Below are 288,358 nucleotides of genomic sequence, written 5' to 3'. Positions count from 1 at the left end.
CAAAGTATTTAATGCTGTACTGAACATTTGAGTTTGATAGAGGTTGACACAGTCAGGATTATGCTTTCATTTGAATTTGAATTTTTAAGGGTGGGGGAGGGAGCAGATGCTATTGTTTCGTATGGAGTACAGCCCAGCATGCTACTCTAAAATATTACAAGCCAGCCTGATGTTGGGCTTTGAATGCTGAACAAATGGGTGCCTGCCTATTCCTTTGTTCACATACTCCTCTGATTGCATATATTGATTCCTTTCTGTAAGGGTAAAAAAAACACAGGAAAATAATCAGCTGTGTCCCACATCAGTCACTGGAAACTTGAGAGGGAGGCACTTGCTTCAAAATTACTGGACAGCTTCTGTATATGACATTGTGTGTGAGGGTGACCGATGTTAGTGCCAGAGACTGTAGAATGGACATTAGTTTAAAGGAGAGTGCTAATTCACAGCGCTCGGCAATTCATCTGTCTAGTATGCAGGAATTGAATTATTTCCTAATTATTACATGCTATAGGCAGCTGGTCTGTCTGCCCAGCTGAGGAATGATTAACACCACACCCACGGACTGTTCAGGCCCTTTCTTTGGGGCACGCTTTAATGGCTGCACTGCCAATCTTCAGCCCCCCACACTCCCAAAATTAAAACAGTCTGATGTAAACCCAACAGCTAACTTCAGCTTCCCCTGGGGCTTCCATGCCACAGCCTCTCTGCACCTTGCAACTCTTGTCTCGATTTTCCTCCTTCAGGTCATCTGCCTGGGAGTCCCTCTGCTCCAAGGCTGGCCCTACAAGCCAATCCACTTCCTGTAGCTCCTGCCAGCAGAGCTCTTTCCATCCTCAGAGGAATGAGGTGCTCAGGCATCCATCTGACCCTTCTCCAGATGGGTCTGACTGTCCCCCCGCCACCTGTTGCCAGGCCCAAATGGCTATCCTTAAAGGGGCAGTTTGCCCAGCCGCTCCCCTCCTCTCTGGGCACGTCTACACTCCAAAGAAAAACCCACCATGCAGAGTCTTAGAGCCTAAGACAATTGACTGACTTGGGTTCGAGGGGCTTGGGCTGCAGGGCTAAACATAGCAGTGTAGACATTACGCACACAGGCTGGAGCCTGGGCTCAGAGACCCTCCCTGTCACTAAGTATATGAGCCCCAGCTCCAGCCCGAGTGGGGATGGCTACACTGCTATTTTTAACCCCACAGCCCGAGTCCCAATGAGTCTGAGGTGGACACTTGGCAGGGGGGATGGGAAGAAAACCCAATTCACGCACATGCCTCATTTTCTTGACCCTTGCATGTTTAGTAGATACTTGGATGTCTCATAAAGAAAGGTGGCATTTGTGCAAAACCTCACTAGCATTGTTAGGCACTGCTTGTATAACGCCGACAGACCCAGTCATCAGTGAGCAGGATCGAATCTGGGATCTTGAGAGTTAAATGCAGGAGCCTCTACCACATGAGCTAAAAGCCATATGGCTGTTGGTTAAGGCTGTAGAGCAGACTCATTAAACTCTCTACGTGGTCTCTGTGCCACTAGATGGGACAGAATACCAAAGCCAGGAGGTGTGTTGGTTACGATTGCAAATGTCTTCCACTAGCTTTTCATAACCACGTACCTCATGTAAGCCATCCACTGCTCTGGAGTCCAGAGCTCATTTTCGTTCAGAAATTGGATCACATTGAGCTATAGTAAGATATATGGTGAGATTTGCAGCTGGGGCACTTGTAATATGAAGATATACACAGCACACTGGTTTACAAGATATGTAATGCAGCATTATAAAACAGCTTGAACTAAAGCTGTGATGATTGCTTGGTGAAGATTAGACCTTGGCAGTGAAAATAAGCAGATAAGAAGCAGACCTGTAGACATAATTTAGTGAAAGAGCAACATCAAAAGTTCCTGGCAATCTGTGCTGCAGGCTGGACACTTGTCTTCATGTAGCTGTTCATGTGGAGAGGGGAAGTGTTGGGTGTCTTGCAATAACTGTAAGAAGGGTTTGAATGTCAAGTTGCTGGATGAGATTGCACCATTACAAAGCTCCCAGTTCTCCCTTGGGAAGAGCTGCTATCTACCATGTCAGACGTCACATGCAAATTATTAAAATGGCTAGTCTATATTGGACAATTTACCGCTGCAGCTTATTGCGATGTTTTGGGGTTCACCCCGGCCAGTGAGGGATTCTGCCACCGTCTGTCTTGTAACCCTGGGTGCCTTGTGGCTGTATGACTTTAGTTCACAGCTCTGATCCCCGCAGTCTGCAAGAAGCTCACAAGCCTCTGTCTGTTTTGCCCAATCTTGTTACACCTTGCATGCTGACCTTAAAACTCTTCCAGCCCTGTATTTGCCCCAAACTCGTCCTATTGCAGGGACCAGTCCCTCTCTCTGGACCCTCACAGAGATGGTGTTAAGTGTGCTGTTTCCACAGTAAAACTCTCCATGCTGTCAGCCTCCTGGAAGCCCACATTCTAATCAACTTGCACAGCACCGATCATAGGTGCCAATTTTCTCCAGTGCCGGTGGGTGCCTGTCCCCCCCCCCCGCCTTTCCCCACTCCTGGCCCTGCCCCGACTCCAGCCCATCCCCTCTCCTGGCCACGCCCCCATTCCAACCCCATCCCCAAAGTCCTAGCCCCGCTAATCAGCTGTTTCATGGGGCAAGCGCTGGGAGGGAAGAGGGAGAAGCAGGATGTGGTGGTGCGCTCGCAGAGGAGGCGGAGGTGAGCTGGAGCAGGGGGTGGGGCCATGGGAAGCTGCTGATTTTTTTCCATGAGTGCTCCAGCTCTGAATTGCCTTTGTCTTACAAGTCAGGATTCAATCTCCTGTGTGTCTCTGTGGTACAATAATGTTGGCATCCTTTCATCTGTGAGAGATGGTAGGAATTGCAGCCTATGATGTAGATGGTTTGCAATGTCTCGTGGGACTGAATAGTCCAATTTGAGGTTTGCGTGATCTTTGGCTATTATTACAAATGTCTGTATCTTAGTTGGGAGCTGCTCACTTCCTACAGGCTCTTTTCTCTTCAAGCTGTAGGAGCCAGGTCCTGTCATTGACTTTGATGCCCTGATGGAGATGATAGTGCCGCTTGTTATGATTATTTGCCAAGATTTCCCATTGGTCAGGATAAATTTCTTCATATCTCACTTGCATGTGTTTTTATAGCAAAGCTTGGGATGTACTGTTCTCTTGGATAGCTCTCCGTATAGCATGTCCTTGAGTATACGTCCATCTTCCAGCCTACTCAGGTGGCCCAGCTAGCGCAGTAGTCTTTGCTTGAGCAGGGCTGTCATGCTTGGTGAATTTGCCCTTTGAAGAACCTCTGTGTTGGTGACTTTATCCTGTCATTTGGTGTTGAGTATGTGGCGTAAACAACGTAGGTGGAAACTGTTTAACCTTTTCTCCTGATGAGCTTAAGTTGTCCATGTTTCCCCACCATACATGAGAATGCTGAGGTTTGATACACTAGCATTTTGGTCTTGATGGTCAGCTCTGAGTAGTTCCGTGCTCTTTTAGTTAGTCTGCTAAAGGTGGTAGCAGCCTTTCCAATACAAACATTTAGTTCTTCATCCAGTAAGAGGTTGGTGGTCACTGTAGAACTTAAACAGCTGAACTTTTGGACTGCTCACCCCGTCTTCCATAGAGCAGGGGGGACAGACCAGGACTTAAAACAGCTGCGTCTCACTAATTAACAAGGCAGTGTAGGGAAATGCACATATCTCCCTCCATTCCTGCGGCTTTGTGTGGAGAGAGAGTTAACCCTTGAGGGTTCAGCCAATTGCTAGTTCATCATTTAGCAGTAAGGGAAATATCCCACCCTCTGACTCCTCCACCTCAACCAAGCTTCACAATCATCATCACTGTGTACCAGTATTAAATTGTTTATTTAAAACTTATACTCTGTGTGTGTATGTATGTGTATGTGTGTGTATACTTTTGTCTGGTGGGAAAAAAATTTCCCTGGAACCTAACCCCCTCATTTACATGAATTCTTATGGGGAAATTGGATTCGCTTCACATCGTTTCGCTTAAAGTCACTTTATTCAGGAACATAACTACAACGTTAAGTGAGGAGTTACTGTACCTAGCATCACGGGACCCCAATCTCGACTGGGGTTTGTGTGCTCTGTAATACAAATATAGAGTAATATAAGCCCTTGAGAATAAAGGAGGCTCAGGTTTGTATCACGTAGCTAAGAGCCTAGTGCAATTCACCCAGTAGGAACAAGATGTTTAATCACCAATGAGGATTTAGCTGGAAGAAATCTAGAAGTTGCATTTGTTTGATTAAATATATGAAAGGGATTGTATGATGGGGTTGCCTGTGACAGCTGGGGACTGGACTCTGTGGACCAGAAGTCTCTTCCTCGCCTATGTCCTATATATGAACTAACTTGGACCAGTTTAGTCCTTCTAACAAGAATATTGTCATGGGTCTTGAGATTCAGTAGAGTGGTGTGAAATTGAACATTTAACATGGCAGAGCTTGAACGCCTGCCTCAGTTTTACCATAAAGAGTTCCAAGTAACTCCATCCAAGCTTATCCTGTGGCTTATTACAAAAACTAGTTCAAATAGTCCTCAGCAAGAATTCCAAACGTAGTTCATTTCCCACACCCAGTGTATATAGTCCATAAAACCCCATTCTTCCCAGCCAGCACAACCATCAGCCTCTCTGCCTTGCCAGGCTCCGGTGTCTTCTGTGACAGTCAATCCTCTTCTGTCCTTCTGCCAGGCCAGTTGCTCTAGCCCCACTAACTGGAGTGCAACCCTGCTCTTCCTCTTCACGCAGCGCACAGTCAACTTGTGGAATTCCTTACCTGAGGAGGCTGTGAAGGCTAGGACTATAACAATGTTTAAAAGAGAACTGGACAAATTCATGGTGGTTAAGTCTGTAAATGGCTATTAGCTAGGATGGGTAAAGAATGTTGTCCCTAGCATCTGTTCATCAGAGGATGGAGATGGATGGCAGAAAAGAGATCACTTGATCATTGCCTGTTAGGTTCACTCCCTCTGGGACACCTGGCATTGGCCACTGTCGTTAGACAGATACTGGGCTAGATAGACCTTTGGTCTGACCCGGTACGGCCGTTCTTATGTTCCTCGCTGGAACCCTAATGGCTTCTCTGCTGGGAGATCTTTACCTTGGGAGTATTGTTCACACCCTGCAGCCCTCTCACTGGGTCTAGCTGTCTGGCATGGAGACATCAGTGGGGAAGCTTCTCTGCTGCTCCCTGCTTCAGCCCTCTGGCCCTGCTCTCTGGCTTAGGGAAGTCAGCAAACCCCACTTGCTGCTCTTCTTTACATCAGCCTTCCCCCAAGAAACATCTGCTTCTTTCTGGGGCCTGCCACTGACTCCCACTCAGACAGCTCTAACACACCAGGAGTCTCTCACTTGGGCTCTCCCCCTAGCTCTGATTCTCCCTTATCCTTGATAGCCCCAGGTGCCATCCCTCCCTCTGGATCGGCTAAGCTGGTACTGGAGCCAATCACCCTAGGGCAGTGGCGTTGTACTTTCAGAGACCTGTTGCCTGGGTTTTCTGCTAGAGCTGGGCTGGAAATTTTCCATGGAAAAGATTTTTTTTTGACAGAAAATATGATTTCAGATTGAAATATGACTTCAAATTGAAATTTTCCGGTGAACTTTGTTTTGCAGAAATTTTTAAATACCGTTGAGGGGAAAATCTCCACAATATTTTTTGTTTTTGGCTTATGGAACCCAAATCAAAATATTTCAGATTTTTGAACTGAACCAAAATGTTTAGCTTTGAGTCAATTCAACATAAAATTGCAGCTCTGTATGGTGCCTCATTGAACTAACACCCATGAGGCAGGCCCATTCGTTCCTATGGATTGGCTCTTTGTGCAGACTACATCTGCCATGAAGTAGCTGGGTCTCCTCCTCTCTGACTGAGCTGCCTGTATACATCCGGTAGCGTGTATGTTCTTTCCTAGCCTGGCTGTGCAGTGAGGGCAGGGTTCTGCTTCTAGTTGAAAGATCCATTGACTTCAGTGGAATTGCTTGAGGAATAAGGTGCTACTCAACATATGGGGGCAGAATTGGAGCCTTCACATTTAATTACCATTGAACGAGTGCAGGTATGGCCCCCTCTGCTGAGCGATAGCCTATTTCAGGACTTTGTAGGTTGGCTTCCTGTTGGAGGAGATAAGCGATGCAGAGTCTGCGTATATTCTTAGTGCAACTTGTTCTGTTTACGTGTGCCCACCAGTCCTGGAACAGAGGCATTCACAAACAGCACACACCAATTCCCTCTTACAGGGCTTTCAGCCCAAACACTAGCTTCTCAGTGTTACTCTGCCCCAAGAATTGACTCTAGTTACAAAGATTAAAGCAGAGAACAAACTCTTCTGCTGTTTTCAACAGCTCCTTCAGAAAGAAACTTAATAGCAAAACTAACATAGAGTTTCTTCAAAACTGACCAGTGGTTGCATGCCAATGTAACCCTTCTGCCTCTCTGAGCTGGCAGCAACAAGGGCCGGGTTCAGTATCCAGGGGTTCTGTTTCAATAACACAATGCATAACAGACTCGAGCCCCGACCCTGTGACCTGGGACACTTACATACTACACCCCCCTGGGCACCTCTAAGAGGCAATACTTCCCCTCTCGCAAGCATGGAGTCTGAGTGTAGCAAAATCCTTTTAATAAAGGAAGGAAACAATGCTGCATCCTATTGGAGAAACACCACAAACAGGATTATAACACAAACCATAAGCAAAAACCCACCTCCAAGTACGTTTGGCAATATCCTTTCCCCCTTAGGGTCTTAAGTCCAATCACCCCGAAGTCCAACAACCCGAAAGTCTGGTCAGTGCCACCCCAGAATTCAAAAGTTTATCTGCAGAGTTTTACCTCCCCAGTTTGGGTGGAAATGGTGAGGGGAAGTCCACACAAGTTGTTAAGGGGCACCTTACGTGGGCCAGGGGCCAACTGCTCCACCTCTCCGTGGAGTTCTGCTGCAGCCTTCACGATGACCTGCTCCACTACACCAGCTGTGCTGCTCCTCCAGCCGACCCGTGACCCACTCCAGCTGTCCCCACAAACCACTCCACTCCACTCACTGTTCCATGGGTTGCTCCAACATGCTGCAAACTGCTCCGCTCTGCCAACCACTTAACAATAGGTCTTCAGGCTCCCCCACTAGTTAACACAGCACTCAGTGATTTCAGCTCTTAGTAGGGGAGACCTGGTACTGGTGCACCATTGGCCCAACATGAACTCAGCTTAATAGTCTCTAGATGGACTCCTAATGGAATCAAAATTAGCTCTACTCTTTTATAGTGGAGAGAGGAGGCTGTGCAATTGGTGTTCCGGGCCCTCAAAAGGGACCCATACCATCAGGTACACACACCAATCCCCAACCTCCCAACCCATGTCCCTTGTTTAGCAAGTGTCACTTAGGTTATATTGAGACATCTCTGTCATAAAGCAGTCTCCTAGTTCCTCATTCACATAATCAGGTGGCAACACTTTATTTATCCTGCCCCAATAACAAAGAAATTGGGGATCCCAGAGCTGTCAAAATAACCATCCCAGGCTGCATTGGGCTATGCTGGGCGTGCCCATACAAATATCTGAGAATTCACAATTCCTGAAATTCTTTCCACACTTCCCATAATTCACCACCAGATGTCAGGGTAGAACTCATCCTGACTCTGCTTACACCAAGAAAATGAAACTCTGAAACTATGCATACCAGCACCACGTGGTGATGTCTGCTATAACACAGCTATACTTGAAGGGCGTTTTTCTCCTTCAATACCAATATCCTCTGTTGCAACACTTAGCTATGCCATGTCTTAGCGCACACACTGTGTCCACATTGGTGACATTGCACTCCGTAATGCTTTATGGAAATATGCTTGTGAGTGTAAATATGACATAGCTGTGATATGTTTTATGCTAGATATGCCATGTAACATATCTTTGCAAAGACTATGATCTACTGCAGTGTTCCCAAACTTGTTCTGCCGCTTCTGCAGGGAAAGCCCCTGGTGGGCTGGGCCGGTTTGTTTACCTGCTGCGTCTGCAGGTTCAGTCGATCGTGGCTGCGGTTTGCCGCTCCAAGCCAATGGGAGGTGCTGGAAGTGGCGGCCAGTATGTCTCTTGGCCCGCGCTGCTTCTGGCAGCTCCCATTGGCTTGGACACTGTACACATTCAAGACTAGATTGACTTTGGGGCCTTAGTCCAAGCTCCACCCGTGTGCACACCCTCCCCCCCTGTATACACTCCTTGGTGCACTCCTCTACAAGATTCCAACACCTGCATATGCCCATGACAAAATGTTCATATACAATCCTCACTGGCAGGATGGCACTGAGGGCCCGATCAAAGGCTTGCTCAAATAGTGGAGGATATTCACTGACTTCAGTGGGTATTGAACTGGGTCTTGCAAGGTTGCCCCCTCCAGCTCTGCTCTGAAGTTTTGTCCTGCAGAACTTTGTCTCCAAGACAGTCAGTTCAGGGAATGAAGCTTTGCTGTGGGTATGTCTACACTATGGGATTATTCCGATTTTACATAAACTGGTTTTGTAAAACAGATTGTATAAAGTCGAGTGCATGCGGCCACACTAAGCACATTAATTCGGCGGTGTGCGTCCATGGTCTGAGGCTTGCGTCGATTTCTGGAGCGTTGCACTGTGGATAGCTATCCCGTAGCTATCCCATAGTTCCCACAGTCTCCCCCACCCATTGGAATTCTGGGTTGAGACCCCAGTGCATGATGGTGCAAAAACTGTGTCGCAGGTGATTCTGGGTAAATGTCGTCACTCTTTCCTTCCTCCGTGAAAGCAACAGCAGACAATCGTTTCTCGCCCTTTTTCCCTGGATTGCCCTGGCAGATGCCATAGCACGGCAACCATGGAGCCCGTTCAGCTTTTTTTTACTGTCAATGTATGTCTACTGGATGTTGCTAACAGACACGGTACTTCAGCGCTACGCAGCAGCATTCATTTGCCTTTGCAAGATAGCAGAGATGGTTATCAGTTGTTCTGTACCGTCTGCTGTGCCATTGTAAATTGGAGATGAGATGATGGTTATCAGTCATTCTGTACCATCTGCTGCTATCATGGGTGCCCCTGGCTGAGGTCGGCCGGGGGCGCAAAGACAAAACTGGGAATGACTCCTCGAGTCAATCCTTCCTTTATGGTATCTAAAAATAGAGTCAGTCCTGCCTAGAATATGGGGCAAGTGTACTAGAGAACCAGTGTATCAGAGAGCGCAGCCGCTCCGTGTCAGATCCCGCAGAAATGATGAGCTACATGCCGTTCTAGGGGGTGCCCCTGCAACAACCCCACCCGTTGCTTCCCTGCTCCCCCAACCCTCCTGGGCTACCATTGCAGTGTCCCCCCATTTGTGTCATGAAGTAATAAAGAATGCAGGAATAAGAAACAGTGACTTGTTAGTGAGATAAAATGAGGGGGAGGCAGCCTCCAGCTGCTATGATAGTCCAGGCAGTACAGAATCTTTTCTTTACACATGAAAGGGAGGGGGCTGATGGAGCTCAGCACCCAGTTGCTATGATGAGGACAGTTACCAGCCGTTCTATACCATCTACTGGGAATGACCAGGAGTCATTCCTATTTTTTACCCAGGCGCCCCCAGCCGACCTCACCTGAGGCCAGCCCGGAGCACTCACAGGCTGATGACAAGGATGGTTACCAGTTCTACTGCACTTTACCGTCTGCCACTGGAGAAGGGAGGAGAGAGGATGCTGCTGTTCATTGCCCCAGCACCGTGTCTACCAGCAGCATGCAGTAGACATACAGTGACATTGAAAAAAGTCAACAAACGATTTTTTCCCTTTTCTTTCACGGGGTGGGGGAGGGGAAGCTATACCCTGAACCACCCCGGACAATGTGTTTGACTCTACAGGCATTGGGAGTGCCAAGAATGCAAATACTTTTCAGAGACTGCTGGGGACTGTGGGATAGCTGGAGTCCTCAGTACCCCCTCCCTCCCTCCATGAGCGTCCATGTGATTCTTTGGCTTTCCGTTACGCTTGTCACGCAGCACTGTGCTGTGGACTCTGTATCATAGCCTGGAGATTTTTTTCAAATGCTTTCTCATTTCGTCTTCTGTAATGGAGCTCTGATAGAACAGATTTGTCTCCCCGTACAGCGATCAGATCCAGTATCTCCCGTACGGTCCATGCTGGAGCTCTTTTTGGATTTGGGACTGCATCGCCACCCGTGCTGATCAGAGCTCCACGCTGGGCAAACAGGAAATGAAATTCAATAGTTCACGGGGCTTTTCCTGTCTACCTGGCCACTGCATCCGAGTTCAGATTGCTGTCCAGAGCGGTCACAGTGGAGCACTGTGGGATACCGCCCGGAGGCCAATACCGTCGATTTGTGGCCACACTAACCTTAATCCGATATGGCAATACCGATTTCAGTGCTACTCCTCTCGTTGGGGAGGAGTACAGAAACCGGTTTAAAGAGCCCTTTATATCGATATAAAGGACCTCATAGTGTGGACGGGTGCAGCGTTAAATCAGTTTAACGCTGTTAAAATTGGTTTAAACACGTAGTGTAGACCAGGCCTGTGAATGAACACTGCCACTGACAAACCTTGCAATCAGTCGGGCTTGGAATATAATGAAGTTGGTGGGACTTGTGCCCAGGAAGCTGTGGGCAGAATTGGCAAAACTTTCAAGTGTGCACATCCTAATTTACGTCCCTAAATAAAAGTGGCTCTTTTTTAAATCCCAGGAGTGTGATGCCCATGTGACTTCAGTGGAGGTCGATAAGAGCTGTGGGTACTTAAAGAAAATAATTTCAGTTAGCTGGGAGCCCAAACCTGGATTTAGGTTTTAGCATCCATGTTTGAAACGATGGGCTTAAGTGTCTAGAAGAGCTTGGGTTTAGGTAGAAAAGAAGTTTTAAAGTAACTGCAGAGATTATTTAGCCCACTTGTCACCCCATGGTATGAGCCCATTCTCATTGAAAGAATCCTAAACATAAAAAGATGCATCACTGTTTTTCCATTTCCTGCCTGAGCTCTGTGGTCTGCCTCCTTGTTTCTAAGCGAGGGGATAGGGATGTTGACAGGAATGTAAATGAAGCAGGACATGCACTTCACAAAAGGTGACAGCAAAGGAAAACCAATGACTTTGTTCTATCAAGAGACCCACATTTCCCATCCTTGAGCATAACATTCAAAGTATTCAAACTTGCAGGGCCATTTTCTCAAAGTATGTTTTCTCTATTGCTCAGTTTGCATTGATTTAATTTTTTTTTTGTGTGTGCAAATGCTGGGTGTTTATTGCTGCAGTGTTGTAGCAACTAACTCTAACTGAAATCCATGCTCCTGGAGTTAATTTTCTGAAACAACAATGATTCAGACTGGCTCTGGATGGCAGCAGTGGCACAGAACAGAGCATGTTTTCCTTAAGTCAGAGTATGATGCAAACTGAGGTGGAAAGTGACTGCAGAAATATCTGATAAAAGTGCAGAAGTATCTGAACTCCCTTCCATGGCAAGGCTGCTGTAAGCTTTGGTCTGACAGAGGCTCCGTAATCCTAGGTGCAAACAGAGGATTTTATAACCTAATTTTGGAGAACTATCCCTAGCATCTCCACCTGCTCAATTTCTATTGCAGTTACAGGCTTCTGCATGTTTGATAATAGTGCTAATATGGTAAAATATTTGTTAAATCTCCTTAAAGGAGTAGAACATGGCTAGGGAGGGCATTCATTCTTCATATGGCTTTAACACCACAATACATATGCTAACAAACTTAAATTTAGGGTCAGGCTTTGTTTAAGTTTGTTAGCATACGTATTTTGCTGTTAAATTGGTCAGGAGCCCTCCAGAGGGGAGGGGTGGGGGGATGGATGGTGTTTAAACAGTGTTTTTTTTATTCTTTCTCCCCATTGGTCTGAATTATCCATGACATCCATACTGCATCACCTCAAGTCCAAATCATTACGGGAATGCCTCTGCTTGCACTGACCAGATGATGTTTGGATTCTGATGTCAGCCCAGTTCTTCAGCCTGATGGGAATCAAGTGTTGTCCCCAGTGTACACAGAATTCTTCTTTGCAACTAGTCTAATATGCATTTTTTGTTATCTGGAACTGGAGCAGCAAAACAAAGAAAACAAATGCCTTATTTTCTGACTTTGTGGGAGAGAACTATAAGTGAAGATTATAATGCCAGACACTGACGGCCTTAAACCGGCTGCCTCAGGAACCTGCCAAGAACTTTGCTGAAAATATGTTCTTCATCTTAGCAACGGATCTAAGACTTATCACACATCTGCCCACCTTATATTCGAATGAAGCTCCTTCTGATCTGACAGCTCAGGCATTGTCAGTTCATCCAGAACAATTTACAAACTTGGAACCTAATTTTGTAAACTCTTAATCATTTGATCAGTCCTACTGAAGACAATGGGATTGATTTGCATGACTATGGACCACTTTAGTCAGTGAGGGCATACTGGCTGGCACACATTCAGGTTAATGGTTATTCAGTGTTCCTTTGCTGTTACTGGGTTTACGAACATTAAAAAGTTATGTGCTTGGGTGGTGTAAAGCATAACACAGGTTTTTAGGTTTGCAAATCTGTGAACCTCTGCCTCTTTCAGATTTTTTTTTTTTAAATTTCAGAATCTCTTTTGGGAATAGTCATGTATGGGAAATAGCTGGTACTTATGATTATGCTATTTTTATGCTTGTATATTCATCTTGGTATCTAAAGTTATGAGTTTAACATGTAGTAAACATAGCTAACGCCCACAAAGTATTTAGCCAGCACCTGAAGGGATAAGTCAAGTTGAATGGCCCATTAAGGAGCACTTAGCTGACAATGAACCCTGGAAAACGCCTGTCTACCCTTAATGGACTTTTTGTGAACGTGCTAACTAGAATACAGGTGGGGGTGATGGACATGTAACTTGCCCATGTGACTCCAAACACCATCTTTCACAGTGAGAACAGATTTCCCTTTACTTGGCTGAAACTAAAAAGTCCTGACCTGGAAACATCTCCATTTTGCCTCTTTGCTGCTCTCCTGCTCTAGCATTTGGACTATGAAAATATACTAATGGCGCATTCTAACCAAGGGACTGAGGACTTTAAGGTAATCTGGAGCCTTCATATTTCCTTGATCCTTTGCAGATGGATTTATGAGTTGGATCTGGTACAGAGACTGTTCTAGCTTCATTGATTGCTGATTTCTCCCTTGCAATGGACAAAGATCAGATGTCTGCTGACTTTCTCACATGAGCCAGCAGCCTTTGATACATGTGGTATAAGCAACACAGTCCTTGCTTGAGTGGTTTTCTTCTTTCCTCTCCAAATGTCAAAGCCTGTTCCCATTGAATTCAATAGCAAAACTCCTTCTGATCTCTTGGGGTCAAATCCTGTTCCCATTGAGATAAAAGAATGTGATTTTGATCAGCTGCTCATCTGTCCAGAGACAGTTCTCATGCACGTTCTGCCAGGCTGATTTTGATTGCCCATCCTTTATGTCATGCTGAGGAAAATAACAAAACAATTTAGGCTGTAGTTCTATCAAGAGGTACATGGCACACACAGTTCTATGCCTCTCTTCCATCAAACCCAGATGGGACAGCATCTTTGCTTTCTTCTTGCCTGGCAGAGAGCAATACTTAGATAAAGGCAAGCTGGCAGAAGCTTAGTTTGGATGTAAGGGAGGCACTGATAGTGTGTTAAGGGAAAGTGGAGTGATTGTCCATCCTATCCTTCTTTCATTTAAGAAGTTTTCAATTTGAGGTGCTGCTGGGTCCTCAATGACACCTGTAAGCATCATTTTACAAGTGCATCTGTTTAACAGATGCACTTGTAAAATTTTAAACAGGTAAGAAGGGTATCAGAGGGGAAGGGGAAGAGTCACATGGAGAGTCACATGCCCCCCCTTGTGTCCCTCCCATGAGTGCAATACTGGCAAGAAACGATTTCTACTTGCACCACTGCTGTTGACCACCCTCTTAGGCCATGGCTACACTAGAGAGTTGCAGCGCTGGTGAGGGGGTTACAGCGCTGCAACTTAGGATGTGGCCACACTTGCAAAGCACGGCCAGCGCTGCAACTCCCTGATTGCAGCGCTGGCTGTACCCCCGGTCGAGCCTCGGGTGTAGCGATTCCAGCGCTGGTGATCCAGCGCTGGTCAGCAAGTGTGGACCCCACCAGCGCTTTTATTGACCTCTGGGGTATAAGGAGGTATCCCAGAATTCCTGTCCACAACAAACCGGAAGAAAGGGGGAGCTCGGAGTTCAGCCAAACTGCTTATTTAAAAAACAAACACAGCTCCTGTTTGCTGAGCGAGCGGAGGCAGGCAGGGGAATTACTTTGGAATGTTCACAGCTGTTTGCTTGAAGAGAGAAACAGCACGCTTACACGGCAGAGGGGGAGGGGGAAGTCCGTGTTGAGCTGATGCTTATCTGGTCTGATGGCTATTTAGGAGTGCATAATTTGCATTTAGTGAATGAGAGAGGGGTGGGGGAAGGGGTCAGAACTTTTAAAATGATTGAAGGTAGGCACTGTGTGTCTTCCAGTCCTTAGAACTTGCAAGGCAGGGAGCTGAGAAAAAAGCTCCAAAAATCCAATCTCTCTGTCTCTCCCACGCTCCCTGTCACATTCCACCCCACCCCCCCTCTTTTGAAAAGCACGTTGCAGCCATTTGAATGCTGGGATAGCTGCCCACAATGCACCACTCCTAACACAGCTGCAAATGCTGCAAATGTGGCCACACTGCAGCGCTGGTAGCTGTAAGGGTGGCCACACTGCAGCGCTGGCCCTACACAGCTGTATGAACACAGCTGTAACTACCAGCGCTGCAGAACTGTAAGTGTAGCCATGGCCTTAGCAGCTGTTGGAGCCTCACGTGGGGACAGCTGCAGCTTGTTAACTCCATCTGCAGTATAAGGGGCTCTCTAGGGAGCAGGGACTAGGGATGGATGGAAACTGAGAAACAGCTAAACTCCGGCTGAGACTTGTTAAGTTACCAATAAAAGCAACACCAGGAAGAAGGGTGAGTTTGGACCGTGGTTCAGGGGTCTGAAAACTTTGTGCAGGATGGAGACAGAGGGAGTGCTTGTTCACAGCACAGAAAACTCCCTGGACACTACAAGGGAAAACCTGCATCCTTTTTTCATTGCTCAGCAATGCCCGTTTGTAATAGCTGGAGCAAACTGCCCCGGTTTGAAGAAAGAGCTATTGAAATTTGATGTAACAAGCTCCCTCAGTAATACTGACATGAAACCAAGTGCACAGGGCTCCTTGGGAGCTGTAAAACCTTCAAAATAACCTTCAAAATGATGCCCAATAGTTTTTCCGCACATACGTCTGAGATCTCAGAATTTACGGGGTTAGAGGCAGGTGCTGTGTATTTCAATAGGAAGCTAAGAATCTCCCCTTCTCAGCATTCTTCAACTCCCACTTCTAGCTTTGCAGTTGTGAGAGTGACTTTCAACTTACCACAGGGCTATCTTTGTGTGTTGCCCGTCTCGTCCTGAATCAGGTCAGTTTCCCTTTGAGAGGAAATCTCTAGGTTTGATGAAAAGAAGGAAATGCTCCTTTGGCAGCTTGACTGACGCAAGATCTCTTTTGTTTCATTATTTTTTTCCCCCAAATCTGCGTGTGAGTTTTGATGCCAGTGGAGATGGTTAATGGGCAGACAGCCAGTGTTCCTGGGGGGACTGTTATTGACGGTACACCAGGGAATGTGGGGAGCTGGGCTGGAAGCAGCTCAGCCACATGGACAGAGCAGCGTAGGATTTAATAAAATTTCACTTGTTCAACTTAAAGTTCACTCAGCTTCACGCTAGTGAATGAAACACGGTGCCAGTGTTAGAGCTGAGTTTTCTGTAGGGCAGCCTCTGGCACCAGGACCCGTGGATCTCCCTGTAAAGCAGCCCAAGAGCCCTGGATTTCAGACATAACCCAGCCCCAAAGTCCACCACCTTCAGCCTCACAGCAGTCCTAGGAATCCTGGTGAGCTATTGCTTCCCAAAGCAGAACAAATGTGTGGAGCAACACATGTTTTGCATCAGAGATCAGCGTAACCTAAGAGCATCCCGATGCCAGAGGGCAAGGGGCTCCCTGATATCAGTTCCACCTGGCCTGACCAGTTCAGTGCACCCCTATTCAGTAATGCCATGAACTGTATCAGATTTGTGTCATGTAAAGTATCTTTGGAAAATGAACACCATGCTGATCATTCATATTCCTGTGTGGTGTATGTATGCTAAATGCCCAAGGGACCATACAAATATGAAGGAAATGTGAGAGTAAAACATGTTCTACAGACTTGCATGGGGAGGAGGAAAATGGGTTTCTCCCAGACAAATGACAAGCCAGCATTTCCAGCCAAGATTCACCAGAGTCCATTGGCAAACATGGCAAGTGGCCATTCATTTGCAAAGGAGTGGGCAGGAGCAGATCAATTAGGGGTATGGAACAGCTTCCATATGAGGAGAGATTAATAAGATTGGGACTTTTCAGCTTGGAAAAGAGAGAGAGGTCTATAAAATCATGACTGATGTGGAGAAAGGAAATAAGGAAGTGTTATTTACTCATAGCACAAGAATTAGGGGTCACCAAATGAAATTAATAGGCAGCAGATATAAAATGAGCCAAAGGAAGTATTTCTTCACACAACACACAGTCAGCCTGTGGAACTCTTGCCAGAGGATGTTGTGAAGGCCAAGACTATAACAAGGTTTTAAAAACAACAACAACAACAACTAGATAGCCATTGATGGACCTTATCTCCCATGAACCTATTAGCCAAGATAAGAAGGGATGCAAAACCATGCTCTGAAGAGTCCTCTTGTTTGCTAGAAGCTGGGAATGGGCGATGGGATGGATCACTTGTTGATTCCCTGTTCTGTCATTCCCTCTGTGGCATTGGCCATTGTCAGAAGACCAGATACTGGACTACATGGACCATTGGTCAGATCCAGTACAGCTGTTCTTATGTTCTTATCAATTTGCATTATAGCAAACACCAGCAGGAGAAGAAACCGGCTTGGAAATTCCTTCTCCATCAGACTCCGTGTCTCTTTCCTCAAAGCTTGTATGAACTGTATTTCGGGGGCTAATCTTCAGAAGAATCCACTTCAGATGTTTACTGGACTGTAAAGGAGGAGCAAAGGGAAAGTAAAACAAGTTTGTTTAATTACAAAGAGGTTTTAAGTGAGATCATGTATAAGGATTAAGACTGAAATTATTACAAATAAAAGTGAAACAGCAAAGAATCCTGTGGCACCTTATAGACTAACAGACGTTTTGGAGCATGAGCTTTCGTGGGTGAATACCCACTTCTTCAGATGCATGTGGTGGAAATTTCCAGGGGCAGGTATATATATGCTAGCAAGCAAGCTAGAGATAACAAGGTCAGTTCAATCAGGGAGGATGAGGCCCTGTTCTAGCAGTTGAGGTGTGAAAACCAAGAGAGGAGAAACTGGTTCTGTAGTTGGCAAGCCATTCACAGTCTTTGTTCAATCCTGAGCTGATGATGTCAAATTTGCAGATGAACTGAAGCTCAGCAGTTTCTCTTTGAAGTCTGGTCCTGAAGTTTTTTTGCTGCAGGATGGCCACCTTAAGGTCTGCAATAGTGTGGCCAGGGAGGTTGAAGTGCTCTCCTACAGGTTTTTGTATATTGCCATTCCTAATGTCTGATTTGTATCCATTTATCCTTTTCCGTAGAGATTGTCCAGTTTGGCCGATGTACATAGCAGCGGGGCATTGCTGGCATATGATGGCGTATATTACATTGGTGGATATGCAGGTGAATGACCAGTGATGGTGTGGCTGATCTGGTTAGGTCCTGTGATGGTGTCACTGGTGGTAGATATGTGGGCAGAGTTGGCAATCGAGGTTTGTTTGCATGGATTGGTTCCTGAGCTAGAGTTATTATGGTAACCTACCGACCGCTATGCCTACTTCATGACTCCAGCTTCCAATCCCGGACACATCACACGATCCATTGTCTACAGCCAAGCACTGAGGTACAACCGCATCTGCTCTAATCCCTCAGACAGAGACCAACACCTACAAAATCTCCACCAAGCATTCTCAAAACTACAATACCCGCATGAGGAAATAAGGAAACAGATCAACAGAGCCAGACATGTACCCAGAAGCCTCCTACTGCAAGACAAACCCAAGAAAGAAACCAACAGGACTCCACTGGCCATCACATACAGCCCCCAGCTAAAACCCCTCCAACGCATCATCAAGGATCTACAACCCATCCTGGACAATGATCCCACACTTTCACAGGCCTTGGGTGGCAGGCCAGTCCTTGCCCACAGACAACCTGCCAACCTGAAACATATTCTCACCAGTAACTGCACACCGCACCATAATAACTGGAACCAATCCATGCAACAAACCTCGATGCCAACTCTGCCCACATATCTACACCAGCGACACCATCACAGGACCTAACCAGATCAGCCACACCATCACTGGTTCATTCACCTGCACATCCACCAATGTAATATACGCCATCATATGCCAGCAATGCCCCTCTGCTATGTACATCGGCCAAACTGGACAATCTCTACAGAAAAGGATAAATGGATACAAATCAGACATTAGGAATGGTAATATACAAAAACCTGTAGGAGGAGCACTTCACCTCCCTGGCCACACTATTGCAGACCTTAAGGTGGCCATCCTGCAGCAAAAAACTTCAGGACCAGACTTCAAAGAGAAACTGCTGAGCTTCAGTTCATCTGCAAATTTGACACCATCAGCTCAGGATTGAACAAAGGACTGTGAATGGCTTGCCAACTACAGAACCAGTTTCTCCTCTCTGGTTTTCACACCTCAACTGCTAGAACAGGGCCTCATCCTTCCTGATTTGAACTGACCTTGTTATCTCTAGCTTGCTTGCTAGCATATATATATATCTGCCCCTGGAATTCCCACACATGCATCTGAAGAAGTGGGTATTCACCCACGAAAGCTCATGCTCCAAAACGTCTGTTTAGTCTATAAGGTGCCACAGGATTCTTTGCTGCTTTTACAGATCCAGACTAACACGGCTACCCCTCTGATACCTGAAAAGTGAAACAGGCTTTCTAATGCTAAAGACTTTACAAATGATTGCCTAGGCACCCGTTAAGATTCAGACTCCTGGGGGACACCACTATTGACCTCTCTCCATTCTGACAACTGACCCTTTATTCCTACCCTGTGTGCCTATCCTTAACCAGTTACCAGTTCCTGAGAGAACCTTCCCTCTTATCCATGACCAGTCTTCATTATTTACTGCTCCCTCTATTTTTTGTGTCATGCAAACTTGTCAGTGATTTTTGTTTTCTCCCAGGGACACTGATTTAAAAAATGTTAAATAGTGTAGGGTCAAGAACAGATTCCTGCAGGTCCCCACTAGAAACACAGTGGTTTGATTATTCTGTTTCCAGCTACATTTTGAGACCTATGGTGGGTAGCTTTTAATCCCTTTAAACGTGTGCCATATTAGTTTCTTTCTAGTGTTTTTTTAAATCAAAATGTTATGCAGTATTAAGTCAAATACTGTACAGAGTCTGTATATATTACATCAGCGCTATTCACTTTACAACTAAACCTGTAACATCAATGGGGAAAAAAAGATATCAAGTTAGTTTGACAGAATCTGTTTTCCATAACCCATGCTGACTGGCATTAATTATATTACTCTCCTTTAATTAACATTGCTTGCTTTTCTCTTAGCTGTAATGAGAGTAACTTCTGTTAGCCATAGGGGTCTATTGGCAAGTCATTCTTTCAATCTTATTTTGTCACACAACATATTTAGCTAGACTGGTGGGGCAGGAAAGGGAATCTTCCAATAGACAGGGTTAAAGGGGCCATTAATCGAACAGTCAGGACAGAAATTAAAAACACAGCTTGCCTGCAGATTGGCATCTTGATACCCAAACTCCAGCTCCCAGCTACAGAGACTACACAAAATAATCCCATTGCATTTAAAACGGCAAATGAGAAGATGTTCGGGAGGCAAAACTTTACTGAAATTAACATAAAGCCTCTTAATCAGCAAGTGTAATCCTCAATAGGAAAAGAATCCAAAATGTATTTAAAATCTCTGAATGTCTAGTCTCTCTAATGTGAGGCAAGAATCCAAGTAAACGAATTGATTTGCTTAAAAATTCTGACTAATCTTTGGAACATTAAAATTAATATAAACTTGTGATCTCAAGTTCTATCCACTTTAGATCTGGTTTCAGTAAGTACATATAATTTGGAATGGGATCTGCAGCTGTCTTATATGCAAATACTCAGGGAACACAGCCCCGTGTTTTAATCAGGGAATCTTTAGGGACGTCTGCTGCACCATTTTGTGGTAATCCATAGATACATTTTAAGTGAATTAAAATAGAAAGAAATCCTATTTCAGAAGGGCAACTGCAACTGCGGAAACATTTTAAACAGGCCACCTTTCCTAAGCAAACAGTATTATAATAGATTCTTGTTACATCTGCTAGTATTTTGAAAAGTTGCAAACCTTGTTCTGACATGCTTGTGACTTTCCAAAATATCCCCCTATTGTGTTGAAATTTCCATTGGGTTCTATGGGCTTTTGTTTACTTTGCAAAATCACTTCAGTCCTGTAAGTTATGAGAGAGAAGAAAACAAGTGAACTTTTCTCACTTAAACAATGCTCTGGCCATCTTTTTAACACCCCCCCCCATCACCACAACGAAAGCTACAGCAAAAATGCCTGTTGAAACTTGGCAAAGATCCAGGCCCCCAGTGGGTAAAGGGTCAGAGCAGCATCATGGGATCCTAAAAGCCCCATAACCAGTCAGAGAAGGGTCCTCCAGTCCCCCCATAAGACTGTCTTCCAAGGGCCCCCTTTCAAGTCTTGGCGTAGCAGATATGCAGGGGGATGGAGGGGCATGGTGGAGCAGAACCCCAGGTGCTGTCAAGTCCCCAGCCTGGTTGTAACTAGGCTCCAGGGTGATCTAAGATACACTGAGGGCCTCTCTAGCCCCCCAAACAGCCCAGGGTCAGGTTGCCTACAACATCCAGTGACCAATTATATCGCTGCAATTGCTGTGATAAAAATATGGAGATCAGCTATATCAAAAACCTTGGGTAAATCAATAAATAAAGCGCCATAAAGCTCTCTGGCTTGTACCTAGAGAAACCCCAATATTCCCAATGCACAGAGCTATACTACTATAATTACAATGAATCCAGTGGGTTCTAAATCCAGAATTAAAAGCAGTAATTTCAGTGGTATATACATCTACTCTGGGGGCATGATGTGAGTGGTATCTGCATTGGTCATTCTTCCGAATGTTTGCACAGGTGTTTGAGATTGGCTGGTAATTGTTCAGATTGCACAGTTTACCTAATTTAACTCAAGGAGTGGCGTGTGCAGCTTTGCTGAACGATGAGAAGCATTGTGTTTAATAATGTCAGAGATGAAAAGCACATAGAGGAATGAGCTACAGTATTGAAACACCTGCTACACGATCCGTTTAAGAGCTGGGGGGTTTTCAGTATCGTCTCCTTTCTGAAACTTCATTATTTCCTTCCCTGTAAATTACCTAGAAATAATATTCCAGAAGATTTTAGCTGACTCTAATGTAGAGATTGGAGTTGAGTAATAATTTATGAACTCATAATCGTAGGCAGTCAGCCAGAACTGTTTATCGTACACAATTCATAATCCTGTTCTCAGGGCACTTTTGCATTACCAACTTTCACTTCTCAGAGAGAGTGAGGCCTGTGACTAATCACAGTTCACTTTTCTGTGGTTTCCTAAAATCAGCTGAGAGTGATAAAGACTCTGGGGTGAAATCCTTCCTCCACTGAAGTCAACAGCAAGTCTCCTATTCACTTTAGTGGGGAGCAGAAATTCACTAAGGAGTCCAAATCCTCCATCCTTTGTGTGGTGTATTTTTCCCCTCTGTGTCTGATCCACAGAGGCTGTGACTCTGTTAGTCCTAGCGATGGAGCCTGGTTCTTTAGCACAAGCTGTAGAGTCTTTAACTTTCAACGTGGAGGTTCCTGGACGAGTCATCATTCACGTGCTGCTACACTGGAGCCTGAGCTGGGAGCTGTAACCGACTCCATCCTCCGGATCAGGCACATACTGACCAGCGGTTAACACTTGCACACCGAAATCTGCCTCGCAGGTGCAGAGACCTTTGGGGATGAATGAGAAACCTCAAACTGAGCCTCAATAGAAAAACTAGATGGTTCAGTGGTTTAATCATTAATACTGACTTTCCACCTAGGACCTTTAAGCCAAGATTTTAACCTGAAGGCCAAGTGTAGGCAGAAAAAGCAGCCTGCCGATCGGTGGCAGCCCTAGAAACATGGAGGATCACAGTGCTCACTGCATTGCAGGGAGATAGGAGGAAGGGCCCAAGTTGCATGCGTGACTGCTAAGCTCTTGAGTGGCAAGGATTGCAGTGGATGGTGGACAGAAATGGGTGATTGGTAAATTCAATAGATGGTCTGGGTGATATGTGAAATGTGATTGTATGGGTCACTTAATGGTGCAGTTCCCTAGATTCCCCTGGCCAGAGGCTTGGCAGGGAGGCAATTAATTGAATGAGCTGGACAAGGATCTATGTTACCGCACCTTCCCCAGCTAGGCATCAGCAAGTACATGCAACAACTAAATTGCTTGTGATTGGCAGGGATTGTAGTGAAAAGTGACATGCTCCCTGGCCAGAGGCCTGCTGCGGAGACAATTAAACACGATGTGCAAGGATACATGATGGCACCTGTTGCAAATAGCACTGCATGTGCACATAGTGAATGGGAGAGGAGACAGTTGAATGTAAAGTCTTCTAAAAAGCCAGTAAATCTGGGTTGTGACTTTCTCTGCCCCTCAGAAAGGAACCCCAGTATTTTTAAAGCAGGGATGCCTATGCATTCCCAGATATAATGCTGTTTTTGTGCAAAAGAGGCCAGGAAAAGATTTTCATTGTCTTAAAATGTCCTGGGCCTGTGGATCTTTTGCATGCCTGAGTGCATGCTCTCAAGTGGTTGAAAGCGATAGCCCAAATTTAATCTAAAGCCCTCTGACTAATCCCAAATACTAAATATGTATCACACTCACAAATGTGTGATACCAGCCTTCAGATCACATAATATATGAGCTTGAAAATGGATAATCCACCACCGACAGCTGATGTAATTTGACAGTGTGCTAAGACATGACACATTGGTCCAGTCCAAATGAGTGCTGAGCTGAAAACAGTCTCCACCAAGCTTGTGACAGACTGCCCCTTGTGTGGGAAGTGATCTTATGACCATAGGGCCTCAAGAACGGCAGCGATGAATTCCCCCTTCAGACATACCTGGCTCACTGGCTCTTTTGCTGGGATATCGTTTCTCACACACCGCAGAGTATTTTCCCCTCGTGATGTGCTGGGCTTAAAGGTGAACTGTGAAGAGATGAAAAGTAATTTTTTAAAGGAGAAAAGCTATTAAAATTCAATTTGAGACGCCTTGCAGTTCAGATGCTTCCCCCCAGGCTCCTCAGCTCAGACACTAAGGACTGCGCAAGGCTCAATGCACATGATGCAATGGTAGCTCAGCCTGCTTGTACGCTGTCCTAGCCAGGCACCAACCCTTGCCAGCTTGGGGGACAGTCCCCAGGCCCTTACGCAGAGGAGGGCTGCAGTGCTCTGCTCCTGTCCAGAAGCAGTTCCTCTATGCTGCCATGGCAGGACTGACCCATGACCCAGATGCCTGCAGTCCACTCTGTACTGCCCCTGCTGCTGTGCCAGGGCCTACCTCCATGTGCCATGCTGATCCTGCACTTATTCCCCAGCCCAACTCTCCCTTGCCATTAAAAGCAGCCTCTGATCTACCTAAAGTGCCTCTGCTACCGGGCTCACATATTTTTTAACATTGCTGTTCAGGTCCGACCGGCAGAGAAGTAGATGCCCAGTTCTGTTGCCTCCAATAGAACCCGGGGCAAAACTCCTGTTGATGTCAGTGAGTCAGGGTTGGGCCCATTGCTGTGGAGTCGTGTTTGAAAGAGGAGAACTGTGAGCATCTGAGAATTCCGGTGCTGGAGGGATCACTATGTGAGGAATGAGAAAAGGTGAAAAAGCTCATCGCTCACTTGTGCAAATGATGACTAAGGGAGATGCTCACTATTGAGGTGTAATTCAAGGGAGTAAACCACAGGGCTGAGGGATGCCCATGATGAAACAGTGTAAATGGGAGTTATGGGTTGAAACTGAGAAGATTGATCCAGGAAGAATATCAGCAATATTTCTCAGTGGGGAGGTCTGATATACTGGTGGCGGTGGGGAGTTCCCCAGAGGTGTGGTAGAAGGCTCCGTTTGTCGTCTAGGCTGGACAAAGCAGGTGAAATATATTCTAAGGAACAATCCAGCACTGGCAGGGAATATTGATGGCTTATCTCTAATGCCCATGGGCCCAATCCCTTTTCCCATAAAGTGAATGGGAATTTTGCCATTGGCTTCCATTGAAGTCCATTGGGAGCTGTATTTCTGAAAGTCTGTGCGCTTTTCGGTTTATACTATCAAACTGGGAAAAGGCATTGTTTGGAATCTTTCATACGTGCCTGTAAAGTGTAATGGGCTTACTTCATAGAAACCCCCATTGATCAGTGCGTGGGCAGTCAGCAAGGCAGTGGAATATTTCAACCGAGGAAAAAGCCAGTATTTTTATTCTTAACACTAATGTTAACTCTGAAGGGTTTTTTTAACTTTTAAGATCTTTCCCAGAGACTGGGGAATGCTTTCCTTCGAGTGACGGTTCTGAACAGTGTTTACAAACTTCTGGGTATTTCACATTCCCTTACGTGGTAGGCAAAGCTGACGGTGCCATTACTGTCACTTACAAACACTTATTATGGTCTGTGTTACAATAGTGTGAGTGGTTCCATCCAAGATCAGGGTCCCATTGTGCTCAATGCTGCACAGACTGTCCCAGTCCCAGGGAGCTCATGGTCTAGGACTATGACAGGACAATATCATCTCACTTCTCTCTTTCCTACTCGTAGAATGTGTGTGTCACAAAGACCGGCCCCTTTCTGTGCTCTCCTGCTCTGTCTGGGACACGTTTTACTTTTTTTACTCCCTGCCAAGGCAGGCTATTTTTAGGAATGGTGTCACTAAATTTGCCTGCTACAGCAGTAGCACTCCTGGTGCCATTGTTTCTCCACTGTGTCTCTTTGCTGGGATCTCTGGCACTACTCCCAACAGGGGTTTCTAGGTCACAGTGGGTGTGAGGTGGAGGGCATTGGGAACAAGGTGGAAGAAGGAGATGGTATTGCTCCATGCACAGATTCACCTTCCTGTTGCTCATTCTGTTAGCCAGGAGGTGTTGGTTTCTCTGGCACTGCTCACTTTCCCCCTGGCTCATTCCTTGTTTGCCCTTTTCTCATGTCATAAGACTTCTTCCCTGTCCGTACAGGGTGCTGTAGCTTTGTGACGTATTCTCCCCTTGGATCCCTGGGAACTGCATGGGGGCCTACTCCTTCCATCAACAGCCTTCCAACCCCCTTCCCCTCGAGGGCACAAAAACACACCCGCTGAGCATCCCTGCCTCTCCTCCGCTCTGTCAGGAGACGCCATAGATCAATGTCGGTGTCCCTTAAGATAACATCTTTCCTTTGTCCCCATCCAAATGGGGATGGATTTGTTCAAGATATGCAGGGGAACGTACATTATATCTTGGCATTTACAGCTCTGCCAACCTGTCTAATCAGTCATCTAGCGGGACCTGTTGGCAGGTTCGCCTGAGCTGAATGCGTTGTTTAGATTCACTAAGCCAGTGATTGTACTGTTGCCTTTCATAAGGGGGATTTGAAATCTAGATTGCTGATTGTTTATCAGGGACTACCATGTACTTGCTTTCTGACAAACTGAGAAGCTGAAATTAACTCATTCGATCAGGGTTTTGTCACAATGGGGAAGGTAACTTCAGCCTATTTCTGACCATTTCAAAAAGACTTCTCTTGTTTTTTTCCTCCTGGTGCCCATGTTGGACCTTTCCCCTTGCAAGTGGTATGAAAGTGGGGGCTGGTTCCAATCTGGAGAAGACTCAGTTCATGACCAGTTTGGTCCTTCTTGATCGTTGTGCCACAGCACCTTCCATTTAGCTGGTAAACAAATTGCTGCTTGATGACTGAAATGTAGTGGGGTCCTTTATTCAGGTATTCAATACAGCTGCCACAAGAATACTGTTTGCTGCAGGTATTTGATATTATTTGCACCAGGGAGAAGGCAAAATTTCTCCCTATTTCCATAGAATCACTAAAAAATAAAAAAGATGTAATGTCCCTGGTCTTACAGTGTGTGTGTACACTTCCCCAGTAGCAGCAGGTTTTCATCTGTGTGGTCTGCAGTGCTCTTATTCCCAGCCTCAGCACCTGGCTGATCTGAGATGCAGACAATGACCTTTCCCTTCATGGACCCAGGTTTCATGTGGGATCAGCTACCTTCTCCCAGCTATTGATGAAAGTGCAGGAGACTTTCCTTTCTTTTGCAATCTTACAAGTGTGTGAAAGTCACTACAAGAAAAAGCAAAGCGATATTGTGAACTAAAATGATTGGCAAACTAGCTGACAAACGCTATGGGAAAATGATCTTTAGTATATACATTAACAGCATGCAGTTTCAAAGAATTCCTTTTTGAGTTGAAATGAGTAGCACTTTTGTTCTCTTTGCAGAGATTCATTCCCACAGCAGGGAGAGCATAAGAAAAGGCGGAATGGTACCCTCCAAATGACAGTCTGATCAGTTAATTTCAACCTCAACTTAAAACGCATCATTTCACATGTGATTCCTCACAATCCTCAGTCCATCATTTGCAGAGCCCCAAAGAGAGCAAGAGACCATGTGCCCTCAGCCCCAACCACTCCCACAAGACCAAATGCATTATCCTCTCTAGTGCCCCATCTGAACCACGGCTAGGAAAAAAAGAACCAGAATCAGTTAACTTCCCTCCCCCCCCTTAATAAAACATAAAAGTAGCAACAAAGAAGGCTGCAGAGAGCAGCAGGAAGATCACTGAGAACAGAAAGCAGCTGAACTTAACACACACAAATGGAGGTTTGTTCTCATTCCTGCCATGCAGTTTTCTGTAATGTTGAGATGGAAGACAAATGGTTTGGCTGCATCAGCCGTTTGGAATTGGACAACTATGCGATCACTTGGATTTTTTTGTTTTTAAAAATAGCCACTTTTGAATTATAATTATTAAAAGCAAACAGTATTAACCTGCCTGTCATGCAAACAGATAAAACGCAGTGCATGCACTGTATGGAGAAGGATTAATAAGAGTGACAGCGAAATGGAATCACACTGATCTAAAGGATGCACCTACAAATACACACTCCAAATGAATGGGGAAATGAAACCTGAGCCCAGCTGGCACTGGGAGAAGAGGCAGAGCTTGACAAATCTCTCACTGACAGGGGAGTGGGCTAGATGACTGAATCGAGCTTTTCTGGCTCTGACTGTGTTCTGTTAGTCTAGGCACAGATTCTGTCCCACTAGGTCCCTCCGCAGTGATGGGTGCAATAGAGGAACTGGAGCAGAACCGAATTGACTGCCATTTACTGAGATCTGTGGTGGACCTGTGTGGAGGGAGAAAGGGACAAAAAGAGATGCTCCTTTATCCACCCTCCCAAACATCTGTTTCCCCCAGCCCCACTCCTGCAGAGGGCAGGGCCCGTGCACCATGCCATGGGAAACAGCCCACTCCCCATCACATTAGGCTGCTCTCCAGGGAAGGTTTGCTCGGTGTTACCAGGCCTCTGCCTGTTCTGACTCCTCTCATGAATGACAGAGCACAACTAGGGTTACCAGCTTTCTGATTGCAGAAAATTGAACACGCTTGCCCCGCCCCCGGACCTGCCCCTTCCCCGAGGCCCCACCCCCGCTCACTCCATTTCCCCCCCTCCCTCCGTTGCTCACTCTCCCCCACCCTTGCTCACTTTCACCAGACTGGGGAAGGGGGTTGGGGTGCAGGAGGGGGTGAGGGCTCTGGCTGGTGGTGCAGGCTCTGGGGTGGGGCCAGGGATGAGGAATTTGGGGTGTGGGAGGGGACTCCCGCCTTGGGCAGAGGGTTGGGGTGTGGAAGGGATGCGGACTCCAGGAGGGAGTTTGGGTGCAGGAGGGGTCTCAGGTCTGGGGCAGGGGATTAGGGTGAGAGAGGATGTGCGGGCAGCTCCCAGAAGTGGACGGCATGTCCCTGCGGCCCCTGAGTGGAAGCACAGCCAGGCAACCCTAAGCACAATGGGTGCACTGTGCCAAAGGCATGCACAGCTGCCGAACCGGATGCGTTGCCCTGACTAAACAGGGATTTGCATGGTCAAATGTCGAGGGTTGCCAGGTGTCCGGTTTTTCATCCTATCCAGGATGTTAGAAGTCTGGTCGGTGGCACAGCAGGGCTAAGACTGGCTCCCTATCTGCCCTGGCTCTGCATGGCTCCTGGAAGTGGCCGGCACATCTCTGTGGCCCCGAGGTGCTGGGCAGCCAGGGAGGTTCCATGCACTGCCCCCGCCCTGAGTACCAGCTCTGCAGCTCCCATTGGCCGGAAACCGTGGCCAATGGGAGGTGCAGGGGCAGCACCTGCAGCTGGGGATAGCATGGAGAACCACCTGGCTGTGCTTCTGCCCAGCGGCCGTAGGGACATGCTGGCCACTTCCAGGGACTGCCTGAGGTAAGCGCTATCCAGAGCCCACACCCCACCCCCTGCTCCAGCCCTAAGCCCCCTCCCTCACCCAAACTCCCTCCTGGAGCCCGCACCTCCTCCGACACTCCAAACCCCTTAGCCCCAGCCTGGAGCCCCCTCCTGCATCCCTAGCCCCTCATCCCCAGCTCCATGCCAAAGCCCACACCCCCAACTGGAGCCCTCACCCCCCACTCTCCAACCCCTTGCCCTAGCCTGGAGTCCCCTCCCACACCCCCAATTCCTCCCTCACCATGGACCACTCATTTCTGACCCCATCTCAGAGCCCACAGCCCCAGCCAGAGCCCTCAGCCCAAACCCCTGCCCCAGTCTGGTGAAAATGAATGAAGGTGGGGGAAAGACCCCTCCCACACTGTGAACTCCTTGGCCCCAGCCCAGAGCCCCCTCTCTCACCCAAGCCCCTCATCCCTGGCCCTACCCCAGAGCCCAGACCCTCAGATGGAGACCTCACGCAATCCTGCATCCCAAACTCCTGCCCCAGTCTAGTGAAAATGAGCGAGGGTGGGGGAAAGCAAGCGACTGAGGGAGGGGGAATGGAGTGAGTGGGGACAGGGGAAGGGGTGGGGCAGGGTGTGGGGCGAGGATTTTTTTTAACGATAAAAAAGTTGGCAACCTTACAAGGATCATTCCTCTATGCAGCTGCCTGAGCTCCTTAGGGTTGGGATCCCCATCCCCCGCTACCTGTCCCCCACCCTGCTAGTCCCGTGGCATGGGAGGAAGGGACGCTGGGACTTGGGGGTTCAGTGGTGCTGCACTTTTTGCATCAGCTTGTTCCTTGTTTTGGGCAGGAGGGAGCATGTGGCCTAAGTCAGTGGGAGCATGGTATGTGCAGGGATGTAGAGCGAGGAGCTGTGACTACTCAGGAGAGTACTGTTTCGAGCCTGGGTGTTACTCCTGAACATGTGCAAGGGGAGCCATCGATTTCCGACCATGCAGTCATATTTAGCAAAGAAAAGTTCTTCCAGGGTTGATTTTGCGTGGAATTGTCACGAGAGCAGCTGCTAACTTTCTCAGGCTGTGTCCATATCACCCGGAAGAGCCTGACTTCATTTTCAAAATGTCAAATATTTTTATTTGCACTCAGTGCTGGCAAAAGGGCGAGATCTGTTTATTCACTGGACAGCTGTAATACCAAGCTTCAGGAGGGATTGCTGTGCTGGGCATTCTCCATGCCTACTCGCCCTATGACCTCTTTGCTAATACCAGTAATGAGGCATCCGGTTGCCGTAGTGGATTTTGTGATATAAAGAAGAGATGGATTCAGCCTGGGGCCACCTCTCTGGCACAACTCTTACAACATGCGAGGGATCAGTTAAAATGGAACCTTCATCACATCCAGTCAAGTAGGGTTTTACAACACCCAACCAACTCTAGTTCTGCCATGTCTGCATGAGAACAGACGTAGGTCAAAACTGGAACCATTAATCTGTAGATGTCCAGGGTACCTAAGTGACTTAGAACCCAAAGTCCCATTTTCAAAAGAGACTTTGGCTCTTAGAAGCCAGAGTCCCATCAACTTTCAATGAGATTTAGGCTCTGAAATAGATAATCACATTAGAAAACATGACTTAGGCTTCTAAATCACTTAGCTGCTTTTGGAAATTTTACACCAAAGCTACAATGGGGTGCTGGATGGCTCAGTGCCTTGTTGATCATGTCCTGCCTAAGTCACCAGTTCATATGGAAAGTCCTCATCAACATGAGCTTTTCACAGGCTTATGGAAATAACTTAGCTGATGGTGTTGGTTTTAGTTGTTAGTGGACGAGTCTGTAGGAGAGACGAGGAAAACCAGAGGTGGTTTTGGGATTTAGTTTTTCTAACTCAAGCAGATGACTTATAGTTTTGCAAACCCAGGCTTTATATATAAGGGAAGACCCAATGAAAGAGAAAAATCCAGCTCAGAGTAGTTCATCATAGACTATGAGAAATATTTTTTTTGTCAAAATAGGTGCATAAAACGGTGCCTGAATCCATAAGATTCTTATGTTTTTTTTCCTTCTCCTCTGAACTGAAAATGGCTTAATTTTAATTTTGCAACAAAGGACAAAAATCAAAGATGGGATCTGAGCTAACAACTTGTAAGCTGTATTTGAGTTTGCTAAAAATTAAAATGACCACTGATTGACAGAAAAGGATTTGTACTAGCTTCAAAATATGGTTTGCTAAAAACCATATAAACACAACTCCACAAGCCTCAAAACAGCTGCTTTAGATTCATATCTTCCTGCTCTGGAAAAGACCTAATTTCACAATAGAATTATTTTCCTAACAAGCAATAATTGATCTTCTTGGAGTTTTTGGTGCACTGAGCTATTGGTTTAAAGTTAATCATTAGTAACACACCTTTGGGGGGACAACCCCATGACACGGTATGCACACAGAAACACGTCCACGTGCAGCTCCTGGAAAGGTACTGCAACAGATTATGAAACAGTTTGTAAGCATTTAAGGGGTAATAGGAATAACCAACATGGATTTGTCAAGAACAAAATACGCTAAACCAACCTATTTTTTTTTCCTTTGGCTATGTCTCCTCTTGTGTGTGTCCCCATAGGTAGTTGTCCACGTACTGCTAGTGCATGTACCCCATACCTGCACATTTACAGTGCTGTTATATGTATACTCTGTGTCCACACATATACTCATGTCCACAGCACCCTTTGCTGGTACACGACATTGGCACTACCATTTCAGGGGTGGTATCCCAGAGTTCAATGCATCATAGGAGACGCTCTAGAAACCACCTTGCTGCTTGTTGCTGGAACCATCCTCTGCTTTCACACATTTGGTGATGGCAGCTGCCTCTCACCTCTTCCATCTGCCAGAAGGCATGGAGCAAGTGCAGGATCATGTGGTTCTGCCCCTGCCATTCCTTGTGGTGCAGTATCTATCCGCAAGATACTGGACCGACGCGGCCCAAAACTTTCGGAGACACTGAAGACAGCTGACCGAGAGGGCAAATGACAATCCAGTGTGGTCCCATGGTACAGATGTTGTCACTTGCTGGTAGTACCATGGTCCGCCCATAGCTGGACTGCCAAGACTCGTCCAGGAGAGCCAGCACAGTGTAGTGGGATCACATCATTTTGGAAACCCAGGACAATGACCAGTGGCTCCAGAATGTCTGAATGAGGAAGCAGAACTTCATGGAGCTGTGCAAGGAGCTTGCACCAACCAGACCGCTCGCTTTCAGAAACCCATACCTGTGTAGGAGCAGGTGGCTATTGCCCATTGGAAACTGGCAACACCTGACAGCTGCCAATCACTTTCAAACCAGTTCAGGGTTGGAATATCCACTGTCCGGTTGGTGACTGTGCAAGTTTGCCAGGTATCAACGCTGTCATCTTCCCACAGGTGGTTGCTGTAACTCAAGTACAGCAACTAGAAATTTCAGGGGATGAGGTTTCCTAATTGTGCAGGGGCCATTGATGGCACCCACAACCCCATCCTTTGCCCATAAAAAGGGGTGAGTGACTATGTGAACCGAAAAGGTTACTATTAGCTTGTTCTGCAAGGCTTAGTGGGCCACAGATGCTGGCTCATGAACACTGCTGGGCACACAGGAATCGTTCATGACGCCAGGGTGCACTGGAGATCGGGATTGTACTTCAGGAGGGAAGAAGGAACGTTATTCCCCAAAAACATCGTGGTTCTCTTTGGTGTTTCTGTGCCCAGTTTTGGGGGACCCCACATACCCGTTTCTAACTTGGCCCAGGAAGCTGTACCCTCAGCAAAAAGGAAATCCAACTGAGACTGGGCAGCTGCAGAATGGTTGCTGAATGGGCTTCTGGGTGGCTGAATGCCATTGGTGATGCCTGTACACCCAGCTAGATGCCAATGTGGCCAGCGCGGTTAGCATAATAGTGGCACGTTGTGTCCTTCAGTGTGTGTGAGGATAAAGGGGAATACTTCTGTATGGAGTAGGCCCAGGGCAGAATCAGTTTGCAGAGCTTGTACAGATAAAATCCCACCCATGTGCACACTGGCCCAGGTTCCCAGAAGGCAAGGGACATCCAGGACAACATATGCTCGCACATCCTGGAACAGCCAGCAACCAGAGGGTAACTGTTGTGACTGCCAAGGGACATGCCACCCCATGCTGCTGCTTGGAAAGCCCAAGACAACATAGTCACTTAGTTGTGTGCTGACATATCTTCGTGGGTTTTGAGCCCCTGTAGCAGATGCTCCTGTACCCATTGACCGCAGATGATTGTGAGTGCTTTCTCCAGGTGAACACTGTGGCTGTGGGTTTGTGCTGTGAAGGGAGTGTTGCCATCACTGTGCAATGTTGTTGTTCTATGCGAACACCTGTGCTGAGGAGTGGCTTGTGGAGAGCACTCAGTCATTGGCAACAACTGTCAAAACGGTTCTGGGAAGAGCACCAGAACGTCCTTCTTTATACTGTTCCCTGGTAGCACTGACTGGCTGTCTTGCATGACTACTCCCCGGCTGAAAGTGGTGAAGGTTTGGTGGAGGTGGGGCAGGAGGGCTGTTTCAGCACTGCTCGTTGTGGGGTGTCTTTGCTGTTAATTAAATTTTGTTCCCTTTCTGTGTGCGGTCAGTTACTGTATTATTGAAGCCATAGAGATGTGAACTTTTCTTGTCTTTAGTTCTGCCGCTGGTGACAGGAACAGTTAGTTCTGAGCACAGTTCACTCTCCTTAGCCCTCTGCTGTTTGCTTTGACAGGAGGCTATGTCGGGTCTGGAGTGGGAGAGAGAAAAGTGGGCATGTGACAGTCGGGGAACTCTTTGCAGTGGGACGGCACCGGGGAGTTGCAGAAATCCAGTTCCTACGCTGTGAATCGTCTGGAGCTCTCCCAACCCTGGGGAAAGGATCCTATCTGTTGTAGTCAGCGAGGGGCTACATGTGAGTAAATTGAACAGTTACATTTACTGACAGTGAAACCTTTTCTTAAAGGAAATGTAAATGAAAACCCAATGGATCAAAGTCCCTGTGCAACAAGTAACCCTGTCTTCTTGCTTCCCCCCGCCCATCCGGCAAGTGAGGAATGGCTGTGGAAAATTGTCTGGGTGGGGACAAACAGGGACGTAAGTGTCCCACTCTGCATGGCACTGGTGAGGCCTCAGTTGGAGTACTGTGCCCGGTTCTGCATGTGTCACTTCAGGAAAGTTATGAACAAATTGGAGAGGATCCAGAGGAGAGCAACAGCAATGATAAAAGCTTCAGAAAACTTGACCTATGAGGAAAACTTTAAAAAATCCTGGGCATGTTTAGTCTTGAGAAAGAAGACTGAGAGAGGACCCGATAACTCTTCAGATCTATTAAGGGATTTATAGAGAGGTTGGGGATCATTTGTTTTCCATGTCCACTGAAGGTAGAACAAGAAGCAATGAGGTTAATCTGCAGCGAGGGAGATCTAGGTTAGGTTTTAGGAAGATCTGTATAAGGGTAGCTCTGCACTGGAACAGGCTTCCAAGGGAGGCTGTGGAGTCCCCGTCATTGGAGGGTTTTAAGAGCAGGTTGGACGAGCATCTGTCAGGGCAGGTCGAGGTTTACATGGTCCTGCCTCAGCTCAGGGGGCTGGATTTGATGACTTCTCGAGGTCTCTTCCAGCCCTGCATTTCTGTGATTCTCTGCATACAGCAATATTGTATGTCACGCATGGGGCTTACCACAATGACGTGTTGTTGTTGCATTCAGGAGCCCTTGGTTTCAATGACATGAAAATAGCTGATTGTAAAGCCATCGTGTTATAAACATTAGTTAATGCTTCTGTCAGTCAGCCCTCTGTGGTGTGCACTAGTCTCACATCAGACGGCATTAATCTCCCACCGACTGTTGTACAGAAATGCAGCACAGCTCTTCCATGACATCAGAATGGTGCTCAGCCCTCCACAGAATGGCAGTACAGCCCTGGCAATAAGCACCTCTGCTCTTCTGGCAACATGCTGTACTGCTGACTTGTTGGGAACGTGACTCTGACTTTTCATTAAAGGGTGCAAATCTTTGACTTTCGGCATCGGAAAATCAAGCAACTCCCTTTAGCACCCATCAAAACCAATGAACTCCTGCTCCAGGGCACAAAAATGAATCTGTCTGTATTAAATGATTTAAAAAAATCACAGTTGCACTCTGAAAGCCCAATTCTGTTCTCACTTCCCCAGCTCTTTGGGACAATGAAGATGAATTAATTAGTGGATTGAGATGCTTGTGTGTTCATGCCCTGTGTTCACAAGATCAGGCCAAATCCTGACCCAGGGCTTCCCTTCGAGGCAGTGTCTGTGATTCCACCCTGTAGTGACATTGGGCTGTAAGGACGAGTGGGGGCACTGGGGAGTTATATCGGGGGATGGAGGGAAGAGATTTCCCTGAAGTTTCAGCCTGGAGATACAATCTCCCGGATCAGTGACAGTTGGAGAGATACTGGATGGACCAAGTAGCCCTTGGAGCAACGGGAGCTGGCTGACAGCTCTGAAAGGAAACAGGGCAGAGCCCCAGAGAGCACAGGTATAATGGGGCTAAGAGCCTGATGCACAGAACCTGTCCATGGGAGTCATCCTGTCCTCTTTCCACCCTTCGGGAGCTCTATAGTTAGGGCAAGTGCAGAGTCCTGCACTTGGGACTGAAGAATCCCATGCTCTGCTACAGGCTAGGGACAGAGTGCCTAGGCAGCAGTTCTGCAGAAAAGGACCTTGGGGTTACAGTGAATGAGAAGCTGGATATGAGTCAACAGTGTGCCCTTGTTGCCAAGAAGGCTAATGGCATTTTGGGGTGTATAAGTAGGGGCATTGCCAGCAGATCGAGAGACGTGATCATTCCCCTCTATTCGACATTGGTGAGGCTTCATCTGGAGTACTGTGTCCAGTTTTGGGCCCCACGCTACAAGAAGGATGTGGAAAAATTGGAAAGAGTCCAGCGGAGGGCAACAAAAATACTTGGGTGGCTGGAGCACATAACTTATGAGGAGAGGCTGAGGGAACTGGGATTGTTTAGTCTGCAGAAGAGAAGAATGAGGGGGAATTTGATAGCTGCTTTCAACTACCTGAAAGGGGGTTCCAAAGAGGATGAATCTGGACTGTTCTCAGTGGAAGCAGATGAAAGAACAAGGAGTAATGGTCTCAAGTTGCAATGGGGGAGGTTTAGGTTGGATATTAGGAAAAGCCTTTTCACTAGGAGGGTGGTGAAGCACAGGAATGGGATACCTAGGAAGGTGGTGGAATTTTCCTTAGAGGTTTTTAAGGTCAGGCTTGACAAAGCCCTGGCTGGACTGACTTAGTTGGGAATTGGTCCTACTTTGAGCAGGGGGTTGGAGTAGACACCTCCTGAGGTCCCTTCGAACCCTGATATTCTATGATTCCAGATTGATGTGAGGTCTCCATAGGTGAAAGTCTAGGACTAACATAGTCTGACTCTTACACTGGGGGAGGGGAGTGGTCCCCATGTGTCTCCTGAATACCTCTGGCCCCATGAGCGCTATGTCGGTGGAGGAGCAGGGCAGGTAGGGGACAGGTATATCTGTTGTTGGAGGAGAGACTGTGCTGGGGGAGTATCAGAGGTGGTAGCATGGTAAGCGAAGTGCTGTACAAACAGAATTAAACCAATGCTTTCAGGTATGTTTAGTATCCCGTTTATTACCATAGTGCCCACGGGTCTGTCAAGAATGGGCACCCATTGGGCTGTTCCCTGCTCAAACCCAGAGGAGTAGACTGTCCCTGCCCCAAAGAGTTTGCAGGCTAAATAGACAAGACAGATCGCGGGGGGGAAGGGAGTAGAACACCCCAGCAGTGATCAGTGCAAAGTGGTGCCAGGATTTTTTTGTTGCTTTTGTTTTGTTTAAATCCGTTCTGTGGGGTTCTGTTAAGAGGGGATTAGCTAGCTAGGAAGGGAAACCCGGGGAGGGGTTGGAGCAAACAACCGGTCAGTACAGGGGATGGAATCTGCAGAAAAAAGTCTGACAATATCAGACTTTCTGGCTTGAACGGTTTTCAACAGTGCTCTGCCAGCCTTAGTCAGTGCCTGGCTTCTCCTGATAGTTTCTTTCCCACGTGTCTGGAGGGAGAGAGGATGATGCCTGGATCCTAGTAGCCCCGTAGAAGTCGTGTCTCTCTTGCACCACCCTGTGGCCAGGATGTGTTGGGCACCTTTCACCCACCTACCTGGGCTGATTTCTGGCGGGTTCTGAGCAATCCTGAATGCATCGATTTCTTAGTATCTACAAAGTATGTTGACGAGAGATTGTTCTAGATAGGGACAAGTTGGTTTTACCTGGCTCTAATATATGTGTTCTCTTGCTATAATTTTTTGGAAAAAATTGGCATGGAAGTTAAAATGCCCTCCAGGCAATACTTGTGCTTGTTCAGCTGAAAATTCAGGCAGGCTGTGTCTGTCTTGCCTTAGTTTTTTCACAGTTGTATTGCCATCAGCTTACCATGTTTTGTATTGTAAGTATTCACCTCTCCAAACTTCTATTTTCTAAGTAGTCACAGATTTATCCTGTTTTATCCCTTATCCCTGAGTCTAGACTCTCTGCCTGCACTAAAAGTCCGTAGGGACCCACTTTCTCCCTTAACTCCCTTTTTGACATGGGTGATGGTACAAACCACTGCAGCTCACCAGAGTGCTTGAATTGTTCAATGCCGCGGGGATTTGTTTTTCATAAGGGAGGTATTTGTTGTATTTTCAGAAAGAACTTTACCTCAAGCAGAGCTTTCTGGGTCTTCTCCAATACTGGGTTGTAGAGATTCCCTAAAGTCCAATAGGAACCTTGCTATTATCAATCTACTTTACATGGACGGTGCTCAGATCAGCTATAGTACAAACCCTACATCAGGTATACTTGGAAATTGCTGGTGTCACTACTTTCATTGCATCTCCTTGTTCTACAGTTCTAAAGTGCAGACTGTCCAGCCTTGGTGTCCTCATGGCTCTACTTGCCGTAACCTTTGTATCACTGTTGAGTCTCTCCTCAGTTTCAGCAGTTCGACGTGCTGTCCCGACGATAAATATATGTCTTGTTCTCATGCAACTTCCCCTTTCTCCCCGGTGCTCGCGGACGCAAAGCGATCAGTTCTGACCCCAGCCATATTTACTCCTTATATCACTAAGTTCTCCATTCATCCTGTCTAAGAATTACAACTCTCCCTATGACAGCACTTTCTATTCAGGGGCAGGCAATCTATGGCACACATGCCAAAGGCAGCACATGGGCTGATTTTCAGTGGCACTCACACTGCCCAGGTCCTGGCCACCGGTCCGGGGGGCTCTGCATTTTAATTTAATTTTAAGTGAAGCTTCTTAAACATTTTAAAAACTTATTTACTTTACATACAACAATAGTTTAGTTCTATATTATAGACTTATAGAAAGAGACCTTCTAAAAACGTTAAAATGTATTACTGGCACATGAAACCTTAAATTAGAGTGAATAAATGAAGACTCGGTACAGCACTTCTGAAAGGTTGCCAACCCCTGCTCTATTGATTTAATCTCTTGTGTAATCTTGTTTCCAGGTTTTGGCCTGAGCTGCCTTGATAACTCTTCCCACATAATTTTATTTGAGCCTTACATAGAACAATGTTGGTATGGACCCGGTTGCTTTAAGTCTTCTGCAGATCCTTTCCTTGATGCTGTAACCAGATTAGTCCTCACATGCAGCATATCTAGTTTTTACTTTTCAATGTCCCGGCTTTTATTGCAGTGTTTCTGGTTCTTGGTGTGGGCTTGTGAAGCATAACAGCGCTGGGGCCAATGTGTTTTTCTTAAATACCGACCAAGTGTTAACCAATCTCTCAGACTGGTGGTAGTGTTCTCTTCCTCCTGCTGTGTTCTCCTCTCGCTGCTCTTCCTCTGAGAGGTGAATTTATCACCTTATCCACAGATGGGGCGCATTTGGCAAGGGCAGAATCCAGATGCAAAGCTCTGGAATGTTCCCAATAGCAGCATCTGGGCTTAGGTTGGCTCCTTGCCTGACTTCTTTGCTGACTCCTAACAGCTGGCTGTGGAACTGTCTCTGGGGTTATCAGGGAAGCTTGCTGCAGATCTGGCTGATGCCATATTTCCCTAGCCTGTCTGATTGTGAGGAAGTGCTCCAATAAGTTTACATGCAAGACTTTTATACCTCGAGCTATACCATATACCACATGAGCTGAAATATTTGTAACTAGGAACACACCGGGAATTATCCATGTTTAGTCATCTGAACGCTATGTGTGCAGTGAGTTCATATGCTGCTAGTTGTTAGCAATGGGCCTTGTTTTTTGTTGCTATGACTCCTTTGACTCCAAGTCAGTGGAGTTATGCCAACAAATGATTTGGCTAAATATTTTTACCCTCCCTGTAACAGCGGAACATGGTAGTTTTTGGGCACGTTGCCTTGTATCTCTTTTACTTGAAAACGTGGCTTTCTGCAGTTAAAGTGTTACCATTGCTAGATGGAATTCATCCCTGTAAACAGCAACAGCACAAGGTCTATTCTGAGGTCTTAAATGGTTCATGAACCTATGCTGGCTCCTGTGCTTGGGGTGAATTTCACCCACAGTGAATAGATTGTGATTTATTTGGCATGAATTCCAATGTGGTAAAAAGGAAAATGCACAAAGAATAAATGTGATTTGGTACTTCATAGCACTCATGAAAGCTGTCTAATATGAAGAAATATATTTGAGTGAAGAAGATCCTGTTCTCTCGTTAGATAGATCCTTAAATATAACATCTACAAAATATTATATCTCTATAATTAAATGGTCAGACTTCTTTGTGTTTTGGCATTTAGGTATAAAAACACTTTTGCCAGCATAAATGCTTTGTTCTGTATTTATAGACCCGTAAGTCACGGTTTGATCTGACTCCCAGCCGAACATTTTATTTGTCTGTATGTAATGTTACACATATGTACATTCAGATGCTATTGGCTTCAAGATAACGTGGCATCCCAGTTTTCTAGGCTGAGTTCTTAACATTCATGAGCTAACAGTGGAATTTCACTGATTTGCACCAGCTACGGGTCCGGCCCTGGAAGTCTGGTGCATAACCAATGTGAAGCAGAGATTGTGTCTACAGTACCCAGCATGGTCAAGGCGCTACCAGAAACAAACCAGACATAATGGAAAGTAAGAGATTGGACCAGTTTCTCAGTTGGTGCAAATCAGCATGGCTCTGAAGTCAACAGATGTATCCTGATTTTCCCAACAGGGGACCAGATTTTCAGCAGCTGTAAATCAGTGTGAATCCATGGACTTCAATGGAGCCGTGCTCATTTACCCCAGCTGTGAATCTGACCCTTTGTTGAGAGAGTCTTTGTGTTTCTAGTAATCCAGTATATTTAATGTACTGTAGAATACAGATTTGTTACTTATCAGTAGTAACGACATGAGATAGCTGTGGTTTTTGTGTTGAGCTGATTGAAAATATTTCATGCAAACTAAGCAATGACTCATAGAATATGAGGGTTGGAAGGGCTCTCAGGAAGTCATCTAGTCTAACCCACTGCTCAAAGCAGGACTAGACAGATTTTTATCCCAGTTCCCTAAATGGCCCCTTCAAGGATTGAACTCACAACCCTGAGTTAGGAGGTCCATGCTCAAACCACTGAGCTATCCCTCCCCTGATCAAGCTCTATAACACAGAATTCATCAAGTCCTATGAAAAAGCTGAATTTCTATTCAAAGAAGGCAGCATGTATAATCCGAACATGTATTTTCAGTGAGCATCTTTGTCCAAACCCTGTTGATGCAATATAAGTTCTAGCATGTAAATATTATGTCTACTTTGTGATCACCTCATTCATGTAAAGCAGTTGAAATCAGGTGATTTGAGGAGTTAAAGGTATTGCAGTCTACCTCCTGGATCTTCTGATGTGTTTCAATTTATTTGCTTTCCTTAGAGGACTAAAATCAAGAATGTCCTGCTTTTTGATCCTAGAAAACGTGCTGGTTAAGGTTTTATCTGGCTTCACTCTTTGTGCTCATCCCTGTCTGGTAGGTTTTTTACTGCCTGTGATAAACTGAAATATACAAATGTTAAAGACCAGCTGAAATATATGTCCTTTGCGGGTACCTCTTTCCCTTTTTCCTTGTTTCGAATTGCCTTATAACTAAGAGAAGAAGAAGTTCTTCTTTAATCTGAAGTCATCTCTGCTGCAGAATGAGGTTCTATCTCTTAGTGTTTTAGGACTGAGTATGCTGGATCAATTCTGTCCCCTGAGATGTTCCATCTTTGACCTCACAAAGGGAAGTAATCTGTACACTTGCTTGTAATGCAGGTTCCCTGCAATCATCTCCTTCTGACAGCTAGGCTGTTGTCAGTTTTTACCAGTCAGTGGGAATTCATCTGCTCTTTTGGCTCTCTTCGTAACATTGAAGATATCAGACTGTTCTAAAGTGTCTGTCTGTTGTCTGGGAGAGTCTGATGCCTGAAGTCAGAGGCATCAGATCGCACTAGGAGTCATACCTTCCAAGTGACCTCTGGCAGTCAGGCCAGGTTAATGATGGCTATATTACGCACAGCAAGCGCTGATTCTCCTGTTGTGGCTGTCCGCTCTTCTTTCCCTATCTCTCCCAGCCCCTCGTACAGAATAGACATTGGCCAAAGAAAATGAGAGGCATTTCTGTGGCATAAGGCAGCGGTAATGAGAAATGTGAGGGAGAACAGGATTCTCTCTCCATTTCAAAACAATGCTCTGTATAAAACTCACTTCAGTGCAAAATGAGGCAACGAGATTCGTTTTTAAAGTTGAGATCTTTGGCAGGTCGTAGGGGACGGGAGGGCAGTGTAAACAACCCCTTCACCAGCTATTTGCAGTTAGCTTCCCAGAGCTGGAAGCTGTATTGCTTTTTGGCTGGTAGGGATCACCTATTCTTTCTGTTTACAGAGTGGTGAGTATACCAGATTCAGTGCTCTGTTCCAGTCTTAAGTGGGGCTCGATGCAGACGGAGCCCCCGTTCCTAAAACACTTTCTTCTTCATCTGTTCCATCCTGCTGTGAGAGACCTGAGATTCATGAAGTCAGGGAAAGCTATGGCCACTGAAGCCGTCCCAGGTTTTGCAGTAGCTGCCACTGTCCCAGTAACGCTATCCAGACTTTCACATTCCAAACCGCTCCTGGTTCCATTCAGGCCTGGTCCACACTACACAGTTAAATCGATTTAAACAGCGTTAAATCGATTTAACGCTGTACCCGTCCACACTACAACACACTTTAAATCGATTTTAAGGGCTCTTAAAATCGATTTCTGTACTCCTCCCCAACGAGAGGAGTAACGCTAAAATCGATATTACTATATCGATTTAGGGTTAGTGTGAACGGAAATCGAAGTTATTGGCCTCATCATTTTACAGTAGCTACCCACAGTGCACCGCTCCAGAAATTGACGCTAGCCTCAGACCATGGACGCACACCACTGAATTAATGTGCCCTAGTGTGGACGCATAAAATCGATTTTATAATATCGGTTTTATAAAATCGGTTTTAGTTATTTCAATTTTATGCTGTAGTCTAGACGTAGCCTCAGGCAAGGCAGTTGTAAGTCCAAATGGAAATGGGAATTTTCCCACTCTTACACCAAGATATGGGCACCACACCCTGTGCTGGTTCTCGGGGTACGCAGGACTGAGAGTCACCTTGTTATCCCCGAGGAAGCGTGGCTTATGCTTCCCTGCCAGGGAGCTGACACTGCGCTGCCAGCCTGTTAGCTGCCCACACGCTCTCCTCTGGGCTTTGCCAGCCCTCCCTTTGCCTTGCAGGTTAACAATAGTTACAGCCCAGTCCTGGAGTCCCTTTGCAGCATTCCCCTGTCATGTCCAGCCCCTTCTCCACGGGACACTCACAGAAATACCAGGTCTGCTGTCCCAAAAGGAACAGTGTACAAAAGAGCTTGTATGATTCAACTCCTTGCTTGGTATCACAGCACTTAAATTTCTCTTCGTTTTCAGTATAAATATATCTGTTCCCGAAGATTTAATAGTGATAGTGAGTAAGAATACTGGGAAAAAATGGTTCCATATAAAAATCATAACATGCTTTCTAGAGACTAAACTTCCCAGGTTAACCTCCTGTCTAAAGAAATTTATGTGACCTCAAAGTGCTTTTGGAATGTTTTCAACCAAGGTTTGCTGAAATCCCATTGCCATGAATGTGAAAGCACTGCCCATTTATTTGCGAGGTGCTTGCTAAGGGGATATCTTCTTTGCCTTCTACTTTATACTCCCCAAGATCTGTCTGCACTCAGACAGCATAACCCCCATGGCCTGTCTTTTCTGTGTGCTGCTTCCCATCTTGTCAATAGCTTTGTATGTAAGTGGGCATCCAGCGTGTTAAAATACAATGCTTCATTTACATCCGATAGAGAGAGGTGAATAAGCATCTCTTGTCTGTTTCTTCACCTCTGCTGGTGACTCATATCTTGATACAGATCCTAAGAACATATTTTCAGTATAGGTACATAACTCCTTACATAGCATCTGTTTGTACATTTCACAATGATGTGAATGACCAGCGTGAAGCAGAATGTAGATCTCAGAATCCGGACACTCCGGTAGCCCAGTAGGTATGCTTTCTTCTTCAGTTAAAAGAACAGAAACCACTTACGTTTCTGTCAGAAGCCCAGGAGTTCTTGGCACCCAGCCTGATCTCACTTTAACTCCCACATTCTGAAAGGCCCCTCCCTCCTTGTGTCTGGGCCAAATTACCAGAATGCACAGGGGTCTTTGTTACAGGACCCAGGTGTCAAGGCTTCCCTCAGCCTCAGGCTAGTTTTTCCCAGTCAGCCAGCCAGCCAGGAGAATGCCCCCATAAGCAATGGTTGCTCCACTCTTTGGCAGTTAGACCCATTCAGTTTTAATGGCTTGAAATCACTGGTCTTGTGACTGAACGTACCCTGAGAAAGGAGTCTGCTTCCCTCTGCTAGTCACACCATCTCAGCCACACAATACACAAGTCACGTTTGGAGTACAGATCAATATTCTTTGCCAAACACCCCCATGCTTGTCCACAGGCTCTGAACCTGGGATCTCCTCTACCGCAGCACAGACCTCTACGACTTGTGCTAAAGGTGAACACACACTACCACAATTGAAACTGGAAGTATTACTCTAAATGTTATAATAATTTCTGAATCTAAAAAGCCCCTTGACTTCTATCTGGCAAATGTGTAACTTCTTGGTCTTTTTCTGTTAGTTTATAACGAAGGCAAAAGGGTAGTGTAACCCAAACACACTTGGCTGCTGCATCTAGGTTTTAAATTCTAGAGAGCAAGCAGCCATTAATAGACTGCACTGCTTATTGCTGTCTGAATATTTTGTAACTCACTGTGCAGGAAGTATTATAGCTGATATTTTATTCTCAAATTCTGTCCTTAACTCTGTTGGATCCACACTGAACAGTTCAATTTAATTTGACACATTCAATCCTCTTTACACCTTGTGATCTCTACATGTAAAACACCGCTAGTGTATTTGTATCACTATTTAATGTGGTATCAGCAGTCTCCCTTTTCACAGCAGTTCTGGTCACTGGACCTACCTTTAACCTAAGACTTCAAATGAACTCTTGAATCCTGCAAAGAATTAGTGAAATACTCTTGAATAACAGAGAATAATAGATCAATTCAGTTTCCTGGGTGCAGTAGGCACATTTGGTTTTTTCCCATAATTTTCCTAATACCTTTTTAATAATGTCTGCTTTACCTTTAGAGAGTGCAACAGCACATTTAGAAAGAACTCCTTCCTTCACAACCGTTGTGCTTTTAAACTCCACTTCAAAGAATAGAAATTCACTTTCCTAGCATCTTAAATGGCCGGACAGACTGCTCCAACAGTGGTACCATTTTAAAAATTAGATTTAACAAATAAATGTAGTGAACTCTTAAATATAAGTCAGACCCATCCGTAGAATTTTCTTTTAAGTGCACACCTTCAAAGAAATTATATTTTTACTCCCAGCAAATTACCTAGGAGGAAAAATGACAAGAGTAATCTATTTTTTTCACAGCTGGTCGGTTGGCCAGAGTTTCTCATCAAGGAGTACATGCTGTTTGCTCCCCAGATGGACAGCCTGGATGAGCAACAAATCCACAGAGCCTGGGACACAAGGTAGAAATTACACTGCCTGTGCTTTTAATCTTGCACAGCTCTGCACACTGGTAATTGCAAGTGGCCCATTTCCAAATGAGACTCTGTGGGGACAATATCCTATATCTTGTCAGAATGAGTCCCATTAAAGCCTCAGCTGGAATTAGACCAAAAACTTGTAATAATTATGGGAAACTTATTTAAAAAAAAGTTGAAACTGTAGAACTATGACAGCTGAACATGTCAGTAACATTACCTATAACCGGAATCTTCAGCATCTTCTTCCAATTGCCCTTGGAAGACAATACAAAAAGGGGCTGTGTGGAAAACAGCCTATACTTCAAGTGTGATAGTTGTCTCTTGTCGCGTATTAGTAGAGCAGCACTGAACAGCTCGCTGGAGATCTGAGCTGCGCCAGCAGCCGCACCTGGGCTTGCAGGTGAAACGCTGTCTTTACCCTTCCATTCCCCCACTAGGGTCGCATCTTGCTCCTTTCGCTTGCCTGTTGTTTTAAAGCATGTTCGCTGCTATTCTGATTCCGTTGGGGGAGGCTCTTTCTCTCCCTGGTGAGCGGCTTTGGGATTCAACACTCATTTAGAGAGATTTATTAGACTGGATTACAAAGTACTTCTGTGTATTGGCATCAACCCTTCAAATCATTTCCTGTAGGTAACCAAGGTTTTTTTCTCATCTAGCCGTTTTAAAACCTGCATGTTCCCTGCTTTCAATGTTGCTTTGATGCAGCATCAGAGCAGGAACCTCTGAACGGTGCACTAAAATGCTAGTGGGCTTATTTTAAAAGTGATGTCTAATTTCTAAATAGAGTTTCTGGGCAATATCCTTCTCTCAATTACACTGATGTAATCCTGCTGTCTCGTAAATCACTATACTTTTAAACTAAGCATGTAAACATTAGGCTTCTAAATCATTAGCAGAGGACTTTGAGGGCAGCTGTCTGCAATACCATAGTAACCTGGAGCACTCTGTTTTCCCCACTAATTTTAATAGGAACTGGCATGCTGGAACAGAGCCGTGGCCCATTTAATCCAGCATGCTGACTTCTAAAGTGGTCAGCATTGGATGGTAGAAAACCTTTTAGAACAGAATAATGCACCTAACCCACAGGAGGAGATTCTTTTCTTACTTCCTCCACTCCCGATCAGCTGATTACCTTTATAATTTACCCACATTTTAAAAGTTTGACAACACACAAATACTACACAATAAAAAATCCAAATCAGAAGACCTGATACCTAGCGTATACAATAACCAGTGACCTGAATGCATTTGTTCTGTCGATCCATTGACGTATGCATTGTCGTTGGTAGGAAACTTCAGCTGCTCCTGTTATACACCCTGGAATCTTGGCCCCAGTGAAGTCAAAGGGAGTTTTACCATCGACTTCAATAGGGCCAGGGTTTTACCCATAATTCTAATCCTGAGCAACATGCACATCATTGGATATCTGTCCTATAACAGTATTCAAGTACATAAAAGGTTGTGACAAGGATGAGGGAGAAAAATTGTTCTCTTTAACATCTGAGAATAGGACAAGAAGCAATAGGCTTAAATTGCACCAAGGGCGGTTTAGGTTGGACATTAGGAAAAAGTTCCTACCTATCAGGGTGGCTAAGCACTGGAATAAATTGCCCAGGGAGGTTGTGGAATCTCCATCGTTGGACATCTTTAAGAACAGGTTAGACAAAGACCTGTCAGGGATTTAGACCATCTCGAAAATAATACTTAGTCCTATCATGAGTGCAAGGGATTAGACTAGATCACCGCTCAAGGTCCCTTCCAGTTCTATGATTCTGTCCACAATGAAAGTAGGTTTTTGAACAGCATAATAATCGAATGTCCTGTCTGTAGATACAGGGCTGGATTCTCACCTGGTATAAACCAGAGCAGCTCCTTAGTGGAGGAATGGGGATACGGCTGGCAGTCATTTTTCTTTTCAGTGAGTAAATTCCATAACATCGTCTGGAGCTGCTGTTTGTATTAGAGTTTGTCACTGAATTTAATGTTTGTGATTGTTACACGGTAGATTTCAAGGCCAGATTAAAAGAAAGAGCATGCCTCGGTCGCCGGGGTTCAAACTATGTGAAGTCTGCGGAAATTTGATGCAAAATAGTGACTGCACACTTCTTGTTTGAAGTGCCTTGGTAAGAATCACCAAAAGGACAAGTGCCACATTTGTAAAGGGTTTCGGCCGAGGACCCTTAAGGATTGCAAGCAGAGACTCAGGCTTATTCTCATGGTGGCATCCCTCCGCCCGCAATCCGACCCCAGGTTGGCGGAGCCCGTGCTGAGCGCCACCTCCTCCATGCCCAGCGCACCAGTGCCTAGAAAGTAGACTAAGGACTCCCGGCACTGACACGGTACCGAACATAAGACTTCTGGTAGGCGCCGATCTGTCTCTCCAGTGCCCCAGAAGAAAAAGAGGCAGGAGAGGGGGCACTCTCCCACTCCTAAGCCTAAGAAGACAGCAGCAGGGAGAACTCAGCCTACTCAGCCTTCTTCAGGCCTGGCAGCTCCAAGGGGCTTGTTGACTCCTGCCCCGCAAGGGGTTCCGTTGAGTCCGGCTCACTGCCATTCTCTGGACCATCATGGGTGGGACATTCAACTCCTCTTCGCTCTGGATACTTTTGAGGCAGTGCAGGACCTTATTCGCCTGACGGCTCAGCCTTCCCCCAGTGTTAACCTGCCCGCCTATTCCATCTAGGAGCAAGCCAGCAATGATGTCACACCACTCCCCATCTCTGGTGTGCCACTCCCCAGCACCAGCCCCCCACAGGGTGGGAACTGCACTAGTCCCCAGAGACTTGGCACCGCCCTTCAGCACCACCCAGTACTGCTCCTCTGTGGTCATCTTTTTCTGAGACCTCAGAGTCCAAGGCAGAGTCCAATCATTTGGCAGAAGGTCTAGATCTAGGCGTCACTGCTGGCCTGATCCGGCACCATTGCTATCTTAATGGCAACCTTCAAGGCTCCCTGGCCTTACCCAGGGGCGGCTCTAGACATTTTGCCGCCCCAAGCACGTGTCATGCTGCGGGGGGGCGCTCTGCCGCTCGCCGGTCCTGTGGCTCTGGTGGACCTCCCACAGGCGTGCCTGCGGAGGGTCTGCTGGTCCCGTGGCTTCGGTGGAGCCGCAGGACCACCAGATCCTCCGCAGGCACGCCGCTGAAGGAACCCTGCCTGCCACCCTCACGGCGACCAGCAGAACGCCCCCCGTGGCATGCCGCCCCAAGCACGTGCTTGGCGTGCTGGGGCCTGGAGCTGCCCCTGGCCTTACCATCAGGCCCAGAGTCAGAGCCAGGCCTTGAGATCCAGATTGGCATCAATCACATCAACATCCGTCGCCCCTTCGCAGCAACTGGCACCGGGTCCATCTCTAGTGATGACACCTGCCTGCTGCTTTGAGCTCCACACTGACGATCCTGGTGCTGACGATCCTGGCACAATCGACAGGCCAGCCCCACGAGCTCCACGACCCTTTGGGTTCCAAGGGCCATGACCAGGGCCATGGGCTGGTGTTTTCGTCCTCGTCCTCCCCAGATGAGGCTGTTGCGGGCATGTCAATGGCCCTGGCCTTGGAGGACAATAGGGTCCTGCAACAGTTGTTGCACTGGGTGGCCCAGAACCTGGGGATCCAGGCAGAGGAGGTGGTAGAGGATGCAGATCCCGTGGTGGACGTCCTTGCCCCCCACTGGACCCTCATGTATCACGCTGCCACTTATTAAAACTATAAGTGAAACCACAAAAACTTGGTGGCAAATCCTGGCCTTCTTGCCCCCCACAGCGAGGAGGAATAAGAGATGCTATTTTGTGCCCTCAAAGGGGTATGAGCACTTGTACACTCACCCTCCACCTGACTCCCTGGTGGTGGCTGCTGCAAACCAAAGGTAGTGCCAGGGGTTCCAAGGACTTTCCCCCAAAAACTGAGAGGCCAAAAAGCTTAATTTATTTGGGAGGAAAGTCTACTCTACCAGTGGATTGCAGCTCCGAATTGCAAACCAACAGGCCATCATTAGCAAATACTCCTTTAACTCCTGCTGCCGCCAGACTCCTGTTCCAAATTTAAGGCTTTGGTGAAGAAGACAAATTCATTTCTAGGGCCTTCTTGCAGGTGGCTCTTTATGGTGTGGATGTGGCCACCCGTACCATGGTTACGGGGCTGGCCATGAGGAGGTCCTCTTGGCTCCAAATTTCTGGACTAGCTCATGAAGTCAGCAGACCATCCAGGACCTACCATTTGAAGGTGAGGCATTATTTTCCAAAAAGACAGACAAGAGACTGCACAGTTTAAAGACTCGAGTGCTATCCTCAAGTCCCTGGGTATACACCCCCCCGCTACAGAACACAGACATTTCAGGCTGCAACCTCCTCCGTGGTTTTACCAGCAAAACTGACAGGATGGTTCCCAGAGGAGGAATAGGAGCAGCAGGAAGAAGCCACATCCATCCTCAGGCCAGGGCTCTGGCCAGACCAAGCCTTCTGCGGGCCAGAAACAGGCCTTTTGAAGGCACGCATGAGGATTGTGTACCAGATCGAGCACTGGATCTACCCTGCCTTACCTTTTCTTCTTAACTGTCCCTTTCTACCGTGCATGGTCCCATATCACTTCAGACTGCTGGGTGCTCTGCACGGTAGAGAGAGGATACTCCATCCAATTCTCTGCCCTCCTGTCCTTCCCCTTCCTTCCCTATCCCTCTTCAGGGACCCCTCTCACGAGCAACTCCTTACACAGGAGGTGCACTTGCTCCTTTTGCTAGGGACAGTGGAAGAGGTTCCTCAGGAGCAGAAGGGCGAGGGCTTCTATTCCTGGTATTTCCTAATACCGAAAGTCAAAGGAAGGCTCAGGCCCATCCTAGATCTGCAAGAACTCAACAAGTTTGTGAAGAAACTCAAAATCCGCTTAGTCTCTTTGGTCTCCATCATCCCTTCCTTGGATTCAGGGGACTGGTACACCGCCCTCGACTTGAAGGATGCTTACTTTCACATAGCGATAACTCTGTCCCACAGGAAGCACCTCAGGTTTGTGGTGAAAAACACCTACTGCCAGTTCACAGTCCTCCTGTTTGGGACCTCAGAGGCAAACAGGAATTGCAATATATAGTGCTCCATGAGATAGTGTTCCCGAGGTGGTGCTCTCTTACTGCCTTGGACAGATCAGTAGTAGTCCCTCCTACTCACTACTACCTTGGGTGCTACAAAAGAGTCAACTGGTCAGGGCATGAATCATCCACATTGCCCCCAATTCTGGGTTCCCAGGCTTCTACAGAGATCATCCTGTCTACTATCAGCATTAGGACCTTCCTGGATCTCTTGACCCAGGAAATGGCAGGCTCAGACATCACATCCTGGATGCTTTTGTTCTGTGGCTTGACATTTGGATAGGACTCAAGCCTAGAACATTCCTTCTCCGAAGCTGTATAAACTATTCTTAACAGCAGAAAAGACTCCAGAAAATATTACTTAGCAAAGTGGAAACATTTCTTTATCTGGCCCTGCCACAACCCTTACCTTCCAGAGACAGTGGGACTATTTCTGCTATTTTGGACTATATTTTTACATTCAAGATGGTAGACCATTCCCTTAGCTCACTACAGATTCATCTGCTGGCAATCAGAGCATTCAACCATCAATGGATGGTAACTTGATCCTTATTCACCCACTGGTACCAGTTCTTGAAGGGTCTGATTGGAATCTTTCCGCCAGTAAGGAACATAACATAAGAACATAAGAATGGTCTCATCCAGTATGGCCAAAGGTCCATCTAGCCCAGTATCGTCTTCCAACAGTGGCCGGTGCCAGGTGCTTCAGAGGGAATGAACAGAACAGGGCAATTATTGAGTGATCCATCCCCAGTTGTCCAGTCCAGCATCTGGCGGTCAGAGACTTAGGGACACCCAGAGCATAGGGTTGTGTCCCTGACCACCTTGACCAATAGCCATTGATGGACCTATCCTCCATTAACTTATTTAATTCTTTTTGAATCCGTTATACATCTGGCCTTCACAACATCCTCTAGCAATAAGTTCCACAGGTTGACTGTACATTGTGGGAAGAAATACTTCCTCTTGTTTGTTTGTTTTTAAGCCTGCTGCCTTTTTAATTTCATGGGTGAATCCTGTTTCTTGTGTTATGTGAAGGGGTAAATAACACTTCTCTATTCACTTTCTCCACATCATTCATGAGTAGATAGACCTCTATCATATCCCAGCTTATCATCTTTTTTTCCAAGCTGAACAGTCCCAGTCTTTTTAATCTTTCCTTGTATGGAAGCTGTTCCATAGCCCTAATCATTTTTATTGCCCCTTCTCTGTACCTTTTCAAATTCTAATAACTCTTTTGCGATGGAGTGACCAGAATTAACACAATGTTCAAGGTGTGGGCATACCATGGATTTATATAGTGTCATTAGGATATTTTGTGTCCCTTTCCTAATGGTTCCTAACATTCTGTCAGCTTTTTTGATTGCTCTGGTGGACTAAGCAGCTGTTTTCAGAGTATTATCCACAATGAATTGAAGATCTTTCTTGAGTGGTAACAGCTAATGTAGATGTCATCATTTGCATGCATAGATGGGATTATGTTTTCCAATGTACATTACTTTGCATTTATCAACATTGAATTTCATCTGCCATTTTGTTGCTCAGTCACCAGTTTTGTGAGATCCCTTTGTAAAGCTTCACAGTCTATCTTATATAAGTATGTATTGTCTGCAACTTTGTCATCTCACTATTTACTCCTTTTTTCCAGATCATTTATGAATATGTTGAACAGCACTGGTCCCAGTTCAGATGATTGGGTGACCCTGCTATTTACCTCTCTCCAGTGTGAAAACTGACTATTAATTCCTACCATTTATTTTCTGTCTTTTAATCAGTTACTGATCCATGAGAAGACCTTCTGTCTTATCCTATGCCTGCCTTTTCTTAAGAGCCTTTGCTGTGGGACCTTGTCAGAGCTTGTCTGAAAGTCCAAGTACATGATATGAGCTGGATCATTATCCTTGTGCACATGCTTTTTGACCCCCTCAAAGAATTCTAGTAGATTGGTGAGGCATGAGTTCCCTCTAAATAGCCGTGTTGACTCCTCCCCAACATATTGTATTCATCTATGTATCTGATAATTCTGTTCTTTACTATAGTTTCAACCAATTTGCCTGGTACCGAAGTGAGGCTTCTGGCCTATAATTGCCAGGATTGCCTCTGGAAACCTTTTAAAAAAAAATAAGTGTAACATTAACTATCATCCAGTCATCTGGTACAGAGTCCGATGTAAGTGATAGGTTACACTATTTCTGGGTAGCCAATGCACCCGAAAGCTACATCCACCTTCCTGACACTGCACCGTGATTCCATGCCCAGTTCTTTCTGCCTTACTCAGACAAGTATTATCAGTGAAGCCAACGGGCCCACTCACGTGAGTAAAGCAAGGAGCAGACAACCTTCCTTTCTGTGTAAATACCATACACAGCAATCCTTCTTAATGTGTTCTTAATAGGCCAGTCACTTAGGACAGACGTTCATTGCCAGTAGGATTGTGATCTTTGTTGGGAAGGTTTTACTGATCATGCTTAGATAGGGGTGTGTGTGTGTGTGTGTGTGTGTGTGTGTGTGCTGAATTCATGAGAATTTTGCAAACCACTTTATTTTCACCAGCCTCCTCAAATCAACTGATCAGAAGTAATTTAGATAAAGCATCTGCTTCCTTGTTCTCCTCCATAGTCAATATTTAGCTGTTTAGCTATAATAAAGAGACCTTGCTAACCAACACACACTAGACACAGGGTGTCTTAGTTGCTTGAGTGCAATCTTGACGCTATATTCCAAGGGTAAATTTTTCTCCTCCATATGTAGGTAAACTATTTACTGTAAGACTGAAGACAAATAAGAGTCTCACACGCCTTTAAAGGATAAACTCTTTTTCAGAAACGGTCTTTTGACTTTACATACTGCAAATGAGTAATGAGGTACATTTGCACGGACATACAGAGGGCAGCTAGACTCAAATACTCCTAAAATATTGATCTAGATATTAAAAACATTGCATTTTGCTTTTACAACTGACAACGTGTTTTAGGCACGCCTGTGCCCTTCGTCCAGAGAGCAATAGCTTAGACATTTTGTAGATTTCCAGGCCAGAGGGACTATGCTGATCATCTCATCTGACCTCCTGCATAACACAGGCCAGAGACCTTCACTGAGTGATGTTCCAAGCCAAGAATAGCCCAGCCTTTATTCTGGATATTTTGTCTTCCGACGTAGGCATAAGAGGGAGTGAAGAGAGGATCAGTCACTGAGACTGCCAACAAGTGCCCAAGAAACGAATGTGGCTAACCAAGAAAGTACAAGTGCAGCCTCAGTTAATGGTGCTGATGTCTTTCAATTAACCACACTAAATAAAGTTACACGGCATGCCTCCAGGTCCGTGGGAGAGGCGGTGTTATTCCAGCGTTGGTGGAAGTGATGAATGGCTCTGAGAAGGAGGAAGAGGGACCTCCCAACAAATTACACAGCCTAGGACAACATATTCTGTACTAGACTAGAGTTAAAGCATAGAATTAACAAACCATATATTATATATTAAAGTTCTAGTCTGGAAAATGACTATGGAAAAATGGCAGTTCTGCTCGTCGGGTGTATTCTGGGGCCTATCTGCTCACTCTGCTGACAGTAATACGTGTTTACTACTTTGTTCCTCATGCTGGCCCTGTAGAGCCAAATGGATAAAGAGAATGAACTGCATCCTGAGCCTTCTTGTGCATCTGCTGCAGAGCTGTTTGCACAGGTGTAGCCGATTACTGAATTCCAATCTCAGTGAAAGCCCTAGGGCTGCACACAGATAACTAAGGGCAGGATTTGGGATCTTTATCACTGGTGATAACGGCACATGAGAAGGAAGGAAATAATCCATCTTGCATTTCAGAATCCAGCTTGAGGTTGCTGGGTTGGCAGCTATTGAAAGTGGGCTAGATCCTCGCTGGTGCCAGCTCTCTTATCAAAACTCCATTTAAGTCAGGGAAGTGACACCATGTCAGGACCAGATCCAATATCTTTTTCCTCTTTGTAAACTGAGTACATTTGATGTGGAGTCACTGAGGGCCAGATTCTCAATGACTCGCACCCTGTGCTGACCAAAGTGCTGAGAGCTTTGGAAATTTGGCTCTGAAGCATGGAGCATCACAAAGCCACTTTACAGTCACTCCTCAGAGCAGAGATGGATTTTAAATGAAACATACTGGAGCACTGACTTTGGTAAAAGTAGTAGGTGGTAAAACCCCCAGAAATCAGGCCAAGTATTTAGGAGCCTATAGATGGATTTAGGAGCTTGATTTTTGTGTCTCATTTTTAAAAATCTTGGCCTGGTGAAATGCATGCAACTTTCACCCTGGTCCAAATTAACAGAATCTTGGAAAATCTCAGATCTTAGAATCAGAGATTATCAGAGTTGGAAGGGATCTCAGGAGGTCATCTAGTCCAACCCCCCAATTTAATATCGCAATTAAATAAGCCATTAAAAGCCTAACCCAAAGGCATTTACTGAGAGTCTTTTCCACCTGATGTAACAGGTTGGGATCAGGCTTTATGTGAAAGCTCATGATTTTACACAGCTTTCTGGGTGACACTTTCTTGGGAACATTGTTTTCCCCTATTAGCTGAATCAGTGAATTTTAGTAGGTTCTTTATATCAAGAAGAGTCCTTCAAAAGGATAGTCTGAAGGCAACTCATGGCCAGGACACGTCTTCCGCATTTCTCAAGGCAAAAGCTGCTGGAGGAACCATGTCTACTCTGTCAATGAGATTGAGTCAAAGTTTTGTCTAATGCCTTAATAACAGCCATAATCTGTTACCTTAGCTGAAGGTCAAATAGGCACTAGAACAGTGAATCCACTCGTCCTCTCAAAACCACTTCAGTAGCATAGCATAGTCCATGCTTGTTGCAGGATTAACCTTTTCATGTACTGCCCAAGATTCAGTCAGATACGTTGCTGCTATGTTTTCAGTCAGCTTTGGCCCATGCCCTATTGCTTAACATTAAGTTGTTGTATGTTTGTTTATTCAGTTCAGTAGAGATGCCTGTCTCACAAGAGCACATCAAATAGCACATGATGATACAGCCAGCTACCAAGAACTCAATCTACCTCCCACCCTGAACATTTGCTGTCGTCCACTGCCCCCTTTGCATTGATGAGCGAGTAGGGTTTGTGATGTGACGTGAAGGCAAACAAACTCTGACTGAGGTGGGAAATTAGTGACCGGAGGAGGAGCAAAGGGGTGATTAGCACACCCATTACAGTTAGTGGGGAGCCATGAATTGTGACTGCTGTTCCCTCTAGCCAATCCTGGAGCAGAAACATGAATAAGATTTCAGACCTGGTAAAGATAATGAGATCTGCTGATACATTTTGGAACCCCATGGGTGAAATCTTGGCCTCACTTAAACCAATTGCAAAACTCCCTGTAGCTTCAGTGGGGCCAGGATTTCATTCCAAATATGTATTGAACGGGACTCTGAACCAGCACTGGCATGTACCTCTCCTGTTATTAAAACACCATGATGTAAACAGGAAGCAGCTGAGGAAATTAAGGAGGAGGAGCTGGAACATTTGTGCTAGATCCTGGCCGCAGCACAAAAGCAGCCTTTCAGGAAATTCTCTCTGCCTATGGAGTCCTCGGATGGGGTAGAGCTGCTGTAGTGGCTCATACCTCACCGTGCTCAGCCCCTGCCATTAGTGCTATTGCCAGGGGCAGGGGGGCATGGGTGGGCAGGAAAGGCCCCTTGCAAGGCTGCTCTAATTTATCCCAGAGACTCCTGCCCTGACCAGGCCAAGGATCAGGGAAATCTTCAGAACCAGCCACCTTTGCTGCAATCTTACGTCTTGCGCCAAGTGCAGCATCTTGCGCTCAGTCATAAAGGGGAGCGAGGGGTGTCTGGAGCCTTGTTGTACTTGCACTATAGCTTTGTCTCCCTGGGAGATGTGCTCCAGTGCATAGATTAATTCGATTCTTTTTTATTTCCTTGTTAGGGCAGTGTTGTGATGTGCAGCGTTGTAATAAAGCTGAGAGGCAGTAGGACACTTGCTAATTACAGCTTACTCAGGAGAATGGCATAATTTGTGGAATGCTCTTGCAGTTAAAAAATAAGCAAATATCTTTTATGCTTCCTGAAAAGTGTGTTAGCCAGGGAGGGGTGTTGGCACATCCATCGCAGTGTGATACGAGCCATTTAAGGGTCTATTCAGATTCTGGCTTTTTTCTCTGCCTAAAAATTCAAACCTTTCCTTTGTAGCTCAACTTCTTCTACACTTATATTCCTATTTTAAGGGTCTTGGCTTCCTTGAAGTCTTGTTCTACTTGAGGAGAAATGTTCCTGCCTTACTCATGTCAGATTTGATTCAGAGAGTAATATTGTACAGATCTGTAGAGTTGTGATCTTTCCCACCAGTTGGTCATCGATCATTTCGTTACAGCAAGGTTACCAAATTGACATGTCCTGGCTAATTCTCATAATGCAGCTATATAGATGTCTAGTGTCTTGTACACACTGCCTAAATTGATAATGCTCAGCCGTACCATTACCGAATGTCAGAAAATGACCTTCCTGAGAAACCTGACCTGTCATAGCATGAGGAGCCTCTCAAGGTAACCGTGTCCTCAGGGAGAGTGTGAAACATCTTTTTATCCTCAGAGTCCAGTCATTGCAACTACGTTTTCTTGGTTTTGTGTTTTAGTTTTTCAGCAGAAAATGCAAATAAATAAAGATACCACGGTGTTGAACCACTAATATTTGGCATTGTAGGCTGCTAATGATTGACTAAAGTTAAGAGAAGGGTCTCTGTTAATATTAAATCATACTGTTGATTTGAAAAGGACTATAATGTAATAATTTTTCAAATAGTATCACAGGAGTGACTTCAATAATAATAATAATAATGATAAAAATCTGTAATCACCCAAAAAGAAGAGATAATGCAACTGCTGACCTTAATCATCTCGTGCCTAATTCACAGAATTATAGAACCATAGGGCTAGAAGCGATCGCAAGTGTCAGCTAGTCTAACTAATTAGTTACTATTCCTCACCAAGGATATCTGAGTGGGGTGGAATGAGCCTAAGCCCAATTAATTCTCTGTTTGCTGCTGTTGAAAAGTAAATTAACTAGAAACTAAGCATGTTAACAAAATGGTTAAGTACAAAGTTTGTTCATGAGTTCCCCCAAGGAAACATTTTGGGTAATAATTTCCATGCACAGATAAGTGACATTAGTTGCAGATAAAAGGGCACAGTAAGTATCATGTTTTCAAAATCCTTATGTACATCATTCCAGGCACCAAATAATTCTGTACTTGTGGCACCTAATTTGAATGGATGGTTACTGTTCAAATCAGGAAATTGCATACAAAGAGCCAAGAAGATGAATTTATCTCATTTTTGAAAATCTACAGTGCTGCAAATATTCAGGGAAGTTTTATATGTACAGCAAACAGAGCTAAGACATTTCAGATCATAGGGTTAGAAAATGGGCCAAGATTGTCAAACCTAGGAGTCAAACATTACATTTTGAAATGCAGATTTAAGGACCTAAATAAGAGGCCTGATTTTAAAAAAATATGGAGTACTGTGCAGCTCTAGCTGATTTCAGTGGGGACTACTGGGTACTTAACACTTTTGAAAGTCTGACCACTTGTTTAGGGGCTGGATCCAAGGCCCATTATAATCAAGGGAAAAAGCCAACTGCCTTCAGTAGGATTTCACTCAGTCCTTAAATTGCTAATTATGGATCCAGTAGCCTAAGTTTAATCTTGTGTGTTTTTTAAAGCTTGGTCATTTCCTGTTGCATGCTCCCTTGTTACTATACAGTGAGCACTGGTGCTGTGCAGTATCAGGATTTTACCCTGGGTATCTGCCTATGTGAGTCATGATACAATCCTCCCATTCATTGTCTGTAAACACTGATTCAATCTGATCTCTTCCCCCAACACATGGCATTAATGGTCACAGAGTCACCGGCCACACTGATAGCTTCTGTTATGCTGCTCTCATCTGTATAGCTGAAGGATGGAAGGGCCATGGATGGGCTGGTGTGACTCTGCTAACTTCAGTGGAGTGCACCTGCCAGCAATCTGGCCCAACACAGGGAAACGAGAGCTGTGCTCATGGCAGGGTGAATTTTTTGCTTTCAAATTCTACCTGTAAATTGGGCCTAGATGTTTCCTTGTCCTGTACTTCAGCAATTGCCCATGTTTGAGCAGCACACCTCTTACTGAGGCAGGGTCTAACTATGTACAGGTACCCTAGGATAGCTGAAAAACCCCTTGTTAAAATATAGTTCAATATTAATCCCCCATGCAGCATACCGTGGTGCCTGCCATGAACCAGACCTGTTAACTGGAGGGTGATGTAGCAGAAGAATGTGCGGCATATGTCCATAAAACCCAGTTTATGCCTGTCACAGCATGCAGGCTGCATGCCCTCAGGCAGGCCTTCTCAAGTGAGATTCGTAACCCCAGGGGAGTCAGCTGAACAGATGATTGAAATTGGTTCCTCCAGGGACTGTTGCTAGCTTGGGCTGCTCTGTTTGTCTTATTCTCATCTTCCTGATCTCATATGCAAGAACAGCTGCGAAGGAAAAGGGGAGGTGACAGTGCTAGAGGCCTGGAGGTGCAGAACAGCTGGCTGTGGAGACGGGCGGTTACAGGGGGAAAAAAGTGACTCATCTAATTAGATATTAAGTTAACAGCTATTGTTGAATCTGTTTCTTGATAGAACAGTACACAGTGCCTAGAATAAGAGTTCATTTCCTGAATAAGTATCTGTTTAATCTAATCTACTTTAATTTATTTTATCTGATCAATCTCACACTCCTCTTTTATATATATATATTTTCCAGTAGATTGCTCTTTATTTTTACTGTATGTAGGCTAACTGTACTGAACATGAAACCTGAACAGATAACACTCTAATTGTTTTTAGAGTCTGTAATAATTCATGAGAATTGCCTGCAAAGCAAGTTGTTTATGGTCTTCAGGAGTAAACACATTTGTAAAAGAGCTTAGAAGAGCCTATTTTAATCTATTAGCGTAATAACATCCTGAAAAACAAGCATTTTCATGCTCCAAAGACTCTGATATGAGTCATTTAGTACCTTTTATCTTCTGCTCAGATGCCAGTGGGTCCCCATTTTGGGCAGCATCTGATGATTGTACATGTACCACAAAGGATTGTAGCGGAGGCATTTCCTGCAGTTTGAGAAAAGTGACCCCGTATTAATACACTTGGAGTGAGTGTCTCTTACAACAAAAATGCTTTAATCCCCTTGTGAATGCGAAAATCATGACGCATTTTGCTGCATACCAAGATATATGCCAATAGGCACATAGCTTAATCAAATTAGATCTTGAAACCTTTAATTCCATCATTAGGAGTTATTATTTCCTCTTCAAATCATGTAATTAAATATCATGTGAGAAATATATAATTTTTCCTTCACTTATTTAGTAAAGTATCAAGAGTTACATTTGACAATGGTATTATGATACACATCTGTTTGTATTTAAATTAGAAAGGTTTTAATGATACCTCCAGAATTACAAAAGCAATTGGTTAACTAAACTGAGGGAATTCACTGCAAATTAGATCATTATGTTTACATAAGATCTGTTTAATCCAAGAATTGTTGTATAATTAGTGACATTATGCAGTGGAAAATTAGATACGCTTGCATGATTTACTCTTCTTTGGCATACTGCGAAATTACAAAGAGCACTGATTAATCAGTCTTCACTGAACATCCCATTTATTCTGTTGTAGGTAATGTCCAGCAGCAATAACATGTACCATTATTGGATTTTGAGAGATTCTAGCAAATTTAAAAGGAAATGATATTAAACAGAGGCTGAAACTATAGTATTTTGTTTGAAATTCACAAGTATTAAGATCAAATACACTATCTTTCAATGATAGGTAATAGTAAATACAACAATATCAAGAAAATTGTGGTGATTGCATCTAGAAACAAAGCAATTGAAAGGGTTCTGGCTGTAATCTAACAGTGCAGACATTAGTACATAGGAACACAGAAATTGCCAGAGAGACTCAGGCAAGTGGCCTCTCTGGTCCAGTATATTCTCTCCCCGACATGGCCAGCCCCAGCTATTGCAGATGAAGGTGCAAGAAACCCTGCATTTGGCACTTACAGGGAAACCTGTCCACCCGGAAAGCTTCTTCCTAATTGTCAGAAGTTTGGTGTATGGCCCAGGGGCAGCATTTTTCAGCAGTTATCTCAGGAGGGGTTGGGTGGGAAGCCCATGTTCACCTTTTCTTAGAATAGGAGATAACGGTAGCTAAGCCTGGCATGTGCTGGCTTTTTAATGATTCCCACCATATTTTAAAGGGATACCTACTGTTTGAGGGGTTTCCCTTCACTCCCTCATGGTTCTTGTCATGCAGACAAAAAGCAGAAGACCAGAAGTCAAAGTGCAGGCAATGTGATGTTTATTGGGGTTAGTTCCAAGCAAACACATCCATGGCTCTACACGCCAGCAGAGTCCATTCCCAGCTCTGACACTGCAGAGCATTTACCCCATGTCCCCCTTCCCAGCTCTGACGTTGCAGAGCCTTGCCTGGGTCCCTCCCCATCTCCTCCTCCTCCTTAGCAGGCCCAAATATACCTGCAATGCATGCCTATGGTCCCATCCCTTTTGTATCCCGTGGGAGGAGTATGGAGGGAGGTTGTGCTGCAGTCAGGGACAGGCATTTCTTTGGTCTTCTAGTGTTTATACCTTCTCCCCATCCCCCTTTGCCCACTGTGCTGTTGAGTAACACTTTAACTTCTCTTATCTGTTCCCATTGTACTAACAAATCCATCTGATTAGGCAGAAGCAACATCACAGCATCTTTGTCGTTTGTTTACACATATTAGTATAAGATGTAAGAGTATCAAAAAGTCAAACCCAACATTCTATCCCAGGCTAACAAACAGACCTATATACTAACACCTACCTCTTTCCTAAGATCATGATCCATAGCTTTTTGGAAGAGAGACCAACGCTCTGGCAAATGCCTGAGGTTATCACCTAATTCCTACATGTCAACACCAAGCATTAAACATGATTCACAGGTTATATTCTGGACTATACACGTGTTGTATTTTATTGAAGTGGGGGAGGGAGACAAAAACCCATTGCGTGTTTGTTTGATTAATATTGTCACAGATCAGATGTGCAGCTGAGTGCAATCTGAAATTACTACTGCTTTCCAAAGCTCTAACAGTCATGAAATATTTGAAGATCTGCAAATCAGCCACCAAAACATGTATAGTGGGAACCATTTTAAAAAAATCAGCATTTCCTAACTGCTGCTATGCAGATATTACAGGTATCACTTTTTCAATGGGCCTTAATCAGAGTCCATTGACATCAGTAAGAAACTTTCCATTCACTTCACTGGGTCCTAAGCACTGTTGTGTTCAGATCCACCAGCTGGGTTTCAGCCTGGTATAAGGACTGGAGCTATTATCAAATTTTAGTCCAGAGTCAGATATGGTTTTTGAACCTCCCTACATTTCAAAGGTGTTTGGATTTGGTATGCGTTCAGAATGATGAATCTTAGCTGTTAACCAGGGCCGGCTCCAGGCCCCAGTGCGCCAAGCGCGTGCTTGGGGCGGCATGCCGTGGGGGGAGCTCTGCCGATTGCCCGGAGGGCGGCAGGCGGCTCCAGTGGACCTCCCGCAGGAGTTCCTGCGGAGGGTTCTCTGGTCCCGCAGCTCCGGTGGACCTTCTGCAGGCCTGCCTGCGGATGCTCCACCGGAGCTGTGGGACCAGCGGACCTCCACAGCCATATCTGTGGGAGATCCATCGGAGCCACGGGACTGGCGAGCAGCAGAGCGCCCCCCACAGCATGCCACCGTGCTTGGGGTGGCGAAATGACTAGAGCCAGCCCTGCTGTCAACACAACAAAAGTCTTAGCAATGACTGGAGACTCCGGGAAAGCATAACTGACAATCTAAGTGCTTTCTGATATGAGTGATGGCCCAGTGGAGACAGCTGCACGCAGCAGTCTGGTGCTTTTAAAGTGGCACAGATTAGTGCCTCTGTTTTCTGCTTCCATCACCAAAGGGCTGGGTCCTTGGCAGTGTAGACTCTTTGCCTTCAAGGAAACCTATTTGAAAAGGGATTAGTTTGCAAGCACTTGAATTGATTCAGTGTGTGTTTACTGTTCAGATATGCTCCAGGGCTATTTATCTCTACAGGATAAATATTCAAATTGCATTTGAACCTCACATTAACATTTATATTCTTCTCATTACAGTTTACTTCTCCCAATAAGATTTACCTATCAGTCTTATGGCAATAATGAGAATGGGTCTATTTTTGTATCTTTTCAGCTTCCTGTGATAACCTGTCATAGGGAAGAATTAATTTTGCGGCATTTTTACTATTCTCTTTCATAATTTGAGTCAGAGCAATGAAGCATCCATCCGGATTAGAAGGAAAAAATGAACAGAACTAGACTGACAGGTCTGGCAACAGAAATCCATGTGGAACACATTGCAGCCACGGACACAGACAGACAGCATTAGTATTATCTAGTAAGTTTTATTATGGCATTGATTAAGGGTCAATGAAGAATGGGGTCCCATTGTACAAATACAGACTAGGAGATGGCCCTTGCCTTGAAGAGCTCTACAAGCTAAATAGACAAGACAGACCTACCATGGTGGAAGGGGTGGGGAAGGAAGGGGAACACAAGGTGAGTGAACAATGTGATGGCAGCAAATGGCATGCTAGTTCCACTGTTTTTGGTGGATATGGTAAGCAGGGGATTAGCTAAATGGGAAAGGCAGATAGGAAAGGGGGAAACAGGTGGTGGAGTCAAGGAGAAGTGAAGAGATTGTGAGAGAGGAGGAGCAGGAGGTTTAGAGGAAAAAGCCAATCAGCACCTAGCAGAGAAGTCCAGTCAAAACTGTAGAAAGCTCTCTGAATGTCCAGAGGTCTCTGTTTGGCTGCTTCTGCCACTGCTGGCTGGAGTCTGGCTGGCTTGATGGTTGGTCATCACTGTAGATTGAATTCGGGGTCTTCAGCACCAAAAGCGCCAGCACCTCGGACCATGAAAAGTAGATGAATAAGTGTGATAGTGGTGTGGTAGGTCTAAACTCTTTATCCGTGCTGGTGTCTGTCCTAGAAGGAGAGAAGAGCCAGGTATGATGGCAGTTTTAAGAGTTAGGCCTCTTGTACACCAGGATCTGGATGGAAAGTTTATTTTATGTCACAGCACCTGCCAAACAGCCGTCAGACAGTGACATTTAGTCACTATTGCTACCTGTGCCACCTAGAGGCGAAAGGTTCTTCTTCCCACCACCTCTCCCCTGAGGTGTCAGAATATGCATATTAGCTAAACTAAAATGGAGCTGATTTTGTACCGGAGAAGTGATTGCCCTCCCCTCGCTCTCTCTCTCTGGTGAACTATACTGGCTCAGATTTTTACACAGGCATGTTTCAAATAGTGCAGTTTAGACACATGACTGCAAACTGCATGTACAGAAGGTGCTTTTAGCAAATGCCCATTTCAAAATGTGTTGCATTACATAGTTCTGTTAGCTTGAGGTAGTTTGAAAATATGGTCTACTTGATACCACTCTAGCCAAGCTAGAAATGCCACAGTCTGAGTAATGATACGTATCTTGTTACCTGCGTATAATCCGTTACCTCACATACTTCATCAAAACCATTGCATACTTTTGGTACTAGATGAGAGATTTTTCACTTTCCACTAGTCTTACGGAGACTAAAAACTTGGTCTTTCTTTCTGATTTTGCAGTTACCAGTGTGAAACTTGACTAGTAACTTCAGATACAGACTTTCTAAGAACTAATGGCTATAATTAGGACCTGACCAAATTCATGGTCCGTTTTGGTCAATTTCACAGTCATAGGATTTTAAAAATTGTAAATGTCATGATTTCAGATTTTTAAATCTGAAACTTCACAGTGTTGTAACTGTAGGGTCCTGACCCAAAAGGAAGTTGTGGGGTGGGGGGGGGTCAGAAGATTACTGGAGGGGGAAGGGGGCAGGTTGCGGTACTGCTACCCTTCCTTCTGTGCTGCTACTGCTGGTCGTCGGGGGAAACGTGGGGGCAAGGTGGCCTAAGAGACTTCCCCAGCAGTGGCTAGTATGCCTGGCACAGGGGCTGCCTGAGCTGCCCCTGAACCAGGTGCACTGGCCGCTGCAGAAGTCACGGAGGTCACGGAAGGTCACAGAATCCATGACTTCTGTGATCTCTGTGATAAACTCGCATGTTACTCATGACATCCAGCAGGTAATAGGTCACTTGTTAATCAGCTCATTGAGTTACCCTTGGGAAGGGTTCACATTTTTCTTTCTTTGTAGTATTCATAGTAGTCCAGCAGGTCTTGACCCTTTTCACTATCTAGTCCATCCTCCTGCCCAGGACAGGATCGTGTCCTTCAACGTATTTCCTTGTACTTTGTTCAGCCTGAGTATATTAAATGGTCTTCAGTAGTTTGGCATGGCTGGAAGTCAAGGCAGACTATGGCCATCATCTTACTTTGGTTGTGTGCTCTTTGGTACAAGCTTGGCATCTTCCATGTTTTGTACAGTACTCAGCACACTTTTAGTACTTTATAAGTAATAGATGATGATGATAAAGACCTCTGCAGACAGGTACTCCTAAACACAAGCATGCTGGTCATGTGTGACAGGGGTAAGATTTTTATGGTCAGAAACTAGTATCATGTTTTGTATCCAAGAACAAAGACAAATAATGTGAGGTTCCTTCTTGACGTACTTGCAGTGCTGCTATGAAACTAGTCAATTTCCCATTTTTATTTTTTTCATAGGTGACAAGAAATGTCAGGGTTCCCGGATGGTCATGCTGGTTGTGCAGATCGTTGTGCAGAGGTAAGTCCATGTGGCAGCATGTCCCCTCTGTCATCCTCCTGAAAAGATACAAAAATGATGCCACCAGGACAATAGATGTTATCTTGATTCAGAGATGTAACACTATGAAACCTTTTGCAGATACACTATCACATTTTGAGATTATTTGCAGGGTACCTTCTACTAATATTTAAACTGCCATATTACCTTGTAAGTAGGCGCAGAGCCATCCTCCCAGATGGAGATGAGTGAATGGATCCAAGAGATCAATATGTGTATCAATTTTAAAGTGTTGGCAAGCTGGCTTCCTGTCTAAGAATGTTGAAACAGTTGAAGGCAACACTTTTCACACTACATTTAAAAAGCTGCACCACCCCATTACTACTTTGAATTTTAATAACTTTACAAAACAGCGAAATAACAAACGTCATAAGCTTTGTCTGAGATGATTCAGGAGGAGTGTCTTTTAGAAAAACACAATTGGTACAGAACATCATGGTTATGAAGGGGTATTTTTCATTCTTAGCCTCTCTCCATTTATCTGCAAGATGGCGAAAGGCGAACTATGCTGAGTTTTATCATTAATAGGGAATACAATGCACAAGCTCCTGCACACACACTTCTGGTTCTTTTTCTTTTTGGCAGGAAATGGGGGTGAGGTTAGGCCTGAAACCAGGCACATGAAGTTGGTTGTATGGGGAAATCATTTCTGAAGAATGTAGACATAATTGATTGTGCGAATCCTCTCATTGCTCTGCTAATTGCTCTGCTTGTTAGTGGAGTACTTCTGCTGCTTGTTACAAGACAAGGAAGGACAGTGCACTTTATCTCTTTGGGGCTATGATACTCTCAACATGCTAGACTCTGTTCAGCTTACACCAGTGCAGCCCAACAGGTTTCAGTGGGTCTGCTGAGGTGTGATCAAGAGCTGAAAGTTGGCCCAGTGTGGTTGATGATGTATTTGCCAGTCCAGGAGAGATACACAATGTATTCCCTTAATTTTAAGAGGGTAATGAATTTATATGAAGCAGAGAAAGCACTTTCAGATACTGGGCTGGCTTTCTTCCCAAGAAAATGGCTGGCTGTCCTGTGCAGTTTGTTGAATTTGAACAAATAAACAAACTTGCTATTGGACACTTATCTTCTTCAAAGTTTAAACAATAGTTTTGGCATAATTACTGACCCAGCATGTATGTAATATTAATATCTTACTTTGGGGAATGGATCAATTTGTTCTTCAGTCCTCCATGCTGTAGCAGGCGGAGTCACACATTTTTGTTTGGTGGGGGTGGCTCTCCAGATAATTCCTTCCACTGAAGAGCTGCTCCAGTTTTCTCTGCCTTCAAAGGTTGTAGCAGGTTAAGGGTCAGGTCCTCTGCAGACTGTCCAGGTCCTTTTTTCCTCAGTGTAGGTCTGGCTTGACACAAGTAACTGGACATGGTTGAGGCCTTGTTTATTGGGAGACAGGATTAGGGAGGCTAATGGATCAGCAGGCTGGAATCAGAATGCCTGTAGTGGCTAAAATAAGGGGGAACACCCAGGGAACCAATGACAATTTATGAAGATAACAATGGATAAGGTAAGCCTGGAATGTAAGATGAGGTAAAGAGTAAGTTGTGCATGGACAGTGGGTGCTGTACAGGGATTGGTTCATACAGCGTGGCGAACTCAATCCCAAAAGATGTGATGCAATGTAATATGCAAGTGTATATAGTGGAAGAGGTTTGCTGTGTAACTTTGGATGTGTGGTATACCCCACCCTCTATGCTTGAGTATGATCAATTCTGTGTAGCTTTGCTGTATGCCAGATAAAGGAATCTGAGGCTATCAAAATAAAGAACTCAATAACAGTGGAGGATTTCAATTATCCCCATATTGTCTGGGTACGTGTCACCTCAGGATGAAATGCAGAGACAAAATTTATCGATACTTTACATGACTGCTGCTAGGAGGAGCTGGTACAGGAACCAACAAGGGGAGAGGCAATTCTTGATTTAGTCCTGAGTGGAGCGCAGGATCTGGTCCAAGAGGTAACTATAACAGGACCGCTTGGAAATAGTGACCATAATATAATAACATTTAACATCCCTGTGGTGGGAAGAACACCTCAACAGCTCAGCACTGTGGCATTTAATTTCAGAAAAGGGAACTATGCAAAAATGTGGAGGTTAGTTAAACAGAAATTAAAAGGTACAGTGACTAGAATGAAATCCCTGCAAGCTGCATGGACACTTTTCAAAGACCCCATAATAGAGGCCCAACTTAAATGTATACCCCCAAATTAAAAAACACAGTAAAAGAACTTAAAAAAAGCCACCGTGGCTTAACAACCATGTAAAAGAAGCACTGAGAGATAAAAAGGCATCTTTTAAAAAGTGGAAGTCAAATCCTAGTGAGGTAAATAGAAAGGAGCATAAACACTGCCAAATTAAGTGTAAAATGTAATGAGAAAAGCCAAAAAGGAGTTTGAAGAACAGCTAGCCAAAAACTCAAAAGGTAATAAAATGTTTTTTAAGTACATCAGAAGCAGGAAGCCTGCTAAACAATCAGTGGGGCCCTGGATGATCAAGGTATGAAAGGAGCTCTTAAAGACAATAAAGTTATTGCGGAGAAACTAAATGAATTCTTTGCTTCAGTCTTTGTGGCTGAGGATGTTAGGGAGATTCCCAAACCTGAGCCATCCTTTGTAGGTGACAAATCTGAGAAAATGTCACAGATTGAAATGTCACTAGAGGAGATTTTGGAATTAATGGCATTCACCCAAGAGTTTTGAAAGAACTCAAATGTGAAATTGCAGAACTATTAACTATGGTTTGTAACCTGTCCTTTAAATTTGTACCCAATGACTGGAAGATAGCTAATGTAATGCCAATATTTAAAAAGGGCTCTAGAGGTGATCCCGGCAGTTACAGACCAGTACGTCTAACATCGGTACCGGGCAAATTAGTTGAAACAATAGTAAAGAATAAAATTGTCAGACACATAGAAGAACATAAATTGTTGGGCAAAAGTCAACATGGTTTATGTAAAAGGAAATCATGTCTGAGAGTTCTATTAGAGTTCTTTGAAGGGGTCCACAAACGTGGACAAGGGGGATCCAGTGGACATAGTATACTTAGATTTCCAGAAAGCCTTTGACAAGGTTCCTCACCAAAGGCTCTTATGTAAATTAAGTTGTCATGGGATAAGAGAAAAGATCCTTTCATGGATTGAGAACTGGTTAAAAGACAGGGAACAGAGGGTAGGAATAAATGGTAAATTTTCAGAATGGAGAGGGGTAACTAATGGTGTTCCCCAAGGGTCAGTCCTAGGACCAATCCTATTCAACTTATTCAAAAATGATCTGGAGAAAGGGGTAAACAGTGAGGTGGTAAAGTTTGCAGATGATACTAAACTGCTCAAGATAGTTAAGACCAAAGCAGACTGTGAAGAACTTCAGAAAGATCTCACAAAACTGAGCTATTGGGCAACAAAATGACAAATGAAATTTAATGTGGATAAATGTGAAGTAATGCACATTGGAAAAAATAACCCCAACTATATATACAGTATGATGGGGGGCTAATTTAGCTACAACTAATCAGGAAAGAGATCTTGGAGCTACTGTGGATAGTTCTCTGAAGACGTCCATGCAGCGTGCAGAGGCGGTCAAAAAAGCAAACGATGTTAGGAATCATTAAAAAAGGGATAGAGAATAAGATGGAGAATGTCTTATTGCCCTTATATAAATCCATGGTATGCCCACATCTTGAATACTGCCTAGAGATATGGTCTTCTTGGAGGGGGAGGGATAGCTCAATGGTTTGAGCATTGGCTTACTAAACCCAGGGTTGTGAGTTCAATCCTTGAGGGGGCCACTTAGTGATCTGGGGCAAAAATCAGTTCTTGGTCCTGCTAGTGAAGGCAGGGGACTGGACTTAGTAACCTTTTGAGGTCCCTTCCAGTTCTAAGAGATAGGTATATCTCCTATTATTAAAAAAAGATATACTGGCATTAGAAAAGGTTCAGAGAAGGACAACTAAAATGATTAGGGGTTTGGAACGGGTCCCATATGAGGAGAGATTAAAGAGGCTAGGACTTTTCAGGTTGGAAAAGAGGAGACAAAGTGGGGATATGACAGAGGTATATAAAATCATGAGTGATGTGGAGAAAGTGAAGAAGGAAAAGTTATTTACTTGTTCCCATAATATAAGAACGAGGGGTCACCAAATGAAATTAATAGGCAGCAGCTTTAAAACAAATACAAGGAAGTTCTTCTTCATGAAGCGCACAGTCAACTTGTGGAACTCCTTGACCGAGGAGGTTGTGAAGGCTAGGACTATAACAGCATTTAAAAGAAAACTGGATAAATTCATGGAGGTTAAGTCCATTAATGGCTATTAGCCAGAATGGGTAAGGAATGATGTCCCTAGCCTCTGATAGTCAGAGAGTGGAGATGGATGGCAGGAGAAAGATCACTTGATCATTACCTGTTAGGTTCACTTCCTCTGGAGCACCTGGCATTGGCCACTGTCACACTGGGCTGGATGGACTCTTGATCTGACTCAGTATGGCCGTTCTTATGTTCTTATGAGTGGCAGCCAGGTGGGAAGCCAAGTGCAAGAGGTGTTGAGAGAACCCACCATAGTGGTGCCATGACTTGATCTGCTTGGCTTGTGCAAGTCATGTGTCCACCCTTTAGTATAAGGGCCACAGTCTACCTTTAAGGAAAATGGCGTTGGAAGGGTTTTAGAGACTGTCACTGGGGAAATTAGTATCATGCTGGTGAGTAGGGGTAAATCTCAGAGTGGACCATATGGACTCCCCAGGGAAATATTAGAGGGAGACTGGGGCCAGCTGAAAAGGGCACTCCAGAGAGTGGTATTAGATTTTTTTAAAATTCTTGGCAGAGCATGGCAAAGGTCTGCCACTAATATTTTGAAAAAATGGGACCCATTGGCAGCCATGGAAAAACTAGTAACCAGTTTGTTTTATCCTAAGGCAAAGAAAGCCCAAATCAAGCCAGAGGTTTTACAAGGATTATTTCTAGAAGCTAAAACTTTACCAACAAAATGTGCCACCTTAAGTAAAATACAAAAAAGCATAAAGAGAAAATTTAAATAATAAATAAAGCATCCCCAAACTAAATAAAAAAAATTCTGGAAAGTCAGGGAGAACATGATGTCTGTTATAAATCCAAATTAAAAAACACAGCCATCCTTCAAGGACTATATTTGATGAGTGCAGCTGGGCAGGCAAAGTATACCAAGTTACAAAAGTGTAAAAACCATAAATAAGCTTAAAGCCATGAAAATTAAAAAATAAAATCGAGTTACAATCTCAAAATTTAGTAACTAGTAAATTAGTCTTAATCTTTTATTAAATAATAATAAACTACAATAAATACCTGTTTTAAAGTGTGGGCAGTTAAGAGGAGCTTTTGTACAAATTAACAGTGCACAGCTCGGAGGGGTCTAAATAGTCAGGGGTAGTAGAAGCAATAAAGTGCTCAGGAGAATGTTAAAGTGTTGGCTGAGTGTGTTGAAGAGGACAAGTGTACCTTTTGGCCCCCTAACCTTGGAGCTGCTGTGGTTAGAAAGAAGGCTACCAGCCGGGCCCAGCAGGACAGCATGTCCACAGCAGTGGACAAACACGAGGTCCAGAAAGACAAAGCACTGACACTGGGGACTCGATCGGTACCATTGATGTGGACCAGGCTCCACAACAGATGTCCCATCCCAGGAGCTGAACACAGGCCCTGGTGTCACGTGGCCACTGACACAGACTGGTCCCATCAGTGAGTGAATCATGGAGTCCTCAGGAAATGAACAGAGCACCCAGAGCACTGGGGGTCAATGCGGGCCCCATGCTGGGTGAACTGTGGAGGCCTCAGGAGCTTCAGCCAGTGGATCTGGTGCAGTAAACCCCCAGATCCCCAGTTACCTTCCCTTCTCCCCTTCACCAGCCAAAGTATTGTGATGTGGGGCTATGTGCATTTCCAGGGACTTGCCCCCACCATTGGTCATACTGTGGTCAGGATACCCCCTCTGTTCCTCTGAGCTCCTGAGACCGCCAGAAGCACAGAGAAATTAGTTTCCCGCCACTGTCCCCTCTTCCCTTCATAGTGGGGTTGTGGTGGTCATTTTGGAGTTGGAAGCTATGTGCCACAAGTAGCCATTTTGGAACAGGCTCCTGGCCTAACTTCTCAGCAGCCATCTCAGTGGGAAAGCACAGGCATAGGCTTTCCTGTCCGGATTCTTATGATTCTGAATCCTCAGCACTCTCTCCTGTTAGTCCTCCCTGTAAGAAGACCAAGGGTCATAAACACAGACATAAAGCAGAGAAATGCCCAGGAACTCTAGTTCTCTGCACAGTTCTTTTGAGTCTATTTCTGAATAAGACTGTTTCTGTTCTTTGATGTCGCCCCTGAGCACTCCACCAAAAGGGATAAAAAGGGGGCTGAGGAGAAAGAGGCAGTTAGAGACAGAAATACTCACAAATATCTTCCAGTGGGCTCTAAAACTGACCTTTACATTCCCATTTCAGCCGCCATGCTTAAGGTTGCAAGGGAAGAATGAGGAAAAATCCAGCAAAGAGAAAGCATCCACCCATCAAAGTTGTTCTTGGTTGCTTTAGCTAAAATGGATCCAGCCTTGACAACCCTTATCTAGGACCCAAACTTTTCAGTGACAGAAGGATGGAATCAACTCTCCACAGAGACCACGAAGGAGCCCTTAGTGTTCAGCGGAGGTCACTCTTTTTCAATCGAGAAGTACTTGCCCATAGTGAGTCCCTGCTTCTGAACATTTGTGAAAAGGGCCCAGAGGTTCAGATCCGGAAAGTTTTACACAGTTCTTAGTACTGTGTATAGTAATATGGAGAAGATTTGATTCCTGGTGCACATCAAGAGGATACACAGCAGGCTCAGCGTCGGTCAAATTGTTCGTAGAATTTTTACAAGCAGGCCCATATCTGGGGCTGCACTACAACTGCACTCAAGAGTCAAGTTATATCCTCAATTCTGGCAATTAAGAGTTGTTGTCCCTGACCCCATCACCCTCATGTCACAAAATTCCTCAAAGCTACCACCCTAATCAGATCTCCTCCCACTCACGGGGTAGCTCCATGGGATCTCTTAATATTTAGTGCATTCTTGGCTCCGCTCTTTGAAATCCTGTCTGAAGTGTCCTGATGATTAAGGCCACATTTTTAGTGGCCATAACACCTGCATGAAAGGTATCAGAGATGGAATCCCACTGTCCTCCTTCAAAATTGTGGGTTTTGTTTTCCTTTTTTGCCATAATGACGGGGTGGTACTATGGACAGACCCTTAGTTCATTCCTAAGAGAATTTCTCTCTTCCACCAGTCCCAGGAGATTTTGTCCCTTTCTTTTTGCTCATATCAGCCTGTCTCAAAGAAAGGATTTGATACGCCTTTGACATCTGGAGGGCAATTCAGATTTGTATAAAGAGAACAAAGTCCTTCAGTAAAACTTCCACTCTTATTCATTCTGGTACACCATAGGGTCAGGGGACAGAAAGCTTCCAGATCCACCATAGCAAGATATATTAGGGAGGGGGGATTTTCACGGCATGTAAAGCCAAGGGGATAACTCCTCCATTTCAGACTAAAGCCCATTCCACGAGGGCAGTGGCCACTTCATGGGCCAACAGGTCCAGTGCACCCTATGAACAGTTTCGCTGGGTGCAAATCTTAGGCATCCCTGCGTATATTCACAACATTTTATAAGACTGAGACTTCAGTCAAGTATCAGAGGGGTAGCTGTGTTAGTCTGGATCTGTAAAAGCAGCAAAGAATCCTGTGGCACCTTATAGACTAACAGACGTTTTGGAGTATGAGTTTTCGGGGGTGAATCCCCACTTCGTCGGATGCATGTCAGTCAAGTGAAGCAGACTTCAGCAGGAGAGTTCTGCAATCTGTAGCTCACCCCACGATCAGTAGGGGTGGTGGAGGTATGGGGAGGGAGTACAGCTAGAAAAATCCCATTACTCCTGAATGTACAGACCCTGTGAGAGTGAAAAGATCTCTCTCACTTCTCTGGGACTTTTCATTCTAGGTAGAGAGATGGGTCCATAAAGACATTGCACATTATTCCTTTCATCTCCATCTACAGGGAGGTGTTTTTTCAATAGCATTGCATTGTTTTGTTATGTGTTTTTTCTCTTTTATAGAGCAATCTGATGGATAACCACATTTGTACAGTTAATTGTTGACCCTTGAGGTTATCCCAGTTTGTATGCATCTGTCCGATTGGACGGATGTATAAGCTATTAAGCCTAGTTGTTGGGCAGATGTATAAGCTATTAAGCCTAGCTGTTGGGCAGATGTATAAGCTATTAATGTTTTATTCAGTTCTGACAACCTTCAGCTTTGGAAGCATCTTTCTGGGGGGGGCTCTTCAGTAGGAGGAGTTATCTGGAGAGTCAGCCCAGCCAATCAAAAACATCTGCCTCTGTCTCCCAGAGCATGGGGCCATCACTACTGAACTTATGGACCCACCCTCTACCCAGAACCAAAATTTCCAGGAAATGAAATAAATTTTCTCATTTTGTGTTATTAATAGGGACATAGGACTGGAAAGGACCTCTTGGGTCATTGAGACCCATCCGCTGCTTTCCCAGGTAACCCCATCATATAATCTCATTAATAAACATGTCAAGCCTCAGTTTAAGACTAGTTCGGTTTTTGCCCCCACTTCTACTAGGAGGCTGTTCCCGAACTTTGCTCCTCTAATTTCCAATCTGAATTTGGTCAAGGCCAGTTTATCCTCATTTGTTTTCATTCCAACACTGTCCTTTGCCTTAACTAGATGCCCCTTTCTCCCTATTCCCTGGTATTTACCTTCTGGTGCATGTTGGGCAGATCTTGCAAAGGTGCTGAGTGCTGTGACGTCAATGCTAGTGGAGTGTGGATTCAATCCATCAAAACTTTTTGTGCACTGTAAATGTGAATGGCTGTGGTCAAGGTCCTGATTCAGGAAAACGTTTCTTCACGGGGCAGCACGTAAGCACATAATGCGACTTAAGGACATGCCTAAAGTTAGGCACATGCTTCTGTGCTCTTCTCGAGATGGATGGACTAAAGCGCTGCTGAAGTGCTTTCCTGACCTGGGCCCCCGACATCTGAGAGGAGGAGTAAATTACCTGTGCTTCCTTTTCTGCATTTAACTGGACCATCATGTCATCTTTGCCCACCTTATCCGAATGTTTTATTTTATATAGCTGTATCAGCCTTAGGGCATGGAAGGAAAGTTAAGAGAGCTGCTAACTGCTCCCTGCCAGCTCAGAAGAATGTCTCTGCTCTTGAATATTTAGGATAATTGAATATGAATTTTTCAAATATCACAAAGGTTGGACTGTCACAAAACTGGCCAAGAGAGCACTGTGTCAGCCATCAGTTAGTAATCTATCTAGACAGCCAGCATCTGAGCAGAATTAATGGCAACAGATAGAAGTGCAGCAAATGTTAAAGTGACTAGCATTTACACCAAGGTGGATTCTGTGGTTCATCAATTCTGAATTATTTTTGGTTCTCAGTTGCTCACGACTCTGGGGAAAAACAAGATTTGCCCACCCTGTACATTGAGTGAAGACTGGAATGTGAGTCTTCACTGAAAATACTTTGATTTAGTTTTCAGTGAACTACGTAGTCTAGACAACACTTTTTCAAATTGTTTAAATTTCTTGGGGTTGACCTCAAGCCCAAGTAGGTCAGAAGCAGGCATTACTTTCAGACCAACACCTTTTATTTGTCCTATATTAGTTTGAGTATATAATTTATGATATAATTACACAAAACTTAGATATGAAATATTAATATACAGATATTCTACAATGATTTTGCATGTTGATTTCAACAGCAAATAGTCACAACTTAAAATCCAAGCTATATGTTCAAAAATACCATGGGAAAAGTACCTGATTTTAGCTCTTATGAAGCAAATTTGTAAGATATTGGTACATAGGAAAATAATTTAGCACTGAGAGCGGCATAGACATCAAATGGACAAAAAGACACTGACAAGTGAAACATTTCCATAGCAGCGTGGAATTAGAGCGAATACTAGAGCTTATTCTGGCTCTGTTGAAAATACATCTTACAATGTCTAGACAGCTGAGTCCCAGTTGCTATACCATGCTCAGTGAGATGCTCTCAGTACTGACCTTTCAGCTAAGTCGGTGCCTTTAGAATTCATACTCTTTAACAATTCAAACACGCATGTCTTACTTTTAATTCTTAAAACAGTATATGGTAAATATGAAACAAAAGACCTGTGTTGTTTGTAAGATAAGGTACCACGAGACTCTCGGTATAGAACTTGCAAACAAACTAAATTAGCGTTGGGAAAGCAGTGGTGGCAGATTTGGTGGTGGAATTTATATATTGGGAATGGTAACATCATCCCTTAATGCTTATTCAATTAATTCACTAATAACAAAGTCATATGCAGAGATGTGGGGGATTAAAGCATTTTAAGAGATTAAAGTACATCTCTCCTTTTGGTTTTTTTCTGTTTAAATGTTTTATTGATTTTAATAGTATACACTGGTTACAGACATTAAATGTTAACAGCATTGTGAGCCTGATCCAACTCCCATTAAAGTCAACAGACCAGATCATCAGCTGCTGTAAACTGGAATAGTGAGTAAACACTCTTCCCTTCCTATTGACTTCAATGGAGCTATGCTTATTTACACCAGTTGAGGATCTGGCCCAATGTGATTCTTTCCATTGACTTTTATGGGAGTTGGAGCAGAGATTGGACCTTATTTGAATTTTATAAAATAAAGATCCATGATAAAATTAATATTACCTATGGAGAAAAGATAGCGAGGTACTACAGGGATTAGCATTATCTCTCCTTTCACATCTTTATTAATGAGCCTGAATTTGGGTTGAGCAACCTTGGGGATTAATGTGCCGAAGGGTGGCAGAAGTAGACCATTCATGCGTGTTTGGTTTTCCTGTTGAGCGGTTCTTGTTTGCAGGTGATTACCTCTTGGCATTCGCTCCTGTGTTGAATGCTCAGGGCTGTCAGTCTTAGCTTCAATACTCCTGATTCACTTTAGCCTTTTAATGTTATTAACAAATCTGAGGCAAGATAGTTTTTAATCTCTTGGTTTAATCTTGCAGCAGAGAGTAGGTCGGAGGAAAGCGGTTGAGCGGGAGTAGTTCGAATCCTGCAGGGAAGGAAAGCAAGAAAGCAAATGGCAGGGTGTGTGTACAACAATGTGACACTCCATGTCAGTCATGAAATGGGAGCACTTTGGAAAGCAATGCTGCTCAGTAAATTATTCAGGAGTCAGTCTGCAACCAAATTGCCTATTATTGCATATGGCAACTCAACATGTAAGGCAGCTGGGAGCGAGGAGATGAATAAAAAAAGACAAGTGGCATTAAACAGCAGCCAAAGCAATTACATGAAATACAAATTGCATGTATTAATGACAACTTTTCAGTGCCTTTATTGCTGAATTGATATGCAGGGTCGGGGTTAATTACTCCAGGGGCCAATTCAGGGGCAGTAACGTGTGGACACTTGAGGAGGTCATTGACCTGGTGGAAGAAGATTCTGTTGGGAATTCATTTGAGGTTCAGAATGATCAGTATCTATCGGGGGGAAATCCTGGCTCCACTGAAGTCAGTGGCAAGACTTCAGGGGGGCTACAATCTCACAGTCTGTCTCTGAGGCCCAAAGATCAGCTTACGTAATTCTCCTGAGGCCAGAAGAGTTTGTCCTGTTGTGTTTGAGGCTTTATGGAACTGATTTCCTCCATTCACTTGCCCTGATCCTTTAGAGGCGAAACCTCACCAGACATCAACTAAAAAAGCTACTGGGAGCTTGTCAGATTTCTTTTAGGTTCGAGCTGGAAAGTGAATGAGAGAGATGCTGTCCTTGGGTGTAAAACATCTGCCCAGTGTGCTGGCTTGGTATTAATAGAAAATCCCTATGCTAACATTCAAACTCCAATCACTTGCTAGTCCTCAGAGCTCCCTATTGTATTAGTTTTGGTAGTCAGTGGTACAAGTCAAATACAGGCTTGGAAGGAGTACAGTAAGCAACAGTGGATTGCAAGAAGATTTTCCTGGTGGAAAGCGGTTCCGAGACCCATGTGTTTCAGTATAGACGTGGAAATTGCAGGTTTCACATGGAAATAGCTGCAAAGCAGAACCGTAGATAGAATTTCACATATCTCTGTTACCACCCTGTTACCTTCATTCAGGAAAGTTACAGTTGTCTTATAGTGTGCAGCCCCTCTCTACTACCACAGGCTGAAGTCTCACACGTTTCACAGGCTAAGCAAGGTCATTGTAGGTCTGTGTTGGATGAGATCAGTCTAGGGGGAAATAAATGGTCTTGGGGATACTTTTACCTGTGAGTTGGTAGTGACTCAATGCTCTAGCTTGGTTTAGGGGGTATGGAGGCAGCACCTTTCAGATGAGCTCTAAAGCTGAAGTCCTGTCCATGTGGGGTCAGATTTGGCTCCATGGGTTAAAGGCAGAGTAGCCTATGAGCTTCTCTGATCAGCAGCCAAAGAAGCTGAAATTCCATTACCGTGAACCCATAGAAAGTAGGGTTATTTTATGCCAGTTTTACATCTCCTTAATGACAGTTAACACAATTTTATTAACCTGTATTGATGGCTTTTTAAATGTAAATTGCATATTTCAGTAAAAACGGAATGATAAAATTGCAGCAGAATTAGTCCAGGTAAATGAGTTTAGCATATTGGTGGGAAGAGCATCACCTGCAAAATCATAAATTAACAGCATCGAAAGGCAACTTGAGTACTGTATAACAATTAAAAGGAGACAGCTTATTGTTTCAATAAAACAATTAACACATTAAGAAGTCACATGCAACAAGTAAGCAGAATCTGCCATCCATGGTAGGTGAAAATAGAACATTGATTGGTCAGGAAACCAGCAAAGTGTTGTGACATGAATTTTTATTACCGCAATCTTTTGAATATTTAAGTGACAGACAAGTAAAGAGGGTTATGAATAAAGAACAGGCAGTGCCAATGCTCAGCTATAGAACATCAACTTCCAGTCTTTTACAAATATTTATCATAGCGCAGCTAATAAACATTAAAGCAAACAAAGGGACTTGACTTTACCACTGAAGTAACCATCTAGGACACTTAAAACTAGAGCTGGGTCTGACTTATAGAATTTGGCTCCAGACATTCCTGGACCTGGGGGGGGTGAAAGGATCCGGGGTTTGATTTGAACTATTCAAGACTAGATTATGTGAAAATCAATATCTGTACAAATACAGGACCAGATCCTGCAAGTGATTTGGGACAGACGTAGCCTTGCATAAATAGGGGCATTGCCAGCAGATCGAGGGATGTGATCATTCCCCTCTATTCAGCATTAGTGAGGCCTCATCTGGAGTACTTTGTCCAGTTTTGGGCCCCACGCTACAAGAAGGATGTGGAAAACTTGGAAAGAGTCCAGCGGAGGGCAACAAAAATGCTTAGGGGGCTGGAGCACATGACTTATGAGGAGAGGCTGAGGGAACTGGGATTGTTTAGTCTGCAGAAGAGAAGAATGAGGGGGGATTTGATAGCTGCTTTCAGCTACCTGAAAGGGGGTTCCAAAGAGGATGGACCTAGACCAGGCCTGCACAACATGCGGCCCGCAGAGGCTCACTGAGCAGCCCGTGGGGGGATTCTAAATCCCGCACACACGGTGCTCTGCGGGCAGCCCAGAGTCCTTTGAATCCCAGCCGCAGCTGAGATTTAAAGAGCTTAGGACTCCATGCGGGCAGCCGAGAGTCCTTTGAAACCCTGCCGCAGCTGAGATTTAAAGGACTTAGGGCTCCATGCGGGCAGCCGAGAGTCCTTTGAATCCCTGCCGCAGCTGAGATTTAAAGGGCTTAGGGCTCCATGCGGGCAGCCGAGAGTCCTTTGAATCCCTGCCGCAGCTGAGATTTAAAGGGCTTAGGGCTCCATCTGGGCAACCCAGAGCCCTTTGAATCCCGGCTGTGGTTCCAGCGGCCGGGCTGGGGCTGGGATTTAAAGGGCTCGGGCTCCCCTCAGCAGCAGGAGCTCTAGGCCCTTTAAATCCCTGCCCCAACCCCGCAAAGCTCCAGGTTTCCCCAGCCGCTGGATCCCCGGTCCCTTTAATTTGCCCCTGAGGTCTCCCAGCCACTTCTTCAGCTGGGAGCCCCTGGTTGATTTAAAATCAAGTATCACCTGCCCACCCCCAACCTTCCTTTTTGGCCCACAGCTGTTTTGCCGAGGCGGCGCTAGGGAAGGAGGGTTTGTTTCTGCAGGGCTGGGTGGCGCTGGGGCGGGATGTTCCCGCGGGCTAGGAGGTGCTGGGGGGCGGTTCCATGGGGCTAGGGGGTTTCGGCCTCAGCTGTTTTCTTTGGAGTAATGTGACCCTTGCCGCTTTATGAGTTGTGCAGGCCTGAGCTAGACTATTCTTAGTGGTATCTGATGACAGAACAAGGAGTAATGGTCTCAAGTTGCAGTGGGGGAGGTTTAGGTTGGATATTAGGAAAAACTTTTTCACCAGGTGAGTGGTGAAGCCCTGGAATGGGTTACCTAGGGAGGTGGTGGAATCTCCTTCCTTAGAGGTTTTTAAGGTCAGGCTTGTCAAAGCCCTGGCTGGGATGATTTAGTTGGGAATTGGTCCTGCTTTGAGCAGGGGGTTGGACTAGATGACCTCCTAAGGTACCTTCCAACCCTGATATTCTATGATTCTATGATTGTGTTTGTGCATAGCCCATTGGCTTCAAGGATGCTACCTTGGTAGATATCAGGAGTCCCCTTGAAATGAGTGGGATGCCAGATAGGGTATATCTACACTGCACACTAAGCCCTGGCTCTGACTCAGGTTTGAACCCATGCCCCTGCTTCCATCCACACACACACATCAGTCTGACTTGGGTGAACAAGCTCTCAGGACCCAGGTCCTAGTATCCTGGTAGGGGGGTGGGATGGGTCAGAGCCCGAGTCCCACTGGGACTCTGGTCCAAGCCCTCTGTTGTTTTGTAGTGTAGATACCAGTCAAGCTGCAGACCTGAATCAGAAGGTCTGTGTAGTGCAGCATGGATTTGTTAGCATACCTGTGAGACACGGACCCAGTAACTGTAAACTCAGCTTTCTAGCGCCCTGTGGATGCTCAAGCAGTCCACAAGAGTTCAGTGCAGTGTTGACGTATCCATAGATGCAAAGATTGGCCTACAAAGATCTGATTGCAAGATGGGGGCTGTAGGCTACAGGGGCATTCTTTTTATACAAAAATCAGGTAAAGAGTAAACTCTTCTACTTATAGAGAAACTTCCCTGATGAATCTCAGTGGCTACAGGATGTGTCTTGCTCCCCTCTGACATGGGCAACATTTCTCTGGGAATTAAAAAGAAATACAGCTATGGCAGCATGGCTGGGTAGCTTTCCAGTGAAGACTGTGGGGTATTATAACAAAACGAAATGGGATCTTCCCAGGCAAACTGATGTGTGTTTAAAAAGAAAAAGACCAGGGGGAAGGGGTAATCTATCAAGCTGTAAATCAAAGCAAAGGTTATTTTCTCCTGACAGGAGTAATTCCTTAATTATTGTTTACTGAAGGAGATGGCTTGTCAGCTTGCTGTGCCTGAGCTGACAGCATTGATAACACCCCTTGGAAATGTGTGGTGCCGTGTGCATTGTTCTGCCTGCTTAGGGACTAGTGCTCGAGTCAGTGTGCAGCTGGCCTGACAGTGGCTAATCCCAGCAATTCACTGGTTATGTTCTTAACAACAGCAACACAGAAATTATAATCCAGCTAAGACAACTCAATGGGAGCACTGAATAATGAGCTTTGTCGTGGGTTTTATAGCTCACCCAAACCACGGTGGTTCTACATCACATTTCTTAGAGTGAGGGTGAAGGGGTCTCAACCTCTTCCATACTGGGCTACCACCTCCATCTAGCAAGTAATTAGCTAAGACCTTCCTCCTGCCTAGAGAAGATCTAGCCTGTACCTTCCTCCCATTCAGCATTATTGGAAAGGCAGGGTGCTCCATACCCCCAGCTTGAGACCCTAGTCTTAGACTGTAAGCTGCTCTGGGTGTGGTCTGTCTCTTTACCGTGCAGTGCTCTGTATAATGGGGCCTTGATTCTTACTGGAGCATATGAGCGCTACTGTATCATGCATATTAAATAATAAATCCCACGTTTTAGGTCCTAATCCTGCATCGGGGTCTGTTAACATGGACCACTGAACCCTTGCAGAGAGCACTGGAAGTCAACAGTTGCTGGGGTTAGCAGTAACAGCACTGGGGAGATACTGCGTAATTATATTGGTCACATAGGACTAAATTAACCCCGTGGTAGCTCCATTAGCTACATGGAGTTAGAACAAGGATACTGGCAACTGGCAAGAGGCACATGGAGAAGTGTAGAGGGGTTACAGAATTCTCCTGAGTCTGGTATGTATATTCTGGTTCACCAGAGAAAGTCAGGTGAGTTCTTAAATAAAAGCCAGTGTCACACTGGTCATCAATATCATTGCAAAATGCATGTGCGGATGTTGTGTAAAGAATTATGTATATAGCCTGAAAATAATGTTACCGATACCTTTGGCCCATTATATAGAATAACATTTGTCAGGCAGCCTTAATAATAAAATTAAAAGTAGTAATAAACTAATCCTAAGACTGGGTTTTGAGGACCAACACTGGGCTTGCTGCTGTGAAATATCCAGAGCAAGACGTGATCCCTGCTGCAAAGAGCTCCAAAGCAATACCAACGTGGAATATACAGAGCAGGATGGCATTGGTGTGATTTCAGTATGAGAATTTTGCAATCAAAATAAGATATTGAACATATCTAGCTGACCTACCAGAGAAAAAGCTCGTACTTCAGATAACGATATTATAGTAGGTTAGAGTTATGAAGTGATACTGCTTTAAATTCCCTCCTCCCCCCACAATCAGTGGACATTCCTTGTCATTGCTCAGGAGGTCTATCTGACCAGCTATGCAGGGGCTGTATTAATTAAGGATTAATGTAGTTTTGTTTACTGGAGTAACTGGACTCATCGTGTATATGTCAATTTCCCACACATCACTGGGAGGACAGACCCTGAAAACGCCAGAGTTTCCCTGTTCAGGTGATAGATCTGAGAATATGGAAGGGACTCCAATTTTGGCACTTCTAGATGCCTTGTAAATTGTGTGTGTCATTAGGTTGGAATAAAAACAATTCTCATGTTAAACTTCAGAGATCTGAAAACTGGGGCACTACTTATCTGTGCTCAAACACACCAGACGAGACAGTGTGCTGATTTAATGAAGCATAATGATGTGATTAATATTTGTTACATGTTACTTCCCTTTTTAAAATACAAAGTAATAAAAGCAGTTCCCCGTGAAAGAAGAATGCCAGTGTGCGATAATGTACTACTTTACATATTAGGGGACTAGGTTCTTTATGTGGATTGAATTCACCCACAGTTTTAAAAAAATAAAATGCCTAGTATTTGAACTACTGCGCAGCCCAATTAAATCAAAACCTAGTGAGGGAATAACCCTGCTGAAAGATTACACTTCCCTTCACTAAACCTCAAAGACTAAGACAAAGAAGCTCTTCTAAGATATTCCTGCCATAGGGATAAAGTGCTTAAGGAAGGCATCCTGTGTGCATCAAGCTTGAGATTAACAGGTCTCTACTGCACTTTATCTTAAATTACTTTATAAAAAGAACCATCACTCCAGGAGGAGCTCTGGCAGTGTCTGTTGTCTACCTACAGACTAGATCATCATTAGCAGTGACCCTTATCTAGCCTTTGCCTATGCTGCAGGATTTCTAATGCCACCCAACCCATTGGAATTTAATGCTTCCATTTTAATTATATTTAATCTTTTGCTACTGTAGATCCAGCTGTATAAATTATTTAAGAGGTAGGAAGTTTTTCCTCCGTAATTAATGACAGGTTTGTTAGATATGGTACCAGCCTGAGGATTTGCTTTCCATACACAGTTCTCTAACAATCTCATCATTACCTAATATAACAACCAGCCTCCACGGCTTTATACAGTTATAATCAATGGCTCATACAAATAGCACTCAAGGAGGAAAGATTGTGGTAGAGTTGGATGCACTTGTTATCGCTAACAGATAGGAGGTTGTTTCTTGATGGTATATGGACCATTTTCCTGCTAATCAGGAAATATTGTGTGATATCAGAACCTAACAAACTAACTTCTTTTATGTCCGACCTTGACCAGATTTTAACCTTGAAAATGATGTGTTGCCATACACCTAATAGATAGTGAAATATGTACAGTAGGCCAAGAAAACCCATGCTGGTAATAAATACTTCATAAGGGCCTCTTTCTCATTTCCCTTTCTTCCATTGTCTGCTTGATAAGGGAGTAGAGTTCTACCATTAAGTGTACTGCAGGGGTCTTTACAAAGGGTTCATTTTCCTCCTGCATCATTTGAAGTACTATAGGTCATCTCCTTAATAGGAGCCCTTGTTATACTTCTGAGCAATGAATCCTTTCCCCCATCAGGTACTAGGTACAATCAGTCTTGTCAGTTCTAATCAAAGGATCTTTGGTTTTTCAGATGATGGATAAACACAGCTCATTCACCAAAGTTCAGCAGTGAAAGCACTTCAAAGCTACTATAGTGGCTTGCCTGGGTTAGCAGAACGTGTCTTTGAACATGGCACCAAATGTGTGGTAGTTCAGCACATTGGACTTAATTTAGTCAGATCGTAAACCTAACCAAAGTGTGTCTGAAGAGCTTTGGACTCTTCTATGTCTCTAGCTCTGTAACCTCAGTATATTTTTAAAATGATGTCCAGGATAAATACCCCTTCCCACACACCTTATACATCTAAATGAATGATGATGTCCTCTGTCCAAAGATTGTTCCTGTTATAATTCCTTCTTTTGCATATTATGCAATGAAACTGAAACCCATTTCTAAATCCTTCCATCTGTAACCAGGGAAATGAACACAAACATAATGGAAGGACAACTTCCTACAGTGCATTGTGAAGTTATTATTATTATTTTTGTAATATCTGACAAGACAGGGCCAAAGTCTAGGATGCTCTCTACACCCTCCAGAGGTTCAAAAGCAGCATGTTGCTTGGACAGAGCTGGCAGCAGTGGAATCTAGAAACTAGAGACAAGAAAAGCCAAGCCGGGGGAGTAGGAGAATGTCTAATGCAGCAACAGTAAACTCCTGGTGTGGTGTTCTAACCATGCATTGTGGTCTTTGTGTCATGATGTTGCATTTATGTTCTGTTGAAACATTGCAACAGGCATTGCAGTGCACAGGGGCAGCTCTAGGCATTTTGCCGCCCCAAGCATGGCAGGCAGGCTGCCTTCAGCGGCTTGCCTGTGGAGGTCCGCTGGTCCCGCGGATTCAGGCAGCCGAAGGCAGCCTGCCTACCACCCTCGCGACGACCGGCAGAGCACCCTCAGTGGCTTGCTGCCCCAAGCACGCGTTTGGCGTGCTGGTGCCTGGAGCCACCCCTGGCAGTGCACCCCGAGGCTGCTGGGCTGTGGTGTGTCAATGTCATGTGCTAGCAAGTGCTAACAGCTCTGCTAGGTTTGAGCACCACTATTTTAGGAATATGTTGTATGACCCTGCTAGCCTCATGACACATCTCTTGACTTTTTTTCATAGCAAAAAGGGGAACATATTTCTTCCAAAGAGTGCTGGGGAGGAAGGGAATTAAATGGAGGCTTTAGACCCTACAGTTTCTTTCTGGTGGGCCCACTTACAAAGTTGGGCTGTGCACATACCCCAAAGAGGAAATAGAAGGTCTCGTATATTCACACTGAGACCAACTTCAAGCCTTAAAAACAAAACCCAAACCATGACTGTGGCCCAAATTCTGCACAAAGCCCTGGACAAATGCAGGGATCCGCCACTGAGAGTGGTGCAAGGCCAGGGTTTTAGGCCCTAATCCCTCACTTCCTCCAGCCTGGAAGACTCCCCCCGTAGCGCTGATGGCTTTATAATGAAAAGTGCAGTTCTGCTGTCAGTGTCGGCTCTAGATCACAGAGACATCAGGGGTAAAATGAATGGAATCCATAATTTGCTGTGATCTGTAGATAGCAATGATTAAAACTCGTGTTTTGGCAGGCCTGCTTTGTGACTCACAAGGTGCTAATGCATTGGCATAGCGGTATATAATTTATTTGGGGCGTTAAGTGCGTTAGAAAACAGATCAGGAAAGGGAGAATTCTGAGCACCGAGAGAGGGCATTCACCCTTATACTGTGAAATCTGCACTGTTCTCCCTCTTAGAGACTGGAACTCTTGGGCTCAGGTGAATGACCACAGTTAGTCAACTGACCCTCGTTTGCTTGTATGCTATAAAAGACTGTGAGTGACTGCATCCTGAGAGTCCTGCTTTCAAAACTTAAGGCCCCTCAAAATGCAGCTCCTTTCACATTGCTACTCCACGTTTCTTCCTTTCAAAATTATTCTGACTTCTTAAGGAATAGGTGGAGAGTGCATGAGAACAAGCCAAAAGAATTACGTTTTTCTGATCTTTTGCTCCTGACAGCCTTGCTGATGTGCAGTGAAATATAAATGGCTTAAAGCATGATTCACTATTAAACATTAAAGAGAAAAAGTTCAGCTGTTCATAAATGAATGTTAAATCTGTTTTCTGCAGCCATGTAAAGCTTGTGATAGCTCGCTTGCCTATAGTTAGCAAAGAGAAATGCTCTCTGAAGAATCACATTCCATCATTTCTGTTGACAGCTATTAAGAAAAATATTTAAAATACCTTTTAAAATTGTATATGTAATTCTTATAAAGTGACATTGCATTTTTTCATTAAGTCATCACCCTGTAGTGGGACTGGAATTTGTGACATACTAATTAACTCTGATTTAACACAACCATTATTTTGGGACTTAATGGTTAGAGAGCATTGTCTAATATTATATAGCAATTAATATGATTAAGGAAAACAAGTTAAGTAAAATGGGAAGAAAGTTAACATGGCAGTTCAGGGATACAGACCGGATTTTGTATCTTTATGCTAAGTAAAATAAAGGATCTGTAATTTATCTTTATCAGAGGAGGTAAAGGGACAGAATGTGTCAGACTTATTAAAACTATTCAGTTTGGATGTAATTCACTCCTTTTGAAGAAGGCAAGATCAAACCCTATGCACCATGTAAGTCCCACTTAAGGCCTGTTTTTGATCTTAAGTGGGATTTATGTAGTGCACAGGTCTTGAGCTGGCCACAGAAGTGATTTTCACCCCACATCCCAATTCCTGAAGACATTACATAGTGCAAACTCCGGCTGAAGTCAAGGATCTCAGGAGTGGGTCCCAAGGGTGGAAATATAGATTCATACATTCCAGGGACAGCAGGAACCCTTGGGTTTGTCTAATCTGAGCTCCTGTAGAACACAGGCCAGAGAACTGCCCCAGAATAATCCCTAGAGCGGATCTTTTAGAAGATCATCCACTCTTGATTTTAAAAGGGTCAGTTATGAGGAATCCACCATGACCCTGGGGAAATTGTTTCAGTGGCTAATGACCCTCACTGTTAAAAAAATACATCTTATTTCCAGTGTGACTTTGGCGAGTTTCAGCTTCCAGCCATTGGATCCTGTTATGCCTTTCTGTATTAGATTGAAGAGCCCATTATCAAATATTTGTTCTCCATATAGGTAGTTAGAGTGCAATCAAGCCACCCCTTAACCTTTTCTTTGTTTAAGCTTTAATAGACAGACTGAAGGTGCTGAGTTGCTATAAGGCAGGTTTTCTAACCCTTGAATCATTCTTAGGGCTCTTCTCTGGACCCTTTCCAATTTATCCACATCCTTCTTGAATTTTAGACACCAGAACTGGACACAGTATTCCAGCAATGGCCACACCAGTGCCAGCTACCGAGGTAAAATAATCTCTCTCTTGCTACTCAGAAGTCTCCTGTTTAGGATCACATTAGCCCTTTGGGCCACAGCATTGCACTGGGTGCTCATGTGCAGCTGATTATCCACCACAACCCTCAGATCTTTTTCAGAGTCCCTGCTTCCCAAGATAGACTCTCCCCTTGCGTAAGGACCGCGTTCTTTGTTCCACGATGTATATATTTACATTTAGCCATGTTAAAACACACATTGTTTACTTGCACCCAGCTTACTAAGTGATCGAGATCGTTTGGTATCACTGACTACTATTATTAAAAGGCTTTATTGGTAAAGAGGAATATGTATTTATTGTGTTCCAGCATGATCTGATTCTTATATACCTATTCAAACAGTCTTGTTACAAAAATTTCTCTCCAAAAATACTCGTGAAATTCTTGAAGTTTTAGAGGAGATTTTGAGTTAACCACCCAAACTAATTAAGTGAAATTATCCTAATTTGTTTATTATGTTTATGATTTGAGTTAATTTATAGGAATTTAGCATGCATTACTAAAGATTTATTATGTTTCCTACAAAATGACTTAAGAGCTATAAATCCCATGGTTAAATGTAATTAGTGGAGACATATTTATCGAAATGGATAATTACATCTGATAAAAGTTCTGCAGTTAGGCTTAATTAAAACAGATTATTCCCCCATAAATGAAAAATAAATGTGGTAATTTACTGAGTAGATTTTCATTGCAAAAATGAATATATCAGCATTTTAATATTTTAAAAGGAGTGGGAAAATAAACAAAATAACTGATTGGTTCCCAATAAACTGTGATTAATAATCCCTGGGAAACAGATACTTTTCAGGAGTAAACAGTTTGCTACTTAATGACCAAAGAGTAGAACCTGCTCAGAAAAATCAACCACTAACTTGTTTTTAAGTGGGCTGTTGCTGCTTTGAACAACAGTGAAGAGCGGATTAGGAAAATTAAATTTTCTTCCAATGAGAGTAATCCTGGCTCAGCTAAGAAGTAGTGCTGTGGGGGAAAATGGATGTTAAGCACCCTGGAAGTAATTTGTACTGATAGTAACATGAGCCATGCTCTGTAAGATATATAGTAAATTTACAGCTTTTTCTGAGGCTAACTGAATATGTTTAATACACATCAGTGCACATGCAGAGATTAAACTGTAAATCTGTGTTTTCATAATTTATATATGAATACTATGTAAAAGCACTTTCCACTGGGCCCTCCTCTGTAAATCACGCTGCAAATAGTAAAGTATAATTTAGAAAGGCACAAAATTAGATGCCCAGCCAGATTCTTTCCTACGCTGAGATCTGCTCAGCAAAGTGTGGCTGGGGGCATCAAAGAACCAACCGGTTTTGACACCTTCTTTCTCGAGCTGTCCTGTTCCTTACAGGAAGCCAGGAATTTTCCATCAAAATGTTTTTGCAATGGAAAACACAATTTCTGCAAAACAAAACAGTTATTGAAATCAAAACAAAACATTTCATTTCGTGGCAAAATCTTTGTTTGACCCAGAATATTTTTTTTTACTTTTTGATTCACTGAAAATTTCAAAATTTTTCATTTTTGGTTCAACTCAAAATAATTTTTTTTAATTTTTCAGAATTGCCAGTGAACAGAAAATCTCTTATTCTGCCAGCTCTGCCTGAGACAGTGTGTGTCAATTTTCTCATAAATGGTATATAGTGATTCAAGATCTCTGACACCTTGCCCTCAGATCTACTGGGCAACTGGCTTACAGAACTGTTGACAGGTGTATCCTGGAGGGGAGTGCTGGGCCTGGGGAACACGCAGTGGGGTTGATTTTGCTAAAATTTTAATGTTGAGCGATTCCGAGGCAAACAAAATGGAAATGGTCATGTAGGTGGCTGCTGAGTCAGCTGCAGCTCTGCAGAAGAGTGGGTCACAGAGTCTCCTTTTTGTCACAGTGGCCAGCAATGAGGGGTGTGCAGGCAATGAGCAGCAGCATACGCAGACTGCCAGAGCTGGGGACAGCCCATGGATGTTGGAGTGTTAGGAGGGAAGGAACAGAGAAGACTGTTTGTAGCGTGAAGATAGCTGACTTACAAGGCTGCTATTCCAGAGTAGAGGTTGCTTCCATTAACCACTCTGTCTTAGCACTTACAAGGAGAAAGCCTGACAGGGCAGTGGGTCAGAGACTGTAGCTGGGGCTACAGAATGTGTCTGTATAGGGCTTAAAGGAGAGGAAGGAGATTGGCCGAGGGTCCCAGGAGCTGCGCTGGCCAGCGTGCAGGGCTGAGGGAGCTGGTGAAGCGTAGCCAGCGCAGCGGCAAAAGCTTTCAGTGATGCTCGAGCTTCCAGTACTCAGAGCTTGTCAGGCTGCTAGGCCCTTGCTGCTTCACAGAAAAAGGAGAGACGCCATGCCCCAGACTAGCCCGCTGAGGAGTTCACCTGGCATGTGGGCTCAAGTCCCTGGTCCAAATCAGGCTGAGTAGGGTCTTGAACCCATGTTTCCTGCTGGTCTATCCTGGAGTGGGTCTCTCACCTGGTTTTGACCAGAAATTCCATCCTGGACCTGAGAACCCTTTTCTGATGGAAATTTTGTCAGACACGCCATGTTCCTGTGAACATTTTTGTTTAGAAAAACTGATGTTTTCCAACAAAAACCTGGCTTAACCAAAAAATTCCCACCCAGCCCTACTGTCAGGAGGGGAGCGGGATAATACTTGGAGACAGGGCTTGTGTTGGCTGGGGTCACCTGCCCATGGAATTTCCTGCCTTTTTAGCACTTAAGGTGTTGTGAGGAAATAAATGTGTTGTGTTGTTATGAGGAATGCTCTGGTTTCCCTTCACATCATATGAATCTTTTCTTTTCCAAATACACTTGCACACTGTCAACTCTGCTAACAGATTGTGTGTGGATTCCTGCGAGGTGTGAGACATTTACAGTTATGTTCCTGTGTTCTATATTCAGAGACCACTTTAAAATATTTGTATTCCTCAAGTCAAAGGATTAATACACTTATTTTCGGCTAAATCCTGAACCAAAGTATCCCTAACCCTCTCTTCATTTTGGGGCAATGAAAGGACCAGTCTTTCCCCACAACCTGTTCTAGCTACATTTCTGTTGACTTTTTTGTCATTAATGTTTGCTATTTCCACACTGTAGACACCTACCATGAAGAGCTTTTGTTCACTTAGATGATTTCTGCAGCTCCTTAAACATTTTGAGTACAATGGTTACACGACAAGAAACTGCTGGTGAAATCAGGTCTAGGTCTGAATTCTTAATTATTGCAGCAGATGTTCACTCCTTTCTTAAATATAAATCCTGATTCGAGCCCCTTCTTTCCTAAAATCTAAAGGGATCAGCACACTCCATGTCTTCTTCCAGCCAGGGTCAATATTTTATTAGTTAATCATGACTTTAAAAAATGCATGATGCATTTATTTATTTATTCATTGAAAGTTCAGCCTTCTTTATGGACCTTTTCCTTTTTATTCCCCGTCTGGTTTTGTTTGCTCAAAATTTGGCATGAGTGCAAAGGATTTGAGTCCCAGTTCAATATTATGATATTAATTGACTCTCGTCTCCAAGATAGCAGCTATGCCTCTGTGTTTGAAATCCATTTCTTTGGGCCATGTAAGATTCATGCCATAATTGATTTCACAGTCCATACCCGCAAAAGGAACTTTGCTCATCTCCTTGTGTCAAACATAGTGAAGGCAAATTAATCCCTGGTGCAATGTCAGTAGAATTACACAGGGCCCTTTGTGCATTGTCTGACGCTGCCTGTATGGAAGAGATGGTTCAGCTGCTCCCATGGCCTGAATCCCGTTTGCCCTGGACCTGGGGACAGACCTCTATAGGTAGGAGGTTGAGGACTGGGTGGTGCACCATACCATCAGTGGAGGAGGAAACCTGCAGGAAAGTTAGTGCTTCCTTAGGGAGATCCTTTTAACTTTGCAGATTCCCTTTGGAGGGGATTTTGTGAACACCCACAACCTGGGGAGTCCACAGCAGTGCAGCTCCAGTGATACTGTGCTGCCAAGGAGACCAGACAGGCACCCACAAGTGGCTCATAGAATAATAGAACTGGGAGGGACCTCACGAGGTCTAATCTAGTCCCCTGCACTCATAGACTCATAGACTCTAGGACTGGAAGGGACCTCGAGAGGTCATCGAGTCCAGTCCCCTGCCCTCATGGCAGGACCAAATACTGTCTAGACCATCCCTAATAGACATTTATCTAACCTACTCATAAATATCTCCAGAGATGGGGATTCCACAACTTCCCTAGGCAATCTATTCCAGTATTTAACTACCCTGACAGTTAGGAACTTTTTCCTAATGTCCAACCTAAATCTCCTTTGCTGCAGTTTAAGCCCATTGCTTCTTGTTCTATCATTGGAGGCTAAGGTGAACAAGTTTTCTCCCTCCTCCTGATGACACCCTTTTAGATACCTGAAAACTGCTATCATGTCCCCTCTCAGTCTTCTCTTTTCCATACTAAACAAACCCAATTCCTTCAGCCTTCCTTCATAGGTCATGTTCTCAAGACCTTTAATCATTCTTGTTGCTCTTCTCTGGACCCTCTCCAATTTCTCCACATCCTTCTTGAAATGCGGTGCCCAGAACTGGACACAATACTCCAGTTGAGGCCTAACCAGCGCAGAGTAAAGCGGAAGAATGACTTCTCGTGTCTTGTTTACAACACACCTGTTAATGCATCCCAGAATCACGTTTGCTTTTTTTGCAACAGTATCACACTGTTGACTCATATTAAGCTTGTGGTCCACAATGACCCCTAGATCTCTTTCTGCCATACTCCTTCCTAGACAGTCTCTTCCCATTCTGTATGTGTGAAACTGATTGTTCCTTCCCAGGTGGAGCACTTTGCATTTATCTTTATTGAACTTCATCCTGTTTACCTCAGACCATTTCTCCAATTTGTCCAGATCATTTTGAATTTTGACCCTGTCCTCCAAAGCAGTTGCAATTCCTCCCAGTTTGGTATCGTCCGCAAACTTAATAAGCGTACTTTGTATGCCAACGTCTAAATCGTTGATGAAGATATTGAACAGAACCGGTCCCAAAACAGACCCCTGCGGAACCCCACTTGTTATACCTTTCCAGCAGGATTGGGCGCCATTAACAACTACTCTCTGAGTACGGTTATCCAGCCAGTTATGCACCCACCTTATAGTAGCCCCATCTAAATTGTACTTTCCTAGTTTATCTATAAGAATATCATGCGAGACTGTATCAAATGCCTTACTAAAGTCTAGGTATATCACATCCACCGCTTCTCCCTTATCCACAAGGCTCGTTATCCTATCAAAGAACGCTATCAGATTAGTTTGACACGATTTGTTCTTTACAAATCCATGCTGGCTATTCCCTATCACCTTACCACCTTCTAAGTGTTTGCAGATGATTTCTTTGATTACCTGCTCCATTATCTTCCCTGGCACAGAAGTTAAACTAACTGGTCTGTAGTTTCCTGGGTTGTTTTTATTTCCCTTTTTATAGATGGGCACTATATTTGCCCCCTTCCAGTCTTCTGGAATCTCCTCCGTCTCCCATGATTTCCCAAAGATAATAGCTAGAGGCTCAGATACCTCTTCTATTAACTCCTTGAGTATTCTAGGATGCATTTCATCAGGCCCTGGTGACTTGCAGGCATCTAACTTTTCTAAGTGATTTTTTACTTGCTCTTTTCTTATTTTCTCTTCTAAACCTACCCTCTTCCCGTAAGCATTCACTATACTAGACATTCCTTCAGACTTCTCAGTGAAGACTGAAACAAAGAAGTCATTAAGCATCTCTGCCATTTCCAAGTCTCCTGTTACTGTTTCCCCCTCCTCACTGAGCAGTGGGCCTACCCTGTCCTTGGTCTTCCTCTTGCTTCTAATGTATTGATAAAAAGTCTTCTTGTTTCCCTTTATTCCCATAGCTAGTCTGAGTTCATTTTGTGCCTTTGCGTTTCTAATCTTGCCTCTGCATTCCTGTGTTATTTGCCTATATTCATCCTTCGTGATCTGACCTAGTTTCCATTTTTTATATGACGCCTTTTCATTTTGTAGGTCACGCAAGATCTCAAGGGTAAGCCAAGGTGGTCTTTTGTCACATTTTCTATCTTTCCTAACCATCGGAATAACTTGCTTTTGGGCCCTTAATAGTGTCCCTTTGAAAAACTGCCAACTGTCCTCAGTTGTTTTTCCCCTCAGTCTTAATTCCCATGGGACCTTACCTATCAGCTCTCTGAGCTTACCAAAATCTGCCTTCCTGAAATCCATTGTCTCTATTCTGCTGTACTCCCTTCTACCCTTCCTTAGAATTGCAAATTCTATGATTTCATGATCACTTTCACCCAAGCTTCCTTCTACTTTCAAATTCTCAACAAGTTCCTCCCTATTTGTTAAAATCAAGTCTAGAACAGCTTTCCCCGTAGTAGCTTTTTCAACTTTCTGAAATAAAAAGTTGTCTGCAATGCAGTCCAGGAACTTATTGGATAGTCTGTGCCCCGTGGTGTTATTTTCCCAACATATATCTGGATAGTTGAAGTCCCCCATCACCACCATATCTTGGGCTTTGGATGATTTTGTTAGTGGCAGGACTAATACTCGATAGGCCTTCATGCAATGTGAGGCTGAGTCTCTGGCAGATCCAAGATCCACCGGTGTCTGGGAAACCCCTGCCCCAATGGAAGAATTTGAGTAAAGCCTGTGTCAGGAACCTCATGGAATTTTTCATTCCCACTATGAGCACCTGCTCCATCAGCAGAAAGGGTGAGGTGGGACAGATATTATACAAAGGAGATGAGTTGTGTCACTATAATGTCTCTGGCACTCTCTTCATTTTTATTTAATGTTTATATGGCAATAGCGACTGGGCGTCCCAGTCAGGATCAGAGCCCCAGTGTGCTGGGCACTACAAACTTATAAAAAGACATTACCCCTGCTCCACAAGCTTGTGGTCTAAGAAAATGAAACATGCAGGATGGGGGGAGTTAATTTGATGGTGACATCATCAGCCAGGTGGAGAGCCAGTAGCCCACCATCGAAACAAGTCACTGGGTGCTCGTCAAGAATATGTGACACAGTCCTAGGTTGACCACAGCTGCATTGCAGGTCATTAGAAAAAATCCATTTAAAGAGATTGGCTGCACAGTTGCCCTGACCTATTTGAAACCAGTTCAGAGATGATGACAGGTGCCTTGGCAGATCAAAACCTGGTGGCCAGCTGGTTGGGTCAGTGACAAGAGAGAGATTAACAATGGTCATTGCTGACCACTCATTACACCAAGCAGATTCCGCCATCCTATGGTGGCATAAATTACCATAAAGGGTATCTAGAAGACAGGTGAGCTGGCGGTGGTTGACGAGGTCTGCGTACAAAGGCAGGTCACTATTTTCATGGATCTTGGGCAGCGGCAAGATAGAGGCCTTCTCACGACGAATATGAGGCAGTGCTATGTTACTAAGCATTGGCAGCCATGGCAACGGAGTTGCACATAAAGTCCCAGTAACAATACGCATAGCTTTGTTAAGCTCTCCATCGACCAGCCTTGTGTGAGACGAGCAACACCAGAGAGGAGTGTGGTACTCTAGTTCACTGAAATATTTGCATGCCCTCCAGGCTACTGTTGTATCCATCGTTAGGATATTACTTGACATTTTGAACAATTAGTCTCTTAGTTATTTTACACAGCATGAATCGAATTTATTGTTATGTAAACTATGGAATGTCGTGAATGTCAGTTACAAAGTTCAGAGTATTTCCTAGCTGTCCTTACCAGAGTTCAATGAACTCTTTAAAATCTCAATACAGTACATAGGCTCCTGAAATGACTTCAGACAAACATTCTGAAATTTAATTAGCTTTGACTCTAAATATTAAATTAGATTAACTTTCCATACCCATCATAGAAATGACAGCACATTGGCAGAAGATAAGTAAACAGTGTTTTATGTACTCTTCAAACTACTGAACTGCATGGATGATATTATTTGAGTCACCATAGTGCTTATCTATGGTAACTATAGGTAGAAAGGTGAAAGTAAACGATAGACAAAAATTCTCTTGGAATAGTTTTAAAAAGCATCTAAAGGCAAAGAGTAATAGAATACATAGATGATGAAAATTGCAACAATCATGCATCATTGGTTGCATACATGTTCTCAATCTGAAATGCAAGTGCCCATAATTTGGTAACAGTGTGGTTTAAATGGGTTGTCTTCTTTGCAAACTATGAACCTAAATATAAAAGAATATAGTGCTGTTTTTTTTATTTCTAGAATGTAGAGATCAAAACAAAGCAATCAGATCTGGTTCATTTCCCCTCTTTCCTTTCTTCTGGTTAGTTATTAATGGGGATATCTTTTTTGGGAGGGACACAAACCAGAGCAGGGAAATCAGTCATGCACAGTACCTTTTAAAATGTTATTTCTGTTGTGGTACTCCTTAGTGAATTGATCCACAGCATCAAGAAGTGGTTCAAATCCCAGTTCTGTTGAAAAGGCTGAGATATGAATGATGAGTCATGTTTGCATATCTTGGGTTCACTAGACAATTGGGTCACTTTCCTTCCTGAGTCTCAGGATTAACAACCTTCCCAACAGGGATTTTAAAAAAAAGCATCTCTCCACACCCTGAATTCTGCTCCACAGGGACTCAGTAGACCTTGTTATCTCTTACCTGACCCACTGCTTGAGTAAGAGAGGGTTTCTCTGGAAGCACTTTGTACAAAATAAAACCCCACCAAACCTGGCCATGTCTCAAAAACAAGACTCTAGTGAATCAAAACAGAGGCAGACTATAAAGAGGCCATGAAACAAAGAAGATCAACAAAGATTTCTTTTGGGGAAAGGGATAACTAGTGAGTACTGTAGTAATGAAGTTGAGAAGCCATTTGTTTTTGTGAGGTGACAATGCTTGACCTTCTCACCATTGTGATTGTGGTTTGAATTTAATTCTGACTACATTTAAATAAGAAAGGGTTTTGTTTTGAATGTGTAAACTCCTGGGAGCTGTAAATTTTGACAGCTGGTTTCTTGTGTTATCTACTGGTATGTTGTCTGAGTGGTGGACAATGACATAAAATACACAAGTGACTTGATCCTGATTGGTGCTAAGGTCTGTAACACCCACTGACTACAGTGTGACAACTTCTGATGCGTGGTATCTGATGGTACAAACAACAAATTCGATGTTGGGTAAGCGATGCAGCCACTCCATCATGGCCGCGGAATCCAGAGACATCAAGCAAACCCATCTGCCATCAAAATGAGGAAGAGGGCAGTCCATGACCAGCAGGTCTGCTGTTTGTTCTTGAGCTCCACAGGGGTGAGGATGGGGGAGCTCAAGCAGCCTCAACAGTAAAGGTGTAAGTTAAACTGCCTGTCACCACAATGTGTCAACTGTAATGAAGAAGGATCTTTTGGTTCATATGGTTGTTCTGGGGGCATGTAAGAACTGATCTGGAGGGAGACTAGGGGCCACAGATCTGAGTTGTCTAGCTGCTAACTCACAGTGTGAGATGAATGTGCACAGCCCCTCTTAGGATCTGGCCCCAAATAACCTACCCAGAGTAACTGGGCAAAGTGACCTGAGTAGAACCAGGGCCACATCGTATTACTGAATAGTTTATTACCTGTAAACAAAACCTTCCTCTTTAAAGACACAGAGAAGAGAGAGTCATGCTTTATATTATAAAAGGTTAACAAATGATTAACAGATGTTTTAATAAATAGTTAATCATAGATTGGTATAGGATCCAATAGGTTCCTTATGACCATACAAAACATCTGCTGCTGCTGTACTTCTAACCAGCTAGAAGATATACAACTATCTATGATAGGCTTGTAACAGCTAGAAAGCATTTATTAATATACAATGTCACTGAAGAGAGAGCTAAAGACTTGCTAACTTTCTCCTGGAACTGGGACAGTGTAGAGGGCAGATGGTGCCCTCCTTAGAATGCTGATTAACAACATACAAGAGCAGGATTGTTTGCCTGAAGACAAGGAATCACAACTCCTCTTTTCCGAAACAACGTTATCTCTAAGTGTTTATCCTAATCCCTGCAACCAGGATGTTAGGAACCCAGAAATCCACCAAGAAAAGAGTTTTCTCTGCAGCTTTTTGGCGTTACTCAGGCAAGTCAGTTGCTCCTTTTTTCAATGGCTTAAATAACAAAACCATTGAATATTCTTCATCTGGAGTAAAAGAATAGACTGAGCATCCTCTGCATTGCACTGCTGTGGGATGTAGTGGATCAGGCAGCTCCAGCCCTGTGGGGACCAGCTTTCAGAGGAGCAGAGATCCAACCCAATGCAGGCTCCGGAAAGCCAACGCAGACCCCACAGGATTCCGAATCTGGGAGGTCAGAGGACCCTGCCCCACCCAGGAGTGAAGACTCCATATGGGGACCCTTTTTGCTGAAGCCAGCGAACATTCATAGCTCTGCAGCACTGGTCTCTGGACTCCTCCCCAGCGTCCTGTCTGTCTGCAAGGTGCCAGGGAGGACCTGGCAATTAGGAAGAGCTGGGAGTGTTGGAAGGTGGGAATTCCTTGATGTGTTAGTACCTAAACCTTTCTTTCCCCAGGTCCGATTCTCCTGCTCCCAGTAAAGTCCCCCTGTGTTCTATTGTTATTTTGGGGTGTGTCATGTCTTTGCTAGGCTTTGCGCTGATGCACATTGTTGTTTTTAATGTCCTGGGCTTTACACTCCTTGCTGGCAGGGGTGGCATTACTCATTTTCCCAAAGGAAGCACCTCTTGTGTCTGAAGCACAGTGAGGAGGAGTCACCTTGGTAGGAGGAACCAGGCACCATTAAAAAAGAACCCAGGACCCAATCCATGTGAGGAGAGCCAGGGGAGAAGTCACTCCAAGTAGCAAGTGCCAGGGCAGAGGCGTAAGCCACAACATCTGTGGGAGAGGCTAGACGATGTGTTTGCAAGGACGACGTATGGCTTCTTGTGTTTGTGCTGGAGGTTTCTAATATACTTTTTAAACTGCTCTCAACAGCTCAAAGTCTGGGACGAGATTTTAAGAAAGGGCTAGTGAAAGCCTAACTGGAAGCATCTTGAAGGTTGGGTGCTCAGCATTTCAGGAAAAGTAGGCCCACTTGAGGGATCTCAAAATCACAAGTCACTTGTGCGAACCTTGGCCCCACTCTTGTCACAGGATATCAGGCCTTGTGCGGAAAATCAAACTCTTGGCTTTCCCTTGATAATTTTTACGATCAGTCTCTTTCTCAACCAATCAGGCTATTTCTGCTGAAAGAAGAGAGAGAAATATAGCACTGTTATTTCTATACTTTAGTTACTCTTTATTAAAGAGAAACAGAGAGACCAGACAAATAATTTCCTTCCAAATGTATTAAGAAAGGGTGCCCAACACAAGAGGTGAGGGAATACAGAAGAGACAAAGATAATCAGAACTTTGGTAAAAATAATGGGTACACTATATGCACTTTCATCCCACAGAACTGCAGGGTAATATTGGCAATGTGAGGGCAGGCTGGGAAAAAGAACTGAAGCCGTACATTCCTCCAGTTGGTAAGAAAGATATCATACTAATGACTACAAGCAGTAAAAGTGCCCCATCCTGGAGAGGATACCAATGGGAATTAGCATTAGGTACACTAGTTTTCCAAACAAAATAGACACAATATTCCCAGCAAAGTACTAGCTGTTTGGCACTCCAAGCCTACGGTGAAAAAGGGCCAGATAAATACCTATTACTGTGTGTATTTTGCAAGCACTCAGAGGGACCAGCTGAGATGAGAACTCCATTGTGCTAGGCACTGTACATACACATACTAAAAGACACTCCTTGCTCTGGAGAGCTGACCATCTAAAAAGACAACACAGACAATGGGTTGAGAGAAAGAAGAATGATCATTCTTCCTTTACAGCTGGGGATCTGAGCCCAAGAAGGATTATGTGGCACCTTATAGACTAACAGACGTTTTGGAGCATGAGCTTTCGTGGGTGAATACCCACTTCCTCAGATGCATGGCTACCCTCTGATACAAGAAGGATTAGATGATTTCATCAAGGCATCAGCGATAGAACCAGGAACTGAACACTGATCTCCTGGCCTGTGCTTTTACTCCTGGACCATCTCCCCTTTCTAGACAGATAAAATTCAATGCCCATGTTTTCAGCTTGCTCAAATGACCAAATAGACTTTACAGAAAAATAAAATAAGACATAGGTGTTCAATAGTTTTAAAGAATAAACCACTTTTCTTCCCCTCCAAGAATCAAGAGGACTGAAGGCCAAAGTTTTACCAAGTTGACTTCAGAGAAATCTTGACCCCCCCCTCCCAAAAATAAAATAAAGCACAGACTGGGATAAAAGCAAATAGAAAGTAGGGAGTACATAACGAGTCACAGACAAGTAGGAGCAAGCAGTGATTTACTGTGTGCTGTTATAAGAAACTGACATCAATTCATAAATTCATGGTAAGCCTGTTTTTTGTATTATCATCTCTATTATCTTTAGTCCTTAGCCTTGATAACACACTACACAAGTAATTCTCAGGCCTTTCAGTCTCTGTCACCTAACTCGCAGATTTCTTTTCTTTATGCGGTTTAGGCTTTAGGTCTGTGGAGACATCTGTGGTAGAGACAAATATGCTGGACACAGAAGCAGGAACAAAATGCTACAAGCGTCTGTGGCTGAACCTGTCCCAAGTGGGAGAATAAGGTACTGATCCAGGACACTTATCTCATCTGCTTTCATTTGGCTCCTTCACTGGTATGCATTGAGCCATGGATGATATGAGTGTGTACCCACTAGCAGAGTGTGGGTCTTCACTCCCTTTCTAGTGATTGGCTCACAGAAGAGGATAAGAGTCTACTATAACCACTGGTACGGGAGTTAGGTCTTTCGCTCAAGCAGTGTAGATCATCCTTTTGACCATGAAGGTCCTGGAGTGCAATCCCACTGACAGCCCAGGTGGGGGACGTTATGATGGGACATGTTCAATAGCAGCAGGTCTCACTTTCCAAGGCAAGGCCACCCTTTAATCCTTTTCTGTCCATTCAGAACAGCTAATTCCCTTTGGTGGATTTTTTCCCTTCTTCTTAATGGCACTAGAATAACCTTGGGGGACTAGAGGGCTTTTTCTTCATTTTGTTGTGGCCCCTCCCCCCATGGTGGTCTTTCTTCCCCCTTTGTTCCTGCTGGTCCTGACTGTGACCTTTCCCAGAACCCCTGCCTTGCCTAGGGATACTCCTAGGAGTTATGTACACAACGTTCATTTCCATTCAAAATTCCTAGTAGAGAGAATGCAAATTTGGGAACAGCCAGGAGCATATAGTCACAAATATAATATCATTCACTCCTTAAAACAGCTGTCGTTCAGCTCAAAGCTAGGTATCCAGTGGGACCATCAGCATTCTTCTAAAACAGGGGTAGGCAACCTATGGCATGTGTGCCAAAGGCGGCTTGCAAGCTGATTTTCAGTGGCACTCACACTGCCCAGGTCCTGGCCACCGGTCCGGGGGACTCTGCATTTTAATTTAATTTTAAATAAAGCTTCTTAAATGTTTTAAAAACCTTATTTATTTTACATACAACAATAGTTTAGTTCTATATTATAGACTTATAGAAAGAAACCTTCTAAAAACGTTAAAATGTATTACTGGCACGCAAAACCTTAAATGAGAGTGAATAAATGAAGAGTCGGCACACCACTGCTGAAAGGTTGTCTACCGCTGTTCTAAAGGTTGGTGCCTGGACAGACAGCTTGTCGATGTGTGCATGCTTCATGATTTCTTGGCAACATGAACGATGAAGTGGGGACTTTACTTCCTACTATATCTATGGATGTGTCAACAATGTTGTCTTATGGTCAGAGAAAGGAACGAGCAGTAGTAGACCTGGGTTCTCTTCTTAGCTCTGACTATTGCTTGTGTAACACCGACAGACCTTGGTTGTCAGTGAGCAGGATCGAAGCTGAGACCTCTGGAGTGAAATGCAGGAGCTAAAAGCCATGTGGCCCTTAGCTGTAGAGCAGACTCATTGATCTCTAACTGGTCTCGGTCCCACTAGAGGGGACAGAGCCCCACAGCCAGGAGGTGTGTGGGTTACATACATCCCCTAGCTGAGGAAGCATTTCCCGAGCTTTAGAGACTTCTAAGAGGTCTCGGGTTCAAATCCAGAACAAGCCCCTCACTTGCAACACCGGCAGACCCTGGTTGTTGGCCAGTGGGATTGAACCTCATCTGGAGCTAAATGTATGAGCCTGTACTGCATGAGCTAAAAGCCACACGGCCCTTCGCTAAGGCTGTGGAGCAGACTCATTAATCTCTAAGTGGTTTTGGTGCCACTAGAGGGGACAGAGAACCACACTCAGGAGGTGTGTGGGTTACACTTGCTGTGTAACCTCTGGCAGTGGACAGACAAACTTTTTATGTGTGCACAATTTTGCACAAGCAAACACCTGTGCATGTATGTTTCAAGAACTTGCCCCTCTTCTGGGTGACAGAATATGCATGTGCACACCCATCACCTGGGCATGCAGAAGTTAGTGCACAAAAAATCATGCACAGGGGCTTATGCATTCAGAGTTGAGTTCTCCCTGCAAATGCCATCCTTGAGCTTTCCGAAGTGCTCTGAGATCCTTGCACAGAAAGTGCTGTTGAGGTGGTTGGCCTTGTTATTACTAGCATTGTTTCAGAGCCCAGTTTCTTCTCTGCGTGACCTTTTCAAGGTAGTAAGTGATATATAATTGCAACATTATCCAATACTCTCACATGAGTAATTTGCAGCCAATTTTCCAGGGACAAATTTATCTATTTCCTTTAACCTCAAACTGCCCTGTCTGCAGGGCCGGCTTTAAGCCGATTCCCCTGAATTGGGCCCCGCATCTAAGAAGGCCCCATGCCCTGAAGAAGAGCGCCTAACTTAGGTGCCTTTTTAATCTTTACTCACCCAGCGGTGGTCCGGGTCTTCGGCGGCACTTCAGTGGCGGATCCTTCACTCGCTCCGGGTCTTTGGTGGCATTTCAGCGGTGGGTCCTTCAGTGCTGCGGAAGACCCGGAGCGAGTGAAGGACCCGCTGCCGAAGTGCTGCCGAAGCCCCGGACCAATGCCGGGTATTCGAATCAGGCCCCGCACTTCCTAAAGCCGGCCCTGCCTGTTCCCTAATCAGGGGGATTACTTAGACCGCCCACTAGTCTTTTAGGAGCCAGTTTTCAGAAGTGTTGAGCACCCTCAGCTCCTGTGGAAGTCAGTGGGGGCTGCAGGTGCTCAGCACCTTTAAAATCAAGCCCTTGGCACCTCTGTCATTGAGAAATCAGGAGATTGTATCATTAGGGCCTAATGCTGGGTTGCCCCTGTGGTGCCTAAGACACTAACACAGCTGAAAAGATGCATCTTGGCTGCTAAAAGGATCTAGGGCTGAGCAGGGAAAAGGAGACATCCTGGACAGTGGGATCTCCACCAGCTCCATGCTACAGAACAGAGCCCCCTACCTAGCTCAGGCCTGGAGCATGGCTGCTGGGTCTGCACATTGTGAAGATCCATTGGGCCTAGCACCAGGTAGAAGGGGAGTAGCAGCAGCAGCCCAGCTGCTAGGGAGTTCAGCGTGTTTGGGCCTGACGGCTCCCAGCACTTTTATGTCGGTGTTGCTGCAAATGCCGAAGTGGGCCTGTCACTCTTTGTTTTAGGAACATGCAGGGCTGACCCACCCCATCCGATAAGAGTCTGAGGACTCCACTTTCCCATGCAATGAGATGCTGCTAAATGTTTAATATGAGCTGCAGCAAGACACATGGTAAACATTTCATGTGATTGGTCAGCTTTAAAAATTCATGTCATGTGAGAAAGCCAGTGAAGTATCACATTGCACTTCATACTGCGTCGCAGGCTCCAGCCAGGAAAAACAATCTTTGTTGCACTTATCCTCTAAACTACCACTGTGTGGCTGGCCTGTCAGTGATCCCCAATATCGCCTCGTTCTTCAACAGCTTCATGGATATGACACGCACAGACACGATGCTTCCTGGCCAAAGTGCAGGGAGTCTCAGACCTCCGCCACGGGAGCTGTAAGGAATGAAGCATGAGCTCCGGCACTGATCAAGTCTTTTTTCATTGCTGGCCACCTACAGGAGGGTGAGATGGCCCCAATCCCCTCAATGGGTCTGGTGCTCTATAGCTGAAGGCACCGAGAGGCATGTGCAATAAAGAAGAGATAACGTCATCTTCCAGCTTCACACAAGCCTCTGTGCTCCACGACTGCCACAGCCATTCACAGATGGTGAAATTCTCTTCTGTGCAGAGAGTTAGGCCTATGGCATAAACCTTGTGCTGCTCCTCTGGACAGGGATGCACTTTGCCCTAAGTACTTGCTGCATTTCTGGTTCCGCTGCTGCATCGGATCCCAGCCTCTGTGGCTCAGACAGCGATCCCTGTACCGTGCTATCTCCACTGCTTGGCTTGAATGCTGCAGTCTGACTGGCTGGGTTAGGGCCTAGTGCTGTGCCACTCAAAGGCGGGGCCTCCAAAGTAGAAGGCAACATTTTTTCAAACTATGCTCTAATGTTGGGTGTTAGGCTTGAGATACTTGGGGCCTGGTGTTCTAATATGTTGAGTCATCTGCAGCCCCCAGTGACTTCAGTTGAAATTGGGCTTGCTCAGCACTCCTTGAAATTAAAGAATCATAGAAAGGCAGGGCTGGAAGGGACCTCGAGAGGCCATCAAGTCCAGCCCCCTGAGCTGTGTCAGGGCCATGTAAACCTAGCCCATCCCTGTCAGGTGTTTGTCCAAACTGTTTTTAAAAACCTCCAGTGATGTGGATTCCACAACTTCTCTTGGAAGCTTATACCAGTGCTTAACTCTCCTTAGAGTTAGAAAGTGTGTCCCAATATCTAACCTAAATCTCCCCTGCTGCAGCTCCTGCTCCCAGGGACTGACATTCAAAATGCTGATTGCCTACCACTCCAGGTGAAGTTGCATGGGAATACTGGATGCTCAGCACCTCTGAAAATCATGCCCAGGGGTTCTCAAGTTGGGTACTGCCCCTTTGCCATGTACATTGGCCAAACCAGACAGACTCTAAGCAAAAGAATAAATGGACACAAATCAGACATCAAGAATTTTAACATTCAAAACCCAGTAGGAGAGCACTTCATTCTCCCTGGACACTCAGTAACAGACTTAAAAGTGGCCTTTCTTCAAAAAAAAAACTTCAGACACAGACTTCAATGAGAAACTGCAGAACTGGAATTAATTTGCAAATTTGACACCATCAAGTTAGGCCTGAATCAAGACTGGGAGTGGCTGGGTCACTACAAAATGTCATTTTCCCTGTGTTGAGTCTCACACCTTCTTGTCAGCTGTTGGGAATGGGCCACATCCACACTGACTGCATTGGCCTTGTTAGCACTGACCCCCCACTTGGTAAGGTAACTCCCCTCTTTTCACGTGCTGTGTATTTGTACCTGCTCCTGTATGTTCCACTCCAGGCAGGCATCTGATGAAGTGGGCTCTAGCCCAGGAAAGCTTATGCCCGAATACATTTATTAGTCTCTAAGGTGCCACAAGGACTCCCTGTTGTTTCTGCTGATACAGACTAACACAGCTCCCCCTCTGAAACCTGCTGCAGGACAGTATTCAATCTGCACACACCTGGAAACATTCCCCTTTTCTCGGTCTCGCCCAAATGATGAAGTAATTAATACAAATAAAAACAAGAGCTCACTTTTGTAACAGCAAGCTTGTTGTTTGCATTGTACTGAGACAGGCCTTTCGACTACATTCCTGTACTGACACAGAATAGGCATCTCCATAGTTTAATCAATCTGTCCTCCCTGCTGTTTGATAGAAGCAAGCACATCACCACCTCTAATTAGCAGCAGACAGCCAGGCTGATTCTTCGCTCACATCCCATTTTTACACTGGTTCCCATGCCTGTTGATTTCCATGGAGTTATGTTTGATTTGCACCAGAGTGAGTGGAATAGCAGGTCGAGTTCCTGCCTGCCTGAAATACAAATTATGCTCTGGAAACAAGCACAGAAATGTAAAGCAGAGGCAGGTCCATGGGAAAGGAAATGGAAAAGAAGAATAATTATCCTGCTTTAACCTAATGTTGTAAATCTATATTGCCCATTATAATTTCGAGTGTCCCACTTAGTGAAGTATGCGATCGGTAGCGTTGGTTCTTGCACTGGCACTGTATCTAATATAATGGACTGCCTCAACATCCATCATCATAATTACTAGGTCATAATTTGCTGCCCTTCTCGCCTCTGCTGCAAAGAGATAGAAGAGGCCTTTAAAGTACTCAGGAATTTTCATCAAAAATTTCTCAGGGTGTTTTATGCAGAAAGAAGTCTGTATTTCTGCCCTATTTATTTTATATATTTGGCCTAACATAAGGGAGTGTATTTCATTGGCAGTACGTAAATGTAATTTGAATACCTGGAACAATGTCTGTTTCTACTAAGATCTAATTTTGTTAGGCTGTACAGCATCAGAAATCAGCATGCACTTTCCTAATAAAGCTACCTTGGAAAAGGATGCCTCCCACCAGAATCCCTGATTCAAACATTTCCAGACTCTGGGGAAGTTCAGGTCTGGAGCCAAATTTTCAGCACAGGGTCATGTCTAATTCTAAGTGGTTTAAATGGTGGTCCCCTTACCTTGTTATTCCTTTTGACATGCAGTGAACTGAAAGCAGTCCTGTCATAAACAGATAGCTAAGGGTTAATGTCTCTTTCACCTGGAAAGGAGTAACCTGAAACACCTGACCAGAGGACCAATCAGGAAACAAGACTTTTTCAAATCTGGGTGGAGGGAAGTTTTGGGTGTGAGTTCTTTGTCTTGTGTCTGACCCTCTCGGCTATGAGAGGGATTTTTTTATCTCCTGGCTTCCTAATCTTCTGTTTCCAAGTTGTAAGTACAAGATAGTAAGACAATAAGGTTTATATTGTTTTTTTTTTTGTATTTACATGTGTTTAGTTGCTAGAATGTTTTAAATTGTATTCTTTTTGAATAAGGCTGTTTATTCATTTTTCTTTTAAGCAAATGACCCTGTATTTGTCACCTTAATACAGAGAGACCATTTTTATGTCCTTTTCTTTCTTTTTTATATAAAGCTTTCTTTTTAAGACTTGTTGGAGTTTTTTCTTTAGTGGGGACTCCAGGGAATTGAGTCTGCAGCTCACCAGGGAATTGGTGGGAGGAAGAAGTCAGGGGGGAAAATCTCTTTGTGTTAGATTTACTAGCCTGACTTTGCATACCCTCTGGGTGAGGGAGGAAGAGGAGAGATTAGCTCTCTCTCGGTACTTGTGTTTTCCAGGACTGGAAATAGGGAGGGTGGAGTCCCTCTGTTTAGATTCACGGAGCTTGCTTCTGTATATCTCTCCAGGAACCCAGGGAGGGAACACCCGGAGGGGGGAAGGGAAATGGTTTATTCCCCTTTGTTGTGAGACTCAAGGAATCTGAGTCTGGGGGTCCCCCAGGGAAGGTTTTGGGGAGACCACAGTGCGCCAGGCACTGTATAGATTCCTGGCTGGTGGCAGCTTTACCAGGTCCAAGCTGGTAACTAAGCTTGGAGGTTTTCATGCTAACACCCATATTTTGGACGCTAAGGTCCAAATCTGGGAAAAATGTTATGACAAGTCCTACCACTGTTAGCTCTTCAGCCAGGCCCGGAGGAAGGCCTAAGTTCTTCATGCCTCTTCCCCTAGCTTCTGGGATTACAGCACAAGCTCAGCTTTCATTTAAAAAATAAAATCAGTTTCTAGCCTTGACTCTGGTAGAGTGAAGTTTGGAACTGTGACCTGAGTGAAACCAATGCATTGTCATCTGCAGAGACTGAAGCAGCAGCTCTGAGAGGGGTGAACTGCCTCAGTTGCCTCAATGGGGTGTTAATGCCAAGACCCATTACTTTGGGTGTCATCTCCAATCAGAGCAGGGGCCTCTGCATGTGGCAGAAGGAGAGAGCAGTATCCTGGATCCACCCATCCAAACACAAGCACCCCAGCTGCTGGAGTAAGTAGGGGTGGGGTTCTGTTGTGATCCCCTCCCTCTCCAGGGGAAGAGGGGATCCCTTCTGCCATTGCTGGGGCAGGAAGGGGTTCCATGCGAATGCCCCTGTCGCTCTGAAGGAGCCCTGTCACAACCTCTCCAAGTGAGCAATGCATCCCAGTGAGCGTGGGGCACTAGGGGTGGAGCCAGGGGGGATACTCAATCATGGTGGCTCTTGGGTTCCACCTTGCCTTGCTGCTGATGCTCTTTGTCTGGTGGGTGTCCACCTGGCCTCAGTTAGGATTATTGTCAATGGCAACAAATCATATTTGTATGTAGTATATTTGGCAGTTTCCCCTGTTATTAAATTCTAAAATAAGGGGCTGTTACAGGGCCATATTGCACCCTGAGCATTTAAACAATGCTCTCCATGAGTGCAGGCCTGGGCTGGTAAATGAGCAAAGGGTCGGGTTTCTTGGTCACTAACATTATTCTCCCTGCTGAGCTACACATTTTGCTTCTCTTTGGCATTATGCCATTGAACAAACACAGGGTTCCAGGCAGAGCCCAGGCTGAGTGGCAAACACTTCCTCCAATCACCCCTTCTTAGTCACCCACGAGTTAGTCTAATACAGACAATGAAAAGAGGAAGGAAGAAGAGTCCTGTTTCCCCCCTCACAAAATAGTCAGCATTTGAGCCCTAGTTCTAGGATAAATGGCTGGATTTGTGCCAGCTGAGGATCTGGACACCTATGTTTCTAATTTGAGGAAAGAGCGGCAAATAGATTAGTAATGTGCAGGGATCAAATAAACTGTCAAATGTGGCATCATGGCACCCATCGTCTCACAAATGCAATATAGAGTATTTGCCAGTTAATAGCCTTGGCATGGTATTTTTCTAAAGATCTAGTGGAATACTGAAATGTTAGAGTTCTCTTGAGTCAGAGATGGCTGTGTATACTGTTGTTCAGTGCAAAGTATGTCTAAAATGCTGCCAGATTAGAAGAGTAGCATTTAATGCACACTTTGCACAGGAAAAAATGCCTGCACAAAGTCAATATCAGTACCTTTACCTACCACAAGGGGGACAAGTATATTTTTTGATGTCCCTGCAAAGGTATAATTCCCTAAGAAGTGGTATTCCTGTCTCTCCTGGGTCTGCATTTCTGAAGCACTGTCGCTGTAATATGTAAGCACTGTTCCAGGAAAGATGTGACAGCTCCAGAAATGCTCATTTATATAGGTGTTCTGAGCACTAAACCAGGGCAAACTCTGGGAGCTAACCTATGGTACACTAACTTCAGGTCACAGGACAGTAAATTCATGACACAACAGATCATAGATTGTGTCAAAATCAAGTCCTGTCTTTTGGGGAGTGGAAAGACTAATGTTTTTATACCCACACTTTACTAGGGAAAATCCACATAAAGAGTTTTATTGCCCAAGAAAATAATTCAGTCACTGAAAGGTGATAAAAAGGTTTCTTAGTATATATACCATAGCGAGTACTACTGAATGCAAATCCAAGGCCCGGATTCTGTGAATGGATTGAGCTGCACAGACCAAGCATTTGGGTTTTTTAATTTAATTTTAATTTTATTTATTACAAAATGAATCGCTTCTATGTATGTATCTTAAAGAACTTTGTCTTCATGATGGATGAATACCAGAAAGACCAGAATGATTTTGGACTCCTATTTAAAGGACACACCAACCTTGAGCACTTGCCAATTAAAAAAAATAAAAAAATAAAAATAGTTCAAGGTATTACAGCTGTCTCTGAGGCTGCCTGACAATTTTGGTGATTTTAAGAAGGCCCATCTTCCCAGTTCTGTAAGTCTCCCGTGGAAGAGCCATGCCAACAGTGGGCACCATCCTGCAAGCACCTGTGCTTACGCTTAACTTTCCATCCATAAGTAGTCCTACGCAGGAGCTAGAACCTGTACCTGGATCTGCCCAAGTGAAGGCAGGATTTTATCCAAGTATTAAGTGTTTGCAGGATAGGGGGTGTCTGACCACATGAAGAAAACAGTTGTCCATTGTTAAATTCTGTCCCGTGCACAAAGTAAACATCCTACGAAATAGAGAGAAATGATTTTGTCTTTTAATCTTTCAGTTATAGCCCCTTGGGTGTTTTAATAACCGTAGGTAAAAACAAAAGGTGGCCAGCCAGAAATGTGACATTTCAGTTGATAGTGTCCCTTTAATAAGAGAAAACCTGATTGGAATCTGAGCTCAGAAGGGTCTTGCAATCCAGGCTTGGAGAGATTTTCCACTGTGGAAGAATATACGATGGCCTCAGAACATCTGAATAGTGAAAGCCTTTTAAACCCACCTCATATTATCCTATTACTGGAACAAATCTAACAGTAAATTGGATTAAAAAAATAGGGACCGTCTAAAAAATATGCCTTCCCCATCCATTTTCAACTACAGTATTATGTAAAGGTGACAGTTATCAGCTATGTAGAAGAGCAGCTATATTAAATGTTAAATAACCTTTAACAGCACCAAATATTTAATCATAAAAAATTAAATTGACAGTGGTGTGGTTCACACAGTATCCCCTCGAAAACCTGACAGCGCCATTTCTCATATATATTGATAAGCACAAGATGTCCATAAAATCGTAGGCTCTGTAGCCTTCTATTTATGAGAGACTATCTAAAACTCATTCATTGCAGGTAATATCAGTAAGTCAATTCAGCTTAGGCTGATAGCTCATAACTTTTCAGACTGTTGTATTTACTGAGCCATAGACTATCCTTTCTTTGAGTGTACTTGAGAAAATGACTTGTACTGTAAGACTATTTCTTCTCAAAGTATAATCAAGTGCTCTAAAATGAACTCCATAACTGCAAATTCAAAACAGCATTAGACCTTGGTAATACCAAAAATATTGCTTTAATAATGCCTTGAAAGTTGCACAGACTAGCATCACTACTTTTTTGATTCTGGTAGCCCACCTAGAAAACCTATCAATGGATGTCTGGTGCTAGATGTCTAGATCTGTGTTACAGGGTGACAGAAGCCTGTGAAGTAGAGAGAATACAGACTCGAAATACACATGAGCACCTAGCTGTGAATCACCAACTTTGGATGGGAATTCTGAGCTGCAGAAACGGTGGCGATTCCAAACCAAAGTTTAACAGGAAATACTGCCCTGGGTTGCATGGATGGGACTCCATTTGGCCACGTTAAGCCTTGATGTCAACCAATGTATTCCACTGATTCTGATGGAGTTGTATGCATCTCCTTATGCCAGGTGCTGAACTTGACCCATTGACCTCAGTGGGATCCATATGTGAGCTTCTCCCATTGTAGAGCCTGCTCCTACACCCATAAAAGTCAATGCCAAAACTTCCATTAATTTCAGTGGTGCATAATCAAGCCCGTAAAGAGAGAGACTCTTCATTTACCTCAGTGGTCATGACTGAACTCTAGTAATGGGTGCAGTAAAAATTTTCTCAAGTAGATGGGCTAGTAAAGATTGTCTCCTAGGTAATGGGGGCCTGATCTGAAGCCCACTCAAGTCACTTGAAAGATGCTTGTTGATGTCAATGTCTTTTGGATCAAGTCTGGAATTTGCTAGTGAGCAAACAGCAGAATCACGTGAGATTCTTATTTCTATAAATGTAGGCCATTATTAAAGGCAGCCATTTCCAAATGCAATCACAACTACTCTGAACCAAAGTCCAAAATGTAAATGGACTCTGAACAAAAATGGGCACAGCGAGATAGCATTTCCTCGCCACTGCTTGTCCTTTAATGTGCTTCCTGCATTGCTTGGTACTGTCTGGGAGCGGGAGGCAAAATTTCAGGAGTGAGGCTATTATTTAGTTTGTGCTAGCTGAGTTCGCTCTGAAATCATTTCCGTCCATAGTTCATTCTGCGAATTGCCACCTTGAAGGGCTTGAGGGTGGAGAATTGCAATGCTGAACCCTTTCATTATCTTTAAACCAGTTTTTTTGCTGTCTGATGGCTCTTGGCATTTAGATGGCAGCAGTGATTCCTGATGCAGCGATTTTCCCTAGAAATGAGGCTGAACTGTAAAACTGAAGCTGAATGCCCCCAAACTGTGGGGGTGCGGGAGAAGAAGGTGGCTTAAAATCCACAACCAGACCTAGCTCTGAATTTGGAGTTTGGGCCCATCTCTGGTTTCAGCCTCCTTGAGAATTTGAGACAATGGGGAAAATCAAAACAATATTTCATTTTGGGCTGAGTTGACATTGTTCTGTGTCCACGTGAGCTGCTGTGGTACCTCATCAGAGCTGTGGTTCTGGGCCATTCGTGTCTCTGTTTTCTGCATGTGCCCTGCTCCCTGACTGGACTGTATTTCCCATGATGCATTATGGGAGTCCTTAGGCAATGTCTGTGCTGGGGGACTTTTCTTTTTCAGCTGGCTCTACAGCTGATTGAAAAACTCAGTTTCTGTCCCACAGGGAATTCATCGTGTCTAATGTCAACTCCTGGAAAGATACAGGAACAAATTATTAAAGAATCAGTTTGTAAACACCTAGAAGATGATAGAGTGATAAGTAAGAACCCACATGGATTGTCAAGAACAAATCATGCCAGACCAATCTAATTTCCTTCTTGGACAGGGTTACTAGCCCAGTGGATAGCAGGGAAGCAGCACACGTGATAGATCTTGATTTTAGTGAGGCTTTTGACACAGTCCCAGGTGTCATTCTCAAAAGGAAACTAGGGAAAGGTGATGTAGATGAAATTACTATAAGTAAGGTATACAACTGGTTCAAAACCATACTCAAAAAGTAGTTATCACTGGTTCAGTGACATATTTAGTAGGGTCCTGCAGGGGTCAGTCCAGGGTCCAGTACTAATCAATATTTTCATTAATGACTTGGGCAATGGAATGGGGAGTATGCTTATAACATTTGCGGATGACAGCAAACTGGCAGGGATTGAAAGCACTTTGGAGGACAGGATTAGAATTGAAATAACCTTGACAAATTGACCTGAAATCAACAAGATTAAATTCAGTAAAGACGACTGCAAAGTACTTCACTTCAGAAGGAAAAATGAAATGTACAAATACAACATGAGGAATAACCAGCTAAGTGGTAGTACAGCTGGCTAAAAATGATTTGGGGGTTCTTGTGGATCACAAACTGAATATGAATCAACAATGTGATGCAGTTGCACAAAAGGCTAATATCATTCTGATGTGTATTAATAGGAATGTCCATAAGTAAGACATGGGAGGTAGTTGTCCCACTCTGCTTGGCACTGAAGAGACCTCAGCTGCAGTACTGTGTCTAGTTTTTGGTGCCATGCTGTAAGAAAGAGGTGGATAAACTGGAGAGAGTCCAGAGGAGAGCCACAAACATGATAAAAGGTTTAAATAATCTGACCTATGAGGAAAGGTTAAAAAAAAACTGGGCATGATTACTCTTAAGAAAAGAAGACCAAGGGGGGACCTGATAAGTCTTCAGATGTGTATAAGGGATGCTGTGATCATTTGTTCTCCATGTCCACTGAAGGTAGGACAGGAAGACATGGGCTTAATGTGCAGCAAGGGAGATGTAGGTTAGATATTAGGAAAAGCTTCCTAACTATAAAGATAGTGAAGCTCTGGAACAGGCTTCCAGGGGAGGCTGTGGAATTATTGAAGGTTTTTAAGAACAGGTTAGAAAAACCCACGTTTGGATGGTCCAGGTCTACTTGGTCGTGCCTCAGCGCAGGGGGCTGGAAGAGAGAACCTCTCGTGGTCAGGGCTGTCCCTACCCATACGCGAAGTACACAGCTGTGTAGGGCACCAGGAAATGTGGGGAACCAAATTTCCTGGTGCCCTGAGCAGCTGCATGCTGCTCCGGCCCCAGCCCCAGCTCTTCCCACCCCTGCTCTGCCCCTGCCTCGCCCCCCACTCCACCCCTTCCCCAAAGCCTTTGCTGTGCTCTGCCCCAGCCCCACCTCTTTCCACCCCTGCTTCACCCCCACTCCACCCCTTCCCCAAAGCCCCTACCGTGCTCCGCCCCCACCCCACATCTTCCTGCCCCTGCTCCTGCTCTGCCCCAGCCCTGCCCCCACTCACCTGCACTCACCGACAGTGAGAAGTGCACAGACCCGTCCCCAGCCTCGCCACGGGTGAGTGCTGGGGGGCGGTGCCCCCTGCCCCCCAAGCCAGCCGCACACCCCCACAGAGGCCTGGGGCTAGCCCTCTCCCCCCTAGAGGCCTGCCCCTCCCCCTGCGGGAGGGCTGTGTAGGGCCCCAGAATAGCGAGGGACGGCCCTGCTTGTGGTCCTTCCAGTCCTACATTTTATGATTCTGTGAAGTGGGACAAAAAAGTCAAAAATTTGAAATGTTTAGTGCAACAGAAATTTCAGAGAAATATTGATTTGGAATCAGTATCATTTTGTACCCAGTTGATACTGGTGTGGCTGACGACACATGGGGCAGGGCAGGATGGAATTTGTCCCTTTGGGCTTAAAACCCTTCCCCAGATACATGGAAGTTTTTGCCATTCACAAAGTGTTTGGGTTGTCACTCAGAGAGACTGCCAGGAACGTACTCCAGGTGTCACTCACAGCTGCCCTTGAATCTGCTGCAGCTTGTGTAAGCATAAAAATCGTTTGACAGCGTTTGTGCCTCATACTAGCACTTTATATTTCAAAAGAATCTGTCTTTAAAATAATAGGTGCTGTTAACTGTGGGTGGGATGATGTGTTGGTGTTTGGACTGCTTTATGCCGGCAGAATGGAATGTAGCCAGGACTCTAGTTCAATGGTCCTAGTCATATGAAAAGGGCTGTGGGATCTGTCAAGACCACAAATGGTCAGGGATTTTGGTTTTATATCTCACCTGAAAGAAAAATGCCCTAGCACTATATTGGGGTATCCACACAGTACTGACTCTGAGGGAAGGGTGTCATCTGGTGAGCTGAGCCACCAACTCCAGCTCTGGGGTTTTCCGTGGAGGTCTCCCACCTGAGTGCTGACTAGGCTGTTCCCTGCACAGGGTATCAGAGCTGAAAGCTACCTGCAGACACTTCTGAGGTGAGTTTCTGGATTGAGAACAGACCAAGAATCTTGAAATGTGTTGCGCTGGATTCTAGCATCGTGGAATCCTGGGACCCTGCTCTGCAGGTGAACTTGGTCTTTTCATGCGGCCCAGTTTGTTGCTGCTTTGGTAGCATTCCATGTTCCTCACAGCAATAGGATTAATTTTTCAGTGCTAGTAGTCCATCTTTTAGCATATGCAGGATGTGGGAGACAGGCAATAAATAACTGAAGGAAACCAACAGAATGGTGCCTTCCCCTGAGGATTCTACTGAGAGAAATGAATTCTGTTAAATTTTGCTTAGTGGAGTGGAAAGTTAAAACTGAGAGAAAAAAACGAAACCCTCACAAATAAAGTGCTGCGCTGTCATATTTTGTCAGCAATCTCTACGTAAAACGTGCACAGCAGAGACATGAAAGGACCTTCTTGGAAAAAGGGGCTTTTGTATGGTGTTGAGTGGCTGGAGCAGCAGAGCCCTGGACTTCCTGTTTTAAAGGCAAACAGAAATGCTTTTTAAAAAATAAATCACTGATGTCTGTTGCAAATCCAAAATCAAGGGCCAGATCCCTGCAGCCTGCATGGAGTCCTGTCCCAGGCATCTCTTCCACTGGAGCCAGTGGGATGGCTGCCTGAGAACCAAGCGAGTAAGGACTGCGCAATTTGGCAGTTTAGACACTTAGGCTCCAATCCCGCAACTGATAGGAACTGGGCAGACTGCTGCAGCCACCTGGAGCGTCACTGATTCCGAGTGAGTGTGCCTTGCGAAAAGTGTTTCAGTTAATGCAGGAATCCGGAGTGAGGGTCTTTGGCCTACGTTATACTGGGGAGCCAGACTAGAACATAGTTGTTTCTTCTGGCTTTAAAATCTGCGTATCAGAGAAATCACTCCTCTCCAAAGGAAACAAAAACCTCGTGATAAGAAATAAGTTCTAACCGTCTCTTCCCTTTGCAATGTCCAGGGTTCACTCTTCATTCCGATGCTCTTAGTACACTTGTAAAGGGTGGCACTGTATGATGTCATTTGTAAGTTACAGGCCGGGTGCAAAGGACCAGATGGGCATCTCGAGGCATATTTTTAAACTCTGAAGAAATAAGTAAATAGGAAGTCAAAATGTTCTCAGCAGTGAGTTTTCTGCCTATGTTTCCCTCTCTGTGTTTTTAGATGTGACATAATAGCAATCAGTGTCATCTATTACATTATTGTGGTAGCAACCCCAGGATGCTAGGAGTTTGAACTGGCTGTAGGACCCTATGCTGCAAAATCACACATGCTCACCTTTCTTCCCATGAGCAGTCCCACTGCGGTTTGGGAGACCCTCTTCCTGGGATAAAGGGTTTTCAGGCTGCTGGCTCATGGTCTAAAATATCAACATCTTCTCTTTTGAATATTACATTTCACTATTAAAACCTTTTTTCACTGAAAGGAAAGTAAGGAGTCTGAGACTGATCATGTGTTGGAGTAGAGAGGAAGGTCTGGTTAATAGGGCACTGAGAGCTGGGATCAATTCTGATCTCAGTCACAGATTTCATGTGTGCCTTTGGGCAAATCACTTTGGGATTGTCTACATGGTGCGTTAGTCTGCTCCAGAGAGGATTCAATTCTAGTGTGCATGTTGCACGATAACTGGCCTGGTGGCTCCTGCTAGAGTGCACTAAGAGTTCCCTCATGCGGGTCAATGAGGTTTACATGAATGTCCACTACTGCATGCCAGCAGAGTCCACATGGCCAACTAATGTACAGCATTCATGTCAACTACATAGGCCTTGCTCATCACATGGCGTATGTCTACTGAGCTGGCCTTAGGGAGGGAACCCCTGTGATTTACATAACTGGACGATGGAACCATTGTTGGACAATGACAAAAGAGTGCATGTGGCCAATCAAATGCTTAGTTTTGGAGAATGCAGTTCAACCGTGAAATGTTTGTGATATTCCCCAATGTGCAAAAACAAAGAGCAGGAGGACTGTCCTGATTCCACTGCTTGGGCTGCGATCCAAGAGTGGGGGTGAGGGATTACTACACAAAATACAGAGAATGGCTCCAGGTGGAGGGAAAATCTTTACTTCAAACACAAGAGACATCATAAGGAATAGTTCCCTTAATCAGTTGTCTTTTTAAAATCCAGACAACACTAAATACAGAACATGCTATCAAGGTCCCTCTCACATTGAGGGAAGAAAAGTATCTTTACAGTGTTAAAGGCTTCTGTCTTACAGTTGTCATCAGTAGAAGATACGGTATTGATTGGTCCTAACGTTACATTTGATTGGTTGCTTTAGTGATTACAATATTGATTTGTTTCACATGCTGTGTTTGTTAGGTCCACAGCCCCATCCCTGGAAGAATGATGGAGATTCCTATTTGTTATTTGTGTGTTTTTCAGGATGGAAACTGGACAGAATTCATTTTTCACTCGACAGAACTGTGACTGAGTAATTAACTGAAGAGAGGGCCATGGGAATTAGCAAGGGAACCAAGCATGTTTATAGTTTTTCAGGCATGTGAAAGCAAAGAAAGATTTTGCATTTTCAGAATGTTTGGGAAATGTTCTGTGCAAAGGAAATGTAATTATGACAGAAAAAAATGCAAAAATATAATACTTACCAATAGTTTTAAAAATCATCCCGGCAGCCAACTCTATGGAAAAACCTTACTGGTATTTCAGACAACTATCAAATTGCTTGTTGTTACACAATCCTATGGGAGGTGATCTAAACTGTCCACTTCAGTTCAGGGAGTGCCCAGGCATATGGCTCACCCTGCCCTCTTGTGTCTTTGCCTTAACCAGTCCAGTGGTGCAATGTGTGTTGCGTGAGACGTGAAGAGTTATAACGTTCAAAGATTTAAAATGGACTGCTTAGAAACCCTTCCGAACCTCTGCCCAATTCTAGAGCTAAATTGCAGCTGACTCTTACTTAACCTTTAGGAGCCTGAGATGTTTCAGTCGTTTATGCCAACACCTTGGAATGTCCTATTCAAACCAGGCTCTGAAGGCAGAATTATTAATTTCCTCCTGAACTTTTCTGTGGTGCTCAATGTTTAATTTTCACAGTGCTGCGCTGAGGTGATCGGGAGGGGTTATGAAGCACAGCTCCTATTGAGTGCTCAGCACTTCTGCAAATCAGACCCTAGGGTATCAAGCTGGGCATGCAGAAAATGAGAATCAAACACTTTGTGACCACCCATGAAAAGTGTGTCCTAGGTGACTTGCCCGGCATCACACAGGAACTCGGTGGCAGAGGCAGGAATTGAATCTACTTTTCCAGGGCAGCATTTTTCTGCTTTGACACTGAGTCCAAACCTACACTTTCTGCAACCTCCCGACTCATTCACTACACCTCTTCCAACTTCTGCAACAAATGAGGCAGGGCCCCTCCAGAAAATAGCCACCTTTCCACACATCCCTGATTCATCCCCAGAGCAGACCCAGCCTGTGCATTGAATGAAGCAGGTATCCTGTGGAGAAGAGAGCTTCTCATTTAATCTCCATGTTCCCTATCCCGCAGCCAACTGGCTCCAAGTCCTCCCTCTCCAGCCCTGGCCAGCCCTCCCGGGATACCAGTGTGTCTCCTTGCCCAGCCAGTCCCAGCCACTCCTTCCACCTCAGTTGCCCAGACTCACAGCTTCAGCCTCTCCACCCAACCAGTCCCATCTTCCCCTCCTGTCCCAGGCCTAATCTTCTTGCCCAGCCATTCCGAGTTTCTCCTCCCCCATCCAGGCCCAGTCTTGCCAGGTTCCTTGTTCCAATCTCCCCTGGTCGGGCTTTCCCTTCTGCATTCAGATCGGATGGCTTTGTCCTCCAGGCTGCCTGGGCAGCAGCAGGCGGTCTCTGAGAGCACAGGAGAGACAGGCTCCCAGCTCTCAGTTCATGCGTGGTGTCATCATGCCCCAGAGCAGCTGTTGTAGGGAAGGTCTGGTTTTGCTCCCTTAGCCCTGGGCTGGAGCATGTTCAGTCACTCTGTGGGGATACCACATGCACAGTCTGGTCCCAGGGAGGAAACAGAGCATGCCCAGTGAGGATGGAATCTTTGGGGACTTTAACTGTTGAAATCTAGAAAGTCTCTACTAAGCATGTGCAAACTGTGATTTTTTTCAAAGGTTTAAAACTTGGCCAGATTTGGGACAGATTTTCATGGGGGCAGCAATAGCTGCATCCCTGACAAACACCATCCTCTGACAGAGTTCAGGTCCTGGCTCCAAAGCATGGGGCCACCGGGCATTTCAACAAAATGGTTGGCCGAATGTTTTTAACATGGGCAAAGCAATATTTTTCCCCCAAACCCTTTCTGAGAAATGGCTGAACCATTTTGGCTGAAATTTTCCATAAAACAAGCAGTCTGAGGCAGGCCCTGGCATCATTTTTTGTTGAAAAAATGGGGTTAATAAAAGTGATTTTTTTTGGCAAAAAAATCTATTTGATCACTTGAAAAAACAGTTTGAAATGAAAAATGAGTGGCAAAAACATTTTTTTAAATAGTGGGAAAAACCATTTTTCTCAGTCCTCCCTCGCCCCTTCCCCCAATTTTCCCCTGGAGAGTATTGGGAAGAGGCAGGAAAACAAGAAAGTGGGGAAAACACATACACTTTCTCATTCACTTTAAAACCCTTTCCCACTAGGAAAGTACAAAAAGATAAACAAAGTAAAAAAGCAAGCCATTTTCTCCAGTGCAAATGGTGGTGGGAAAGGTAAAAAAGGGAAGAGAAAAACCCTAGAAATCTGAAACAATATATTTCCATTGACACGTGCAGGATGAGGGAGGAGGTGTGGAAAAAATGAGCAACATTAAAATTGTTAATTGTCTTTAGACTTTTTTTGTGAAAAAAATCTCAACGTTTCAAATAGCTCTGTCTTCTACACAGGGATGAATTTTACCCTTAATGAATAATCTTGAGCAAGACTTTCCACCGGATTGCCATATAACTATGAGTTCACTTCGGTGTCATCTGTGTATGTCCTTAGGCACCAAGCAATTTGCAAATTGCAGTATGGGACACTGTTTTTTTTAATTATTATTTTACAAGTACAGTCAAAATTGCTGTTAGATTTAATAAACAACCTTTGAATTCCAGTTCTATATTTATGGAAGGAGGAATTAAAGGTTACTGAAATCTCAGTGGCATTTCTAAAGGGTATCAGGGTGTCCATACAACCCCTATTTGCAGACTGCTATTATTTTAAGTCTGAGTGGAACCACAAACATTAGAAGCTAGACTGAATGAGGAAAAAAATCCCTGTTGAAAATTTTGATGACAACATAACAATTTCTTTTGAGTCAAAATTCTCTGTTAATTGTTTTTACTTTTTGTTGAAAAAGCAAAAACTAACTTTTCCAATCAAAACCAAGACATATTTTGCTTGGAAATTGTAAATATTTTGGCTTTTGAATGACATTTTTTCAATTTTTGGATGTTTGGTGTTTTGACCCCCCCCCCATCAAATTTTAGGAAAAAGCAGGCACCTTCTGTGAATTTAATTTTTTTTTCAAAAAATAAATTTTCTTCAAAAAAATTGGAATGTTTTTGAGCAACCCTCTTGGAAATGCTTTGTGGCTGTGTGGAACTGAAATAGCTGGGCCAACCTGTGGAGCATAGGATCCCACTGAATTGCTGCCTTCTGCTCCATCTGGTGTCAGGAAATTTAATGCTTCAGCTGAAGCTCTCAGAGACCATGGTGTTCATCATGGAAGTGGGCACAGATCTGTTGGGCTATCCACTTTCCCATCATCACTCTGCTACTTCTTACCCACCAGGTTAAGGTACTTCATGAGGTAGGACACATGGAAATGGCAACCACACACTGCCTTCCTTTAGATGAACCTGTTGTCCTGGAGAAGGGGAGTAGGTCACCATTTGTGCATGTACCCACTTCTTATGCACAACCACCATTTGGGTACATACAAGGATGTCTGCATTGCCCAAAATATAACTGCCTGTGCAAATAAGTAATTTGAATATAATTACCCAATTGTCATGGGAAAATGTGGTTATTGCATCTGGTTATGTGATAAAGCTGTGACACTATCATATTGTTCAAAAATACAACTGTGTTTTAATGAAGGTCACCTCTATGCAAGGTGAAACATGCTACAATGTCTCTCAAACACAGAAATCAATTCATGCAGATGCTTTTCCTGGTGGCTGCAACTTTGACTTGAATTCCACTCTAAAATCTTTCAATCAAGCTTTCCTGATCATTACAGTACACAGAGATCCGCTAAGCCATGGATATATGATCATTAAATTGGGGGGAAAAACCTGCTGCTGCGCAGATGCTGACAACCAATTTATTCATTGCAAAATAGTGAAGAATTGAGTATCCATTCCGTATCAGTTGGAGGGCACTGTGCTATATTTGTTGCCATCATCATTATAAGGGTTACAAATGATGTACCTGGAGCTCAGCATATATCTTCTAGGATGAAGTGTCAACACAACTATAATAGGGGTGAAATTTGAATGCAGATTTAGGTACACTTGCCATTTTGCACTGCAACTGACTAGATATTGGTTGGAAAGTGTGTAAAAAGAAAGCAGCTGGAGAAAAGCCTTACTCACTAACCTCACTTTAGACATCTCTATTTGGAACCCAGTTGTTTATCCTGCCTAGCACTGGCAGCACCTAAGTGAGGTAAAAATGATCTCCTTCTGAAGAAAACAGTTTTATCCTAGTCTTCTTTGATGTATTTGTCATTAAAAAGCGCACACAAGGAGTAATCAGAAGACCAGGTGGCATTTTGAATAGTGGGTCTATTCAGTAGGTTTCAGGTCTCTGATTGGTCATTGGTTTTAAATGTTAACATGTTTCAGTTTTAAATGATTTCTATTATTTCTCTTTGATGTTTGCAAAGATTAACAAGAGAAATAAAGATATTAATTGGCATCCAGAGGACAGTAGTAGCTACTATATTTTTCACTCGCTCCAGTGAACTCCAGCAAATTTGAATCAGATAGCTGCCATTCAAAGTGATTAGCCAGTAGCAGGCTGAAAAGAAATAATTAATCAAATCCTCAGCTAGCACCATTGACTTTACTGGAACTATGCTGACATGGCCCAGCTGAGGATTTACCTTGATATTTTTCAGCACTTTGTCCCAGACTGTATTTCTTGACTAGAGGCAGGTGAGCCAATGCTTCCCAGTGGAGAAGGAGAGAATTTACACACGTTGGTTTAGGTCAGTGCAAACAGATCTGAACTTTTTCCGGACATGCACAGGGCTGGTTGTGGCTGAAATGATACTGGCTGTAATTTGCAGTGCATTGTGTAACAGATTTTCTTGGGCATGAGAATACAATATAAAGCATCTGTCGAAAATGCAGGTTGATGTATGTGCCCAAAAAATGCATCTTTACTGTCATGGTAGGCCAACTGATTTGAGTCCAGTGTGCGATCCCCCTACCACATGGTAAGGATGGTGATATGCATTCAATCTTTGGCAATTATAAAAGTCTTAGGACAAGTTTGCATTTACAATGTCGGATGTGGGTCAAGGACCCATTCCCTATGGAGGTTTAGCTGAAAGAGAGATGGTCACAGACATGAGACCTTGCTCCATGGAAGGGACGAACTGGGGGAACAAATGGAAGCAGACAAAAGGAAGCCAGAGGAACTCTGGTTGTCATTAGAAGAGGAAATTGCTGGAAGTCAGTATTTCTGTTTAAAGGTTTTCTTGGAAACTTTCCTGTAAGATGGACATTCTCTGCAGCCCACTAGTGACCTGATTTCACTTGCATGCTCTGCCGCCCCATCTCTCTTATGGCTATTTCCTTTACTATCAGTGTCGCAATCCCTGAGAATAATTACTGCATGCTGCACCCAGTAGCTTTTTGTAAAGAAGTCTTCAGTAGTGTTTAGCAAATGATACCAGGTATCAGTGAGCCAGGAAAAGGCAAAGAAAGGAAAGAAAGAGGGGTAAATCAGGAAAAGGTTGTGGCTAGAGGAAGGCTTTGGGAAAGCTTGGGGCAAATTTATGCCTATGTTATAGTTACTGCCCACAGAACGGGTTTCTGATCTGTTTCAAAACATACAATATCTTCTGCCTTGGATCAAGTGTATCCGACAGAAGCAGCTGTGTGTGCATGCGCTTGAAATGGAACCCCAGCTCCACAGCACCTGCATGCAATGGAGGATCCCAGATAAGGTCTGCAGCCTGCTGGTTTGCAGAGAGATCTGTGGGCCTTCTCTGCAGAACCTGGGAGCAGGAGTTCAACTCTTGAGAGGCAGATACTGACTTTGCAATAAATAGAGCATCTTTTCCAGGCTAATGGAGTATCACTAACATGACTCTCAGAGGAGCCTGTGAGTCCTGGATTGTTTGCTGCAAGGAAAGTTACAAAATAGTCAGCAGCAATGGGAGGATTGGTGTGTGTGTGTGTTTGTGAGAAAGAGACAGACAGACAGAGAGAGTGAGTCAGGAAGAAGGGGTTCACCATCCATATTGTGCTCTCTCTCTCTCTTTGGGTTTGTGATGGGGTGGACTAGGTCTGAAGGCCTCCTGCTGGAGGCCTTGTGGCCCTGCTTCACCACGCGCCAGAAAAGAGCAAGAGGAGGTACTCCAGGTGGCTTAGAGTGGCTGCACAGGAAGCAGCCAATCAGAGGGCCTGTTGAAGTGGCCAATCAGTGGTCAGAAGGGCCACATAAAAGGAGGCAGCAGAGACAGACCAGTCAGTTGCTGCCTGGAGACCAAAGAAGGAGGACCGAGTGCCTGGCTGGCGGGAAGGGCAGCAGGACCATGGGCAGGTCAGTGTGGGCAGACTGAGCCCAGAACCTGGCCAGATGAGGAGGGGGTACCGTGATGGGCCCTGCTGGTCTGGTTGAAGCCCAGGGAGGGCTGCTGATAGCACACCAACTGAGGGTACTGAGGTGGGTCCCTGTTGGGCTGTTAGAGGAGGCAGTGTCTCCAGGAGGAAGCCTTGGTGCTACGGTCCCATACAAGGGCTGTGAGCAAGAACTAGAGACTTTATACCCTGGAAGGGGGGACAGTGTGTGTATCTTGGCTGGACGGCTGAGTCACTGAGGACATGCTAAACAACCATTGGCCGGGGATGGGGGTGGGGGTGGAGGGGCGGGTGTGTTTGTGAAAGTTTGGTGCCACCCTGTTGTAATAACTGAAAGAAAAGCAAGCTTACCCCCAACGAGAAAGGGAGCACCCATGAGAGGTGGGTGCTGTCCAGTTCAAAACAGAGAGATTGCAGGTATGTATCAGCTGGAAGGACGCACTCGTGAGAATTAAGTGCTGACCCCGTTATGGGTTTTATACAAATACCCATTACCATGGTATCTGAACACCTTCTACATAAGGCAGAAAGTCCCTCATGAACTTAAAATATAATAGAAGATTAGGGTTGGAAGAGACCTCAGGAGGTCATCTGGTCCAACCCCCTGCTCAAAGCAGGACCAGTCCCAACTAAATCATCCCAGCCAGGGCTTTGTCAAGCCGGGCCTTAAAAACCTCTAAGGAAGGAGATTCCACCACCTCCCTAGGTAACCCATTCCAGTGCTTCATCACCCTCTTAGAGAAATAGTATTTCCCAATATCCAACCTAGACCTCCCCCATAACTTCAAAGAGTGTCTAGCTCTTTTCCGTTAGCAGGGGTGTTTAGGATGGGTGTTTCTATAGAGGGTGGGGAAAGAGGCGAGGAAAAGTGGCTGATACTGGGAATGTCATTCCAGCTATGTGGAAGAGTTTTATGAAACACAAACATGGCCAGGCTCTGGATTTGTCTAATTTCCTCTGGAAGTTTGCTTAACTTTTTCTCTCTATCACATCAAGGCAGTTCTGCCAGTGCCAATGGAAGAAAACAAAGACTTGGAAACAGTTGCCTTTTTTAGCTCTATCTCAATGCTAGGCTGTCCCTAAGATTTGTACCTTTATGTAACTGAATGTCAAACACAGGTTAATCAAAGCAGTCTCCAATCAACTCATGCCAAAGTGTATGGGGCACCTTCATGCATGAATTTCATGTCCCCGCAAGTCGAAATGCTATGGTGTATTTGCATGAACAGTGTAGTAGTTTAAAGGATTAGAAACATTGTGCGAGTGGTTGTTAAAACATATTGCCACACAGATACTTGGAGCCATGGGGGTTCTTGGCACTTTTATGAAGTCATTAACAAGCTAGGATCGAGCTATATCAAGAAGTAGCATCAGCTCTGCAAAGGAAAAGCCCCAGTATATGTTGAGGGCAGACGGTGCTTTTGGTATATATTGTAGCTGTTTAGTTTATTGGAGTAAAATATGGATTTTAAAAGCCTACACCTGCATGCTGAGAAGAAGCATATGTACAGAGTCACTTTATCCCATGATGTGTTCTGAATGCATTGTCTACACCCTGGCGGCCTGATTCTGCCACACGTACTTGCTGTGGGTAGTACCTTAATTCATGAATCGTCCCACTCAGATCAGACTCAGTCCTGACAAAGATGAATAATGTCGACAGTTTCTGGCCTTGCATGGCCTGAATGCAAAAGTAAAGAGGCTGTTAGAGATTATTCCTTTAATCATAGATCGTTATCGCAAATTGCTGTACAAAGAAATAACAGTGAAACACCAGCACAGTAGGCACACAGCCTGAGACCAAGTTAGAGAGACTAGACTGGGCTCTTTGCTGAGTCAGGATGGAGCCCAATGACATTTTGTTAAAGGAGCCATCTATTTGCCAAGCCAAAAAGGCCTCTTCAGGATTGGCTCCCTGGGAGGATAAGGGATGGAAGTTAGCCAGATCTTTAAATATGTTGTTATGTAACTCATTGCAGATCACTCTCCGGCTGCCCTTAAGGTTAACACTGTTCCTGACGTCTAGCCCAAACCTTTCCTTCCATTGCTCCTTGTAATTCCTCCTTTAGTCTCCCTAAAGAACGCCCTGCTTTGATGTTGAATCCCTACTGCTATTTGTACAGTTGTGCTGCCTTTCAGTCCTCTGTTTAGCTGCACATGTGCAGTTTTCTGAATATTGCTTCCCTGGTCATTCCCTATGGCCCTTTGCTGCCTTCCTCTGAGCTTTGTCCAGTGGATCCATGCTCAAGCTGCACTCAGTGCTCCAAGCACCAGATTTTCCCAAGTGTGAATGCATTTTTGCATGAATCCTATTTTTGCACATGTGGTGGGGTGGCTGCCCCTCACTGGTAGGTAAAGGGTTAAAGCCACCCTGGGAAGGCTACATGGGAGGCAGCCAATGAGGAAAAGGCTTATAGTGCCAGACAATCAGGAGACGCTTTATTGGAACAGCCAATCGGGGCTAGGCTGGCCCATATAAGAAGGGGCTGCTGAGCAGAGGAGGGGGCAGTCACTCCCTGAAGGGTGAGGGAGGAGGGTTGACTACTTAAAGGGCTGGAGCACCATGGACAGAGTGGTGGGAAGGGTCAGCAGAGGAGGAGAGAGCTCCAGGCAGATGGCTGCCAGACTGAGGCCCTGATACACGGGCGGAGAAGGTGCTGGGGTTGCGGGGAAGGGGCCCAGGGAAGGAGACAGCAGAGTTGGAGGAGGGTCAGTACGTGGCTGCCAGCTATAGGGTCCCTAGGTTGGGACTTGGAGTAGTGTGTGGGCCTGGGTGCCCCCCTACCTTCCTTGCCCCCAATTGCCACTGAGAGGAGTGGCCACGGAATTGACTGAAGTTTGCCCCTGCAATGAGCGGCTAGAATTGGGACTGCAGTTTGCCACTGAGACAAGTGGTTGGACTAAGGACTGTTGGTCTCCTGGAATGGGGGAAAGAACCTACTGGGGCACAGCTTGAGGGCTGTGTCCAGAAAAGGATGACGGCTCTGGGGAGCGACGCGGGTCCTGGAGGTGGAGACAGATGAGACGACGCGCGAGACCCCAGCTGAGGAGGGCGTACTGGTAACCCCCAAGCTAATTCCCAGGATGGCCAGCAGGAGGCGCCACAGTGGTGAGTCAGATACCCTGTTACAGCCCACAAGGACTCCAGCTGACAAGTCCCTCCCCATTCCTGAATTACACTTCTTGGAAATTCTTGTAGACATTTGAAAAAACCCACCAAATGTTAGAACACTGGAAAAAAAGTTAAATGATGTAGGTAATTCCCCCTGCCATATACATATATATTGCTAGATGTGTGTGGCTGGGTATGTGACTGGGTATGTGATCTGTGAATCTCTGCTTGATATCCACTGATTGTGTTGGGGGGTCAGATGCGGATACAGATTTTGTATCCACACAGGGCTAGTATGCGTAGGCATGTGTTTGGGTGTGTATATACTCCTTCAGTTTCTGAATTAAGCTGCTTGATTTTTCACCTGTATTTTTACACCTTAATTTTGACTCTTAAAATTGGCCAAAATATATGCAAATTGCTAAAAATGTTGGAAAGGCTAGTAAGCCTCATGCTTCAGGATTTTAGCCAATTGCTAGCTGTTAGAGACCAGGGTGAGCTTCATGTGAGGGCAGATTATCCCTCATCTGTCCACAGAGGGGCCTTTATACTGTCCTCTGAATCATCTGGTGCTGCCACTGCCGGAGACAGGACACTGGGCTAGATGGACTTTGGGTCTGATCAGTCTTGTGGTTCCTATGTCCTAGAAGATTATAACATCCCATTTCCTATATAAGGGATGCCTTTCCAAAATGCATTAACACTAGCATATTCTAAAATCCTAAACGTAACACCATAAACAACAACCCTTCTAATACCAAAAATGTCTTCCATTCCCCCAGCATACCACACTATGACAGATTGTAGACTTTCTGTCCCCTGGGTCAGTATTCCTTTAGGAAACTTTACAGCACATTTCATAAACAATAGAACAAATCATCTGTCCATATGATACACACCACAGCACATCTCTATTACTGGGCCAAACAAGATGACAAAGCTAAGGTTGGGTGGGTGGTGACAGTCAGGTTGGGTGCCAATGAGGATGAAGGATTGCTTCAATGCTGCGGATGTTTTATGAAACAAAACTTTTTTTAAAAGGCCTTTAAATAAATGGCACACATTGCTAGAATGTTTAATTTTCTCCTAATGAAAAGGGTTTCTGTGGCAGGAGAAGTGGGTTTAAACATACATGGGGTGTTTGGCTGATTTTGTTATGTCTTCACGGGGTTGTTTCATTTGTCTTTATGGACAGAAAACTGTTCTCTCGGGATGGACTTCACCTGAGTAAGGAGGGAAATAGACTTCTAGGATGGAGGCTCGACCAACTGATTAAGAGAGCTTTAAACTAGGAATTTGGGGGAGATGGTTGGGAGATGTCCAGGTGATCTCCACGACAGAATTTAACCTTGAAAGGGAAGAAAACAAAGTAAGAGGGGATACAGCCGTGGACAGAAGAATTGACATAAGGAGGAAGGGTAGTGTAGATACCAGACTAACAGGTGATGCTGGTGGTAGAATGTCTGTGCCTAACCGGGTAAAGAATGTCCGTGAAGCCAAACGGCAAAAATTGAGATGTCTGTACACTAATGCGAGGAGCCAAGGGAACAAAATGGAGGAACTAGAGCTACTGGTGCAGGAAGTGAAACCGGATATTATAGGGATAACAGAAACATGGTGGAATAGTAGTCATGACTGGAGTACAGGTATTGAAGGCTATCTGCTGTTTAGGAAAGACAGAAATAAAGGCAAAGGCGGTGGAGTAGCATTGTATATCAATGATGAGATTAACTGTAAAGAAATAAGAAGTGATGGAATGGATAAGACAAAGTCTGTCTGGGCAAAAATCACACTGGGAAAGAAAACTACTAGAGCCTCCCCTGAGATAGTGCTTGGGGTGTGCTACAGACCGCCGGGATCTGATTTGGATATGGATGGAGACCTCTTTAATGTTTTTAATGAAGTAAACACTAATGGGAATTGTGTGATCATGGGAGATTTTAACTTCCCAGATATAGACTGGAGGACAAGTGCTAGTAAGAATAATAGGGCTCAGATTTTTCTGGATGTGATAGCTGACGGATTTCTTCACCAAGTAGTTGAAGAACCAACAAGAGGGGATGCCATTTTAGATTTGGTTTTGGTGAGTAGTGAGGACCTCATAGAAGAAATGGTTGTAGGGGACAACCTTGGTTCGAGTGATCATGAGCTAATTCAGTTCAAACTAGATGGAAGGATAAACACAAATAGATCTGGGACTAGGGTTTTTGACTTCAAAAGGGCTAACTGTAAAGAATTAAGGAAATTAGTTAGGGAAGTGGATTGGACTGAAGAAATTGTGGATCTAAATGCGGAGGAGGCCTGGAATTACTTTAAATCGAAGCTGCAGAAACTATCAGAAGCCTGCATCCCAAGAAAGGGGAAAAAACCATAGACAGGAGTTGTAGACCAAGCTGGATGAGCCATCATCTCAGAGAGGTGATTAAGAAAACGCAGAAAGCCTACAAGGAGTGGAAGATGGGTGGGATTAGCAAGGAAAGCTACCTTAGTGAGGTCAGAACATGTAGGGATAAAGTGAGACAGGCTAAAAGCCATGTAGAGTTGGACCTTGAAAAAGGAATTAAAACCAATAGTAAAAGGTTCTATAGCCATATAAATAAGAAGAAAACAAAGAAAGAAGAAGTGGGACCGCTAAACACTGAGGATGGAATGGAGGTTAAGGATAACCTAGGCATGGCCCAATATCTAAATAAGTACTTTGCCTCAGTCTTTAATAAGGCTAATGAGGAGCTTAGGGATAATGGAAGGATGACAAATGGGAATGAGGATATGGAGGTGGATATTACCACATCTGAGGTAGAAGCCAAACTTGAACAGCTTAATGGCACAAAATCGGAGGGCCCAGATAATCTTCATCCAAGAATATTAAAGGAACTGGCACATGAAATTGCAAGCCCATTAGCAAGAATTTTTAATGAATCGGTAAACTCAGGGGTTGTACTGTACGACTGGAGAATTGCTAACGTAGTTCCTATCTTTAAGAAAGGGAAAAAAGTGATCCGACTAACTATAGGCCTGTTAGTTTGACATCTGTAGTATGTAAGGTCTTGGAAAAAATTTCGAAGGAGAAAATAGTTAAGGACATTGAGGTTAATGGTAATTGGGACAAATTACAACATGATTTTACAAAAGGTAGATCATGCCACACCAACCTGATCTCCTTTTTTGAGAAGGTAACAGATTATTTAGACAAAGGAAATGCAGTAGATCTAATTTACCTCGATTTCAGTAAGGCATTTGACACGGTTCCACATGGGGAATTATTAGTTAAATTGGAAAAGATGGGGATGAATATGAAAATTGAAAGGTGCTGGTTAAAGGGGAGACTACAATGGGTCGTACTGAAGGGTGAACTGTCAGGCTGGAAGGAGGTTACTAGTGGAGTTCCTCAAGGATTGGTTTTGGGACCAGTCTTATTTAACCTTTTTATTACTGACCTTGGCACAAAAAGCAGGAATGTGCTAATAAAGTTTGCGGATGACACAAAGCTGGGAGGTATTGCTAACACAGAGAAGGACCAGGATATCATACAGGAAGATCTGGATGACCTTGTAGTTATAAATTGGGGACACATCAGTTGGAAGCAACAGAGGAGGAGAAGGACCTTGGAGTATTGGTTGATCACAGGATGACTATGAGCCGCCAATGTGATATGGCTGTTAAAAAAGCTAAAGCAGTTTTAAGATGCATCAGGCGAGGTATTTCCAGCAAAGATAAGGAGGTGTTAGTACCGTTATATAAGGCGCTGGTGAGACCTCATCTGGAATACTGTGTGCAGTTTTGGTCTCCCATGTTTAAGAAGGATGAATACAAACATGAACAGGTTCAGAGACGGGCTACTAGGATGATCCGAGGAATGGAAAACCTGTCTTATGAAAGGAGACTCAAAGAGCTTGGCTTGTTTAGCATAACCAACAAAAGGTTATGGGGGAATATGCTTGCTCTTTATAAATATATCAGAGGGATTAATATTAGAGAGGGAGAGGAATTATTTAAGCTTAGTACCAATGTAGACACAAGAACAAATGGGTATAAACTGGACACGAGGAAGTTTAGACTTGAAATTAGATGAAGGTTTCTAACCATTAGAGGAGTGAAGTTCTGGAACAGCCTTCCAAGGAGTAGTGGGGGTGAAAGACATATCTGGCTTTAAGACTAAGCTTGATAAGTTTATGGAAGGGATGGTATGATGGGATAGCTTAATTTTGGCAATTGATCTTTGATTATCAGCAGGTAAGTATGCCCAGTGGCCTGTGATGGGATGTTAGATGGGATGGGATCTGAGTTACTGCAGAGAATTCTTTCCTGAGTGCTGGCTGGTGAGTCTTGCCCACATGCTCAGAGTTTAGCTGATCACCATATTTGGGATCAGGAAGGAATTTTCCTCCGGGGCAGATTGGCATAGGTCCTGGAGGTTTTTTGCCTTTCTCTGCAGCATGGGGCATGGGTCACTTGCTGGTGCATTCTCTGCAGCTTGAGGTCTTCAAACCACAATTTGAAGACTTCAATAACTCAGACATAGGTTGGGGGTTTGTTGTGGAGGTGGTTGGGCAGGATTCTGTGGCCTGCTTTGTGCAGGAGGTCAGACTAGATGATCATATTGGTCCCTTCTGACCCTAAAATCTATGAGTCTTTCTTGATTAGAGGCTCGTCAGAGTTTTGGGGCCTTCTTGACTTTGCTTCAAGTCAGAGTTGGTATGAGTTTTGTATATCTGTAAATTGGCTCTGAGTTCATCTTTCTTTCACTTTCAGCTACCCTCTCTAAGATATCTCCTGCCTCTCTATGCCTCTCACACATCTTATTGACCATCTCAAAAATCCACAGCAGGCACATAGCAGAAGATTGCCCATTTAAAAGCCTGGGTAGCCCCCAGAGCCAGTATCTAATGGCCGTCACTTTCCTTCAAACCAAACGTCTGTTTTATCCATGCTCACAGCGTTAGAAAGAGGGGCCCAGTTCCATAGTTAACACTAGTCAGGCTTGGCTTGTAGAGAGGGAGGATAATCCAGTGGTTAGGACTCTAATCTGGGATTTGGGAGACCCAAAATCAATTCCCTGCACAACCACAGACTTCTTATGCGACCACGGGTAGGTTACATAGTTTCTCTGGGTCATATGTGAAAAATGGGGGTGATAGCACTTGTCTACTTCACAGCGGAGTTCTGAGGATAAATACCTGAGATTATTTGTACTACCTTGGTACATATGAGCCCCAGTTATGGAGTAGGACCCTATCTGCTGGGCGCTCTATAAACAGAAGCCAAAAGTTCCTTGCGACCTAAGGGGGAGTACCAGGAAACAATGAGACAATATGGGTCAGCATGACGGGCAGTGGTCACAGCTCACCAGTGGCCTAGCTGTTGTGAAGGCTTTAACAGAAGTGTTGTAAGGAGGATAATGAGTTAGTTTTGTGACTATTTCAGGGGAGGTCTGAGGGGCAGCATGGGGAAAAGCACAAAGGAGTTTGTTTGAAAATGGAAGAAGTGGGTGATGGGGGCTAGTGCTATGGGCCAGCTGGAAGTGGGAGTCAACATCTCGGTTGGAAGGTGTTCGGTAACCATGGTGATAGAGGGCCTATAAGGACCTAAGATATATAGATAGATTGTTCAGTAGAGCCAAAGCTATAAAGCAATTTCCTTCCTCTTCCCCAATATCCTTGCCATGCGGCTGTTGCAATGTCTGTGCCTATTGAAAAACAGCAGTCTCTCTCAGTTGGTCTTTCTCAGCCATGACTTTTAAGTGGATGTGTCTTTGGAAACTTTTTTTATCTATATCTTGTTCTGAGGTGCTGCAATTTCTGGCTTTACACTCAGACAAGGTAATGCAATTTAGGTGGAGAAAATTGTATTACTTTTTACAAGATCCTCTTCCCACCACTAAGTGCCTGCCCCTTGTGGGGAATGTTTTCGCTTCCCCCTTTTTGAGAATGCTGCAGGCAACATTGCCAAGCCAGATTTTTCTCTGTCAAGTTTTCTCCTGTTTTTGAGCTTCTAGATGGGTTTTGACACTGGGTGTCCAAGGGCACAAACATCAAACAGCTCTTTCCTCTCATGGTGACTTCAGATGCTTTCCTTTGTTGGTAAGTACAATCTGTTGGCAGGGTGTAGTAAGCACCACGTTGAGTGAAAGTTAAAACAAGTCAGTCCCAAAGCACAGTGCATGTTGTATGGAAATTACATTTGAACCAGCTGAGTGTACAGGGGTGGGACTTTACCCCTAGTTAGCATGGAGCCAAATGCCAAGAAGATGCCAGGGTCTGTACTGGACAGCATTCCTCAGGTCTGTAAGATGGTTTGTCACTAGTCCTGCTGGGGTATCTGTTTAAACTTGGAATATGTATCTCTTGTGAGCACAGTTCTGTGTTAGATGTTTTTATTCTTTCCAAGAGTGGCTTCATAACTTTCCCCAGTGCTGGTTCCAAATGGGTGGAGCAGGGGGCAAATGGCTTTTTCGATTTGAAGTGAGTGAGGGGGCAGTGCTCCTTTGCTTGTCTAATTATTTATTTACCTAGTTATGCACAGCGTTTGTTTTCTGCTGAAGTGATTCAAGCATATCATAGCCTTTTGCTTTAGCTCCTTTATCATGTTGTTTTACTGCTACAGTTCAGTGAGAAATTTGTCTTGGCCTTTGCAGAGCAGCGAGGATGTCATCTAATTTTATTGAGCTCCAGTGTGCCTCCCCCATGTGCTTTCAAGATTCTCGTTTATCACGTAGAAAGCAAGTGATGAGCAAGTCTGTGCAGAAGGAGAACTGTATTCTATGCTCTCGGCTGGGCAGAATAACATTCTAAAGCCATTCTAATGCGGCAATTTGAGATAAGCGTATATGAAGGCTGGCATTGGCTTGGGCCACCGGGATCCTCAGCTATACCAGTGCTTCACCCGACACCTCTGCAGGAGAATTGTTACGCCACCTCCACTGTCCCCACTCAATCCTGAGGCTAGGTAGGGACTGTTTTACCCCTGGTATAATGTAGAGCAGTTTAAGGGCTGCTCTAAGCTGTGCCTGGCTGTAATTACACCCAAGAGACTGTTCTGGCAGCTGGGTTCATTGGAGCACAGTGGTGCTCCAGTGATACTCCCTTTCTTAACATTCTCCATACAACAGAAGGTGCGTCTGGGCTGCTTTGCCAACTCTGTGCCATCAGGGAGGAACCCAAAGGGAGCAGGTTATGCAGAGCAACTGGGGCCTTGGGAGGGGGTAGTGAGGGAAGGATCTGGCCTGCCATGTTTCGGTTGTTTGGGGACACTCATGCTTGCTACTTTCTGGAAAGTAATTGTCTCTGGCCAGTATGGCCTCGTCTATGCAACATGCTTGCTCTGCCAGTCAGCACAAGCCTGAGTTGGACAAATTGCAAAGCATGATTTAAGGCTCATCTGTTCTGTCTGGCTTTTAATTAGCTACCAACTATTCCTGTTGGTAAGGGGTTTGATTTTAGTGAGTTACCCACTTGAGCGATTCACATTTATTTAAATGCATTCGTTTTAGATTGACGTTCATGGCACTCAGATGCCACCCTAAGAAATTTAAAGTAATATAAAGAACAAGTGCAACCCATTGGTCAGAGTGTGTGTGTCTCCACAGAGCATGTGAATTTGTTACTTACAGCCCCAGTCATAGAACCTGGTTGTCCGGCTGCAGCTACCAAGGCTCATGATTTTAGCTCTGGAGGTCCCCATTTTGGCCCAAGATGGCATCTGACGCAACCATGGCACAAATGATCCAAAAAGAACATAGGCCCCGCATTTGCAAATGTCCACATGCAGTTTTGCCCAATGAATGTGTGAAGCAGGAGTTGCAAATGCAATCTGGGGTGCTGCGCATATGTGTAACGGCCATGGCACAGACACGCCAGCAGGTGTACACAGATGTATGTTTGTTTTGCTTGCATGCATGCATCCAAAAGGTTGGGCCATAGATTTGAAACACAACCCAGCGAAAACAAATCCCACCACACGAGGGAAACAAACATATCACAAAACTCAGCGCCCAGAAACACTTCTGCTTCTCACCTACCCTATTACTACAGTGGTGTAACACCATTACTTCTGATTTACACCACTGTAAGTCAGGAGAATCAGACCCCAAATATAAGCTAAACAATATTGAAAAGAGAGAGCCATCTAGTCTCAATCCAGCGATATCATGTGTGTTGCTGGATGAAATGGTTCTGATGAACCTTGCACCACACAAAGATCTGTACATTTTGTTCCCCAGAAAATCTGTTACATAGAAGGGCCAAGATCCTCAGCTTGTGTAAATCAGCATAGCTCCATTTGATAGAGCAATTGTAATTCACACCAGCTCAGGAGCTGGCCCAAGGTGTTTAAGAATTCTTGCAATTCCTTTGGAGAATGTTGATACTGAAAACTGAGGCTGTAAGCTCCACCATGCTGGGAAAAGATTTGCTTGCAAACGTGTGCTAAATCCCTGTCAGAGGTTAGGAGTTTGGCGAGATGCTTGAATCTGTGGCTGTTGGTTTCATTTCTTGTAAGCAAACTATATTTCTGCAACTTAGATTTCAGCACAAAGGCGTCCCACAGTGCTGCTGTAAAAGCAGTACTAAGGATTCAGTCAGGCTTTAAAATATTTCAAGGGTCTTCTTTGTCTTGTTGGGATCAGCAGGTTCCTTTTCAGCCTAGCTGAAAAGCCTGATGGAAACAATAGGGGACTATTCCAAAACATTTTTGTTTAGGCCAGTACCATTCCCCAACTCCTGACACTGTAGGCAGCTGGTAAATATCATTCTCTATCAGCTAACTAATCTTTTTCAGCAGCAATTGACCACCCACATCTGACCACCAAATTTCCACTCTGCTTGCCCTGGCTGACATTTATTTAACAAAGAGCTACTAACAGCTCTTTTATCAGCTCAAGAAAGTTTAACACAGGAGGGGACAAATGTGATAGGCACCATATGGCAGGCACTCATAGCTAAGTCAGTACCTCTGTGCAGCCTCCACGATGGTTATTTTGAACGGGAGCTGAAACAAACAAACGGCAGGGTTCTTGTGTGAATTTGTGAGATAGGAGTTATTTAACCGCTGTGTTGCTGGAACAAAATCAGTCGTGTCATGCCTTCAGACCCTTGCTTGATGGATGGCTTAATTTTTTTTAAAGGATTTTTAAATATCATGAAATGAAGGAAATATGATTTAATTTGGGCCTTTGGGTTTAGTTTGTATTTCGTTTTTAACCATATATGCCATCCATAGGGGAAAGCCTCAAACTTTGAGGAACACTCCTACTAGTTCAGTGCCAATGGGTTCTTCTCCCTGGAAATGACAGTCCCTCCCCTGCAGTGTCTTACTGACAAGGTAATGAGATAGCATATCTGAAAAAATATACTATATCAGCTGCAGGAAGGCCATAAGGGGGTGGTCTAAAGAGATTGCAGAAACTCTCTATTTTCTCCATCAAGTTCAATTCGAAGTTGCTTTTCTACCTTTTACAAACATAGCCAGTCAGGGAAGAAAGAAGCAATGTGTTGGTTTTCTCCTTTTCGTCGGTCTAATCACTGCGCTGGGGAAGCTTAGCCAGGCTTCCCTTACCTTCAGAATTCAGATTTTTATTTTAAATCTTCTGATTAGTTTAAGTCTCCTTTAGCTCACCTCTTTCCAGCCCAGAGGCCTTGCAGGCAGAGATAATGGATGCTGGGGGAGCTCTGGGTGGGTGGAAAGAGCCCCAGAGGTCTGTGTGGGCATTGCATTCTCACAGCCTCTCTCCCAAGGATCATCCCTGCTAGGCTGATGTGCACGCTTTCCGGAAGTCACAGCTGAGGGCAAACGGGCCTCACAGGAGGTGACCCCCCACATATCAACATACTAGTGCTCAGCACAGTCCATTACACTTGCCACTACTTCCTTCCCCAGCCCAGGGTCACCCAATCAGAATAATGCTGGACAACAGAGTAGCAATGCATTATATTGGTCAACGAGGAGAAGCAAGATCCCAGTCCTTACACGCTGAAGCCGTAGGGCTATGGAACTAGTGCATATCTCCCCACATACAGACGTCCGTGAGTTATCCACCAGGACTGCAGAACACAGTGGTAGACTACCTCAGCAGGCATTTCTGCCTCAACCATGAGCAGAAGCTGATTGAGGTATTTGGAAGGATATGTCCCACCTGGGGTTGTCTGCAGATAGATCTCTTCATGACACCATCCACTGCGAAGAGCAGATGATGCTGTTCAAGGGGAGAACTGCAATTCAATAGGAGATGCCTTTGCCATCCCTCGGCCATGTGTATTACTATATGCCCATCTCCTGATGCCATTACTGTTTGAGGACCTGAACAAGTTGAAACGGGAAATTACTAGCCATCCTCATAGCACCATTGTGGCCAAGACCGGTGTGGTTTCCAGAACTGTCTAGTATGTCTCAATAGCTTCCTCACTCTTCACTCACCAAGAATGCTTATCACTTCATCTCAAAGCCCAGTGACTAGATGGTTCTCTGGCCCCGAACCAGACAGCTCTGCAGAGGTGCAGACAACACTTCTAAATAGTTGGAAACCCACTACAAGGAAAATCTACCAACAGCAGTGGAAATGCTTTCAGATTTGGTGCAAGGGATCTGGGGCAAAATCAGTACTTGGTCCTGCTAGTGAAGGCAGGGGGCTGGACTCAATGACCTTTCAGGGTCCCTTCCAGTTCTATGAGATAAGTATTTCTCCATATACAGTATTATAAGATGTGTGTTCCCTAATAGATGCGCCATTACCCGCCTTCCTTCTTCTCTGCCTCAGTCTTCTGACTAGACTTCATGTCTGAGAAGGAACTGGAGTGGCAGTGGGTCTACCCCGCATATGCTCTTGCCCCGGAGCACAAGGATGTATAGGGTGCAGGCGCAGACCCACTGACACTGCCAGCAAAACTCACCAAGAGCACACAGGCATGCGCACGTCCGGAAGGGGAACACACATCTTGAACTCCAGTTACTGTACAAGGTAAGTAACCTCTCCCGCCATCCCTGGGGAATCCCGAGCCAATAGGAAGTTCCTCAGAAGAAATCTTGGAAAAGGCACAGCTTGAGTTACCCAGAATTAGCTGAATATCAAAGGTTTTGGGTTCAGCTTGGGCTGAGATTGAGACCAGTTCTTCAAGTTTATTCCAGCATTCGTTGCTCATTCTTAAATGCAGAGAGTTGTGCCCACCCACCCAGTAGCAACTGTACAAGAAGTGGTGGATTATTGGCAAACATAAAAAGTTAAACATCACCTTAGGTCTATCATGAATAATATCAGGCTTGCCTGGATACAGCTCTCTCCTTGTAAAAATCCTTTCAGAGGTGGAAGGATCAGAGGGGTCAGACTATAAAATAAACAGATAAGTGGTGGTGCTCTGACATGCTCCACCCCACTCATGGATGCCACACTGAGATGTACTTGGTAGATCAGATAGATCTTCCTAATATCACCCTCCAGCTTCTTTCTTGTGTGTTTTGATCAGAGCTGAAAGTCTGCAATGCTGATGGTTGGGCTCAGAATTAATGCCTCGCTGAGATAAATGGGGGAGTTCACGCTTTCCCCAGAGCTATTGTTTCAGCTCCCTGCTAACTCAGGCAGGCAGCACTGCACCCTTTGAGATTTGGCTCACATTTTGAAGGTTATCTTTGCAACCAGAAGGGCAGATGACTGATTATTTTTTAAATTAATAGCATACATTTTGAAGCACAAAGCAGCTATCATGGAAAACAAATGGGTCATTGACAAGTGTGAGCCTCCTCTTCCCCAGCTTATGGGCATGCATGGAGGTTTCCAAAAAATATGATGCTTACGTAAGTAGGTGGTAAATATACATTGACATCTTTCAAGTCAGTGGAACGCTCATGACATTTGAATCATTTGAAGCAGCGCACGCGGGAAGTTCAGGCAGAGGTCTCTTCAACAGAGATTTGCAAACGTGCCTCTCATGTAGCTATTTGAAATGCTAATTACATCTAAATTATCTTGAATGGCCTGCGTGGCCTTCTCTTACATATGGATGTTTTTTTCATAATGAGATTTGTTTTTATTTTAGATTTCCAGGGTGGATGCTGCATTATCATGATGGGTCGTAGCCATTTGCAAGGCATGATGTGAGTGATGCATCAGCAAGAGACTGTTAAAAGCAGTTTTCAGAAAAATACAAGGGAAGAAAAAAGCTTCTTTCAGTAAAAGCAACTTTTCAATATTTAAATAAGGAAACATTATTACTCTCAGATGCATCCTAGGGGCCGATTCTCAGCCCAGACAACCTGCACTTGGTGCAAAACCCAGGGGTCCAAAGGTTAACTAGGCTTGTAGTTGGTGCTCAGAGAGGCTCAAAAGAGCTAGAAAGATTCTATTCTATATAGGGTCTAGGAGCTGTCAAGTGATTGAAAAAAATAAATTGCATGATTAATCATGCTGTTAATCAATAATAGAATATCATTTATTTAAATATTTTTGGATGTTTTCCACATTTTCAAATATACTGATTTCAATTACAACACAGAATACAAAGCGTACAGTGCTCACTTTATATTTTTATTACAAATATTTGCCCTGTAAAAAACAAAAGAAATAGTATTTTTCAATTCACCTAATACACATACTAAAGTGCAATCTGTATCGTAAAAGCTGAACTTACAAATGTAGAATTATGTGCAAAAAAAACTGCATTCAAAAATAAAGCAGTGTAAAACTTTACAGCCTAGAAATCCACTCCGTCCTATTTCTTATTCAGGCAAACACATTTTTTTACATTTGCAGGAGATAATGCTGCCCACTTCTTGTTTCCAATGTCAGCTGAAAGTGAGAACAGACATTCGCATGGCACTTTCGTAGCGAACATTGCAAGGTATTTACATGCCAGATGCGCTAAAGATTCATATGTCCCTTCATGCTTCAACCACCATCCCAGAGGACATGCATCCATGCTGGGTTCTGCTTGATTAATGATCCAAAGCAGTATGGACCGACACATGTTCATTTTCATCCTAGTCAGATGCCACCAGCAGAACAGCAGAAGGTTGATTTTCTCTTTTAGTGGTTCAGGTTCTGTAGTTTCCGCATCGGAGTGTTGCTCTTTTAAGACTTCTGAAAGCTTGCTCCACACCTCATGCCTTTCAGATTTTGGAAAGCACTTGAGATTCTTAAACCTTGGGTCGAGCGCTGTGGCTATCATTAGAAATCTCACGTTGGTACCTTCATTTTGTTAAATCTGCAGTGAATGTGTTCTTAAATGAACATGTGCTGGGTCATCATCCGAGACTGCTGTAACATGAAATATATGTCAGAATGTGGGTAAAACAGAGCAAGAGACATACAGTTCTTCCTCCAGAGTTCAGTCATAAATTTAATTAATGCATTTTTTTAATGAGTGTAATCAGCATGGAAGCATGTCCTCTGGAATGGTGGCCAAAGCATGAAGGGGCATATGAATGGTTAATGTATCTGGCACGTAAATACCTTGCAATGGTGGCTACAAAAGTGCCATGCAAATGCCTGTTCTCACTTTCTGGTGACATTGTAAATAAGAAGCAGGCAGCAGTATCTCCCGTAAATGTAAACGAACTTGTTTGTCTTAGCGATTGGCTGCACAAGAAGTAGGACTGAGTGGACTTGTAGGTTCTAAAGTTTTTTACATTGTTTTGTTTGAGTGCAGTTATGTAGCAAAATCTGCATTTGTAAATTACACTAAATTTTTTAATCTCAATGAATGTTTTTGAGTTAATTGCGTGAGTTCACTGCGATTGACAGCCCTAATAGGTTCTTATGCCACATTCATGACTGTAATATCCGAGCTCCTTCCAGTAATGCATTAAGCCATGTGACTAGCATGTCATGTGTTTTTTGTTATCTTATCCTTTGTTCAGGAAAAGCAGCATGTGCAGTGGCGTGTCTTGTCTTGGTGGGTTTTTTATTTTTTTTAAATATACCTGTTGCTCTGTGTTAGAGAAGACACAAAAAGAAGATGGTGAGGTTTGTAATGGTCCTTAGATCTTGGGAGAGTTCATTCCGCAGTCTCTGGTCGCCCCTGGAGAAAGTTCTGTCTCCCGCACAGATGAGCTTTATTCTTACTGGTGAGAGTTCCATTGTGCTGGAGGAGTATTGTTGTTGATCATGGTCTTTATCCTGGAGTTAGATGATCCTTAAGACAGAATGGGTCCAGGTCATGGAGTGCTTTGAATATAAGGGCTGAGACCTTGAACTTGGTCAGAAATTCTGTGGGAACCCATGAAAAGAGCTGAGTGCAAATGTGTGGTGTGCACAGTAGCCTGTGTTGCTGAGGAGATGGCACCAGTGTTTTGTACTAGTTGGAGTTTCCTAAGTGCTGAAGGATTCCTGCCCAGAGATATTGTGTTGCTATAATCTGGCCGAGAGGTGAGGAAGGCATGAATAACTGTGACCAGGTCATCATCTGTCAGGATGGGACAGTCTCCAAGCGGAGCAGAGGTGGAAGAAAGCATTACTCATAGATGCTTCTGTGTGTGAGCTCAGCATCAGCAAGGAATCCAAGAGTGCTCCTAAACTATGGACAGAATTAACCAATTGTGGATGTGTAGCTTCAACCAACAGAGACAGTACTGTGACTGCACTCTTCAAAATACTCTCTTCTGTCTTGTTTGGGCTCAGGGTCAGTCAGCTGTTCCTCATCCACGAGCTGATCTTATCCAAACACTGGGCCATCTTAGTGTCAGGGCTGTGGTCCCATATGGTGAAGGACTGAAGGGTATGTAGAGCTGTGTATCATCTCCATATTATGAACATGAGAATAGCCACACTGGGCCAGACCAGTAGTCCACTTAGCCCCTGTCTTCTGACAGTGGACAGTACCAGGTGCTTCAGAGGGAGTGAACAGAACAGAGAAATTATTGAGTGATCCAACCCCTTGTCATCCAGTCCCAGCTTCTGGCAGTCAGAGGTTTAGGGACATCTCGTTATATTTTTGGCTTTCACAACATCCCCTGGCAATGAGTTCCACAGGTTGACTGTACATTGTATGAAGAAGTTATTCCTTTTGTTTGTTTTTAAACCTGCTGTCTAATTTTATTGGGTGACACCTGGGTCTTGTGTTATGGGAAGGGCTAAATAACACTTCCCTATTCAATTTCTCCAAATCATTCATGATTTTATAGACCTCTATCATATCACCCCTTAGTCGTCTCTTTTCCAAGCTGAACAGTGCCGGGCTTATTAATCTCTCCTCATACGGAAGGAGTTCTATACCCTAATCATTTTTGTTGCCCTTCTCTGTACTTTTTCCAGTTCTGTCTTTTTTGAGATAGGGGGACCAGAACTCCACATTGTAGTCAAGGTATGGGCATACCATGAATTTGTATAGTGATATTATGATATTTTCTGTATTGTTTCAATCCCTTTCCTAATGATTCCTAACATTCTATTAGCTTTTTTGACTGCCACTGCACGCTGAGCAGATGTTTTCAGAGAACTGTTCACAATGACTCCAAGATCTCTTTGAATGGTAACAGCTAATTAAACTCCATCTTATATGTATAGTTGGGATTATGTTTTCCCATGTGCATTACTTTGCACTTATCACTGACATGCAGAATGGTAAGTAACTTGTGTAGTTACTTTCATGTCAAGTATAGTATCAGTGGAAGCAAAGTTATTTCCATTCAAGAGTTTCTTGTTTTCCTGCCCTTTCACTAATGGCTCAGGAATATTCATATTTTCAGGCCCTACATTCCCATTGTCCAACATGCTCTATCCCCTTATGACTTGATTCAGTGATCACTGAATTCAGTGGGAATCTTTGGTGGGCTTTGGATCAGGCCTTTCATGAATTTAACTCAGAAATCAAGTAAAGGTCAGGTTGGCTTGAATAATTCTCGCTCTCTGCCTCCAACATCTCAATAAACCCTGCTTTCAAATTCTTGGTGGGCCTTTAGTCTTCCCATCCATCTCTACATTCCAACCCCACATTACTTGTGGAGCCTGACTGAGGCCTCCTGTCACTTCATGGTTGAAAAGAGATGTAAGAAGCCTTCAGTTAAAAAAACCTGAGAGTGCACCAAAAATGAACCAGAATCTGGCTTTTGGCCTACCAGATAGACTGGAGATCTGTTATACTCCACGTTGGAAGGTGTGGGGATGAGAACCTGTGGGGAGAGAATTCTGAAGTTCTATAGGAGCTTTGAGAGGAATCTGTGGGACTTTTTGGAAAGGACAAAGGATCATGGATCTGCAGCACAGAGGATGTGGAATGTTATAGCCCTGGTTCCTCAACAAGATGCCGTGCTTTTCAGAGATGCTCCTTAACCTACCGGGCTGCACCTGAAGAGTGGGCCAGACCTACTTAAACATAAAGCTGAGCTGGGTGGTTACTATAAAGAGGAAGCACCGAGTAGAGTAGGCTGTAGGGAAAGGAACTCTGCAGTCCCTCTCTGTCCATGAGACAGTGGAGAGACAGGGAGGGATCCTTCAGGTAATCTAGATATGGACATAGGTGCTGGAACTAGGGGTGCTGCTGCACTTCCTGGCTTGAAGTAGTAATAACTCAAATGCAGGGTTTCTGCCTTCATCACCTGCACTATAAAAATGGTTCCAGCATCACTAGCAATGGAGCTCATTTGCTAGTGTGAACCACGGGGTACTGACTGCTGTGGTGTATCAAAGCCTTTGGTCGTCATGTTGATGAGCCTGTCGGAGTTGTTGTATTAATGGCTATGAAGATCTCCTCGGAGCTTTGGCTTTTCTTTCTAGTTTTGGGGCTAGTTGTGAAAAGTATCATGATCATTTCTCTCTTGACTTCCGATGGCACTGAAATGTGGCTTTTTTTATTAGAATTCTTGTGAAGTGCCAGCTTCAGGGAGCTGAGGAATTTTAACAAGTTTAGCCATGATGGATATCCCTCTAGGGACAGAGATGCCCTAAGAACTATAGAGGCTGAAGATTTTAACCTTGGATTTGAATTTCTACAGATAGATGAGTTTTTCTGGAGTCAGAGTGCATGTCTGTGACCTCTTGCTTGGAAAGTGGTCAGTGTTATCACATTACGTTGTACATTCATCATGCAGAACAATGCTTCAAATGATACCTCCATGGCTAGTTAGAGATTTATTAAAGATTATTATAATTTTGCTGAGATATTAGAATACTGTAAAAGGAATTAAAAGAAAAAAAACCAAAACCCCAATGCAAACAATAACCCGGTACCTGGAATTAGTTTGAATGGTGTGGTTGAAATTCTCCTATGCTGTCACAATTGTCTCTGCATGCGAGTGAACTCTTGATGCTTGTTTCATTTCATAAATATATTATAATTAAACAATTATTTTATGAACAATTATGCTCATAATTGCTCAAGCAGGCTGGTGTCTTTTATGCAACATCTCTGTCTGATGTGAATAACTTTTCATAAAAATAGCCATGGAAGTAATTCATTTTGAAATTAAACACGCCAATTGTGCCTGCATTCAGAGAGGAGTAGGTGTTTTTGAACCTCCATCACCCACGTATCTTCCAAATAAAGGCATCCCTCCCTGATTATCCTCACGGAAAAACTGCTACCGTCCAAAAGAAGCATTATGGGGAAGGGTGAGGAACATGCCGTTAAACCTGAAGACACATGGTGAAATAATGGTTCCATTAAAATCTGTGAGAGTTTTACCACTGGCTTCAGCGAGGCCAGGATTTTCACTTACCGTGGCAAGAAAAACTACCCAGGGTTTGACCAGGGAACACATGTTTGGAGGTGCTGAGATCTTGTGGTAGGGACCTCTGTATCTTTAGGGAATTTTTGTGCTATTGGACACCTAGGGGTCTGTCCTGCTGTCAGTGCACCTCCCTGTCAGAATTGTTTAATGCTTGCCTAGCTGCAGATGTTTGAGTGTGCAGGAGACATTCAGGAGACCTGGTAAGTTCCAGCCGTGTCCCTTGAGTGCTCTAATTTCTGATTGCTTGAAGGGGATGAGTCTGGAGATGGACAAGGGCCTGCCTGCTCAATTGGGATATTCTAACCAAGGCACCCATATGCTCAGCCTGGTGATGCTGATTAAATCAGGTCAGAGGCACAGCTCAGCCAGCAGGAACAAATTAAGCCATTTGGGCCCCAGCCTACTCATTGGTTGCTCTACAAACCCCAAACACAAAGGAAAGTCCCATTCCCAGGCTTTCTGCTCGTTGGAGAGTGAGCAATTGCTAAGGCACTGAGGAAGATCTAGGAGGCCTGGAGATCTTTTCATTTTCTGGGGGCAGGGGAGTGCCAGCCACGGGTGGTGAATCTTGGTGCAAGTGAGGGAGAGGAGAAGCAAGGTAATCTTGTCTTGGTTCAGTGATGGAGGAGATACCAGCTGCCCGGCAGTTTTGGCTGAATTTTCAGAAGGCATCAGATGGTGGGACAGAAATGTGGGATGTAGGGGAAAAAGACAAGGTGGAATGAAAGAAAAGGAGAGGAGACAGGAACCCTGCATCAGAGCCTTACTAGTCGGAGATCAGAGGGGCTATAGGCAGTTGGTTGCAGAGGGACATCTAGACCTATGCATGCCTCGGAATTATTGGGAACTTTTCATTTTCTAAGAGCAGAACAAATATTGAGGGCCAGTCAGTGAGATGATGCATGGAGTAAGGAAGCTCTCAGTATGAGAACATGTAGGAGACTCTGGTCCATTGAAATAAAGGGAGCTGCTTGTGAAGTCAGAGGTCCTGCTTCTTGTGAATAAAGATGGCAGAATGCATCCCTTAATGTTCATAGCAGCCCTGTGAGGAAGCCATGACAGCACTAAACTCATAGTCATTCCAGCCAGAAGGGACCATCATGATCATCTAGTCTGACCTCCTGCACATTGCAGGCCACAGAACCCCACGCACCCACTCCTGCAATAAACCCTAACCTCTGGCTGAGTTACTGACATCCTCAAATCATTGTTTAAAGACTTCAAATTACAGAGAATTCACCATTTACACTAGTTTAAACGTGCAAATACCCTGAGACCCATGCTGGAGAGGAAGGCAAAAAACTCTCAGGGTCTCTGCCAATCTGACCTGGAGGAAAACTCCTTCCCGACCCCACCTATGGTGATCAGACTCTGAGCATGTGGGCAAGACCCCCCAGCCAGACACCCGGTAAAGAATTCTCTGTAGTAACTCAGCCCTCCCTACCTAGTGTCCCAACACTGGCAGTTGGGATAGTTGCTGCTAACAGTCACAGATTGGCTATATGCCATCAGAGGCAGTCCCATCATCCCATCCCCCCATAAACTTATCAAGCTCAGTCTTGAAGCCAGTTGGGGTTTTTGCCCCCATTCTTAGAAGGCTGTTCCAGAACTGCACTCATCTGGTGGTTAGAAACCTTTTCCTGATTTCAACCGTAAACTTGTTGAGGGCCAATTTATATCCACTAGTTCTTACATACATCTCACACTCAATAATAACTGATAGCTTCCAGTTGTTGGCTCCAGTATGTCACTGGGGCTGGGGCACTGAATGCCAGCACAGCCTCCATTTAAATAATTACAAGATCCTGAAAATAAACATCATGGACCTACAGGACAGTGCCCTGCTCATTCACACAGCTTTGTTACTCTACATTATTATCTTGCCTACTTAGATCCTCAGGACTCGAACCGTGACACATTTTTACATCTGTGTAGAGCACCTCGCACCTTGTGAGCACTACACAAACAATAATAGGTTACCTGAATTCCCTACAGGGTCTTTCTGTGAGCTTTAATAAACTTGCATTCACCCTGGAATGGGCTGAGATGAAAGCCAAGCCGTATAATCGTTTGGAATGCTGTAGTTTCAAAACACAACCTGGAAGCTAATTTACCGCAAAATATTTGTCTGGTGAAAGCTTGACTTTCTTGGGAGAATTCTGACGGCAGCATCCAGAGACTGGAATGACTTAGACAGGTTCTCATTTTTTTCTCTAACAGCAATAATATACTTGGAGCAAGTTCAATTTCAGTGAAGAAAATCCATCCAAGGAAGCTGCCTCCCTTGTCTTTAGCTGAGGAATTGCCCTTCAGCTAGCTTCAGGGTGTGACTGAAGGCCTTTCCCAGCGGGATCCGATGGATGAAGACAACATGTTTAAGGAACACTCTGTAATCGTTCCTGTGGGGCCTCAAAGTAGGGAATGGGAGAACGGTGACAACGGCTGTTTTGTAATGGTCTAGAATTGCTGTCTCCATTTCCCATAATTTCCCACATAACAAGCACCTTAGCATCGACTGTGTTTTTGGAAGGAAAGTGTCTGTATCTATTAAAAACAAATTGACTGCTGCCAGGCCGGAACTGGTAAAAGATGAATTGATGAGGAGTGTTAACTGCAAAATGAAATATGAATTTCACTCTAATAGTTTATCAAACAGGACTGTTGTGAAAGCTCTCAGGTGTGCTGCCAAATCCAGCTCTCAAAGCAAGGAAAGGAATACAAGTGCAGTTATTGTTAATGTTAATTATCTGGTATCTGAGCAGTTGTTTGAAAGGCACAGAGCATTGTTTGAGACTTGCTTTCTGTTTGTGTGGGGGCTTTGTGCTCCTTTGTTATAAATACCCTGACTCAATGAAAGTCAGCGTCTCTAAGATAGACTCTAAAGCGTATGGTCTCTTTTTGATACATCCAGAAAACACTTTTACACACTGAATACTAATAGAAAATAGACTCTCATATGTTGTGTGCCTTGGCTGGGACTTCCCAAAAGATGGCAGAACTTTGAGTGCAGCTGCAGCGCCTCAGATATTCCACAGGCAATTATTTTGTCAGTGTTTTATTTCGTCTATTTTGTTCTAAATTCCCATTTAAGTAACCTTACAATTCTTCTAATGTTTATGTATCCTCTAAGCCCTTAGTGTCATTCTATGTCCTCTTTATAATAGGTGAACAATAATCATGTTCTATATGTTTGTTGGATAGAATTTTTTTCCTGTGCCCTCTTCATAAAACTGCCCCATTTTGCACCCAAGCCTCAATGTAGTTATATCCATAGATCAGTGCTTTGCTGGCTTTGTGTGCTGGTACATTTCTTCAGGTTCTGTTCCTGGAATGGATCTTTTCATGAACAGAAGTAGGAGTTTTCCATATGGTCCAACGTAGTTGCTTTGCAGGTACGGAACTTTTTCTTCATCTGCAACCAAACCTTATACAATTGTAGCCGATACCTGTGTGTCTGCTGGAGCTGGTGAAAACTTTTACAGAAAAAGATTTTTGCTATAAAAAAATTCTTTGTGATCAAAATGTAAATTTTCACTGAAAATGTTCAGTTTGGTCAAAACTTCCTTTTGTTTAAAAAAGACAACCTGGAATACCTTCATGATGTTTACTCGCCACCCCTTCAGCCCCTTTTGCAATGGGAAAAGGAAAATATGGAGGGGAGAGAAGAGACAAAAAACCCCAATGCTTGCATTTAAAAAAAATTTTTTAGTCAAAAACCAAAAAAAAAAAAAATGGAAAAACTGGACGGAATGAAATTTTCATTTCATTTGAAATTTTTCATGGAAAATTATAGCATTTCCCCCTGCACTGTTTTCTCCCTGGGGGAATGAGTCTGCAGCTGTACAAAATCAGGCTTCTGATGCAGGGCAATGACTGTTTAAAAGGGCTTTTAGCTGAGTCATTTACATGCATCTTTGGGTTAAAACTGTTCTGTGATGCATCTCTCAGAACTACTTAACTACCAGTGTGCTCTGCCATCTCCTGAAGCTAGATAGCAAAGTTGCAGCGCTGGTGAGGGGGTTACAGCGCTGCAACTTAGGAGGTGTACACATCTGCAGGGCATCACCAGCGCTGCAACTCCCTGTTTGAAGCACTGGCCGTACTCCCGTTTTGTCTCGGGTGTAGAGGATCCAGCGCTGGTGATCCAGCGCTGGTAATCAAGTGTAGACACTTACCAGCGCTTTTCTTGACCTCCGTGGAATAAGCAGGTATCCCAGCATACCTGAGGAAGCCTCTCTGGTAATCAAGCAGGTATCCTTCCCCGCGGTTTGCTCCGGTGTTCTCCGAATCCCCCCCCCCAAGCGGGTCTCCTTCCCAGCAGTCTGCAGGGGGGTTCGGGGAATGCGAGAGCAAACCGCGGGGAAGCAGGTCTCCTTCCCCGGTTTGCTCTTGCGTTCCCCGAACCCCCGTGCAAGTAGGTCTCCTTCCCCGCACCCCCGAGCAAGCAGGTCTCCTTCCCCGCCGTTTGCAGGGGGGTTCGGGGAACGCGAGAGCAAACCGCGGGGAAGGAGATCTGCTTGCTCGGGGGTGCGGGGAACGCGAGAGCAAACCGCGGGAAAGCAGGTCTCCTTCCCCGGTTTGCTCTCGTGTTCCCCAAACCCCCGAGCAAGCAGGTCTCCTTGCCCGCCATTTGCAGGGGGGTTCGGGGAACGCGAGAGCAAACCGCGGGAAAGCAGGTCTCCTTCCCCGGTTTGCTCTCGTGTTCCCCGCACCCCCGAGCAAGCAGGTCTCCTTCCCCGCCGTTTGCAGGGGGGTTCGGGGAACGCAAGAGCAAACCGCGGGGAAGGAGACCTGCTTGCTCGGGGGTTCGGGGAACACTGGAGCAAAACCGGGGAAGGAGACCTGCTTTCCCGCGGTTTGCTCTCGCGTTCCCCGAACCCCCCTTGAAGCCGCCCAACAGCGCTGCAGTGTGTCCACATCTAAAACCACTTGCAGCGCTGGTTGCTGTAAGTGTGGCCACTCTGCAGCGCTGGCCCTATACAGCTGTAACAACCAGCGCTACAAAATTGTAGATGTAGACATACCCTCTCAGAACTACTTAACTACCAGTGTGCTCTGCCATCTCCTGAAGCTAGATAGTTTTTTTTTTCTGATTACCTCTTCCTTTCTGTTCCTTTTTGTTTATGACCCGCTGTGCACCACGCAAACTCAGCGTGCTCTCCTGAGTGCTAGTTCTCATGCTAGGCAATGGACACCACACAGGAGCCACTAATTATTTTAATGGCAATGTGCTGCAGCATCCATGCAGTGGCCTGCTGTGCAAAGGAGGCACAGGTCGGTAAGAGCAGGTGTTCAGCTGCTTAACTCTCCTAAATCCTGCTATGGTAGGCCTAGGATTTCATATCTGTTTTCTGTGACTAACATACCGTAGGCAGCAGACACACAACCTGGTAACCTGGTTTGCGAGAACGCACACTGTATTAGAGCCATTCGTCTGTGGCATGGAGCATGCAGGGGGAATGAGCTGTGCAGTGGGGTTTAAAAGGTCCTTGTTTCATCTTAGAAGCCATGTTACGACTGCCAAAAAAAGAAATGTTCACAAAAGCTCAGGCCAAGATTTTTCAAACGCAGGAGCATAAAATCCATAGTTGGTAATTACCTAATTTTTCACAAGTGCTCGGTGCTACCTGGTTCTGTTGAAGTCAGTGGAAGCTGTTTTTGGAAATCTTGGCCGTGGTGTGTCTAACACCACAACTAGGCAAACACACCAGTGGTCCATAAGGAGCCCCCCAGGGAACTTTCCATATTTTGGGATGTTTCAGAAATGAGCAAGAGAAGACACTCAGCTCCCCGAGTACTTCAAAGGGGCACACACTAGTCAGGTTGCAGAAAGAGATTGCTTTGATGTAGCACAGGGGACTGATTTCTCTACTGCAATACATTAACTTTGCAACAGGTACCACCGCAAGGCAAATTGCTTAAGCTTGTATTAGTGGCTCTTCCTTCCCCTCTGTTTTGCCTCATAATGCCTGCAGGTGTTCAGGGTTGGAAAACAGAACCAGAAGGAAAAATTAAAGGAAACAGTTGCCTGCCTGGAGATAGCTGTCTGAAATTCAGAAGGTTTGCAGGGCAGTATGCAGCCCACATCAGTCTAAATGCCACTTCTCAGCTTACCAGCCCTCACCCATAGCAGCTACAATTCTTTTCCCTGGCTGCTTTGCCATTAGCCAGGTAAAATAATAACCAGACTCTTGCATCAGTGCTCAGCTGGGAAGGGGAGATGGGAATTTCCCCCTCAACCCTTATATACACAATTAACTTTACACAAGTAGCTAAATAGACGATTGTGGTGAGACAGCTGTAAGGGAATGAGTCGCTCCTATGCTAGGCTCCAGCCAATCCACGAGCCAGAGACTGGCTTTGTGACTCCCAGCTCAGGTGTACAAGCCTAACAGGAGCTTGGAACTTGCTTCTGACTGTGGCACCAGATTTCCGGAGCCTTAGCCTGCTTTAGGCTTGCTCTTGCTCCAGCCCTGTTCCTAGTCCTGCGCCTGTTCCTGTCTTGCTCCATTTCCACCCTGGACTCCTGATTCTGGCTCTGACCACTAGGCCTGACCATCCCCATCCCAGCTGCTGAGAACAGCATTCTTATCCCTCTGAATCATCAGCTGTTAGACACTGATGGAGGCAGGATACCAGGTTAAATAACTGACCAGTAAGCACTGCTCTGCTCTGGTACAGCAATGCCTGTGTTCTAGCTCTTTGCTTCCAAGAATACTGAAGCATTGTGATGCAGAACAATGCACCTAAGACCCATTGAAGTAGATTGCTCAGTATTGTATTTCGTTCTCCCTCTCTTTCTCCTGCCCCTCCACTTTTGTTTATCTCCCTCTGGTAAGGATGTCGGTACACTGGGCTTAGAAGATATTGCTTTTCCTTATTTTCACATGCAGAATTATAATATTAGTAAATTTCTTAGGCTGTAATAATATAATAGTAGATTCCTTTGTCTGGACTGTGTTCTTAAGTATTACCTTGGTCAGTAATTTAATTTAATTGGAAGTGCCAACACTCTGACATTGTTAAGGTTAATGACCCAATGATTTACAAGACAAGGCACATTTACTGGCAAATGGATTTTAGTAATTCTTCCACTGAACAATGAGAATAACAGTTTGCACATTGATCCACAAAGCCCTACTTCAGGGGGTTTATTCTGGCTCTAGCAATAGGCATGATGTCTCTCTCCATACCCTCATTATTGCTCTGAGGTTTTATTCCTCAGCTCTATCATATTGAAACTATATCATATTGAATTTCAAGTGAGTCTTTTCCATATGGTCCATAGATTTCACTCCCTATATGGAACTCTGTGGCACCATGGAGGATGACTGGGAAGGGTAGAACAGGGCATGATCGTCCCTTCAGTTCACTAAATGTTAAGCAGGATTGGTCAGTGGCTTTCTGGGTACCCTGTAAAACATTTGAGGTAGAGGTATGGGACAGGGAGGGCAGGCGGGGAATTCAGGACTGATGCAGTAAAGATCAGCTGTACAAATGTCAGTGAAAAACGGTATGAAAGTGGAAGAGGAGATGTAGCTATCGCCAGTCACTCCACTCAGAAAAGGCCAGATCCTGCCACCCTTCCACATGTTGGGAGGGCCTAAGGCACTGGCCCCAAAAGATGCTGCTGTACAATGGAGTAGCTGGAATTCCATGGTTTTCTGCCTCTGTTGGAATCCTGACTTTTGTGGAAATTCTGCCGCCACGGCTGGTGAGCAATAGGCAATGTCTGTGCGGTGATGGTGCCACTCCCGAATGGTGCAGGGAACCAGTCGGGGACGGGCAGGGGAGGCGCTCTCAGTGAACATTGGCAAGAAGCTATGACATTTGTTTGAGAGCCAGGAACCCTCATTGCAGGATGTCTCCGGGTGTCTGAAACAAACGCACAAATGGGGAAAAACCAAAGCAAATAGCGAAGAAAGGCAGAGAAATGTTAGACTGGATGAGTAAAATGGCGTAATAAGAACATCACAGCTCTTCTATCAACATGGCTCTCCCCTTCCACTCCAGTGCTATCTGCATTTATCAGCCTAAGCTCTGCTGTCACAATATGGTACTGGCCCTTTAAGAGGGAGCAGGGACAGTCCATTTGTGCCAGGTCAGCTGACCCCAATTAGATTTAAAAGAGGTCAGTGGGGGGGAGGGGAAGAGTCAACACAGGACAGGAGACCTGGTGAGTCAGAGACGCAGCTGGAAGTTCCTCTGAGAGGTGAGGGGAGTGGAGTGGAGAAGGCCCCTGGGGTGGGCCAAGGAGTTGTTGTTGTTTGTTTGCTGTGCCTGCATTTGGGACACAAGCCTCCTGGACAGAGATGCTGGGTGTGGAAGTGGGTACTTGGGGTGAAGGGCAACTTGTTACACCTGTGCTCCTATGTTGTTTGTGATGTACTGGAGTCAGATTGCAAGACTTTGCCCCTCAGGGGCCTGCTGGACGTGAGATGTGTCTGTCATGCAGCTCCTGTACCCTGGTGAATGACTTTTGCAATAACTAAACAGCACTGTTCTGAGAGCACAGTAAACAACCATAGGGTCATTAAAAGTAAAAAGCTGAAAAGCAACAACAAAGAAGATTCTTGAAGGGTGGAAATTTATCATAAGGATAAAAACAAGTAGTATTGTTGGCTAAATGGAAATGACTGTGCCGTGACTGATATTCTAACTATAATTAACTAATACAATGATGAAGGTCATGTACAGAGAAAGTACTTAGATACTAGATTTTATTGTCTTTATCTGTCAGGGCAGGGGTTGTCTATGAATATCATAGGCAAGTCTGGGTTTTCATTTCCTTCAATTGAGATACAAATCAGCAGTTCAGGATGATATATGTGCCAGGGGCTTAAGGCAATTAGCAAACTAACTGGCTAAACCACTAACCATAATTTCTGGAAGAACATGGGAGGTACCAAACACTGTGGGGGATGAGGGGAATGCCTCAGTGGTAGTTCTCATGTTGGATACTGGGAAAGCAAGCTGTAAGCATCAAGAGGTTAATGGCATCCTGAATAATGAACAATACTGGGTTATAGAGAACCAGTTACGGCAGTACACACAGAAAATGCACGGGGTAGACAAAGAATGTCATATACTATAGTGTGTGGTTCTCAGCTAAGGGTACGTGTACCCCTGCAGGTGTTCAGAGGTCTTCCAGGAGATACATCACCTCCTCTAGACAGTTGCCTAGTTTTACAACAGGCTACAGAAAAAGCACTAGCGAACTCAGTGCAAAGGAAAATTTCATAGACAATGATTTGTTTATATTGCTCTATATATTATAGTCAAATTTATTTATTTTATAATGAGATGGTAAAAATGAGAAAATAAGCCATTCGTCAGTATAGTGTACTCTGACATGTTTGTATTTTTTATGTCTGATTTTATAAGGTTTTAACTTGTGGGTACACAAGAGAAATCAGACTCTGGAAAGGGGTATAGTAGTCTAGAAAGGTTGAGAGCCGCTGCTGTAGTGTATAGAAGAAAGAGGGAAATAATGGGAAGGAAAAAGATAGGAAACGCAGGCAGGAGAGTGTGGAGTTGTGAGAACAGGAGGCACAAGGAGACATTTACTGACAATAAATGTGAAGTGTTTGGCTCAGGGATCCGGTATGTGAAAATCTTCAATACTGGGCTGTTTTCTGTAGCAGAGCCTTTCATATAAGGCATTTTCTACAAACCCAGCTCTAATTTCTTTGATTAATTTTTAAACACTATGCTGTCAGCTTTTATTTCCAATAAACTCGAGCTTTTAATTGGGCTGAAACTTATTGAAATGGAATTTTTTTTTGTCAGTCTGACTAGTTTGGATGTGCTGATATTGTTAAAGTAGGACAGAGCTGCATATTGCACTAAAGCAACATCTCATTTGCTTATGTGCTTTGAAAATATCAGCAGCTTTGCACTTTGGCCTTGCTAAATTATTGCTCTTCAGAATCTCTTGTCTCCAGTTATTTTCACATGACACTTGCATGGTCATTAATTTTCAGTTTTGTTTTTCCAATTAAATGGTCTTGCTGAAAAGCACAGGTTAGGGGTCTGTTCAGAGGTGCTAAGCAATCGGCTGCACCTCTGTTCATTGTTAAGATGATTTGCCTGAAGTATTGTACTAAAAAAAGTTAAGAGCCAAGTGTTAGATGCAGAAGATGGCTACTGTGGAGCTAAGCCTGGCTGCAAACTCAAAAATAGAATTGTTCACAAATTTAACAAAGTTTAGAACTCTGAGAACATTGGCACAACTAGCGTCCAATGTTAGGAAAAGCCTCAGAAGTAAGGATGTACAGTTAGACTGGTGGTAGTAGGTCCCAGTTCTGGTGTCAGATGAGTGTGAGCAGACCCTGGTCCCCAGGCACAACTCCACTGACATCAGAACTGGGTTAATTATTGCTGCCCACAGAAACTTGAAGTAGACCTGTTTTTTATCAGGGATTTTAAATACGCTAGACTTCAGGGTGTTCCAAATTGGGGGCTTTATAGGGATAAGAGTCAATTTTGAAGTTTGCATGTGGATCTATGTTACAATTCTTAATTCTCCTCCAAATACAGCAGTCATGTTTTGCGCTGTCTGTATCTTTATCAGAAGCTGGGAATGGGCGACAGGGGATGGATCACTTGGTGATTCCCTGTTCTGTTCATTCCCTCTGGGGCACCTGGCACTGGCCACTGCTGGAAGACAGGATGTTGGGCTAGATGGACCTTTGGTCTGACTCAGTGTGGCCGTTCCTGTGACCAAAAAGAAATTCATCATTTTTGCTTGGTTTTGCATAAAGTCTTTAGCCAATAGGGGTAATTTGTGTGCACAGGAGAACAAGCTCTGAGCATGACATTAGGTGGTGTGCTTTAGGTAAGCTATATTAATTCTCGTGTAACTCCACAGTGTTTCCAAACTAGATTAGGTTTTCAGTGCCAAAGAAACCATTGTTTCAGAACTGCCTCTTAAGAGTGGGGAGGGTTTTGATATTGGTACAATCGGAACTAAATTTCTATAAAACTCTATTAATAATCTTCAGGTAGGACCAAGTGGCAGGGAAGTCCCAGGGTCCCTGAGCAATCTGAACTGAGCAGAAGCCCCAAAAGAGCTAAAGTTGTTAACACTGAAGGCTTCACTTTATGTGCAATACTTATCCTGAGTTCATTGTGAAATGTGCCCACCCGGAGACAGTAATTTAATATAGTTCTCTGGGGACCTGACATGTACATCTTAGCCATTAAAGGGCAAATCCTGCCCCGCAGCCCTCTGTTCGGTATCACTGCTTGAGGGGAATAGGCTGGGCTGGGGCATTGCACATGCCCTGCTCGGGGAAGAGTTCTGCTCCAAAGGGGCTCCCAGAGTGGCAGTGTTAGCAGTACTGGGAGTGGGGCCAGGGGGGTCTCTGGTATGCAGCTCTCTGTCCTCTGCCCCACTGGAGGGGTATGTACAGGGCGAGATGTAACAGCTCCAAGGAGTGGCCTCAGTGAAATGTGAAGGACAGGATTGTTCCCCAGCTATGCGGGCTGGATGCTGACATGAGAATTTGACCTTAGGAGCCTAATCCGGAGCTCACCGAGGGAAATAGAAAGACTCCCAGTGACTTTAGTGAGCTCTGCCGCTGGCTCTCTGTGCACCAGCATGAAAACATCAGAGTAATTTAGCATTTTTTTTAATTGCACAGATCAGTGTTTAAATATCCAGGTGCATGTATCCCTGGTTGTTGCAAACAGGGTGCATGGACTTTGCATACATTATGGTCCAGGACATCTGGCAGAGGACTTGGAGTCAGGACACCTGACTCACTTTGTGACCTCGGACCTGTCACTTAAATCTTACACCTCATCCAGGGCTTGTGGAAAACCGTTTAGGTTTTCAATTAAATGGCCCTTTTTGGGTAAAATATCTGTTTTGTGTATTTCATTTTAAATCTAATTTTTGTCAACAAACATCCTCCTCCTCCCCCCCCAAAAACCTAAAGTTTTATCTGACAACCAAAGAATTTTGATTTGCAAATGTCGTTATGATAATTGGGTGCCTCACACTATTATTAATTATCTATAGTGTGTTAGTGGCTAGAAGTCCTGGTCACAGGTCAGAGACCCCTTGCACTAGGCCAACACAGAACAAACAAACTACAGATAGATGGGGGAGAGCACACAGAAAAAGAAACATGAAGGGCTGCTCTCTTAGAGCACTAACTGCCTAAGTGTTAAGTTGTTGTTTTTTGTTTTTTTTAAAGGCACCACTGCAAAGGAGAATTCTATGGAGGGTTTTGAAGGAAGACCATGAGGTGGTTTGCAGATATTTACTGGGAACTCTTCCCAAGTGCAAAAGGCAGCATACTAGTAAGCATGAAAGTGCTTGCTTGAAGATTTAACAAGTGGGCGTTGGAGGCTGGCATCATGGGTAGGGAGGAGGTGGGAGACATTGCAAGAGTGAATAAGATGATACATAGCTAGGGGATGAGCTGTGAAGGGCCATAACTGAATGCAAGTAGGTTTTGTTTGATGTAATAGAGAAAGGGGAGCTGCTGGAGGAGCGCAAAGAGAGAGGTGACGTGATCAAAGCAACAAGCTTGGGATATGATCTTTACAGCAGAGTTTGAATGGGTACCAGTGGGGCCAGACTGCATTTGTGAAGGCCAAAGAAGAGAAGGTTGTTCCAGTCAAAAGAGATGAGTGTCTGGATGCAAGTTTCAGCAGTGTGGTTGGATAGGGGAGATCACTGAAATTATACTATGCTGAAAGAATAGGCAAAGTTTAAGCACAGCTGGAGTGTGAAGATGTAGGGAAAGGGCTGAGTTGAAGAGGACATTGAGGGTATGGGCCTGAATGACAGGCAGGAAGAGGGGGGAGGGATTGCTCAGTGGTTTGTGCATTGGCCTGCTAAACCCAGCATTCTGAGTTCAATCCTTGAGGGGGCCACTTACTGATTTTTGCCCCAGATCCCTACTTGGTCCTGCTGGTGAAGGCAGGGGCCTGGACTCAATGACCTTTCAAGGTCCCTTCCAGTTCTAGGAGAAAGATACATCTACTATTATTGTAAGAGCTCTCTTTTAGCCATGTTGAACTTTAGTTGACTGCTAGATGTCCATGAGGACATGTCAGAGGCTGAAATTTTTATTTTGGATAGAAGCAGGCAGGTCTGGGGCAGAGCTGTGAGTTGTTGGCATAGAGATGATAACTGAATTTGTATTTGCAGATGAGATTACCCCGGGATAAGGGGGGGTAGAGGGAAAAGAGACAGGGATCAAGGATAGAGTCCTTTGCAGCCCTCACAAAGAGTGTGTGTGTGTGTGTGTGTGTGTGTAGGGGAAATCTAATGAACATGCTGAAGGAGCCATTAGAGATGTAGGAGGTTGGTCATGGAAAGCAAGGAAAGACAAGATCTCCAAAAAAGGAGTATCGTCAACAGTATGAAGGCATTGGCAGCTCAAGGGAAATAAGCATGAAGTAGCGGTTTTGGCCAGGATGAGGTGATTAGACTTTAGTGAGAATAGTTTGAGTGGCACACAAGTGGTAGAAGCTGGATTGGGAATTGAATGGAACTGATGGAAAGGAATTCCAGACAGCAATTATAAACAGCGTGTTCAGTGAGCTTGGAGATGAAAGGGAGAAAGGGGCAGCTGTTGGAGAGGTGAGTGGGGTCAAGGCTGTAGGTCTTTTGTTTTTTAAGATGGATGAGACTGAACCATTCTTCTATTGTACGGGGTAAGAACCGGAGGAGAATGAGAGGTGAGGGACGGTATGAGAGTGAGCATGAAGGAGATCAGGGGAAGGGATGGGGTCTCACTGGGGCAAGTGAAGGAGTTACAGGAGAACAGCAACTGAGAAACTGTCCATGACGGGTGAGAAGGAGGGGACGGTTGTAGGAGGGGAAGGTCACCTCACATTTTGTCAATTTTCTCTTTGAAGGAATAGGTGAGCAAGAGCCAAGGAAGCAGGTGTTGGGTGGGAGTCAGGTGGCTGGCAGGGCAGACCTTCTGATTGGGGAGAGGGGCATGTAGCACGAGGAGAATCAATAACCATACCGATGGGAAGAAGGGGAGAGAGGGCATTCCCCAACTGCCTTCTCTGGGCTGGGGTCTCCAGCCAGACTACATTTCCCACAGTGGCCAGGGACTCCCATGATGCACCATAGTGTTACACCAGGGAGACCTTTGAGTATGATGGGAGATGTAGTTCAGCCATGCAGCTCAGCTCTTAGAGGAGAATGGGGCATGAGGCACTGAGAGAGCATTACTGACTTGAAATGTTCAGTTTTACCCTAAACTCTTGGTTGAAAATTTTCAGGTTTTCATTTTTTTCACTGAGAACTCAACATTTTCCAGGGAGAGGAGGCCTGGAGGTGGGAAATTGTGGCCAGCTCTAAGCTTAGCTTCTCCATCTGTAAGTTAGGAATTACATTTGCCCAGCTACAAGAGATACTTTTGAGAGCTTTGTCTGATGTAGCACTATGTAAATCCAAAGTATTGGTCCAGTACATGTATAAACACCTGTATCCAACATAGCAGAGACTGTATGTTGAGTTGCAGAGCGACTTATTTTCACAAAAAACACCTAATTTGTGATCCACTGACACTTTTAACCAACTCTTCTTCCATGTACTATTCCTTTCTATGCACAAACGTGCAGATGAGCACACAGAAACCGAACTCCCCTTTCGACATTTCCCCTCCACAAGAAAAAAGTGTTGCTTCTATTTTGAATTCTCCAGAGCTCAATACTAGGACCCTGTTATCCAACAGGTATGTCCAGCTTTATGATGGAGATTGTGAAAGGCCAGGGTCTGCAGTTGCACCAATATATGGACGACATCTGGCTATGCAGCTTTCTCCTACAGTACGGGTAGTGCTGACCTAGCCTGCAAAGAAAATCAATTGTCGATGAAAAATAACTGGCTTAATATCATTCCAAGTAAGATGGAGGTGATGTTCACAGGAAGGCAGAATATTTGAGTCCTAAATGAGTCAAGTCTGACAGTTAGTTATTATGCAGCCCTATATGCCAATCTACTGGGGAAGATCTTGAAGATGTAACTTGGTCATAGTGCTATCGACATACTGATGATGGCTTCCAATAACAGCACAGCAAAGATGACTCCTTAAATTGTTCCCTGTTAGGACATGATTTAAAATGTGGGGGGGACAGGGACTGGTCTCTTTAAAGTTTTGTCCTCAAGTTTAGGGGAGCCAGGGTTTCACCATTGGTCTTTTTACTGAAGAAACTAATGCTCTTTCTTAGGTGCACCTATCTTGTTGTGCATGGATCCACAAAATATGAGGCCACCAGGAGTTCTGGGTGTTCGGGAGTACAGAAAGAGGCCCAGAGTTTGTATGAAGACTTTATGATCTTTCAATAAGAAGGCGCAGTACATAAATAGTGAGAAACAGTTTTTATGAGTGGAATCCAGCAAGTTATACCTTCACAGAGACCTATTTGTCCTGGTTCTTCCTGGGTTATAACTTTGCATATCTGCACCAATAATCAGCTCGCTGTCTCTGCAGTGGCTTTACTAGGCTTCTCATCAAGTTGTGCAAATCAAGAGATGCTGTAGTTGGTCAATTTTTGAATTAGTGAGTTTGACAAATGTCTTCATGTGAGAAGGCAAGCTGCACATGGTGCTTGGTTTAATGTGAGCACTTTAGAGTGACAATGCTGGATTTAGCTTTAGTTATCAACACTTTCCGCCTACGTTGGTCTAAGTAATTGTCCTGTTTATGTTCTAACAGGTTAAAATAATGTATGCTAGAATGAGAATGAAGATGAAAAGCTGCCCAGGAGGGTTAGCAATTGTTACTAGCAGTGACAGGCAGTGTAAGCTAGATGTATGGATAAATTGCTATTGCTCCAGAGGTTATTCCTATTAGCAGGAGACCTGTAAGAAACCCTAACAAGGCATTAATACAGTACAGCTAGTAAAATAAGCTTGTCTGTCTTGTCCAGAGCTCAGGATTAATGGTGCTTTCCAGCGTTTTCTTGATACTCCACTGACAGGTTGTGATAGACCTTTAAATAAAACAAAAGCTCCACGAGGCCATTGGAGTGAGTTGAGCAGCTCTGAAGATTTATAAGCTAATTTAAAAAAAAAACACATTTATCCAAGTTGTAAACAGTCTCTTGGAAAGACATTCTTGGGTTCCTCTCTGCATGGAGTCCAATAATGCCATAGAGACTGGATCTCAGGTAAGTTTATATTTTCACATCAGCTTTTCTCGCAGAGTAAAATGAACTTAACTTTCTTCTTTAATTCATGCTGCTGGGGCTCAGAAAGATTCATTTAAACAGGAGCAATGCAGCATCCCGTCCCCCTGAAAACTGGTACCATGAATGTTAAGAAAAATGGACGTAAAGTGCTGCTCATGAGCTCAGGGAGAATGGCCCCCAGGATACAATGGCGTGCTCATGCAGAGCTCCTAGCAGACTTGGGGCCTAAAAATGTCACTAGTCTTGCTACCTAACTCTCAAATGCATGGTCTGTGTTTAAGAACTAGAATGAGGTTTGGCTCCTTCATTGGCTAGTATAAGAATTAAAAACCCATTTTGCGCCTCCTACCTTTGCAGCAGGTATTTGAGTCTGGAGGAGACGGCTTCATGGTGTGTGATAAGTATCCAGTCTGCGTTTTCTGGAACCATGCAGAGTTATCCTGGTAGAGTTGATTCTACTCTTTTCCTGTCCAGGACAGATATTCAGAAAAGGAATTCCATTTGTCTCTAGGACTCAGCCGGTCTGCCCTTTATTTCTGTATTTATTGGAGAGGAGAGAAAAAAAATCAGTTTGACTATACTTTTGTCCTGTGCATTGAAAACTGGCAGAAGGAAACAAAGGGGAATGAGGAATGGCTGGTGAGTAAGGGGCCCAATGGGGTGCTGTGGCAATCAGTGTTAGGCCCTGTTATAATTAATACTTTCATTATTGATCTTGAAGGAAACAGTATGCTAAAATATGAACTAAGTCGGGAGGTGTTGTGAGCAGCGATGAGGCTGGGGAGTTTGAGGAGGGATGAGAAATGGGCAGAATGTTTGTTTTTAAAAACATAAAGCTCTGCCTGGGGGGAAAACTCTCAATACATCTGGGGAAAATAATCCTGAGAGGGCAGGGGAATCCTGGGAAGCAGTAGTGCTGACAAGAGGCCTAGCGATGAAAGGCCACATCTCTAGCTGGTGGAAATTGCTACAGCTCTTTTTATTTCCACAGGGTAAGGCTGATTCCCATCAATGGAGGATCCAACCTGCAGACTGTTCTGTATCAATATTTATCCAGTGGTGAGAAAACAGTCCAGGAGGAATGGTGGGGAACAGATACGTGGACAAGAGATGAGGAAATATGAATGGGATGGTGGGCATGTCGCTAAAGGCTCCAATTCTGCCGCCTTTACTGATGTAAGGGAGTAGCTTCCTGTGAAAGCAATCCCACCAACTTCACTGGGACTACTTGTGGAGCAGCATGAGTTAAGGAGGCATAACTGAGCCTTTGTCTCTGTCTGCAAGTTGAAAAGAAGTCCAGTTAATGACTTATGAGTTCATATACTCACTGCCTAAAACAGGAAAACATATTTAGTTTGATAACTGCTTGAATCCTCCTTTGCAATAATTAGAAAACAAAGCTCTTCTGTAAATTGGCTGTCTCTGTGACACACTTTGCAGACAAGGAACCCTTACGAATGTAGTTACATAATTCTTTTTACATCATCTTAAATGTCCTTGCTGTAGATGGTGTCTTGGGTTGAACAGAGGGCAAGGAGAGAGCTGAAGCTCATGCAATTGTGTCCATGAGCATGAAATCAGGGACAGCCACAGAAAAATAAAAATGTTAAGAGGGGAAATTAGCATTAAGGACTGTCATCTGCTTTAGTTTTATTCTTGTTTTGATCTATTTTGTTAGTGTGGGTCCTGCTTCGAGCAGGGGATTGGACTAGATGACTTCGTGAGTTCTCTTCCAACCTTAATAGTCTATGATTCTATTCTATGAGTCCACTGTTTTAATATTTTTGAAATAAAAACAATGAGCAATTTAAACACCATAATGTTGGGAAGCAGATTCTAAACTGGATGGCATAGCTGGAGGGAGGTGAGAAGAGATGGGGTAAATGGACACCATGCTGCATCCAGAGTGGAGGGTTAAAATTTAACAGGCATAAAGCCCTCTCCCCAAAGAGCCATGTGCTTCTATTTTTTGTTTTGGTGCAGTGGGTTGGAGATACTTTGAATCCCTATTAGCAGATTGTGGCCAAGTGCCATAGATTCCAAGGCCTGAAGGGATCGTGTGATGACCTCCTGTATAACACAGGTCATAGAAGGTCTCCAAAATAATTCCCAGAGCATATTTTTTTTGAAAAACATCCAATTTTGACTCTGAAATAGTCAGTGATAGAGAATCCACCATGACCCTTGGGAAATTGTTCCAATGGTTAACTACAATCATAGTCATCCTGTGATCAACCAATACTCCAAGATCCTTCTCCTCCTCTGTTGCTTCCAACAGATGTATCCCCAAGTTATAACTAAAATTCTTATTATTAATCCCTAAATGCATGACCTTGCACTTTTCACTATTCAATTTCATCCTATTACTATTACTCCAGTTTACAAGGTCATCCAGATCTTCCTGTATGATATCCCGGTCCTTCTCCGTGTTAGCAATACCTCCCAGCTTTGTGTCATCCGCAAACTTTATTAGCACATTCCTGCTTTTTGTGCCAAGGTCAGTAATAAAAAGGTTAAATAAGATTGGTCCCAAAACTGATCCTTGAGGAACTCCACTAGTAACCTCCTTCCAGCCTGACAGTTCACCCTTCAGTACGACCCGTTGTAGTCTCCCCTTTAACCAGTTCCTTTTCCACCTTTCAATTTTCATATTGATCCCCATCTTTTCCAATTTAACTAATAATTCCCCATGTGGAACCATGTCAAACGCCTTACTGAAATCGAGGTAAATTAGATCTACTGCATTTCCTTTGTCTAAATAATCTGTCACCTTCTCAAAGAAGGAGATCAGGTTGGTGTGGCATGATCTACCTTTTGTAAAATCATGTTGTAATTTGTCCCAGCTACCACTGACCTCAATGTCCTTAACTACTTTCTCCTTCAAAATTTTTTCCAAGACCTTACATACTACAGATGTCAAACTAACAGGCCTATAGTTACTCGGATGACTTTTTTCCCCTTTCTTCAAGATAGGAACTATGTTAGCAATTCTCCAGTCGTATGGTACAGCCCTCGAGTTTACCGATTCATTAAAAATTCTCGCTAATGGGCGAGTTAAAGACTGAGGAAAAGTACTTATTTAGATATTGGGCCATGCCTAGGTTATCCTTAACCTCCATTCCATCCTCAGTGTTTAGGGGTCCCACTTCTTCTTTCTTTGTTTTCTTCTTATTTATATGGCTATAGAACCTTTTACTATTGATTTTAATTCCTTTTGCAAGGTCCAACTCTACATGGCTTTTAGCCTTTCTCACTTTATCCGTACATGTTTTGACCTCACTAAGGTAGCTTTCCTTGCTAATCCCACCCATCTTCCACTCCTTGTAGGCTTTCTGCTTTTTCTTAATCACCTCTCTGAGATGCTTGCTCATCCAGCTTGGTCTACAACTCCTGCCTATGTTTTTTTCCCCTTTCTTGGGATGCAGGCTTCTGATAGTTTCTGCAGCTTCGACTTAAAGTAATTCCAGGCCTCCTCCGCATTTAGATCCACAACTTCTTCAGTCCAATCCACTTCCCTAACTAATTTCCTTAATTCTTTACAGTTAGCCCTTTTGAAGTCAAAAACCCTAGTCCCAGATCTATTTGTATTTATCCTTCCATCTAGTTTGAACTGAATTAGCTCATGATCACTCGAACCAAGGTTGTCTCCTACAATCATTTCTTCTATGAGGTCCTCACTACTCACCAAAACCAAATCTAAAATGGCATCCCCTCTTGTTGGTTCTTCAACTACTTGGTGAAGAAATCCATCAGCTATCACATCCAGAAAAATCTGAGCCCTATTATTCTTACTAGCACTTGTCCTCCAGTCTATATCTGGGAAGTTAAAGTCTCCCATGATCACACAATTCCCATTAATGTTTACTTCATTAAAAACATTAAAGAGGTCTCCAAAGCAGATCCCGGCGGTCTGTAGCACACCCCAAGCACTATCTCAGAGGAGGCACTAGTAGCTTTCTTTCCCAGTGTGATTTTTGCCCAGACAGACTGTCTTATCCATTCCATCCCTTCTTATTTCTTTACAGTTATCATCATTGATATATAATGCCACACCACCACCTTTGCCTTTATTTATTTCTTTCCTAAACAGCAGATAGCCTTCAATACCTGTACTCCAGTCATGACTACTATTCCACCATGTTTCTTTTATCCCTATAATATCCGGTTTCACTTCCTGCACCAGTAGCTCTAGTTCCTCCATTTTGTTCCCTAGGCGCCTCGCATTAGTGTACAGACGTCTTAATTTTTGCCGTTTGGCTTCACTGACATTCTTTACCCTGTTAGGCACAGACATTCTACCACCAGCATCACCTGTTAATCTGGTATCTACACTACCCTTCCTCCTTATGTCAATTCTTCTGTCCACGACTGTATCCCCTCTTACTTTGTTTTATTCTGTCTCAAGGTTAAATTCCGGCATGGAGATCACCTGGACATCTCCCAACCATCTCCCCCAAATTCCTAGTTTAAAGCTCTCTTAATCAGTTGGCCGAGCCTCCATCCTAGAAGTCTATTTCCCTCCTTACTCAGGTGAAGTCCATCCCGAAAGAACAGTCTTCTGTCCATAAATGCTTCCCAGTGGCCGTACATCCCAAAGCCTTCCTTATAGCACCACTGCCTGAGCCATCTATTGATCGCCATAATCTTGTCACACCTTTGTTGCCCTTCTCTAGGAACCAGCAGAATCTCACTGAAGATCACCTGAGGCTCGATTTCCTTAAGCGTCTTCCCCAGTAAGTAGTGGAAATATGGATCCTAAGCCAATGCAATGAAATAGCAACTAGCTATAATATGCTATGCTTATCAAAGACTTATGGACAATTGATTTATTTTATTTCTCTGTTTTTTTTAATATGTGTAATGTGCTATAATACCTTCCAACATGTGAACGGTGTTGGTTTGTTTGGCTATTGATAGGACCAGCCTTTCTAGCTACACTTCCTGCTCTTAGAAAATGCTAAAAATTAGGGCCACACAATGGGTTCTTTGATTTTAAATGGTTGCTGTGTTGAATGTAACACTTAAATAGGAAGGTAGACTGAATAGGTCAACTGCACCTTGTGTTTCACTAAGAGCAGTAAATTATTAGTCTCATGTTTATTCATATGCGAGGTTACACCTATAGGAGGCACACCATATAAATATTTAAAATTATCAGTGGAGAAGGAAAATATTGTTGGAACATGTCAGAATAAAAATAGGGGCTAATATTTTTATTTTATTGTGAGTGATCACAACTAACCGCTCTAAAATCTTTAGGGAAGCAGTTCGCATGCAGCACAGTGCTGTGGCAGCAGGGAGAGTGAATACCAATTGAGAAGTACATGATACCGTTTATAAAGTGAGAGAGATCATTCTGTCAGGCAGGATATAGGTATCCAAATTAAGCAAATGTCAAAATTATATGGTTTCTTCAACAGTAACTGACTCTCAAGAACAGACTAGGGATAGGGGTTATAAGAGCAAACCACAGTAGGTTGTAATTTAATTTTGACAGCAAATAAATACAGTGGCCGTCACCAGACTCACAGAAATGATTTCCTACCCCTCCCTACACCTCAGTTTTTTTGCAGTGAACAGAAAAGCTTTGCCTAGAACTGCACTGTACAGAAACTCCTATCAAAGGTAGCTACTGACTAAAGTGAATGTGTAGGAGGCAACTTGAAATACTCACAGATAAGGAGAAATTACAGATCCAGACTAACATGGCTACCCCTCTGATACTTAGCCCCAAGAGGATTAGTAGAATTAGCTTATTTCAAAGTGACTAAGTGGGTGAGACAATATTGTTTTTAATGGACTAACTTCTGTTGGTGAAAGAGACAAGCTTTTGAGCAACCAAGCTCTTCCTCAGGTCTGGGGAAAGTGTTCAGTGTCATAGCTAAGTACACGGTGAAACAGATTGTTACGCACGAGGAGTTAACTCATGTTGCAAGAGACCATTCAAGATGAAGTGGGCAACTAACACATCTGCAGTCATCAGATCAAGGAGAGTTTGTGGGTTACAGATTGTTGTCATGAGACGAAACCAGTGTCTCTGAGTCCATGATTTTTAGCATCTGACAAAGTTATGAATTTAAGCTGCCAGGCTTGTCTTTTGAAAGCGTTGTGCAGATTTCTTTTGAGGACAAGGACTCAGAGGTCTGATATGGAGTGAATGTTGTGTGGAAAATGTTTGCCCCCGGGTGATAGGGTGTTTTGTGTGTCATCACTTTTGTGTGTGAGTTCATTCAGCAGCTTTATGTAAATCGCCAAACAGGGGCACTGGGCACTGATTCAGAGCCTGATCCAGTTCCCAATAAATGAGTCAGTGGAAAGACTCCTCGTTCCAATTGGTGCTGTGTCCAGCCCAGCATGCGACAGAAGCAGTGGGAGCACATTTACTTGGAGGTTTTGAAATAATGGTATATGGGCCTTTGATTTAATCCAGAGCCTGAGCCTGCAAACGCTTGCTATTGAGCTCACAGCACTGTGCTCTACACCCAGTAGCGTTCACAGAATCGACTCCATCTTTATTACTGTAGCCACAGGGGCCCTGTTCTTTATAGAGAAATCCCAAAGCCCTGAACCGGACTTCAAAGTGGGGCTAACCAACAATTTTCCATCTCAACTTTTTTGATTTTTGGTTTAAAAAAAAAAGAGTTTTAATGGGAAGTGTTTGCAGTGATTGAAAATGTTCGGTTTTCCATTGGGAAACCCCCCCCCCCCCTTTGGGGTGGGGAGTTTGGCCAAAAACTTCTGACTCGGTTTTTGTTTTTGCTTTGACTGCTTATCAACATGCTACAAATTTTCTGCTGCCAATTTTGACAAAACCTTTTAAAACTTTATAACAATGTTTTTTCTATTTTAAACCCTTGCCCCCTGCTTCCCCACACATTTTTTGGCCAGCTCAACTGTACAGTCCAATCAGTTGCACCGTCTCCCTCATGCAGACGTATGAATCTACCTCTGGCCTTTAGTACAGAAAGTAAGAAGGTTTACTAGAAATTCGCTCTGGTGCAGAGGCCTAGTACAAGGCCTCATCTCTGCTTAAATCTCACTTAAGTCCTGTTTTGTGCTAACCCCCTTCCAGGGTGAACTTCCCTCTAGTGCAAATCAGCAAGGTTCCACTCCTATTGTTCAGTGCACTTGACCTTTAAGTATGAATCTTTTTTTCTTTACACACTTTATTGTTCAAGAACTTCAGTTGAGAGAAATTCTTGATACTATTCATCCAATGTCTCTTGGTTTGGAGTAATAAGAGCCTGGCAAGAATTGAAAGGTCCATGTTACACATTTTTTGACACAAAATAATAAATGTAGCATTTTATTTTATTTTCACCCTCCTTGACAATGCGAGCTGTGAGCAATTTGGTAAATGGATTGAAAGTTTATCTAGCTGAACTGTACTTTCTGTAACCTCTGCTGTACTGCTATTTTGTAACTTTTAACAAGTACAGTAAATGGCAAATGACATTCCTGGAGGTTCACTTATCCCCTCTCTCAGATGCTCATGAAATGCCATTTAAGTTGATTGATTTTGCAACACCAACTGCAGAACTGGAAGACGTATCAGACGTCACAGAGGACCCAATAACTACAGAATTCAGCAATAGCAGAAAAGGTGGAACCAGCACCACTTTTAACATTTGCACTTGATCCTTCTAGGGTTGCCAACCTTCCAGGATTGTCCCGGAGTCTCCAGAAATTAAAGATTAATCTCTAAAGATTGTCATGTAATTAAACCTCCAGGAATATGTCCAACCAAAATGGGCAACCCTAGATCCTCTCTTCTAACATTCTTCTAATGGTGAAAACATAACTTGATTATCGAAACCCTGCAGATCTAAAAACATTCTAACCTGGATTCTACTTTTACTTGCTCCAGCATAAATCCAGATCAATAGTTACTCCGGATTCTCACTAGTGTGAGAGAGAGTAGAATGAGGAGGGCTTTGCTGCATTGCAGAACCTAGTTGGCATGCAGAAATCGGGACAGGTCTGCAGACCCTTATGCCTGCACAGAATCTCGCTGAAGGCAATGGGGCTTCACAGTGGCTCAGTGGTCTGTCCTCATGGATTTGATTGCAGGTTCAGAGTGTGAGGGGTGGATTCTGCCCTGATGTGAAACCTCTGCACTTCTGAACAAGACTTGAAGATTACACTTCAGCAAATGTTAATCACGGCAGCATTTGTACAACACTAAATTGAATATTCTTTCCAAGACAACCACAGCAATCAGAGCCCTTTGGCCATCCCCACGTTGCATTACATTATCTGTATGACCCTGTTACTCCCTACTGTGCATAATCCAAAGCTAAATAGGAAATGTTTAACTTTCCCCACACCAGAAGGATAATGGAACTAAAAATGAATATCAAATACTCACATTTATCTGTGATCATATTAACATGGGAGTAGAAGGGACCTCTTGGGTCATCAAGTCCAGTGTCCGGCTGTTGCAGGCAGCCCTGTTATATAATCCCATTCCTAAATATATCAAGATCTATCTTATCTCCAGTTTGGTTGTTTGACCCCACTCCTCCTACTGGAAGGCTATCAAGTAGCATCACCATCATTCACACTTCAGCAAAATACTACAGTAAGAGACCGAAACCCTAAAGTATCACTAATATAAATGCTGACGTTTTGGACTGTAACTGTAGGATGCTGTTGCATTTCTTATGGAGGACACTGCTCTTCAGCATTGTGTAAGTTTGGGACAGGGAAAATGGCTGTCTTCAGGTGGCTAGCCTGCTCGTCTGGTCAGATTGCCCATTCTCCTGCAGGCTGGAGAGAGCCTGCACAATTTTGATGAAATTTGATAAGCAAGGGAGTGTGCAAGAGGTGTATGCAGGTTGCTTATTTTAGGGCTTGACTGTACAACCCCCACTCCTGTCAGACACTTGCACGAGCAGCCTTAGGAAGTAACAAATGTAACACCTTAGGTTGGGAATGTGGTGGAGAAGGCTAACAAAGCAGGACATGTTTCTCAATATGATTCCTATTGTTTAGTCATCTACCTAATTTTCTTTGAGATGGATTTTTTTTCCTTCTCAGCGTTCCTGTTTGAAATTATGATTTATGAAAGAGACTTTTCTGGTGTAAGAATATTGCTTTGGAAATTGATTCATTTGAAGATATAGTTGAAAGGATTATCTTGACTGTTCAGTCCCTCATTCTTGGAGAATTTCACACCTGGACAAGGCCTATGCATCACTTATGGCCTTGCTCTGGCCCTCTACCCAGTGGTGAAAGTCATCCTCGAGGTCCTGCCCTGTATTTGTTGTATTTGTCGGATCCTGCATGTTACAATCCAGACAAAAGACTGGGCATGAGAGAGAGCAATTAGAGGACTGCAAGCATGCTGAGATTCTAGAAGCTCTGGAGAGCTTTTCATTACAAACAATAGCCCTGATCCGACATGTCAACAATTTAGTAGAATTATACATCTGAATAGTCCCATGGAATTGATGTAAACTGTGTTCACAGGTTTCATGTCAACACTTTACAAAGGGTTCAGAGAAGAGCTATAAGAGTGATTCATGGCCTGGAAAATTCACCTGGCCATGAGGGACTTAAAGAGTTGAATCTGCTCTGGCTTCTTAGAAAGAAAGTTGAGTGACTTGATCATGGTGTATAAGTACCTACAAGGAGAGAGGCTTGTGAGTCCGAAGGCTTGTCTAAACACACACACTGTATTGCACAACTGTACCAATGCAGTTAAAGCGGTACAAGACTCCAAGTGTGGATGCAGATACTGATATATAGGTGCTTATACTTCATAGTTTATTCCTGTAAGGGAAGGGGAATATGCTTCAGTGGTACAAAGCATCTTGATGTAATTGTGCCCTCACTAGGGGTTATACAAATATACCTGTTTGGGTTAGAATCATGCCCTGTGACCAAAATAGTCAGACTCTGTGTAGACCAGGCTTCATACAGATGAGTGCTTTGACTTCACACAGACATAACTGTGGAAGTCAGCAAAGTTCATCCTGGAAATATAATGAACATTTTTAACAGAGGGGATGTCTACATGCCAATGTAAGCCTAGCATTTGAATGCAAGCTCGAGCCTAATTGTGCTTTTGTCTGCACACAAATCATGTTAACCCAGGGCTCAGACCCCTGACCCCACAGGGATGGAGACTCTGATCATGTGTCAAGCTGGGACCCAGGGTTTAAGCTCTGTTGCTTTGCAGTGTAGATGTAGCCCCTCTGGACTGGTGCTCCGGGATTCCACCAAAAGTATCCTGCAATCCTACGGGCCAACTTTCTTTGTTCTCTGGACAGTCAAGTTCAGTTGATTTTCTGTGGTGCAGTGTGGGGAAAACATGACTAAGGGCTAGTGTGGCCACACTTTGGGAGGGCTCTAGGGGGTCTGGGATCAGGGTGGCTGGAATCCAGATCACATAATGCAGTGTAGACTCTGGAACTCCAAGGGGGGACCCAGGATTCAACGATTCCTAGCCTGCAGTTACAAATGAGGGTAGATGCTCAAACCCTAGGTTAACAAACCCGGAGTCTGCTAATTAGAGTTCTACTCGCCCTGGGCTTACCTTGCAATGCAGATATATCCAAAGAGGGTGATTAACACCTGGAACAACTCACCGAGGGATGTGCTGGATTCTCCATCGCTTGGATTCTTTAAATGATGGCTGGGTGCGTTTGGTTTTTTTATTTTAAGATTAAGCTCAGTGCAAGACTCAGGAGACGAAATTCCATGATCTTTATAATGTAGAAGATCAAACTAGATGATTTACGTGCCCCATCCAGCCTTCTGAATCTGAGTCTGTCTGATCCCTGAATTGTCACAGAAACTCGGGATTCTGGAAACTTCAAATGATACCCTTACAGCTGTAAAATGTTCTGCATTGCTTGCATTTCTGTGCAAAACTAAAGATACCAGGGTTTTGTAAAACATTGCCGTGATCTCTGTGCATTTTCCCTATTTATGTATATTTTTTCCTTGCATGTAATTCTTTTTATATCTGTAATATCTTTTATATCTATAAAAGGGTTTCTTTTGTATCCTTCCTACACTGTAATCATTTCTTCATCATTTCCTCTTGTTGCTATGTGATGTTCCTATGTTTTTTCTTTGGTTTTAGCTGTTAGTGTTTTTTATCTCTTTCTGCATTTTTATAAGTCTCTCTCATTTGGGCGTGTGCTCACACTCACACAGAAAAAGACAAGGGATTTCATTTTCTCAAATATCAAGGAAGACTTTTTTTTTAAATAAATTAATTGCTTCTGAAAATTACATCTGGGTTTGACTGAAAGGTTCTACTTAGCCTCTTCTTCCTGGGATAATACATTTCCTCTGTGCTGACTGTGGCTTTTGTCCTCTTCAGAACCACAGAGATAATTTTCGGTCAGCTGAGACAAGGCTGATGATTTGGTTGGCATAGGTGGTGCTTTGACTTCCCAAGCTTCAGCACTCACCACTGTGAAAATATGTGCAGCTAAAAATATAGCTGTACCTGAAGTCTATTGCCTAGAAAAACAAATGCAGCAGCTTTCCAGTGAGGGAGGCTAGGCTGGGGACCTGAGGGCAGTAATTCTTTCTTTGCAGGTGACTGCAAGGCTAAACTCATTTTTGAGAGTTTTTCAAACGTTACATTTGACTGAACGTTCTGCCTCTGGGGTGTGCCTAGCAGGCTGGGGCAGATTCGTGGGGTGGAACGTAGGCTTGATACCTTAGCTTAGTGAACAGCTACAAGCTCTTAGTGTACAGCACCTCCCTACTGGTAACCTTCTCTGGTCTCTCTCTGGGGGCCTGGTCCCTCAGGGGAATGCTTAACCAGGCTATCGGGCTGTTCATCACTAAAATCCACTAAGGACCCTGATTAATGTGTAAAGAACTAGCCCTGCTCTGTCCTTATTTCTTAAAGAAAAAAAAAAAATCTCATTGACTTCAATGTGACCTTTGAATGGGGGGAGAGAGGGTGAAATATAGTTGTAAGTGATTTGCCCTCGGCCAGAGATGGACTAGGATTTGGGAGTCCCTGGCTCCCAGCCCTGTGAACCTCTGTATCTCATTTATTTTTGTGATTTCTAAGAGAACTTCGTTATAGTGCCCACCAGATCTATCTACCTGCTGGGCTAGAACCAGCAGGGGTGCCCCATTCTCTATGCTTTTCCCCTGATGTGCCATGTGCACTCCTTAAGAGGGCCTTGCAGTATGCACTGTTTGAGCAGATAGGCCATACAAACCCCCTGCAGAGACTCAAGTCTGTGTGACTAGCAGTGAAGGGCTCTTAAAGAGAGGAGGCTGCAGAAGGAGTTTATGCAAGACCAGGAGAACTGTTAGGGGCAGGAGGAATCTGCTGGGTTCCTAGGGAAAATGTGAGACACAGGTCGCAGATATTTACCTTCTTCTCCCAAACAACATTTCTAGGGTGTGTGTGTGTGTGTGTGTGTGTGTGTTTTTGTTTGTTTGTTTGTTTGTTTTACCAGATTTGCCAGTGTTCAGAATTGTGTGAGAAAGGTCTAGCAATTGGCGCAATGAATACATTCTCTCCTATTCCCACCACCAGTTTCCTTTCCAAAATCCAGTGTGCTGGAGCTCTTCGTGTCATGACCAGCTGAATTTACCTCATGCCAATGGCTTTACTGCAGCTCCCTTGGGCTGATGGAGATGTGTCCCCCAATTGTCCATGGGTGCCCTCAAAGGCTGCTCTGAAGAAAGTGAGCCCCCCAAAAGGCAAACACCTGCCTGCTGTCCCCAGAAAATGTGAAGACCAGCTGACTGCAAGTGCAGCTAAGGCAGGAGTCCCATCATGCCTAACATGTCCTAACAGGATGTGAGCGACAGCCATGGGAGAATCCTAGAAGCTACAAGACCTAGCATAACTAATAATGCCCTGCCCCCAAAGAAGCAGCACACCAGGACAGGGAGTCGGAGTGAAAGGACACTTAGTCTGAGAGTTAGCTGAGAGCAGAAGGGCAGTGTGACAATTCACACATGGTGACCACGCTAGGTAACACCTCACCAGCAGCATCATGGTGGATGTGGCAATGAGGAAGCAAATAGCATTTGATGTCTGGGAGGCAAATTTATCATTAAGTGCTGGTGGGCACTTCCATGAATGAAGCTTGGCTCAAATCTGGCTTATACATGCGTGAAAACAACAATGCTCACAATCACATGCAAGAGTACACAGTTCCCACTGCGACCAACGTTCACCTGCTCAACCTCCAGCCCCTCCTAGTGTGAATCAAGGGAGTTCTGGAAATGTCATTTAGGTGCCTACATGGGAGATGGGTATCAGAGGGGTAGCCGTGTTAGTCTGGATCTGTAAAAAGCAACAAAGAGTCCTGTGGCACCTTATAGACTAACAGACGTATTGGAGCATAAGCTTTCGTGAGTAAATACCCACTTCATCACATGCATGTAGGTGTAGTACATGCATCTGACGAAGTGGGCATTCACCCACGAAAGCTTATGCTCCAATACGTCTGTTAGTCTATAAGGTGCCACAGGACTCTTTGTTGCTTTTTACATGGGAGATGAACTCTCGACAATATTACCTTGTGGATGTTGTAAATCTACTTTCACTTATGCCTCTGTAATACAATGGTGGTAGCCCCTGTGAAGGCAAACAGCCCCTGGGTGGCTTGTTGGTCCTCTTTAACCCTCCGAGACCAAAGCTCCCTTCTTCCAGGAACTTTGTTTCCCAGAAGGTTTTTCTTGGGCTGGCCCTTTTGATTTGGCAGAACCAAGTAGCAGCAGCTCTGAAGTGGCCATTTTGCAACTGAAAGCTGCATCTGTCTCTTCCAGCTGGCAAGTGCTAATAAAGGTCTCCTTTTATTATTGCTGAGGAGATAGTATGTTCTCACAGCAGTCACTTCCCCTTGGGGAGAGGCCTGTGCCATGCTGCTCTGGCCAGCAGAGCGCATACCTTTTTTCACTCCGCAACTCTCCCTTCTGCCAGTGATTTGCCTGCTTTGTATGCAGTGGCTGTCTGCCCCTGTCTGCATCCAGTGACATCAGGCCTGTGTCCCTGCTTTTGTCCAATTTATCCTGCTTTGTTCACTTGGTGTAAATTACTCCTTAAATCAGTATTTGTGCGAATGATCATGGGGACAGTTGGACCCATAGTTTATTGGTGGGGAAAGTGCTTGTAGATGTCATTAACTTCAGCTGCTTCTGTGCTGCCACACTTACCAGGTGCCTCCAGTATCAATTATCCATGATCCTGCATTGATGTCACTGACATGACCACTTTTAAAACAGCCACAGGAAGCATGCACAAAGGTGTATTGATCTCTCCGACTTGGAGGCAGACCTTTCAAAATGCCTCAGAGCCCACAACTGGGACCAGATTTCCCAAAGAGCTCAGCTCCCTTTTACGCACGTGGGTAAACATGGCTGCTGAGCACTTCTGAACATCCTGGCCATTGTCTCTTTTTATATTTGAATTGAATTGCCAGGCAGCTTTCTCCAGCTGCACTAGCATTTCATTGTTTCCTGTAGGGTTTACACTAATTTTCACTATTTTTAAATGTTGCCAAATTCAAGTTCCTACAGGCGTTTGTTCAGAACACTTGCCTCTGACTATGTCATTGTCTTGATTGCATAGCTGCTTATTTAGCTCAACTATGGAACCTTACAGACGTTGGTCAAACTTGTGTGAAATTCAGTGCTGCAGAAGTGTTCCAAAACACATCCAGGTATTACCAGGTCAGCAGAAATGGAGTCCATGTGCACAGTAAATATTGCCTACCAAGAATCTCGACGTTTCCTCAGCACGAGCAGGAGGGTGCGTGGGTGATATTAGGTCACCAAAACTTTAGTCTGCGAATTGTTGAGATCCAGGCTAAAAACTATTGGTAATTGCTCGAAGATAACAACACATACGGTGTCTGAATATATGAGAGTTCATCTAGTCCAGCCCCCTGAACTGAGACACGGCCAAGTATACTTAGACCATCCCTGACAGGTGTTCGTCTAACCTGCTCTTAAAAACCTCCAATGACGGGGATTCCATGGCCTCCCTAGAGGGCCTATTCCAGTGCTTAACCACCCTGACCCTTAAAAAGCTTTTCCTAATATCTCATCTAAGTCTCCTTTGCTGCATGTTCATTTTGATTAAATTTCATTACAAAAAGAATCAAAACTTTATGCATATTGCCAATTTGCTAGGAGAGCAATTCTTTGAGATGAACTGATATGTGAGGAGTGTGGAGGTGCGGGCCTAGGTAGCCGTCGTCTTCCTGGGCACCATGTGACCCTCCCCACCCTATTTCTGAAATGTTGGCTTGTATAGATTGAGGGTATAATTTTGGAGCTTCAAACTAGTTTCCAAATATAGTAAAATTCAGTTTAAAAACATAAATTCATAGATTCATAGACTCTAGGACTGGAAGAGACCTCGAGAGGTCATCGAGTTCAATCCCCTGCCCTCATGGCAGGACCAAATACTGTCTAGACCATCCCTGATAGACATTTATCTAACCTACTCTTAAATATCTCCAGAGATGGAGATTCCACAACCTCCCTAGGCAATTTATTCCAGTGTTTAACTACCCTGACAGTTAGGAACTTTTTCCTAATGTCCAACCTAAATCTTCCTTGCTGCAGTTTAAGCCCATTGCTTCTTGTTCTATCATTAGAGGCTAAGGTGAATAAGTTTTCTCCCTCCTCCTGATGACACCCTTTTAGATACCTGAAAACTGCTATCATGTCCCCTCTCAGTCTTCTCTTTTCCAAACTAAATAAACCCAATTCTTTCAGCCTTCCTTCATAGGTCATGTTCTCAAGACCTTTAATCATTCTTGTTGCTCTTCTCTGGACCCTCTCCAATTTCTCCACATCTGTCTTGAAATGTGGTGCCCAGAACTGGACACAATACTCCAGCTGAGGCCTAACCAGCGCAGAGTAGAGCGGAAGGATGACTTCTCATGTCTTGTTTACAACACACCTGTTAATGCATCCCAGAATCACGTTTGCTTTTTTTGCAACAGTATCACACTGTTGACTCATATTTAGCTTGTGGTCCACTATGACCCCTAGATCTCTTTCTGCCATACTCCTTCCTAGACAGTCTCTTCCCATTCTGTATGTGTGAAACTGATTGTTCCTTCCTAAGTGGAGCACTTTGCATTTATCTTTATTGAACTTCATCCTGTTTACCTCAGACCATTTCTCCAATTTGTCCAGATCATTTTGAATTTTGACCCTGTCCTCCAAAGCAGTTGCAATACCTCCCACTTTGGTATCGTCTGCAAACTTAATAAGCGTACTTTCTATGTCAACATCTAAGTCATTGATGAAGATATTGAACAAAGCCGGTCCCCAAACAGACCCCTGCGGAACCCCACTTGTTATATCTTTCCAGCAGGATTGGGAGCCATTAATAACTACACTCTGAGTGCGGTTATCCAGCCAGTTATGCACCCACCTTATAGTAGCCCCATATAAATTGTATTTGCCTACTTTATCGATAAGGATATCATGCGAGACCGTATCAAATGCCTTACTAAAGTCTAGGTATACCACAGCCACCGCTTCTCCCTTATCCACAAGACTCATTATCCTATCAAAGAAAGCTATCAGATTGGTTTGACATGATTTGTTCTTTACAAATCCATGCTGGCTATTCTCTATCACCTTACCACCTTCCAAGTGTTTGCAAAGATTTCTTTAATTACTTGCTCCATTATCTTCCCTGGCACAGAAGTTAAACTAACTGGTCTGTAGTTTCCTGGGTTGTTTTTATTTCCCTTTTTATAGATGGGCACTATATTTGCCCTTTTCCAGTCTTCTGGAATCTCTCCCGTCTCCCATGACTTTCCAAAGATAATAGCTAGAGGCTCAGATACCTCCTCTATTAACTCCTTGAGTATTCAAGGATGCGTTTCATCAGGCCCTGGTGACTTGCAGGCATCTAACTTTTCTAAGTGATTTTTAACTTGCTCTTTTTTTATTTTATCTTCTAAATCTACCCCCTTCCCATAAGCATTCACTATGTTAGATATTCCTTCAGACTTCTCAGGGAAGACCGAAACAAAGAAGTCATTAAGCATCTCTGCCATTTCCAAGTTTCCTGTTACTGTTTCTCCCTCTTCACCGAGCAGTGGGCCTACCCTGTCCTTGGTCTTCCTCTTGCTTCTGATGTATTGATAAAAAGTCTTCTTGTTTCCCTTTATTCCCATAGCTAGTTTGAGCTCATTTTGTGCCTTTGCCTTTCTAATCTTGCCCCTGCGTTCCTGTGTTGTTTGCCTATATTCATCCTTTGTAATCTGACCTAGTTTCCATTTTTTATATGACTCCTTTTTATTTTGTAGGTCATGCAAGATCTCGTGGTTAAGCCAAGGTGGTCTTTTGTCACATTTTCTATCTTTCCTAGCCATCGGAACAGCTTGCTTTTGGGCCCTTAATAGTGTCCCTTTGAAAAATTGCCAACTCTCTTCAGTTGTTTTTCCCCTCAGTCTTGATTCCCATGGGACCTTACCTATCAGCTCTCTGATCTTACCAAAATCCACCTTCCTGAAATCCATTGTCTCTATTTTGCTGTACTCCCTTCTACCTTTCCTTAGAATTGAAAAGTCTATGATTTCATGATCACTTTCACCCAAGCTTCCTTCTACTTTCAAATTCTCAACGAGTTCCTCCCTATTTGTTAAAATCAAGTCTAGAACAGCTTCCCCCCTAGTAGCTTTTTCAACCTTCTGAAATAAAGTTGTCTGCAATGCAGTCCAGGAACTTATTGGATAGTCTGTGCCCCGTGGTGTTATTTTCCCAACATATATCTGGATAGTTGAAGTCCCCCATCACCACCAAATCTTGGGCTTTGGATGATTTGGTTAGTTAGTTTAAAAAAAGCCTCATCAATTTTTATCTTGTTAGCCAAAGAGCCATGTGCAGAAGGTTCATCCAGGGAAAGTGAGTGAAGCCATAGCATGCTCACTCCAGGGTTAAGATTGCTTTCCTCATGAAGTTTGTTTAATAAGAAGTTATGCAACTTGTTCTGTTGGTCTCTAGTGTAAACCACGCAACCACTGCTAAATCCTGAGAGGGGCTCAGCATTTGCAATTCCTATCAAAACAACAGGGTCTCAGGATCCAGCTCACTGTTCCTTTTACATGTTTTTTCATAATAATTTTCCATGGTGCTCTATGGACAGCCATTCAGGTCATCTTATCCTGGAACTTTGTCCTTTAACATTTACATTTTAAGGAAAAAACGAGTTACTAAATTGTATCAGTAACAAAGCTAAGATAAGCTTTCATCTACTACATCAAAATGCATAAAAACGGAAGAATTCTTCCTCTAATTAAGCTAATTAACCAAGAGCCAATAACAATGGATTTTTTTTGGGGGGGGAGGAGGGTGTCTTCTCATTAACATGAGTATGGGTAGCAAAATTGACCCATGGTCTGTAAAGCATCATGGAATCTTAGAACTTGACTCTACTAGATCAATTTGTCCATCCCTGGCCAATACAGGACTGCTCTCATAGTGCAGCATATGCTTTGCCTTGTCTAGTTTGAAATGATTACATCAATGGGACTTCCATCCCTTATCTAATGGGACAGTCCACATTTACAGTATCTTCCCTGATATCCAGCCACAAATTCCCTTTGTTGGGTTTCACTCTCTTATTATTAGGAGAGCTAGTTGGAAATTTTCTGACAGAAGGGTCTTCCATTGGAAAATGCTGATTGGTTGAAAGCAAAACTTTTTTGTGAAAATGTGTCAATTTTGATTAAAGTTTCTTTAGAAAGAACCATTGAAGAAAAGTGCTTTGAATATTTCTCAATTTTGTTTCGAAATGCATTTATTTCATTTTTAATGTTATAATAATGTCAAAATTGGACTGAAATATTTTGAATTTTATCAAAATGAAACATTTTGATTGACCTGCATTTTTTCTTGCATTTAATTTCATGGGAAATTACAATTTTTTTTTTGTTTCTGTTCCATTTCAGAACAGAAAACTTTTTGAAATCTTGGATTTTCCTATGAAATAAAAAATCAGTTCCTGTCCAAATACCTGTTACATCCTCTTGGGCCACCCTAAATATTGTCACAGTTCTTGGTGTCAGTGCCCTTCAAATGCAATTCAAATACATTTGTTCACTTTGAGTTGGGTGGATCCTAGTCAAATCCTGCCTTGGTTTGCATTGGGTTTAGCTCAGAAAAGAATCTGATCCACTAAGTTCTTCTAATTTTTCTGCGTGTGCTAGTAAAGCAGTCCCACTCCTGTTGCTCTTCTCTGAATTCCCTCCAGTCTCACAACCTCTTCATGGCATTACGATGTGTAATTACTGAGCTGTATTCTAGGAGTGTGCGTAGTTGGTTTGTAATAACATTGATTGTGCAGTTCCAAGGTAGAACCATTGCTGACGTGCGGGAACGGCCATCTTGCCAAAGTGGGATTCCTCCTCCAGCATGCTAAATATAATTTGCAGCAGATCCTCTCCATTTTTCAGAAGATATTAGTGCCTGCGGTATGAAGTATTAAACAGTAGCTCTCCATTTATTCACATGAATGATTCAGTGCAAACTCCTGCTCTCTCATTAATATCCACTAACCTCATCCAGCGATAAAATTTGATTTAGTCTCCAAATTACCTTAGCTCGGAGGCTTTCGGAGCAATGTTGCCTAATAGTTCAGGGCTCCATGAATGGTGATGCTACTTGAATAACAATGATGGAAGCATCTTTTCTGGAGGCTCCAGTGGAAAAAAACCAATGCATACAGACAGACCCAAATAAATGGCTAAACAGTATAATCTAATGATACCATACATCTCAGAAATGTGTGTCTCCAAAATCAATGGGAATTGAAATTGAACAAGGCAGAATTGTCATTGGCCAGACACAGGTATGTCATGCGTCATTTCAGTAGAAGGCTCAGGCAGGCCAAGAGCCAGGATTTTGGGAAGGGGAAGGAGCAAACCCTCTAAGCAAGTCCAAAATGCTGTATGACAAGCGAGACAAACAGAACTGTACAGAGTGATGGCGGGGAACTGCCTGGGGATATGTAAAAGGGGATGATTGCCTCACTGCCTCCAAGGGTGTGCACCCCATTAGTTAATCAGGTTCAGGCCTAACTGTTGATGTACAATCACATTAATACAGTGCCCAGAAATGCTCTACACCAGCTTAAGAAGTTGTATCCTTTTTCTCTGACTCGGACCTCACTAAGTTGTGCCACTGCAGGGTTCGACTCCTGCCATGTGCTCTCAGTGGGGTTACACCTTGTATCCCTTCAGAGAGTGGGGCAGCAGCCGAACGCAGCAGCCTGCTTAGTGACTGGTATGTCTTGCTGGTAGCAGATGCTGCCAGGGCCCTTGTGGGTGTCTGAAGTGTTAGTGTTACAGGTCAAAGCCCTCTATTGATGTGTACTGCTGCACTCAGGATATGTTTGTGTCAAAGATGCCTAGAGCACCAGTGCGGGGACAAGTGGCCCCTCTTCTAGCTCTTGTGCGCCCACAGGGACCACCCCTTTCCCTGTGCCACACTAGCGAGAGTCTGGGACACTCAAAGTTGATGCCTCTTGCATGAAGAACGAGGGCAGTGGGAAGGTTATTGTCTGAGGACCCTTAGCTCTGATTCACCCCCACCTCCTCCCGAAACAACCTGAATTTGCTTTTCGGACACGCTGCTAAAGCTGTCTATGTGATCAGCTTTGGATGGAGTGAGATGGGAATTTTACTGTTATGTTTACTGTCTAGTACATTAATTTTTCTTATTTTATTGGGTTGCTGGGTGATTTCTTTTTTTTTTTTTTTTTTGCTACTTGTAACGCTGATTGTTAGGGTGCCTAGAGCTCTCACACAGGGATTTTTGTATTTTTTTTTTCAATCAAAGAATGAATGTTTTGGATCAGCAAAGCAGAGGAGGCAGCTGACATCTAGAAGAGGGTGAGCAAACCAGCTGCTGCATTAGTTCTTCTCTAGTTTGGATCCCATTTGTTATCTTAAGTGCTTTCCTTATCGTCTCACTTCAGAGACCACTGAAAGCAGGACAAGCATTGCTTGGCCGGCCGGCTCTGCAGCAGACCCCTCTGCAACAGCTCAAGGCTTGCGAGAGCTGGAGTTGGTTCATGTAACCATCTAATTTAAAAACATCTAAAGCTTCACAGAACAAAAGGCCGAAAGGTAATCGGAGAAGTGGGGGCAAGAACATCCCACCCTAATAGGCTGGACAGGAAAGAAGAGGTAAAATTTCCACTAGCAATGGCTGACTCAGTTCAGATAAAATATTAATTGACCTTCAGCCTGCTCCTCCTCTAGTACAAACCTGCCCACTTGGGTAAGGTTAGACAAGACCTGGCTAGGTACCCCCAGCTCCCCTTTCTATACACCCAGACCTCCTCTGCCTCACTCCTGGGCACATCCAGCTCCCTGGCTGAATGCCCTCACAAGGTACCCTCCTCTCCTTTACTCCCCCTGTTCACCTTTCGTGATTGCAGCTTTTACAAGGCACAGAAGTTTTAGCAAATAGTCAGTGTTCATGGACTATTGATGCTATCTGATGGGTGTGCCACCAGCTTCCATTAAAGTCAATGAGCATGACCAGTCATGCCCCCTCCCCTTTTGACACACCCCCAGCACCAAAAGGGCTAGGAGAAGATGGCCTAGCTAACCATGTTGGATCTATGCCAGCCAAGGAAGCTCAGTACTCCCCTATTGAGGAAATTCTCAGCTGCCCAGTGCAGGGCTGACTTCCAGTCCCTTTGCATTGTGGGAGTGGTGCAGTGAGGCCGGAGCAGGGACTGAGGATCTGGCCCAGTGTGTTTACTTGTGCCATCCATATTTCTGTTCAGGGCCTACCTAACTGTATACACTCAGCTAGAGAATTGTAAACTACTACTAGAATACATCTAAACCTATTATCAGGCCAGATGGGTAATTCTTCTCAAATCTTTCAGTTTTTGGACACTTTATGTTTTTAACACACATCACAGCCAAATCAGAATGAAATCATGTTCACTAATGCCTTGTTTTTGCAATCCCCAAATACTTGAATTTATTGATAAGATCAGCAAATACTTATTTTTCCTGAGTAAAACCACCTGCTGCAAAATCTGTATTTGGAATGTGCTGCCAATAGCATTCATCCTCTTACAATAGTAAGAAGGAAGGAATTATTTTGTTGTGAAGACAGATGTTAGGTGGGGAATATGAAGAGGACATTTGCCAAAATATGAAATCAAGCAGCAGATCTTCCCTAGTTATAATCAAAAGTGCAAAATCCATATGAAGTCCTGCTTTTAGAATGGTGTTGGTGGGCTCCATTGACTTCCATACGATCTGATTAGGGGCCTTGTGGTTCTGCATAGAATCAGGCTACATTTCTTCTTCACGCTCTATTTATTAATACAGTTAATCTAATTTATTTTTTGCATAAGGAGTACTTGTATGACTAGATCTAGCGAATTAGGAAATTTGGTCTTGAGATCAAATTTTACTTGTCATCATTTGCTATAGATAGATGCATAATTTATGAATTTTGCACTGTTCATCTGTTTTTGAAAATGATGTTCTTTACATTGATTCAGATACCAAGCAATTTTTGCAGGAGACACAAATTATGTATAATCAGTAAGTTGATGCTTGTTGGTTTTTGTTTTAAAACCACAAGTCAATTAATGTTTTTAACCTTTTGTCATCACTAGCATTTGAAAAGTCAGTGTTGCATACAGGAGTCCTCATTTCTTTACATTTTTTCCATTCCTCATAATAAATATCTAATGACCCAGTACGAACATAGTGTGTCTACGAGATTATGTGGCTGCGTATTTCCCGTGCTCACCCGGCCTAACAAAGAGAACCAAAGTGTAGAGTCCTGATGCTAGAGCAGCGGTGGGCAATCTGTGGCCCGCAGGCTGCATACAGCCCATCAGGGTTATCTGCTGGCGGGCCGCCAGACAGTTTGTTTACATTTGCATGGCTACCTGCAGCTCTCAGTGGCTGCCGTTCACTGTCACACAGGAACACAAGAACGGCCATAGTGGGTCAGGCCAGTGGTCCATCCAGCCTTGTATTCTGTCTTCTCACAGTGGCCAGTGCCTGAGACTTCAGAGGGAGTGGACAGAACAGGCAACCATCGAGTGATCCATTCCCCGCCGTCCAGTCCCAACATCTGGTACTCTGAGCCTTAGGGATACCCAGAGCATGGGGTTGCCTCCTGACCATCTTGGCTTAGTCATCTCTCTTTTCCATGCTGAACAATCCCAGTCTTTAGGAAGCTTGTGGTGGACCAGAGAATTGAACTGAGTCTATGGCTAGTGCCGTAATCATCCTTTCTCTCAAGCCCAAGAGGCCATTATACTCTCTGGATTGCTTGAGTGCAGTACCCTCTGGCTCTCCTCTGGGCATACTGTTAAGCTGGGATGAAGTGGCCAAGAGGAGTGAACTAGAGCTGGCTGATTTCCTCCATGGCATTGGCCAGCTTTACAGCCCACAGGTGCCACTGCAGCACCAAGGGCCCTCGGGTGTGAAGAAAACTGTCGGTTGGTAATTGCTAAGTGCAATGGGCAGCACCTTGAGAATGATTCAGAAAAGCTCTTCGTGGTTCTGCTGTGTAATCTTCTCTGCATTGGTGATGGTGATCTGGTCACTGCGAAGACAGAGTTCTTTAGATGACTTGTTTGGCCACTGAGCTCATTTGATCAACATAAATGATCAGTTAATGATTCTTCAACGGCAATTTTTTCTTGAGCATTTAGAAATAAGATAAGTGGAAGAATCTCAAGCCTTGGCAGCATATGTCAAAACTCCATGCAGGGGGGTATGTGTGTTTGTAAAAGGAGAATAGCAAAATAGGGTCACTTTAGTAGCTGATAATTTTCTGAATTGTTAGATTAGCATAACCGTACTTCCCCATGTTAAAATGCAAATAAGTGCTCATAATTTTCAAAAGTACAATTATATTCACATGCCCTTAGATGTGAAAAATAATGAATCACTATGCCCTGACATTGCATTGACGTTACCAAATGGGTCTGAAATCAACTGGAGTCTGAGGAGCTGTTGGAAAACCTGTCAAGTGACTCAAACAGATTCTGATGGTGATGTAGGGAATTGGAAACATCTATTCAACAGACTCAGCTTGCCATTTCCTAAAAGTTATTGGCTTATGTTAGTACAGCGCCTTGTCTGGTGCACATATGCTGCTTTGAGAGGTCCACAGGCAGAATCTAGTGAACTGAAAACAACGCAATCGACCACAGGCACTGTATTTTTCCATTTACTGCTGGTTTTAAGGGTTTATTTTGTAGCTGTAGAAGGCTTCAGTTCAATATCAATTCACCTTCTGGGTGCAGAGAGGGATTCAGATATTGAGTTTTAATGCATGATAAAGTTTGTGACAACACTAAGCTTGCTAACATTTAGACCAAATGCTGTTTTGTATGACATGGGGGACTGCATAATCTTGTGTTCAGTAAACAGGCAAAGTAAGTAATTTGTAGCCATTCTCTTTGATATCATGCTTTCTAGCCAGGGGCAAGGAAGGCATGGGGGTTTAATCCTTCCCCCTGCCAAATAGATGAATATCAACACTTTTTTGCTCAGTGGCTGAATTAAAATGGTCTGTAATATCTACAGCCTCTTTCCCCTGCAGACAGAGAATCTGAGAGTGGTGCTATGAACAAGGGTAACACTTCCATTCTGAATCTGTAATCATGTAAACTGGAAATACAACCATTGTCAGCTATGCTCTCTGATTAGCCTGGCTGTTAAGTTCCCATTCCGGTATTTATTGTTGCACTTAGAATCTTTTCAGCAATCTTAAATAGTGTCTATGCATTTTGGTGGTCCTTTGCATGGGGGTGAATTTTTCCCTATCAGTGTTTTTGTAGAAAAGTTTCAAATACCTGATGTGCTTTTTCTGTTGCTGCTCTTCCTATCCCTCAATATCTAACCTCAATTAAGCTACAAACTAACTCCCATAGTTGTCTGCACTGGTGCTTATAGGTGGACTCACAATAACTGTTTGTTCTTTTTATGGGAGTCGGTTCTTATGGAAGGAATAGCTTTTATTTTTAGGTTTATATTATTTGATAGCTACACATAGCACACGTGTTGCTCATTAATGATGAGTTTTTAAAGCTTTCAGTATCTGAGGCACTGTTATGGCTCAGCCCTTAAAATAAATCCTCTTTTCAATGCTAAAATGAAGCAGCTGCAAATCTTTCCTATCATCCGGGCAGGAATCTGCTGGAAGGTGGATTCCAGGCAGCTAATAAAATGATGTATGTGTAACCCACATTAGGGCTCTGTCCCTGAGATGGGTGCATCCACGTGACAAGGTTTATACATTTGCTATGGGAGCACTGACATTGGCTCATACAGTAGATGCTCCTGCTTTTAGATCAAGATCCTGGTTTCAATCTCTGCTAACCACCCATCATTTCTTACATGTTCTGCAGTGTGCTGTATAAAAATAATTAGGGTGAAATTCACCTAGAGGTGAACAGAGTTCGCGTAGGGTCCTATGAGTCACTTCAGGTGTGCCATTAACACCAAGCTTAATTAGTATATAAGCTCCTGTGTGAGCTGTCTGCATTGGGGTGAGTTTGACCATCAGACTGGAACCCCTGGGGCTGAACTCTGTAGGTGAGTGCTCTTCCAACCTGCACATTAAATGTCCTGCTCGGCTAGCTCGAGCTATTATGGTGTTGTCATAATAGCTGACAGTTCTTCACACGAGGCAGAGTCTCTTTTGACCTTCTCTTGTTGGGAACTGATTGCCAGTTTAGTTGTCCTTTTCTGCCCATTTGAGATGGTGATGCGAGAAATCAGAGCTGACAATGCATTTTCCATCGAAATCCTGACAGAAATTGGATAATCTGCACCTCTCTGTGGAACAATTCCAACCCCAAGATGAAAAGAGAGGGACACAGGAGCGATGCCAACAGACTCTGCATCTGAGTAAAATTCGCTGCAGCAAAAAGTGAAGTCAGCAAAACTGCTTGTGACCCACATTTGAAAGAGAAAAACTGAAGCAAAGGATTGTTGGGAGAAGAGATTCGACGCCACAGGAGAAAAGTGAAATTCTTTGTCTCCCTCACTGAGTAAAAAAATGCACAACACAATAGAAGGAATGGTATGCTGTCTCTGAACCCAGGCAGATATCAGTTGGGCATTAGCTGGCTGAATCTATAGCACCTGCTCTCATTGTATGGAAAAATATTCCTTTGATTTTCAACCAGTGAATGGTCCCCTAACTATTATCCATTTTTGGTGGCCTGTGGAGCACTGCAGGTCACGTGCTCCTCAATCCTTGATTCCAGGTGCTGAATTGCTAAACTCCATGAAATCCCCCCATCCCCCTGCCGTTACTTTTCTGTGTAAGTAATTGCTATGATTGTCAAAGGGATGTGCAGTCGGGAAGGGGAGAGGTGCTGCAGTCATGAATGCCCAGTAATGAATATATTCAGAGTTAAGTCAGTTAGGAAAAATGGCAGTGATCAGAGAAATTTAGGAGTGGTTATTTACTTTTGTAATCTGATTCACTATACACCACTCGAGTTTGATAAAGATAGCTAATGACCTGCTTCTTCCAACTGATGTAGACAAACTTTCTTTTATTATGTTACGTGATCTCTGCCTGCTGCGAGTGATGTTATCAATCATTGTTTTGCTCCCTTGCCTCTAAGGCAATGTCAGACATAATCTCACAGGATGAAACAACTAGCCCTATTTGTTGACGTACTTTGTACTTGGACTTGACTGAAAACCAATACAATAATCAAGAGAACTCGGCTTATACCATTTTCCCATCTGGTTCAGAAGAATGTGTCTTCTGATTCCTGTTGTGACACCAGTAATTTCATTATAGTGCCCTGCTAGGTGAGTTGTGCTTTGTGGCTGAATTCCACATTCTCTAGGCCTTAAGTGATACATATGTCCTGTATGATCTCTTGGTACAGGTGTGAATTTCAGCATGTTAAAGATGCCATCCTTCTACGGCTACGTCTACACTACAGCATAAAATCGAAATTACTAAAACCGGTTTTATAAAACCAATATTATAAAATCGATTTTATGCATCCACAGTAAGGCACATTAATTTGGTGGTGTGCGTCCCTGGTCCTAGGCTACCATCGATTTCTGGAGCGGTGCACTCTGGGTAGCTACATTAAAGGAAAGAGACTAATAACTTCGATTTCCGTCCACACTAACCCTAAATGGATATAGTAATATCGATTTTAGGGTTACTCCTCTCGTTGGGGAAGAGTACAGAAATCGATTTTAAGAGCCCTTAAAATCGATTTAAAGTGCCTTGTAGTGTGGACGGGTACAGAGTTAAATCGATTTAACGCTGTTTAAATCGATTTAACTGTGTAGTGTGGACCAGGCCTACGGAGTGGAAATAAGGGTATCAATGGCACGCTAACCTTTTCAGAGGTAAGGGAGGGCCTTTGGATGGAATGTGTGGTATGCTTAGGTAACTCCACCTCGCATAGCGTGGACCAAATTAAGGGGTGTCGTGCTGAAAGAGGTACCATCATGTATTTAAAACAGTAACTCAAGGTCCCCTCACCCTGGATCTGGTGGATCTCCCAGAATAAGTCATTGGATCCTACCATGCTATTGAAAAAAATGAGTTAGATGCTGGACTTGGAGTACAATGACTTTGCAAGTGAGCATGTCAGCACCTCCTTTTAAATCAGTGAAAGTTGCCCAGTGCAAGGTTACCATCTGCACTTTTAAAGTGCCTTCGGAGATACCATTAGTATGAAAAGGAGCCTGTAAAGCCAGAATCTATTTTAAATAGTAAGTCTTCCCTCTGACTGAAGGTGATGTCTTCGGCTTCTCTGTTCTTATTTGGGACCAACACTTTTGTCTTTGCCCAGCAGTAGTGTACAGTCTTTGCTAAGCCTATGACTGCCCTTGCAAGTTGCTGTGGCTCCCAAAGATCGTTCCTGGTTTGTCTGTGAATTCACATAGGATTTAGACTAGACATAAAAGCATGCAGTTTTTAAATTAATATCTACAAAGTGCTTCTCTCAAACCAACTTCCTGATGCCGTCTTGAGTCTGTTAGCTGAGAACGGTGGTTTGATTTGCTTATGCTCAGAACAGAAGAAGTTTGTTTTTAAACATAAGTATCTCCAAAGAGGCTTGCGCAAATGAACTCTGGCTTTCTGCCACTCGGCAAGTATTTATAGGTGTTTGACCCATTTTCTTCAAGACATGTTAAGTCCTTTTTAAGCCAATCAGTTCTAGATTCATTTTGGCAGTAGCTTGAGTTCAGCTGGAAATTGGACAGCAAAGAACATGAACGTTGGGGCTAGTAGAGGGAAGCAGCATGTTCAGTGAAGGCGATGCAGGAGGGAGACTCAGGAGATGTGGGTTCTGATCATGGCTCTAAGACAGACTGGTAGGTTACCTTGGGCATGTCACTTTCCTTTTCTGTGCCTCTATCAGGCAGGTGGGGCCCATCAGCTGTGGGAGGCAGTCTTCCTAGCAGAAGGAAAATTCTGATTTCAGACCAACAACATCGGGCCTGGGCAGGTGGTTTGGAAAAGTTGTGCCACTCTCAGATGCTCCATGGCTGTGGGTCTGCGTTGCTGACTGGCTAACAGGACAAGGTGAAGCAAGAATCCAGAAGTGACCCGTGAATGAATGAGCTCCTGCCATCTGAAAATCAGGCCTCTTTTTAAATGCATCATATTAGGCATCCAACAATGGAGGCACCCAAAATCATTGGTGACTTTTGAAAAATCTTGAGAATTTCAGAGCCACTGACCAAGAGAATGCTTGAGCTTCCCGCTCTGTTCAGCCTAGGAACAGCCATCACCATCTGATTCTTCCCCACCCTTCCTCCTAATTCTGTTGGCAAATCGGAAAGAGGAGCTGACGCTATCCTTGGAGATGTTGAATTTTTATTTGGAAGGCTATTGCCTTGTGTCAAGATAACAAAGAAATAATTCATTTGGTTCAACTGAAACACATTACTTTGATGAATTTGAAATGTTTCATTTGACCCTTTTAATTAAAAAAAAATAATTTTGAAACAGTCATTTCTAAATGAAAAATCAAATTTTTTGTTTTGAAAATGTCAACACAGGCTGTTCTGACATTTTTTGCATTTTTTTCTAAACAAAATTTTATCTAAATGTGATTTCATGAATTTTGGTTTCACTTGAAATGGCATTTACCAATGGAAAACTGTTTGGATGAAAAATTTCTGACCAGTTCTACTTATGCCACTCTCTCATTTGGAGGACATTTTTGTATACACACACCCTATATATCCTAAGATTATTGCCACTCCTCTGTAGAAGTGTGGAGAGCACAATATTCCAAGTCCTCTTTTCCCTATAACCTTGGTAGTCTTATTGATTCATTACTTAACTAGACTTTGATCATCATCTTTCAAAAGCAGGTCCACTTGCTTTTTCTCAACTCAAGAATATTGCTTAAATTTGCTTATTCTCTTCAGTCACATTCTATATCTATTACAGTGCATGCTTTCAGATTTTAAAGTTTGATTTATTGTAATTTGTTACTCCTAAATTACTGTTTCTGGAATGTAATCTGCTAAACACTCTGAAATTTTATCACATCACACCTGTACTCGACAGCAAATTGATCTGACAATATTATTACATATTTTTGACAGTCTTATTTTAAATCCTTAAATCCCAGTGCACTCTGTTTCACTGTTTTATCATTGGCTCAGTCTTGTAATCAATTATCCACTTATGAAGACCACAACTTCTTGTAGTTATATTCCTAGACTGAGGAATTCATGCCAAGCTAATGTTAAACCTGTTTATTTTATAGTCAGTTAAAAAGTCATCAGGTTGTCACCAGAGAGTCAAGATCTACAATTTTCCAGTGTTCCAAGCCACTCTTACTTAAAACTGTGTCATCCTATACAGTTCTTGCAACCATGGAGAATCATAAATAGCTGGTGTGGAGGTTAGTTTCCTGTTGATGGAATATTATATTATGGAGATGAAAGTTAAAACGAGAGCATAACGTAATACAGTGGATGAAAGTAACCGGTTAGCGCCAGCGTCTCAAAAAAGCAGCTCAGCTTCATTTGAGGCACCTGAACAAAGGCTAGATTTTCAAGAATTCTCATCAGCCAGTTGTTCCCATTGACAGCTAAGGTCAGATTTTCAAATTTACTCAGTTCATTGCTTGCTGAGCTCTTGCAAACCTGGTCCTACAGTGAATGCTGTGTTTGTTACAGGAAGGATGGTCCAATGGCTGAGGGCTCTGAGAGGCCTGGGGTCAAGTCCTGCACTATCACAAACATCTTGTATGAACCTGGGCAAGTCCCATAGGCCTGGATTCACAAAAGAACATAGCTGTTGTGTTTCTGGGCTTTGCAACATCTAACATTTGGGTACCTGGAAATCACAGGGACACCAGTGACGCAGAAAGCCTAAGTTAGGTACCTGGCCTCCCTGTACAATGGATGGGGGCAGAGAGGCTCCTTAGAGCGGTGTACAAAAGCCAGCACACTAGGCAGGGAGGTGCCTAAGCTAGCCCATGAGAGATGTTGATGAGAGGAGTATATCATACACCCTGCCCCTCCACGAATATTGGCGCCTATCTTTGCTAGTGATCCACAACCAGGAGCCCGTCTCCCGGAGCCAGGCAGCTTAGATGCCCAGGGCGTTTCTTGTGAGATTGAGTTAGGTGCCTGCCTCACACCACACACAACATCTGGAGGAGGAGGAGGAAGTGGTGGTGCTGCTGACCTTAGAACCCAGTGATTAGAGCATTGGCCTGGGATGTGGGTGGTCCAGGTTTAATTCCTCCTTCTGCCAGAGGGGAAGAAAGCTTTGGAACAGGGGTTTCCCACCTCTCCGAGTGCTCTAGCCACTGAGGTATGGGACATTCTTACTGAGAGGTGCTCTGCTAATAAGGTGATAGGGGCATGTGAGTACCTGGGACAGCGATGACTGTGGTATAATGTACATTTACAGTGCAGACTGGGTGAGAGATTTACACTGTACCACAGGAAATGTTTCTCATTTGAATGACATTGAATATACCATTTTATTTACTTGGATTTACATCCCTTCTGAAAAAGCACCTCTCCAAGACTTTTTGATAATACATCATCTAAACATATCCAGCAGTCCTCACAGCCATAGCCAAAATCGGCCAGTCAAAAACAGATAAATATTCCACTCTTCCCACACACAGACCTGTTACTTCTAACGCGGTCCCTCCAGCCTGAATACTTCTGCTGACCACAGCTTGGCGCAGAAGAGTGGGCAGGTCTCCAGCCATTTCAGGTTTTATACTGACAGGTTGAAGCCAATACCTTTACATTCCACCTGGAAAGTAACAGGAAGCCAGTACAAAATGTAGTGCATTGGGATCACATGCTCATAGTGAGGTACCTTGCTGAGCAAGCCCTTGGGCTGACAAACAATGTGGACTCTCTCAGAAAGGAAGTCACTCAAAGCAGCTCTGTAGATACAGTATTTATTGCCAACACTGTAGAATCTTATTACCTCACAAAGTCCTCGTGAGGTAGGGTTGTACTGTTTCCCCTATTTTAGCGGTAGGGAATTAAGGCATAGAGAGACTGATTAGCCCCAGGTCATACTAGAAATCTGTGTCTGAGCAGGGAGCTGAGCCTTTTGTGACGAAAAGGGTGAATGTGATCCTTGCGTGTGTAAATAGGTGGAATCTGAAGTAGGAGTACAAGGGTTATTTCACCTCTGTATTCAGCACTGAGATGAGTGCTGCTGGAATGCTGTGTCCAGTCCTGGTGCCCACCGTTCAGCAAGGATATTGAAAAATTGGAGATGGTTCAGAGAAGAGCCACAAGAATGATAAAAGCATTGGACAACTTGCCTTCTAGTGGTAGACTCAAGAAGCTCAATCCATTTAGCTTAACAAAGAGAAGAGGTGACTTGGTTACAATCTATAAGTATTCACACAGGGAACAGGCATTTAATAGACTCTTCCATCTAGCAGTGAAAGGTCTAACATGGTCCGAAGGCTGGAAGTTGAAGCTAGACAAATTCAGGCTGGAAATACGGTGTAACTTGTTTAACCATGAGAGTAATTAACCATTGGAACAATTTTCCAGTGGGCATGGTGGATTCTTTATCCCTGACCATTTTTAAATCAAAATTGTCTCTTGGAATTGTTGTGGGGCAGTCTCATGGCCTGTGTTCTACAGGGGTCAGACTACGTGATCACAGTGGCTCCTTCTGGCCTAGGAATCTATCTATGAACCTGGATCTCCTGAGTTCCAAGCTAGTTCCCTAACCTCTGGACTATGTTTCCTCTCTGTCCACCCCTCCTAGGCTCTTTGGTCTTATCAACAACAATTCCTGGACAGCACTATGGAACGCTGCCTAGCAGAGGACAAAAAGCATGGCAAGGACCTGATTTTCATGCATTGACAGAAAGAAGTCACCATCATTGCAGATTCTGGCGTATGTCCAGGCCTACCACCAAATTTACTGGAGTGAGCCTTGAAATGGCTGTATAGTCTTCATTATGGACAGGAGTAGGTTGTGGACAGGCTGTTCAGGGGCAAGTATCAGATTCAAGGGTCTTTATGAAACACAAAGAATTGTTGGCAAGGACTGTCTTGTGTTTTGTACAGCACCTAGCACCATGGGGTCCTGGTCCATGATTGAGGCTCCTAGATTCTACTGCAATATATGTAATAAATCATGGTGACAAATAATCATCATAATCATGATCAATTTCCTTTTATGTGACCTGGAAAAATATTCAACAAAAAAGTTATGGCAATATTAAATATTTAATAAACTAATTTAATAGGTTTGCCAACTAATTAAAACCTGGGATTTTTTTTCAAGCTCTCTGTCCCCTACCTTTAGGAGTCCTATCTACTAGAATATTTCTAAGCTCTAGTCTGCCCAAAAGATTGTCTGAACAGATCTGCATACTGCATTTCTATTGTTAATCATGAATAGAACTGTTATCAAAATGATTACTCATGTTCTTTGTCATGCAGAAAAGTGAAATGTTTTTAATAATGCAGTCCATTGGAAGTGGGTTGGTTGAATTTATTGTGTCTGGAGCTGGCTTAAATTATGTAGAAAAAAATATCCTCCCCAAATAAATAAATACAGCCCCTGGGTGCCTGGAGCCAACTAGCATTCATTCAGAATGCCCTCACAAGACACAGTACAAAAGAGTGAGCTCTAGCAGGAAGGTGCTTAAATAGCTTAATAAAAGATACCGCTTATCTTTCATGTCGAAGGACAAAGATGAGCTTTAAGTTATTAGCAGAGAAGCCGCCATCACCATACCCATTGGCCACTGATGCCCTGGGCACTTCTGTCCCTGAAGTAAGCACTGCTTTCAGGAATTGTACCTCTAGGAAAGATGTAAAAACCACGTTGGCAGTTTATGCAGTTTAACAAAAGGCACAGCTGTTAGTAAAATCTCCTTGGGCCTCTAAGTGCTTCTGGAGTGTGAGGCCCAGGGAGTTTTTTTGTTTGTTTTGGAGAACAGACTCAGCACATCTCTAGCTATTCGATTACTCTGGCTGTGAATGTCTCTTCTTCGAACGATCTACTACTAACCCAGCTGGGAGAATATCACCTAAGAGTGATATTCTCCTCTGGATAAGCATTGCATCCATGCCTTCTGCATTAGCTTAAATGGTGGAGAGAGAGAGGGGAAGAATGGCCCTGAGCTGGTCTGAGAGCCAAGAGATCTGAGTTCTGTTAGGGGCTCTGCAATAGAGGATGTATGTGACCTTGGGCATGTAATTAATTAGTCTTTGTGTGTCAGTTTCTCCTCATGCTATGGGATGTGCTAGCACTTGCCGATCTACCACACAGGGCCCAAGAACGTTGTGGGTACAAACTTCCCCCTTCCAGCCAGAGGTGGGGGTGCAGCTGCTACGCTGGCACTGCTCCTAGCGGAGGTGGCCTGGCCCTGTGATAGTGGGTCTGCTCTTGGTGAAGTGGGCGAAGGGAGACTTGGTGGCCTGGGGGAAGAGTTTGGTATGGAGAGCAGGAATTAGGGGAGGGTCACAATGTCCCTGTCATGCCCCCTTCCATCCCCCCAGAGAAATTAGGCCTGGGGCTGTAGTATCTTGTTTGTAGTCCATGGAAGAGTCCCTGTCTGGTTTCATAAATTGCAGATTAAAGACCACAAGACTTGGGAACATGGGCTTCTATTGAGCAAAGTACTTAAGCACATGCCTGATTTTAAGCATGTGAGTTGTACTGACTCCCATTTCCTTCCGTGCTTAAAGTTAAGCATGCACTCAAGTCACGGTCTCATCTCCTACAACTACTTATGATTTGGCAAGGGTTAAACTGGTGGGCTAATCCAGGTGAGGGTAGCCGATAAGTCTGAGACCCTTGGTGAGTTAGGGCCTGTCTACCCATTGCACGCGAAGGCTGGATCCGGCTGACTGAGGAAACCCGGTTCAACGATCAGGAAGGCAGTGACAGAAAGCGTTGTGGAACGCTCAAGAGCACAGCAAGACACGTAGGCATTCTGGGCATCCACTGCACCCTGCCCTGTCTCCAGCCGTCTCGACTCTTGTCCTGCCACTGGATACAGACAGGAACTGGGAAGAGAGAGTGAGGTTGACATTGCACAACTCTCCCTCACTTTAATCCAATTCACGCGCAAGTCTCGACATCATATCATATCACATCATATCAAGTCCTGTGGCGATGGGCCAGCGACGAAGCAGCAGGTGTGGATACACTGGGAGCTATAGCTGCGGACCTGCACACAGGCGGCTCAGGTATAATGGTCATTCCTCACTGACTGAAGCAGCAGTGGAGTTCGGCGTCTTCTTGAGCGACTGAGCAGCCCTATTCAGGATTGCACTGCTCACCTCCGTAGATTGAGGAGGGGGCTAGAAAAGGTGCCCTAAACATTGCCTGCTTCACCTTATCCTGGCCAGCATACTGTGGCTGGCGGGGATCCCACAAAAGCGGTTGAAGAAAAACAAAACTTAGAGTGACACCGTTCACCATTGGCACATGGAATGTGCGCACGCTACTGGACAACATCACAGCAGAGAGACCGGAGAGAAGAACAGCACTTGTCGCCAGAGAGCTTGCACGCTACAAATTGACATTGCAGCCCTTAGCGAAACTTGCCTTGCTAATGAAGGACAGCTGTCCGAGTCAGGCAAATAGAAAGGAGCACAAACACTGCCAGCTTAAGTGCAAGAGTGTAATAAGAAAAGCCAAAGAGGAGTTTGAAGAACGGCTAGCCAAAAACTCCAAAGGTAATAACAAAATGTTTTTTAAGTACATCAGAAGCAGGAAGCCTGCTAAACAACCGGTGGGGCCCCTTGATGATCGAAATACAAAAGGAGCACTTAAAGACGATAAAGTCATTGCGGAGAATCTAAATGGATTCTTTGCTTCAGTCTTCACGGCTGAGGATGTTAGGGACATTCCCAAACCTGAGCCGGCTTTTGTAGGTGACAAATCTGAGGAACTGTCACAGATTGAAGTGTCACTAGAGGAGGTTTTGGAATTAATTGATAAATTCAACATTAACAAGTCACCAGGACCAGATGGCATTCACCCAAGAGTTCTGAAAGAACGCAAATGTGAAGTTGCAGAACTATTAACTAATGTTTGTAACCTGACCTTTAAATTGGCTTCGATACCCAATGACTGAAAGTTAGCTAATGTAATGCCAATATTTAAAAAGGGCTCTAGAGGTGATCCCGGCAATTACAGACCGGTAAGTCTAACATCCGTACCGGCCAAATTAGTTGAAACAATACTTAAGAATAAAATAGTCAGACACATAAAAAAACATAAATTATTGAGCAACAGTCAATATGGTTTCTGTAAAGCGAAATCGTGTCTTACTAATCTATTAGAGTTCTTTGAAGGGGTCAACAAACAAGTGGACAAGGGGGATCCAGTGGACATAGTGTACTTAGATTTCCAGAAAGCCTTTGACAAGGTCTCTCACCAAAGGCTCTTACATAAATTAAGCTGTCATGAGATAAAAGGGAAGGTCCTTTCATGGATTGAGAACTGGTTAAAAGACAGGGAACAAAGGGTAGGAATTAATGGTGAATTCTCAGAATGAAGAGGGGTAACTAGTGGTGTTCCCCAAGGGTCGGTCCTAGGACCAATCCTATTCAATTTATTCATAAATGATCTGGAGAAAGGGGTAAACAGTGAGGTGGCAAAGTTTGCAGATGATACTAAACTACTCAAGATAGTTAAGACCAAAGCAGATTGTGAAGAACTTCAGAAAGATCTCACAAAACTAAGTGATTGGGCAACAAAATGGCAAATGAAATTTAATGTGGATAAATGTAAAGTAATGCACATTGGAAAAAATAACCCCATTTATACATACAGTATGATGGGGGCTAATTTAGCTACAAGTCAGGAAAAAGATCTTGGCGTCATCGTGGATAGTTCTCTGAAAATGTCCACGCAGCGTGCAGAGGCGGTCAAAAAAGCAAACAGGATGTTAGGAATCATTAAAAAGGGGATAAAGAATAAGACTGAGAATATATTATTGCCCTTATATAAATCCATGGTACGCCCACATCTCGAATATTGTGTACAGATGTGGTTTTCTCACCTCAAAAAAGATATTCTAGCATAGAAAAGGTTCAGAAAAGGGCAACTAAAATGATTAGGGGTTTGGAGAGGGTCCCGTACAAGGAAAGATTAAAGAGGCTAGGCCTCTTCAGGTTGGAAAAGAGGAGACTAAGGGGGGATATGATAGAGGTTATATAAAATCATGAGTGATGTGGAGAAAGTGGATAAAGAAAAGTTATTTACTGATTCCCATAATACAAGAACTAGGGGTCACCAGATGAAATTAATAGGTAGCAGGTTTAAAACAAATAAAAGGAAGTTCTTCTTCACACAGCGCACAGTCAACTTGTGGAACTCCTTACCTGAGGAGGTTGTGAAGGCTGGGACTATAACAATGTTTAAAAGGGAACTGGATAAATTCGTGGTGGCTAAGTCCATAAATGGCTATTAGCCAGGAAGGGTAAAGAATAGTGTCTCTAGCCTCTGTTCATCACAGGATGGAGATGGATGGCAGGAGAGAGATCACTTGATCATTGCCTGTTAACTTCACTCCCTCTGGGGCACCTGGCATTGGCCACTGTCGTTAGACAGATACTGGGCTGGATGGACCTTTGGTCTGACCCGGTACGGCCGTTCTTATGCTGTACATTCTTCTGGAGTGGCTGCAGCAGTGATGAGCATCACGAATCTGGAGTTGGCTTCGCCATCAAGAATCATCTTGTTCGGAAACTTGCCAGTCCCCCCAAGGGTGTGAATGACCGAGTCATGACAATGCAGCTTCCGCTTCAAAAAGGAAAACAAGCTACTTTGATCAGCACATACACTCCCACAATGACCAACCCAGAGGATGTGAAGGATAAATTCTATGAAGAACTAGATGCTCTGCTATCATCAGTGCACCGCACAGACAAGCTGATCCTGCTTGGCGATTTTAACGCAAGGGTCAGATGCAATGCTGCAGCCTGGGAAGGCGTCATCGAGAAAAATGGAGTGGGAAAGTGTAACAGCAATGGCCTGTTACTGCTGAAAACTTGTGCAGCACATGACCTTCTGATCACCAGTACGGTCTTCCGCCTCCCTACCCGTAACAGGACTTCGTGGATGCAGCCCCGTTCCAAGCACTGGCATCTGATCGACTATGTCATCATCAGGAGAAGGGACAGGCAAGATGTCAGGGTTATAAAAGCTATGTGCGGCGCTGACTGTTGGATGGATCACAGGCTCACAGTATCCAAAATGAAGCTCCGTATCATGCCGAAGAGATGAGGCTATAAAGCTCTCAAAAGGATCAACGTGTCGAAGCTGAAGAACAGCCACATCACTGAAAATCTAGCGGAAGACCTAGAGAATGAGCTTGCCGATCTTCATATTGAGGATGATGCTGAGAAAGACGGGGAGCGATTCCGCAACACTGTCCATACAGCTGCATCGAAGGTATTGGGGCCCTCCACAGACAAGCGGCAAGACTGGTTTGACAAAAATGATGCAGAAATCCAGGCCTTACTTGCTGAGAAGCACCGCCTGCATTGTGCATATCAGAACGACCCGTCCTCAGCGGCAAAGAAGACTGCCTTTATCAACGCTCGCAGAACAGTACAGAACCGACTGCGCAAAATGCGGGACTTGTGGCTGAGTGCCAAAGCAGATGAATTACAGATGTATGCGGACAGGAACGACTATAGGCAGTTCTATGAAGCCCTCAACACACTCTGTGGTTCACAGTCTTCTGGGAGCTTTCCCCTCCTGAACTCTGATGGCACTGTGCTCCTTACAGAGAAGACACAGATTCTCCAGAGATGGGCTGAACATTTTGAAGCAGTTCTCAGCTGCCCCTCAGTCATCAATGATGAGGCTATTGACAAGATGCCCCAGGTTGCAATCAATGACTCCATGGATGCTTCACCAGAAGAGGATGAAGTGAAGAAAGCCATCACCAGCTGTCAAGTGGCAAAGCCCCAGGGTCAGATGCCATACCAGCAGAGGTGTACAAAGTTGGTGGACCCATGCTGCTAGGAAACTCACTGAGCTGTTTGTCCTTCTGGAAGCAGGGATCCATTCCACAGGAATTTAGAGATGCGTCCATCGTGCATCTCTATAAGAGGAAGGGCAATCGCCAGGTATGCGACAATCACCTTGGAATCTCGCTGCTCTCTACAGCTGGGAAAGTTCTTGCATGGGTTCTGTTGAACCAATTGGTCACTCACCTGGAGCAGGGCTTACTGCCAGAATCACAGTGCGGCTTCTGCAAGGGACGTGGGACTATTGACATGATCTTCACTGCGCGTCAGCTACAGAAGAAATGTTAAGAGCAGAATCATGAACTCTGCACAACTTTTGTGGATCTCACAAAAGCGTTTAACTCTGTCAGTCGCCAGGGCGTGTGGAGGATCATGTCGAAATTCGGCTGTCCAGACAGATTCATACAAATGGTATGTCAATTTCATCACGATATGATGGCTCATGTCCTGGATGACAGTGAAACATCTGAGGCCTTCCCAGTCACCAACGGCATCAAGCAAGGGTGTGTTTTAGCACCCACTTTGTTCAGCATGGTATTCTCTGCCACTCTGACTGACGCCTTTCAACACTGCACTGAAGGAGTAGGCCTGAAGTACAGAACTGACGGGAAACTATTCAATCTGAGGTGACTGCGTGCCATCGCCAAGGTGAAGGAAACTGTACTTCGAGACTTTCTCTTTGCCGATGATTGTGCTCTGAATGCTAGTACAGAGCCAGAAATGCAAGCCAGTATGGACAAGTTTTCATCTACATGCAACAACTTCGGTCTCACCATTAACGTCAAGAAGACTGAGGTCATGCAGCGGCCAGCTCCCCATGCTCCGTACTCAGAACCGTCCATCACTGTAAATGGACAGAGACTTCAGGCAGTGGATCACTTCATGTGCCTGGGCAGTACCCTTTCCTGAGCAGTGTCAATCGATGATGAAGTAAACTGCTGAATTGCTAAAGCCAGCTCTGCATTTGGCCGATTGCACTCCAACATCTGGGAACGTCGAGGGATCAGCCTACCAACGAAGCTGAAGGTCTACTGAGCAGCAGTGCTTCCAACTCTGCTGTACACCTGCAAGATGTGGACTGTCTATCGGAGTCATGCACGAAGGCTCAATCACTTCCACATTGCCTGTCTGCAAAAGCTTCTAAAAATCAGATGGCAGGACAAAGTGCCCGATACTGAAGTCTTACTAGAGCCAGTCTGACGTCAGTTCACACACTGCTGATGGGAGCCCAGACCAGATGGCCGGACATGTCGTGAGAATGTCAGACGAGCGCATTCCTAAACAACTCTTCTACGGAGAACTCACCAAGGGAAAGTGCTCCCATGGAGGACAAAAGAAGCAGTTCAAGGACACGCTGAAGACTTCTCTGAAATCTCTCGCGATCAACACCATCACCTGGGAAACCCTCGCACTGAACCGTCCAGCCTGGCGCAGCCTCATTCACACAGGCAGTAATACCTCTGAGGCGAGGCGCACTGCTGAGGCTGAAAGAAAGCGTGAGCTGCGCAAGTCCAGAGCTGCCCACACATCATTGACAGTGCCATCATGTCTGCCCGATGTGTGACAGGACGTTCCAGGCCCGAATCGGACTGATCAGTCATCTTCGGACGCACAGAGCCCGGTCATCGAACGAATGAGTTGTTGAGGTCTTCATCAACAACGATGGATGAATATCATCATCATTTGGTAAGGATGCACATTATTATAATTTTTGAAAAAATAGAGTACAAATTTTCTATTACAAATCCTCAATCTGTTTTATTTATTTCTATAAATATTCCCAGGCATTAGCTATCTAATTACATTCCCTCCCTGCTCTGCTTTTAGGGGAAAGAAATGATAAAAAGCTTGTTCTTGTTTGACTGTCACATTTGTGTTATCAAGTAGGGTTGTCTTTTAACACACAGAAAGGAGGGGGGATATTCAGCAAAAATTATTTAAATTCATTTTCATTCCAGAGAACCACTCATTTGCCAATGTACTTATTGTAACACCAGAGAATTTATAATCATTGTGTATCTATGTTATTAGCACTTACATTGCCTACAGCATTTCGGTTAACAATAGGAAAAAACTTACCTTTCCTCTGAGTAAAAATTACTGCTTAAGGTTTATTTAAAAAATAATAAAATCAGGACCCTTCTGTTGCTTATAATCTTCTACTGAGCTGGATCTTCATGATTTTCATTAGCATTCTTAGTTCATTCAGAGTATAGTCTTGGCTCAACGTAATGGGTAAAATGATAAAATAAATTAACTAAATGATTGAACAAATCCTCAATAACCTCAGAAGGAGGAGCACAGCCAGTGTGTTAAATGGTCTGGAAAGCAAATAAAGTTCTCTTTAAAAAATGTAGTTAAGTTTTTTGTTATGAAATGCATGCCGAGGTTTTACAGTCAAAGGGGCCAGATCCTCAGCAGCTGTTAATTGGCACTGCTCCGTTGAATTCAGTGGCGTGCCTCTGAATTATCCCAGCAGAGGAATTGACCCAAGAAACAGTGACCTTATTTTAGGTAGCCAAGCTGACATTGACCTGGTTTTGTTTTAGACTTGGAGACTTTTGCCTTGAAACCCTCCCCTCAGCTGGGAAAGTCAGTTGTGAAGCCCTGAGGATGAAATAATGTGGAAATACCCTGTGGAATTTGACTGAAAGAATGGTGGTGGTGAACACAATAAGCCCAGAAATTTGCCATAATCATATGTGACTTCAGTCTGTGTTGTCTCCTTAGATGATGACTAATGATTCTCAGTCTCACAGAAGACATTAAAATACAATTACATTATGTTAGCTCAGCTCTCATGACTGCTAAATTACATAGTAGTAGGCATAATATCTTTCCAGAAGACACGTCCTGCTGCAGTAGATTCCATTCAAACTCCTCCTGATGCAAATGTATGTGATATTTCAGCATCTATCATGGGGACAGAAACGTATTCATGCCTGCGTTTTCTAAGGCACCCGACCTGGCAGAAGATTTGCCACATGCATTTGCAGGTTTTTTTTTTAACTCTAATAAACTCTCTAATGAAATTCTAATCCTGATGTTCACTCATTAAGCTATCCCCCCATCCATCATGATAAAACTGATTATCAAGATGTTGTCCTTTGCTATTATCAATCTTGAGTGATTGAGTGAGATGGATGCTTACTTGTTCTTAAGACTGACTCAAATGATTTCTGCTATTTATCTTGATCTCCAATTATTTACTGTTTTAACTTGTAAGGTTCTGCTGCCTGTTTGACTGAACTTTAACAACTATGAGGTCTTGACAACACAACTGTCCTTTCAAAGACTTCAGACATATTACAAAATAATATTCCTTGGACTTTGCTACAGATGCTTCCGAATTCTCTCTCACACACAGGCTGTACATTATACACAAAGCACATGCACTGTACATGCAAATTCTCAGGTTTTCTTGTTAGAAAAACTCTGGGAAATGTGACTCAGGAATAGTGAACCTAAAGGACAGGAAGTACTGTACATCATGAAAGACTGATTTCCCCAACCTTCGTCAGATAGTAACAGATCTTAGGTCAGACCCCGAGGAAATTCCAGTGTAAAGGAAAATAAAGTAATGCCAATGTTCTGCCAGGAATATCATCTGAAACAAAACAATCTGTCGCTTAAATGACCAGGGTCAGTGCAGGAGGCTAAAGCAACCGGGTTTTAGATTGTTGAAAATGTTTATTGTCACAAAGATTTGTAGATGTGGTCTTTGTTGGCTAATTCAGTTCAAAATGAATATAATATTTTAGTTGTATCCCCATACTTCAGTCAGATCCAGCGTCCACATGTGGGACTAGGACAGGAACAATAGAATAGAAAATCTAATGGTGTGGGACTCATTTATCTATCATGCAATAACGTATGCTGGAAACGAGAGGTAAGAACAGGTAAGTGAGGGAGACAGAAGTAAACGACTCTCTAATTTGAGGGACACATGCTCATGCATGTTTCCTGGTTTCTGAACCCAGGCAGATGTAACCTCTGTGACTGAACTAGCCCCGGGAGCTATGAGAGAGAGGTAGCCGAAGGAAATCAGTGGGATGTAAATCGGGCTGAATTTGTCTCTGTATAGATAAAGCCCCCTGGGGTGCTCTGTGAAGGGAGCTGTGTCCGGTGCTTTCATTAGAATTTGTACATCTGAGACAGGCAAACCTGGAGTTAAAGTCTATGGGCCAGATCCTCAGCTGGTATAAAGTGGTGGGACTCCATTTATGTTAGCTGAGGATCTGGGCCTCTGGTATCTGAAATTATTACCAGCCCTTTGTTTACAAGGCTTTGGAGGAGAATGTACCCAGTTAGATATCACACACTACACGGGGCTCTGAACTACCTCGCAGCCTCCACTGCTCTACACCAGGGAGCAGTGCCCCCACTGGAAACTCCATTTCGAAGGAGGGTCGCATGACACAAGGTGCACAGACTCCATTCTCCTTGCAGGTGGTGGGGGGCGTTCTGGGAGGTATTTGTGGGGAAAGGTGTTTGGGTAGGGTGCTTAGGAGATGCACTGATTCGATTCCTCTCATGCGGCCTCAGCCAGTGTCACCACCATCTCCTTGCAGAACCCAAAAGGGGAGATGATGGTGCTAACACTGGCTGCTTTTGCAGAGGAGGAATCCCCCTTGGGGTGCAGCTGCTAGCAATGGATGGGGGATCAAATTACCTCCTCATCAACTGCATGACTTAAGCCCAGTCTATAGAAATGAGAGGAGACTGCACCCTAGATCACACAGTAAAATCTTAGCTGGTCATTTCCACTCCAGTCAGAGCATCTCCTTCAGCCTGTGTCTTCAGTTCCCAACATACATGGGCTATAAAGTACCTTGCCATGTGATAGGAGAACACTGCATCATTTCTTCCACATTATCACGATTCCTTTTTCATAAAGGAGCCCCTCTGAGTTTATTCATTCTCTCAACAAAGCTCATAGAGAGAACAGGAAATGAGGCATATTGAGCCCATTAGTTTGACAAACACTGGCACCAAAAATCTACAGTCCTTTGCAGTCTGATCCTGGATACCAGATTAGATCTTTGCCTGGTCACAACCCTATTTTAACATCCAACAGAGAGTGTAAATTAGCTGATGCATTTTAATGCAAAATATTGTATTTCTGGGGGATGGATTTCTTTGCCTAGGAAGTTATTTGCACCTTCTTATGTGTTGGCTGAGGAGGTGCCAAGAGCTCTGCATCTTAATGCTAAAATCTTCCATGGAAAGAAAAGCAAAGTGACATGCGGAGATAAAATGGATTTCGTGTGTGCTTCATGCAGTGATTTTTTTTCCCCCTCATGCTCTTTTAGCTGCTGCTGCTGCTGTTCTCCTCGTAAAAGCCTCATCTCTCCAAGGTCTGATGTTTTACTGAGCTTTAAGTTCTAATTCATAGTTCTCTGATCAGGACTCGGTTCTTTGGAAGTATCTGCTTTGTCACTGGATTCTCTCCTATTTCCTCCAAGTCAAACCATCTCTCTCTTCTCAGGGGTGTCAAAGCACATGTCTGCCTTATAGTACCCTCTGCTGGTCACCAGGGCCTGCCTCAGTTTCCCCTTCACCCTGGGCCCCTTAAAGTCCACACAGTCCAGATATTCAAAACATTCTCCTTCTGGCATCCAGTGTACTAAGTCCTGCAGAAACTCTTTGTTAGGTTGAGTTCTATGCTGAAAGTCCTTATTCCATTTTTTGCTGGGCCAAGACCCTCCTCCCCAAAGGTCTATCTTCCCACCCTGCCAGCACCTCTTGTCTGGAGCATGGGCGTCTCCACAGGTGTCTTCCCTTTCTGATTCAGGTCCCTTGCCAGAACTGTCTGCAGGCCTTCTGTAAGGCCCTGGTGCCTTTCCTTAAGCCCAGATCAGCAGCAGCTAATCAGTCCAGGTGCACTTGACTTCAGTCCCTCTTACAGGGGCCAGTTACCCTGTGACAGGAAGCTGGAAGAAGGAAACATTGACGAGGGGAGCCAGAGATTGCGTGTGTGATGTTGGGTTATCCTTAGAACCAGATAATAGCCCTCTGAAAAGCCTAGCTCCTTTGGCAGGAAGCATCAGCGTTTGGGGTGTAGTGGGCTGCTGGGTTATACGGAGAGTGAGTCACAAAAAGTTCCTGGCTGTTTCTAGAACTGTCAGAAAAAATCCTATGTACTTTCCTCTTTAGTCTTCATATGCTGGAGTAGCTGCATCTGCTCTCACTTCTTTCCTGTGTTCCCATGACTCAGGATTAGTCTGGGCCCAGGAGGCATAATAAAAATCATCCAGTTCTACTGAAATCGAGAATATCAAACCACAGCCTTAACGCATCCTGAGTGACCTGAACCTTCCATGCTTGGCCTCTGTCAGGAGTCTTCCCTGTTCTATGTGAAGTTTGTCCATATGGGACACCTGGGCTGCTGTGTGTCAGCTCTCACTTTTGAATATCAGCAGAGACATGAGACAGATATCATTGGGCTTAACAAGTGACACTTTCTGAGGCACTCCAAAAAGAACAGCAGTAGACAAGCAGTCACTTTGCAGACAATCACTAAATGCAAATGTCTGTTTTTCTAGTGGAAGATGGGTTTGTTTTTTGTTAACACTACTGAAGAACTGAAGCTCAAGGCAATGTTTAATCTGTCAGATACACAACTGAGTTTTGCTTCTCCATGTCTGTTATATACATGCAGTGAATAACTATTGTTACAAGAGGAAGTAAGTTGGTTCCCTAGCCTAAGCAGAATTGCACATAGCTATTGTAGAGCTGCGCCTCCATTTCAGGAGGGAAATGTTTAAGGAAAGCATCAGGAGATAAGGGGAAGTCAGAGGAAAGATTGTAAGGCAGGAGCCAGAAAATCCAGTTGCAGCAAAGTGAGCGTCTCTGTGTCATTACATTTCTCTGATTCTGTGATTGCGCTGAAGAAAGACACTAATCAATGATTAATCATCTCGGAGTCCTGGCTTTATTGCAACTTACACTGCTCCTGTGAAGTGCATCATGGGAATGGGGTACTGTGATGGACGTAATGGGTTACCATCACCATCTGCTTTGGTTTGCTGCAGATGACTGGAAATTGTGTATGCTATCTGGTGCTGTCCAAGTACATAATAAAGGCCATTGTGGAATATCTTAGAAGCAGGTTTATCACCACCTAACAGGGAGTTAATTTTCACTGGATACTGTCACCTGGTGCCTGTCCCAAAAAGACAGCAGTACATACAAAGCTAAAGTAGTAATTTCAGGGAGAAGATATTCTTAGTTGGCTGGCAACAGCATCTTCCCTGGTGACCCAGAGTATTTTCAATAGCTTAGGTCAGCAGATACTGTGTTCTACTTCAGCCGCAATTATGCACAGTGCTGTTCTCTGTGGGATGGTCCTGTTTTGCTGTCAATCACAACTCAAACTACAATAGGTACTCACATGACTGTATTATCCTCTTACATGTATGTTTCTTACTTTCCATATCTTTCTTTTCGAGCAGGCTTTCAGAAGGCAGCTCAGCCTTTCTCAACACTTATAACAATATGCACAGAGGTGTGACTCCTTCCTGAAATTTCAGGAACACAATCCTCTACCAGTTCAACAGCCCCCACAATGCATGTGTACTTCATAAGCTCCTGTATTTCAAGCTTCATACAGTTCAGATTTAGGGTCTGATCCAAAGCCCAGCGAAGCCGAAAGAGGTGTCAGCTTGGGCTTTCTCATAGTTTAAACCAGTGTGTAATGCAGGTCTCACATTACCCTTGTCACTTAGTAACATCACATTCAATTACACCCGCTGTGGGAACAAAATCAATGCCAGTGTCAGACAAGTGTCCTTTAGGTATAAGTTGTCAAGTGTTACAATGATGCATCCAAGTGCTACTGCATTAGCTAAGCTGTCGCCCTTGTTTTTCCTGGATGAAAACTCTTAATAGCTGAAGAACTATTGGCAACAAATACGCATTAACAAAGACTGTAACAGCCCTGATCCCCTTCCAGGTTGATGGACCTTTTTATGAGATGAAAAAATATTATTTCACCGCTACTAAGCTAACCTCCCCCCTCCTTTTTAAGAATTAAAAAAATTCAGGGTAAAAATGCCATCTCTGAGGTCCCTCGTTCTGTAATGAGTAGTGTGCTTCCCAGCTGGTCACATAACACTGCCTCTTCCTTTCTTTATATCCCTAGAGCTTGGAAAATAGGTTTGAACAAAACAAAATCAGATTTAATGGGAGTATCTCGTACAATTGCTGGGCTGTTTAAAGGGGTCTAAGTAGAACACCGTAAGCAGAAACAGGCTTGAAAAACCAAGAATAAAAATACGAAGAGCAAACACTTCCATGAAAACACAGGAGTAGCAAAATGAACTGAAGCTGAGCCCTACTCCTTGGGCTATCTCCCCCTACTTTTGGGATAGTGCTGTGAAGAGGACATTTCCTTGTAGCCTCTCCAGCCAAACACGAAGTCTAGGACTGAACTCACATCCCTTTTAGGCTGCAGTAGACTAGAAGAGGTGGTACAGCCCTTCAGTCTGCTCGTGAGACCAGTCCACTCCCAGCAAAGCTGGCTCCAACTACAGTTCCAGAGTCAGTACAATTCGCATGGTGCATTTGCACAATCACAGGATACAACCATTACAGGAGTGTCCCATACCTGTGTACATGTTACTTTAGTGGGCAGATAAGGTGCCAGTAGAGAGAGCTCAGGAACATGCAGCTCAGTTCCTGGGTTTTGTAGGACCCTCAGAATGTGTAGCTCTGCCCTGCAATTAGTAGCTTAAAAGCTGGATCTTGTAGCATGTACTCTAGCCCAGGCAGTAATACCAGGATATACACAATAATACCAGGGTACAAAATATATTGGAAGGACAGAACAGGTCGTGCTGGTGGGAGAGTGGTACGATATGTGAAAGAAAGTGTAGAATCAAATGAAATAAAAATCTTAAATGGGCCAAACTGCACCATAGAATCTCCATGGATAGTAATTCCATGCTCGAATAATAAGAATATAGCAGTAGGGATATATTATAAACCTTCTGATCAGGATGGTGATGGTGATTGTGAAATTCTCAGAGAGATTAGAAAGGCTATTAAAATAAAACACTCAGTAGTAATGGGGTATTTCAACTATCCCCATATTGACTGGGTACATGCGACCTTAGGACGGGATGCAGAGATGAAGTTTCTTGACACCTTAGAGTGCTGATTCTTGGAGCAGCTAATCCTGGAACCCACAAGAGGAGAAGCAATTCTAGATTTAGTCCTAAGTGGAGCACAGGATCAGGTCTAAGGGGTCAATATAGCTGGACTGCATGGTAATAGTAACCATAATATAATTGAATTTAACATCCCTGTGGCGGGGAAAACACCCTAGCAGCCCAACATTGTAGCATTTAATTTCAGAAAGGAGGACTACACAAAAATGAGGAGATTAGTTAAACAGAAATTAAAAGGCACAGTACCAAAAGTAAAATCCCTGCTAGTCGCATGGAAACTTTTAAAAGACACTATAATAGAGGCTCAACTTAAATGTATACCCCAAATTAAAAACATGGTAAGTGAACCAAAAAAGAGCCAACGAGGCTAAACAACAAGGTAGAAGAAGCTGTGAGAGGCAAAAAGGCATCCTTTAAAAAGTGGAAGTTAAATCCTAGTGAGGGAAATAGAAAGGAGCATAAACTCTGGCAAATGAAGTGTAAAAATATAATTAGGAAGGCCAAAAAAGAATTTGAAGAAAAGCTAGCCAAAGATTCCAGAAGTAATAGCAACATTTTTTAAAGCAAATCAGAAGCAGGCAGACTACTAAACAACCAGATGAGCAACTGAATGATCGAGATGCTAAAGGAGCACTCAAAACCAATAAGGCCACTGCAGAGAAACTAAATGAATTCTTTGCATTGGTCTTCACAGCTGAGGATGTGAGGGAGATTCCCAAAGCTGAGCCATTCTTTTTAGGTGACAGATCTTAGGCGCTGTCTCAGATTGAGGTGTCATTAGAGGAGGTTGTGGAACAAATTGATAAATTAAACAATGATAAGTCACCACAACCAGATGGTATCACCCAAGAGTTCTGAAGGAACTCAGATGTGAAATTGCAGAAGTACTAACTGTCATCTGCAACCATCTTTTAAATCAGCTTCTGTACCAAATGACCGGAGGATAGCTAATGTGACGGGAATTTTTTAAAAGGGTCCAGAGATGACCCCAGCAATTACAGGCCTGTAAACCTGACTTCAATACCAGACAAACAGGTTGAAACTATAGTAAATAACAGAATTGTCAGACACATAGAGGAACATAATTTGTTGGGGAAGAGTCAACATAGTTTTAGTAAAGGGAAATCATGCCTCACCAATCTACTAGAATTCTTTGTGAGGAGTCAACAAGCATGTGGACAAGGGGGATCCAGTGGATATAGTGTATTTAGATTTTCAGAAAGCCTTTGACAAGCTCCCTCACCAAAAGCTCTTAAGAAAAGTAAACAGTCAGGGACAAGAGGGAAGGTTCTCTCCTGGATTGGTAACTGGTTAAAAGATAGGATACAAAGGGTAGGAATAAATGGTCAGTTCTCAGAATGGAGAGAGGTAAATAGTGGTGTCACCCAGGGGTCAGTATTGGACCCAGTCTTATTTAACATCTTCATAAATGATCTGGGAAAAGGGGTAAATAATGAGGTGGCAAAATTTGCAGATAATGCAAAACTACTCTAGATAGTTAAGTCTCAGGCAGATTGTGAAGAGCTACAAAAGGATCTCTCAAAACTGGGTGACTGGGTAACAAAATGGCAGATGAAATTCAATATTGATGAATGCAAAGTAATGCACACTTGAAAACAGAATCCCAACTATACGTATAAAATGATGGGGTCTAAATTAGCTGCTACCACTCAAGAAAGAGATCTTGGAGTCAATGTGGATAGTTTTTTGGAAACATCCACTCAGTGTGCTGCTGCGTCAAAAAAGTTAACAGAATGTTGGGAATCATTAAGAAAGGGATAGATAATAAGACCGAAAATATCATATTGCCTCAGTATAAATCCATATTACGTCCACACCTTGAATACTGCATGTAGATGTGGTTGCCCCATCTCAAAAAAGATATATTGGAACTGGAAAAGTTTCGGAAAAAGGCAACAAAATGATTAGGGGTATGGAACAGCTTCCGTATGAGGAGAGATTAATAAGCCTGGGACTTTTCAGCTTGGAAAAGAGACGACTAAGGTGGGATATGATAGAGGTCTATAAAATCATGACTGGTGTGGAGAAAGTAAATAAGGAAGTGTTATTTACTCCTTATAATACAAGAAACTGGAGTAATAGTAATAGGATGAAATTTAATAGTGAAAAGTGCAAGGTCATGCACTTAGGGATTAATAATAAGAACTTTAGATATAGATTGGGGATGCATCATTTGGAAGCAACAGAGGAGGAGAAGGACCCTGGGGTATTGGTAGATCGCAGGATGACTATGAGCCACCAATGTGATATGGCCGTTAAAAAAGCTAATGCGGTTTTAGGATGCATCAGGCGAGGTATTTCCAGCAAAGATAAGGAGGTGTTAGTACCGTTATATAAGGCGCTGGTGAGACCCCACCTGGAATACTGTGTGCATTTCTGGTCTCCCATGTTTAAGAAGGATGAATTCAAACAGGAACAGGTTCAGAGACGGGCTACTAGGATGATCCGAGGAATGGAAAAGCTGTCATATGAAAGGAGACTCAAAGAGCTTGGCTTGTTTAGTCTAGCCAAAAGAAGGTTGAGGGGGGATATGCTTGCTCTTTATAAATATATTAGAGGGATTAATATTAGGGAGGGAGAGGAATTATTTAAGCTTAGTACCAATGTAGATACAAGAACGAATGGGTATAAACTGGACACTAGGAAGTTTAGACTTGAAATTAGACAAAGGTTTCTAACCATTAGAGGAGTGAAGTTCTGGAACAGCCTTCCAAGGGGAGTAGTGGGGGCAAAAGACATATCTGGCTTTAAGATTAAGCTTGATAAGTTTATGGAAGGGATGGTATGATGGGAGAGCCTAATTTTGGCAATTGATCTTTGATTATCGCCAGATAGGTATGCCCAGTGGTTGGTGATGGGATGTTGGAGGGGATGGGATCTGAGTTACTGCAGAGAATTCTTTTCTGAGTGCTGGCTGGTGAGTCTTGACCACATGCTCAGGGTTTAGCTGATCGCCATATTTGGGGTCAGGAGGGAATTTTCCTCCAGGGCAGATTGGCAGAGGCCCTGGAGGTTTTTCGCCTTCCCCTGCAGCGTGGGGCATGGGTCACTTTGCTGGTGGATTCTCTGCAGCTTGAGGTCTTCAAACCACAATTTGAAGACTTCAATAACTCAGGCATAGGTTAGGGGTTTGTTATAGAAGTGGATGGGTAGGGTTCTGTGGCCTGCTTTGTGCAGGAGGTCGGACTAGATGATCACATTGGTCCCTTCTGACCCTAGAATCTATTAATCTAAACTACGGGTCGCCAAATGAAATTAATAGGCAGCAGGTTTAAAACAAACAAAATGAAGTATTTCTTCACACAACGCACAGTCAACTTGTGGAACCTCTTGCCAGAGGATGTGATGAAGACCAAGACTATAACAGGGTTCCAATAAGAACTAGATAAGTTCATGGAGCATAGGTCCATCAATGGCTATTAGCCAGGATGGGCAGGGATGGAGTCCCTGACCTCTGTTTGCCAGAAGCTGGGAATGGGCGACAGGGGATGGATCACTTGATGATTACCTGTTCTGTTTATTCCCTCTGAGGCACCTGGCATTGGCCACTGTCGGCAGACAGGATCCTGGGCTAGATGGACCTTTGCTCTGAGCCTGTATGGCTGTTCTCGTGTTCTAAATGCAGCGGTGGTGTGCAGCTGAACTGCACTAGCAGGAGCTCTGCAGAGACTCCCTGGTGGCGGGAGCCTACTCTAGTGACTGTGGTCCAACCTCTGTCATCTTGCAGTGTGGATGCGCAGACCTGAATAGGAAGGTCTGCGTAGCCCAGTATGGGCATGTTACCACTGCTGTAAAACCCAGGCTTACAGTCCAGTGTGGATGCCAAAGCACAGGTCTGGAAATGGAGCTGACAAGCCCAGATTCCACGTCCTGGGCATAGTGCCGTGTAGACAGTTTCTCCAGGGCTCTCTAAGCCTCCCTACGGTCTGTGGGCTGTCACTGCATGGATTAACTTGATGCTATTGTATAAAAACTACCTTCAAGATCTCAGACCTTCTCTCAAGAAAGATTTCAAGTGTAATCTTGATGTGCAACTTACCAAGCAGTTCTTTTTGATCTTGGGGGAGGGAAATGCATGCTATTCTTGCAGGGTCAGTTCCCCTAATGAATGGCTCATTGATTCATGCTGGAAACACTCAACCTTGTTGGCTGTAGTGAGTGGAGTACAGACAGGGAACTCTCTTTCCTTTCCTCCATAAGCTGATGGTATTGATTGCTGCAAATCCAATAGATTCATTAGGGGCTTTTTCAGATTTTCATCATTCACAGTGTTTTTGAAGGGAAGAAACGAATAGCCTTCACTGAGTAATGCAACAAGGAACTGGCTACGCTTCCTTGGCTTTGCGTCTGATGTCGCAAAACGTACTTACAGGAGGAGTCCTTAATAACACGAGTGGTCCCTTTGACTGTCATCAGATTTCTTACTTGAGGAAGGTTTACAGGGCTGGGCCACTGGTTTTTAATGGGCAAGCCCCTGCTGTTCCATCCCCATGCTTTGTGGAGCCAGCTTGTCCCTGAGTTCTCGTGTGGCTAGGGAGGGCTACAGTGGAGGGTAAAATGCAATGAACATGCACCAGAGACAATCACAGTCCTTCCATCCAGGGGAGCTCTGGTACTGGTTGTCTCCAATGGCATATTGTCCCAAAGAGGGTGGTCAGGAGGCTTTTGCCTCATCCCACCTGCACTCTGCACAAGAGCAGGCCAGCCATAGAGAGGAACATCCAGCTGCATCCTACCTGCTGGTGCACAATGCTGACCCCCAGGTGCCCTAGAAAAATTGGGAGGGCGGAGAGAGATAATGCTTATTAAGAACCATCCCTTCTAGAGTCGCGTGACGTGGGGCCAGTCTGTGCTGCCCACAGTGTGGTACAAAGCCTTAAAGGTGCATTCTGACCAGTGGTGAAGATGGGCTGCTAATCTGTACTGCTCTTAATGAAGAGAAATTCTAGTAGACTCAGCTGAGACCACCAACTCATTACACCTGTGGCGTACAGCCAGTGGGATTTGAACAGAAGCCTCTCTAAAGTAGGATGGAGCCCAGTTCTCTCTCTCCTGGGCTGGGCCAGAGGAAGAATGGCCTTGGGTTTAAAGGCCTGGCCTGTGATGACTCATACATGGGTTCAATAGCAGAGATGCTTTGGGCAAGTCACTTAAGCACACAAGTGTCCTTAGTCTTTGTGCCTCAGTTTCCCATCTGTTAAATGAGGACAATATTTCCTCTCTGCCAGCCTTTGTCTTGCCTGTTTTGATGTTAATTTCTCTGTCTCTGGCTATATGTTCTGTACAGCACCTTGCACAAGGGGGTCCCAAACTCTGTTGGGGCTTCTAGCTAAAAAGCGTTCCTGTCATAGCGATTCAGCCTCTCCATCCGTCACCTTCGCGCTCCACTGTTCTAGCAAAGCGAGGGCCTTAAAAGAGAAAACAACATCAATACACTGCAGCATCGGATACTTGTTCTTATTTCCCTGGGGACTCAATGGCCCAGCCAACAGTGGGCCACCAGGATACTGTGTACACGTGAAGATACAGTCTGTTTCTATGAGGGAGTCAGAGCCTCTTCATGTCTTTTTTTTCATGTGGTTTGCTAGTCCAGATATATTTACTGCATGGCTTTTTGGCTAACTATTTTCACTGTGGCACTGATTGAGCTGTTAATAAAGTGTGAAAGTGCCTTGAAGGCACATTTTGAGTCTTAAAGAAATGATCCACATCTAAATTGCCGATACTGTAGTAAAGGGTCCATACCCTCCATACAAGGCGATAGCATCTCCCATTGTAAAATTTATCAGACTTCTCTTGGTGACAGAAACGTTAATTTAAATTTTTGGTCACAATTACAGAGACAGTTATTGCAGCCTCTGACTTGTAATTAGTTTCTTTCTTTTCATTGTGGTGTTTAGTGTCCTTTATAATAGTGATAAATGGAATATCTACCTAACTCTGTTTTTTTAATATATAAATTATATGAGACTTAAAATATCAATGCCTTTAGATAAACAGGAGAATGGGGGAGAATCTATCTTCTTTTTTTAACACCTACTGCTGTGTTTCAGATGATGGACAGCAAGAGATCAGAGCCCAGAATCGTGAGGTTCAAACCTGTGAGATGTCCCAGTGGTGCAACTGGAAACAGAAAACGAATAAAGCTGGGGTGGCCACCAGCTGCAGAGACTGGGGGCCATTGCCATGTGACCAGCAGTGCCAAAGATGGAATACTAAGCGAGTGGCCGTTCCGTTCATGTTTGGAATGCAGGACACCTTTTGGAGGCCCCAGAAGCAGAAAATGGGGAACAGCCCAAGGGCATCAGAAATAGGGTGGAAAAGAGAAGACCCCTCCCACCCAGTGGTGTAGCCAGGTTCTACCAGCAGGGAGAGAAAACAAAAAAAAGGCGCCAAAGACTGAAGGACTTGCCGCCCAAGACCTGGAGCAGCTGAAGGACCCGCTGCCAAATTGCCGCCGAAGACCCGGAGCATCTGCAGTGAGTGTAAAAATTAAAAAGGCGCCACTTTTGGGGAATGTGCTCAGTGGGGAGCGGCCGCTCCCCCTGCTCCTCCCCTAGCTACACTACTGCTCCCACCCCCAAAGACATGAGAAGTGAGGAGTAGTAGCAGTGCCACCAATTATTCCAGAAGACACTGAGTGGGATGTGGGCTGCCTGCTTGACCCCTGAAAATGACACCCTAATGATGGAGGAAAGAGGATGCCCTTGGCCATAGTGGTCACTGCACCCAACATTGCCATGCCCCTACATCTGGGGTGGAGCAGGGTACAGCAAGGCTGAGCAGAGTTTCAGTCACAAAGGGATGACAATCGGGACAGGGTGAGTCTGTGTCGTGGCTTCCATGAGAGAGAGGAGATTAGTTATTTAACAGCGAAGTTATCAGCCTTGGAACAGGTTACCTGGGATGTGGTAAATCCTCCCCGCACCCGGAGTCTTTCAGTCAAGCCTGGACACGAATCTGAAAGATCTGCTCTTGTTCAGTGACTGAGCTCTGTGCAGGGGTCACTTTTGGGCAGGGGGGGGGGGGGGCGCATTTGATAGCCTGAGCTTTTGCATAACGCAGGCTATCTGATCCCAATACTCCCTTCCTGCCTGAACAGCTGAGTCTCGGAGAAGCGTTTGATAAGCCACTGAACATTTGGATGCTGCTCTAAGCTGACTCCTCCACTGACCTTTAGGGCCTCACCTCGCTAAACCTTGGAGGCCAGGATCCTTTTCTAGGCATCACCTATTAGTTTCACTAGCTCCACTTATTTTCCTTCCCCTGCAGCAGATTATACTTGCAAATCTATTGATTTAGCAGCTTATTGTCACATCCTGATCCTTCCTGCTAATGAACAGCGATGAACTTGGAGGGGCTTGCTCACCAGCATCTAGGCCTGGGCTATTATCAGAGTCCTGTCAGTGAAGAGAGCTGGAAAGAAGTGAGTTGAAAGCCCGTGCTGCAGACAATGGGCTCTTTAAAGCTCAGACAGGGAGCAGGGGGTGGGGAGAGCAGGGTAGCCTGAGTGGGTTTTTTAAATTCCTGTCAGAAATTAATTAAGAGGCTCCTGTAATTACAATGACTGCACACTGTTGGTCCCCAGTGGCTTGTTTCTAACCATGGGCTTATTATTTAGGCTTTCATGACAGAAACAAAAAGAACCAAAGTAACATAATGGGCTCGCTTATTTATTTACAATAAAAATAGCACACAGTACCTGGGTATCTTAGGAATTTAGCAGCGGGATCTTTAAGAAATGGGTCTGGTTTTTGCTCGTTGTAATCCCTTCGCTGAGCATGTCAGGGCAGGGTGCGAGCCCAGGAGGTCTAATGCACGAAAGGCAGCGTGGCCGCTGGGAGAGAACAGTGCCCTCATGGATGCATTGTCAGACACCAGGCAGAGATTAAGTGCCCGCAGCCCCGGGGAAGTGTGGCTATCTCTAGCTGCTGCCTGACCTGGAGTGAGCATTCCTCTCCTAAAAGGGGGATTTAAAATGCTTGTAAATAATTTGAGGGATTGATGGCCACCCACCAGGGGCGGCTCCAGGCACCAGCACGCCAAGCGCGTGCCTGGGGCGGCAAGCCACGGGGGACGCTCTGCCAGTCGCCATGAGGGCGGCAGGCAGGTTGCCTTCGGTGGCTTGCCTGCGGAGGATCTGCTGGTCCCACGGCTTCGGCGGACCTCCCGCAGGCGTGCCACTGAATCCGCGGGACCTGAGACCTCCCGCAGGCAAACCGCCAAAGGCAGCCTGCCTGCCATGATTGGGGCGGCCAAATACCTAAAGCCGCCCCTGCCACCCACCAGTGATGTTAATGAAAAACTCCCGGGGAGCACTGGTTTGCGTCCTTAGAGAGTCCGTGCAGGTTCCATTTTTAACTTAGATATTCTCAATGACTTCAAAAAACTGTTAGTCTGATGAAGCTTGGAAAGAAGCTTAGGGCTCTGTCTGTGAAATGACCATGTCTTGGGCTTAAGCCACTCAGAACTCAAAAAATACAATAGGTTTTTTTTTTTTAAATTAGGACTTTCTATTCTTAAACACACAAGTCTTTTGACATAAGAACTTCTTCAGCCTGAACTCAGCAGCAACCTCTTCAAAGGTGAAAAGAAGCAGACATTACAGCTCAGACTAAAATGGCACTTATTGATTTTTTGGCAGGAACTGAAGGGTTTGTGGAGTGACACTGACTTTCATTGGGCTCAGCACAGAATGCGGCTTTGCTCTTTGGTGAAAATTTGAGAACTTTTACACTCCTGAAACATCGGCCCCGAAGTCTAGTGGAAGAGGAGATGGTATGAAACATAGATCCAGGCTACAAAAATCTCTCTGTGCTTCTCTGACCCCATCTCTAGACACACAGAGACACTTTCCTCCTTGTGCTACAGATCCTTTTGATGGTTTTTGTTTTAATTTTTGTTTCCCATGAGAAGTGAAGTTTGGAAGGACAGCGTCACTGAGCTGTCATTTAAGCTGGACTTCGGCCCCAGACAGTCATCAAAAGGCATGTAAGCCTAATATACCACCTCACTGTACACATTGCTCCTTGCATCTTCTTGCCACATGATGTTTAATTTCTATCATCAGCTCCTCAGGCCTTCTTTCTGTTGTCTCTAAAGTGCTATGCCCAGCTATGGTGCTGCATAGCTAAATAAGAATGGTAAATAAATGAATCCCAGTAGCATATATGAGGTGGTCCTATGATGGCACACATGCATGATCGATAATGTTACATGATAACATGTAACATTTTGGGACTACTGGCAATGCATAAGCATTCAGCTTCAGGTGCAGTGACACTGATAAAGACAGTGGAACTGGCATTGTAGATTTCTTTATTGGACATAAGGACAGTAAAAATGTCTTGGTTTTCAATTGACCTGATTTATGCACAAATAACTTATCCTCGTAACCTAACTTGTGCCATTAGAGTAAATCATCCGATATTCTGCTAGCAGAGGTTGAGCCTAGACAGTTCTGTAGAGTGGATTCTCCAATGGAACACTGCTCTATAATTCTATATTCTAAATATGCAAGCAGAACCTATTTAGCAAGTACCGTTCCGCTCCTTTATTGAGATCATTTTCCGATTTCCATACGAGACCAGTCTTCCTAAGGTGCTAGAATATTTAACGTAATCACAGATGTATTTGCCATACTTTGCTGTATTTATAGAGGCTATTAGACCACAAAGACTTGGTTTATTTCCAGGGCCACGAGGTCCAGCTTTCTCACTGCATATTCTTCTTCTAGACCGCAGGAGGTGGTGCTGACAAAGAGATTTGCAGTGGGTACATTTGTAATTGTCTTCTGCTTTGCTGCTTACGGTATCATGATGGTTGCTCATTAGCACAATACATTGCAGTATTTATGATGGCTATAGGCATATTGATCTCAATTAAACACAGCAGAATGTAACTGATAACCTGTGGCCCTAAGGAATCTGTGCCAGATGCCATTAGAAGACCTACATACTCTTGTACAGTATCTACTGTATTTCTTTCTGTATGAAGAAAATGTCTCGGGCAAGTCACTTGACATAGGGTGATGTATGCCTAGTGAAAAACAGCGTACCTGCTTGGATCGTATGTGGGAGATTGACAAACTCATCCCTTCTGCTTTCCCTACCACCTGACACCTGTCGGTGGTTCGCAATGCATCATTGTATTTATTGTGGAGAAGACTGTAGGGCCCCGTGCTCAGCTGGTAGCAGTCTGGAGCCACACCAGCTGAGGATCTGGCCTATAGCCTTCTAGTCTAATAACGGCAGTGTCCACCCATCCTCCCCTTTCTTGCTATTTTTTTTCTTCTTGTTTCCATGTCTTTGCAATCACTTTATTCTTCAGATGTCTCTGAGGTTCAGTTACATTTAAAAGACAAATCTGTGATACTCTAAAGTCAGGGCCGGCTCTAGCAATTTCGCTGCCCCAAGCACGGCGCACGCCGTGGGAGGCGCTCTGCCACTCGCCGGTCCCGCGGCCCCAGTGGACCTCCCGCAGGCGTGCCTGCGGATGCTCCACCGGAGCCGCGGGACCAGCGGACCCTCCGCAGGCACAACTGCGGGAGCGCCACCGGAGCCACCTGTTGCCCTCCTGGCGACCGGCAGAGCGCCCCCCGCGGCATGCCGCCCCAAGCACGCGCTTGGCGCGCTGTGGCCTGGAGCTGGCCCTGTCTAAAGTATACTTCATTATTCTGCCAGAGATGTAGCATGATCCTCAGTGCAGACCAGACCTGATCTAAAGCGTGCCAAAAGCCATGTTTTTTTCTGTTGAGCAATATGACAATTCCATGATTTAATGAATTACACACAGCTGGCTTCTCTATGGTTTAAGAATTCTGCCTCATTATCATCATATCTCTGTTATCTCTTAATAATCTTGTAGCCATCCTCTGCTTGCAGGCATATCATATTATTCATATATCTAAGTAAAAAATGATGTGTAGATGAGTGCGGAATATGCTTTATTTGTGGGTAACTGAGTGTGTAATGGTGTATAAAGAGTCAGGAGTCTGGTACTTAACTACAGTGTCTCTTCAGCTTTCTCGTTTTTCTACAAGCCCCAACGAATGAGGAAGTGCTCCCTGAACAAGTGTCTCCATTCTAGGTTCTGGGAGACCTGCTCCTATCATTTGGGGTTTCCCCTAGCTCTTTTTGGGGTAACATCTTTTAGAAATTTAGTGTGAGTAATCGAATATAAATGGACGTGAATGGGATGACTCACATGCTTCACTAGCTTGTCTGTGTTAGCCTGGATATGGTAGGCGGCACATGAGTTCCTGCAAAATAGAGTTCCCTCCGTTCTCAAATGGGCATGTCTACACTTAACGTGGATCAACACTTTGGCAATCAATCCACCGAGGGGTGATTTAGCGGGTCTAGTGAAGACCCGCTAAATCAACTGCAGATTGCTCCTCCACCAACTCCAGTACTCCACTCTGGAACAAGAAGCGTAGGGTAAGTCAATGGGAGACATTCTCCTATCAACCCAGCGTAGTGTAGACACTGCAATAAGTTGACCTAAGCTACGTCAACTTAGCGTAACTAAGCTTGACTTGCCCTGGTAGTGAAGACAAGCCCGGACAGCGTATCTGGGCATGAACTTCACCCCTTATATCAGGGAAATAGCCTGATTGACTTTGTTTGGAATCCTCCATCAGATTCTGATATGGTTGTAAACTCATGTGGCTTTAATTTTTTTAAATGAGGGTTTTTTCTGATGCAATTGAACTTGCTTGACCTGAAGTTTTTATTGCCTTTGTGCTGGGAATACTTAGAAAACACCTTGAATGTCTGATTAGCATTTTTCCCCTACAGTGAGATATATCTTTATGCCATCAAATAACCCCTGGTTTAATATCAACTCTAGTGCAACTGTGGATTTTAATTGAATTAATATACCAGACTCAGATACCTAACCTACAGGTGGAGTGCTCAATCATCCTTGAAATTACAGGCTGGGAGGTGGGATGAGATTTATTCGGAGAGCAGTGTTGTGATTAAAGAGTTGGTCCTTGCTTCTGTTAGTTATATGGAATTGTGTAAGATGGGTGACATCACAAGAGAGATACGTGAACCAAGCCATAGCACTCACTTAAAGATCTTAGGTCAATCTCTGATGAAGCCGGTGGATGTCCTTCAGAAACTCGTTCACAAAACAGTGAATAGATATTTGTTTAGATTCACATATAAAAATAATTCCAAATTCTTTTCTGTTTGTCTACCTGCATTTCATCTCTACTGCTTGAGACATTTAAACTGAAACAAAGCACTGGGGCATGAGCTATAGGGGATGCTCTAGAATTGGCAAAGAGGAATAGTCTGTGTTCCCATTCCAGATTTTGGGAAATTAAATCAACTGGGAAGGAAAAAAAGAGAGTAAAGGAAAGATACAGCTGTGTGTTGTACTCACAACTCTCCTCACTTCCCAACCTACTAACAGTGCTGAAAAGTAGGAAACCTTTCTGCTCAGATGTACTGCATGGACATTGGCCATGGCTAATGGCATTTCAATACTATATGCCACTGGGGGTGGAGGGAGGGAAGGTGGAGCTCATTTTCTAAAAGGGAGGTTTCCTTCTGCAGTTGACTGTTGGGTCAGAACCGAGTCCCTACTGCTGTTTCAGCACACGTGGATGTGAATCAGGTGGTAAGAGCACTCTGACCTGCAATTGGAGTAACATTTTCTAAAGCATCTAAATCTGATTTTCAAAATTGCCATAAGTGCTCAGGATGCTGATCTGCGTGACAGGGCAGACTTGCTCTTGCCTGCTTTCTGGCTCACAGACAGCTCCGAGACCTTTTTCTGGTAAAGCACCTTGTGACCTTCTTTCCCATCACCTCGTTCCAACAGTACCATGACACCCTCAGTGCCTGAGTCAGAGGGGAGAAACCTCTCTTGTGGCTCTGGCTCGACCAGCCTGTCTGCCTGGCTCTATACTTCCTTCCTTCCTGTGCTTATGGTATTATCTGGGTGAAGGAGTAACTCTCTCCAGTCCATCCCAGCCTATCCGTTAGGCACAGTTCCTGTAGTCAGGTGTGCTCCAGGGCAGCTCACTGGAATTCCAGCATTGGTCCCAGCACTCTATCTCCAAGGCAACCGGACTGTGACAAAGGTGTGTAAGTCCCTTTGAAAATGGGACTTGGGTGCTTTTGAAGTCTCGCACCACCCCTTATGAGACTTGGCTTTGTGTTTCTTTTTGCCGTCCTTTAAATAGCCAGGCTTTATTGACCTGGGCAGGGGCAAATCCTCACAGTATATCATATGTTAAAGGTTTTGCTATTATTTTCAATAAGCAGAAAAACTGTAAAATTCTTTCCCCCCCCCCAAATGTTTTTCCCTCCCTATTCAACAAAGTAGATTTGAGGGGAAATCCACAAAACTAGTCTGGAGCTTGTTAACAAATGAAACCAATTTAATTAATTTCTCTCAGGGGAAAATTTTCAATCCCTGCCCTAAACTTGTGTGCTTGTACACTTTGGAGTTTGCATATGCAAAGTGTATTTGCAGTGTACACCCTTGAACACTTATGCACACCCAAGTGCTTAGAATTTGCACACTCAACACCCATGTGGACACATGGGTTTTGCAGACACACATTCTGTTATTTGCATGTGCAAGGTGTTATAAATGTTAAAGTACGCAAGCAGCCTATACCTACCAAGTGCAGTGTTTACACTAGTTTGGATGCACGAAAAGTGGAGACCTGGTAGGCTTTGGCTAAAAATTTGTTTTAAGAAACATGTTGTCTGAGTTGGCTCCTAGTGCATCTAGTAAAAGTCATTCCATCATCCCCTTGTTAGTAATTTAACCTGTAATCAGTGGAACAACGGTGCTTCAGTGCATTAACTCCTCATTCTGTAGTTTTATAGCACCTCACGAAACACAGTTTCTAGCAAAGTTATTAAGAGCGGCACTTACCAGAATGCAAATTGTTGATGAGATGGAATTTCCCCATGGCAAACCCATAACAACTGTCCTTCCTATAAAGTTGGAAGGTATAATTGTATTCAGTTCCTTCATAATGAAGTTGCTCGCATAGTTTAAATGTTGAAGTAAGAAAACAGGCATGGAATCCATATGGAATTTTTATTTCCATTTAGTAATAACTTAAGAGGACTGAAGGCAATATGTAGTGGGATGGAATAAAGAAGAGATATTATTATAAATAAATTAAATAATTCATTAATAACTTTCATTCATATTCTGGCCTTTAAGGGCTTTGTCTAGTTTGTGGATAAGAATGATTGTCTCTGAATTATATCATGTTGTCTTAACTTCCAGCTTTGGGAAATTCAATTCACGAGTGCAGAGGAGTTAATAATCAACATGAAATAAGCTTCAGGTTTAATTTCTTAGTGGACAATCGTTGCTGATCGCATTTATCAGTTCCTAATGGGCATCAGTGTAATCAGCAGAAGCTACCTGTAGTGAATGTAGAGGTGCAAATTAATGTTATCTAATGTGATCAGACTTTCAGGATCAGATTGCCTGCATGGTGAAAATAGAATGACAGATGATTGGTGTCTATTGTTGTTCCATGTTTGCTGGCGCCTACCCCATGTGATCAGCAGAGCTGGCAGAAGGTATTTTGACTCAATTTTTTGGAGGGAGTGGTTGTACTTTGTGTGACCTCTGGAAGCCTTTCATTTGGAATTTATGAACCATTAGCTAAAATTACAATTTTCAGCTCCCAGGTATGAAAACATTAAAAACCTCTGAAATATTATCTTTTCCTAACTCCTCTGTCGGTATATAAGGGAAGTCTCCAGGACTTTAGGGTGAAATGATCCTGATTATATTAAAAGTCTAGTTCTGTCAGTAATTTTACTATGATGTTTCATTTAAAAATATGCCAGAATCATTTGAACTATGATCTCTTTATCTTTGCACTCTTTTTGCACTTAATCACCGATTTTGACAGAGTATATAGGGCTGTATTGTGCTCTCAGCTCCAGTACACTAGTGTAAAGCTGGAGATTTGTATGTTACTGAGTGGCTGTGTAAATCAGTTGGGATTTGCACCAGTATAACTTTAGCGTAGAATCTGGCCTATTACATCTAAATAGACCTTAGTATGGTGTTATGCATCTATCAGTTTTTTACAGTAAACCAAAAAGTTGCTGCTGTTGCTTAAAGGATTAGAACTGATACTTTTCTTTAGGGTGAGGGTTTTTATTTTCCCAACTTGCTGTTGGAAAGCAGTGCCCTGCAGTGATGGGAAGATCAAAGCAGGAAACAAGCAGAATGCTAACAGGTGCCGTGCTGAGACACTGAATGATGGCAGGATAGAAATTTCACTTGAATACTGTTATACTAAAATCTCCCCCCATCTCCCTGTCTCCTGCAGCTCTCCAAGTGCCAGCTCCCCTACCACCCCATGCTCTCATGGGCTGCATAGGAAAAAGCATTGAGTTGGGAATAAGAAAATGACAAATGAGCAGAATGAACTTTTTGATCTAGTGTTTTGGTTCAGCCCCCTGTAGAGAAGGGAACCATCTCCACACGCCAGGTCTGTGTGCTCCGTTTTGGTTGGGGCCTAGATCCGCCTCACCCCACCTCATTCTTTTAAATTTAAACAGCCATCCGATCAGAAGGAAGAGAAGTCTCAGAGAATGGGCTCTGTCTACTTTGGTATTAAAGGACGGTTTCTGAATTCAAACAGAGTGAATCTTCAAGAAGCTAAATCTCAAATTGAATTGCTCAGTGCCTCTAGTGTGAGCTGGGTATGATTTTGATGGAATCACATGGTCAGAATAGGTACAAAACAGGCACGTATCAGAGGCACAGTGTTTGGTGACAGATGGCCAGACTGTGATCTTATATTTTTTACACCACTTTTGGAGCCTACTGTGCTTTCCACAGGGTGTTTGTTTCTTTCCTTCATTGTAATAACCAGTTTAGCTGACAACATACTGATGTTGATCCTTGGTTCCCTGCTCACCAGGACTGTATTTTCAATATCTACTTTGTATAAAAATAAAATGTGCAGGCCACATCAAATAAACTAATTAAGGATTAGAATGAGAGAGTGTCAAAATGCTAGCCCTAGCTGTGGCAGATTAAGCAGTGCATGAGAGACATGGATCTGAGAACTAATGGGTTGCCATAGTAACAGGTGAATCAATACCCCTCAATTGGTCAGATAGTTGACAGTAATTTCTGCTGGGTCATAGATTCAAGAAGATGAAGTGCCACCCAGTACAGCACAAGAAATCTCTGTGGACTTTTTGAGAACAGTGCATCCTACAAAGTTTGTATCAAAGATAATATTAATGCCCCAGGTCTGGTTGTTTACCTCGGCAGAGCTAATCAGATATTGTTCAAGTCAGAGACCATTACATTTATCCTTTCATATGAGCTCTTGCTGTGTTAGCTTTGGAAACAAGCGTGCAAGCGACTTCCCATTAGCTTAGTAAGCGATAGGTTCGCAGGACCCAGCAGTGTGAGGAGATTAGATTGCAGCAAAGAAAACTTTGAAGGCTCTGGTTCACTGTTCAGATGCGGCTCCCCTTCTCCAAGCAAAACCCCTGATGAAGTTCTAAGGCGTTTTAGTTTGATTAGTGAGAAAGGAGGATGTTGTGGCTAAGGCACTGGACTGGACTCCAGTCTCCCAGGGGGACCTTGGACAAATAGCTTTATCTCTCTGTGCCTCCATTTCCTGCCTTTAAAACGGGGCTAATAATCCTTCCTTTGTCTTGTCTGTTTAGACTGTAAAGTCTTTGGGTCAGCGACTGCCTCTCATGCTGTGTCTGTAAGGGGCCAGCGTGATGGGGCGTCTCTGATGCCACCGTTCATACAGATGATAACACGGAGGGAGAGGGAGCTCGGTGTGTGCAATGAGAGGAATCCTTAAATCAACCAGAGGAGAATGGTGGGAACCCTAAATGGCACCAGGATGGCATGGCGATAGGTTCTGGTTCCTTGGGAAGGAAGCAAATAACCAGAAGCAGGGAGAGTGGCCTTGTGCTCAAAGGCCTGAGGTTAAAAATACCCAGCACAGAAACATGAAAAGGGAGCAGGTGACCAGACCACAGTAGACAGGCATTTAGTGCTCGCAGGGCAAAGAGAGGGGCAGCAGGAAAGCAGAGTGAGTTAATACTCGTCAAAGCGCTAGGGGGGATAATAAAGACTTTTACAAATGTATCAGGGGGGAATAGAAGTACTAACGAGAAAGTAAGGCATTTGTTAATGAGGGCTCGAAATTGGCTGAGATACTGAAGTCCTGAAATCCACCATCAGCAAAAAATCATCATGAGAAGAAGTTTGGGCAATTAGGAAGTGGGGAAAATGGTGTAAAAATAGCCACTGGTAATTAAGAGCAGATAAGGGAATGCCTAGAAACTGTGAACAAAAAGATGCTGATAGTACAAGCAGATCCTTGTGTCTTTGCTGGGGTCATCTCCTAGGATTGGGGCCATACATATTAGCCAGGTCCGTGGCTATGATTCCTGGTCCCATAGAAATCAGTGGGGACTCTTCTGTGGCCAGGTGACACCCCTTAGTGAAATCAGAGAACTGGCAAAGAACCACTGACAATTATAGTGGAGAAGTCATGGAAAACAAGGAATTCACCACAAGCTCGGAGAAAGAAGCTAGGAGGATGCTGATCTGTGGAATGGCAAAGTCACTTCTCTTCTGTGCTGCCTGGCTTTGAATTAACAGCTGGGGCATTGCTGCTGCAATCGGCAAACTCTTCAGTTATGCCACATGTGTCTCCACGTATTTAATCACGGGTGAGGAAGAAGGTTTGCTTAGACTTTAATTAGCCCCTTTTCCTGGCTGTGGCTTAGTGCTGGAGGAAAGCCTGTACCAGGAGAAAAACTCTACATCTCTAAGGCCTTGGCTACACTGGCACTTTACAGAGCTGCAACGTTCGTGCTCAGGGGTGTGAAAAAACACCCCCCTGAGCGCTGCAAGACACAACGCTGTAAAGCCTCAGTGTAATCAGTGCCGAAGTGCTGGGAGCGCGGCTCCCATCGCTGCACGCTACACTCGTAAGGAATGTGGTTTACATGCAGCGCTGGGAGAGCTCTCTCCCAGCGCTGGCGCTCCAACCACACTCACACTTGCTTTGAAATTTCAAGTGTAGCCGTACCCTAAGCCAGCTCTCTAGGTGCAGCTGGCTTCTGTACTAGTTCATATGTAATGGTGGTGAATAATTATACCTGGCCAAGTAGAACAAGAGATCTTTTATCAAACCCATTTAAAGAAAAATGACAGCCTGTGTAGTATATAATGGAGTGGATGATAAATCATAAAATGGGGGGAAACAATTGTATTATTCTTGCTGATTTGAGTTCCTGTTCTGAAAGTTCATATGTTATATTTTTGATGACATAAATTTAATGAAACTCTTTTGAAAAGCTGATCAGAAGTCAATACACAACCCAGCCAAAGAAATTTCCTAATGCCTTTCTTTGTTTTTATAATAGATCTGTTGATGTCTCTGTCTGTCTCTCTCTCTCTTATTAAGCCCTGTGATATGATATTATGGTGAAATTACATCATGGAATAGTAGCTCTAATATAGCAGCATTATCAGAAATGTCACCCCTAACAAATTAGCAGTTGCAAGGTTTGCCCTCCAGTCACAGAACCTCGTTCCTTTTGTCTCTTATTATAACTTATAATAACAAAGCATATGATGTAAATGGCTGCAAGGTATGTTTCCAGTTGATAAGCATGCAACATCTTTCAGTAGGGATATGGGGGAAAACAGACTTTTTTTTTAAATTCCAAACAAAGCGTTTCTGGTCTTGGGAACTCCAACTGCAGCTGCTGTCAATATCTAGAAGATGGCTTTCTTTTTCTTTCCTTTTTTAACTAAGTAGAAAAACAGTCCCAAGTACCATGTTATGTGATTCACTATGTTTTTTATTTTAAAAAAATGGTAATTAACTCCCAAGGAAATTGATTTATGATGGAAAGACTCCAGATTTCAAATGAGCAAAACATAGTTTACATTTACAAATTATGAGAGTGGAAGAAAAGCAAGGAACTAATATGACAAAGATAGCTGAGAGAATCATAGGACTGGAAGGGACCTCAAGAGGTCATTTAGTCCACAGGACTAAGTATTATCTAGACCAGTGTTTCCCAAACTTCGGACACCATTTGTGTAGGGAAAGCCCCTGGCGGGCCGGGCTGGTTTGTTTACCTGCTGCGTCCGCAGGTCCGGCTGATCGCGGCTCCCCCGGCCATGGTTTGCTGCTCCAGGCCAATGGGCTGCAGGAAGGGCAGCCAGTACATCCCTCGGGCCGCGTTGCTTCCAGCAGCTCCCATTGGCCTGGAGCAGCGAACCACGGCCAGTGGGAGCTGTGATCGGCCGGACCTGCAGACACGGCAGGTAAACAAACCGGTCTGGCCCACCAGGGGCTTTCTGCCACTGCTGCTTTGGTTGGCCCTCCAAAAACTGCCTGAGGATTGCTGATATCTGCTTTCGTTGTGCTACCAGCAGGCAGATGATGTCTTCCATTCTTTTCCCTTCTTGCTAGAAGGGCTTCACCAGACCCTTCCTGCCACCCCATACACCAGCCTGGGAAGGTGGACATTTCCAGCCAAAGAAGGTGTCTGTACTGGCTGTCCCATAATGCCTCCTTGATGGGAGGGGGTCTCATGATCCCACTGTGGGTACACCCTGTGGGAGGCCCTGGTCTCCCCATGTGCTTGTTTGTCTCCTTGGGGTGGGGACTGTCAATTTCCATTTGTTTGTACAGTGGCATCCCACCTGGCTGGTTCTGTTATGACATATGTAAAGCCATGTGCAGCTTGAATATTTCGTAGCAAACATTAAATCTATGGGGTCAGGTCCTCAGGAGGTGTACACTGGTGCCAGTCTATTGAAGTCAATTGAACAACACCAATTTACACCTGCAGCTCTTCATAAAAAATATACCTACATTTATATAAGCTTATTTGCTAGGATAAATCATGTTTCCATGAGTTCAGTTGGCACAGCTCCCCCTCCCCCATCACGCAGAAGTATGTACAAATCTTGCAAAGAGCTGTGAAAGGCGTGTGTAATTGTACAAGGCCTCAGCATATATGAGAAACAGACCCTGGGAACAATGGCAAAGACTGTCATTGTTGTTCCTTTTACAGAGTAGGGGAAACGTTCAAGTTATGTTCAGGCATAAACTGTGATAAAGAATAAAATGCTTCTTGCCTTCATGATCTGGGCTGGTGCTCAGCTTTTCCCTAGATGTGCAGGGACAACTTCTGTCAGGTTGGTCTGTTTTGACCCAGTCTCTCTTCTCTGGGGCTGAAACTTACAACTGAGAAGGGGGTAACAAAATTATTATTATTTCCCTTTATTGTGGTAGCTCCTAGGATCTCCAGGCATGGATCAGGGCCCCGTTGTGTCTGGCACTGTACAAAGACAGAACAAAGAAAGCAGTCCGTGCCCCAGAGAGCTTACAGTCTAAGTGGAAGATGAGACAACACAGATGGGGAAGTACAAAGAAACAGTGAGACAATACTGGTCGGCACAACAGACTGTGATCTCGGCTCAATGGTGACCTACCCACTGTCATCACATAAAGTCATTGTTAGACTTCTGAGCTGCGTACCCTCGGTGGAATTCCACCCTGTCATGCCAGCACTTCAACAGTTACTTCTGTTCTTCACTATCACTTTCCTCTTCAATTGAAGGAAGAGAAATAATATGCTTCTTCGGAACAATAGCTGTCATTATTTCACCAAAGAGGACACTCTGATCCAGTCCAGATTAGATAAAACAGGATAGTTTTTATTTTAAGATGCAGCAGTGAAATTGTACAGAAGATCAGTTCAAACCTCAGCCACTTCCCTGACCCTGTCTGTCAGTCTGTCTGGTGAAGCTATTCGAACAGTGGAGGCTGTGGATTAATAATTGTGGCTTTAGAGTAATTTTACAGCAAAATCTAGCCTAGGGGCCGGCAACCTATGGCATGTGTGCCAAAGACAGCAGACGAACCAATTTTTAATGACATGCTGCTGCCTGCCAGGATCCTGGCCGCCAGCCTCCAGCCCCACTCAGGCTGCTGCTGAACCCAGGCTGGCAACAGGCTGTGCGGGGCTGGCGACCGGGACCCTGGCAGGCAGCAGTGTGCCATTAAAAATCCTCCTCCGGCACGCCCCACACAAACCCAGCTCCCCCACTCCATGCCCTGACTCCTGCATGCCCCCAGGCCCCTGCCCTGACTCCTGAACCCCCCATGACCCCAACCCTGACTCCGGCACGCCCCACACAAACCCAGCTCCCCTAATCCATGCCTTGACTCCTGCATGCCCCCAGCCCCCTGCCCTGACTCCTGAGCCCCCCACACCTCAAGGCCCCTGCCGTGCCCCTACACCGCCTCACACACCCCCAGCACCCTGCCCTGACCCCTGCACCTCCCTTGACCCCAGCCCTGACTCCGGCATGCCCCACACAAACCCAGCTCCCCCACTCCATGCCCTGACTCCTGCATGCCCCTAGGCCCCTGCCCTGACCCCTGAACCCCCCATGCCCCAAGGCCCCTGCCGTGCCCCTACACCGCCTCACACACCCCCAGCACCCTGCCCTGACCCCTGCACCTCCCTTGACCCCAGCCCTGACTCCGGCATGCCCCACACAAACCCAGCTCCCCCACTCCATGCCCTGACTCCTGCATGCCCCTAGGCCCCTGCCCTGACCCCTGAACCCCCCATGTCCCAAGGCCCCTGCCGTGCCCCTACACCGCCTCACACACCCCCAGCACCCTGCCCTGACCCCTGCACCCCCCATGACCCCAGCCCTGACTCCGGCACGCCCCACACAAACCCAGCTCCCCTAATCCATGCCTTGACTCCTGCATGCCCCCAGCCCCCTGCCCTGACTCCTGAGCCCCCCACACCCCAAGGCCCCTGCCATGCCCCTACACCGCCTCACACACCCCCAGCACCCTGCCCTGACCCCTGCACCTCCCTTGACCCCAGCCCTGACTCCGGCATGCCCCACACAAACCCAGCTCCCCCACTCCATGCCCTGACTCCTGCATGCCCCCTGACCCCTTCCCTGACCCCTGCACCCTCCCACGACCCCAGCCCTGACTCTGGCACACCCCACATACCCAGCTCCCCCACTCCATGCCCTGACTCCTGCAGGCCCCTCAGACATCCCCAGCCCTCGGCCCTGACTCCTGCATCCTCCTCACATACTCCCATCCCCCTGTCCTAACTCCTGCACCTCCTACACATACCCAGCCCCACCACACCCCATGCCCTGACTCTTGCACCCCCCCCACATCCCCACCCCCACTCTGAGCACCAAACGGAAGCCCCTGCACTCCCCCCCCCCCATTCCCACCTGCACCCTTCACACCAGATGGAAGCTGCCCAGGTAAGCGTTCCACACCCAAACCTCCTGCCCCAACCCTGAGCCACCTCCCTCATTCTAGCTCCTGGCCAGACCCTACTCCCCAACCCACAGCCCTGTGATCAGTGCACTCCCACCCTCAAATCAGTGCAGAGAGAGAGGAAGAGAATGGGCCAGACCCAGGGAGAAGGAAGGTCCCCACTGTAAGTGGGCAGGGCCGGAACCCCAGACCGGCGGCGGGCTGAGTGGGGCTGGCAACAGGACCCTGGTTGGCAGGAGCCAGCGGATGGAACCCCAGGCCGGCAGTAGGCTGAGTGGGCCGGTGGCATAAGATCAGCATTTTAATTTAATTTTAAATGAAGCTTCTTAAAAATTTTGAAAACCTTGTTTACTTTACATACGACAATAGTTCAGTTATATAATTTATAGACTTATAGAGAGAGACCTTCTCAAAAACGTTAAAATGTATTACTGGCATGCGAAACCTTAAATTAGAGTGAATAAATGAAGACTTGGCACAGCACTGCTGAAAGGTTGCCGACCCCTGATCTAGCTGGAAATTTTATTTTCATGTGGAGAAGTAAAATGGTGAATAAAACTGTCAGGCCAGGTCCCCCCACTGATATACATCCATGTAACATCACTGAATTCACTGCAGTGACTCCTTGACACCTGCTGAGGATCCGGCCTTCATAGGGAATGGAATTTGAAAGACCAGTGTTTGCCACCAGAATGAGCCTCTAGCCATTCTCCAAGGAGAAAGGTTATTGCTTTGGGTGGGAGAGAGGGAAGCTAGGTGACTGGTGAGGATTGCCGACATGAAAGGGCCAGTGTCTCTGTTGCGGGTCAGGCCCCTTGCTGGTCTCCCCTCCCCCCTTTCTCAGGGTCGCTCCAAACATTCCTCAAACAAATCCCATGTCGGGGTAATCTCCAAGGTATCAGCTGAAGACCCCAATGTAACTTGGAATACCTTGGGCTTTGTCACTTTCGACAGTGCCCAGTCTTCCTTCAAACAGCGCAGTAACCAGAACAATGATGCCCACTGGGGATTATTAAATCTGGTGTCCCTACCTGATGGTGGATGCAGGGCTGCTCCTTGGGGGCCTTCCTTTGTGGAGTCTCTTCTCTGCTTCAAAGATTGTCGCTTCCCATAGTTCCTCTTCCCTCCGTCCAGTGGTGGCTCCAGGCACCAGTTCTCCAAGCACATCCCTGGGGCAGCAAGCCATGGGGGGGTGCCCTGCCGGTTCCTGCGAAGGTGACAGTCAGGCAGCCTTTGGCAGCTTGCCTGCGGGAGGTCCGCTGGTCCCGCGGCTCCAGTGGCAATTCGGCGGTGGGTACGCCAAAGGTGTGGGACCGGCAGACCTCCTGCAGGCAAGCCGCCAAATCTGCGTGACCAGGGCGGACCTCCTGCAGGCAAGCCGCCAAAGGCTGCCTGACTGCTATGCTTGGGGTGGCAAAAAAGCTAGAGCCTCCCCTGCCTCTGCCCCCAACACACCCTTTCCTGCGGCTCTTTATAAGGAATGCCTTTCCCCTGCTCAGCTGGTCTTATCAGCGTACAGAGCTGGCTGGGCCCCAGCCTGGCCTCTGGCCCTTTAATGGAGCTGCACCCATTGACCCTCTGAGTCAACAGATCTGTGCCATATTTGGCCCTGAATCCTATACTTTAAGATTTCCCATACCTGGAATACCTGCCACCGCTGTCTAGCTCCCCATCTGGGAGTTTAGTGCTTGAACAGAAACTGTCCTTTTAGCTGTCACCAGGGATTGAACCCTGGATCTCCAGAGCTAAAAGCATTTGGCCTTTAGAGCTTGGGCTAAAGGCCAATGAGTCTGAGCTGGCAGTTGTCGCAGATTCATATCCTCTGTGGATCAGGCAGTAACAAACACTTGCTAGCTCGCCCAGCCTTACGGCTTCTGCTGTTCCAGGTCAGGGGGCTGCTTTAATCAGACTTCTGTGGACTAGGGTTGCCAACCAGGAAATAGTGTGTTTGAATCAGGGGCGGCTCTAGACATTTTGCCACTCCAAGCACGGCGGCATGCCGTGGGGGGCGCTCTGCCGGTCGCCGGTTCTGCGGCTCTGGTGGACCTCCCGCAAGCGTGCCTGCAGATGTCCGCTGGTCCTGCGGCTTGACCGGCAGAGCCCCCCCCCCGTGGCATGCCGCCCCATGCACGCGCTTGACGTATTGGGGCCTGGAGCCGCTCCTGTTTTGAATAACGGCTCTGCCACTGATTTTGCTGTGTTGCCTTGGCCAGATTACTTAGAACCTCTAAACGCCAGTGGCTTAGGAGCACAAATCCAGTTGAAAGCCAATGGGACTTGAGCTCCGAAGTCACTTTTGAAAATCTCATCCCAACCGCTCTCTGCCTTGGTTTTCTCCTTGGCAAAATCTGCATGTTGATATTTACTTACCTACCTTGCAGCGCTTGAAGATGGATAAGTTAGAACCAGATCTTCTGAGTGAAACCCAAACCAGTGTGTCTACACATTTCTGCCACTTACATGAGGTGAACAAATACGCCATGTGCAGATAAACTGGGGGAACCCAGAAAAACGTGACTGATGCGCGTGGCCTTTTTTACTCCAGTGGCCAGCTCAAAAGTATGAGCACCACTCACCATGTAAGGGGGTTCGGGGCTGAGCACTAGAGTTTTGCATGCAGCTGTGGCAGGTGAGAGGCTTAGCTGTCAGAAGTGCTGGTGTCCCTAAGTAAGGCATGAGAAACTCTTCTCAAGGCTTTGAGAGTGTTCAGTACTCGGAAAGGGCTGGTATCATTAATATTTATTTAATCGGCCTCATTTTGCTCTGGCACATTCTGAATAGGGTGTGAATTCATAAAGTTTGGGGTTTTTTCCATCAGTTCTGCAGGCCTGAACCATGAGAAACCCTGTAGGTTATTTCCTTGTAGGACTTAGATCTCCAAGCTTCACTGGACTCGTCCAACGATAGCAGCTTTATAGCATAGGTTTTCACCACCAAATGCTTGGTTTCCAGTAACAACCTTACACAAAGGTCAGTGTATTACTACTCTGTGATTCCCAATGATAAATGAAACACATTACATGTGCAGTAAAGACTCTATTTATCCTTGATATTTTTTTTTAAAGTCCCAGCAGGTTTAATGTGAGTAGGTTTGGTTGACCATCATAACAAATCAGAAATAAACCCCAATGTATTCCCATGAAGGTGAAAAGCATTGCGGACATTTTTGAAATTGAAATATCAACATTAATAGGGAAGAGCAACATTAACAGCGTTTGATAATGCTAAAAAATTAACGTTCATCAAAAGCCGGGTGCCAGCACTATTGCTTTGTTTATCAACAGACTCATAAAAAAAAAAAGAGTTATTAGAGGACCTGAAATCACTCAGTAATTCGGCTGCTGACGTTGATGGATGGCTCTTGGCTGTTTCTCTTTGCTAAAGCTGCTGACGAGATAAATGTTTTATTCATGAGGCCCAGGGAAGAAGGGATGCCAAAGAAACTCTTTGAGATGTCAAGCAAGTTATCAGGTGTTGTTAAGCAAAGGAGCTGAAGGACTATGTTTTAGTGTAGATGGACTATGAACATATCCAGCAGTGATATATCAAAAGCCAGGCTGCAATTTTGTTATCCCCTGTGTAGTAAGTGGAATAATGAGCTGTGAATATGAGCCTTTTTATTTACTATCCTCCTGTACACACATTCATCTCAACAGCTCTCGGTAAGAACTGTTACAGCAAAGGGGATTTTCGCACCTTGTGTTGTAAACTTTCCTAATTCACTTAGGAATGGAAACAAAAACTGTACTTAGAGGCAAAACTCTACCAGCTCATAAATTCAGATCAAACCTCAAACCAGCACAGATGAAAATCCACCTGTAAATTGCAGCTATAAAAGTAACAAATGAAATGACAGCAAGTCGATTCTCAGGTGACCCTTTAGCTCAAAAATTTAATTATTGAACGAGCCTTTTATCCAAATACTGACTATCAGGGAGTTTTGTCCTCAGCTTTAAGGGGAGGAGGGGACGGGTCTTTTTTATTTCAGGCAATTTGCATAAAGGGCCAGATCCCAGAGGTGTAAAATGACATAACTCCAGTGGAGCTATGCTGATTTACACCAGCTGAGTATCTAGTGCACAGTAATTTGAGTTCCTTTCAAAGGACTCATTCCTGTTGCATATCATTTCAGAGAAGGAATCTTTGTTGATTTACGAAGGAAAGAGGATTAAATCACTGTTTTGTATAAAGAATTTTAATGAAGGGGTCCTTTGGCCCGCAAGCTCTTGCATGGACAAGTGTTTGAATATTTCATAATCTATATTAATAACTTCTTTTAAGTGCCTGGAGTCTCAGAAGAGCAGAGCAGATGAGCTCTTGATGGAACCAAACTGTCAATCTGAACAGGGTGACATTAGACAGTAGCTGCGGTTCCAACTCTAACCCTATGAAATGTGCCCGCCTGCCAAGGAAGCAGCAAAGGGGAGTTGAAATGTGCCTTACCAGGAGCTCTCGAGAGTAGAAACATCGGAAAAGGTATTAAAAATGAGTAATTAAGCACTGAAAAATGATAGATAACAGTGAATAAAAACTAGACAAGGGCTGTACTCCCCCTGCTCATCTGATTTGCAAGGATCGAATCCTAAAGACCACAGGCATATTTCTCCTGGGTCCCAGTTAAAAATCAGACACGATAGACTGACAGTGGAAAACTACTGTCAAAAAAGCTGTCAAGATGTATCAAAATATGTCAGAGTATTAGCTCTCTTTATCTGTCAAAGTCATTGATTATTTTCAGTAAAGAAACCTGCTGACAGCAGCTGAAACTGTAGAATTCTGTACAGCAATGATTTGGTTGACACATATCACTATTTCCTAAACAGATGAGTCAAAGCTGGGTTTTTTTTCTTCACTGAGTCTGCAGAAGGCAGCATGCTTATATCATGTCCTACAAAAGGTAAATGATGTAAAAAGAAAGGAACATCCATTAGCCCTTTGGATTTTCAGCACTAAGAGCCCTTTCTAGGTAGCATATATTTTAAATGTTCTTGTTTGCATAAAATCTTCAGTTTTCCTGTGGTGGATGTGACCCACTAGAGGGATTTGCTTAGATACCCTGAAGTAATTCAGACAATCAGTGAACCATATTGGTGCTGCTCGTGATCACAGCTGACAGTGTATTGTTGACTACAGTAAATTTCTGTTTACTACCCATTAGAAATCCATACCCATAGCACAAGCATTAATATTCTGCAGACAGTATGTACGGATACAACATAGTACAGATGGACAAACCAGGGGAGGAAAACCTGGACTCCAGGCCCTGACGCTTTGCCAGTTTCAGAACCAACTTTGGACTTAGCTTTCCCCTGAAATTGGCATAAAATCTTCTCCATTCCCTTTGCAGTAGGTTTGCAGTTCTTGGTTCCAGCAGAGAGCAGGATCGGAAGTATTGGAGTCTTTCCTGTGGCATTTTGTGTATTAGAGTGCTCACAGCTGGAAGCAGAAATGGAAAAGGCAGAAGTCTGGAGAGACGAGCAGTCCACGTAGGCAGAATTTCCAGCCCATTTTCAGAGAGGCTCAGATAAGCAGGCAGAACTTGTGCGTGTAGTTGAACTGAGTATCCACTCACAGCTGTCCAGCCCATCAGGGATACGGATGTGTATCCATAGGAGAATATCCTATGTGGTTCATCAGAACAGAAACTTAAGAGCTAGGGATGGAAATGACCTACTGAATGACCCAATGCCGTCTCCTGTTTAGTGCGGGGCTGCTGTGAGTTGTGCCAGGCTGCCTGAGGTTCCATGGACCTTTCTAGCAGCTGGGTGTCAGCGGAGTTCAAAGGTCAGATCCTCTGCGCTGGAGACCAAGATGTGGAGTAGCGTAGAGCCACTACAAGAGTTTTACATCCCACCCCGCCAGGGCTCCCTTTTCCACAAGGATGCCCTAGGTAGCCTGTTCACCCAGCTTTCTGTACTGTAGAGCAGACTTGGGACAGATACACGTACACAGTCCAAAATTACCTTGGCCATTTTTGCTGCAATGTTGCCTTGCAAACTGGTGTCTGATCTGCTAAACTCTCACTCCTAGGTCTGTTTCAGAGTCGCTGCTTTCCCAGTGTTTGTATCATTGGATATCTGTATTTTTGATCACTTACCACCACCACCCCATGGTGTACTACAGTGTGTCCCCCCGCAGGATAAATTTCTTTTTTGTTATTTTCTAACCCTGTTTCTTATCTCTCTGTTGGCTCTTTTGCTTCTATTTCTCTGGTATCATTAATATTTGAAACTCCTTGAAGGCTTGTATCATCAGTTTGCTCTTTTCCAGATCAGGAAGGAAGATAGTTACTAAGATTGGGCCTTGGTGTTCTCTGTGCCATACCTCACTGGGCATCTCCCTCAGCTCAGTACATTGTTGTTTGGCATAATGTGGCATTACAAGTATTTTAAAGTGTAACCCAATAAATGCTCCACTTACAAAATCTGAATTTATCCAGTTAGAGTGCTTAATTGACTGAACCCAAGGCATCTCATTTTAGAAAAAGGTCTCCTCTCATGCAGCTTACATTCACGTGGATGTTTCGATTTTCAGTTGCTAGGAGGTGCAGGTATGGAAGGTTTCTTTTTAAACTGATATTTTAAAATAGCTCTAAAAAGAATTGTACTTTCTGATTTAAAGTTTGCCCTGATGTCTCCTTATTTCTGTGTCCTCACTTTCCCCTTTTGGGCCTAGAAGAGCAGTGCTTTTATGTCTCAACAACATAGTTTGTGAAGTAAAAACTCTCATATGGAAAGAGACATCATTGGGAGCAATAATTACTATAGAGAATGATTTAATGTGATGCACCTTAACACAGCGAGTCAGGTAGCAAAGAATTCTTCCCAGGCAGGGCATGCATTAGCAACCATACTGAGTACTTACTGTTAATTGGCTCACTTGTTTCTCAGTAGATAAAGCAATGTAAATTCAAGCCAACATTGCTCTAAAATAATCTTGCCCTTTGCTTATTTTACTTAATCAGAATATAGACAGCTCCTAGGGCCTGAGTCAGTGTCTACTGAAGCCCATTGAGTTGGATGGGCTGGCATAAATCCTTGGTGTTAGTCACTCTCCAGTGAAACTGTATGCCTCCTGCTGCATCCGTCTTTGGTGATGGTTGCCGATAGCAGAAATCTGAATACATTCACTGGTCTGGATGGTAGAATGATGATGCTTTGTGAAACATAAAGAGAGCTGGTTAGTCCTAAAGAACCATCTGCCTAATGTGTTGGAAGGGAAAGCAATCCGCTATACAGGTGATGTACTCTAAACCCACAAGCTGCATACAAGTCATGACTTCGCTGGGGTTTCTCGCACTGTGTAAAGCTAAGCCCATGCAGTAACCCTAACCTAAACACTAACTGGGGCCTCAGATTTTACTTCTCTGCAGCCAGCTCCATCACTGGTACAACTTAGTTTACGGTAGGACTGGAGGTGTGATCTGGTATGGCAGTTCCGAAGGACCTGCTAGGCCAGTACCTGTCCCTGACCGTGGCCAGCATCAGATGCTTTGGAGGACGGTATAAGAACCCCAGCAAGCAGATGTGGGATAATCTGCCTCTCCACATAGTTGAGACAAGGTAGAAAGGTAATAGCTTGTCTCTCTCACCAACAGAAGTTGGTCCCATAACAGATATAGCCTCATTCATCTTGTCCCACTGATACCATGGGACCACCATGGTGACAACATCACTGCGTCCATAGGTCTCCTCCTGATCTCTGTGAGCTTCCAAGGAGTTCTGCCCAGTTGTACCAGCTGAGGATCTGGCCCATGCTTCTTGTGTTGACGTAGACGATGACTTAAAACACACACAGCCCTGGCCCCAGGCTTCTTGGCAGCGTTCCTTGCAGGCTCCCGGGCTTCTCAACTTCTCACCTGGCAGGCTTCCAGATTGCCTGCTGCCTCAGCACCTTGCCTGGGGAGCTGCTACTGAGCTGACGCTCTCTGGGACCCACTGCTCCCAAGGATTCCCAGCACCCCAGGGAGCTGAGCCGCTGGCTTCCAGCTGGCCAGCCCCTGGGGCTGCTCTCCTAAAGGGTGGGTGAGTGGGCAGCCAGGCACTGGGGAGCTGAGCAGCCACTCTGAAAAAAATTCAAAGTAGTTTTGTTCATTCTGCTCTGAGATGGTTACCCCACCCCCCCAAGTTTCTGAAGTTTTAGCAGAATGGAAAATCCCATTCCCATTCAAGTGTCATGCATGCCCACATCTGTACGCAAAGCCCTCCTCCCAATTGCTCCATATCATCATATTAAAATAGTGGGCATCCCAAATGTATCCCTGTGAAACATGGCACTATCCATTGCAGAGTCAGTATGAATTACAAACGTATTAATAACGTTGAAAATTGGCTCAAACACGAGCCATCCTAGAGAAGTTAATGCCCTTGTACATAGATTTTATTATCCATTAGTACATGTTGTGCTGCCTGCTAAAAATAATTCAGGCTATACTTCTATCACATTAAGATAACACTAAATTTCACTATAATTTGAAGGAAATACGGTTCCCAGCTGTTATTGCAGAAGTGAGCTAAACAAAATCCAAAGAAGTGCCGAAGGAACAGTTGTAAAACTCAAACCATGTTAGGCACGAAGCTCCTTGTGTATCACCCTATAAAACAGAAACAGCTGTAAGTCAAGGTCTATATGAACAAACTGCAAAATAGAATGAGCTTGTTTCTGAGTTCAGTGACTTCATTTACACTGGAGTGACTCCACTGAAATGCACTGAGTTACTTGGGCTTTACGCTGGTGTGCCAGAGATCAGAATCAAATAGTTACCATTGGCAGTACAGTTGCACTTAGAGGCACTGTTGTGCCAGGTGCTGCACAGACACCATTCGGGAACAGGCCCCTGCTTTAAAAGGCTCACAGTCAAAACAGACAAACATGGGAGAAAGGGGGCAATATCATCCCCCTTGTGCAGATGAAAAACTTAAGTGATGTGCCCAAGTTCTCTGACACAGTGTCTGGGAAATGAGCATAGACTTCCTGGAACCAGATTCGATGCCTTCACCACAAGGCCACGCTTCCTCTTACTGGCTCCTAGCGAGCCAGGCCCAAGGACGGTGTTTTTGTTCGGAGTTTGTACCTCACCTAGCACAGTGGGATCCTGGTCTGTGGCTGTCACTCTACAAATCACAATCATTATTATGATGATGTATTTTAAATACTTGTAGTGACCAGCGCAGTGTCTGACATTGAAGTACACATTCCATCTCTTCCCAAGCAGCTGTTCGAAGACACCATCTCCCCAGCTCAGAGGCTGGCCGAGTGGGAAAAGAAAAGAATATAAATGCAGAGTTGGTGAACTACGCTTCCTCAGCTTAGCAGCATATTGTCCCAAACCTGGTTCCCTTCTTTGAGCCTGATGATTTACCAGTAGGACTCATCTGGGAACCAGCAAAAAGCAACTGAAAAATTAACCTGAGCAAACCTACAATCTCACACTTGACCCAAGAAGTCTACAGTGTTGGCCTTCCAAGCAGCAACGGCTCAGTGCAAAGTGGAAGAGAAATGTGCCGTTAAAAGAGAAGCCTGGAGAGCAGCTGAGCAGTGACAGCAGTGAAAAGATACAAACCAAAAGAATGGCTCTGACAGCACATTCCATTGGGAAGATAAACAGGGAAAAAACAAAACAAATGGGAATTGTCTGAACACATGGCCAAAAAGGAGTCTCAGCATAAATGCCACCAAAGGGAACTTGCAGTGCATGTAGATGGACTACCCATCAGGCAAACAATACCCTCTTGTGAAATTTGCGAGACCAGCATTGATTGAAAGTCTCATGGCTGGGGGAAGTAAAGCGTGTATGATTTGAAGTAGCATTCATCCGACAGTGGGCTGGCAAAAGCTGACAATTGTTGATGATAATGAACTGAAGGAAACTAGAGGAATGTGATTTAGAGGGGAAGAGCAGATTGTGATTTTTGTCTAAATGTGGATTTGGTTTCTGAGCAAATCAGATTTATGCTTCTCTGAGACAATTTTGCTAATAAGCCAATGACTCAGAAATCTTACACCAGATGGAGTTCTTTAGCTGAGGTAGAGGGTATTGTTTTTCCTAAGAGGAAAGTAGCCAGTTCTTTTTAGAAAGCGGATGTCTTGAAAATATGGTGGGTCTTTCTCTTCAGCAGACATGCAGCTTTGTCTAATAACACCAGGCCACTTTTTTGATGCTGTTTGTAAAATGGAAAAATTCTAATTGGAATAAAAAAGGAAAGAATGCAAATACAGATTTTAATAATCAAATATGAAGAGTATAGTTTTTCATATTATCTTCTGTAGTGGAAAATAGACCCTAAGCCACAGTTTAGAACCACAAGGGCAAAATATCTAGGGAGGTGAACCACAAATTTTTGGAAGAACAGAGTTCTCCCATTCAGAGTTAGGGTTTGTCTACACACAGTCACTCAGGTATATTAATCTGAGTTAACTACAGGTGTGAATTTGAGGGGGGTTAGTTAAATCACTTTAAATTGCTGTGTGAATACTGTTATTCTGAATTAAGACCACTTTAATTCTGTTTAGCTTAATTCAGTTTGGAAGTGAAGCAAACCAAATCAATATTGGCTGTTCAGGGCGCTGCTTTTAGTTGCCTCTTCCTGGTCACAGGTTTCAGCAGCCTTGCGCAATGTGCAGTTTTGGCCAGCTAAGCCAGACTCTTATTAAACAGAAGGAAAAAGAAGAGGGATAGGAAGGAGAAGACATAAGGTGGGGAAGGAAAAGGGCACATGGGTGAGGTGGTAGGGCAGCAATAGAAAGAGAGAGTCTCACATCCCAGGCGGTGTTTGGGATTCAGCTGGAGCCAGTAGAGGTGACAGTGCCATCTGGGCCCCTCTCCCTGGCCTGGTCTGGTCAGGACCGTCCAGTCCTGGGGTTCCAGAAGATGGGGCTGGGGGTAGCAGGCACAATAGTGAAGCTTACTTCAGTAGACAAATTCCCTCCCACCCCCAAGTCTTTCTTTAAGAATCCAAAAAGGGTGTGGTGGGTGGAATAGTTTATCCCCTCATTATTTTGTCCACCGTCAGGCTTACTATCTGACATGCCAATTTTGGTTAATTGATTTGTGGTCTCATGCCGTTCTTGTTTACCAGGCGTGATCACAAGGTCTCTTTGTCTGGACTAGTCCTGTCTGTCTTTCTCGTTTTCATGCTTTCCACATCAGCATTTATTGTTATAGGTTGTTGTGACATTACCTGAGCTTTCACATACTTTTTACAGTTGAGCTCAGTGTAAATTTGTAGGCCACATAACCCATGCTTGCAGTACACACAATGATTAAGCCTTTCCTGGAGTTGTTTTTGTTAAAATCCTTAAATGCTCATTTTCTCCCCTATTGAAAAACTGTCATTCATCAATGGGCTAAGCAAAGCGGATTCTTTAGGCCTCTGTCCTGTTAGGATTTAGCACACGTTTAACTTCAGACATGGGAGTAGCTCCACTGAAGTCAGTGGCACTGCTCGTGTGCATCAGTGTTTGCAGGAGTGGGCCTGGAAAGCAGCCAGATGTGGACTTGAATCTCAGGGGCCAACAGCAGTGTTAGACTTCAAAACTCCTTCAGAGGAACAAACTGTGTTACGAAAACGGTACATTTTATATAAAGTGCAGAAAGGGGTTAGGCTTTGCATCTTAGAAATGCAGCCATGTGGTGTGCAGCCAGGTGACTGTGTGCAGTTTACTAATAAGCTGGAAGAGGTGAGTAAACAGTAAGATGGTCAAATGTGAGATGACTGAGAAGAGATTTATTAGGATCTAACAAAGACAAATTACTGGGCAACCTGATGGGAGATGAAATTTAATGTAGATAAGTGCAAGTTATTGGAAATGGGAAGGAATGACATGTCGTACCTGGGGCTGTATTCCAAAATAATTGTAGCTATTTTTTTTTTAAAAGGTCATAGTCATCACTGGAGAGATCATTGGAAAATATCTGCTCAGTGCATGGCAGTGGTCAGAAAAGCAGATGTGTTAAATGGTGTTAATATATGGAGAGAAAACAATAGTGAAACTATGACAGGTTGGGTTTAGAAATGGGGGTCGTGAGCTCCCTGTGAATGCGGTGTTCAGCTCGGGGTACCATAACTCAGAAATGATGTAGCAGAAATAGAAGGGGTTTGGAGAAGGGCAATGAACCTAATCGAAGGCATGAAAAAGATTTCAGTGGAAAGACTTGCACGTGAGAAGAGAGTGCCAAGATTAGGTCTATTTAGCTTAGAAAGAAGAATCGGTAGCAGTCGGCAAGAGAGAGACAATATAATGAACCTCATAAAGAAGGTCAGCTGGCTGCTCATACCTTTTCTTTCTTATCTATGAAAAAGGGGCACCAAGTGACATTCGAAGGCAACTCACATAACAGTTTTTAAAGGAAATATTTTAACCCAAATTATAATTAGCCTATGGACTCATTGCCACAAAGTATCATACTGAGACCAAGGCCTAACAGGATGTATATAAATAACAGTATCAGCTAGAGTTTCAACCTTCGTGCTGCAGGCAATAAACTAAGCAAAACTTTCTTCTTCGGCAGATTATTGCATAATCATCAATTGTGGGATTTTACAGCTTGCTTGGAAGCAGCTGGCACTGCTTATTCTCCAGACCACATCTTGGCTCCAGTGGTTTGCATTCTGTGTTCCTGCGTTTCTTTGTGGCAGTGAGTGCTTTACAATTCATGGATAAAATACTTTTTTCCAGTTCTTGACCAATTTCCACATGTTTGGACTGTAAGTGCATCAGTGTTAGTGATCAGGGTTGTCTAGAGGATGAGGCTTTTTGGCATCCCATTTATGCAATCTCTTTGGCCTTCCTTTTTATTTCGCTCATCCCTGGATGATCTGTGTCCTTTCCTGCCTTTAATTATTGCAGATTTTGGACCCATCACTCCAACCGTCTGCCATCAATAAACTGGTTAATTTCATTATTTTGTTGACTTCGCAAAATGGTTATCCTGAAGTGACTGATACTAGGGCTGGGTGGATTGCAGAATGTCTGTTTGATTTTGGTAACGAGCATAAAACATTGGCACTTTGATTTAGTCCTGTAGTTATAAAACTTTTATTAGTAAGATGCTGTATGTTTAATAAATATTTGCAGTGACTTTTAAAGGGGCCATATTCTTTACAAAACCTCTGTGATTTCCAGTGTCACGGTGTATGCTCCTAGCTATTGTAGGGTATATCTTGTCTTTTTTTTTTCATTTAAAAAATGGTAAAAGGGCAAAACATACATGAAAATAAAAACTTCTGGCATGTGATTTGCCTTGAGATGCATGAGAGCTAATCTCAGATTAAGGAGTAGCCAACCTCTGTTTGGAGGAAGGCTAGGGTATGGACAAGCAAATGTGGATCAGAACTGGTCAGACACCAGAGATAACAGCCTGAGTCAGAGGCCCTGCTCGGCATAATTCCCAGCCCACCCTCTGCCCAAACACACACACAATGTGGGACAAATTATGGCTGTCCCTCGTGAGTATGGACAGCACAGTGGAGACGATTCAGGACTGGGCACAATTATGATCCAGATGTCCCAGTATTGCCAACCCCAGACATTAAAAGATATGAATCCAGCCCCCCAGATATCATGAGGTTAGCTTAAAAAAACCTCATGATTTAAAATAAATCAAACATTGGACTTTTTTTTTTTGCCTTCTGTTTCTATAGTGTTGGGTTATGTTTTCAAGCTTTTCTCTACAACCATGAAGTTTAGAAACTTACCGTTATTTTTTAATGTAAGATGAGATTCTCACACAATCACAGGACTCCAGGAGATGGGGCTTTAAGAAAAATACCAACTAATATGATACTCACAATAAAATCACAAGAGTAGACAACACTGCTACTCCCTCCATACATCCCTCTAAATACACAGAAGTGCACCACAGTTCTGGCCATCCTCTTCTCCATACTGGCCTGTAGAATGGGTCTGGTGTGTGGGAAAACATGCTATGCCCTCCCGAAGGTTACAGCAGTGGCTGCTCTCCCGTGTGAGATAGGAAACTCCAGGTGCCATTCTCACTATAGTACTTGTATGAGGAGAATTGAAAAATACTGTTTCTTTTGTTTATCTTTTTTACGGTGCAAATATTTGTAATAAAAAATAATATAAAGTGAGTACTCTGCAGTTTGTATTCTGTGTTGTAATTAAAATCAATATACTAGAAAATGTAGAAAAACATACAAAATATTTAAATAAATGGTATTCTATTATTGTTTAACAGTGAGATTAAAACTGCAGTTAATCGCAATTAATTTTTTAAATTGTTTGACAGCTCTAGTAAATAGCTCTCCTGAGTCTTTATTTTAAGTGTAAGTAATTTTTAATAACAAATTACACCAATTTTGTATTGTGAATTGGGGATTTGGGGACTAAAATGAGCATCTTCCCTCAAAATATCGGAAATGGGAAAGGGCTGTTTCTGTGTCTGTCTATACATGTAGTTAGTGCTACTTAACACTTCTGGATCCTTTAGGACGAAGGGCACCAAATTCAAAATGATTGCTATTAGCTGATTGGCCTCTCACATTGTCTTTATTTCCAAGCAGTCCGTCAGCTTGCTAGTTGTCCGTCCGGAAGGCAACGTTGGTAGAAAACCAGATCCAGAGAGTTTGTGGGGGAGGTTGGTTAACTGAGATTTTTATGATCATCACTAGTGTGCAGTGTTTTGTTTCTGAATGTAAAAGACAAAGACAAACTCTTTTTCATGACTTTGGAATCTTGTCTCAATGCAGGGACACTTATCAGTGGGGAGGGAATCATGGTTCTGTGAGTGAGGATTTATACCAGTGGAATCTACATCCACAAATCCCTGAGCATCCAGGTAAGAACAGACTCAGCTGGGGGTGGAATTTTCTCTTCAATGCGGTTAGATCATTCTCAGTCTGAATGCCGGGGGATTCATCTTGGTTTAGAAGCTTCTCTGTCTAGCCCTGTGTGTTAAATTTTGGTGGAGATCACTGTCTTTCCCATCCATTGGTACACTTTTGGATGGCTTTGCATCTGGATGTGCTATGACCATGCTGTCTGCAGAGCTGCCTCTTTGCATACGCTTTGGGGTATACATTTTTAAAAAGCAAATGTGCTCTTAATTGTCAGGAATAATAACAACACCCTGAAGCTGTAGTTTTTAAAGTGTGCAAAGGTTTCTGATCCTTGACGCTCTCGCAGCGCTGGTACAAAAGAAAGCAAGAAGTGGCACAAATCACTTTGCTCTTTATTAACCCTTTATCTCCCTCACCTCTCAGGGGCTCCCCCTTCTTTTCTCTGAGGCTACGTCTTCACTACCCGCTGTATCGGCGGGTAGCAATCGATTGCTCGGGGATCAATATATCGCGTCTCATCTAGATGCGATATATCGATCCCCAAACGCACTTATATCGATTCTGGAACTCCACCAACCCCAACAGAGTTGCGGAGTCGACATGGGGAGCCGCGGACATCGATCCCGCGCTGTGAGGACGGTGAGTAATTCGATCTTAGATACTTCGACTTCAGCTATGTTATTCACGTAGCCCTTTTTTGGCCCTTTCACAGGGGTGCTGACAGAGTCCACAATGCCTACAGGTTCCTCTGCTGGGCCTTAGCACCTCACGTGCCTTGGCCATGCCCTGCTCAGAGGTGCACAATAACTAGGGACATCCCAGCATGTACAAGGTTCCTGTCCCAGTAAATATTATGGTGCCTTAAGACTCCTGCAGTGAACACATTAATAATGAATAGGTAGGTGAACAATGCAGACTGAGCACCCTGCTGATCAGACCCCTCCTCCACAACAGGTTCAGGATGGGCAGCAACAGGGCAAGCTTCCCCTCTTCACAGTAGCAGGTAGTCACAACTCCCTTCCGCAGTGTGCACCCCTCAGAACAGGAGCACAGCAGGCTCCATGTTTCACCTTCAGCTGTATCTTTGCCCTTTAAGATGAAATTGCCGAGAGAGGTGATATCTGGAAATGGACATCAGTCTGTCAGGAACTGCACCTGACATCTATCGCACAGAAAAATCAGAGCCATTGACCTGCTTGTGTCATGTTCCAGCACAGGATCTCCATTTGGAACAGAAAGGCAAATCCATTTTATTTTTTATCACTAGCAGGAAGAGGGAACAGCGGAGGAGGGAGCAGGGGCTGGGCAAGCAAAGTGGTTTGCCCTCCCTGCCTTTTCCCCTAACTCAGGCCTCCAGACAGGTGTTTCAGTTCATCTTTAAACCAAGCATGGAGATTGCCAGGTCTACCTGCACCATGCCAGGGCCTTCTCTTTGTGACAAGGCTACTGGTGGGAGATAACTCTGCGTAATGCTACAGAGTGGATAGCAGCAAAGCTCTCCAGAATTACTGGCATCAGCCAGCCTCGAGTCCAACAAAACGAACTCTTGCCTCTTTGCATCTTTGAAACATTCTTGTACTGGTGCACAGGGGCAGGTAAATCAGGCACTGGCCCACGGCCTGGCTGAGTGTTTGGTTTCGCTTCGGTAGTTCGGCTGACGTGAACAGCCTTCATTTCCTCTTGTGCCTCCTGCACTGGCTAAGACATTCAGTGTCCCCAAGCAGCAGCCCCCAAACTTCTAGCTTTCCACAGCCAATGCCAATCTTCTGTTTTGTGTGTGCTGGCCTATTGTGCCTGCGCGTGCTCTCTGTTTACCACCGCACTCATCACACGTGGGGCACCTTGATGTGTGAGTCGCCCCGTTGAAAGCAGGGGGCTGCTTGTGGAGCTGGTACTACATGAATAAGACCGACAGGATCTGGCCAAAGAAAAAGTTGGTTGCTCAATTGGCAACACACTCCTCCTACCAATGCAGGTAGGTGTGTCTTGCCGTAAATAGAGACAACCAAGCCCACTAGACCCATTCAGCTTTGCGTCTCTCTTCTTTTGGCTCCTGGACCTTGAAAATCGGTACCATTTTCCGTCACATCCTCCGGGCTGTTACACACCTGCTTTTTACAATGTTGCACAATAGCTCAATACTCTGTCGGAGGCAGGATTCTTTCTCATGTGTTTCCACAAGAACGATGGTAATAAAGGCACTGCTGTCTACATATCTCCTACCAAGAGGTAATGAGCAGCGATCCCAGAGCAGTTTTGCTAATAACCTCAACTAGCGTGAAGAGTTCAGCTGGGAAGGGAGTTTGTTTGTTTGTAAAAGTTTGCTGAGTTTTCAGACTGCGGTGTTTCAGAGCTGGCTCATTGCTAATTAAGGGTTAGTATATGAAATTAACAGTAAATTGACATTCATTTCTCTGCTAGTACACTAGAGCTGTAGGAAATTACCCAAATTATTCAGGTAGTGACATTCATCACTGGATGGAATAGCGTAGCTTAAACAAGATTTAGTGCTTCTTGGTAGCTAATATTCACAGCTGTGATAACAAAAAGGCAAACTTCCTCATTCACCATCGTTTTAACAGTGTAGGCGCCAAGTTAGAGTAAAATGTTCATCTAACCTGTAGATTATTTAAGCAATAGGACATGACAGGCAGAGTGCATTTCTGAGAGATCACTGCATGCCTTAGGTGCAAATTGGGAGGCCCCAGCTCGCAGATTAGTGACTTACTGTTATTGTAAAATGAAAATGCAAACCCCAAGAATATCCCCCTGCATTAGCTGGGGGTAATTGACATTGGTGTGCCAGGGCTTCAAACCAATCATAAAAAGCCATCTGAATTCATAGCTCTAAAGTCATTTCATAATTATGTTTAATATCATAATCTCCTGTTTCAGGGAGAGGCTATATGGATTTCCGTGCATTTGTCTAAGTGCTCAACATTTGATCCAGGGCTTAGACTCTTACCTTGCCTACTCCGGGGAATGGGTGGCTTGGGGAATTGGTAATTAGCTACAGAGGCCTATCCCTGCAGGTCAGTAGCTCAAACCTAACATGGCTCCACAATGGCCCAAATACCTTACCATGAAGTGGTGATTTTGTTAAACATTTTATTATAGCAAAGTTATACTAACACGCTAACACACTACATCGGACGTTATTTAGTCATGATCTGGTTAACATTCAAAGGGCCTGGCTAAAGATTCTGGCTTGCTGCCTGCTGAGCCCTCCTCCTCTGAGCATGCTAAAAATGGTGACCACCCTTCTAAATACCTATCCTCTTTTTGGTGCGTCCCTTGGTTGAATGCTCTTCCATTAAGAGGACTGTCCATGATGCTTGTCATGAAAATTTCACTTCTGTCAACATAGCCTGTCACAGGCTGAGGCTGGCCCTTTGAGGGGGAAGAGGCCAACACACCTGTGACTCAACTCATGGCAGGTGCCTGTCAAAGAGGGCACCTGAGTCTTAGAGGCAGGGTGCCCCAGGAGGGAGCTGCCTTGTGGCTCAACCATTTTCTGTTTTTTTTAATTATACCCTGTGTTTTGACCAAAATATTCTGACAAGCTCTAACCCTGTCACAGCAGGTTGGTGAATGAGGGGTGGGCATTTGGCTGGCAGGCAGTTGGGATAGACCATAGCACCACCTCCCCCAAGCTCCATTTGGGGCACTCTGTGCTCCCAGGGGAGAAGAAGGGTGGGTACAGGCCCTGTGCCCCCTCCTCTGAAGGGACTAGAATTCTATCCAGCTATTACACAGGCTGTGTAAGGGGACAGCACCCTTGGTAAGGCAGAGTCTGAGATGCAGAAATTAGAGCAGAAAATGCATTTTAAAAAAAATCTGTATTTCACATGTTAAAATTCTCAACAAGAAAAAAATATTAACAAGGTCCTAGCTACAAAGATACTTACTTGCAATATATTATTCAGCCTTTAGGGGTGTCTGTGTTCTGCAACAATTCAGACAGGGCATGGACTAGTGTAAACAAAGGAGACAAAGCTGGAACTCAACCTGTGTAGAAGCTTGTTTGTGTTTAGTGCCTGTAATTAATTTTCTTTTCATAAATACCTCCGGTTTCAGATGGATTGTGATTCCATAAAGCATAGCAATAGCTATCCCCAAAGGCTTAGTAAGCGAACTCTTTTTTACTTTTAGTTATTTATAAAAGCTTTTAGCAGAATTTTGAGGTTGCTTTTCTGGAAGTACTTTAAAATCAATTGACACAGTAAGCCCAACTTCAAGAAATCCAGTACAATGCTAGTTAGTTATTAAGCAGTTTAACAAGTAAACTGGTGCTGCCTTCTATTGTGGGTGAGCAGTTGGCATTTTAGCAAACTTTGCCTTGTGGTAATATTAATACTACTTGGGGCTGTTGCTGCCTCCTCCTCCCCTCTACCCTTTCTCAATTATAATTCTCTGCTTTTGATCTTGGAAATGTTTTTTTATCTCAGATGTACAGCACAGAGATGACATTTTATGAAATGTTCATTTTTAATTATACGGGGATGGTTCTCACTGCAGCAGAGTTGGCACCGGCTTTCAATGCAAAAAATCCTTCTTTTCTGCTGACTTTATCTTGAAAAGAACTTGATGCTCTAGGCACCTGAATATTGGAATGCATCAACGTTCACTAAGCGAACAGCAGGGGATAGAAATTAAAGCAGAAGTGGGAGGACAGTGATAGGCGCATCTAAATCAACAGTAACTGATGAGAGCCAGCCCCAGGAATGGGAAGACTGGAATGCAGGTGTCCTGCCTCTCGGCCTGAGCGTGACTGCACAAAATGACAAGCGGGTGCAGAAGGCAATAAAACGTGCTCCGGTAGGACAGTGCTGAGAAAAAGGCCAGCCATGACATCTTACTACTGTGGTACAGCCCGGGAGAGAAGCAATTGTAGCAACACTCAGAGCACTAAGACATGATAAGGGTGACAGAGCAGCACTCACCCTGCAATGCCAGAGCCAGGCGTCCACCCTCCATAATCAGCTACTAAAAATGATTGAATGGAAAAATAATAAGACAGAGGTTCTCCAGCTGGAGGAGAGGACAATGGCCAATGAACTGGAAATGTAGCACCTCTTCCAAAGCCTGCTGACGTCTGGCAGGACTCCAATTGACTTCATTCAGCTTTAGCTCAGGGTGGTGGTACTCAGGATGGGCAGAGCACCAAAGGTTTGGGGCCTGGGTTCAGTTCAGAGTGGTGTCCAAAATGAAGGCGTTGATGAAGTGCCTCAAGCGCCTTACGGCTGGGAGCGTGGACTGAAATTTTTGTGATTTCTAGTAAAATCTCCAAAAACACTGACTTCTGTCCCTGGACAGACGCGCAACCACTTATGTGAGATGAGCAGGAAACGGTTCTCGTTTCGTGTTAGCACAGAACACGCTGGCAGTGTGTTTTGAGGTCCCTTTCTAGTGGCTGGTCAGCTACAGGATAATAGCCTACTACTGCTGCCAGCTAATAGAGTTACTCCTTTAGTTCATGCATGAAAGGTGTCAGGTTCAAACATTGCTGATGACCCCTGTTATTACACTAGCATTTGTGTTGGACCAGATTGTGCCACGTTTATGGTGAGTAATACCTTTCTCCTCAAGTACTCTGTAGTGGGCCGGCATGGCTCCCCTCCTCCCCGGAGAGGGTTGAGCCCTGGCAGAGGCCAGAGTGGGGGGAGCTATGGAGCTCTGAGCCCGCCCCTCAAAGGGTCAGGTGGCGACCCGGAACTATAAAAGCCGGCCCTCAGGGCTCAGTCAGGCCCCAGCGGCCGGAGAAAACAGACGTCATTCCAGAAGCTTGAAACTGGGAGACGCCGGCAACCCAGGGGAGCCGCCTGGAGTGGCCGGAGCTTCCCCGCGCTCCCTACCAGGAAGAGCCGCCGGAGCTTCCCTGTGCTCGCTACCAGGAGGAGCCGCCGGGGCTTCCCCGCGCTCGCTACCAGGAGGAGCCGCCGGGGCTTCCCCGCGCTCGCTACCAGGAGGAGCCGCCGGGGCTTCCCCGCGCTCGCCACCGAGAGGAGCCGCCGGGGCTTCCCCGCGCTCGCCACGGGGAGGAGCCGCCGGAGCTTCCCTGTGCTCGCTACCAGGAGGAGCCGCCGGGGCTTCCCCGCGCTCGCTACCAGGAGGAGCCGCCGGGGCTTCCCCGCGCTCGCCACCGAGAGGAGCCGCCGGGGCTTCCCCGCGCTCGCTACCAGGAGGAGCCGCCGGGGCTTCCCCGCGCTCGCCACCGAGAGGAGCCGCCGGGGCTTCCCCGCGCCTGCTGCTACCCGGAGGAGCCGCCGGAGCTTCCTCGCGCCTACTACCCAGAGGAGCTGACTGAGCTTCCCCGCGCCTGCTGCTATCCGGAGGAGCCGCCGGCGCTACCGTGGCCCGAGTATCCCAAGGAGCTCCCGGACCTACCACCCAGCCCTGGTCGTGACAAGCCGATGCTCCTGGACCCCGCTGAGGCCAATGTTAGGACCCAGGTAGGTCCTGAGGGGGAATACGGAAGCAGCCCGGGGGCAGCCGACCCCAGTCAGGCTGTGGAGTTGCTGGAGCCTATGTCAATGTGTTGCAGTCAGGATCCCCACTGACTGACCAGCGGAGTGACAGCCGCTGTTAGGGCCCCGGGCTGGGACGCAGTGGAGTGGGAGGGCCTGCGTCCCCAGTGCCACCCCACTCCAGGGTGGCAGACTCCCCCTCTCCCTGGCCGGAGGAGGCCGATAACTGTTACCACTGAGCTTACTGACTCAGTGTTTTGCTGCCCCGCCCTGACCAAGGGTTGGGCCCTAAACTATTACCGTTGCTCAGCCCTGACCCAGGCCTGAGCTTACTGATTCTGTGTTGCTATCTGTCCTGACGTAGAAACCGGCACCTCACGGTTGTTACAGCTCAGCCTTGCCGGAGAGCCTGAGTCCCTCGCCCGTCGGGCGGACAAGCACCGCAAGGACTGCCGGGCTAACTTCCCCGGCCAACCGGAGCAGAGTGGGCCGGCGTGGCTCCTCTCCTCCCCGGAGAGGGTCGAGCCCCGGCACCCCCACGTTTACATACTCCCACAGGCTTGCTAGGATAGGCTGACCAAAATGCAGTCTGAATAGGGTAATGTGTGACTGGTGACATTTAACAGGAAAACTGGCCCAGGACACCTATTCTAACAAACCTACCCCTATGAAAAGTCCCATGGGATTTTTAATGACGGCAAGTTTATTATATTACATTAAGGTGTACAGTCAGGGTTTGTGTTAGGTGTTGGACAAACACTTCAGAGACTGTCTCTGCCCTAAAGAGCTTCCATTACATAAATGGTCTATACAAATGGATAAGACCTTCGTTTTACAGCCCATGTGCCAGATAATGAACTATGATCCTCTTAATAAAAAAAGCTCTTTTGTGCCTAAGCTGCTACAACACTGAGCAATGCAAACCAAGTCAGTTATTAACGTGAGATATAAATACACTTTTTTAAAACCAAGAATTAGAAGTTTGGGCTGAGTTGCTTTAAAAAAAACAACAACCATTCAAAATGTTAAAAAAAAACCCCACGAACCAAGTCTGTTCGAAACACAAATCATACATCATTTGGAAAAGAGAGCTCACAAAAGAGAAGATGATCAACTCTGAACCCTTTTTGTCTTACTACAAAGGAAGATCTTTAAGAAACAAGAAAGCCCTCATTTTCTCTTCTGATAGCACACATTTTATATAATCTTAAAAGAGAGGCAGAAAAGGGCATATCATTTAGTATGTTGCAGCCAGAGGCAATGCATGAAGGAAGGGATGGAGGAGAGCAGTAGGCTTTGTGCTTTTCCTTGCAAGGCACTCAGCTACTGCTTAGTACCTGGTGGCCCCTGGGATCTGAACAGCCTCACGCTGTAGGGAGTAGGAGGCCTGATGCAAAGTCCAGTGACCTCATGGGCAAGGTGAGGGGTGAGATTCTAAGAGGTGAAGCCCTGGGGAGGGGAGAGGAGGGGGGGCTATGGTGGCTAAAAGCCACTTTGGACTTTCTTAATTCAGGGTTGCTCCTAGGGCTGAAGTGACCCCAACCATGAGAAGCAGCCTGAGCCCAGCTACCCATGGGCGTCTAATGGCATGTGTTATGGTCCCATCCTCTCCTGCTCCCAGTCCACACCCGCCCCTAGCACCCACCCTCCGTGTGGGTTTGCAGAGGGGACCCTGTAGAGCATCATGCAGCTGTATTTCTCAGCTCCTGTTCGGGGGCGCTCTCCCCTGGCAAGATCATTGCTGCAGCAATCTGTGGGGCCAGCGTGGGTGGTAGAATCTCCCTTTGTGTGGCTGAGGGCCTGATCCATACTCCACTGGCATCGGTGAACATCAGAACAGCCAGACTGAGTCAGACCAATGGTCCCTCTAGCCCAGTATCTTGTCTGCCAACAGTGACCAATGCCAGGTGCCCCAGAGGAAATGAACAGAACAGGAAATCACCAAGTGATCCATCCCCTGTTGCCCATTCCCAGCTTCTGGCAAACAGATGCTAGAGACACCATCCCTGCCCATCCTGGCTAACAGCCATTGATGGACCTATGCTCCATGAACTTCTCTAGTTCTTTTTTGAACCCTATTAAGGTCTTGGCCTTCACAACATTCTCTGGCAAGGAGTTCCACAGGTTGACTGTGCTTTGTGTGAAGAAGTATTTCCCTTTGTTTGTTTTAAAGCTGCTGCCTATTAATTTCATTTGGTGACCCCCAGTTCTTGTGTTATGAGAAGGAGTAAATAACACTTCCTTATTTAGTTTCTCCACGCCAGTCATGATATTATAGACCTTTCCTCATATGGAAGCCGTTCCATACCCCTAATCATTTTTGTTGCCCTTTTCTGAACCTTTTCCAAGGTCAATATATATTTTTTGAGATGAGGCGACTAGATCAAGAGGCGCGTTCCATGGATTTATAGAGAGCAGTGGTTCTTAAACTAGGGCCACCACTTGTTCAGGGAAAGTCCCTGGTTGGGCCGGGCCAGTTGTTTACTTGCTGCATCCACAGGTTCGTCCCACTGCAGCTCCCAGTGGCCGCGGTTCGCTGCTCCAGGCCAATGGGGGCTGTGGAAAGCGGTGGCCAGTATGTCCCTCGGCCTGCTCTGCTTCCTCTTGAGTGGTAACAACTAATTTAGACCCCTCATTTTATACGTATACTTGGGATTCTGTTTTCCAATGTGCATTACTTTGCATTTATCAACACTGAATTTCATCTGCCATTTTGTTGCCCAGTCACTCAGTTCCGAGAGATCCTTTTGTAGCTCTTCGTAGTCTGCTTGGAACTTAACTATCCTGAGTAGTTTTGTATCATCTGCAAATTTTTCCACCTCACTGTTTACCCCTTTTTCCAGATCATTTATGAATATGTTAAATAGGACTGGGCCCAGTAGTGACCCCTGGGGGACACCACTAGTTACCTCTCTCTATTCTGAAAATTGACCATTTATTCCTACCCTTTGTTTCCTATCTTTTAACCAGCTACCAATCCATGAGAGAACCCTCTTATCCCAGGGCAGCTTACTTTGCTTAAGAGCCTTTGGTGAGGGAGCTTGTCAAAGACTTTTCTGAAAATCTAAATACACTATATCCACTGGGATATATGGGTGGGAGTGCTTGAAAGGGAAAGCAGAAAGCCAATTATTGTCTTCCCCCACCCTTCTTGGGGCACAGCCTCCACATGCAAGAGCCTCAGTTCACTAATGCTTAAATTGTACGCAGTGGGTGTTTATTAGACTTGAAAAGAACTATTAACCGACTACCTAGCAAACCGAACTTCTGTAGCATGAATGCTGAGACGAGTCCATTAATCACACTCGGGAGTCTCTGTTCGGAGGTGTACCGATGCCAAACATTGAAAGCAGCCGGAGCTAGAAGTGCTGAGCACCTTGCAAAAGTAGACCACATGCTGCCTGCATGTAGTGCTGGTCCCTGGGAAATAATATTCTGGAGTGTGTGTGTGTGTGTGTGTGTGTGTGTGAGAGAGAGAGAGAGAGAGAGAGAAGTTCACACTAGAATAAACCCCTGATTTCTTAAAACCTCAAACATTTTTTTTTTTGCTATAGATCTGACTTCCCTTCTGATTTATTTCTCACTTTCTATGATTTTTCATCTATATTGATCTGAGCAGCATGGATACCTTTCTGGTAAACAAGGTTCTTTAAATGCCGTAAAAGCTCATTATTAGGATAATGGAACCAAAGTTAAAAACAAATCAAACAATGTGTGTATGAAAGGTTTTCCCCCAGATGGCTAGAAAAAAACCTTCTGAAAACAAATTCAATTAAAATAACATTCAACCTTTTTGTTCTTTCGGTGGTTTGATTTCTCTGAGGCAGGTACACAGAGATGAGAGCTTTCTTTGAAATGCTGGGGATAGCACACCCATAGGCAGGTCTGCGACAGATCAAAACAGTGTTGGGGGGGGTTTGGTACAAAACAGCCTGCTACTATTAAGCTCCTACTTTATGGTCTGAAATGTTTTTCTGTCCCAGATGCTTCTGCATCTGTTGCTGCTCTTTCCTCATGCCTTTTCCCTTATTAAATGTGGCCACAGGTCTAGACCAAAAGGAAATGTCTCCTATATAGACACACGAGAATTCTCTCTCTAGTCATTCTGCTGCCCTGACGTTACCTTTACTCCCTGAGTAGTTCTCTTGCTGTGCTTGCAGAGTTAGGTACTACTCATTGTGAGTAAAGGTAGGAGTACGGGACCTTGGGACCAGGTTCTGGGGGGCTCCACAGCAGTCAATACAGCAATAGTTAAGAAAGAACAGTGGCAATCTGTCCCTGTGCCAGCAACACCCCTTCACTGTCCTCCTCTCTCCGAAAAGCCTGAGGATGCTGATGGGCTACGAGTGGGCTTTGGCAGTCTCCACGTGGGCTGACCAAGGGGAGAAATGAATCCCAGTCTAGCTAATTTATTTCGCTGTTCATGCCACACTCAGCACTATGGTCTCTGACTGCATCGGTGTGATTTGAGAGCCCCTCGCCAAGAAAACCCTGATACCCCCTTTTTGAAACACGAGTCCTTGCTCAGCATGGCTCCAGGCAATCACATCAGGACAGACGTGCCCTCCAAGGGTGGGGGGGGCGTCAAGCAGTGGAGGGATTTATAGGGGTAAAACACACGGGTCAGAGCTGCAGCTGGAGTACACCAGAGTGGTTCCAATGCGATCGGTTTACACCAGCTGAGTCTGGCTCTGTACCATTTACCTGTATGACACAGCACTGCAGCAGGTAACCGGGGGCTTCTTATCTCCATTGTTGGAGGTAGGAAATGGAGGCTCAGCCGTTAAAAGCCAGCCTCTGATCCCCTCATGCCTGGTAAATAGTACCTTACCCCAAGGATTCTTCCACCAAACTTGATGGGGCCGCTCCCTGAGGAAGGTGCTATTCAACATGAGTAAAGGGGTCTGTCACAGGCTGGGGGGACCTAGCATTTAACCCCCCACTGGATCTGATATGGACTCAGTTACCGTTAGTGACCACAGCTGTGGCTACGCAGAGAGGGAAGAGACCTGAGGCTGGGGAGAGGAGCCTGGTGAACAGGCCTGGTGAAGGTAGGCTGGAAAGAACATCAAGGGGAGGCCCTGAGATCGGGCCTGTGAGAAGCAGGGAGGTTTCTGGGGGAACGGCCAGAGTCCTGGGAAGGGGGCTGTGGGGAAACCTGCTGGGAGGAAGCAGCCTAGAACTCGGCAGGGCCTGGGAGCGGGGACAAAGAGCAGAGACCTGCAGGGCAGCCCCAGGGGGCAGAAGAATTATTGCATTGGGGATTTATTTGGGTCTCCAGCTGGACTGAACTGGGAATGTGACCTGACTGGAGGGCTCGGCCATGGATGATGTAGACAGAGACAGGCCAGAAACATGGTCACAAGGGAGTGCTAGAGATGAAGGCCCTCGGCAGGGCTGCATCCTGATGTGAAGGGATGTAACAGCAGTGTGGGCTCCTGTGTACAGCAGGAGGCTGTTACTCTAAGGGCTTGTCTGTGCGGGAATATGGTATGGAATAGCTGGGGTGCGAATCTAAAGCGCACTGGCTACTCTGGGCTTTTCCCCTTTGTAAACTGCCTGAAACGGTTTCCCCAAAGCCAAAGAGGAGTTTGGTGGTAGAACCAGCATTAGACTTCAGGAGCTCCTGGTTCTAGAACCCATCTGCCTCCAAGCCTGGTCTCCTACTACATCCGACCTTAGAGAAAGATGGTTGGAGAAGGAATCTCTTTGATTGGTCCAACTTCTGTTGGTGCGAGAGACAAGTTCTCTACCCTTAGCATTTGTTATAAAGGCTGGATTCTGAAACAATTCCCCTCATTAACTTGCAGTGTTTGCAGCTTCGGAGGTGGCCAGATAAATGGTCTCTGGCCCAGTCCAGAATGGGAAATTAATGTTCTGGGAACTAGACTGTCACTTTGAAATTTCAGATTGTTTTGATTTATTACGACTGATTTTTATGCCCCGTAATTACTGGGCTGCCTGCTTTTTGTGGCGGCATGGCTAGCACATGTACGGTCCGTTGATGTTGACCTGGCAGTTTATTGTAGGATGGCTTTGTAGAAATATCTTACTTGAAGTGCGTTTGCTGTTGACTAGCTGGAGAGGTCTTGTCAGGTGCTGTCCTGTGTGGGAGTATTAAGCTTGTGGTTGCCCCTTCAATTTCTCTGTTTGCTTTTCTTTTCATTACATGACTCAGGCAAACTAGGACTCAGGCAGGATCACTAGCATCTCAACAGGCCTGGGATTTTTGTTTATATTAATCACTCCCAAAAGGTATTTAAATACCAATTTGTATTAGTTTGGAAGAGTTTTAGCTTCTTGTCCTTTCTATCCCCCTGCTGTCAGCTGGCACTCTGGTAAGAACATGTGCTGTCAATACCTGTGGGGCTGTGTACTACCCCTTAGAACAGCCATATAAGACATTGGCAAGGGGGAAAAATATCTCTGCAGGGTGTTCTGGGCAGACCTGGACACTAGAGCAATTTCTTGTGGTTTGAAGCTCTTGAAGCTTGATTGGAGATGGTCTATGCTCTTCCAAGACTCTTATGAAGCAGATTCTGGTGGAGAGTTTGCAGTGTTACTTCGGACCAAAGAAAAGGCAGGAAAAATTTGTCTGTGAAATCCGCTGCCTAAGTAGAGGTTTATTTAGAAAGTGCCTTTTACAAGCATCATGACATCATGCTGTTTTAGAGAATTACAAACCCCTGACTTTCAGAAACGTAGAATACCCATAACTCCAACTGCCGGTGCTCAGAACTCTGAACTCAACCAAGGCTAGACATGTCCTGGCGAGCACTCCTCAACCCCTCGGATCTAGCCAGCCTGTCTGAACCCAGATATGAAATTTACAAATAGCTCTTAGGTTTCTAATGAGCTGAACCAAAACTGTGGCATTGAATGCCCCCAAACGCTGGATCTAAAGTCTACATCTCTGGTCCTGTGAAAGGATTAGTTAAACCATCACTGAAATGCAGCCACCTCTGGGCTGAAACATGGAAGCTGTTTTTAAAAGCACACAGCACCACCATGAAACTTTCCAGGGACAGGACAAAAAGAAAGCTGCAGAAAGTTGAACACCCTGGGACAATTAAAGGAGACAAGATACAAAACACTGGCTCATGAGCTCTTTCAAGGAAAAGAAAAGAATGCGGCACTGCTGCAGACTTTAACATTTCCCACTCCCCATAATAGCTTTTGCCTTCTTCCACCATCCAAGACATCCCTGAGTCTAGCACTATGTGCTCCACAGAAGTATCCACACCCCCTCAGACCAGCTGAATAAACCATCTGCAAGGCGTATGCTAAGGAGGAGCATCGTTACAATAGCCCAGAGCACATGTGACAGAGGATGTGAGCTGGCTGGTGTGTGGCCCAAAACTGACAGCCCAGAGCTGGTTTTAGCTGCATTGCTGGGCGGGCCTTTTCTTCCCCTCTGGAAAGCTGGACCAGCCGCCCATCTTGCCTCTGTCTAAATCAAGCTTCTAGCCCCAGCGGTCGGCTCCAGGTACAGGCAACGCTGAAACAATGAGAACAGCTCTCACCTTGAAAGGGAGCGAATCCTTTCTCCATCCAAAAGTCACCAGACCCCAGGCATTGCCCTACTTCCCCATCTCATTTCCCCTCAGGTCAATCCCTGATCCCCTGTCTCCTGTTACTCATCCTCACCCTCACCCCAACATGTCACTCTCCGTAGTGCTCAGGAGACCAGGTAGCCTCCCTCCCATGTGCTCGCTATCGCTTATGGCAACAGCCCTGCAATGGGGAGGTGCCTTTTCAGATTCCATTCTACAATGAATGGGGATCACTCTGACATTTGCTCCCTTTGACATGTTCAGGGTTCATCCCTGAGCAGTCTGGGGCCTCAGGCACTGGTTTATTTCCAGAAATGGATTGTACCTTCCATGCTGGTGTTCTGACAGCTCCAGTACCTCACTAAAGCACCCCTGACCAAATGAAATGTTCCCAACACAATAGCGGGGTAAGCAGGGAACTTACCCTCACCCCCAGAAGTGGCAGATGGCTCCTGCCTGAGAAGCCAGTCCATCGATACAACGGAGAATCTTCAGTGCCAGGGGACAGGCCCGAGGACTGCTGGTTTACTATGCATACCAAACTGGAAGCATAAAAATAGTTCAGTTTATCATCTCTGAGCTCGCATTCAGTTGTTTTCCTGCAGTGGACCACCCAGCGTCCCGATAATCTGTATTTGTAATATGGTAGACTGGAAGGCATCCCTCCATCCCTGTGCAGTGTTCAGAAAACAATGTCGTAAGATGAACAGCAACAATTAATGGAAATGATTCATCTTCTGACAGGTTCCCTCTTATAATTTGTGGGGCACTGTTCATGTTCTGAACCCCCTGGTTTTAATGCATCTATAACCGTGAAGGAGAAGTTGACCCTAAATTTTAGATTTTATTAACGAGCTTCTACTAAATCTAGGGCTACTAAAAAAGCTTCCATCTGTTGTTTTTTTAATTTCCAATGGAAATACTTTTTTAACAAATAAACATTGCCCTGCCACATTGGCAATCCAGATGATGCAGCTCTGTGTTAATGTGTAAGGACTTGAAAATGAAATTGACTAGAAACTGATTTAATATATTTTTTTAAATGAAACTACCTCATGATTTTCACTGGCCCAGCTGTTAGAAATGCAAAAAGGAAACAATCAGCATAACTAGAGGAAAGTAAATGCAAATATTTAAAGCCTTTGGCTTGAATCCTTGAAGGTGCTGTTAGTAATGTAGGTAAAGAAAATTATTTTTTAAAACTGTAGGATTTTAAACTGCTTTCCTTCAAATAGTGTCGCTGACTGCTTGTTTTAATGGAAGGCAATGTTACGGGGAGGAATTCGCTTTTAATCACCTGACTTGTGTGTGCCCCTAAAGATTTCTGGTCTTGGTTGTGCCACCCTTTACTTCTGCTGCTCTGGGAATACAGTTAATGGCAGCTACTCCTGTTTTATTATAAATAACGAAGTATCCAGGAATCAGGCATATCTAAAGGCACATGCATGTCAGGCAATGAATAGTAAATTCTTCAGGCAGATCAAGAACTTGCAGAGCTCATATTTGCTGGGTCATCCCTTTGGTCTGTTGTGACTATGCAATTTACTATCCGAATGAGAGGCTCGCACAGAGAGCAGGCTGGGGGAGAGAAAATCAGTAATAGCGGAGGGCAGTGCTCAGCACTGTGAGCTGAAAATGAGAAGAAGTGTTATCTGCCAACAACCAACAGGGCTTCTGCCAAAGGGGGCAGAGGAAAGATGGATTGGCTCAGAGAGGCTGTGAGTGTCCTATAGGGCACTTCTGTATCTTGAGTATATTGGAGTAGGTCAGGGAGTAGAGTTTGCATGGAGCCTCAAGTAGTCAGTTAAGTCATCTTGAATGCGCATGTATGTTCCTGGTATTTATTCTCTGCCATCGTCCGTAGAGCGCTGGTCAGAAATGCAGCACTCTGTGTTACAACCTACGTGCATTTGGCAATGGTTGAGCTGGCAGATATAATGACGAGCACCTTTATGCCTTAAGTGTATCCACCCCACCGCACCATGGCTACTTTACTGTTCTCTTTATTATTGTTCGTAGGGTGGTAGCCGGGTTGGTCCCCAGCACATCAGAGAGACCAGGTGGGTGAGGTAATAGATTTTAATGGACCGAATTCTGTTGGTGAAAGAGATGAGCTTTCAGGCTACATTGAAGAAGAAGAGGTCCATGGGGCTCGAAAGCTTGTCTCTTTCACCAGCAGAAGTTGGTCCATTAAAAAATATTACCTCCCCCACCTTGTCTCTCTAGTATCCATTATGTTCTAGGAGCAGTTCTCCAGGTTGGCCAGCAGATGGAGAAGTTTTCCTGTTCAAGCCTGGTATGATCGTTGTAAATTTTTCATTGTATTAGAAATAATGGGCCAGGTCTCCGGCAGGTATAAATGGGCCGAGGTCCATGGAAGCTACGCCCATTGACACCAGCTGGGGTTTTTCCCATGTATATATAAAATACAGACTCGAAGGTTCTGTATAACAATCCACAGGAGACTGTAAATTTGTGGGGGGGATTTTTGTAAATTATGTGTAAAATTAACTAACAATCGCTATGGGAAATATAGATCAGATTTTCTATAGTTCTCACCCTGTATTTGTAGCTGAGCTCCAATTTTCAGTTAATCAGCCGAGGGCATAAGAGTGATCCTTTGATCATGTTGCTGTTTTATGATTCCTGGACACTTTATTGTTTTTATAAAGCAGCAGTGGCTGCCATTAACTGTATTCCCAGAGCAGCAGAAGTAAATGGTGGCACAACCAAGAACAGAAACCAGGCACTTTCTTTCTTTCCTAGTGAATAATTGAAGGAGAAAAGGAGAAAATATGATCTAGGATCCAAACAGTAAACAAAAAACCAGGGTCAGAAAGCAGGGCAAATGCATTCCTTTCCCTTAAACCTAACTACCAATGTGTTTTTCCTTCAGTGACAGAGAAATGTCCTCAACTCTTAGTGAGGAACTGTATCGCAGAGGAACATGTGTATCCGTGATGATGCAGAGCAATACTAAATGGCAGATCCTTCTGAGTTACACTGGTGTAAGCCTGGAGCGACTCTGGCCATGTCTACATCTAAAATTTTGCAGCGCTGGTTGTTACAGCTGTATTAGTACAGCTGTATAGGGCCAGCGCTGCAGAGTGGCCACACTTACAGCAACCAGCGCTGCAAGTGGTGTTAGATGTGGCCACACTGCAGCGCTGTTGGGCGGCTTCAAGGGGGGTTCCGGGACGAGAGAGCAAACCGGGAAAGGAAACCAGCTTCGCCGCGGTTTGCTCTCTCGGTCCCGGAGCCACCCAGCAAACCGCAGGGAAGGAGACCTGCTTGCTCGGGGTTCCGGGACCGAGAGAGCAAACCGGGAACGCCGCGGTTTGCTCTCTCGGTCCCGGAGCCAGCCAGCAAACCGCAGGGAAGGAGACCTGCCTGCTCGGGGTTCCGGGACCGAGAGAGCAAACCGGGAACGCCGCGGTTTGCTCTCTCGGTCCCGGAGCCAGCCAGCAAACCGCAGGGAAGGAGACCTGCTTGCTCGGGGTTCCGGGACCGAGAGAGCAAACCGGGAACGCCGCGGTTTGCTCTCTCGGTCCCGGAGCCACCCAGCAAACCGCAGGGAAGGAGACCTGCTTGCTCGGGGTTCCGGGACCGAGAGAGCAAACCGGGAACGCCGCGGTTTGCTCTCTCGGTCCCGGAGCCAGCCAGCAAACCGCAGGGAAGGAGACCTGCTTGCTCGGGGTTCCGGGACCGAGAGAGCAAACCGGGAAAGGAAACCAGCTTCGCCGCGGTTTGCTCTCTCGGTCCCGGAGCCAGCCAGCAAACCGCAGGGAAGGAGACCTGCTTGCTCGGGGTTCCGGGACCGAGAGAGCAAACCGGGAACGCCGCGGTTTGCTCTCTCGGTCCCGGAGCCAGCCAGCAAACCGCAGGGAAGGAGACCTGCTTGCTCGGGGTTCCGGGACCGAGAGAGCAAACCGCGGCGAAGCTGGTTTCCTTTCCCGGTTTGCTCTCTCGGTCCCGGAACCCCGAGCAAGCAGGTCTCCTTCCCTGCGGTTTGCTGGCTGGCTCCGGGACCGAGAGAGCAAACCGGGAAAGGAAACCAGCTTGATTACCAGAGGCTTCCTCCTTCCACGGAGGTCAAGAAAAGCGCTGGTAAGTGTCTACATTGGATTACCAGCGCTGGATCACCAGCGCTGGATCCTCTACACCCGAGACAAAACGGGAGTACGGCCAGCGCTGCAAACAGGGAGTTGCAGCGCTGGTGGTGCCCTGCAGATGTGTACACCTTCAAAGTTGCAGCGCTGTAACTCCCTCACCAGCGCTGCAACTTTCTGATGTAGACAAGCCCTCTGTGATCTGCCAAATTCTTCTCTGTTACGCCCCAAAGCTTACTACATTATTCCAGATTCCCCTTCTTCATGGGACAGCTACTCCCCAGCGTCCCTTGAGTGGATTCCAGCTGTACATGGTGATGCTCCTGCTGCAGTGCTCCACTATCATTCATTATTCCAGATTCCCCTATTTACTCGGCTTTGCGATGAAATCCCGCCAATGCTATTGAAATGTAGTGTTACCTTTGAATGAGGAGAGTGTCCTGGGCACTGCCATAGTCTCTCCTTCCGCCATCGTCCAAAGTGACATTCCTCTTCCTGGGTGCCAAGTATCCTTACTCTCCTTTTCCAGGTGCCTTCTCACAGCCCATTTCTTTCCTCTCTTCAAGCTCCACCTCAGGCAGAATGCAGAGGCTTCCTTTGCAATGTAACATCACTCCCATTAGCTAGGGTTGCTGTCACCTTCCTCCATTTCCAGCCCCCTTCCTTTCTCTGCGATCTCCAAGTTCTACCAGGCATCACTGGGCTTGCGTGGGTGTCATGGGGGTTGTATTTGGCCCTTTGAGTGTAAGCTTTTCAAGGCAGATGCCCAGCGCCAGATCCCAGGTTAATGGTGTCATGCTGATTTACATCAAGTGAGGATCACTTTTTACATCACTGTAAAGTGCCATGTCCATCAGTGGTACTCTGGAACTGTAGATTGCTCATGGCCCTGGCCAAGGTTTGAGGCTGGGAGCACCGCCTTACCTTACTGCAATGCATTGCGCAACTAACAATAGAATGCAGATGCTTTCCCATGTAGAGAAATATTTTTGGTGTCTGTCCAATATTTTGGGATAGACCCTCTTGATATATGTTCTCGTCATTATGGTATCTGACTCAGGAGATACTTTATCAGCTTTATTTATTCATCGGTGGCAGCTGGTAGAATCATCATAAGGTGGGTGTCTTATAGGGAGTGGGAGAGAAGGGAAATCCTCTTTCAATATCCTTTGTACAGTACTGTGGGGTCAAAGGTTTAATTTGGTCCTCAGGTTCAAGTGATACTTTTTATGGCTGCTCTGATGCTATAAGGTGTGCAGAGCAGCTCCAGGTATGGCATGCTGCAGAACACTACTTTTACACAGCCAGAGGCTACCTCACATCAGCTTTGTGTTTGTAACGTGACTTTAAGCACAACAGCACAGACCTTTAGATCATTTGGTAAAGGAGTAACAACACTAACCAGTAGAAGCAGTAGGTTCTTATCCTCTAGTCAGCAACTAGAGGAGAATCCACCCCACACACCGCCAGTACGTTCCACCTTCACCTCCACTGGAAAATTGATGCAATCTGTTACATCTACTATGACGTTAATGTCCAAAGTTGGCTTTTGCAATGAATAGACCCAGAGGTTTCTATAAACAAAAACTTGTTTCAGTTTTGAGCGTGTTTCCTGCGCTATGACTCTTGAAGAATGAAATGGTTGATATTTAAAGTTCAGCTCCATTTTGTCATGGATTTCCAGAACTGTAAGTTATTCAAAGGAGAAACTTTGTGTATTCATCCACAGTAACTTTTTTTTTTTTGGCACTATTTCTAAGTAACTACATGCCGGATACATACTATTTCCTACTCAAACTTAGAAGAGATTTTTGAATTATGGAAATACTTCTTGTCTGAGCCGTGGTGGAAGGACATCTGAAACTCTGCTTGAATTGTGTCTTTCACAGAGTTGTAGTTCATAAACTCTAAGCACTATGGAAATACCAGAAGAGAATATTTTACTTGATTGTGGAGTCTGTGCACTTCATAGTAGTACCAATATCTCAGAGGAACAAATGAATATATTTTTAGCATCTCATCTGCATAATGGCTCAAATGAGAATTTGTTACATGTTGAATAGGCACCGTGGAGGTTCTCTGGTTTGCTGCAGCACTCTGTACAGTGAGGAAAGAGCGCATCAGTTACCAGCGGGGATGAAACGTGGGTACTTTCTGACACAGAATCATAGCGTTAGAAGGGTTATCTAATCTAAGGCTATGTCTGCACTACCGCCTATGTTGGCATAATTTATGTTACTCAGAGGTGTGAATAAACCATCCCCTGGAGCAACATAAGTTACAGCAACATAAGCACTCGTGTGCACAGCGCTTCTCCCATGCTCGCAGAGGTGGTATTTTCATGCCGACGGGAGAGCTCTCTCCCTTCAGCGTAGACTATCTTCACCAGACACACTGCAGTGGCACAGCAACATCGGTATTGGTACAGCTGCACCACTTCCTGTGGAGACATGGCCTAACCCCCAGCGTGTCAGCTGTCTTTCTACTCCAGCACCGTTTACCTGCCCCTGTGGAGTAGGGACCGGGGCATATTTTTTGCAGTGCTGATAAAACATTTGAGCACAATAGATCTCATTCTTTCAGGGTGACTTTAAAGGAAGGGGACTGGCAAAGAGATGCCTGTGGATGCTTTGCTGAGAGGTCTAGATCCATGCTGCACTGTGGACCAATTATAAGCAAAACGTTTTCTTTAAAGGTAATTCCCCTTTGCAAGTATTTAAGGAGGTAAACCAGTATCTGGGCAGGAACTTATGCTGCGCAGTACACCCAAGCATCCCATTCTGCTAGGCACTGCGCTCACCCCTAGTAAAACACAGGCCCTGTGCCAAAGCATTTACAGTGTCAGTAGACAGGACAGAGAGAGAATGGGAGAAGGGAAGTAGTAGCAGCCCCACGTTACTGGTGGGGCCTGAGGAGCAGAGAGGGGAAATGACTTGCCCAAAGTCAGACTTTATGGCAGCATTGGGAAACTGAACCCAGATTCCCTAAGTCCTGCTCCAGTGACTTAACCCCACTTTCTCCTAGCTCATGTGACACCTGATAACTGTTTACCAATACATGAGGGCTGGGCCCAGTCCTGCAGCCCTTATTCACGGCAGGTCATAGGAGTTTTGCTCGAAGTTTTGTTTAAGGACTGCAGCATTTGGCTCATGGGTTGTCAGCGTTTTGTTAAGGTTTGGCACCTGGAAATGTAGTAAAGGGGGTGTATGGGCTTCAGTGAAAGGAATGAGATGCCTCTTTTGGGAACTGAAACAAGACCCAGCAACTCATTTCACACAGGTCAGTGAAAAGAGATGGGCCTGACTCCCCACTGGCCTGTCCCAGTGCAGGGGAGGTAGAAATGCTCCCAATGTGACTCGTGACCCACCCCGCACTGGTGCGAATGATGTCACGACGTGTAGGGCAGTGGTGAAGCAGGCACAACAAGTGGCATTAGCTCTTGTGGATTGGGATTCTTTTCTGCATAGGCTCTTATTCGGCACTCATCATCCTAGTCTCTGAGCAGCTTCCAGTCGTGCATTTAGCATCTGTCACACATTTGTTCTCTCATCTTCTTCCCAAGAGGAGAAGCATGTGCAGTGGAGTGTCTTGTGTCGGTAGGTGTGTGGTGTGGGGTTTTTTTAAATTGAAACCAGTAAGGGAGCTAGCAGTGAAAGGCTCTGTGCCCGTATTCAACCTCCTGAGCCATTCTGCCCCCCCAGTAGAGTCTGTTTCTTTGTTAAAAGTAAAATGTCAACAAGCTGCCAATGAATGAATCTGTAGCTGGATAAGCAGATAGTAACTCAGCAAAAAGAACTTTGTCTTGGTGATTTAAAATAAATCTAATAAATATTTAATGTTAAAATAACCATCACTAACTCCATCAAATTTGCTCTCAGGCGGCATGCACGGGGCAAATATTTGCTTTCTTTGCAGAAAACGGGCTATATATTTCAACTTGTGAATGAAAATACAGGTGCGGTTTCTATACTGGCTGACTCATATTCTTTTCCCACCAAAGACTACACTTGTCTTAATTTCCTCTCAATTACGCTCAGGCATTAACTAATACTGACTAACTACAGCCCAAAATAATTATTGCTATCTGTTCCCTTTGTAAATATAACTCCAGCACTGAGCTAGAAGAATAATGGCATATTTACAGAAGGCAGCTAATTAAACTGAGCTTCAATTGCTTTCAGTTTGCCAGAAGGAGCCATTTTCACAGCAAAAAATGTGTGCAAGCCTGCATGCTTACCAGGAACAACTTGGTACAACATAATTCAGGGTTCCCAAGACAAAAATTCAGTTCAAGACAAATTTACACTGGCAATAAAAATCTCATTAAGGAAGATATGAAGATTTCTCTACTACATCACGACAGTTAAAAGAGGTTATCATTTTTTCAGTTTATTTAAGGAACAGTATATATTTCATTGTTCCATAGCAGCTGTAATTGCAAGTGTCTTTCAAACACTCCTTGCAGTAATGTGTTTGTCTTATTACCATACCTTCCGAACCCAACCTCTTGATGTATCTTCATTAGCAGAGCACTAGATGCCAGATTTTCAAAGCTTTTCAGCATTCTTTTCAGTTTTCCCCATTTTCTAAACGCACCTTTCTGCATCATGAAATTCGTCCCTCTGCCCCAACTGCTCGTACAGCTGGTGAGTTCCACTGCAGTCATGATCTGGCCCCTAATGCTTAAGCTTCCCTTGTGTTTTGCAGATTTTTTTACCTGGGTTCATTCATGGTTACAAAAGTGGTGTTCCTTTGGCAAATCAACGCTCGAAAGAGCAGTTCTTGTGCAGCGCACGTGTTGCCAGGCCCCAGGCTTTCTCTGTCTTGCAAAAACAAAAATAAGGGGGTTGCCTCTGAATCGTTCTTTCTCCATAACAACGAATGTCTGTTCCTTACTCCAGCGCTGCAAGAGAATCTGGCGCAATGAGTGTTATTTACCAGAGCTTCTCCTTTGCAACAGATCGCTGCGTTTCTGGATGCGAAGCCGTCCACCCTCATGGAATTCCTGAATTTGTTTTTATCTATCAGAAGTAATGATTTGGCAGGCAGCGGCACTTCTTCCATGTTTAATTAATTCCTTTAATTTTGTGGTAAATAAGAATAATGGGGGCTTAATTTTGCTATTTATGTAAAACTGATTGGCAATTATGGAGAGCACAGGAGCCTTGGCTTTACAAACCAAATGAAGTGACCTCTTCGTCAGGAGGACTTGGCATGTCTCATTCATTCATTGTGCGAAAGCTGAAATGGCATGGAAGCAGATGTTACTAAGCTGCAGTTAGGTTACATGAAGTCAAAATATGAAAATGGATTGGATTATATTTTTTTAATTGAATGTAAATTAGCACTAGGAATGTACTACAAGGTGCAGTACAGAAAGTGTTCCTATCAGCGCTAAGTTGGACATTAAGTCCCTTTACCTTAATGATCAACACAGTATAACTCTCATGCCCTTGTGTAGCCTAGCAGTAGGCAGAAAAGTCTTAGAAAGAAGCAGAGAGGAGCAATCACTCTGTGGCTGAGGCACTGAACTGGCACTTCCCCCCTGTAAAATGAGGTGGGGATAACACGACTGTTCTCCCACCCTGTGGCTGGGCTGTCTGTGTACTGTGTAAGTGCCTCGGGGCAGGGATCATCTCTTACCGTGGCATAGACAGTGCTTAGTGCTGTGGGGCCCTGAGCTTGGCGGGGGCCTCGGGTACTGCTGTGTACAGCTAGTCAATAGCAATAACCAGTGATGGTCAGCTGCATGCTGCTGCTCTTGGTCATCTCCGGTGTTGAGGGATATCGGGGGATAGTGATGCTGCGACCTTGAACTTGCTGTGTTGTATGCAGTGCCTAGCAGGCTTGGCCAGGCTGCTGCTCTCTAGTGTAGGCATGGCAGATGAGTAGGGTGAAGGAATATTCAGTCTCCAGTCTGTCAGCCTGGTCGAAAATGCGCGGTGTGTGGGAGGGGACATGGATCTGAGGAGGCATTGGTTTAAGTATGATTCTCAGAAAGCAAACAAGGACCTTAGTGTAACCTGGGGGCCATGTAGTAGTAGTCTAGTTAACGTAAGGCAAGCTGATCTACAGATTATATATTAATTATGTTGATTACTTAAGAATTCCCAGTTATCACTGTGGGGGGTTAACAGGTTCTTGTCCCAAGATTAGACCCAGTATTGTTGAAATGACTGTATAGTTGGGAACCCCGACTTGCATGGTTGCAACACTCACACTACAGGAACGCCTCTGTTTACAAATAATATATTAATACATTTAGCACAGTCACAAACACTCCAGCTCAGTAAGGGAAACAGAAATCATGCAAAATGTCCAACAGAACATTTGTGTACTCACAGCACCTCTTGCAGAACAACCTGAAATGTTAGCCATTGTCTTCCCCATCACTGTCACGTTCCGCAGCACCCCTGGTGGCCATCGTTCCAGCATTTCCCAAGGGATACATTTCTCTCTCCTCTTGCCCACAGGCTGGCATGCAACTTGTAGAATATGTTATGCTGACACTGCTGTGTCTAATGCATATTCAGTAGGGGGTTCTGCCTCTTCCTTATTTGTATTTCTTCACCTTACTAACTCTGGAGTGTCCTCCTATAGGTTAGTATTTCAATTATCTCAACTTATTATCATATATGTTAATTCGTTGCCATGGCCCTCTTGTGGTCAGTCGTCTGTGGAGGTTGACTCATGTTCCTGTGGTTGGTAGGTGTCATTATGGTACATTCCAACAAAATCCCCTGCTGCACATTCTATTAACAGTTCCCAAAACGTAGGGGTGACTGTTAGGTCATTTATCTATGCCAAAGTGCATAGGGCTCAAGCCTTAGGTTAACTGTTGAAGCTAATGTCTTACAGGATACGGCCCTGTGGGTTCCTTGCATTACTGCTGAATCTAATAAAGGCAGAATACAATGAAGGCAAGCTAGCCCTACGGGCCACAGTCGGGCTGGCCTCCTCTGTATTCCCCACCCCACTCATGGGTCTGAACCTTGTACTTTTATATTCCACACTCACTTGGGCTCTGCAGCTTCCAGACCTGCATGAGCTAGTGTTTTAATCACATGGGACTCTAGTTTGAATGAAAAAAAAAGCCTCTCTCAGCCTCCTTCAGAAATGACAAGATGCATTTGTGGAGAGGAGGCTGAATGAGGCCCGGCTAAATAGGGCTTCTTTGAGTTTAGCCTCAAAATAGAATTTCAAAGGCAACCACTTGCAAATTTTCTACATCTTTTCATCTTAATGTTGAAACCCCCTTGCATTCCCCTAGTGGCAATGTTCAGCCGTCCTTGAAATTATTTCCAGTGTACATCTTAAGTTTCAAAAGAAGGAAGGATGGGGAAAAAACAATCTCAATTCTCCTCAGTGCTGCTGCATCAATACTTGGCTGAGCTATCTAATGCTAAGCACCGTGGAGCGGAGCTATCGGTGTGCTAGCTAACGAGAGGATTAGCTATGCCTGCGGATGGGCAGGCATAATTTAAGCAAGAGGGCAAATGTTTAGAAAAGTCAAACTTGCCCTCCAGGGAAGGCTTTGCTGCTCTCATGTCTCCCTCTCAGGAGCTTCCATTGCACAAACAGCAGCCGGGAAACAAAGGAAAGGCAAATGTCTGTCTGGGACTTGACGTTTATTTTGCACTGAGTCAGTGCCACCTTGCTCAGATTTTGTTACTAATACTAGTAAATGCCACCATAATCCTGACCTGCCAAAGCATGTCCTCAGGAGAGCCAACTGAAACAATAAAAGCTGACTATCCTCTAGATACTCAACAGATAGCACTGTTGAAAGAGAGCCTGGGAGCAGGAAGGTGAGGGGTAATGAGCATACAGCAAATGGCTTTGAAGCTAAAAAAATAACAGTTTAGCAATATCTTTAAGGGGGAAATGGACTGAGACATTTCTGGTGAGGTGGGCATGGAACATATCCAATGGCACCATGACCAAAGGCTGTTAGCCAGCTGATCTAAGGTGCAGTGGTGGGTTTCCTAACAGCATATGGAAGAGGACTGCAAGGACTCCTCATATTCATAGATTTTAAGGCCAGAAAGCACCATTACAGTGATCTCATCTGACTGCCTGCAATGAGTCGTACTGAAAGGTGAACTGTCAGGCTGGAGGGAGGTTACTAGTGGAGTTCCTCAGGGATCGATTTTGGGACCAATCTTATTTAATCTTTTTATTACTGACCTTGGCACAAAACGTGGGAATGTGCTAATAAAGTTTGCGGAAGACACAATGTTGGGAGGTATTGCCAATACAGAGAAGGACTGAGATATCATACAGGAAGATCTGGATGACCTTGTAAACTGGAGTAATAGTAATAAGATGATTTAATAGTGAAAAGTGCAAGATCATGCATTTAGTGATTAAAAACAAGAATTATTGTTATAAACTGGGGACACATCAGTTAGAAGTAACAGAGGAGGAGAAGGACCTCGGAGTGTTGGTTGATCACAGGATCATTATGAGCCACCAATGTGATATGGCTGTGAAAAAAGCTAATGTGGTCTTGGGAAGCATCAGTCGAGGTATTTCCAGTAGAGATAAGGAGATGTTAGTGCTGTTATACAAGGCACTGGTGAGACTTCATCTGAAATACTGTGTGCAGTTCTGGTCTCCCATGTTTAAGAAGGATGAATTCAAACTGGAACAGGTACAGAGAAGGGCTACTAGGATGATCCGAGGAATGGAAAACCTGTCTTATGAAAGGACACTCAAAGAGCTTGGCTTGTTTAGCCTAACCAAAAGAAGGCTTAGGGGAAATATGATTGCTCTCTACAAATATATCAGAGGAATAAATACTAGGGAGAGAGAGGAATTATTCAAGCTCAGTACCAATGTAGACACAAGAACAAATGGATATAAACTGGCCATCAGGAAGTTTATACTTGAAATTAGACAAAGGTTTCTATCCATCAGAGGAGTAAAGTTCTGGAACAGCCTTCCAAGGGGAGTAGTGGGGGCAAAAGACATATCTGGCTTCAAGACTAAGCTTGATAAGCTTATGGAGGGGATGGTGTAATGAGATTGGTCTTTGACTATTAGCGGTAAATATGCTCAATGGCTTGTGTTGGGGTGTTAGATGGAGTGGGATCTGAGTTACTACAGAGAATTCTTTCCTGGGTGTCTGGCTGGTGAGTCTTGCCCACATGCTCAGGGTTTAGCTGATCACCATATTTGGGGTTGGGAAGAAATTTTCCTCTGGGACAGATTGGCAGAAGACCTAAGGATTTTTCACCTTCCTCTGCAGTGTGGGGCATGGGTCACTTGCTGGAAGATTCTCTGCACCTTGAAGTCTTTAAACAAGTACTTCAAGGCTTTGAAGTTTTGAGGACTTTAATGGCTCAGACACAGGTTTGATACAGGAGTGGGTGGGTGAGATTCTGTAGCCTGTGTTGTGCAGGAGGTCAGACTAGATGATTGTAATGGTCCCTTCTGACCTTAAAGTCTATGATTCTATGAGAACATCACCCTGTAGTTCGGTAGATATGCAGCCTTGATTTAAAGACTTCAAGTGATCGAGACCACCATATTAATAGATAACTCACCCCAGCCACACTAACTAGCATTAATATTGCTATCCTCCTTTAATTCTCTACTGAAGTTGTCCCAGGCCAGTGTTTCTGTGACTTTGCATGGGACAAGTGTCAGACTAAGCAGTCTGTAGTTAGCTGGGTCATATGATTTTCCCTTTATAAATTACTGGTATGACATTAACATTTTCCCTGTCTTTTGGCTCTTCCCCAGTGTTCAAGGATTGATTAAAAATTCATATCGGTGGTTCAGAGCACTCCTCAGGCAATTCTTTTCATACTCTTGAGTGTGAGTTATTCAATCCTGCACATTTAAAAATGTTTAACTTTTAATCATTGCTATTTAGCATCTTACCTCGTTACTGAGGGAGTAGAAAGTAGTTCCTCACCATTGTAGGATATGAATAAATCATCCTGCTTTCTAACTACAGAAGAGAAAGATTTGAATTCTTCCATCTCTTCTACAGCATGATTGACAATTTTATCTTCCTTATCTAGTAGTGGATGTATACCATTGCTAGGATTTAATTTATTTGTGATATATTTAAATACTTCCTTCTCATTTTCCTTAACTCCAGGCCATTTATTGAGACCTTGTGTCTTTTCTTGCTGCTGATTTGAACTAATTTCCATCAGTTTTTCCATTTGTTATCTATGGTTTTTACCTCTCATTGCTGCTTTCACCTCCATTATTAACCAGGACATTTTTTTTTAAATTCAAATGTCATCTTTTGTGATTGCAGAGTGGTGGTGGCTTTATCATTTTGGCGTCTAATAAAATTCCCAATTATCACTCACATGTTTGTTTAAATTTCTCCTCTGCTCAATTTCACTCAGCCTGTTTGCAGCTCTGAGAATCTGGCCTTCTTCAAGCATCCACCTTTCTCTGTTACTGGTCAGCGCTATGTTCTGTTTGCACAGACATAACAAATGAAATTAGGTCATGAACTCCTGCACCTCAGCACCCATCAGTATTTAGTTCTGTGAACAATTTGTCTTTATACATCGGAATGAGATGTAACCTGGAATTATCCTGCGCTTGTTACAATCGTTTTTGCTGTTAAAAGCTATTTATTTTGATGAACTCCAGGGATAGTTTCCAAGTGGCGCATGAGACCTCCAACTGGTATTGCAATGTTTCTTTCTGTACCTCATAGATAGATGGAGGTAGGTCAGTGAGAAGAGGGATCACAGAGGATTTCTCCAATGTACTGAGGTCCTCCACCAATGTGCTCTTTAAAAACAAACAAGCTTATAATCAAGCTGCGAGTTTGGCTGTAACAGGATCCCAGCAGTTCACAGCCCCAGGCAGAACGACTGCTGCCTTCTGCACAAGCTGTAAGCCAGGAAGGAGCCCTGCCCGGAAGGATTTGCAATGTTGGTTCCTGATGAGCTGGAGGGGCAGGTGCTGCAGATGTAAGATCATCACCAGCTGACTAAGGGGGCTTACTGTGGAAAGGGTCAGTCTGATGGGACACCTGAAATCTTTGCCTACCTCCCTGTCTGTGCTATGACCCCCCCACAACAAATGTTGGCAGGGAGGGCCAAGAACTGGGGGGACCACAGCTAACAGTTTGTAGGGAACCTGCAGCTCCCCCAGTCTAACGGTTTGGAGAGACCATCCCCAGACCAATCTGTCTGAGAGATGAAGAAGGTACCACTAAAGCTTATTGGTGGGGGTTTACATACATCTGCCTTTGGCATAGCACCAGTGGGAGGTTCCAATCCCCTCCATTACAGCAGCCACAACACAGCAAATCTTGTAGCCAGCCATAGTGGTAAAAAAACCCATGTTGTGATTGAAGAACCGAATCATGCAATGAGGCAACCTGGATTTAATCTGAAAGAGATTGATCAACTTCAGATGTTCAGCCCTATGAACACAGAGAAAAAATTGCAAGTACCAGCTAAAAGTGATTGAAACTAATTAGGACTCCAGCTCTGTGGGAAGTTATAGAAAGCCACCAACAATATCTTTCTGTAAATTAGCTGGTGATTAACGCTACCTTTTTGTTCATTCATAATTCCTGAAGCCCGACTGTGAAACCTTCACTTGAGGAGTTCTATGAACAATACAATTTTGGCTTTATAGTCAGACCCTCATTACTATGAACAAGTAAAATACCCTCTACCTCTTACTGTCAGCTGTTCATATACTTATCTGCTGTAGCTTAGCATTTTACAAGCATGGGCTGGATAAGCTGGTAATATTATTTTTCCTTTCATAGTTAATTTTTTTTCTGTAAAATAATTCTTCCTGTGCCTGCAAAACCCCCAAACCAGTATCATCTGTGTTGCACATAAGTAAAAGCAGAAGAGTATTTTTCCCAGTTAGACACAGAAATCTGTCCACGTGATGCCCCTGCCTATCTTTATTTTGTAACAGTTCAGTTGTGGTCCGTTTAGAATTAGATTATGACTGATCAGTCCCTGCATTCTAACTACTTCCCACAACGCTCCACTCACTGATGTATACAATAAAGCTGAGGTGACTGGAAAGCCTAAGGGATCAATTCCAAATATCACATTGTAATAAAAACCATAGTTCCTTAATTTTTTGTATTGATTCTGTACTCGCTCTCCTGTAATGTGGCTTTGATGATAAAACTTGGTGACTGACAATGCCCTCTGCCTACCTGATTTCAATAGCAGTCCCCGGGAAGGAAATGTGTTTTGCTTCAGCAGCAATTTTGCTCTAGTCAGTTCGTAGGATCTCTCATGGGCAGGAATTTACCATGTGTCTTTTTCCATTTGAAATTTATCATCCATCTTTCTAGGGGCTCCATCCTGCATGCTGGGCTGTTGGAACAATTTGTATAGTGCTGAGAGCCATTGAACCAAATTATAACCCCTATATATGATGGAACCCACTTCAAGCCAGAGGCTGCGGCAGCAGCACCCCTACTTCCAGTACCTGTGCCTGCAGGCATGAAGTCAATAAGATTCTTGTTGCTGATTTTCACTGATTGCAGGATTGGGGCCCTTAAAGGGAACTGGAAATATTTAGGAAACTCTGTGTACGTCATTTATATGTATGCTGTAGATAGACACAATCACGTGTTTTTTCAAATGCAATTTCCAGTATGTTGGTTGCATGGTGCAACAGTTAATACAACACACATGCTGGTGTGCTGGCATGTGGGTGGAATTTAGTTAACTAACACTTAGCATTATCTACCATTCACAGCCAGGAATTTCAAAGGAGCCTAAGGGATTTAGGCATCCAAATACTGTTGAAATTCAAAGGGCGTTGAACACCTAACTCCTCTGGAAATCCCAGCCTGCATGTTCAAAGTGCTGTGTGATCATTAATTATATACTGTAAACCTCTTGTCTTCAAGCCTAGACTGGAAACCTCATGACCACGGGCTTTCTCATCTCTCATCTCCTGCTGCTAGCTAGACCATGAGTAGTGTGAATTGAGTCTTTACAAAATAATGAAATCTAACTGGAAGTTCATCATCCCCTGTTACAGGTACCTTGTGGTGTCAATCCACAAGGGATACAAGTTTGTTTCAGCTCCAGAGAGTCTTGGCTTTTTCACTGAAGCTGTACTAGCTCATGCTTTCTGCTCCGAGGTTCCTGGTTCAGTCCCCAGTGCATTAGCCAGGATGGCGGCTGTCACACACACTTCAGAACCATACCAAGACTTGGTTCACGTTAAGTTCCAGATTTGGGAAACATTCAGGGAATCACATTTTCCACAATAGCTCTCCCATCTCTGTTACCAACAGCATTTCATGGCCTAGTACATCTATTAGACTTCAATGGACTCAACCGTAAGCATTTTTGGCTCATGTGTCCAATCAAAATGATCCAACTCACAATCTGATGCCCTAGAGCTGTTTACAAAATGTGAGAAAATCACAAAGTGCTCACGAGGAACAGCAAAAGAGGCGAAAACTGTTGACTAAATGACTTTCTGAGCATTTTTAACAGTATAGCAGCAAACTAGACATTGTGGTGCAGGTTTAGGAGCCTTACTCCTTGGCGCTAGCTATGTCTTTATTGAACAACAACACAAACCTGCACAATTGCCAAAGTGCGAAAAGATGATTGCTAACACAGTGACTTTTTATATAGAACCAAGGGCTGGTTTTGCCAGAATCAAATGCAGATTGAAAGAGCTAAAAAAGCAATTAAGATCCCAAGCTGCACTGAAATGGGCATGGATAGACCCCGACCCTAGGCAAAACTGTATTGTTGTTAGGAGCGATCCATGTGAGAACAAGGGTCTGTTTGCCCTGTTCTTACTGCAGGATCTAGCCTAAATGTGCTTTAAGGTCTAAGCTTGATCAGCAGATGCTAGGAAAATACAGAGCTGGAACAAAAATATCGCACACAACAGACCCTGTCATATCTGGAGGAGCCTAAGAGTCTAGCATCTTTGTCCCAGTTCAGGGCAGCTTCACCTATATTCAGCATCCATGGTCCAGCGAGGGCACCTATTCTAAACTCCTGCCTCCTCAGCCATCACCTCTCTTGGGCTGAGGCCCATGTCTCTCTTCCTCCTGACCGGGGTATCGCCAGGCTGCTCAGTTCCCTGTCTACACCATAAGTTCCCCAGCAAGTCAGACGGCTTAGGCAGGTCTGCTTTTTGTGCTTTCTCCTCAGAGCCTAGAAAGAGTGTAACTACTTCATTAGATGGTACCACACAGCTTTGCTAAGCAAGCCCATTAATTAAGAGAAAAGCATTCCAGAGAACGCATTAGAACACTACAGAACTTTTATACATGGCAATAAGCTTACCAGAGTACCTTCCCCATCTCCAACAAGGGCTCTGGTAGGAGTCAGTCCTTCAACCTCACACAGGGCTTTTTCTGTGGTTACAGAGCAAGCACTCTTGGGCATGAGTTAGCCTTTCCCATGTACAGCCTGGGTCTTTGAGCTGTGCAGGCAATCAAAAGTTTGGAAACCCCTTCACTATGTGTCTGGCTCATTGTTTAAAATAGTCCTTTGATGGTCAGAACATGTCCCAGAGTTTACACCAGCGACGCCCCCCGCCTTCCCTCACAGAGACATTCCATACAATCCCCCAGTGACAAAACTTTGCATTTATCATGCAGTGGACTTCAACACTCTTTCAAGAGAATTCACAAAGAAGTTGCATGAAACTGCCATCTCGGTCACAGCCCTGACTTCCTATACAGTGTTGTGTGTGATGCAGATTGTTACATTCCACTGAACCTCCACATGATGGTACGAGAGGGTTCTCAGCCAGAATGCTGAACTTTCTGTTGGCTGAAGTCAGGCAGGGATATAATTTTGAATGTAATGCTGTAATAATAGTGCCATTAGTTAGGAGCTCATTAAAGTGATGGCTCTGAAAAGATTTTTCTTGCCTAATATCCTCTTCCATCACTGTGTCAAGCCTGGGACCTAGTGAAGAAAAGAGCTGCATGCTATTAACACTCCTTTAATTATCTTCTTCTACTTGTAGGGGCTGCTGGATTAAGAATGTTCACCCTTGAGCTACCAAACTCTGGGCCTTTTGTCTCCTGTTCCCACCCAGGCCTCCATGTAAACTGCTGAATAGCTCCAAATCCTGACCCAGCCTCTGATTCCCTTGAATCCAACGGGGCTTGTGTTCAGCACATTCAGGCCCAGCTCCATAGGGAGGCATTGGTGTCGCCTGCCAGGAATGGCCTTCCAGCCATTTTCTGTATACCTGGAACAGGCTCCTTCCTCAAGGAGCCAGGCTGGTCTGATCTCCTTTGAAAGCACACATCTTTCGCTAGTTTTCCTCAATTAACCCACCCAACCCTGCTTTCCTGCACCCTTCCCGAGTCCCATGTTGTTATGTTTCAAGTTAGTTACAAACAATAAACTACTGGCTCTGAAGGTTACAGTGTAACATTTTTATTTGTTAAAAGCCAGAACCATAACATATAAGAACCCCAAATCTGAGGGACAAAGCCAGGCTGTTCTCTAAAACAGAGAAACATAACTCACCATTTAAATAAATCTCCCCCTTAATTAAGTTAGGCAATTTTGATTATATTCCTCTAATGTCCACTACCTTTCTGTTCTCATCACAGTCTGATGGCACTCTGGGAAGCAGTGTTCAATTATAATTGACATAAGCCATAATTCAGAGACAAATTATAACATATAAAGCCATCTGATCATTAAGGAATAAAATAGATTTCCACACTAGTGTCATTTGGATTGATTAGCAGTGTTTCCAGGGTCTTAAAAAGGTGAGAAAAGGCTGAATTCCAAAGGCATTTTTAAAATACAGATACACTATTCTGGTACACAGATTTCAACCGTAACACTTTTGTGGATTGGTTACCTGCTTGGATTCCAATTCTAAACCTGGACCTTCTCGCATTTCTGGAACAGGGGACTTTAGGCACGATTTTATTTAGTGATTTTATTAAATCTCTTTTTTGCATGACATAAATGCTTGAAACCTTGATATATTAGTGCAAGGGTCGGCAACCTTTCAGAAGTGGTGTGCCAAGTCTTCATTTATTCACTCTGATTTAAGGTTTTGCGTGACGGTCATACATTTTAACATTTTAGAAAGTCTCTCTCTATAAGTCTATAAACAATTGTTGTATGTAAAGTAAACAAGTTTTTTAAAATGTTTAGAAAGCTTCATTTAAAATTAAATTAAAATGCAGATCTTATCAGTTTAGTGCAGTGGTTCTTAACCTGGGGTGCAAGCACTCCCTGGGGCAGGGCCGGTGAAAGGATATTTTGTGCTCTAGGCAAAACTTCCACCTTGCACCCCCACCTCCTCCTACACATCGGTTTATTGAGGGGCAAATCCCAACTAGCCTTTATAGACCCCAGGGGCCAGCCGTGCCCAGGGGCTGCTCCCCAGACCAGGTTCCCCCATCCCCACCCCCTGAACTCCCCTGAAGGGTGCACAGCCTACTCTCGAGCCCTCCCCACCCCACCCCAGTGGCCCCTGCCCAAGTCTGCTCACTGCAGCAGCTCGGCAGAGAGGAGCCACTTTCCGGAGGCACCAGAGAGCCAGAGTGTCCTGCTAGATGATCAAGCAGGTCCCTTCAGGCCTTGGAATCTATGGCAGGGGAGGGCTAATGTAACGCCAAATGACTGGAAGTTAGCTAATATAATGCCAATGTTTAAAAAGGGCTCTAGAGGTGATCCCGGCAATTACAGACCAGTAAGTCTAACATCAGTACCAGGCAAATTAGTCGAAACAATAGTTAAGAATAAAATTGTCAGACACATAGAAAAACATAAACTGTTGAGCAATAGTCAACATGGTTTCTGTAAAGGGAAATCGTGTCTTACTAATCTATTAGAGTTCTTTGAAGGGGTCAACAAACGTGGACAAGGGGGATCCCGTGGACATAGCGTACTTAGATTTCCAGAAAGCCTTTCACAAGGTCCCTCACCAAAGGCTCTTACGTAAATTAAGCTGTCATGGGATAAAAGGGAAGGTCCTTTCATGGATTGAGAACTGGTTAAAAGACAGGGAACAAAGGGTAGGAATTAACAGTAAATTCTCAGAATGGAGAGGGGTAACTAGTGGTGTTCCCCAAGGGTCAGTCCTAGGACCAATCCTATTCAATTTATTCATAAATGATCTGGAGAAAGGGGTAAACAGTGAGGTGGCAAAGTTTGCAGATGATACTAAACTACTCAAGATAGTTGAGACCAAAGCAGATTGTGAAGAACTTCAGAAAGATCTCACAAAACGGCAAATGAAATTTAATGTGGATAAATGTAAAGTAATGCATGTTGGAAAAAATACATACAATATAATGGGGGCTAATTTAGCTACAGCGAGTCAGGAAAAAGATCTTGGCCTCATCGTGAATAGTTCTCTGAAGATGTCCACACAGAGTGCAGAGGTGGTCAAAAAAGCAAACAGGATGTTAGGAATCATTAAAAAGGGGTAGAGAATAAGACTGAGAATATATTATTGCCCTTATATAAATCCATGGTACGCCCACATCTCGAATACTGTGTACAGATGTGGTCTCCTCACCTCAAAAAAGATATTCTAGCACTAGAAAAGGTTCAGAAAAGGGCAACTAAAATGATTAGGGGTTTGGAGAGGGTCCCATACGAGGAAAGATTAAAGAGGCTAGGCCTCTTCAGCTTGGAAAAGAGGAGACTAAGGGGGGATATGATAGAGGTATATAAAGTCATGAGTGATGTGGAGAAAGTGAATAAGGAAAAGTTATTTACTTATTCCCATAATACAAGAACTAGGAGTCACCAAATGAAATTAATAGGCAGCAGGTTTAAAACAAATAAAAGGAAGTTCTTCTTCACACAGCGCACAGTCAACTTGTGGAACTCCTTACCTGAGGAGGTTGTGAAGGCTGGGACTATAACAATGTTTAAAAGGGAACTGGATAAATTCATGGTGGTTAAGTCCAGGAAAGGTAAAGAATGGTGTCCCTAGCCTCTGTTCACCAGAGGATGGAGGTGGATGGCAGGAGAGAGATCACTTGATCATTGCCTGTTAGCTTTACTCCCTCTGGGGCACCTGGCATTGGCCACTGTTGGTAAACAGGACACTGGGCTAGATGGACATTTGGTCTGACTCGGTACGACTGTTCTTATGTTCTTCCAGATGCCTGGTGGACAAGCCCTCCCAGTCACACTTTCACAGATCCTCTCCCCTTCCATTTGCACGTATGTGACATCCCTGTGGCAGCTGCAGCCATTGCTCACACGGAAAAGCAATGCTGGGAAAGCATTTCAGGTAGTTTTCACGTTTTGAATGTGATTTAGCAGCTGGAAACGAGGTAGAGGCAGCATCACATGACCGGCCTGCTGTGTCCAACAGGTGCTCTGTGCACAGCCTGTGCTCCATGCACGGCTCTGTGTCAAGCCTGGGTAGCCAGGTGTAGGGCCAGGGATCAGGTGCTGGAGGGAAGAGGGAAGGAAAGACTCCACAAAGGCCCTACGGTAGTGGAAGAGCTGCTCCCACACCCCATAGCTTTCAGTAACCCCCCTCCTGGGGTTGCAACATTAGGTTCACTGCCTCCACCTCTGCTCTGGCCCCCCAACCCTGCTGTGCAGAGAGGTGCCAGGGACCCCAGTGGGGCAATGTATTGCACCATGCAGAGGGTACAAATCTACTGCAGAGCTCCCTCAGCAACAACTCTTGAACCTCCACAGCCATGGATGAGAAAGAAGGAGGCATAATTGTCAAAATTCAGTGACTGGTTCCCCCCACCCATTGTCTGACTTGCTCTTTGGGGCAGGGACTAGCTTCCGTCTGTGCCTGCACAGCGCCTGGCATGACAAGGCCTGGATCTCAACTGTGGCCTCTAGATGCTACTGTAATATTACAAATAAATAACAATCAGTTGTAAAACATCATTTGGACCCTGTCCTGGCACTCTCTGACCAAAGGGCAGATTTATTGCTGATGGATAGTTTGATGTGGTGATGTCTTAAGGGCATTTCTGCTCAGCTTTACCTGTCTCTCTTTAAGTGCTGAAATAGGAAGGTGCATCTTTATGCAAGTCAATAAGCAGTAACAATAGGTTGCTTGCAAAGGTTTGTTTGTTTCTCATGTGCCATCTTCCTTCATTGACCACTGGCAGAATAGTCCAGGGGATTGGCAGGGTTTTTGTCACGCAGTCTGTCGTTACAGGAACAGAGCAACTTGAAATTTGCATTTCTGTTTGAAAATGGTGTACCTAATGTTATTACAGGTGACAGCTAAGGTGACCATAACTGCATGAGATTATGCTGCCTCGCATTATCCTTTGACTCCACAGTTCAGGTGTGCCCTCTTGCTCTGGTAGTTAACTTGCCATAACCCCATCCTGGGCGTAACATGATCTCCCCACTGCCCTGCCCCAGCCTGATTCAGTTCTGCCACCTGTTACCTTGCATGTAGGAGCTAATAAACCAGTGCACCTGCCAAGTGCCTGGAGTCGAGATGCAGAAATGCTGGGGTTTACTAGGTTTATTACTCCCTTGTGTGGCTGCATGAGTGCACCATATGTTCTGGCTGTAAATATGTAGCTCGAGCAGACTGGCTGGACTGTGCGCTACAATGAACTGCAGTGGGACAAGGCAAACGTGTCCCGTTAGCACAGCATCTTCATGAAGACAATAGCATGCAGTGGGATGTGGCAGAAAACATGGTTGATTTCTCTTTGTTCAGATGCACACCTGAGCAAACCCCAAAAGAGCTGAATGTCTTGAAGAATGGATCGTAACAATGCTTATAATCTTGCCCAGCAATAATGCAGTGGATTGGCTGTTGAGGGGATGCTGACCTTAATCTCCCTTTACTTTATTAACCGATAGGAGAGAAAACCAAAGGGGAAAGTGCAGTATGTGCCACAAGTGATTAGGCCCCCTCGGTGCCCTCTGCAGATGGCTGACACAGCAATCAGAGACACTCCTGAAATAATTAACAGACAAAAGTAAAGTGGTGCATAGAGCTAAGGTGGAGGAAGGATACTCTCCCTGCATTCCCTAATGCACCGTTTAAATGTAAGTAGATCTTATTAAGATTCCGCTTGGCTGTTAACGACTCCTCAGCCATCACTCATAGTTTAGAATCACTATTAACAGGGGAAAGAGATTATTTTAGGCTACTTTGAGACACCATAGATACACACAGCAGGCTTTCCACCCTGCTTAAACTTGTACATCCCTGTCCTGTGATGTGACAAGTACAATGCTGAAAATACAGAAGAGTTGGCACATAAAATGCAAGTCTACTTTATCCACCCTGTCAAGACTAGAAAATTCTTGGATGACCTGCAGAGTCAACAAATCACCAAAACAGCCGCTAAAGAAGAGAGATCAGTGTGAGTTCAACTCATTAGAATTTTTCTTAATGTATGCTGCAGAGCCTCTCTCAGACCAGGGGTCTGAACATGATCTTGGCAAGCAGAAGAGCGTGCGTGGACTTGTAGGCGTGCAGAAAATGGACAAGGTTGATGTGAATGACCTTCAGCATTGAAACATGATTGTTCCTGTCATTTGAGATGGCCCCATAGGAAGAAAAGGTCAACAGTGAATCTTTAAATTGGGTATGGTGAGAATCAGGCTTTTCTGAACAGCTCTCTGTAACAAATCCAAGCCAGGCTGCAAACAAGTGTGTTGTATTTATCTCTGTGTGCTCTGCTGCTACTGCCAGGGGGCACAGCTCTCCAGCTGGTATCACCGCCAAAAGAGAGGAGCAGGCAGTGTAAATGTTTGATCATTTGTTTGGAAGATATCTTCCACTCTTCCTATAAGCAGCAAGAGAGCCCTTTGAGCAAATGAAAGCGGAAATGTACATGTCACTTTTGTTTCCCAGAGCAGACAGCATAATCAGCATAGGTCCCATCCTGCATGTCTTACATTGGGCAAACTTCCCAGTGACTGCAAAGGACGTTTTGCCCAAGGTCTGTGGAGTTGGACCCAGCATCTATGTCTCCATTTATTAAAAAGTTCTGATATTGAAAACAGTAGAGGTTGGGCAACAGAAATTGCAGGAACTTCTCGTAGGTTACTCTTCATTAAAAAAAGCTGAAGATGGCAAAAGGAGCAAAGACATTGCAGTGGGACAATAGTGTAAAAGATTCTCTCTCTGCTTCTACAATATGTGCATGATCAGAAGGCTAAAGGAATCGAAATTATTTCAATTTCTAATAGGCCCAGACTGTAGTACCTGCTATTTAAGATGTATGGGTACTAGGGAATTGTTCTTAATGAGCAAATTTGGATGTTCAGAGTGTAACTGACTTGCAAAATTAAAAAAAAATGTTATCCCTCTATGTACTTTGGAACATTAGCATTGAACTGGTTCGGTGTTAACCTCATCACACTAGGGGAGATATGACAAAGCAGAGTAATGCCTATTGACAGTGTGTGCTAAGAAATTAGCCTCTCTACAGCATGTTCCTTGCCTTAAAGTGTGTCTTTGTCATTGTCATTTTAAGTAGCAAAGATCTGACTGGTTTTTATTTTCCCCATCTATGCATGGAAAAGAGACTAGAACAAGAAGACACTCAAAACTTCCCAAGAGTTCGACACGCCCTGCAAGAAGGGTTGGTTTTAAGGTATACAGATGGGAGAGTAGAACAGGCAATGCAATGGTAATATCTGTCACTGGATTGCTCCCTCTCGCTCTGGGACTCTGGGTCTCCATAGGAGGGAGGTGGCCATGGCAGGTCCATGCTGTAGTGCTTGTATGGCTTTGTGGGTCCCCAAGGTGTTCTAGCTTATCTTGTGCTTCATGTTAGCCCTACCTACCAGCTTCAAATCTCTTCAGAAGAGTCCATTTTGCTCTCAGAGGGCCTCACTTGTAAATATTAACATAATAAGCAGACAGTTAATTAAAAGACCAGTATGTGGGTGTGACAGGAGTTAGAATCCCTGCCCCATCCCTGGCAAATGAAGAGTTAATTACAGTCTAAACTCTTACAGGTACAGTGACCATACTACAGTGGTTCTTAACCTGGGGTGCACGCACCCTCTGGGGGTGCGAGATGCCCTTGCTGAGGGTGTGAGACATGCCAGATTTTAAAATAAAATTTCAAAAAATGTTTCTCATTTCTCGAACATCATTGAACAAAAGCAAGAGCAGAAGAGTCATTGAGCCGGTAAACTTAAAAAAAGTGTGTAACTGTTCATGTATTCTTAATTTTGCTGCAAAATTAAAAAAAATATACAATTCTCTCTCTTTCATTCTATCGTTATGATCTATCTAGGTGTAAAGAACTGACCTACTTCAATGATTTTTGATAAGGGGCGCGAGAGCATATTTTGAGAACCAAAGGGGTGCAGGCGGCAGGAAAGGTTAAGAACCACTGCCATAAAAGACGCTGCACCAGGAACAGGCAGTCACAAGCACCTGGGAGAAGGGTGTTCTTGGCCGGGGTGACCTTGAGCTGGGGGATATTTTTGGTTCTGTTTTGGTAACTGAAGTACATTGCCGTCTTTTGAAAGGGGGAATCCAACTAGCTGACTCCGTCTTTTTGTCCTGAGTTCCTTCATAATGTTACAGGAGGCAACAAGAAACATAGTGCAGGGAACGTAACACAATCCGGGATTCATTTCTTTGTGTTGTTTTCATATTGACTTAGGGCTTGTCTACATGTGTGTGGGGGGGTCATTTCTAAAGCACACTAGTGCGTTGCATGTTAATTGGTCCTCGTAGAGCCTGCTGGTGTGCACTTAAGGTTCCTTAGTGCTCTTTTATGTAGCACATTACTGTGCTTTAGCAATCGTACCCCCAGAGCGCACATTGCCCCATTGTGTGAACAAGCCGCCGGTCTCACAATTCCTTGGGCCTTGTCCTTGGAATCTGGGCACAAACAGCGCCCAGCTACAAACAGTGTAACCCCTGAACCAATCTGCCTGTAGGCCCTAAGTGTTTTGAACTTGCTTCTGATCATGTTCATGCCTGTCTCTCACCACTTTTCATGTTTGCAGAGCAAGAGTACTACACGTTAATATCAGTACATAAGAACAAAGGAGTGGAAAACATATCCAGCACCTCCACTCAGTCCCACCACCATGTTCTTGCTGTGACTGATGGAACGGTCCCTCCCACTAACATGTAAGACTGCGAAACTTTGGATCAGGAAACTGTGGCTGGTTTTGGAAGCAGAGTGGAGAAGCTTTGGGATCCATTAGTGTTAACATGCACTTTGGCTGGAAAAATAATTCCTATTTGGCCTTGTCTTCATTAGGAAAAAAGGTGTCATCTTAACTTGATTGAGCTAATGTAAAATCAGAGGGAAGAAATAGTGGTTTGCAGTTTAACAGGACTTAGAACGTCATCATTAACCCTAAGCTTCCCCCTGCATCTTTAGCAGAACTGGGTAATATTTTTGTACTGAAAGATTTTTCAACATAAAATACAGGTTTAGTGACACTGAAATGCTTTGCAAATTAATGTTGATTTCACAGAATTATTTCAGTTGATGTGGGGGAACTTCCTTTTCTCCTCCAAAATAAAAAATCTTTCTTTTTGACACCATTGAAATGAAAGATTTTAATTTTCTGATTTGAAATACCATTTCATTTCCAGATTGCCTTTCATTTTATTTTTTAAACTTAAAAACCTAAAAAAATGCTCATTCCAAACAAAACATTGCATTTGACATGAAACAAGGTTTTTCATTGCCAGCAAAGTGAAAAACCCATTATTTGCACAGCTTCGATCTTTCAATTAGACCTTTTAACTCAAGTTAAAACTACACCGTGCTTTGCCTTTCTTAGGATTTTACCTTGGGTTAACTAACATGGTAAGACTCTTTCCCCATATGACGACACACCCTTTTGTAAAGCTGTCCTTCAGAACTGTAATTCCCCTTCCTGTCTGTCTCATAGTGCGGAATAGCTTTGCCCCACCTGGACCCTTTTCACTAAATGCTTAGCGTTGTCATTCCAGCTGTGTGGTAAAGCACCTTTCTCATTAATCCAGTCGTGTTAACTAAACCTTGGCAGGCCAGAAAGGGACACACACTCCTGACAAATATTTACAGATCAGATTCTGAGTAGCCCAAACCTTGTTTGTTTTGTAGATGTGCTGTTTGTAATGTCAGGCCTTGTGCTCACTCCCTTCCTTTTCATTATTTTTCTCCTTTCTTGATCTAGTTCTCCCCTCCTTTGTGTCCTTGATTTAAATTTTAAAGGGAGGTTTTAATGATGTTTTTATTGAGTCTGAATCTTGGCAGTATTTATTGGGTTACACAGCTCCCTGAGCACCGTAGGCTTGCGTTGGTGTGCTTCATGATTATTTCTCGTATCAATAATTTACAGTAATTGGCAATGAGCTACCACCAGCTCTGCACTTGGTAAATTTGAGCCTAAGAGCAGAGATGCTCTTGTAATGAGGGCCAGATGAAAGACAAAATCCACACCTGTGGCCAGAAGTGATGGGGACATTTAGAGGAATGAAATGATCAAGGAGGTATCTCAGTCTCCCCAGATGCATAGGTTGTCTATCCCAATCAGTTCAGTCATGTCCTATCCTCTAGGTCAGGTTAAGGCATTGTGCCTTAGGCCCTAGCTCCTGCAGTCATGTCACTACACCAGAATCTCAGCTTTCATTTCAAAAAATGAGGGGATTCTAGGTCTTCTAGCTGAGGAGAAAAGCTGAAAAATCTGATCCAGGTGTATCCAATGCAGGGGTGTCTGCCTGAGTCTGAAAAGAGCCTGAAACAATAGCTCTGAGAGGTGTGAACTGGTCTAGTCATCTCACTGGAGCATTAATTACAAGACTTACCATTCTGAGGTGGCCTCACCACCCTCTGCAGGGCTCAGTGCATGACTGTAGAAGAGTCCAGCAGGCCCATCCCAGCCATTCAACCTGATGCACCTCAATTGCTGTGGTAAGAATTTGGGCAGGGGGAAAAGGGGCTGCTGGTGCCACCCCTGCCCCAGGGACAAAGGGGCTCCTTTCACTCCCAAGGAGCAGAGTGGGGGGGCCCCATGTCACTGGCCCACCTCTCTGGAAGACAAGGAGGTACATGGCTTTCCAAGTATTGGGGAAGAAACTCTGTACTGTGCTATGCTTAGAGCCCCGGGTGCCTTACTTTAACCCTCACCTCCCCACCAGAGAACATGTGGGCTGCACATAATGCATAGTACACTTGTGGTTTCTAGCTTCTACACAACCCTTTGCTGCTACCAGAGTGACTTGCCCATCAATGGGGATCTTCTGTGTGATCCAGAGATGCATCACATCCTTTGCTAGACTCAAAATGGCTCTCTCAAACTTTCTTGATTACATTTGTGCCTGCAACTCGCTGCCTGCGAGATGAACTGCAAAGCAGTGATACTGATGAAGATTAAACGAGCGGAGGGCGAAACCTGAGCTGAATTTTTGGAGGATAATTAGTGACTCTGGTACTCCTGAGGAGAGTATTGTATTTTACTTTCTTCTATTATCTGTGTGTTACTGGGGGAAGGCTGGGCAATACCCTCCTGCTCCTGCTCTAATTAAAAGGTCTCTTTGGGTAAGGATTGGAATGTTATGAAGGAGCAATAAATTAACCTGTGTGCGTTCTCTGCACGGAGCTCAAGGTGTAACAGTAAATAAGTCTCTCTCGCTCTCTTGCAGAAATTGGAAACCTTTAAGCACCTGCTGCTGCTGCCACAGTGAAGAAACTGTTGCTTTTTCCTATTATAAATGCCAATTTTTAGGGGCTTGCAACAGCCACTTTCTTTCACCAGAGGGGGAAGCTGAATGCAACAGTTTTTGCACCTTTAAATCAGTTGATGTTATGGAAAATGCTAAAGCACAGTTGGATGACCTCATCTTCGCTGAGGATATTGACCTGCTTAATTCAACATCTGGTTGAGTGGACCCAGCTTCTGGCAGACACAGCAAAATAAGCTGGTTTGTTTATCAGCATGGGAAAGACAAAATATATGGTTGTCAATGTCTCCGAACACTCGTTTTACCTCTCTAGGGAGTGAGACATACCGTGATGGTGATACTGTTCTACATGTCGAGCAGCAACTATCAAAAGAAGCTAATAACATCCATAAACTTGAAAAGATTTGGGAAAAAATAACATAACTAGCACTGAGACAAACGGACACATTGTTAAGATGGGCAACACATCTGTCATCCTTCATGAAGCAGAGTCATGGAAAGTGAGACAATCAACTCATTCCAAAGTAAATGCCTGCAGAAGCTTTTCAGATTCTACTGGAAAGAATCTCTTACAGTATCAGAAATTCTAAAGAGAGCAAACCAGCCTAAAGTATCGAACCTGGCAAGGATTCCCTTTAA

Source organism: Gopherus evgoodei, chromosome 7 (genome assembly GCF_007399415.2).
Source record: "Gopherus evgoodei ecotype Sinaloan lineage chromosome 7, rGopEvg1_v1.p, whole genome shotgun sequence".
NCBI classification, from domain to species: Eukaryota; Metazoa; Chordata; order Testudines; family Testudinidae; genus Gopherus; species Gopherus evgoodei.
This window is presented reverse-complemented; position numbering follows the sequence as displayed.